The 218,034-nt window shown below is 33.7% G+C and overlaps 21 protein-coding genes and 1 long non-coding RNA gene across 33 annotated transcripts; 2 read left to right on the top strand and 20 right to left on the bottom strand.

The window, feature by feature from the left end:
- Window positions 1–18,661: 18,661 nt before the first annotated feature.
- LOC148172607 (uncharacterized) lies at window positions 18,662–19,062 on the bottom strand. Its single transcript, XR_015770229.1, has 3 exons — window positions 18,971–19,062; window positions 18,819–18,920; window positions 18,662–18,768 (listed from the first exon to the last, which is right to left on the bottom strand). It is a non-coding gene; the product is annotated as an uncharacterized LOC148172607 (long non-coding RNA).
- Window positions 19,063–31,745: 12,683 nt separating this feature from the next.
- Window positions 31,746–89,182, bottom strand: Oct-TyrR (Octopamine-Tyramine receptor). 7 transcript variants are annotated; one of them, XM_088039484.1, is made up of 6 exons: window positions 89,142–89,182; window positions 75,142–75,264; window positions 70,016–70,054; window positions 48,695–48,734; window positions 36,654–36,723; window positions 31,746–33,869 (listed from the first exon to the last, which is right to left on the bottom strand). In XM_088039484.1, the coding sequence occupies exon 6, from the start codon at window positions 33,839–33,841 to the stop codon at window positions 32,465–32,467; it is 1,377 nt and encodes a 458-aa protein (XP_087895610.1). In that variant the 5' UTR covers window positions 33,842–33,869; window positions 36,654–36,723; window positions 48,695–48,734; window positions 70,016–70,054; window positions 75,142–75,264; window positions 89,142–89,182; the 3' UTR covers window positions 31,746–32,464. The 7 variants fall into 7 exon arrangements, with proteins under 7 accessions (XP_087895610.1, XP_087895607.1, XP_087895608.1 ...); XM_088039481.1 differs by lacking the exon at window positions 89,142–89,182 and adding an exon at window positions 82,858–83,034; XM_088039482.1 differs by lacking the exons at window positions 70,016–70,054; window positions 89,142–89,182 and adding an exon at window positions 82,858–83,034.
- Window positions 89,183–90,370: 1,188 nt separating this feature from the next.
- On the top strand, window positions 90,371–101,887 carry P5CS (Delta[1]-pyrroline-5-carboxylate synthase). Its single transcript, XM_088039456.1, has 7 exons — window positions 90,371–90,658; window positions 92,524–92,691; window positions 94,973–95,116; window positions 96,241–96,898; window positions 98,063–98,562; window positions 100,991–101,495; window positions 101,543–101,887. Exons 1-7 carry the CDS (start codon window positions 90,497–90,499, stop codon window positions 101,803–101,805), a joined length of 2,400 nt encoding a protein of 799 aa, XP_087895582.1. The 5' UTR covers window positions 90,371–90,496; the 3' UTR covers window positions 101,806–101,887.
- A 27-nt stretch (window positions 101,888–101,914) lies between these two features.
- On the bottom strand, window positions 101,915–103,564 carry Fnta (farnesyl transferase alpha). Its single transcript, XM_088039458.1, has 5 exons — window positions 103,301–103,564; window positions 103,121–103,244; window positions 102,843–103,076; window positions 102,590–102,790; window positions 101,915–102,542 (listed from the first exon to the last, which is right to left on the bottom strand). Exons 1-5 carry the CDS (start codon window positions 103,434–103,436, stop codon window positions 102,242–102,244), a joined length of 996 nt encoding a protein of 331 aa, XP_087895584.1. The 5' UTR covers window positions 103,437–103,564; the 3' UTR covers window positions 101,915–102,241.
- A 76-nt stretch (window positions 103,565–103,640) lies between these two features.
- LOC148172611 (A-type potassium channel modulatory protein KCNIP1-like) lies at window positions 103,641–217,768 on the bottom strand. 5 transcript variants are annotated; one of them, XM_088039466.1, is made up of 7 exons: window positions 217,661–217,768; window positions 199,397–199,508; window positions 199,279–199,350; window positions 122,110–122,301; window positions 112,923–112,996; window positions 107,899–108,111; window positions 103,641–105,390 (listed from the first exon to the last, which is right to left on the bottom strand). In XM_088039466.1, the coding sequence occupies exons 2-7, from the start codon at window positions 199,470–199,472 to the stop codon at window positions 105,280–105,282; spliced, it is 738 nt and encodes a 245-aa protein (XP_087895592.1). In that variant the 5' UTR covers window positions 199,473–199,508; window positions 217,661–217,768; the 3' UTR covers window positions 103,641–105,279. The 5 variants fall into 5 exon arrangements, with proteins under 5 accessions (XP_087895592.1, XP_087895587.1, XP_087895589.1 ...); XM_088039461.1 differs by lacking the exon at window positions 217,661–217,768 and adding an exon at window positions 205,397–205,638; XM_088039463.1 differs by lacking the exon at window positions 217,661–217,768 and adding an exon at window positions 199,563–199,753.
- Window positions 152,094–152,983, bottom strand: LOC148172612 (uncharacterized). The gene is made up of 2 exons (XM_088039345.1): window positions 152,892–152,983; window positions 152,094–152,847 (listed from the first exon to the last, which is right to left on the bottom strand). The coding sequence occupies exons 1-2, from the start codon at window positions 152,934–152,936 to the stop codon at window positions 152,188–152,190; spliced, it is 705 nt and encodes a 234-aa protein (XP_087895471.1). The 5' UTR covers window positions 152,937–152,983; the 3' UTR covers window positions 152,094–152,187.
- LOC148172613 (uncharacterized) lies at window positions 153,062–153,916 on the bottom strand. Its single transcript, XM_088039266.1, has 2 exons — window positions 153,799–153,916; window positions 153,062–153,752 (listed from the first exon to the last, which is right to left on the bottom strand). The coding sequence occupies exons 1-2, from the start codon at window positions 153,844–153,846 to the stop codon at window positions 153,096–153,098; spliced, it is 705 nt and encodes a 234-aa protein (XP_087895392.1). The 5' UTR covers window positions 153,847–153,916; the 3' UTR covers window positions 153,062–153,095.
- On the bottom strand, window positions 156,538–157,304 carry LOC148172614 (uncharacterized). The gene is made up of 2 exons (XM_088038713.1): window positions 157,266–157,304; window positions 156,538–157,214 (listed from the first exon to the last, which is right to left on the bottom strand). The coding sequence occupies exons 1-2, from the start codon at window positions 157,302–157,304 to the stop codon at window positions 156,552–156,554; spliced, it is 702 nt and encodes a 233-aa protein (XP_087894839.1). The 3' UTR covers window positions 156,538–156,551.
- LOC148172615 (uncharacterized) lies at window positions 157,998–158,850 on the bottom strand. The gene is made up of 2 exons (XM_088039308.1): window positions 158,762–158,850; window positions 157,998–158,711 (listed from the first exon to the last, which is right to left on the bottom strand). The coding sequence occupies exons 1-2, from the start codon at window positions 158,798–158,800 to the stop codon at window positions 158,049–158,051; spliced, it is 702 nt and encodes a 233-aa protein (XP_087895434.1). The 5' UTR covers window positions 158,801–158,850; the 3' UTR covers window positions 157,998–158,048.
- LOC148172616 (uncharacterized) lies at window positions 164,598–165,768 on the bottom strand. The gene is made up of 2 exons (XM_088038801.1): window positions 165,510–165,768; window positions 164,598–165,462 (listed from the first exon to the last, which is right to left on the bottom strand). The coding sequence occupies exons 1-2, from the start codon at window positions 165,540–165,542 to the stop codon at window positions 164,800–164,802; spliced, it is 696 nt and encodes a 231-aa protein (XP_087894927.1). The 5' UTR covers window positions 165,543–165,768; the 3' UTR covers window positions 164,598–164,799.
- On the bottom strand, window positions 165,861–166,732 carry LOC148172617 (uncharacterized). The gene is made up of 2 exons (XM_088038799.1): window positions 166,622–166,732; window positions 165,861–166,571 (listed from the first exon to the last, which is right to left on the bottom strand). The coding sequence occupies exons 1-2, from the start codon at window positions 166,682–166,684 to the stop codon at window positions 165,909–165,911; spliced, it is 726 nt and encodes a 241-aa protein (XP_087894925.1). The 5' UTR covers window positions 166,685–166,732; the 3' UTR covers window positions 165,861–165,908.
- LOC148172618 (uncharacterized) lies at window positions 167,113–167,917 on the bottom strand. The gene is made up of 2 exons (XM_088038800.1): window positions 167,870–167,917; window positions 167,113–167,817 (listed from the first exon to the last, which is right to left on the bottom strand). Exons 1-2 carry the CDS (start codon window positions 167,909–167,911, stop codon window positions 167,155–167,157), a joined length of 705 nt encoding a protein of 234 aa, XP_087894926.1. The 5' UTR covers window positions 167,912–167,917; the 3' UTR covers window positions 167,113–167,154.
- On the bottom strand, window positions 168,450–169,302 carry LOC148172619 (uncharacterized). Its single transcript, XM_088039193.1, has 2 exons — window positions 169,201–169,302; window positions 168,450–169,151 (listed from the first exon to the last, which is right to left on the bottom strand). Exons 1-2 carry the CDS (start codon window positions 169,240–169,242, stop codon window positions 168,489–168,491), a joined length of 705 nt encoding a protein of 234 aa, XP_087895319.1. The 5' UTR covers window positions 169,243–169,302; the 3' UTR covers window positions 168,450–168,488.
- LOC148172620 (uncharacterized) lies at window positions 169,759–170,666 on the bottom strand. The gene is made up of 2 exons (XM_088039218.1): window positions 170,513–170,666; window positions 169,759–170,460 (listed from the first exon to the last, which is right to left on the bottom strand). The coding sequence occupies exons 1-2, from the start codon at window positions 170,549–170,551 to the stop codon at window positions 169,798–169,800; spliced, it is 702 nt and encodes a 233-aa protein (XP_087895344.1). The 5' UTR covers window positions 170,552–170,666; the 3' UTR covers window positions 169,759–169,797.
- LOC148172621 (uncharacterized) lies at window positions 176,154–176,951 on the bottom strand. The gene is made up of 2 exons (XM_088038714.1): window positions 176,867–176,951; window positions 176,154–176,816 (listed from the first exon to the last, which is right to left on the bottom strand). Exons 1-2 carry the CDS (start codon window positions 176,939–176,941, stop codon window positions 176,154–176,156), a joined length of 738 nt encoding a protein of 245 aa, XP_087894840.1. The 5' UTR covers window positions 176,942–176,951.
- LOC148172622 (uncharacterized) lies at window positions 177,064–177,808 on the bottom strand. Its single transcript, XM_088038715.1, has one exon. The coding sequence runs from the start codon at window positions 177,806–177,808 to the stop codon at window positions 177,125–177,127; it is 684 nt and encodes a 227-aa protein (XP_087894841.1). The 3' UTR covers window positions 177,064–177,124.
- On the bottom strand, window positions 178,990–180,394 carry LOC148172623 (uncharacterized). 2 transcript variants are annotated; one of them, XM_088039331.1, is made up of 3 exons: window positions 180,316–180,394; window positions 179,598–180,267; window positions 178,990–179,423 (listed from the first exon to the last, which is right to left on the bottom strand). In XM_088039331.1, exons 1-2 carry the CDS (start codon window positions 180,355–180,357, stop codon window positions 179,605–179,607), a joined length of 705 nt encoding a protein of 234 aa, XP_087895457.1. In that variant the 5' UTR covers window positions 180,358–180,394; the 3' UTR covers window positions 178,990–179,423; window positions 179,598–179,604. The 2 variants fall into 2 exon arrangements, with proteins under 2 accessions (XP_087895457.1, XP_087895456.1); XM_088039330.1 differs by lacking the exon at window positions 178,990–179,423 and having other exon boundaries at window positions 179,520–180,267.
- Window positions 181,466–182,210, bottom strand: LOC148172624 (uncharacterized). Its single transcript, XM_088038716.1, has 2 exons — window positions 182,169–182,210; window positions 181,466–182,122 (listed from the first exon to the last, which is right to left on the bottom strand). The coding sequence occupies exons 1-2, from the start codon at window positions 182,208–182,210 to the stop codon at window positions 181,466–181,468; spliced, it is 699 nt and encodes a 232-aa protein (XP_087894842.1).
- LOC148172625 (uncharacterized) lies at window positions 182,500–183,240 on the bottom strand. Its single transcript, XM_088039470.1, has 2 exons — window positions 183,164–183,240; window positions 182,500–183,113 (listed from the first exon to the last, which is right to left on the bottom strand). The coding sequence occupies exons 1-2, from the start codon at window positions 183,206–183,208 to the stop codon at window positions 182,556–182,558; spliced, it is 603 nt and encodes a 200-aa protein (XP_087895596.1). The 5' UTR covers window positions 183,209–183,240; the 3' UTR covers window positions 182,500–182,555.
- Window positions 183,646–184,538, bottom strand: LOC148172626 (uncharacterized). The gene is made up of 2 exons (XM_088038719.1): window positions 184,359–184,538; window positions 183,646–184,308 (listed from the first exon to the last, which is right to left on the bottom strand). The coding sequence occupies exons 1-2, from the start codon at window positions 184,431–184,433 to the stop codon at window positions 183,646–183,648; spliced, it is 738 nt and encodes a 245-aa protein (XP_087894845.1). The 5' UTR covers window positions 184,434–184,538.
- Window positions 187,699–188,777, top strand: LOC148172627 (uncharacterized). Its single transcript, XM_088039469.1, has 2 exons — window positions 187,699–187,992; window positions 188,045–188,777. The coding sequence occupies exons 1-2, from the start codon at window positions 187,942–187,944 to the stop codon at window positions 188,693–188,695; spliced, it is 702 nt and encodes a 233-aa protein (XP_087895595.1). The 5' UTR covers window positions 187,699–187,941; the 3' UTR covers window positions 188,696–188,777.
- On the bottom strand, window positions 188,725–189,700 carry LOC148172628 (uncharacterized). The gene is made up of 2 exons (XM_088039468.1): window positions 189,589–189,700; window positions 188,725–189,540 (listed from the first exon to the last, which is right to left on the bottom strand). Exons 1-2 carry the CDS (start codon window positions 189,637–189,639, stop codon window positions 188,797–188,799), a joined length of 795 nt encoding a protein of 264 aa, XP_087895594.1. The 5' UTR covers window positions 189,640–189,700; the 3' UTR covers window positions 188,725–188,796.
- Window positions 217,769–218,034: the final 266 nt, after the last annotated feature.

The following is a 218,034-nucleotide window of genomic DNA, read 5'->3' on the forward strand; positions in this document are numbered from 1 at the left end:
TTAATCTTTCCGCAAATTATATTTTAATTAACGGTTTTTGTTAGAAAGTCTGTTAAGAAATACTCCTAAATATTAAAAAAGTTACGAATTTCCTAATTAATTATTACATTGAGTAACCGATTTTTTCTAGCTTCACACCAACGTGCCCTCATTCATTTTCTAAAATTTTTTATTAAACAGACTACACATATTTGCCTTTGTGGGCATTTGACTGGATTGTTGGTTGCTCAAAATAGTGAATAATTATTATGCACTGATATTACAGCGATTTTCATAGCGCCAATTTTGTTTTACTGGTTTTGTTCTTTGAAAAACTGCAAACAGGGAATATTTTATTACGCTCGTTTGAGTCTCATGATGAATTCGCTCTTTGCTGTAATTACGATGGCTTACTTCCTCCTGTGCGGAAATGATTCTCACCAGACAGAATTAACTATTGATTCAATGCATTTGATTGAAATTGTGAAAAAATAAAAATGAACGAGAACGCCCAGTTGATTGCGGATACTGCGCTATCAAAGACATATTTACTCTTCTTGCTACCGGCGTTGGCTTGATGACCGTTAATTTGAATTAAAATATCAGTTTTATGCCTTCAATTAAATTGTGAATATGTACATTATATCGGGTGATTAGCTTTAATGTTTATGTTTCATAAACCGTCAAGGATCAATTAATATGTTGCAATATGTCAATTCAAAAATGTTGAAGTAAAATAGATAATTAGCAGCGAATTCGTACCCTTGGTGTTACTGAAACGGTTCTGAGAATGTATTTACCAATTTAATTTGTCTTATTTCTTTGTGGCAATTAATTGGGGAAGATCTAAGAAGAGATAACAAAATTTTCTCGTACTTCGTACTGATTACCAAAACCAGGTGGCAATGGGCGTTTCATGACCACATGGCGTAATCGATTTATTTATGAAATGGTTTGAAAGTAAAACTGGGCATCATTTTTGACCATGAGCACTCAGTAGCTATTTATTTATAGTCGGAATGTTAAAATTACACGGCTTTTATTTTTACTTTAACATTTTCATTTTAATAGGTAAATATTTGTCACGGGACTAAATGAATTACACTTGAAATAAAAAATGGATTTGCTAATACCAGCGATCTTTACCGTCGATTATCCTCTTCAAATTACGTTAAGTTAATGTTATTCAGGTTGAAAGTAATTGGTCTTTCTCTTAAGCTGTACAATAACCCAAATAGTAATTTCCCCACACGGTCGAGTATGGCACATGGTCTATCGCGGATTTCTTATATAACAACAAAAATCATCTTTACATAACACCAATTGGGATTCCAGATGTTATCTTTCACCACGAGTAATAAAATCTATTTGAGAATAAAAATCATAGATCACCTATTTTAATTAACTTATTCGACCGCACGTATTGCGCAAGTTCGCTTAAATGTGTGTGAACGAGTTTTACGACATTCGTGGGAGGAGAAAATGAGGCTGATGAGGTACAGAATTTAGACCTAACCACAGACAATTTCGGTGATATTGTAACGACTTTCGATAAATCATTCCAATGAGACTATAGCGTGAGAAAATTCGTTGCTCGAAAATATTTCTCAAGAGATTAAATCGATCGTACAAGACAAACAAAAGAATTGAACGGCAACTAAAATGCTAATTCAAGTTTGTTTATTCGCTTTAACTTTTATACGTTTTTATGGATTTTTCGGGAATATTCACGAAATTTTGTTATTATTGCTCCATCTTGTCGCCCGGAGCTAATCGTGATTTCCCCGGGATCCTATTGTACTTTCTGCAAATAACTTTCCAACTTGAAATCGTGCCGAACGTAGTCGAAATCATTAATGACCAAAATCTTCATCAACCGCATGATACAGTGCTTTATTAATTGAGGAACGTTAGTGTGCGAACTGAAATGGACCTTTCTAGTTACACAAATTCTCATTCCAGCTGTCTAGACTAATATCTTGCAACCTGTTTCGTTATTAGAGACCCGCAGAGTTACGTCGTTATTTCGGGACAGATTGACATTTCCTGAGTCTTTTGTACCTTGATGACCTTTTCTCGTTATCTGTAACCACATCTTAAAAAAATGGGAGTAATAAAAATTACATTCTCCGTGTATTGAGGTCTGATTTAGCCGTTATTTCGCTCATAAAAAATGACATTAAAGTCGGTGTTTTGGGATTATTACCCAAAACGTCAATAAAATCAATGAAATATGTTTGAGATCTTGACCCGAGACGAAGATTAGCTTATATTTCTACCGCGTATCAATTTTTACTTATAAATCAAAGGAGAAGTCGCATGAATTTTTAACTCAGGTTTTACTATGTAAAAGTGGAGTTTCATAAGAGCAGATTGAACTCAAAAGTTTGATAAATGTTACCTTTCCACTTTGGATACGTTTTATCCATGGGTTAGCAAACTGTGTAATATGAGTTAATAAATATACACTTTGAAGTTTGGTTGTGACAGGTTTATACATTTTTAGTGTACACAACATCAATAGAGCAATTTAGTGATCATAAAATTTTTACTAATATGCAATGGCTTATGGCAGAATTGGTAATTCATACAGGATTTTGTACAACCCAACGGTGTATAAATTAGTATGATTTATTAATGGGGCAATATTTTTACCAAACAAACAGTACGCGGTCTGAAATGAGTTGTTGAATTCAAGGCATTGTTTCACATGTTTTGCAAATTATGCAAAAATGTGCAGTCGATTCCAAAGATAATTTAGATTTTTTTTGAGTTGTCTATTGAAATCTGCGGATCCAGCGATGTTTCACATTCTCTTGGAAATTGATTTTTTCAATTTTCCTGTTTAATAATTTTTACACTTTTTTATTTCATTCTTTTTGTTTTAACAAACCTCTTATTTTTTTTTGATTTGTTAGTTATTAATTAATTCCGGAGTAATTACTTTGAATCGCTCAACTACAAACTCATAAATTCCGTCATAAAATTTATGACTATTAGAAATTCAAAACTGGAAAATACAAAATACCTGTATAAAAATCTGTTATTATAAAAGTAATCTATAAATCAATTGGAATTTATTTAAATTGAAACTAAAAAAAATTATTGGTAAAACGAACATTGAACTAATAAACTGACTAAATAAATTAAGTGCTTAATTATTTTTTAGTTCGAATATTCAGGATGTAAAAATAAAACAAAAAAAGTTTCTCATTGGTTCGAACAAGGAAAGTCGGATTATTTCTACTTTTCTAGGATTTTCAAGGAACTGAATTTACCTCTGAAGTTTACTCGTACTCTAAGCTTTAATTTAAGCCATTAACTGCCGTTGCACCATTTTCTAATTAAATGGCGAAATCATTGCCCTGACAATCAAAAAAGTTTAAATAAAAGTAAGTGATATAAAAGGACAAAAAAAATTACATATTTTTAGTGGAAACTGTAAACTACATAAAATCAAGTTTTAAATTTGGTGGATGCGCCAGGTCAGCTGCAACATTAATATTTATATGCGGATTTTCATTGTAGATGAATGTATATGAAAATTCAGCTCGAAAACTATTTTAAAAATGTATAGTGCCATCTCTGTAGATCAAAGCATAAAGCGCAGACGGTAGTTTTTGGTGGAGAAAATATCGAAAAGTTATTTTTGGCTTTGTAATACTCTTGTGAGACATTTTTATTATTATTTTGTGGGTATTATTTGTTAGTTTGGAATGTAAGAAAAATTTTTACAACATCGTCAAAGCGTCCCTAATTTAAATTGCACTTTGCAAATTCGCTCATCTTTAAATAAATGATGTTTCTTTGTTATTTATTTTCCTATCGCGTTATGACTTGTTTGTCCGGAGTTTTAATAAGATCTGAAATGAGGAGTGTAATTTGCTGAGCTGAAAATAGAAATAAATGAATGCTTTCTTGAATGTGTCACTTAGAAGTTGGTTGTTATTGTTGTCGGTGATTAGTTTTAGCAAAATATTCTGTTACGAACATGTCTACCCAGGTGCGCATTGAGATCACATAGCCAATTATACAACTTGTATAATGCAAACTTGTCGACATGTAAATATGTAGATTTCAGGATTAATAAGCAAGTTACTAATATATCGTCTGAGAGGAATAACTTTTGAACTTAATTACAGTTGTTGCTACTACAAATAAATTAACCAAAAACACAAGTAATGGTAATAATAAACCTGAAGACGGATGTAAAAAAAACCCGAAAATTAAGTCTGACCATCCGGGAAGGATAAAGTAACCTAAAGAAATACTCTGCTGTACGAAATAGGATTAAAGCTGTGACAAGAAATATGTTGAACAGCTGAGAAGACCGGACGAGGGTGAAGGTATAGCTCACTCGAGATTTGAGAGGAAAGAATGTTGACCGAAATTTTTCTGACAAGATCATTCATCTAAAAACTTGGACCTACTAATGTAGCAAAAAATCGAAAACGTGTTCAAGTTTTAAAAGTCGTCACTTCATTTTATTCTATCTATGTAGAGACAAATGCGATAAAATGCGAGCGACGACGCTAAAATTGTTTTTGTCGCGAACGTGCCACTTTATTTCTGTTTTGTTCTGTTTCTTGTTGATATCTCTATATATTAGGGTTGTCCTTAGAGAGTTTACACTTTTACTCGAGATTGATGATTCGGATAGTTAAACAAGGGTCTGCGAATTTGGAAAAGTTGCTGGAGGCCCATATTAAAGGAAGTTTTCAACTTGGATCGTTATTTACAAGGAAAGTTATTTTTGGGCTTTTTTACTGAAGGATTCTTTATGTTATGAGTAAATATCTTGTCATTGATTTTGTACGGAAGTTGATTATCGACAACAAGATTGAGATGTATTTAGAGATTGTAGTTGAACTTTCATATCTAATCTACCACTGCTTCCCTTTTGTAAATTCTAGGGTACATAAAGTAAATTTCCGATAATACTTAACGCCACTTTCGCTGCTTTCAGGATTATTTGGATTTTTCGCCTAAAGCTAGAGTGGATTAATATTGTCTCCCAGCACTGCTGTCCTAACTAAATTAGACAATAAACAATTTAGGCTGCTCGTCGAAATTGCTTGTTCTAGTCTAGCTTCCTAAGTAAACCGTCGTCATTTCGTAACTTACTTTGATTGCATTTCTATTGTAATTTAAGTTAACACGTTGTGAGTTTTCTTCAGTTTCACTTAATTTAGAGTGATATAAATTTACAACGTTGCAAATATTTCTACATTAAATGTGCACCGCATCGTAGGTGCAGGCCTGTCATAAAGGATTCTATAAAATCATACTGCAAAATTTAAGAGCTTCGTCTACCGCACCGAATTCAAACATTAAAGGTATCTAGAGCTTTCGCGGAAAATTCAGTTTAAGTTGTTTTAGAAATGCACCTGCATGTTTAAGAATTCGCGGTTGCGATTTTCTGAGTCGTTTCGAACGAAAGAGGATAATATGATTAGGTTACAATATTTCACCACATGTTTGAAGTTCTTTCCTTGGGACAAACTAAGTCGGAAATTTCATTTGTGCGGCAATGGATGGCAAACTGGGGAAAATTTTGTGTTGTCTTACAAGGGATTAAAGAAAAATTCCAAATTTAGATATTGTTTTGCTGAGATAATAACTTACTAATAAGATTAGACTCTTTTTAATTCCTTTGTTGAAGAAACGAAACAAAACTAAATTTGAAATGTGTTTCTTTATAAACAAACTTTTCTTTTATTCTCTAAATTGCTCTTATTAGGTTAAGAGATTATAAAGAGAAAAAGTCAACTCGGCGAATTCTGATTTATTTCGCAATTTAATTTCGTTTGTATACAGAGTACAAATAAATTCAACTTCAAACGGTTTTGGGAAACTAATTGATTTATGTTTTTCGGCTCACTTTAACACTTGTTTCGTGGCTTCCGTTATGTTACACATATTCACCTTGAGAAGTAATAAAGTGCTTAAAGATCAAAGAATGTCAAAGTGGTAAAACCACATTGCGTTAAATCAAAAGGAATTTTCAATTGAGGAGTGACATGTAAACTTAGGCATAACTGGTAATTTTGCTTTGATATACCTAGTCGTCTAATTAAACTTTCAAAATTGAAATTTATTCATGTAGAACAGGACGCGGTGTAATTAGAACCAATAATCTTAGCATTCTGAGATTAGTTCAATCAATCCAAAGTTCAAAAGGTAATTGGAACAAATAGATATTGAAGTTTAGAACTTTCGGATGCTTTGAACTATTTATTACTAAAGTTTAGTATTGTTTAAATGATTTTACTGAAACATTGTTGAAACTAAAAGAAAGTAATCAATCCACTTTGATATCATTGAATTTAATTTCTTCTTTTTCGTTTTATTTTGGTTCAAACTTATTTAAGATTTAAAATTTTGGAAAAATTGCTTTGTACCTTCATTTCTAAAATTTTTTTTCTTGTTCAAAAAATTTATGCAACTTCGAAATATAATAGTTATTTTTGTATTAAGTGCGCAAAATGAGTGTTTTTTTAATGGCGCTTAAGAATGCTAATTTTGGTCGAGACCGATAGGTCGAGACCGTAAAGGCATTCGAAAGCGCCATAAAACCACGAATGAGCCACGAAATACAAACAATATTTTTTCTACAACCGCTAGTAATCGAATAAAACTCCACCTGTAAAAAAATTGCAGAAATTAGAGTTACCACCGTCGCGCGTATCTAAGGAAATGCACTTGTTGTTTTCATAAACAACAAACCGTTTTTTGGCGTTTTTCCAATTTTGGAGTGCAAACAATGGATTTTACTAGCGAAGACGACGATGTGGAAGCAGTTGCTGCTGCTGCGATATCCAATCTTCTCCCTGGTAAATCAAAACCCATGTAGGAGAAAGCCTACATGCAATTTCGAGAATGGTGCACGAAGAAAAACGTATAGCAAGTTACAGAAAACGTATTACTATCATATTTAGAAGAGAAGTCCAGAAAGGTCAAACCACCAACTTTATGGAGTACTTTTTCCATGCTGAAAGCCACTCTAAATGTCAGCTTTAATTTTGGAAGTAGCGCTTGTCGTCGAGAAGAACTGATGAAAATGACTGTTGATGGCATTCAAGATGTTGGGACCGTTTTGATTGTTAATGTTCCGGATAGTAAAAATCACTGCGAAAGAACTTTTAGTGTTTCAAATTCGGAGTGCATTGAAATCTACAGGAAGTACAGAGCTTATTATTGTTATAAGTAAATGAAATTATGGCCTTTGTAATTTAAAAGAAAATAAACTTTGACATTATTTTGTTAACAGTGTTTTTTAGTGTTTTTTTTTTAGTCTAATGCGCAAAACAGTTACTTCACGCACTGTAAATGGTGTGCAAATGTCATCTTTTTTTGACGGTTGTAGAAAATAGTATTTTATACAACAAGTGGCTAAAATAGTGTTTTTTTTTACTTGTGGGCTTTATAGCACTCGCCTACGGCTCGTGCATATAAATGGCCCACGCGTAAAAAAAAGCACTATTTAGCCACGTGTTGTATACAATACTTTTTGTACGACCATAATTTAACATAATACTTCTTAAGAAATCTAATTATTTTTATTTAACTCAAAGTAATTTATAAACTATGAATGGAACGTAAGCTACTTTAAATAAAAATGAAGAATCTTGTATCTAAAGCTTTTTCTAAATGCGAAGAATGGTCCTCCATGTTGGAATCTTTCTGAAAACGGACAGGAATTTTTGATCAAAATTTCCTGAATTTAATCCAGTCGTCATTGTTGATGTTACTAAGGAAAAATTGTCAATAACCTAAATTTGCAACACAAAACGTGCACAAAACACGATGAGTGATAGCGAAACAGATTTTTCTTGTACTCCTCTTGAAATTAGACAAGAAGCAAATGATGCATTCCTCGATTTATTACCAAGAAAGTCACGTATTTTATATGAAAAGGAGTATGAAGGATTTAAGCAGTGGTGCGAACAGAAGACCGCAAGCAAAATATCGGAATCCGTTCTTCTAGCGTACTTGAGTGAGAAGTCGAGAACATGTAAATCTTCAATATTGTGGTCCAAATTCTCAATGCTAAAGTCAGTATTATACGTTAAGGATCATGTTGATGTGACTAAATATACTATAAACTGAAGGCATTTTTGAAGAGACAGTCTGTCGGATATCGACCGAAGAAATCTAAAGTGTTTTTTAGGGAAGATGTGGAAAATTTTCTGTTGAATGCTCCAGATGACACGTACTTGCTGTACAAAGTGACGTTAATAATGGGACAGCAAAATGTACCGTACAATGTGTTGGGATTAACCAGTTTTCAAAAATACCAAGTTTAATAGCTCATTACCTAAAGTTACCTAATCCCGAACGGTACACTGGGCACAGTTTTAGAAGATCTTCGGCATCGTTGTTGGCAAGTTCTGGGACAGACATCCTAACATTAAAACGACTAGGAGGGTGGAAGTCGTCAAGTGTTGCCGAAGGATACGTGGAAAAAAATGTCCATACGAAAGTGGATATAGCAAAAAAATATTTGCTAGAAAAGGTGGAACTAGTTCTGTTGATGCTGAGAAAAATGAAGTTAATATTCCTGATCCAGAACCTTCAGCTCAGTGTGAGATACGTGGCCCTAATATTACATGCTCCTCGGGAGCTTTACTTCCAGGAATAAACATTAATAATGTTCAAAATAGTACAATCCACATTACTTTTCGTTAACAAGTTTTTATGTTTTTTATTAAGAATTTTAAATATTTGTTCTTGAATGTTGAATAAAATCTTATTAAAAATTCTTCTTCTAATCTATTGTTCAAGTTTTTTATCACGCCGTAAAAAAAAAAATTTAACGCTCCTCGAAAAAGCCATACTTTTGACGTTAGTAAGGAGTGTCGAAAATGTCATTTTAGGTTATGGTCGTACAAAAAATGCTTTTCGAATACAACAAAGGCAATAAGTACACCATCGTCTGACAGGATCGAATACGACGTCCAGGATAAATGATTACGGTATATTATTTCTAAGAGTTAATGCATGTAATTCAGTATAATGTAGTTAAGTATTTGTATAATTAGATTCAAGAAATAATTATCGCCTAATTATTTAGTAATGAAGAATTATAGAGAATATTCGACAAATTATGCAAATGAAGCCACTTCAGCCGTAATTCGCTTGGAAATCACCCTAAAAGTTATTTATCGTAAACGCTGTAAATTTGGAAAACAGCCTATTCATCTTTTTAAAGTTTCGCTCTAACTTTGATGTAAAAGATTCTAAGGTAGTAAAACATATGTAGCTTACAACGAACAACGTTGAACATTGCCCTTTGGTTTTGAAGTTTACAGATTTAATCCCTGAGGGCTAATTAATCAATCATATAAACTTTTTACCACATTTAGTATTTCAATCACCTTCGTAATAAAACGCATAGAGTAAGCAGTAAAATCTTGAGCATTCTGGAAACTCGAAATGAGCATCTAGCTTTTCAGTTCAGAATTAAGAGAGTGTGAAGGAATCTAAGTAATACCCACAATAAAAAGCATTCCATAGAAAATAAGGTTGCGTGACTTAAACTCCTAAAACGAGACTACAGTAATTACCACAAGCTCCGTTCTTATTAAATTGTTTGACACAGCAAATCATAAAATTTTGTTGCAATGCGTTGATTAAATTCAGGAATAAATCCTCAATTCTTGTGGTCGAACAATTACAACTTGCATCAATACATTGCATTTGAGTGTACTTGTACTTAAACTATTGTAAACTTTCCTGTTTGTTCCAGGGTTCGGTGTTTATGCATGTTTATTGCATTCCTGTGGGTACTTGGAGCTTTCGAATCAAGGTACACTTTGCACAGGCTTTCGTGCCATAAATAATTTCGAACAAACTTGCTTACCGCTTTTTTCAACTTCATAATGCATGTATAGACTAGAAGGTTGACTTTAATGTTCAATAAATCGGATAAAGTGGGTACGTGCGAGTGATTTTTAATACAGAGGGTTTTGAAACTTTACGAAAGGTCAAGTGAGAGACCATTTAATGATTGTACGGACGCCAAAAAGGCAGTTATGGGAAGATATACGGTACAACTAGAAGAATTATTGCTCACTTCGTGCGTAATAAAAGTAGGGATAAAGATTATATTAAGACGGAAGGGATTATTTTAAATAGGATGGGAGTTAAGGAGATCTTCCCGGCGAACGAGTGACCAGTTTCTGTCGTATAAGAGTTTATAGAGGAAAAATTCTATCAAATATATATTATAGGCTTACCCCAAGCTGTGGCGATTTAAAATAAAATTTTCTCCACATCTAATTCTTCTCGCTTGTGATTCTACAAAAACTTTTTCCAATAAATTGCATCGCTTTTACCCAATCGTGAATAAATAATTAATAAATCCAAGTGAGGCCGACATAAAACTTTGGTGAATTCAGAAATAATTAAAAGAAAATCAAGCAAGATCCCGTTCCACGAAAACTCCGCAATTTAGAGAATTAGAGAAAACATTAAGAAACTGAACAAAGGTTTAGATTTTATAATACGAGCTCAAGCTTCCGTTCCTCGTTAGCAGCTTCAAACATATTTTTTTAATAAAGAAAATGGGAAGTAAAATGTGCGTATAATAACCTGAGCGATTTTACTCGTGATGAGTTTAATACAAAAAAAAAAACAGTTTAGACAGTAAAAATAACACTTCTCAAATATTTAAGCTTGTTTCTTTTGTGCCAATAACGTTTCTACGCTTTCGATGAATTAAAAGTTACTGGAGAACACAGCGATCAGGGAGTAACTCGTCTTTATCAACTAAAATAACTGATAAACTTAAAAAACTAGGAACATTAATTCTTACCGAAGTAAACGTTTGAAGGGTAAGATTCACTATTTTTCGAGCAGTCACAATCAAAGGTCGTTTCGATCGCTCTATCATCAACAAAAAATACTTTTTTGCTCTGTTATCGTATTGATACCATTGAGTCATGTACACTCCGTTTATAAATTGCTCGTTCTGTAACATAAAGTTTAGAATATACCTCAAGACAAATGAGACAAAAATTCGCACTTCTTCAAACAACAGCGTTCCGTAGTAACAGTAAAATGCAATTGGCAAGGTAAGTGCGGTAAGACAGTTTACAAATAGAAGTGTATCCATTGTTTCAGTCGTCTGAAAACGTTTTATTAAAATGCGAGTGTAGATAAAGTGTACTACTTACAAACATGAGTGCAATGCTTGTGAAGCACATGCAGCCGGAGATCTGCCCAAAGATGGACCAAGAAATTCAGTGATGTAGCTACAATACGACTTCACTTAATTACCTTGAAATTTGTAAGAAACCTACGCATATACAGGGTGTTCAAAAAATGGCGGACCAACTATTCACTACGTGAATCTTCAGATAGTAACTAGTAGCTAAATTAAGTATTTTCAATTATTGAGTGCTTCGTTGGAATTCTACAGCCACTTAAAGGGGCGCTAATTATGGCACAAATTTTTCCTTATAATGAACTCAAGGTTTACAAAATTCTACTAGAGTTCATTTTTTGGGTGACATTTACATACTTACAGTCTTTAAATGCCTTAAATGTTGATGCAAAACGTTATTTTGCACTTTTAAAATTAAGCTCAAGAGCGCAAAATTAATCTGGCAACATTTCACTTCAAGAATTCAGTAATTAATTGTTGCCTAGTGCCTGACAATGACCATATTTTTAGAAAAGTCAAACATATTTTAGGTGTCACAAACTAGAGGAGTTTATTTCTCTAATGATGTATAATTTTGCTGAATATACCGACACGTGAAGGAAACAGTCGAGAAGCAGTAAGGGGCAGTAAGGCCTGTGAATTTCCTAACTGGCAAATTCCCTACAAGAATACTTTTCAACGAGTTTATCAACAGGTACGTGAGACAGGCCGATTGGAACCAAATTTATCGGGATCATGGAGGACCCAAGACTATTCGCACACCAAGAAGAGAACAAATGGTTCTTGATCTATAATGCATTCACGATCTTTTTAGACCAGAGTAGGCCATGTTTTTTTTTCTTTTTGTTGGCTACAATGACTGACAGAGGTAGTTTTTTTACTGTCACATCTGACATGTGTCTTTCATGCATGCAAGTTTGCCACTTTTCTGATACCGGAAAAATCGTGTGTTTCCTTTTAATCGTGAAAGTAACAGTTTAAAGGCATTATCTTCAAAATATTGCAATGAAATGCCTAAAGTGATTTCGTTTTCGAACAAAAAATGTGCTATTTGCAGTTTCAAAAAGATCGGCTTGATTTAAGACTGGAACAAACGATCTGAGGTGTTACAAATAAATTCTTTGTAAGGTACAAAGTCCCATAGACGTTTGTTTTCAAAATATTTTTAGGTGCGGCGTGCAACCGTTTCCAATGTTCTGGACACCAAAGATGAAAAGTTTTGGCTGATAAGCGGCAACAATTAGAATTTTATGCCGAGAAAACAACACTTTTCAAAATTATTAAGTCAATGAGTTACAAACACAGAGAAGTGAACGATCACGACACTTTATGTAAACAAAAACAATTTAAATTCTAAATTGCTGCACTTTTTAGTTAACGAAATTCGCCAAAGTTTGCTTTTAGTGTGAGATTCCATAACATAAAACCCTGGGTCAAATGCTAATTCGATCAAATAAACTTTTTTAAGGTTTTATGACTAGAATCAAGACCTGGCAGAAGAGCTTCTTGAGAATGGTAAACTTTTTGCCATTGGAATATACCAGCAGTAATGTCTTCCATTATGATTAATATTATTTGTTGAAAAATAATTTCAAAATTTTAGATAAAAATTCAATAAAATTATCAAGTTCTGAATGTTCGGTCCAAACTGGCAACAGAGGAAAGGTTTCAGACTCAATTCATAACCAAAAAAAGGTGACAACTCCAATCGACAGAACAAATGTCAATCATTTTCAGGAAACTTTAGCTCAGAAAGGTTGACTACCAACCAAGTTACTAGATTTCCATGGCTTGCCGCGGTCTAAAAAGATCGTGAATGCATTATACTTTGTGACTTTTACTGGTCAGGTGTTATCAAATTTAATTGCAAACCATAGTAACCAATTACATGATTTATTAATAATTGTAACTACCAAAGTGTTGCTCTGGTCTCAAAATTATACTCCTAATAATTACCGAAAGAATTGAACACTGTTGCCGTTTTTCGCAATATTTAAAGTTATTTTGCTCCCGTACAAAGCTTCAAATAAAAATTTTAAACAGCATTTCCAATTCACAGCGTCTTAATAGAGTTTGACGTACTTATCAGTTGGTCCGCTATTTTTGAACACCCTGTATGTGATTGTGATACACAACGAATCGTTGTAACACAGCTTGGACACGGTCAAAGCTCCCGATTTCGGCTTCAATGAACTTGTCGATGCTTTTTACGTTGCATTTTAAAATTTTCATGTGAGTCGTTGCTTGGTTAATTAACCCCCCGATCAATGGATCGAGGAAAATACCAGCAAATACCATGTACCCCAATGCTGCATGTATCATTAAAATTGTTATAAAGAGAAATTTAACATACCTGTTAGAATATAAATGTACAGAACCCCGTACGCTACTGGTCGTGATTTATATCCAAAAGGAATCCACTTATCGATAATAAGTTGATTTCCTGCGATGGGCATTACAGACCATGACACCCACGCACACATTAAGACGTAGAAAACTTTAGAGTTCTTTTCAGACTCTTTAATGAAGTCGTTTAATATATCCTGTTCTGCTTGTTGCTGCGGCTCAAAATACGAATTGGCAAAATAAAACATACATTTTTTGGTTCGAGTATTCTGTCTTATGAAAGGTAGAAGTGTTCCGAAGCAACCGATTTCTTCAATACCGTGGATCATTGTGATGTCCAATCGGAGATCCCAACCTTTTATTGATATGAGTTGAAGTACTGACATTACAACACAAACCCTTAAAAGAGAAATAAAAAACAACAAAGACTTTGCTTGGGCAAATTTTGATTGATCCATCGATCAAATACCAAGAAATTTCATTATTCGAATATTCGTTGCAAAACTTTGGTATATTACGTCTTCCATTGTTGTGGGTAAACTGGCGGTGAAGTGGAAACATTTTTTCTTTTATAAGAGTCCAGCGCCCTTGCTTGGTAGTAAATTAAAAGGTGGTAGTAAACATGCTTTATATTCCAGTTTAAAGTCCTGTTTGTATCAATCGACAGAAAATAACAGGCGACAGATCTAATTTAACCAATTGTATCATATTCATTTTTTATTTAAGGATGTAAATTGCATCCACGTACTCCACTGTTGTTGCATAAAACATCTTTACTATTTTCATGAAAGTATATGCTATTAGAAGTTAGTTGCATGACTAAAATTGAGGCCAACACGTTAAAAATTTAAAGAAAAATAAAACTAAGTTTTTCACTCTGGTATTTGACGTGTTCAAATTGAAATTTCCCTATTAAAACAAACGAAACTTTTTTTTGTCGTGTTAAATTTACCTTTCATCATCAATTTATGCATCACGAGGCAACTGATTCCTAGTGCATAAAGCGTTAAAATTAAATTGCTACATAATAAAGCTCAGTAATGTTTGTATTCTGATAAATTAAGATATTTTTTTTCAGAGAAAGTGTATAACAACGAACATTCTTTGGAAAGAGAAATTGAAGACAGGACACAAAAACCTTAAAATTAATAGGCTTTTTAACGTTTTACACTTGCTTAAGTTGGAGTCAAAACTTTCTGCAAACTTATATGTACATAGAAGTAACTTGCTTCTAACTAGAAGTTTGTTGGCAATATTAATCAATATTGTTTAATATTTCCACCTGAGCAATAATTTAAAATCAATACCTTTAATTTGAGAGTACATGTTTAGACTGTTTTTGACACGGAGATTGTGATTTGATCAACTTAAAGTACTTGTAATTTAATACTATAAATGCCTGGAGATTGTGCGATACAAAAATCACTTCAGATTTTAATAGAGAATTACTCATTCAAAAAAAGAATAAGCGTTTTGGAACACCTGTATAATGTGACTGATTAGTCAACAGTTGCGTTTTTAAACACTTTTGGAATGTGTGTGCTAAACTGCAATTTTTTGTTTTTATAAAAGGAGTATAAAAATTTCTAATTTATGATTAAAAATTTCTAGAGAAATCAGCAATTAAGGAGTAACACGTCTTCATCAGCTACAACACTCTCAATAAAAACGACAGAAAAACTCACCGAAGTGTACGCCTCAAGCGTTAAATTCACAATTTTCCCTGCGACCACAATCAAAAGGCGGTTTCGATCGTTTCATCATTAAAATAAAATATTTTCTGACTTTTTTTCGTATTGATACCATTCTGTTGTGTATATCCTGCTATTAAACTGTTCATTCTAAAAAAAATGTTTACGAAAGTTCAAAGGAAAATAAAACCTTTATTTCTTCAAACAGTAAAGTGTGCCATAGTCATATAATAAATCGCAATCTGCAAATGTAGTGACCAAGACGCAGTTTCTAAAAGAAGTGTGTCGATAATTTCAGCAGCCTGAAAACGTTTAATTGAAAAAACAAAGAAAATCTGTGTGGATTATTATGGAACCCGAAAATAAATTTTCGATTTATTCTACTTATATGTAGATCTAATTGTGGTAGGTATTTGTACAACTGATACCATTAATTTAACTTTTATTTTGGGTTTCAGGTTTTAGCATTTCGTGTGATGAGGGGTACAATTTTTCCACAAGTAGTATGGTATTTCCTAGGACACCGAAAAACCATAGGAAAGCTTATACTTTTTGAAATTTGGACTTGTTTACAAATTTTATTATGCGAATGTTTAAAGCGAAATCCTAATATGTCTTCCATGGTTACAGTTGAACAGGAGACACATGAGGTAGTATATTTTTCTTTTATATCCGGCTCTTGTTTACAGGCAATTTAGAAAATAACAGAGGAGCATGTTTTATGTATTTTACATCAAAGTCTTATTTGCATCGATAGGAAGTAAATAACAGGAGCAACTTGGTGACAGATCTAATTTAGAATAATTGTGCAATAATCTTTTTTGTTTTATATTAAAGGATGAAAATTCTATCCACGTTTTTTAACTGCTATTGCACAAACAATGTTTGCAATAGTGTAGTGAAAGTGTAAGACAGGGTAATGAAGAAAAGCCGCTCTGCTACCTACTATGTTGCAGTTAATTCTTTCCTGAGCCCAAAACTGAGAATCAAAATGAAATTTGTGTTTTCTTATAAGCTTTCTTTTATAAACGATCAAATTCTGTTTGGATAAACTTTTTATAACAATTTCATAGTTAGACATCACATTTTTCACAGTTAATGATATTCTGCATCAAAAAAAGGGCAAAAGGTGCCTTAAACCAATTTTTTCAAACTTTTAAAAGTATCATTTCTTGTCTTTGTAGTAAAGTTCATAGTATTAGTTGTTTAGTTACGGAGACTGCCGAATGTAAAATTTTATTAGAAAGGGTCGAGCAGTTTTTCTTTAAAAATAATAAAATTAGATTCTTTTCTAAAAGTAATCTTTTGGTTTTAAATAAGTTCCATGCCCAATTTACTATGTATTTATTCTTAGTTAAAGTTTTCCTTAGCCTGAGTAAACGAATGTCCCAAAAAAAAAACAATGCAATAAATTATATGTAATACATTCAATATAAACCAAAAAAGTTACGTATGTTAACTTGTTTATTTTTTGTGGTAAAAAAAGTTTGACAACATAATTATTCATTATTTAGTAGAAATAAGAAAATTCTGTTGTTACGTTAGGATAGATTTTTTTGCACTTTGCTTTACCTCTTTAGTCTATTGCCACCTTTGAGTCGGAAAACATCGTCTGATGTTTGTGACAAATTTACGCGGTTTTCCTAAGACCGAAATGGCACTTAGAATTTTTATTTATAGTGCGAGTAGTGTGCGGGTCAACTTGCTGTTTGCGTTTACTAAAATCGTCTTCCTAGCTGGTAAGTTCTTTCTTGAGGATAATCTCTTTACCCATGTAGAAAAATGGGATCTCTTACGCTTCTGACAACGTCCTGCTTGACTCTTTTTTTAGAGTCAGACATTTGTATTTACATGTTTCGATAATATATCAAAATAGACACTGTCAATGTTTGAAACTCAAAACTCCAGAACACCCTTGTATATATCGGAATTTATTCATCAATAGTTTGCAACTAATTGTATTGCATTTTATATAAATTACTTTTAATAAAAAAATGTTGACAAATTTAAACGATGTCTCAATGAGTGCTTTAAAACTGTAATTTAATTTTACTGTTATTATTTTCAAGCTTATTAAATATGATTCAACTTATATATATATATATATATGTAGTTATATATATATGTAGTTAAGATATATAAATATTTATGTCTGAAGTCAGAAGCGGTTCATTATGGCAATGTTAATTGCCACAAACGTTTGTAAGACTGCGAGTAAACGCAACAAGTAGGTACAATTTAAAAATTCTATTCCTTTTATATTGTAGATTAAGAGCAGCCACAAAGCTTGAATATTAATTATTCTACGACCACATGCAAGTTTAGCTGCTTTATGAAAGTGAATAATTAAGGTAGAATCGTGAACATTGTAATTCTTGGAAATTGATTGGTTTATTAATTAGCAAATTTCAAAGGAACACCAAGCAGGAATAAGTGTTAGTTTGGAGAAAGTTACGACCAACGAAAAGATCAGTCACATTGCCATTGGCCATTGCCGAAAACTAATAATACAATCGATTTAAGAGCAAAATTTTGAAAAAGAAAATACTTGCAGGTTCATTTTTCCGAGACGTCGCCGTCGAAATGAGGTGAATTAGTTATTGTTTTTAATTAAAATTCGGCGGTGGACCATTGTTCAACATGCTAAAGATGTGGTTTATGCAGGACAGGACTTCATTTCATTTTGCTAAGCGGGTCAGAAGTTACTTAGATTAAATTTCCATTCCTTGTCCAAATTTTTGTTGGGGCAAACTTATGAATTTGGTCCTTAGAAAACCCATTTTAATACAAAAACTTATCATATTTGGAGTTCTGACATGATGAACTTTTCATTTGTTTATCACTTTTTGTTGAGTCTGCCATACAATGTTCAATCTAAATGGCAAAAGCTGCATTCATGTTTCAGATCCAAAATTTCCAATTACCGAAACAACAAATGTGTGCAAACAATACTTACAAACATTCCTGCAATGCTTGCAAAACACATGCGACTACGAATGAATATGGACGAGGAAAATTAATTTTCAAGTTCGGCAATGTAACAATATCACAATCACCACAACTATACTTTAAGCAAACATTTGTAGTATTCGTGAATGTGATCGTGGTGGTAACAAATTGTTGGAAGAGCAAATACCGTCATTTTTATAAAAAAGCTTTCATTTGAAATCGTTCTGTGTGCAAAAAAAATTATGAAAATAAAAAAAAAGTGCTTGAACTCTCTTTATTTTAAGTAAACATAAATATAATTAAAATGTAGCTAATTTACGTATTGTGATTGATCTTTGTGATTTTTACAACAAAAATCTAAACTCAAGCAGTCTAAAATTTCAAATTAGAGATTACTGGAGAACACAGCTATGAGAGAGTAACTCGTTCTGATTAGCTGAAATATCTTGTAAAACGTAAAAGTACCAAAACAGATCTTACCGAAGTAAACGTTTGGAGTGTTAAATTTACTATTTTCCCCGCACTCAGAACAAAGGGTTGTTTTGCTCGTTCCATCATCAGAAACAAATGTTTTCTCACTTTGTTGTCGCATTGGTACCACTTTGTCATGTAAAGTCCGCTTATAAATAGCTCGTTCTGTAACAGCAATTCGGTATACAAAAATAAAAAGAGTAGAACCTTTTTACTTCTTCGTATAAAAGTGTTCCATAGTAGCAGTAAAATGCAATCTGCAAACTAAGTGCTATAAAGCAGTTTACAAATAAAAAAGTGTCCATAGTTTCTGTAGTCTTAAAATGCATTATTAAAACGATAAAAAATGCAAATGGGTTATAATTACAAACATAACAGCGATGCTTGCGAAACACATTCCAAGAGTACATCCAAATATCTGCCCGAAGATGGACCATGAAAATAATGTTTCAAGCTCGGTAACGTAACTGCGAAATAAAAATGAAATTGCTTTTTAACACACTTTTTTAAAACGTACTCGTAAATATGGTTTTGATATACAACAAATCTTTGTAGTACTTTGTGCAACCGATCAAAACTTTCAATTTCGTGCTCGATGTATGTATCAATGGTTTTAAAGTTGCATTTCAGAATTTTCAGGTGAGTTGTAGCTTGGTGGATTAATCCCCCTATTACAGGATCTAACAAAATACCGCCACATACCATGTATGCAAGTCCTGTTTGTACACACATTTAACAATTTATTTCGGTAAATAACAAATTACTTACCCAGGCTCACGTAAATGAACATCAAAATGTATAAAACTGGCTGTGAATGGTAGGCAAAAGGAATCCACCCCTCGATTATCCGTTGATTTCCGGCAACGGGCACTAAAATCCACATCCAATATGCACAAAATAATAAACTAAAAAACACTCGTGCGTTTCTTCTGTTTCCTTCAACAAACTCCCTTAATATTTTCCTTTCTTTGTCTTGTTGTGGTTGAAAGAACGAATTTGCAAAGTAAAACATACACTTTTTGGTTCGTTTATTTTGCATTAAAAAAGGCATAATTTTGCCACCGCAACCGAATATTTGAATGAAACAAACCATCGTTACATCTAGTTGCAAATACCATTCTTTTGCTGTTAGAATTTGAAAGGACGGTAAACCGAAACACCCTCCTAAAAAGCAAATACATAGAAGGAGACCTCTGGCTTTTTCAGTTTTGGATTGATCTATCGACCAGAGACCTAAGATTCTCATTATTCGGATGTTTAGCGCAAAACTGTTTTTCACAACGTCTTCCATTATGACTGATTGTGAACAAGGAAATATTTCTTTTATATGTAGTCTTTATTGTATGGGAGCTTACAAAATAATAGTGGAACGTGCTTTATGTATTTTACATCAAAGTATTGTTGCATCAATAGAGAGTGCAAATAACAGAGAGAGTTTGAGACACATCCAATTTACGTAATTGTGCAATCTTTTTCATTTTTTATTCAAGAATATAAATCGTTTCAATGTAGCTTACTAATGCGCTGTGTTTTCATGAAAATGCACAATTAAGTTTTGAATAAACGACAAAGTTTGAAACAGAATGAATGTTCAATTAATAATTGCATCAGCTAAATATTTTAATAATCGTGTCTCATTAAAAGAGAAGATCTAACAGACACATTCAACGAATTCTTGGGCTAATTCTTAACGAGGTGCCAGCAATCAAAGAAAACAACCTAATGCACTCTCAAGAATTTAGAAGACTGCTTTAGTACGCCGATAATATCTGCCTTTCTTCTAAATTTAGAATTGACAGCGCGTATGCAAGAGAAATATCGCACACAATCTGCTACGTATTAACCAGATATGAAGTCCAAAGCCCCAGCTTAACCAGACGTCGAGATTAGTGGGATGCTGTTTTACACTCCTGAATAGACAATCCTACCTGTTAGAGCACTTAAACTTTCATGTCCGTAGATTAACTAGCAGATATAACACAAATTTTATCAGTGCTAGATCTAGAACGAATATTTTCATAAAGTCTGACACGGCAAGAATGAGAATAAATTATGCAATTGCATCTTTTTGATAAAATTGAGTTGTATTCAGTGTGTGTGCATAAAATTTTATTCACAGACTACCTATTATGTTGCTCTATAGATTGAATGACTTTCTGTTGCGCAAGAAATCCTAATAATATTTGAACTTGCCAGAAAAATCAATACAGGTATAAAAGGATTTATTACTAGAGCTTTTAAATAGATAATAATTAACTTGTTAAAACTTGCAGCTATGCCAAAATACTACAATTATTAATTATAATAATGAGCTTTTGCTAGTAGCTATGTATTTCTATTAAAATATTGATGCTACCAGTTTATAAATTGCTGCTGAAAACGGCAACCAGTGAATAACTGGTTTTCACAAGCTGATAGTCACACATCTTACCGAAGTAAAAGTTTAAAGCGTTAGAACCCCAGACTTTCCGACAGTCACAATCATAGGTCGTTTTGATCGTTCCATTATCAGAAAGAAACATTTTTTAACTCTGGTATCATACTGATACGACTTAAAGTCAGATAAACGCCGGTTATAAACTGTTCATTTTAAAAAAATGTAAAAAAACCCCAATTTACCAAACTAAATTTGATACCTCTTCAAACAAAAGTGTCCCATAGCAGCAGTAAAAGGCAATTTGTAAGCTGAGAGCTACAAAGCAGCTTAGAAAGAGAAACTGGTCCATAGTTTCAGTGGACTGAAAAATTTAAATAATGAGGAGAACATGTATTTAAACTCTACTTATAACATTACAAAAATTAGAGCGATTGATAATAAAGCACATGCCTAACGTGCAGCCTGAAATTTGAGTTAAAACGGACTATGAAAACAGCTCATTAACTTCGGTTATGTAACTGTAATGCAATTTTCATGAAACTAATACATGGACATTTTGTATAACCTACTCGTATATGTGGTTGTGATAAATAATAAAGCGATTCAAAATCGCATGTATTCTATCAAAGCTTCCAATTTCATTTTCCACGAATTTGTCGATAAGTTCCATGTTACATTTTAAAATTATCATGTGAGTTGTATATTGATTGATTAATCCTCCGATTAGCGGGTCCAATAAACTGCCACCGAAAACAACATACGCTAAACCTACAAAAACTGATTTCTATTCGTTAAAATGAGTGTTTGCTCACTGAGACTTAGGTAGAAACATAGAGCACGATACAAAATCGGTTGTGTGTTAAATTCAAAAGCAATCTATCCATCGGTGATGCGTTGGTTTCCAACAGGCACAACGATCCAACAACCTAAAGCACAGAACAAGAGACCGAAGAAAACTCGAGCGTTTCTTCAACACTCTTCAACGAAGTTCCTTTTCTTCGTCTAGTTGAGTTTTTAAGGATGGACGTGAGAAGTAGAACATATACGTTTTAGTACATACGAGTGTAACAACCAAAAACTAGAATTTCTACAACCAAAAACTAGAATTAAGTACACCATGACAATGTCCTGTCGTAAGCTCTAACTGCCTTGCAAAACTACTTCGACTATCGGCATTATAAAACTAGAAGGCATAAGACCAAAGAAGAAAAGGTAACACTTTCCTTTTTGAAATTTTGACTATTCACTGGACCAAATTCTCATGAGATTTAAAATGCGAATGTCCAAGTCAAAACTGTGGAGGATGTTGCTCTTCATGGTGCTTCACTTCGAGTGGTGAATGTCAAAGGAAAAGTCTTTTTTATATTGAGTGAGCAATTCTATTAATAATAAAACTTATTTGTGCTTTTACATCTCGTCCTGTTAATTCTTGTTAAAAATAATAATAGATCAGAGTTTGGAACGGTGGTATTCTGCTTTTTTTTTATTGAAGCAAGTAAATTGTGAACACGTACTGCTGTCGTATAAATGATTTCCATAAATGTAAAATTGACTCATGACGAGGTGAACGAATTAATTTTTGTCATAAAAATGATTTTCTTCCTGTTCAACTTGATTCTGAATCATTTTATTAAAATTTCATTACAACGTCGTAACTTTCCATTAATTTGAGCTAGACACCAAATTGTTTTTTAACTTAATTACGCGTAATTTAACGATATCAGATCGCAATTACCACACTTAAATGATTCAGTTCATCTAATTTGGCATTCTAATAAGTTTGACGGGGTTAAGTGGAATTTAAAATATGGCGGATTTCCATAAATCCTTTGCAATTCATATTAGTTTTTCATGGATGAGATTATAGAACGAAACCGCCAACTCTCAAGTCTTAATCTAAACGAGATGATTTAAATAAAGGAGAAAATACGTGTGGTAAAGAACCGAGCTTTTATGCGTCTAAAAAATCGGCTCGGTGATGGATTTTCGGGCAACACAAAGAAACACGAATTGCATTATTATTGCATCAAAGAGTGGGAAAATGGAGATTGGGTTCCTTAATCTTTACGCATCGTAAACTCCAATGCTGCGAAAATGACACACTCGGGAAACATTACCAGATTTTCCGAAAGTAAAATTATAGGAAACGTTCAAAGCAACTTGAGAGATTAAAAGTGGAGGAATATTGATGAAGACTGTGGTGATAAAGGATTCTCGATTTAATTTGGACTATTTACACAAAGATTAGCATTGATTAAATTTGAGTAAATGAGGAAGGGTTCTATTAGAGGATTATTACCGACAAGGTCTTTCTTGCAGAGTTAAAATTTAATTAAGATATATTTGTCGGCTCTAACTTAATTACACTAACAAGTCAAGACTGCGTCTTCGTTTGCAATGATGACAATGTGACTGTACTTTTTACAAACTAAACTAGAAGTTCTAAATTGAGATTAGTCTCAGCGGGGTGTCCGCTTTTTCCTCATGATCATTACGCCATCGCTTCAAAAAACAACGATATTAAGTTTAGGTCGAGCTTTATTGTCTGCATTTAAGCTCAATACAATCGTAATTTAGTGGAACCGATCTAATCTGAACCTGGGACAAAACAATTATTATGATTTGTAGGAGATGAGAGCTTAGATTCAAAAGCCCTTTCAAATTCGCCTTGCGTAATTGGACGAGACACATGGAACCTATGTACACAAAACAAAATTAATCTCAATATAATGAACATCTTCGATCGTATTTGCCTACATTTTATAATTTACATAGGTCGTGAAGCATTAAAAATGTCAGGTATGACGTTCAGAACGTGGGTTTAAATCATCTTCACTAGCATATTATATGATTGGAATTTTGTTAAAAAGACTATGTCTGCTTCTCTTGAGAAATTTATGTTTTCCAGTGAAATGAATAGAAATTCTTCTACCTTCGGTGTGGGATTCTTGCCCGTCTCGATCAAATCATATAATTGAGATTTTCCTGAAACTTCAGGCGTTTTCCCTCCATTACTTTACAAAAAGCTCAATTAAACTATACGCTTTCTAAACTTCATTGTTACTTAAACCCTTTTGTCCGCAATCCTCTATTTTCTGTCGAACCTTTGTCGGGTCGTGACGCTGGAAACGCATACCGACATCACTCTTCTTATTGTTACATAATTGCGATAGAAGTTTATGCATATTCAACACAGATTTATGTTAATGACGGAAGCACACATTTCGTCGAAATTTACATTGATTTTTTACCTAGTAAATAAAGTCGCTCGTTTTATGCAAAGTCTAAGACGGCTCAGACAACATATTTGTGGATTTTAGTACAACAGCGAGCTTACCACGAATTTTAATTAAAATTTAATAATAGCAATTTAGGTGGAGTTTGGGACTGTTTATCAAGCTATCCTTACACGTGAAAACGTCACTGGACCATGCAATTCTAACAAGGACTAGCTCCTCGAACTAATTCTGAGGGAAATTAGAAATTGGCGGTGATTATCTTGGTGGAGTAATCTAGTAAGAAATTGATTGCCAACCTGAGAAACGTATTGCTACCACTGGGGAAAAATTTACCTCAAGTTCCAAGTTTATATTTTGGGAGCGTATAAAAAGTATGTTGAATAAAAGTGTTGGCGGATATTTTAAGAAACTTCATTGACGTGGCTGGTGCGAATTTTAGGCTGGGAATGCGATATAAATATTAATTAGAAACGTATTCGAGTGGTGTCGATATTCAACAGATAAATTTTACTCTTACTGAAAATACGAAATGAGAAATTTCTTTCGCTGCAATCGATTGTGAATTTTAATGATTTTCACAAAAAGCAGAGATTTCGAATTTGAATACATGATATCTAGCAGCGAATACAAAACAGATTGTCTCGGGTGTTGAGTAGTATTCGCTTCGTTAAATTTCTCTCTTAAATTCCTTCAAGATACCGAATTATTCAATTAAGAAAACAGGTGTGTTCGAGTGCAGTAAACTATTTGAGACTAGTTGGATTGTTTTGTAAACTGCACCAAACTCCGTAACTGCGTTTAACAGTTTCTTTTCCCGATGTACTTGGAGTACGATTAGATCTATTAAAGTTCAATAACGGATGCGCTTGAGATAAAATCGCAATTTCGTTTTTAGTTGCAGGAATTATAGATTTGCAGGTATCAAGATTGAAGGCTTTTGTAATGATATAAAAAATTTAATTAAACCGCTTTTATTTTTTGTGTCTCGCTAATTTCCACAACTTCATCCAACATTTTATTAAAATTTTACCAACTGAAAGTTCTTCAACCAAGCTGTGGCTGAAAATGTATTATGTAATTAACTTTTGGAGCGAGTGTTGGAGCTATCATCAATGGATTATGGATAGCGAAAGGTCCTGTTCTAATATGTACAGAGCGAACTTGGAGTCGACATAAACTTAAACAGCAACTTCGGAAGTCGAGAATTTATTATTACAAAAATTCTTGTATTTTAGTTGCGACGTTCGACAGTGTGCATAACAATCGTTTTTATTTTGGTCGATCCCAAGAAATGGAACGAAATCAACAGTTTTTGCTTTGTTTTATTGCTTCCTGGCCTATAAAAGGATAACACATACGTATTTCGATTTTTTTTAGTGGTAGTTTCTAGATCTGCTTTCGCGCAAAGCTGTGAAATAATGCAATCAAATTGGAATTCATTTCATGTTAGACAAGCATTGCAGTCAAGAATATGACTGACAGCAACTGTAAATGCACAGACAAATCAATAATTTAATACAATTGAACATCTAGAAACTTATCAGTTTCCAATTTTCAGACAGCCCGTCACTGGTATGAGAAAGTTACAAATAACGGGATTGTGTGAAAAATCGTCCAAGAATAAAAGTAGTTCTTGTTAAAGAAAAATAAATGTAACCCCATTTTTCAGTGTTCTTATCTTTATTATAGATTTTACTGGCATTTAAACCGTTGAAGTCCGGTTAATATATTTTTTATTCTTATGATAATGAAATGCGTTCTCATGATCTTTTCGCCATAAAAAATGTGTTAAAAAAGAAGAGCTTTCGAGTCTTATCTATAATCACGCCTCACTTCCCTCGGCATATTGTAAAGGCATATTTCACGATATCTCGTATTAAAATGAAGTGTATGAAAACATTAATCTCACAAAAAGCATTTGCTTGTGCTTAAAGATTTTACCTAAATCAAATTTCGAGACAGTGTAGCTCTTTCCAGTTAGCATCGCTTTTAAATGTAAAAGCTTTCCAATGTCATAATATTTTAGGTGCTATTATAGTTCCTAAGCTCAATTCAGTGACTTTGGTGAAGCTGTGACAATCGGACGCGTTTCGACTAAGTGCTTACCAATTGAATTAATTGCAGAGTTGACAATTGTGTTTTATCAAGATAAAGTTATTTGTATCAAATAGTAGTTTGGATCTGTTGAAATTCAATTCGACACATTTTCTGTCGCTTTCAACAAAACGTGCATTGTTGATCTAGTGCAGATTAATAAGCCTAATGCCCTTGTAACTTAAGCATTAGATTTGGAATGTGATGGAGAATAATGGATTATCCAACAAATAACTAATTGTAATAATAATTTTAAAAATTTTATCTTTCATTAAAATTCGTATTTGCCTTAATTTTAATGGTAAAACTATAATATTTAGGGAGGTTACTATTTTTGGGTCTTTTATTGACCCTACCAAGTTACAAAATTATTGGATCGGAAAAGCAAGTTTTAAAAATGTTTATTTTTTAGTCCAAACAAAAAGTTCAGACGTCTTTTATTTAAATTCGTAATTTTGGTAATTTTAGTGCTTTAGCTATAAAATTTAAGGAAGCTATTATTTTTGCGTCGTGCATTTACTCTACCAAATGTCAAAATTATAGAGCAAAAGCCACAAATTTTAGAAATTAAAATTTTTTAGGTGCGCCGAAATTTCAGAAATCCTTGTCCAAAATTCGTAACTTTGGTAATGCCACAGCTATGAAATTTAAGGAGGCAACTATTTTTATTAAGTTGCAAAATAAATAAATTTTAGACATTTTGATTTTTAGGACAAAGCAAAAATGTTCAGCATTTTTTCATAAATTTCATTATTTTGATCAAAGGAAATTTCACTGCTGTAGCTATAAAATTTGGGGAGGTTACTATTTTTAAGTCGTTTATTAAGTCCACAAGTTCTTTTCCCCCATCGGAAAACTTAAATGAAATTTTCCTCTTGGGCGGAAGTGCATCTAGTAACTAACTCGCACTTTTATAACTTGAAATCTCGTTTCCATTATCTTTAACAAGATACAGTGTTCTTGAATCGCTGTAATAGGGAAAATTAGAAGGGTGTTGTGGACTGTTTTCAAGCTCCATTCCGGAATTCAAGTCGTGAAATACACACTAGACTTCTTCAGGGTAATTAGAAATAATTAAAGTATACATTAAGCCTGCAATAGTTAAACGAAATCTAGATTGTTTTAAAGCATAAACTTGCAGAAACTAATGTTTTCCCGTTTCTCCACTTCACCGCATTCCTGGAAAAACGTTGAACCTCGTTATGTTTAAAAGAATTTAGATATTTCCTTGATTTAAAGTCTCCACATACACGAAAAGAAGTTAAAAAGAAATACGATTTGAAATAAGAGAAAGCCTCTTCTAATTGCTTTCATTCGTAAGCTACCCTCAAACTTTATATTAATGACCAGTATCTTCTCTGCTCAACAATATTAAGCAGTGCTTTCATATTTTGTATCCGGCTTTTGTCAAGAATACCAAATTAAATTCGTGTAATGGAGCAAAGAATTTAATCTCAAACACAGGAAATATGAACACTTTTTTTTTTCGATATTAAATTGTAACTTTTATGGTTATGAATGAAACATATCGATAAACAACAACCAATTTAACTTAATTAGTTGTGCTAGTGCAATGCATAAAATTAGATTTGTATAATAACCTATCTAATCTAATATGGAACATAGCAATCCACCACAAATGCATTAGAAAGCCGCTTATTTGGCATCATCTGATCAATGACGTGGATCAATTTGAACTAATCTGTACAAAGCGAAACTAATTGGCAAAATGTTTCTTACCTGCAGCGAGTAATTTGCAATGTGAATATTCGTTTAAAAATGTTTTCTTAACTTATTCCGATTTTCCTGATTTGTTCCTATAGGTCTTTTAAGTCATTCGGACGTGATTTGAATTGATTTTTTTTCTTTTAATCCATTTGACTTCTAATTTTTTTTTTGGTTTTGTTTTTCACTTGTGTGCTTTATGTAGATTCCATTTTGTTGATTATTTTGTTTTCATACAAGATATATATTCTTTTCATCTTCGCATGTATACTTTGGGTCACCCTATAGTGTCATTTTGGTCCTAAATATACAACGTAAAAACTTATCGATAAATTTCTGTCAAGAGGTTATGAACTTGGAGGCCAGAAGAGAGAAATATTTTATAGCAGGCTGTAAACCCAAGCTTTGGAAAATAATAACTTAGCTTTTATTGGATGAATAATTCCACTTTAGTGTCAAGAAACGTTCCTCCAATTATTGAAAAGAAATATAACTTTGATCTATCCTAGCTTTTAACAATAAAACATCGTACAGATTCTGAAAAACTAAATTGATTTTATTTCATGGTCAGAGCTTTGATCTGAACGTTCCAGTTGCAAGACTTCCTGCTTTTCAAAGCGAGAATGCTGTACTTTTATGTTGCTTGGAAATGTGCTTTCTTTCCCGTAAACACCACATAAATTGAGCAAAACTTCTTCCGCATATCAAGTGAAAAAACTTATTCATTTTTATCTCTGCTTAGATTTTCCACTAGAAATAAAATTAATAGAAATCTGAGTACCTCTTCACCGTTTCTAAAATAATAACGTGCTGTTTTATGAGCTTAAACTAATTAATAATCAAGTTTTGTTCATTTTGTTAATTTTGCAAATATTTGAGGACGAAACGCGAGTTCAGAATTTCGTGGTGAGAGCTGACTGAAACCATTCGCTCTATTAATTTGTGGAAGTTCCGAAACTCTTCATTGTTTTTGAAATACCGCCCCAACCTGGCGTCACTTTGTATTTTCATTACTAACGTTGCGTAAAAGTGGGCTGATGGTTTTAAGCCTTCACTTTAGAGATTTATGAGCTTTTATGCACGGTTCAAACTCTATATTGCACCTGTATTTAAGTGATTTTGCCTCAGAAACGAAGAAAATCCATAAATATCACCACGTAACTTCTGCTTTCGTTAAACGGAAAATATTGCCAGCTAATATCTCTTGATAAATGTATCGGCACTTTGAGGAGCTCGTCTTCACACTTTAGCATTGCTTAGTGGGCTAGATTATCCGAGAATTGGAAAATATCTCTTGGTAAAAAAGAGTTTTTATATAAATATCGATTTTGAGATGTGGAGTCATTCGTTTAGAAGACACAAAGGTAAGGTTTAATGGAAAAGTTTACAAATCATTTTAAGCCGGTTCCAGTTAGGTATTAAACAACAGCTTTGGGTAGCATTCAGTAACTTCACATAATTTTTAGGAGTTCGTTAAGTTTCAATGCAGACTAATTAATCAAATTTTGCAAAGTCGTTTTTTAACTAATTGAAAAGTCGAATTAACATTTTAATACCTAGCAACAAGATTACGTTGGTTTATTATTAATTATTGTAACTGTAATTTCTTGAATAAATAAATGTTAAAGTCTGAATAAATTAACCTTTCATATTAACATTTTTTATAATCGAGATCTGTTAGTAACGACAGAGAAAAACAGCTGAGATATATAAAAAATTATCTTGTTTGAACCAGGAGCAACGATTTGCGACCTCAATTCCAATCTAAAACTTCCAGACGGCTCTAAAAGTACTTTCATAACGTCATTCGCTATTATTCTTGACCACATATCTTCGTTTTACCCGCCAGGGACGCAGTTACGTAACTTAGTTATCAACTTTCAGCCTTTTAATAAACGAAAATAAAACATTGATGCTGTTGATAATTACTTTCATCCTCTGGGTGTAATAAGCCAACATTGCTTTCACATTTACTAACGAAGGGATGAAATGGAGATTTAAGTCGAACATATTTTGCCGGAAACCTGTAGCGTTTTGAACGAATTTATATTTGTAAATTTATTTAAGAGGGATTGTGAAAGTTTTTCAATCTCAAAGGTGATCTTTCAAATTTGCCTAAGCTGTTGTTCGATTTGCATTCGACTTTCATAAGATCCGTGGAGATTTCCAAACAAAAGCGGGATAATATAAAATTTTGGGGGTGCTGGAGATAAATTCAACTTTGGTAATGTTAAAAATGATGAGATTTTTTTCTGTATCATATTTGCAACTAATAAATTGTAATTCAAGGAAAGTCCACTGGAATATTTTCACGACGTTGGAAATGTTGGCAACTACCCAATGTAATGTCCAAGTTGGTACAAAAGATAAAAAATTTCACCTAGAAAATATATCATGGCTGAGATCGTGTTGGGTGAGCGTGCAAATTGTAATTATGATAATGCGAGCATAACTTATTGAGGTTTTATATTACGGAAACTTAGCTTTTTTTTATTAAAACACTATTTGTAAATGGTTTATCTACCTACGTCTGCATTACATCGAATGATGGAGTTTCCAAATCTAGGACAATCCAATAAGAAATTTTATTTCATGTTTCCTCTTGCATCTTTAGGTTGAGTTTGTTTTAATTTTAGTTTTTTAACTTAATTTTTATTCTGCTTTTGTATTAAAACACACAAGAAAAAAATGGTTTTGAAATTATAGATTTTTTAATGAACGGATAAAAGTGGTGGAAGCGCTGCGTTTTTCTAAATATGGAGATGCTTCTGTAGTTGTTACAAAACTGTGGCCAATGGAGCGGGGCAAATTGTGTGTAATGTTGGGGAAAACAATCAAAATAGTTTGCCTTTCTATTCTAAAATGCTTGCTCTATCGATATTATATTTGTGTTTACTTGATGAATTTTCAGCCTAATATATAATTCTCGTTTTTTTGTCGAATAAAGAGTTTGTTTTTTAGTACTTAATAAATATTTTAGTAGAAATTCAAATCTCATTTAAAATTCTCCTATTAAACGCATTAATTTTTGTAATATTCAGTTCCAGAAATTCTTTATTTTTATAATAGCTCTTTTCAGTTTTTCCTCGAACCTGAGCAACTTGAAATAATGATCTCATTTGTTTCAAAGAAATTTTTTTGTATGAACTTTTTGATCTAATTAGTCAAATTTTTTTTAGTTGCTAAATTTTTACAGCCATTTAATATTGACGTTAAAACCTTTTCTTCAATATGTATAAAATATCAACTAATTATTAACCGATAGTTCTCGTTCTACTGCAAACTTTATCCGATTTACAGACGAAAAAGTTTCCTTTTTCCTCACGTACTTGTCCTTTATTACTTTCATTTAAAAAATTCCAAGTATTTGTACTTTCCTTTTGCCGTTTTTTTCGAGATTGCTATGACCACGTATAAGAAGAGATAACATCTTGTCATTATCGTTTCACCCAATAGATGATCATCAAATTACGGTGTATGTAGACAACTTGGTCGTTAGAACTTGCCGTATTTCGTTCAGCAACATCCTGTTACACGGTCTACGACTCCTGAGCTTTCTGTTTTATTTGCTGTACGCTCACATATTGTGATTCTGTACGTATACAAATGCATTTGGAAATAAAGAGAACACTAATCCTGAGGGCCCGACGACAACAAGCGTCGTAATCTTGTCTTTTTGTTTAAATAAAGGAGTGTTGAAAAGAACGTGAACAAAAAATCTCCATTTTATTAACCTCTAAAACATGTTTATACACTCAAAACAGATACAGGGTGAGTCCCCACGGGTAACTTATAATTTAATTTATACAATAATTAGCATAGATTCTATTTACAGAGAGCTACGGATGTGAGAACACATCCTGTATCTATATAACGTAGATATAAAATTTTCATAAATTAATATTAACATTTGTGAGATACATTTTAACAGCGTACATTGGCTACTACTAATAATACAAGATATAAATAAAAATGAGGTATTATTATTGCGACAAAAAATTTGACGGCAAATTCGAAACCTTAGTCTAAGTAACATTTTGAGTTTGTTTTGTAAATATCACACATTAAGATTTACAGTGTCTGTATCACTGAAAAAAAACTACTTAAGTGTTGCGGTTTTATGTACAATTTAAGCAGAGTTGAGAATGACGTCCAACAATGTACAACATTGTAAATAAGCGTAAATTATTGCCGAGTCCGTTCAGAAGCATTGGGCTCGAATGCTTCGTCACCGAATCGGCAAGCTCATTCAAAATGACACTCATTAGCATGGAATGCTCTACATAACAAATCTGTCTTATTTAAACATGAATCTACATCAATAACTTTTAATCGTCTCTACTGAATCAGTCTTTGTTAAAACGCGGGAATCATTATTTAGTTGTCGACGGATATTCTCAATTTTTGCACACACACGCGTCGAGAACTACGGTCGCATCCCCAGAAGCTTTCTAAAAGCACGTCGAAAGTCCAAATTAAAAATGGTGTAAATAATAGGATTGAGCACTGAATTAATATAACCTAACCATGTGATAAAATTTATAAGTCTTTTTGAAGGGCAACAACTCGGGCAGAAGGGAATTGTAACGTACATAATAAAAAAGGGCAACCAACACACCACGAAGACCCCCATTATGATCCCGAGGGTTCTTGCGGCGCGTCGTTCTTTCGATAGAGAAATCCTCTGTTTTTCTTCAATGAACTGGTAAACTATGCCAGGTTTCTTAACGGTGGGTTCGGGAAGAAGAACTTTATTCAAGTTGCTACATTTTGATTGGGGAGAGTTGGAGACTGTGGTGGATTCAGAAATAATTTTTTGATTCTCGGAAGTACAAGGATTGGAGTTGCGCCTCTGCGAAAGAGAAGAAGTTTCAGGATTGTCGGTCAAAGAGTCTTCGTGCACAAGAATAGGTTTCAAATAAGTGTTATTTTCCGCGTTTTCATCTTTCCGCTTCTTCTTGTGTTTCTTTTGTTTACGTTCTTTGGTTTTACCATTAGCTGTATTCTCTGGATGTTCGTTGTGGTTTGTTTCACTGCTAACACTCTCTCGATCAGGTTGTACTTCTTTGTTGTTAATAAGAGCGGTCTGGTTCTTGGAAATAGCGTTAATTTTCGATGCTTGTGCTCTCTCCCTCAGCCTTCTTTTGGTAGCGATAAATATTTCTACATAAACTATTGTCATGATGAACAGAGGAATAAAAAATGAACCTAAAGATGAGTAAATGACGTATCCTTGTCGCTCAGTCAATTTGCAAACTTGTACTTCGTGAAACTTCTCCGGCGCCGGCCAGTCATTCCATCCAATCAAAGGAGGAGAGCTGATTAGAAGCGACAACACCCAAACTCCCCCTATCATTAACAAAACTCGTTTTAAAGTGCGCTTCTGTGCATAATTAATGGGATCGGTGATGGCCCAAAAGCGGTCCAAAGCAATCGCACATAAATTCAGGATGGAAGCAGTGCAACACATAACGTCAGACGTCAACCACATCTTGCAGATATGAATGCCAAAAACCCAACGTCCGAGTATTGATAACATCACATTTAGAGGCATGACAAGGATGGCGACTGTCAAGTCGGCAACCGCAAGAGACACTATAAAGAAGTTCTGCACTATTCGGAGCGGTTTATATGTGAAGACGCTCAAAATCACCAACACATTTCCGATGATTGTGACAAGGATGATGAATGTTAAAGTTACTATTGTAAGGATGGCTTCCCATCCGGCGACGTCTGTCTGGCCAAAAATCGTGGAGAAATTTCCGAGAGGCTCGGGCACGCAGCTGCTGTTCTGTTCAGACATGATGAGAGGTCAATGCCGAGAGAAGTTCCTGAAAATAAAATAGAAACGTGATTATAAATAGATCGTAACTTCGTTCATTCTTATTATGTTTCACTTGAACTGTCTGCAAATGTCGGATATCAACCAACTCTTTATGAAATGTCTTAAACTCAAATCTAACACAGTTCCAGAAAGTTTAATAAACAGCAAAATACTTTAGTATATTAGCATCAACAGCTTGACATTATTACACCTTCAGTTGATGGGGCTGCAGTTACATTTAATCTCTTCGCTTCAACTTCATTCGGAAGAGAAGTCAGCTATAGTTTCGCAGTTTAAAAACTTTGGAAGCGAAGTTATATTTACTAACAAGGAATGATAATGATATGCATTTTGTCGGCAAAGTTTCAAGTTAATAAAAACAAGAACTTGTAATATTGGTGGGTGTGCCAAAATTCTTATTAAGTACAGACACCTGTAAAAGCATGTTACTCAATTTTTTGCGCTCCTTTCCCGTGAAAAGCGATACCACACAGGTTAAAACTGGAAGAGAGAGATAAATAAAAGATAAATTTCCACACTCTAAAAACCGAACCGTCTGAAATGTTTTATGTACTCCTGACATGACAATGGTCGCAATCAGCCTTCGCTGAATTTGAAACTCAACCCGATTGTGTCTACCACACTGCTCACTATGTTTTCGAATCCGTCGCAAAGATTGTAAAATATTGGCCAATATTCCCTGAAAAGCCGAAAAAAAATTACAGCATGTTACCCACGCTTAGTGAGATTTACGATGGAAGGAATGTACAGATAACAAAGCCTTTAACTTTGAGCAGATTTTTTCCATGTCCCGGTTGTAAAATAGAAGGCAGGTAAATTATTAGACCATCTGTGAAGTCATCAAAATAGCCTTTACATAACTTTCAAGTCAACACACTGCCACAGAGGTACTTATCTATTTGAGCTGCCGACAGCTGACGTTTATGTGCTTTGGGTGAAAAATCGTTATTTTTGACTTTATTAAAAAGGCCTGATATATTGGGTTTCCGTAGATGCGTCTTCCTACAAAATTAGAATAACACAACAAAGCCCGGAAAACTTTGTTAACCTCGGCGCCTCCACCATTTTTAAGTTAAATAAGAAAGTTTATCTCCGTGCAGAAAAACATTACAAGATGGATTTAATAAAATCCGGGTCCTCGCTGGTGTACTCACATGCAATTGAAAGTTGAACAAAAAGTACACTGTCTTTCCTGCAACGTAAATTACAAAAGCCATCTTAAGCTTGAGGAAAAACAACGGAAGACGTGGGTCTCTATTGTCTGTGAAAGTCCAAAGTAATGGCTTAAAATTTTCAATTCCCGAAACGTACGCGCTTTTGAATAATTCAAAGTGTCATTTCAAGCGGCCTGTTGTGGTTGCCTTTGTCGTATTTGAAAATTATCACTTGATGAATTGAAATGCGACCTCATTTATCATTTTGTCATTGAGGGAGCTGGGAATCTTCCTATTGACATGAAACGTGTTTTTCAGAACGAGCTTTACGCTTTATGTATGACTATGATAGTGTTCAAGAGACTGGTAGGCGCGGAGAAACTAAAACTCTATTTGGGAACTTTGTAGATTCAAGAACGAGGTAGATAGAAAAGCGTATCTAGGAAACCCATAAAATCAAATTACCGACTATTTGAGAAATTAATTGACATGCCGTCCTCTGATGCAACAGTAGATGATTGTGACGAAATTTAATTATATCCTTTGCAGAAACCTACACACTAAGAGCTCGTTGTGGAGATAAGCAAACTATTCACAATATTAACATGTTGTGGAAGTTACTGAAAGTCTAATCTTGCCTGCATTATATTAAGTTAATGAGCTTAGTTTATAGATTAGTTTTTTTGCATAAATTTGGCTTTATTCTATTCAAGAGCTCCCTGACGGTTGGTATAAATAAATTATTATCATCGCCTGAAAATTAATTAGGACGTTCCAATTGCGGAGGTCCTATGAAACCAAGGCAATGTCTGTGTCAGTAATGAAAGGCAACACAATACATAATCAATAATGATTGCGTTTAAGCGAAAATCATAATAGACCCAAAACTTGTATCCGAAATGTTAGATTAAGTGGTGGTGGTGTTGCCACTAACACACTCTATCTCTAATTATGCTCACAAGCTTAGAAACTTTTCATTTTTAGTGGGGGATAATAACTTTACAAAGCTTATTCCCATAGTAGGTACAGAGGAGAATTACCTCAATAATGTGTCATGAAACAAACTGTTTAATTTAATTACTGACATGATGAATTTAACGCTAGGGATACTATAAAGTCGTTTTTGTTTTAATTAATACGTGTGTCTTATACAATGATATATTATCAAAGTGGTCCTCCAAAATTAATTATAAATGCGTTTGCAGTCTTTCTCCGCGTACAAAATGGAGTTGCTGGCACAATTCTTCCAGTTCATTGAATTTAAATGAAGCATTAAGAATTAACATTTGAATCAGAAACATAATCTAAACAATTTGCATTTATCAAGGCGAACAAAAATCGGAAGACGAACGGAATTTCAAATGTAATTACTTCGGTAATTAAAACGCCTTTCTCAAGTTTCCGCAACAAATTTATACCAGAATCTTCCAAACAATATCCAAAGGATATTATTCCCTTTTAATATTTTTCATAAATAGAAGCCCTAAATTTGTGATGAATTTTCCCAAGCAAGCTTAAATCGACAAAGGCGGTTATATTAAAATTTTTATTGGAACGAAAAACCTAAGAAATAACTCGTTTTACTCGAGCGCCCATAAAAAGTGAATTTCTTTTACCTTAATTACATCTCCACACTTCTTGAAGCTTTCAACAAATCATCCTATTTCGTCCGACTCCATTACGATCCTGAAACAATAAACACGTCGTAATATTTTCCTGAAAAAACTTTCAGAGTAAAAGCGGCTGGAATATTTTATGAAAGATTTGGCCACAGTTCAACAGGTTTCATTGAAAGTTTTGATGAATATTACTTTCAAAGAAACAGAGGTGTTTTAAAATTAGCTTCAACAAAATCGCTCAACTAGTTTTATAGATCTTAGACGCGCTTTTCCTGAATTAATGGCGTAGATTTACTTGATGGCAACTTAGATATTGTGTGGTGAAGTTTAATTAATTTAAGTTTAATTTTAAAGCTCTGACACCGCGATTTATTAACTTCTACGCTAATAGATGTTACGGGAAGCTTTATTATCCTAATGTCGTTTTTTAAATTTGTCTCAAACAGTGAGGTTATAATTTATGGGAATGCCGTCTCCACTAAAAGTGCTTTAGCGTCATAGTGGAACGCAATTTCCCACTAAAACGTGGCATCGTAATATAAAACAGGAATTTTAATAATGTTATAACCACTTATCGTCGTTATGGCAGACGAGTTTCTGAACAAAAGTAGTCGGAAACTGAAATCCTGTTATATACGACAAAGTCAACAAACTACTTCTGTGCAGATATCGCTCGAGCATGCATAAAACTAACTTGAATCTTTGTTGCAACTAGACATACATAACACGACTTCAGATAGTTTGAAAATGTACTTTCTTGCTTGGAATCAGACGCGAAAGAGTTCAACAGAACTTCAAAACGATTGCATCCTTTCTATACTTCGGTTCTAATAAAGCGAGCTGTAAGGAAACATTGCCGTTATTTATAGTGTGTTGCTGTGCACCACTAGTGCTAAAATTTTAAAAGCGTTCTATTTTTTGCGGTTTTCTTTACATTACCTGGACGATTTTTCACTAGATTCCCGGACACTTTAAACAAATTAATGTCATTTTCACATTTGGCAACAGCAGTGTGTTTAGGGAAATAAAAACCATAGTTTAGGTGAAATGTTCAATTCAACACTTGGGCATTAGTAAATTGTCTTTAGCTCGTAAAACAGACTTGCGAGATCTGCAATTTATCAGACGTTAACACTATATCATCAGTATAAAATTTACATTTTGACAAGGACCCTTAAATCTCCCATATAGCCGTCGGAGTGAAATTTACAATACCTCTAACCTATCCAGAATTCGGGTCTTCTCCTCGTTACATTTAAATTCAATATCACGATCCTAACCTAATTTCCCTTACCTTGATTTAATAAGGATTGGATGCAGTTTACATATTGCTTTTCCTGTATATTTGATCAGATTATGATAAAAGAGCTTCCCAAGGAGCGGTAACTAGACTAAGTAAACAAATAGTAGAGCGTATTTCACAGTCTGTTGTTTCGTTAAAAATTCATGTGCGTTCTCACGAAAAATTGCACACGGAAGGAGATGTGAGTGCTGTTTCGAACCAACTATTTATATTTGTCTTTCTATTTGTCGTACACTTCAAAGAGAAAATGCTTCAATTTAGTAAATTGAAGCAATTAGTAATTTAGGTAATGGTGACCATGTAATTTTAACTAGTCTGCGAAAAGCATTAAACGATAAGCCGATTACAGTTTACATTAGCCGTGTGCTATTGAAAGTCTCGTCGTTTGTAAATAATAACTTGTTGAAGCAATCATCTTTCGGAAAATGCGGCAGCACACGCACCTTCAGCTAAATAAATGTACGAATAATCGTATAGTAAGTTTATTATCTCTGATTACAAGAGATTTATCGCAGATTAGGGGACACAACGTGTGGGTCAATTTACTGCATAATACATTATTTTCACGGGCATGTTTCAGTAAGCTTTTAAACAGCTTTCAGGACAAACTAAGCCGATTTTAATGCTTTTGAAAGACGGCTTTGTCATTAGAACACTTTTTTGTTAGCTTTGTAAAATAATGCTCTTAAGTATTGCTAGATATGATTTTTAAAGCCAACATCCGACACCGGCCCATCAAATACTTCATTTAGCACGACGTGCGAACATAACTATAACTCTTTCAAATTCCGACCGTTTATTACACTTTTTTATGAATATTTTGAGTTTTTAATACAGTGTGGAAAGCAGACCAATACATCATAACGCATCGCACAGCCACAAATCGAATATTTGTTTTTTGAGTAATGATGTTTTGATTTAAAAAAATGCGGACTATAGTTGGGTTAATTTGGCTTTTTTGATAAATGCGGTTCTGTGTAAATTACAGTAACATGTTGCGCTAACTATTTTCAGGATAATGAAAGGGAACATAGAAATATTGGCAGGAACAATTATTAAACGATATTGGCTTCGTAATTAATAAAAAAACTGCATATTCAGCATATCTGCACTGCAGGATATAAAAGAGAGGAATTTAATCTGATCAGTACAGATGGATTTTAACAATTAGAAGGATTTGGCAAACCGATGGATATCAATCTAATAAATACAAGAGGATTTTTCGGATACAGAGATGGATCAGTTGCTTTGACATTTAAACGACACATCCGCAACAAAATGTACATTTGGAAAGAAAAGCAATAAAACTTGCCCCCAAAAGCAAATAAAAATGCCACGAATACAAAACTGTTCAAGAGTCACTTTGAAATTTGCATTTTGCTGCAACTGCCAAATAAAATGTTAAAATGCACTACGCTTTGGCTTTATAAAATTTCCGGAGAACTAAGAATATCGGTTCCCGAAGGCACGAAAAAATTCTTCCGGATCATTTTATAGCATCTTGTTGTGCCACTTCCGCTATAAAAACGCTTTTTTAGATATTTGAGCTTTCTGGACGTGCTCAAAGTCGCAACTACTAGTTTAATTACTGGATCAAATTAACGACATAAAATCACTGGACTTTGAAATTCACGCTCTAATGGCTTAGTTAGAGTACATTTTACTTTACTGTGAAGTTTTATTAAGTAGTGTTTCGTTTAGTTTTTGAAAGAAATTACGCCCCCATTTTCTAAAGTTTTATCTTATTTTCGGTTGCATTAAGTGAACAAAGTTCCACAACAAAACTGAGTATAAATTATTCTCTTTGAAATGTCATACTTTTCAGAGTTGCTTTTATTGTGTTTAGAGTCTGCGAAAAATTTAATTAAAAGTGCATTTAATACCCAAACTTCTAGCAAAACTCAAACTGCTTCAAAGAATGTGTTGCATTACTTGAATTTCTTTTCTGCAAAAACAATTTGTGACGTTGTTTGATTAGAAATTTTAAAATTGTTCTGGAGAAGTCGTCGTTTTTATTAGTTATTATTACCGCTGTGCAATTCATTAAAAGCACATTTTGGTCGTAAATCTACAAAACTTGCCGCAAGTTCCCAGAATGTACGTCAGAGCAACTAAAATTGGTTTATTTTCATTTGGTCCGTCTTAGTGTAATGCAGATTGATAAGCAAAAATTCATTTTTATTACCTCAATTTACGCTTTCTTGTTATAAATGGTTCCTTTTACTGAAACATGTCATGAAACAGCGCCAGTTAGCGTGTTATGGAGCTTAATAAACAGTTAAACACCTATATTTACCAGCCTCGATTACGTTAACCTTATACACTTTGATTACAGAAAATCGATGCTCAAAAGCTGTGTTTAACTCGTGAAAATAAGTTTGGGAGAGACTTAAATCGTTTGGGGGAATTCAATCGTTTTCCGAAGCATTCGTCCGGAAAATGACATGTAAGTGATAAACTTCCAAAATTGTTTCAACATGTTGAGGTAATTGTTGAAGCGTGCTCACCAGACAAACGATGATTACCATTTTCCCTAAAGACAGTGGGCTGAGATAAACAATTTCTCACTGTTGACGCAACCAAAACTTTTTTACCTTGAGAACCACCGATCTGGGAGCTCCTCCAATAAATCTACTTCCGCAGGAGTTTAAAACTTAGTTCGATTCTAGTGGAGAATTCTAATTGAGTTTATTTTTTAAAACTTGGAAAACTTTACCCCCAGTTTTGTCAATTAGCTAAGAGGTTATTTTGTACAGGCCAAATTTAATCACATCCAGACTTTGAATTTATAGGGGCTATAAAAGTTGCCTGGTTTATACAAGACAATAAAAGTCCACTGAAAACGGGAGTGTCACAGGTTTCACCTGTCATTATTTATACCAAAATGATTTTATTAACAGGAATGTTGTTTACGAAATTTTATAAAACTGTTTTTTGCGTGTAGATGCAATGTTGTTTATTACCTTTCCGACAAGTTAATTATTCACAGTTGTAAACTAACTAGACGAAACTCATTTTATAAATTGATGCATTAAAATATTTAGTTTCTCATTTTTGTTGCGGGCACTGAAAACAACCAAACTACGATTTGGAAAATAAAACAAAATCTTTAATCCGACTTATAATCTACGCGTAGAGTCTTAAGCATTTATTAAACGGATTTGCACCCATTTTCTTTAAAGTTGGTAACACAATGTTATTATGCATTTTAATGGCAACCCTCCATTAAGCAGCAAAGTGCACCAAAGTTATTCTTCTGCATTATTCATGAATTTTATTTAGCACTCATTTTCAAATATAAAGTTGGGGATGTTTTATATGATGCATTTCAGAAACTTGTGGCGAGCAGCGTTAATCTGTTTTCGGTGCGACTGGTTTTGCATTTTTAATTACTCAAGACTTGTGCGGGTGTCGGAAATTGCCAACATTACACAATGGATGGTTTGTTGAGGGACGAAATAAAAAGTGGGATTCTAGTGTTGTAGGAAATTGTCAGAACCATTTTTATTCAAATCTAATTATTTAAATGAATATGTGCATAATGAAATTAGATTTCTCATAATAACATTCTACAGCATGTTTCGGAATTAAAATGATTCTGCCAGTTGTTTCTTTGACTTTAACAGATACTTAAAGTACTCAGTTTCTGAAAGTGGGAGTGTATTACAACTACTCTGACTGTTATCCATTTCTTAAGGGGATGAAGAAACATAACCGTTAGTATAAAGAGGAGTACACTTTCCATTTTATAACCGAAAAACGCAGAGTAAACGAAGAAAAATCAATAGAGACAAATAAAATCCAATTAACGCCTTTTCCGGGCTCTTTTTCTCCTATTTAAGTCAACGCTTCAACTACTTCCCATCTTCTAATCAGAAACTGCATTTGCTGTTATGAGGGTGACATAAGAAATCTTTGAGTTTCTCCTGTTTGTCCTAGACGAAAAGCCCCCAAAAGTAAATCCACCAGATTTATTGTTTGCCTTTTATATTGAATGAAATAAACTTGGTTCTAATGTCCCACTGTCGTCCTAATGGCTGCTATTAAACTTTTTGATTAAAGTGTTGACATTGGTCTTGATATTTTTCTTTCAGTACACGGACTCCGTATTTAGATTCTTTTACAAATACAGCTGGAAATTCTTTGAGGAATCATGTTACAGGAGGTAAAATAGCAAAAACTTAATGATGCAGCTGAAAGACGAGGAAAATTTTAATTTACGTCTCGAATACCAAAGATTTTGATCTAGGTAGGCAACTAAATTTTCGTTAATTTGGAAGTTGAGTCAAGTTTCATCTACCCTCATCAGATTTCACGATCTAAAACTGCAGACGGACAAAAATGGTGATATAGACACGACCAATTTCTTTACGAGTAAATTAATATATCGTTTAACCAAACTGAAACTAAAATAGATTTATGGTGGATGCGCCGGGAAAATAGAAACCTCATAATTGAATTTGCTTTTTTTCTATTCCCGCGGAATTTATAAAACTCCGTTTTATACTTTATATAACATAGCGAGGCAGTTATCTTATTTACTCACTGTTTGAAGCCGGTCCTCAGCAAAATGTGGGAAACCCACTTCCCTAATTTTCTTTGTGTCGTTTTCACTTTGTGTGTGTCCAAATATTGTAAAAATCTCGTCTACGTCCCATTTTCGGTAGAAACTGATTGAATTGTCCCTTGTGTAGCATCACAATCCCGGAAATATTACTTCGTGTTTGTGAAGTACTCAGAAAAAGGTCAAAGTCTACACACGCGATTCGCAAAATGACATTGAAAAGCGTATCGAGCCAAGCATAGCGTGCTTTAAACCTCTAATCCTTCGTAAATTTGATAAAGTACAATTTGTGTTCAATATGCGTTAATTGAGCGTGTCGTGCAAACTTACACGAATCATTTGCCATTTTTTACTGTTAAAAGTTTAGTGTAATATATTATAGTCAGCCCAGTTCAGTAGCCACGATTTCCACTATTCAATTCGATAAGATCCTTATTATAATATTTTCCTTCGGCAAAAAACACGAACGTGAATAAAATTGTGTCGCACACTCAGACAATGCAAACTCACAAAAAATTTACCGGCACATAATCCGATAAAGTCCCTAAGAGAAAACCAAGACTTGCGGTGTTTTTGGAATACATCAGGAGAATTTCGGCCATGTGGAGAGGCTCGAGTTGATGGCCTGAAAATGATCGTTTTCTCTTATCCAGCCAAGAAGAACTTGAAGAAATATTTTGCCTGTGATAATACTCCAACGGTATCAGACTTGAAAGTTTTTTTGCGATAGGGAACGCAAATGGGGACGTAAATATTCATTACAAAGTTTTCAGAAGTAGAATTAAATGTAATGTTGGCCTCTCAACCATCACCGAGACATGTAATCAAATTTAATGTTACTTAAAACACGATTACATCACCTACACGTTGCGGCATTCACAAATTTTACTTTAAAATTGAAAATCTGGGAAAGGGTTAAACGTGACTGATTTAAAATCAGGCAGAATTAAGAGGACTCAGTAGAGCAGAAAGCGTGAACTTTTGTTGTAGGAAACGCGAGCACTAAAATATGTTTTTGGTTTGATATAAAGCTTAATAATTTAAGTTTTCAGTAAGTTTCCCAATTTTTGGAATTTATCCGCAGGCTATAATAAACTTCTAGTTGAGTCAATTTATTTTCATAACATTGCATTGAAATTGCTGGTAAGTAAACATGCATATTTTGCAAATTTATGACATAATTGTATATGCGTTTGAATTTTAATGAATATACAAATAAATACAAATAATTAATATCCACATCATTTACAATTATTGCGGCGTTGTTCATACTTTGCAGTAGCAATAAAATATGGAAGTATCAATCAGAAGTTCGTTTTTCCACGAAAAACGCGACCCAATGACTCTAAAATTTGCTGAATTTGACAAGTTATTGGTTATAGCCAGTTGCTTGTAAAATTTACATCATTTTAATGCCTATTATGGTCACATAGCTCTTTTTTCCAATCGATGTCATTCACCAAACGCTATTCATTTGCACTGGACAAACGGCGAGTCGATAAAATTAATGAAATAGCTCGGCTTGAAATTTCATTTTGGAAATTTTCAATAAGCACATTGTATAGGATAATAAAAAATGTTATGTTCGCAAAAAGCGCGAAAGAATTCATAAAAGAGGTTTAACTATCTGTAACAAAAACTATTAAAATGAAAATGAAGCTTCAAGTTTGAAAGAATCAGTTTGTTCCTCCCGGAAAATACGGTAAAGTTCGATATATTTTGCCGGACAACAATATCCATAAATTTGCAATGTTGTTATCGCATAACTTTTTCTGAAATTTAGTAGCTCTATTTATTTACGATATAAAAGTTTCGTGAATTTTCCATATATGAGCACTTCTTCATCATAAAGAATGAGAGCAATATCGATCAAATAAAGATGAATGTGCATGCGTTATTAACAGCCATAAATAGCGCTCCCAATTGAAACATTCCAAAGTTGAATGTTTTTTGAGGATTTATAGAAGTTGCTTTAAAACATAACAAGACGTTTGGCACAGTTATTTGGGAAGTTGCACTAATGCAATTAATAACCAAAAATTAGCATCTTGAGAGGTTTAAAACTTTCTTTGAAACTTCGAAAGCTGCGTGGTTTAACTTAAAATTGTCTTCTGGATTGTGTTGATAATCAAAAGCTTTTATTGAAATTGTGTTGTGACGGCGTTATAACAAGGTACACGAATATCAAAAGCTTATTTCCCGATTTTGGAATCGAAAAAAGCTCGTTGTTATAAGCAATATTCGAACTTTGTCCTGTTTTTAAAACATGAGATTAAATGTTAAAATCCGGAAAAAATCTCTTTGTACCGCTTTTTGTTTCTTTAATAAATTAGATGAGTGAAATTTATATTTATGCTGAATTCTTCCCGAGCCTAAATCTGTTGTTGGAGGAAGTAGACTGTCGTAGAATAATTTTTGTTTCGTTCCTTAAAGCGTGAGAAAGTTTTCCTACCTTTCAGCAATGTTTGTTAATTTAAGTGTCTATTTAATTAAAGTTGTCATAAAAGCCAGCTCACTTTGGTTGTAAACTTTCTTCAAGTTGTATTTCGTGTCATTATCGTTTGTTTAAGTCCATGAAATTACGAAATAGGCTTTTCAAAGTTATTTGCTTCTAGCTGTTTTATTGTTGTATTTTAATAGATCATCCCACATGTACGACTTTACTTTTGTTTTGGAAGCAAACCAAAAGCGAATTTGAAAAATTGTTTCGTATGACTTGACGCTGGCATAAACAAATCAACGTGATGGATTGAAACTGTTTTTTATTAAATTCCAATTTAACGAAGTGGCTTTCTGAATTTGTCATTCCAACTATAAAACTAACAAATCATTACCATTTAAAGTGAAACCATGATTTTGTTACAGAGAACAAAATAAATCACGGTTTTAGATTTCCTCTCGGTGACAGTGGTCATCCCACGATGCTTCGGGAAATCAGCTGTCGGACTACATAGAGCATTAAATCAAAATGGATTGTAGTCCTCGTATTCAAAACATCAAAAATAAAGAAACATTTTGTCTAATGATCGATCAGCGTGAAATTGAGCGATGACAAGCTGATTAATTTTGGGGTCGATTACAAATAACGATAAATCATCACCGGTTTCTCATCCATCATGGTCCTCATTAACCCGTCTGGGTTAACCTTCTTGAGAATTTGCGAATTTTGGTTTTGTTTCCACTGTTTTAGTACTGTTGGTGGCCCCTTAAGTCTGTTTAAATTTTAGAAAGAGAAGAGCCCCACATGGTTCACGCTGCTGTTCATCCATCACTATACTACAACGTCCCAAACTCAACGTTTTGATTTACGACGTTCTTATAATATTGAACTGTCAATTACCGTGAAGCTCATTTACAAGCAAGACAAAATGGCATGCGATTTATTCAAAAGCTATAAATTCCGTGACGGATATAATGACCCTTCTAGAATAACGCATAACTCAGGTCAAATTGTGATATCAATATCAGGAGTATTTTAGTATTGAATTTAGGGATATGTAATCGAATAGGTGTACAAGTAATTGGCTGATTTTATCCAGACCAAACATGCTTTGAATACAAAATTCCCTTTTGCGTAATTGAAATAACATGGATAAACGGGTCAAAAGTCGTTGAATTCAGAAATCCAAACATGCAAACAAACGTGTGTTTTTACAGGGACACTGAATATGCAAATTGAACAATATGTTTGGAGATCAAGATGCGATCTAATATTAGCAATGTAATAAGAAACTGAAGAAACCAATTTCACACGAGCAGGTAAAAAGACAAAGAATCGCTGATTACATGTACATTTCCTGTATACTGCATTATGGAAAATTACAACTGCATATGTGCTCTTTATGCAAAGTTATGGTAACCGCAAATACTTTCCAAATTGCTGTTTTTGTCGAAAGCGGTATTGTTCTACAAATCGGATTTTGGTTGAAAAGTGACGGCAGCGGTTCCCAAACTTTCGCACAGAATTTTCATTTTTTTGTCTCTCCTCTATTTGTTTGACGATCACTTCTAAATCTTCCAGTTTGAGGACCTCATGCAATTCGCATTTTATTCCTCACGAGTAAACTTTAGAAAACTATTGAAGTTCGGGATAGATAGAGAAATCAAGTCTGGCTTCAAAGAGGAAGTCTTCTTCGAATTTCATTATAAAACAAGAAATTCCCTTTGAATATATTCATTCGGATTTATTAAATCCGATGTATCATTAAAACTGTAAATTCTGCGAACAGAAATCGATAATAAAAAATTGATGACTTCTGATGCCAATAACATTGGAAATTTTATTTTACTTCTGGTCTAAAATGTATCCAAAAACGAAGAGAACAGTTTGTGGCACAATAATTGTGGAGGCGATACGTACCTATTTAAATTTTCAAAGAAAAGTATTTCAACTTTTTCAACGGAAAATTTTAAACTTCTGGCGCCGGAAGCAGCACTGCACCAGACGCCCTTCACCAGGAAATCACACAGGTAAGTTTATTAAAATTATTCCAACTTTTTATTTAAAAATGTTGACCGGTGCTTCTTCGGCTTGAAAGCGAGATTCAATCAGAAGAGTAGCCTGTCGTCATCATTCATTTGGAAGGAATAGAACAAGAGGATTTGAAAAAATCTCGCTAAAAGATCATGCATTATCTATAACTGTAACGATTTCTTGTTCTACGATTAAGTTGAGATTTAAGACAGCTCCCTCCGGCTAAAAAGCAAGAGTGTTTTGTTCAAAGTTAACAAATGAAACGTTACGGTTTTTTCTGGGGAAAAGTTGGTTTTCATTGCCTGGCTTATAAAAAGCAAGTGAATAGAATATCGCAGCTGGGAGATTAAAAGACCCTAATAGCAGTTCCACCAAAAAGAAATATTTTCACTCAAAAGACCACAGTTTGTCATTTTAGTGTTAAGGATTTATGGAGATAGTGCGTCAGTGTTTTTAACCTGAAGCAGCAAAGAACATTTGTATTCACGTCACTTGTTAGAACAGAGCTATTGCAATAGCGAAAATAGTTTTTCTTGTGCAAGTACAATATAACAAATAACTGGAATAAGCTCACGTTTACGCTACTCGCATATAAAAGGAAGTTTAATGTGTTTGTATAACAGACCGTTAAAGTAGAGACAATATTTCTTAAAAGAAAAATATTCTAAACACGTTCGATACTTGCAACTTAAACAGGAAGTTCTTAAAACTCATAAACAATGCAGAATAAGAGTTCACAACATTCGATGTAAGGAAAAGTTTTAAATTTTTTGATGTGACTTTTGTGTTTTCCTGTGCGAGGTTATTAAATTTAACACTCTCTTTCAAATTTCGAAGCTGATTATAATTCGACTTTTAAATTACATGATTTACATAAGCGTCAAATTTTAATAGATTGTATACATTACTGTTCTTTTAGTGTTTTATTTGAACGCTGCTTGCTGAATTTAAAAATTTGATGACCTTACAGAAGCACTAATTAAATGTTAACATGTTTTATTTTACATTTGTGGTTGTAAATACACACAAAATATTCCGTTTTGTAAAAATGGCAACATCAACGAAAATCGTCTGCTTATTCATAATCACACGAGCAAATCCCTCTACAAAAACAAAAATGAGCAAGAGGCGAAATGTAAACGATCCAAGCGGAAAAACATTTCCACATTAACGCTTCGTCAAAATGAAAAATAAAGCAATTTATTCTTTTATGTATCTTCTTAAATCGAATAATGTTTTGGAGCATTTTTTCCAGGGTAAATGTACGCACCGCGGTTGTGGTATAAAATTTAGATTCAAAAGGACTAAAGGGGATGTTAACCTTATGTTAAGTGGCCCCAACTGAGTGTTTTGTTTGTGCAGTAAAATGCTCGCAAATTTCCTTAATCGAATTTACCAGTCACGTTGAATTTTCCTGAAACATAATTGGTAATTTCCAAGTTACTTGCCATCGTTTAATAATAATAATTTCAATTAAATTGGGCATTTTGTACGAGAAATTTTTAAGTGATTGTTACGGTATCGACAGAAAAATTTATTAGCTTCAATTACACCAAAACTCGTGATTATTTTTCTTTACATTCATGAATTTTCTGTGATTTATCGTGCTGAAACACATGTGTGCAATATTGCAGCCATGACAATTCATTTGGATCCTGAGGGTGATAAATACTACCGAAAGTGCAGTAGCGACTTACCGTCTCTGGGCAAGTTGATGTAGAACCGTAATAAATTCATCTGAAAGAAAAAACACAGTTAGGAATTTTTTGTTAACGCTCCGTGATAATTGATAATGAGATAGGAATTTTACGACGGAATTTAACAAACCTTTGAATATCAACAGAATTAATAAGATGCAGAGGCAATAAGAGTCACTCAATCAGCTTAATTAAAAGGACACCATTCATGTTAATTTCCAGCTTTGTCCTTTTCAGTTTCACAGCAATTTTGTTGAAGAGTGATTAAAGTGAAAGTAAAAACAGCTCGTTTCCCGGAGGAATTATTTTTTATAAGGTTTCAAAGAAAACTAACATTAAGTTTATTTCAGGCAGCCTTCTAACAAATGATAATTACATTTAGTGAGGGAATTTTTTACTTTTCTTTAATGCGTAAACAGGGTGGAAAAGTGTGAAAACAAATTTTGTTAGTCTAGACTACATTTATATTTATTTCGTCAACAGAGCTTAATTAAAGTTGAAATAAATGAAATGAATATTAAACAGTAATTTTTATTCGTGCTGTCTTGAATTTATGATTAATTGCTTTAACAGTGTTTGTATAATGGCTATTTCAAAGGTAAATGACTTACAATGTTTAGATTCTAAACCATAAGTCGGGACTTGAGAATTATAAGGTTCTAAGTGATTTTAGTGAAAATTTAAAATGTTTGTTTTACGATTTTTTTAAACATTTTCTATCAAGTATAAAAATTAAGTAATTTAATATTTTAACAAGCCAAAATGATATTAACACGTCCTATCATTTTTTTTAAATAAATACTTAATAAATTAAAGAGATATCACTGATAACGTGAACACTGATCAATTTAATGCAAATGTTAGTTCGAACCTCATAGTTCTCAGGTCGCGAAGTATTATAGATTTGCTCTAAATAAAAAAATTACACAACTGACCCGTTTATTGAACCAGAGGTCGCACCTTGGGAAATGAATTTTTTAAGTTAGTTTGTTTCTGTTTTCTGAAGTTATTGAAAAGTTTTTTTTATAAATTGGGCAAGAGAAAGTTGATGGTTTTCACTTTTAAGCTCGCTTTTACCGGATCAGAGAGACTAGAAAAAAATAATACTCCTATGTTTCAGAATTCTGTGTTGGTAAGTAAAGAAAATAAAATATGCAATAGGTTTTAAAACTTATTCAATAGAATTTTTACATTGTTTAGGTAATTTGGAATTAGTTTTTTTTGGGCAGCTCTTGAAAATTTTTGGATTCGGGATTGCTAAGGTTTACTTTTTTCCACAGTTTTTTTAGATGGCTCTGATTCGTTTACTTTTTATTTTTTATTTCTGCAGATTTTTTGGTGTTCAAGCCCTCATTATATTAAAATCCCTTAAATTCCGCAAATTATTGTGGTTCTTTCGGTCCCTTACATCCTTTTGATCTCTAAAATTATATTGATCCTTGTGATCTTGTTGACTCTTCAGCACCGTTAAAATTCTTTTAATTCTAGAGTAGTTTATTTTTATTATCTGAATGCTTTAGAAAATCTTATATTGTGGGATAAACTTTGCTTTGTGGCTTCTTACTTCAATGAAAATACGTAGCAACAACACAATGAATTCTTCTAAGAAGTAAAATTATTTTCAAAGACAAACTTTCTGTTCATATCGTTTTGTCCATTGCATTTTGCTTTTAAGAAGTTTGCGTTCAAGTTGCATGTCTCGGACGTGTTCAGAATCCTTCACTTTTGTAAAACACAGCTCCACTGTCAACAGTTAATGGTTATTATTTAATTCTTACAGACTGCGGACTACAAAACTGGAATCCGCAAAATTTAAAATTTTGTTCAAGCGTTCGTTTATTATTTTATGTATTTGCAACAACGTGAAATGAGATATGTTACGTCACATATTTTTGTGTCCACACTAAGTGCACATTATTATCCAACCTTACCAATGTTGCACTGCAACATCTGCACATAAAATTTCCATGGGAATAGCGAAACTAGGTGAACATTGCAAGCAGGATTTCATAACAGCTTTATGAAAAAATAAACGCTCATTGTGTAGCGGTACATTTCATAAACAGAGCAAACTGCGTTTGTATTATGTTTCGTGGTCACAGCAGTTTTTCAATTCAACACGGAATATTACCTTTTCGATAAAAACAACCTGTGAATTTAACCAGTTTGAAATTTGCAAATAGATGTAGAATGTATCGCGTTTACGGAAACTAAGTTTATGAAGTGCGGTTTATCGGCGCGGAAGTTTATCGGTACACTAACTATATCCGAAGTGGTTCAAAACTTGGTCACTGATGATAAACAGCGTTTGCTCTTATCTAAAGTTTAATTCCGTGTCATCATCTGGTTTCCTGGTTCAAGTCCGTCACGAGACTTTCCCTGAATGACTAGAAATTGTTTATAAAATTAAAAATGTAGATTATATTTTCATAAATTTTCCTCTCTTTACAAAATGTCTGAATGGAGGAACTTTTAACAAATTTTCTTTCGACTAGTATTTCCTTTTCGCAAGATATGTTTGCCACTGAATGGTTTCTTTAGCATTGAGTTACTTGATATTTTGAGGTCGAATTCTTTCTTGTGGATAAATGGCCCTAGTAAGCCCTCACGTCCGAAATATTCGAAGTTAATGATGTTACGTCAAGCTTGCTTAAAATTCATCCTAAACAAATCCATGTATACGCCAAAGGCGAAATCGCCGTGTCAGCCATAAAGGGCGAACATGACCCTTACGACGTCCTTAATCCTTTAGGATCGGCATAACATGTTGTTAAGGCATGCCTTTGTTTCCGTCATTCCTGATATGGTCTAGCATCAGCACTTTACCCTTTTCGAACGTTGAAATAAATTCAATTCTTAAGCGCTGTCGAGGCCCAAACAACTCAATTAATTAAAAGTTGAGAAATCCGCTCACGAATTCATTTAAAATTCCACTTAACCAGCATCTGATCACACTGTGGTCCGATTATAATGAATTCCGAAGAATTAAGTTTGTTAAAGTAGTAGCGGGTTTTGTTTTCATGCATTTATCATCTCTGAGATGGAAAGTTTAAATGAAACACTACATTTTCGAATATAATTAGACGCTCTGACCTGGAAATGACATGGGAGACGATGTCGTGAAACTATTCCAACAAGAGAAAAATGGGCATTTTTGTAATTCTCTGGACTAGTTTAAAAAGAAAAAATAAACGAGTTTTTGTGGAGCCACGTACGGTGAGGCAATTCCATATGAAAGCTGCCAGTCTAGATCAAATAAAACGTTGCTATGGTTGCATTCCATTTACCATCTGAAGAATTTCATCTTCCATAATTGCTCAAATTAATATTCCAAACGTTGTGCTTCTTAAACGTATTTTTTTAAAAAAGGATAACCCATTATCCGTAATAAAAAACAAAATAAAATTTTTACTGAAATTATTAATATCATGTATCACTTAACTTATCAATTTTCAGGAAGTCCTCATTATGAAGTTGATAAATCGATTTTGTTTTTCCTTTGAGTACAATTTAGAAGCATTAATAACAGGTAAAACAAGACAAAGAAGAGTTGCCAATTTTCTACAAAGTATGAAGGATTTTCTTAATAACGGTTCATTAATACGCTATTGTTCAGAAATATAATAAACTGATTATCTCATTATTGTCAATCTACTCATTGTAAGATAAATTAGAAAACTTAATCTTTTTCTCCGATAAATACCCAGTTTTCCAGTTAACTCAGTTTTCTTTATTGTGTTTCTTAAACAAAGAATCTTTTACAAAATTAATTGTTATCATTATCAGTCAATGTATCAGGAAACACAAAATTCTGTTGGATTTTAAATAATCAACAGAATAAGGAAGAAATTAAAAACCAGTACAACAATAACTGGCAAAAAGCGTAACATTTAACTACTAAAATAATTCAAGCAATTGTGCATTTAAATTAGTCAAAATGAACCAAACATTCACCTGAAAACACACTCGTTCAAAATTACATCTAAATAAGTGGTTTGCAGATAAACCTCTAGTAGTGATATTTGCAGAGAACATAAAACCACTTTAAATTGCTCTCAAGAGAATTTTAAATAATAGTAGCCAAGAGCTTAAACTCTGATTGCGCTAGTAGGTATAGCAATACCCAGGTGCCCCTAGCAGTAATAAAACCTTTACCAGAATTATTAACTTTTGATATTACTGTTTATTTAACTATATTTCCATTTAAAAATTCCGTAAATATTTGTAATTTTACTGCCCATATAAATTTTGTTAAATATAACACCAAGCAGCTTTATCGCAATAACACTCCGAAATGGTGCATCAGATAATCCCGTAAAACCTTGCACAGTGAAATATTTTTATCCGTTTTAAAAGAGTGAATTGCTTTAACGGCTCCCAACACTAAAATGAAAAGATTAGATCGATGTTTCACGGAATTTAATAAACGCGTTTTTGCCTATTTTCTGGAACGTCTGAGATGTTTATTGATTTAAAGCCATAATTATTTCAGTAGTGAAAATTTTAGAAGGTGTTTTGTGATTTGTTGGTTTAAAAGTCTTGGAACGGAGCCGAGAGTGGAAAAACATTCTCTGAAAACTAAACACCCGAAAGCCACAAATTTATTTTTTGTGATAAAAAGCTGTTATGCTTTAGGATTTCCCTTTATCTAACATTGTCTGATTTTAATAAAAGTTGTTTTTTATTAAGAAAAGGATTAAATTATTTTGCCTAAAACTATAAAATTGGTGGATGCGCCAGGTCAAACTATCATAATACTAATTTCAGGACTATCACTTTTTTGAAGAAAAATCTTATAGACAATGTAGCTTGGTTATTTCTCGTCAAGTCTGCAGTATTATTGAAATTGCTAATAAAAGTTGTGCTGTGAAAAGTCATTAATAAAGCAGAAAGTTTACGAGAAAACTCATACGCTGACAAAGTTGACTCATACGCTGACAAAAACTATAATTAATTGGAGTCAAGGCCAGGAGTAAAAATTAATAGTCCACTGCAACAGTCGCAGTTTTATAGCCAATTAAGAGATCAAACGTTCGGTAATGCAAAAGTTTAAGAGAAGGTATAACTATGTGTAACTCACTTAGTAACTACCTTCCAACTGAAGTAACAAAGAGCAATTTTAAAATTTACATTAGCAAAAATGACGATAACGAAACACTAATTTTCGAAGGTCTAGAGTAACGCAATTACTAAATAATTCCTGATTTAATTAATACTTTGTTAATAACGCCTTTAATTAAATATCAAACCTCCATCCTTTCACTAAAATCAAACCCTTGATCACGCAAGCATTATTAAACTTTCCTTCTACCAAATCAAATATATTTATGTCAAATTCCTAACGATCCATGCGTCTTTTGTGTTATATGTAAAATTGTTTTCACAGTGACGAAAAGAATACAAAACGATGTAATATGTAAGTCATGTCAGGAAGTCTGAATTGTTGTTGTCGGTTTTTTGACGTTATTTTTTTTCCTGAACATTTACATGCCGCTCGTGTCGACCGAACGACTCATCATTGTTAGACTTGACGGTAATTATTATTTCACGGGTAAGTTGTGCTTTTTACGCGTACGTTTGTGAAGAGCGTGATCGCAATAATTTAAAAAAGTGTGACAGTAATTTGTGGCTGAATGTGTTAATTATAGAACTGGCCGAAAAGTAAAGAGTGCTCACTGGATTAAATTCAACTGGCGTATTTTAAAATGGACGTTTTTTAAAATGATGAATGAGCTGTGAATATATTTTCGGCGGAATACGGTGGCTTTGTGACGAAAATAAATGTTGCTCTCTTAAATCAAGCCGTATAGGCCTGCCGGGATGGAAAAAATGTTGTTTAAATTAAAAAGATAGGGGCATACGATATGTTATAAAAATGAATGATGCATTGTAATCTAATTAAACGGATAGCAAGGCTGTTATCTTGATTGAGCCAAAAATGTCATGTTTCCTTGTTAAACTCGAATTAGTCTCAGGGTACATGGTTGATGGATGCATGTCATGAGAGTTAATTGAGCGGTTAAAACAGTCATTTTAGCCTCTGTCTCAAATTAAAACTGGAAAATTTATCGGAAACTTGGCACTAAAAACGGTGACCACTTGACTGACACTTTATGTCCAACTTTGAACATGTACTTACATGGGAAGGGAATGTGAAATCCTTGAGAATAATTTAGTGTGCATGACACCTACCAATAAATATCATTAATTTTTTGAAGTAAAACCAACAAGGTTTGTTTATAACTTTCCAAGTTTCGAATGACCATCACTTCAATGAATGTCGTGTTAGATTTTAGGGATTAGATCTGGTCTTGATTACTCAACTAGTAATAAAGCAGTTACCACAAAAGCGGGGCTGTGGAACCTGAGACATGCTGCGGCCACATTGTTTGTTATCAACAACGACAATTACAACGCGTTGAATTGTTTAATTAGATATAACTCTGATAATGACAGGATTGTTGACTAAACCTGGCAAGTTCGCACTGTATGTATGTATTTGCTTCGTCTTAGATGACTTTGTGGTCAACACTAAATACTAGCGACAAATTTATCTAGACTGGATTGCAAAGTGACGTAAATTGAATTCTCCAGTGAAGGATATTTTAGTAAAGATGAGTAATTTGTTATTTCCGACAGACGCTTTTCCTATAAGTTTGTATCATAAATTAGCAAGGATGTAGTAACTGCTTCTACTTAAATGCGCCACGACGTAGTCTGCAAATTTCCCTGCTACTGAAAATTATTGACGCCGCACTGTGTCATTACTCAAAACCTCTGCAACTAGGTCAACTAATGTGTCTTCCGCAGTTAACGTCAAAAATAGAGAAGCTTTCATGTCATTCCGAATTCGACCAAGCTTTTGGTTACAATTAAACGGAAAACTTAATGACCATTATTTAATAGACCAAAAAACAAAGCTAAGGAATGCTCAGATAAAGCTTAAATTTCTAAAAATCTAGCATTTCCATTTCAAATTTTACAAACTACACAATTACAGAGAAGTGCGAGGATAAAAAGACCTGAAGAATTATAGACATCAAAGGGATGTAACAGATTTAATGGAAAGTTTTCGACGAAGTTTCTAGTTATAATTTTGAACATACTCTTCTATTATTTAATAATGGAGAAAAATGACGTCATTCTCCCTCAATTTTGTATGTAGACAAGACTGTGTTCCGCATTATGCTTTTAGTATTCGCCATAAAAATCTAATCTTAAGTTTTAGAACTTTAATATTATTGTTGCTCCTCCGTATATCTAAAGAGGGTAAAAACTTTAATTGAAAAACATTACTCTTAAAATAATCTAATTTCATGCATTTAGAACAAGAGCAAACTGAAATTTTATTTAAGTTTCCAATTCCACCAGGATATCGATAATGGAATAATTTTTTGCTTTTCATGATTTCTCACATTTTATGTCTTCCAGGCATGTTTCCAACCGATGAACACGGTTCGAAAATTATTGGGTTTTATGATACAAGTAGCGGGGAAAATGATCATATGTAATTAAAATTCTGTATTGATACTGAACGAAATATGGAATATGGAAATTGAAACCTGGAAGATACCGGAACCATAAATGAAACGATTGCTCCGGGAATTGTTTAATTAACGTTTGTTTCTCTTCTAAACTGTAATTAATATTCAAAGTTGATATTTTTTGGCAACTTAAGTGAACTGAATTTGTGCGTAAATAGAATAATTGTTTGTTTTGGTATATTAGATCTTGACGCGTTCACCGTTTATTTAATAACAAAAATTAATTTTTGTTCACCCTTTTTGTGTTTGTGTTTGTTTCCGCAATCGATTAGTCCCTGTCATTTTTTCCTCCCTCATAATTGACGATTTGAAAACAAACAGACCTTGTGCAACAAAAAATTCAACCCTTTTTCTCACAACATATGTTGTGTTAAAATAACGACGGAAACAGCCTGGAAATAGCATGATAATAAATAAAACACACAATTCTCTGTTTTTATATTTTCTCATTAAGTAAACATCAAGCTCAATCTGTGGTCAAAGCAGAGAAACAGCTTCTTTGAAAAACTTTTTCCATAAATACGCCCTTATTCATGATCCACGAGAAGCTTCGATCATTTCCACAGATCTCAATTGTGAGATATACAAAAGACCGCATTTCTTGTATGAAATCACCGATCAGCGCATACATGATGGTACCCGATAGGTATTCAAAGCTCGCTCTCGACAGCTCAAACAGATTCTATTCCCCATTTTGCAGTCGACTTCTGAAATCCTGTCCGCTTTGGCAACCCAAACAAATACATGAGATTCTAATTCAAAGAATCCAGTTAGAGAGACTTTTCATAGGTATTTTTTTTGTACAAAATCCGTTTTAACGTGTTCCACAAATTCATGAAGAGAATAACACTTCTTGGCTATTTGCTGATTTAATATAAGTGCTTTTCGATGTATTATAGATTATTATGGAAGATGAGAGTGCTCTCATCGCAAATGCGCTTTCATACGTTTTTTATAAAAAAATGTATTCCGGAAGTTATGTGATCAATAAGCTGATAAAATGGAAAACCAGGAACGTAGAAAAGAATGTGAATGTGAGAAATAATACAGGTTCTTTATGTGGGAATGTCGGATTGAAAAATGTAGTGGAAATAAGACCGGACGTGTGAAATTAATATTATTTGAGGTAAACTACAATTCTAGATCTGTCTTTACCGTAAAACAAAATCGCCGTCGGGTGTTTAGCTTGTTTTAATGAACTTCTTGTTTAATTTGTAAATTAAAGTTTCCACTATCCAACATTTTTCCGTTGTAAGGGTAAAAGCAAATACACACTTCAACACCTGATCTAAATTGTTAATTTAAATTCGTGGATAACTGTCATAATTTTAACGAATTTACTAAAATTTAGCGGCGCTAATGAATTATTGGAGGCGTAACGGGAGCAATAATTAAGTGATGATGCGTTTGGGAAGGGTGCGCTTGGTGTGTAAGGTCACATCGGATTGAGAAGCCGCCGCCACCATCGCTGCTCCTATATTCTTGAATACAATGGGACGGTGAGAACTTTAAATTGATTTCTCGCCCTTGTCGCTTTCACATTCTGGCGTTTGGCAGGTTCGTAATCAAAGCACTTGACCGTGGCTGTGTTGCTAACAAACTCTTTACGGCCACTGTCGTGTCTAAATTAAACCTTCTTGTGGGTAAATTTATTTACTTCCATGATCATTTATTTGCTTGTTCTGGTTTCATTGAGGTTTTTGTGATAATATAGGAAAATTAGAGAAGACAAAATCAAACGAAGCCTTATTTACACAGACCGTTGTAAATTTGTCGGGGAAATTCTACTATATGCCGGGTTTTGAAGCAGCTGGAGTTTTGTCCCGGAAGAGATTTCCACTTTTTGACATTTATATTATTGCATTGGTAGTTTGTCAGTTTTTAACTTGGAGATGGAGATGGAATTTAGTTCAGTCGTTCGAAGAAACAAATTTATAGAAGACTTCATCTTATTGAAAACCACAAAAAATTTAAGTTAAGACCATCTTAACGTTTCTAATTATTTCTTTTTAATTTACTTCAATACTGAAGCTCTTTGAAAACCAACCGACTCACTAATGAAGTGCTCCAGTTTTAACAAAATACAAGACTTTACATCAAAGCTTAAACCCATAAAAAAAATAAAATGACCTCTGATTGCCACACTTTTTCAATTTTATTTTAGTTCATGTTACATTTTTCGAATAGGTATTATGGATTTGTTGGACTTGTTAGATTTCTAGTTTTATCTGATATGTTGCCCGTTTATAACCTAAATAAAAATAAAAAATTTAAAGGCGGCATTTTCTAACATTTTCTACAAAGGAGATGATTATAACGTCTTTCCTTGTAATTCGGTAATTAATTGTCCACTTTTAGCAAAACAAGAGCAAATGTTAACCTACTACCAACAGAGACCGGTTTTCAAAACTCTTAGCATAATTATAAAATGCATCCCGAGTTTCAAAGCTTTACTCCTTATTTACTGCCAGTATGCAGAAATAGTGTTGCAGCAAGAGAGCGTCCGTAGACACAACGAAGCTGATTATCAGCAAAGTTGAATTAAATTTTAAAGCAATTTGAACTACGAGAGACAAACAAATATTTATATGAGATATATCGTAATTTAAATAAAACAAACACAATTATTGGGGATTTTTAGTTTGCTAATGGAACATGTTTTACCAAAAACTCAATCAGATTGCATCAATTTATTTAAATAAGTGGCACTTTGATTAATGCTAAGCCGACAATTTGATTGCCCGAATTTTATTTTCTCTGGCGTTATTGTTTGAACGAAATTGCATTTCTGCTGTAATGGTCGATATTGAAACATTATTTTCGTAACGGAAAGTGTTTTTAAAATAAACTCAATTCTCATTTTGTGCCCACGCATTTGTTAATCTACAATTTTTTTTTATACAATTATACAAAAGTGACGCCAGCATGTGGAATTTATTTTACTTTTAATACGAATTGGTTTCAAAAGCTGCCCACTCTCAAAAATTTGAGACCGCACAGATGTTTTGGTATCAAAATAAACTGTGATAACGCTAATGTATTAAATTTTGTCGTCTTTTGTAAGAAGTAGGTTAAAATTAATCATTTCTTCTTGTAAAGTCGGGTCGGACTTATAATTGAACTGCCCAAAGCTTATCACAAAAGCTTTTAAGTTATATCGATGGTAATAGATTGCTTTTTTATCCGTAGCAAAAAAGATAAATAGACGTCATTTTTCTTTTGTATCTCCGTGAAAAATAGTTCTCTTTCAATTCATTGCGTTGTAAAATTCCAATCCTTTTTATTCCAGGAAGCCTTTATTAGAATTTAATTTTGAAAATGCAGCATTAGTACTGCTCGAATTCAAATTCGTTTAAGCTAGAATGAAACTCCCTCAAGAGTATTCAGTCATGTACAAGTTTGTTTCCTTAAGAGAACGGGATCAAAGTGACCCTAGTCAATTTTTCACTCATCCACTACGATCTTTTATTCTTGACGGCCTCGAAAGCATACACTTCTCGAAATGAACTGTTTTTCGTGTTACTTAATTAAAGTCAACTTGAAAAGAGCGAGCTCTCATTTTTCGAACACCAAAGGTCGAGGATTAACACTATTAAAAAATAAAGCAGTGGTTAAGCTGTGTCATTTTTTATGAGGCGATAACGTGTTATATAAAGTGGTGCTTTAGCTCTTGTATCGTTGGGGAGGTCCCGGGTTACTAATTTACGAGTTTAGGGGACGACTTCATGAAAATAAGCCTGGAGAATTCTCACTTTGTGCGTGAATTAAACTAAACTCAGCTAACTACATTGAAATTTTCTGAATATGACAAAATTAGATTTCAGGAGCCTCGAATAAACAGAACACAAGCAAAGTTGATGTTTTTCTGAAGAAAACCCACGGGCGTGTAATAAACAAAAAGGAAGCTTGTACTGAAAATATTTAGATACGTCGTTAATACGCATACATAATAATAATAATTTTGTTCCCGGATATAACAACAAGTTCATGAAAGTTAAACAATACAATTCAGTTAAATCTTATTAAAATAAACTTAACAATATTTACACCGTTGCGTTGTAATTAAAACAGTATACTGTTCACACATGGAAATCTGTTCAAATCAGTTTTATTTATTTACTAATAAGTTTCCGCACTTTGAACAATTACATCATCTTCATTATTATTTAACAACAACATCAAAGGACCTGCAGCGTGGGAATACTTCCTTGGAGAGTCACTAATGTCATACGCAAACTTGTGCTGAGGTCTGCCATGTACTGCATATCACTCTACGCGCGTCCTTTTTGGGGATAAAGGGATCCTTTGAAACCCTTCCGAAAGACAATGTTGTAACGGTTGACGTATTCACACGTTATGTACACTTATCGTTCCGGAAAGTAAACTAAAAAATTGCGAAAGATGAATTTCGGTTCAGCCAAGATTCAAGAGTTGTTTACGATAAACAAATCTAGTTCAGGCAAGCTTCGCCAAGTCTATCATTATTACAGTCATACATATTTGTTTCTTTCAACTCAATTCTTCATAATCTTAAAATTAAGCAGGCTGAAAGATCACTTACAGGTAAATCTAACGTTGATGATTTTCACATCATTTCACCACCCAACAACACACAATGGCTCTCTAATAAAACTAACCAAAACGTCCAATATGTTAACAACTTCTAACTTGAATAGTCAACACTGTTTTACCAGAAGTTAACAAGACAATGCTTCCGTGAATTTGTACACACGCCGCCGTTTAGTTTACAATAAAATTGAAATTAATCGAACTGACTGATATTTATTGAACTAGTAGACAGCGTCAAAAGCGTAAAGAGAAACGGAACATGCGGAAGCACTTAAGAGTTCAATAATCTACGAGTGCAATCGCTATATTTGTTTACCTAGCAATGCACATTGAACATTTAAGTTTTTTTTTCACTTTTAGTGTAATTGGAAATCAAATATAGAAATTCCAAGTCAGTCAAGATAGTGAAAAGTGAGATGAAATTAAAAATTTGACGAAAAACACTAGACATTCTAAAAGTAGTTTTTATTTTTAGCCGTCGAGACAGTGGTATGTGAAATGTCTGTGTTCCATGGAAAAATCATCAGCGTTAGTCAAATCGAAAATGTCTAATAATTACATAAAATTGGATAAAAAATTCGGGTACAAGTTATGAAACGAAGTAAACGATCGTCAATAATGTAAGGAAAATAAATATACGTCGGTTTTATTGCTGACTTCAAAGCGTCTACGTCTAATAAAAATTCATAATTTGTCAGTGACTAAAAGAAAACAATTCGGTGACGTTGATTGTTTACGAAGGACAGGAATAAAAATATACCAAGGGCAAAGTAAGAAGACTGATTTACGTGTTATTTGGTTGGTGGAATTGCGAGAACTGCTACAGTATTAGTGCTTACAATTAACAGCAACGGTCGAAATTTGCTACAAATATTTGTCAGGTGGAATTACCTGTCGTAGATTTCCCGTTATCACAAATTTGCACACCAAACCGCACACAAAAGTCGATCATAAAACGTATTGATGTTGCTTTTGGATGAGTGTATAAACCCGTCAGTTTCGATGAAAGCAGAACAAACAATCAGAGCTGGTGCTAAATTAAGCGCTAATTCTCACTAGACGTACGTAAACTAAACATGCGTTGTCACTACCGGGAGTTTTATTAAAATAGTCTCTAGAAAATCACACCGCATAGGTGTTTTGTGTACAAAACAGAATTAAAACAACACAAACATTTGCTCGTAAAATTCTGTTGTTTTTATTTATTACAGCGCGCATGTAAATTTGGACGTGAAGATGTGTAATTAGGTTAAAAGAAAACACTGTACGTTGTACCAAAATATGAAATTCTGAAACATCTTGGGTTTTCAGCTGAAATGGCTCACTTAGTAGCTTTGAGAACAAAGAGACGTCGTCGAGCAGAAAGTAATTGATAATCTCACTTTCAGGCTGTCGTACAGTCAAAAACAAAAGGATTTACTCGTTGCACTTACACTCAATTGGGATAATTAATTTCCCACATAGGGAGGGTGGGTTCAGAAGTAAATTCCTACTGCTGGTAATATCTGCTACGTACACGTGTTCACTTATTTGCTTCAATTTATCAACACACTTAATGGATGAAAGATGGGCCATTTTCCACAGTTGTTGATAGATCAATAAATGGTAAAATTTGTAGGGTTCACCGCAATAGCCTAATTTAAGCGCGAATGAAAGGGAATCTGCTGGGGTACGGTTAAATCTGCAAAATTCTTTTTGGTATTGATTATTCTAGCCTTTGCTTTTATAATAGAAATCTACGTTTAGAAATTTTAAAACTTTTAAGGACCGCATCATTAGGAAATTAAAATGAACATTCCACAATTTACAGAATTAAGAAAATGTAAATTTACTCCTCTTTCTTTTTAATATTAGTTAAACAATAAAAAATTGAAAAAAAACTGTCTTATTTTTACAAAGGAAAACACCCACTTATATTAGTGATTTTTAATAAAGTCAGCTATTTTCTCGCTACTCCCAAGATTGTTTTTTGATTAGTTTGAAAGTGAAATCTCAATAAAATTTGCATCTTCCTTATTTAGGTATATTAAAACGTGTTAAAACAGTTACTCTATTATAAAACATTTCTGCATTATTAAATTGAATTAAACAAAATCTATTCCACAAAATCTCTTCAAACTTCACAGAGATTCCGAATAACAACTTTTTAATTGAAATATTAGAACCTTCTATAAAAGTAACAAAATCCGACTTTATTTACGTTGTGAATTAAAGTGTACAAAAGCTCAAAAATTACTACAAACAAACTTTAATTAAGCCTTTGACTACATACAATTTTTGAATGAATAATTTTTAGACGTTGAAATAGAAATCATTTTTACCTCATGTTGCAATCAGCATTAGCTATCCCTGTAATGTAAATTCTGTTTTGTTACTTTTAACTCGGTAAAAGTTTAAATTGACAAAGAAAATTTTCAGAGAAAGCTGTTATAAATGAATGGGGAAAAGATGATCAAGCTCTTTTCTCACCGTACAAAAATAAATTAAGACGAATTTGAACAATTTAAATTTAGATGCAACCCCAACTCAACGTGCAAGGTTATAAAATTCAAGTATTTCCCGAAGATTTGCCTGATCAGAAAAATTGCATCCGAGTAAAGTCACGTTCTGTAAAGAGAGCATTGCATTTTAGCTCAAACTCAAGTGCTATACATTTCCAAGTACCAACTTTTTCAAACATTTTTAGTCTTATTTAGTGTGCTTCAAGCAAAGTATAGCATGTTTTGGAATTAATTGGATTATGTCGTGTTAATTACTGCTTTAACCTATCAGGATCTTTTCAATGGTACTTGGAATAAAATTCAAATCTTTTCATTAAACGAGGCAAAGTTGCCTTTGATAAATTATAAAAATGAAGAGTGGCAACCACCAAATGAGAAATTATTTAATTAATAGTGGCGGTTGTACGAAAAATGTTCGTCCAGCTGTAAGGAAAAATGACTTTATGAAACAACGTATCATGTTCGCTATTAGATCTCAAAATGTGGATGTCGATATTCGCAATTTGTCCCAAAGCGAATCCCATCAGATTTCAGTTTCCGCTCTACTAAATGGTTTTATTCTGTGTGTAAACGTCACCTAAACGGCTTTTCCGATCCTTATCAAAGCATAATGATTTTTTGTTTGACATAAAAGTGACATCGAAAAAACAGAGGACCACAGGGCCACAGAGGGCAAATCGGCTGGCTGGCCATCATTTCTCCTAGTTTTCAAACCAAACTGCATTAATGAACTAAAACTGCTTTATTAGTCAGAACTTTGAAACTTAAAAAGCTTAGCGATTTGATTTTCCACTACAGAAGCATTGTTCTCCATCCCTTGCTTCTCATTTATTTGCTAGGTAAACAAACTAATATGAGCAACAGCGATTTTGACGCATGAGTAAACATTATTATCGAACTGTTGGAACTCGGCAGATCTTGCGTTTTGTGCATCCCTTTGTTTCGTTGTTGATTTTCTTAATTACATAGAGAACGAGTTCGCATTAAAATGCTTGAAAACAAACATGTGCTGAGACAATAAGAGGTTGTTTGCGTGGTTTGTTTATGTAACAACATTTGGGAACAATGTTTTAGAAAGACTATTTTATTCCAAATTTTACAAAGTGGTTAATACTGTCTTCAGACATGGAAAAAATGGGCTAAATGGAGAAACGTATCTTTGGTGAAACTGATTACTGCCAGTAGTTTGAGAATGAGATGATATATCATTCACTTTTTCTTTTCTGGCTTTCGCAGAGCAAAATTAGTACATTGTTCATTTCTAGGATTCATCTTGTTGTTACAATTTCCAGCGTAATAAATCAACCTTTTAGCATCTTATAATTACGTCATAAATCATCAAAATGGCCTTCACCCTGTTTATGATTTTATTTAAAGAAAACGAACCAAAAATTGGCTTTCTTTTCTACAAAAACAAATCATAAATTCTAAATAAACAATGAATTTAATTTCCTTTGTATTGAGGTAAATTAAACTCCGAAAAAAAACACGCGTGGGCTTTTTCATCACTCATATAAAGTAAATTTAGCTTTAAACCTGTCAATCCTCAAAAAATGTATAATATTATTTTATTATGTCTTTCTCCTGTGAGTCTTCAGCAAAGACTAACTGAAAACGAGCTCACGTACTTTCAACTGCACTTCTTCTCTTATCTAAATCAACGACTTCTGGTTAATTGAATACGTGAGATAAGAGTTTGATTTAAGAATCTTTTTTCCACTTCCCGGTTTTTAAATGTGGGTCAAATTCGAGCCTTGGTTTATCCCAGCATAATCCTTTCAAGCCTGTGTTTTATGGTCCTGTCTGATACGATTGACGGGATTTGCGCTCCCACATTAGCCCATAGAGTCGGCTCATTCAATTTGTAAATTGGATCAACACAGTTAACATTTGTTTTAGCACTTCTCGCCGTCCAGACCATGATAATGTATCAAAAACGAACGAATCAATTAAACCATTTGTAATCAGTTCGCTGTTTCGTGGAATGGATACATACTGTGAATCCTGGTTGGGTTTTACGATCTTATTTCTTGGAGCTTCTAAAATAATTTAAAAAACGCGTCTGCACTTGTATCCGCTGTAATTTCTGGTTATCCCGTTCCGTCCTGAATCGTTTTATTTATTATTCACTTTTAAGGTGGGGTTGTATTAAATATTTTACTTCTTCAAACTTATCTCGTAAATTTGACCGAGTTGCTCATGCTTCCAAGTCGTTTATATTATTACTTTAGGATGTGCAGAGCCGCAGTCTACAACTTCTCCTTGATTAGAATGAAAGAAACGTAAAATTGGAAATATGGTAACGGTCACTTGGTACTTGTTCAGCAACTTCAACTGGAAGTTTATTTATGTGGTGCCATAAAATGCGCTGGCGGTAAAGCTATGCCATTTATTTTTATGTAGACTATTTTTACAACTTGTGTTCTAAGAGTTCTCAGAGTAAATCATGTATCTGCAACTACCGGATTCCTTCCACATGTGCCACTTCTCTAAGTCTACAAATTAGGCATTAAAGTGAATGAAAAATTTTTGAAAACAAGATTATTTTGCAGATTTTAAGAAACTGCCACTGAAACCATCATAATTCAAAACTATCAAAGTGGCAAGACAATTACATGTCGGTCTGCTTCATGATTGTCATTGTGTCCTCAAATTCGGAGGTGACAAATTATCTAAACTTCCGCAGGGAATGCATCTTAATGTGCAGAGTTAAGCCCTAGGGCAAAATCAACATTCCAATTCAAGCATTTCATGTACTATCTAAAAGCAATTACTGGGGTGTCATTGAAACAGTGTTCTACGCAAATGTGGCTGCACTTGTAAATTTGTAGCTTTGTTTATAAAAAACCGAAAGTTGCTCACGTAAATTTAATTGGGATTTGAGATTAAATTCAATAGTGATTAATTGATTAATGTGTTTTAATAGTGATTAAGTGATTAATGAATTCTAAACTTCCTACAAGGCGCAAAAGAATTTAATTGGAAAGCTCGCGCTATGGCACAAGAGCTTCGTCGCGTTTTGTCCTTGGACAATTTTTATTAAGAAGATAGAAAATGATCAAGGACATTGAACAAAGACTAGTTCCAATGAAGGCCGGAAATTTGTTAGTGTACATAATAAAGGAGTTGACAAGGCGTGGGTAGCATTGCGGAAATGTGACGTCCATGATGAAATGGTGCATTGGCAGAATTATAATTTTAATCTGCTTAATTGGCCATTGATTGGTGATTTGGCTGTTCCAAAAAAACTTTAATATACAAAATTATTGCAGCAACAGGCCATGAAAAAATTATATAATATTGTAGAATTATAAAAACTAATGATTATCACGTTCTGATATTTTCAACTATTTGGCTGTTTTCAGACCAGTATTGCTTATTTATCAAAGGAAATAAGTTTTTTTATAAATAATAATATGTGCGTATTAACAACTCACTAAAAGAATTTAGAGCACACAATTTTACTTTAAATAGTTCAAAGAAATGAATTTCATCCACTCCAAAATGTTAGAAATGTTAATGAGGAGTCAAATTCTCTTATAAATGACTTAGATAAAATAAAACGTCGACAAGAAGTAGATGCGATGAAATCTCTGAGAAAAGTATCAATTTCAATTTTTTCCCACCTCCACGCACTTTTTAGTTGTAGCAGCTGTAGTTTTGTCGGCCTGTCAAACGGAGTTTTTATAAAATAGAAAGATTTATCTCGCAATATCTGTGCAAATAAAGATTCCTTTTACAGCCTGAAAAACACCCGTATTAGTGCCGAGAGTAGAAAGTGATTTGGTTTAAATTAAACCTGGTATAATTAAGTCAAAACCAAAGCCACTAGACTGCTGTATTGCTTAAATTTAATTGTCTCTCAAACGTTAATCCTCCAACATTTATCTGAATACGCACCGAAAACGTCACATTTAGAGAAAATAGTTTTCTCGTTAACAAAACCGGAAGTGCATGTTCGTTATAATTATAATGAAAAAAGAAGATAATATTCGTGTAGAAAATTACCCTGTTAACGATAAGTATAATGATAATAATTTTTGTAAGAGGCGTCAGCCGCCGCCGCCGCAAATTCTCAGGCGAGAATCCTAATAAGTAAAAATTAGATTTTTGTTACTTCAAGAACAAAATAACGAGTACAATTAAAAAGAGTGATGTTTTGCGTTGGGAGAAGCGGAAGTCTACGGAAAACGCTTTTCTTAACGCTCACCATTCGGTCTACTTAATTAAGTTTATTCGCAGTCTGTAAGAAACTCAATTATTCATTCAGGTTCGGAAAATTAGCTCCTTTCTATAGTGAGTACTCAGAAGCGCATAATTTCATCCAGTGATTTTTGCTAGGTCTTATTTTAATCAGAAGTCAATTTCCGCCTGCTCCGAGCATCACAGAATTGTGTAACGTGATAATCTGATAGAAAAACACCAATCCGAAGCGCCGATAACGGTTGACATGTGACTTCCGCACACAACATCACAGGTTAAAAAAACTGCTTCTCTGTGAAAATGAAAGCTCGGTCCTTATCATTTTATCCCTTGAACGTCATTGTAGCAGAAATGTAGGAAAGCCAACCTAATCCATGTAAATGTTAAATATCTCGCTCGAACAATCCGAGGAACCGAGGGCTGGAAGTTTAAAATTCTTCAACTAGCGTCGTATTTAAAACGGTCTCCTGACGGCTGTTTTTTTATTACCCCCTGCAGATGCGCTTTTTATGATTTATGGATTCAAGTGGGTGGATAGTCCCACGCATATTAAGTGTGACAGGTTTTTCAGTATCTGGACATTCTTCCAAAAAAGTACCTCTTCGGGGAATAATCAGAACAAAATTTAAAATTCGGACACGCAAGCTGCGTTCTAGCGAGCTTTTTACTACAGAAATGATCGTATTTTTCCTGTAGACCGGAAAGCTTTACGCGTTCTTTTACCAAAAATTACCTTATACATGTCGAAACTCGCTTACTTTGTACAGAAATATTTCCGATAATTATTATTTACCTTTTCCTGTTTGGAAACATCAACAGCACGAAGTCAATATAATTATGTCGTAAAAACACGGTATGTACATATCGAGACAACAGTAGCGATGTAAATATCCTCCAAGGTCTTTGTAAGCTTCCAGAGACAGATTTATTGTCTTGTACAAATCAAACAATTTTGTTTGGAATTTCCTGGAGTATCAACGTGTCGTACACAAGACAACTTGTCTGTAATTAGCTGTCGCTATGTGGTCGATTTACAAACAATACAACGGGAGAATGTCTGTTCGTATGCGTTAATTTGATCACAGAGCAAATAATACTCAACTTGGGACCTTTGCTTTGTGGAAACGCCATAATCAAGAAATATAATAATTGAAATAAAGTAGTTCAAAGATCGAACAAACTCAGCAATGAACTAAAACTTTAAAAACTTGTAGAAATGGTGGAGGCGCCGGGTTACTTATCTCCAAAAAAAAACACCAAAAATTTTTGTGTAAATAATGCTTTTGTTTGTAATTCTTCACACTATTTCACAAGCCCGAGCTCTTGGACACGATGTGTGTTGATACAATGGAATCAAAAATGGATTAAAAAGTGTAAGAGCTCTGTATTTGACGCATATTCCAATATCAATTATTGTATTCGAAGGCTTGTGACGTTTTAAGTGCATGTCAACAATCAAAGACAAATATTTACTTCTGTTGGAGAAGTTTTCTCAATAAGATCTTTTCGTATATGTATTGACAAATTTTGCACAATATGTAGTCAATCTTCAATCTCTAAAAAATCGAAACCGCTTCACTACTGGCTACGCTCATAAATGCTTTCACAAAATTTCAATTAAATACCTAGTAACGAACCAATTTTTTGTTACGTACATTTTGCGTTTTTCAACACAGTGTTTAAGAAAAATGGGAGTGGCGACCGACGTAAATTGAATTTTAGCTCTATTTTGTAAAAGATAAAAGTGTATTCGCACTTTCAAAGTATCGATTTTCCTGTTGGAATCGTGACAGTGACCCTTTTAGCCGAGTTGCACAACTAATTGTTAAGCACTAAAAGAGAATTAATGGAACATTCCACAAAATCATCGAGCGGGATGTTAGTTGCACCGGCTGAGAGATAGCGTCCGAAGTTTCCAATCACAAGAATAAAATACCCAGTTTTTGTCCATCAAGTACAAAATTTGCAACTGTGAAATGTCTATTTAAAATGAGTTTCATAACCCACATTAGTGTTGAAGGGTTTTCTGGACGTGACGAGTTCCATAATTTAGCTAGTTTTTTAGGAACTTTTTAAAGGGTGAATACAAAGTTCTTTACCACAGCACGAGCTAGCAGTGTTGATTACAATTCTGTAGAAAAAATTCAAAATTTTTGCCACTTATTTAGCAGTGCTTTTATTCCCAACGCTTCAATGATTGGCACTGGGACTGACCTATCCTATAATTCAGTGGCGCATGATAAATTCCAAAAAAATGTTAAACATTTTTAATCGCAAACGGTAATGTTTGCCGTGCCATTTGACCAGCACTTCAGACACGTTGTCCACTGTTACGCTCTTCGGCTTCGTATTTTATTCGCGTTCGCCCTGTATATGCATGAACATGGAAAAAGAATTTTTCCTGAAGTTGGTTTAATTATGAAAGTTCTACCTCACTGAAATCTTTTCTAGAGTTTGCATAGTTCGTCTGCGTTAATTAAATCTTAATGAAGCAGAAAACTCACCTGTGACTGTGATCTTTAAATCATCGCGGCTTGAGAATCCTGCAACGAAAACATTTGCTACTTTGTAAAATCGATTAACACTGTTGAAGCAGCAGAAAATGCTTGACGTTTTGAGCGACAGAGATTTTAATATGAAAAATTAGAGTCCTTCATATGAAAACTGTTTGCAGAAATCATAAACGAATCCCATATATCAAAGCTTGTTGTAAACTAGACGGACTGGACAAACATACGGCAGAAGAGTGGAATATTTATGGGATAAACCTTGCTTTACAACACGACAGTTCTCAAAGTGCTGCATAGCAAGTTTGCTCAAGATATTACGCTAGTGCTACTCTTTAAAAATTAATCTTTCTTCGTGCAGGAAACAAACATGCTCAGTTATTATAATTGAAGTAGGAGTCAAATAGGTACAAGAACTGAGTACATATCATACAAAGCAACCCACGTAAATCTACAAGTTTTAACAAGGTTCAAATATGAGATTCAATACAAGAAGCTAGTGGAGGTAAGTTTAGGTTTTGTACGACAATATCATGTTTTAGTGCCTCATAACCGCCACATTATTGTTTTTACTTGTTTGAGTTTAGTTTCTGTACTCGTGTTCCCAAATCAGTTTGTTTTGTTAACATAATTAGAACACTCCAACTTGGTAAAGTTTGTAAACAACGTATCAATTAGAATAGAAAAAAACGACCCAGTTTGACCTAACCATCGAATATTTAAATTAACTGGAGCATTTCATTGAAAAAGTTTGGCGCTATCACACAATTGAACTATTTCGAGTTTGTAACACACAGATAATTGGCACGACAGTATAAAAGAACACTAGGAGCTCAAACCACATTAACGTAACAACGTTTGCCGCAAAATTTGAGTTCTCAATTCAAACCGAAATATTTATTTCAGCGTGGAACTGGAACATTTCCTATGGTTTTGCGTCGATTGAATATAAACAAGCTTTACCTAAAATTACATTTTGTTTATAGCATAAACATGTGTGTTTATGATAATGAAAATGAGACAGAAAGTTGAAAGATATAAAAGCTGATATAATTTCCTTAAAAAATACATTGGGGTTATAATGGTTATGGTTATGATAAAATACTTAAAGTGATTTGCAAGTCCTGTAGCCAATAAATTTAATGCAGCTGAACAAAAAAATGACGGCAAAAATCATCATTTGCTACTACAAAAATAGTTTGTTTAAAATAAATGGAGGCCTCCAAAAGATTAATGTTCATTTTTTCCATTTTATTTGTAAAGCATTTTTATTTTCAACTTTTTGATGATTTTCGTTAAATTTTGCTTTATGTTTGTAAAAGATTTTTTTTCTGGTGAAAATGGCACTAGAACAAAAGCACAGTCTTCGTTTTACTAGAAATTGTTCTAAGTGAAGTTAGTTACGGTCACAGATCATATGTAGGTTTTAAGGAATCCGCCTTCCACCTTTATTGCAAAGTGTTCTAGTCTAGCTAAAGTAATTTGCATAGAATGTAATACAATACAAAAGCAATTGTTAGCTGTAGTTTCTAATTGGCTTCGTACACATATGCAAATTATAGTCCAGAATTGACTGAATGCATCTACAACTTAATTAAATAGACAGTGAGGAAGGAATTGTGATTTTTTAACGAGCTTAATATTTCATGTTCATTCTTGCATATTAACTAACAAAATTAATTGAAAATATTGGTTGATCCACGTGTCACAAACACAAGCCTCTCGAAATTGCGTTGACAAAAGTGAGCAAATTTAATTAACAACAGTACAAAAAACTCTTTTATTGCCATACCTTTATCACCAAAGACCGATTGAAATTACAAAGCCGGTTCAAATATGATGTCAATTGAAAAAATCCTGTTTTTCGTGAAGATCTCTGATTGATAAATTCCATCTCTGTCTCTATAAATTGCAGACTTTCGCAATCGCTTTAAAGTATTTAGAATTACCATTTATTTTCCACCGTTTCACCCAAAAACATATCGAAGTTTACCGAGTTAATGTTTCCAACGAAAGCGCTGAAAATTTTCTTTTCCACTTTTAATCTTGTCTACTGAAGCGCAATATTGAATTTATTTCACTTGTATGGGTTAATATTGGACACGCGTCGTCGAACAGGGATTTTGCGTAAACATTTTACGTTGAAGAGACATTGTTGAAGTGATTTGTGGTGAGTCGAAGCTGGCCCATAAAACATTTTTAATGGAGCGTGTACAGTTTTCAAGGATAATAAAATTACGTGGAATTTATTACTGTTGTTTAATGTACCCTCGACATCTAATCCTTTTTTAATTCCTGAGTTTTAAATGCAACATGACGTGAATAATAAAGCGATAGAGTTGGTGCCTACACCTGAGATCTAACTCGAACTTTATTCTTGTTGGTTGCAGGAGGCAGACTAAATTTGAATGGATCTCAAGAGAACGCTTAAAATTTCTTCGATTTTCTTCTCTGTATAAAGTTGAAATGAAAACCATAAATTTTAGAAGTGATCCATCATTTCTGTTATTTCCTTCCAGCACTAATGTGATTATTTCGACACCTGCAAACGAGTGGAAAATATCAAACATTTTTATTAACATATAATTAATTCAGCTTATCTGCATCAATGCTTGTTGACTTGAACTTCACAAAATAATTGAAACAGAATTTGATATAGTTCCAAAGATAGTTAAGTTACGTAATCTGTATCCTTGAAGCTGCCAGCAAGAACTAGCTTGAAATAACCCCAAAAGAAGTTTAAAGCACGTCATTACTTTGTAATTTAATCAAGTCTACACCCATAATAGTAAATCGATTGAATCTGCAGGACGTCGTCTGCTTTGAAACGCAAAACGAGGAACTTTATCAATATTAATTTCAAATTTTCATCTCCAAAGTGGAAAAAATGACATTAATATGCTTACTTTGACAAGTCTAATAGGATATCCAATTAATACGTACAACACGATTTCTGTTTACATGCTTTAATTTTGTGTTGGCACAAAAGGCGTTCTAAACGCCCATTTAACACAGCTCCTGACATTTTCCCATATTGCCAATCACTGTGAGTACGTCCTGTTCCACATTTGCATCTGAGACTGACAAACCACATTCGAATTACAAATTAGGCACGATGTTTCCCAGACTTACAAATTTCACCAAAGCAATTATTTTCGCAAGACTAGGTAAAGATCGATTGATATTGTGGTCATTGACGCCACCTTTTGAACACACACAATGGAGAAATTACGAAAACTCAAAAAGCGGAAAAGTCTGAGATTATCGTTTCACGGTGGAAATATATGTGGTGCCTGAGATAGGAACAAAACCGTTTTGTTTTAAAAATGGTGAATGCACTGGGAAGATATCCTCCAATCCGGACGTGTTCTACGATAAATTCATAAATCTACAAATAAAAAAAGTGTACATAGAGACCAGCAATAATTAACGTCAAACTTTCTCAAACTTTTCATTTGAATTTATTTACCACCGCACGAGTTAAGATTGTTAAAAGCAACAAGTCCAAAGTTTCGACAAGACCTAATTCCACATCAATTTAAAAGTACAGTATTGCCGCACCACAGAAATATTTATTTCTTGTTACAAGACTGAAATTGTACGCCAAAAAGGAAAAAGCTCTTTTAGATCAAATGAAAGCCGTTACCAAGCGTGTTCATTCATGAGTGATTCTACGATCTTGTAAAGACGCCATGATTGCCAATGAGATTACCAGAGCTTTGTAATAATGCTGGACGAGTTAAAAACTAGTCTCGTTCGTCAGTGAGTTTTTGATGTTTTTGAGCAGATACTAACTAGTGAATTCTATTTGAAAATTCTCTCTTTGAGAATTGGAAAGCTTTACGTCGCAGTTTGTTTATGCGAGTCGGGTCGGGTTAATAAAAACGGAAACAAGTTTAATAAAAATCATTTTTATTACTGTGTATCTCTGAATTTTAATTTCACCGTGTTTGCATATTAAGTAGGATTTTTACTCGTTTTATGGTTAGTTAAACAAGCGTGTTAGCGCCATTAGTAATTTTAATTGAACCACGCTTGCAATTCTAATTTTTTTACTATTTCCCGAGAGATTACACAAAGATAACTCAGAAGAAAACGTAAGCTTATTCTTATGCAATGTAAACCCAATAAATTATTTACCTATCCACTCTTTCCTCGATTACGAGAAAAACACTTTCGTTCTCTTAATTCCTTCAATAAATTTTTAATTTTTTCAACAACTACGACCTAACAGCTTCTTTTCCATAAATTATTTATATTACCCAACGTCTTAAAATTTATTATTATTTCCACCCTCCGTTTTATTTATTAAATTGTCTTCAGGAACACGAATTGACACCCCATTACTGTTAAATATTTCCACGACCTCTCTGCATTTCTTTCTTTAAAATTTTATCCTCCACGACTTTGAATTTTTAACGTAAAGCTTCATTGATATGTTCGAAGTGTACGATATATGTATGAATGCAACCAGTGTTCTTGATAAGCCTCATCTTTTTTTCTTGTCGCATTCTGCTACTTCTTTGTGTGATTTCGACAATGATAAATATTCTCGCTTTAGCAATTTGTATTTTTCTCATGTCGTCTCGCGTTCTGTCGGATCAAATCAGATAATTCGGTGACGTCCGGTTCTCAATTTCAATTCCGAGGAAATGGAGTGCAATGGGATTATTGTCTACTTATATTACTGTTGGATGTTATATTAAAAACAACAAAGCTTTCCATTAATTTTTTAGTACTTGAATGCGGACACCAACAATAAAGATAATAAATCGCTGACATGACATTACAAATGTTTCGAGTTCATTTAACGCTTTTTATTAAACACACATGTCAACGTGTGACGGGTCCATTTCGCATTTTTGAATGAAATTGTTCTTTTTGAGCAATAAAAAATTTAGGCCTTTTTAAGCGCACCAATTCGATTAAAACGCGTTTTACGCTCTTCTAGGGAACTAGATTTTACATATTTGAACACGAAATTGCCAATTGCGCTAAAAGTTTTCCAGTATTACCTTAAATATACTAAGTTTAAAAGAAATTTCGAGTTTAGGGTCAAACAACACTAGATCTCGCAACTAAAAATTAATTAACTTTGAGGTTTGAAAAGTGTAACTACTTACATTTTCTGGTTAAAAGGTGACGTTAATTTTATTGGTCTCGGAGGAAATTCTGTTGCACTTTAGCGGAGTTCGCTGAAAAAGTAATTCCATTCATCTTCCGATGACTTTTCTGAAAGCTTGGACCTAGAAAAGAAAGCTTCGAATTTAATTTGATCACTATTATTAATACAACTAGTTAAGTGCACTTCCAGGACGTGTGATGAGACTTCCAGTGAACAATGGTTCTTCAATTTTATTTATTTTATTGTTATTTTTCCGGCTTTGTCCAAAGCAATTCACTATTCGTCGATGTCCTCGTAAAAATTAATTGCTATCATAAACAAGAGCTTTCAATCCATTTTGTGGATTGCTTCGAATTTATTTTCGAAGTTCAACAAGATAATAATAATAAGAACTTGATCTTATCGTACATAAAACAGTGAGTAAATTAATAAGACGTCCTCTCATTCTTAATAAGTTGATACAAACCAGAAGCGCCCTGGGGCTGAGTTACGTACATCACCCGGCGCATCCACCATTTTCGTTCCTAAGAATATTTTCTGCTTAGAAATTCTGCGCTACATTTACACTTAATGTACGTGTACATACCAGCTGTAATTTATTTTATTTGGCACTAAAGAAATTGCACATCAGACATAAACTGCTATTTTATAATCATAGAAAATTGTTTGATTTATGGTAGTATATTACAATTACTTCAGTGAATTCGAAAACAATTTCCAACAATAAATCTAGTTGGTAAACGCAATATCTACAATTTTGGTGTCGTATTTTAAATCGCTGACTGTTATTTAGTAAATCCTCCGCATGAATAAAATTAAATTACCTGTAACGACTTTCAAATAGAGAATCACAATTGAGAAACATTTAGTTTGCAGATGCAGGTACTGCATGTTGAATTGAAATGATAAAGTAAGTTTCAGAGTTTATACGAGACTACATATTACCATAATACCGTAGAAAATAATAAAATAATGACTACACTAAGAAATTACTGTCTTTAGAATTTTCAATTTCCCATTTGCAGACGTTCAAGGTGAACTTCAACAGTTTCAATTTATAAAGTTTAATTCTTTTGATTCTTCGGGTGCTTTTAATGTAAAATTTTATATTTATGTAAAATATATAAATCCAAAAATTTCAGAAAAAGCGACAAACATGTAGAAACATAAAAAACTACGACTTGAAAATCCCACCTCATATAGAAAAAGCAAGTCTCATACGCGTGTTCGGTTTTAAAGAGTCTCTCTACAGATTTTTCTCACTAGCACTTACAGAATATCCAACTAGTTGAACAAGAATTTACAAGAGGATCCGTCGGATTAGCGTGTAGGAAATCTCGCTTAGTGGAAATGCAAGTAGTATTACCTACAAAGAGAAAACTTTAAAACCAACGGAGAAAAGCTGTTATAATTCCATATTCCACTCGAGATTGCTCTCCTAATCGCAGTAAAGTTACAATTTCTCACATTGTTACAGAATTAAAATTGGTAGAATACACAGAAACAAATAAGAGCTAGTCACGTTCGTTCGTTTCAGCAAAAAGTGGAATCACTTTATTGGGAGCATTTCTATGCTATAGTTTTTATTTCCGTGCAAACTCAGCAGTTTCCAACTAATTCCACGTAAACTTCAAGTAGCACAACCAAATGGAAAACTCTGATTTCCCGTGATAATTGAAGTTTGCTTCGATTTTTGTCAACTTCAATTAAATCCTTTGTATAAATATTTTGTCAACCATTAGGGGCTATTGATGACGGCAGTAATTACTTCTGATAATAGAATTGCTCGGACATTACTTTTATGGACGACTGAGCTATATCTTGTCAATAACTTTTATATTTTCGCTTGCATTCAAGGTTGCGTAATTACGACTCTATTATTCAGTAAAATGGGTGTTTCGAGGGTTGTTTGCTGCTTAACTTTATTATTGTCCGCTCTATTCGAGTTTTTGATTGATGGACGTAAAATTCGTTCTTTTATTAGTTCTGATTATTTGAAATATGGTGCGTCGATAAGATACGGTTTCGTTCGCTTCACATATTTTTTTACGGCAACTGAATGATGATTCGCCTCATTTATCTTGTCAATAAAAAGCATATTATCATTATGAGGTACTAAAGATTTCGGGAATTTGCTACATGGTACCAAGTTACAGACGATTTCCTTCTAAGTGGGGTCGTAAAGCAATAAACGACTTTTTTTATACATCTTACAAGACTCCCTCACTGTGGCTGTAAAGCTGTTTACCAAAAAATTGAAACAGAAAGTTAGTAATGAGTCGTAAAAAACTATCTCTCTGTGACAGACTAAACAGAATTTTTACACCGACGCTTATCTACAGTTTTTATTTCCGCAAAAATGTGTCTCGCTGTCATTGTCACGTGAAAAAGTAATTATCTGCATCCATCCTGACACAACAAATAGTAAAAATGCATCATCATTATTTTCGCTCCTGTACTTAGAAACCGCTAAATTAAAAATGCTCCAATTTTCCTGAGTGCAGACAATAATATTATTTGTATTCATCCCACTTGCATACTTAGCTATTTCGTGCCATCCTTCCCTCAAGACAAGCAAACGTTTTAACTTGATGAAAGCCACTTCATAATACATTCCGGCTATTTTCAACAATTTAGTAGATCTCTTTCCATAAATACGCTCTTTGTTTACATTGCTTCCACTGTAAATTTAAAGGTGCAATCTCCAAGTTAACTTTAAATTAGGCGAAGATAAAATTAGGAGAAATAAATAGAACAAATCTAGGGAAAACCAACCGGTCCGTGTGATTCATATGATTACTTTCAGAGTTGCAGAAAATTTTTACAGCTGTACATCCGGAAATTTGAAATTACCTAGAAGGTACATAAAAGTTTGACGAGCGCATTCGTTGCTCTATATAAAATTCGTAGAACATTAAATCTCAACATTGTTATGATGGTCGCAACAGAAATCTGACTTAAATTTTTATTAGCTTATTCACACAGAGCAGTGATCTCATAAAGCCGAGATTTGCAGCGAAAGCTTACGTAAAATCATGTTAAAAATCTCGTCCTTACGTTTGTTATAAATTGCGAGCTTGATCAGCTTAGACTGTTATTAATAGCTGTTAATTAGGCAATAGCTTTGACTAATGGCCCATAATTACAGTTCCACATCGGTAGTGTCAAATGTTATAGAAGGGCACAAATAAATGTTACTGTCACGAAAACTAATTGAGCTTCATAATCGTTCAGGTTTGGATTTTGGATTCGTGACGAATTTAGTAAGAGCAAACCTAAATTAAGAACTACCTTGCAATCAGATTATAAATTAGCATTTTTTCAAATTGTGGTTGTATCAGATTTTGGAATAACTTTTATAATAGCGTCACGAATAACGGAATATTTTAAACGATTATATCTTGGTTGGTTTTTGGTCATGAACACCAAAACGGACAGTCAGGTTTAATACAATTTACTTACCACTTTAAAGTCGAAGATTTTAATACTTCATCTGTCGACAAATATAATTAAAATCATTTTCGCCACGGGTTTGCCTACGTCAAAATGTAGAATAAGTGCTTCATAATTTCGTACTAAACTTTACTATAACGCGACTAGCTAGTTTAGAATTCTGGGGTACATGCTACCAACAAGTCGGAACACTTTTAATCGGGAAATTGTCTGATACGAAATTGACCATATAAACTGTGACGAAAATTGGATTGTTTTCAGCAACTGTTGTAGCATCAGAGTTTAACAAGGGTGGTAATGTTTCAGTTAGAACATCACCAAATATTTGATCAGATTAAGTAATATCGAACACGGTATAAAAATAAATCCTGTTTTTAAAGTTGTTTCGGTATCAAAAGAAAACAATTCGATCGTACTTTTGATTTTTCAATTGACCTGAGCTTAAAATTAAAATGAAAACATCTGGGAACTGCGAAAAAATAAATTTTCGGCACTCAGTTCAACATTGTAACCATTATGTTATAAAATATTGTATAACAAAGATGTGGTGTTTTGACATCAATTTATCGGTTCTACGGAAATCGTCTCATGACTGTCTCAATAAATTATAAATTTTAGAATGCACGTAAAATTTACAACAGCCGCAATGTGGCGCTCAGTTCTGCATTTTCTATTTTCAGACACTTGTTGCGCAAGCTAAAAACCAACACCTGAAGCTGAAAAACTGAAATAAAAGTTCTATCAACAAACCTGAAACTTATAAATACCGTCTTTAAAACAAATATGTCTTCAATTTAATTAATGCAATGGAAACTAGAATGGGAGATTTGGATTCAACCATTCAGTTCGGCTCCCAGAAAATCAATAAGAAATAACATCTGTTTATTTTCACAAAAAGAGAATGAAGATTTTAGATTTGATCAATACTGATCAGAGTCTGGAAACTAAATCAAGTATTCTGTTCGAAAATCATACTAAGCAAATTATAGAACTGAGAATTCCTTGAAACGAATTTCGTTACCATCACAGCATTAAATCAAAGAATTACCTCCTGCAACCTTACGCTTGCTTTTATTACACGGATCAGCTTGCCCGAATAGAAATTCCTCAGCGTCTACGAAAATGAAAAACTGCATTATATGAAGTGAAAATTTTTAGAATATTTGAAAAATGTAAATTACCTTTCTTCAAAACTTCTCACTCCACTCATGTCCGTACAAAAGTCTAAACAGGCTCGAACAGAGACGTCTTTTGAATGACTTTTAACACCGTTAGCTCCCACAATAAAGTCGAAACTTAATAATAATAGAACTAAGATTAGTCTCTAATTTACATAAATTTAAAATTCATTTAGACCTATAAAATACAAACCTGATTCTCAAATCATTGTTCCTTTGATGGCAGTCATCCTGTTATTACGTCTAGATTTAGTCTTGACATAAAATTTAATTTTAATTTATATTCTACTGTTTTACTACGTTTTAATACGACACCGTAAAGTAAATCCATTATTATTTAATTACTTTCATTACATTATATTATAACCGACTATTAGACTTTTTCATTTTAGTCTCATTGAAACGGTTCTGGATTTTCAAATCCTCGCTAAAATTCTGAAGGCGAGTAATGAAAAAATCCATTTTGTGCATCACTAAAGAGTTGTGGGCTCGAACTGAAAACAGACGTGACAAAAATCTTGAAAGCGCGGTTTCCGTTTTTTATTGATTTGTTGTAGAATGAAAATTTTCTCTCCTCCCTTTCATTTTCGGTAAATATTAACATTACCAGGAACAACTTAATTTATATGGATAAATTGCTTGATCAAAAAGATTATCTCTAGACATATTCAATTTCTTCGAATCTGCAACGACCTGTTATCAATTCTGGATAAACTGGTGCTCCATTATTAGACGTGATCAAATGGAAACTCATGTAATTTGGAAAGGTCTCAAACACAATAAACAAAACCGATAAAAACAATAGAAGTAAACTGTTGTATACAAAAGTGCGAATTTAGATTGCGGGATATTTTCAATTCACGATCAATTTAATTTTTCTCTCCAAACATCATTCTGTTGCGAACCACCTTGTTAAGAAACTTGAACGTTTATCTGATTGTTCCCTTGTTTGTTATTTAGTTGTGTTGTTGGCACTTCCGTCCTGAAGGACTTTTTTTGACGTCTAAACACGAGGTCTTTATTTGCAACAATAATAAACTTCTCAACTTTTAATAGAAAATTCTGTGATTGATGTAATTTCACGCTAACTGATGCGGAAGATAAAAGACGACCTTTACGCTGAAAATTTATTTTTAGCAGACATTTATTGATGCTAAAACGAGGAATAAGTAGTTTTTATTTTTAAAACTTCTATGAAAAGCACATGTCAAACGGCAATTTAGACGTTGGGGGAAATACAATATTAAAAACTCACGTACGGACTTTATTGGAACTCGCTGGGCAAAAAGATCGAAAGAAATTCGGTAATCAGTTTAAAAGAATGCGATCCGTGACACCGATTGATCGTATGAAGAACATGGCGTCTGTTTGTTTTTTTTTTAATATGCCCACCCATTTCTAATTCCTTTTCAAGACGAGATTAAGGTCCTGTCAGCGAGTCAGTTGCATAAAATGACAAATGTTAGAAAACATTCAATTCGAGCTGGAAGTCACAACGTCTATTTATTAAAAATCTCTCCATTATAATTTTGAATCAAATTAATTACTAATCTAAATTAAAAACTGGCTTAGTCATTAGTTCAGTTAGTTATTATTGTTGTCCGTTATAATAATGCGGAGATAATTTAAGGTGGTGACACATAAATTACACTAAAATGTCCCATGATTCTGTGGTTTCCTAAGCTAATTTGGTTTAAACAGTTCCGATCAATATGTGTTTCAATTAACGTTGAAATGCCTCAAACTAATTTAAAATTAATGGAATCATTTAAATTATAAATGTCTAGTTTCAGGAAGCTTGTACGTCAAAACTGGGCTGTATCAGAATACATAACGTGCGTTTTTAATTTGATGTTTTTTATTATTTTTCACGTAAAAGTTACACTTAACAAACATAACCCAGGGAAATTTCGTGCAACCAAAATATCTACCTTGTTTTTAACATCTCGTGTTACGTGGCTGTTTTATAAAAGTTTATGGCTTAGGCCAAAATGCTGCAGTCACTCATACTATAAAATATGTAAATCAGGAATCGGAGTAGCCATCCCTACCCGCAATTCAAATTTTGAACAAAATGCCTCATTTGAAGTGGGCAATTATTTTTCGTAATTATTTATGTTCATTCATTAAAATAGATTTTACATTGTTTACACAATTAAGTTCACTTAGGATTATTGATTTTGTAATTTGAGTGCAAACATTTGAGAACCACGCGCTTATTTTTACTTTTGCAAAGAGATTACGGTCTGGATTACTCGCCGAAGAGTCGAATAACCATAAAGAAATAACACATAACACCGTAACCGAATTTTTGTTTAATTTAAATTTAAATGGAAACTCGATTTGTTACGGGATCAACTAGCAATATTTTTTTGTTAAATTATCCATTGATAATTATGAATATTACAAAAAAAAGGAAAAAATAATACCGAGAACTGTTTTATTTTCCAAACTATAAATATTATGCTCCCAAAAAAATTAAGTTTCAATTTAAAATTAGAAGTGGAAAACACGAATGTTTTGCGAATCAAAAAAAATCACAATTTTACCTTCCGAGACATCTGGCCTTTGTAAAACCTAATTACAAAGAACTGAATAAATTTCAGACGATAGATTACAACAGCCAAGCTAAACAAACAAAATCTCGTAGTTAAAATCGGATGCATTCCATTCATTTAAGTAAATGCGATGGAATTCACGCACTCTGCTAGACAAAAAATTGAAAATCTGAAACGGAGCGGACGGGATTCGTTCAAGAAACACGACTTCAAATTAATAAATCCAAAGGAGAACAGCCAAATGATTATAAAAAATAAAATCCAATTTACTAAATGAAGGAAACGAAGTTAAATCAAAAACTATGAAATTAAAAAATGGCGTGGGACGCAAAAATTTAATTAAATTTCCGTAAGCCAGACATTTCACGACTTTATAAGGAAACAAGACATCTGTTATACCATTTACATATTAGAGTGATTCTTATAAATAACGAAATTTTATTTTAACGCCGAACAGATGGTGCATAACATATGCGCTTTATAAAAATATATTATTAAATTATTTCGCGCTTCGTGTAACCTTACCAGTGTTAATTTCCCATTTTGTAAAACAAAAAAAAAACGTCCACACAGCAACTGGTTAACACATAAAAAACAAAGATGAGCTCTCAAAGTTTGAAAAGTTGGAACAAAGTTCGTGAGTAAACGCGCGCGTTCTTCGCTTTGAAAATTTGTGGCGTCAATTCAAGTAGCCGATGTGGACTGAACCCGACGTCGAGCGTCGCATTACCTAAAGTCCACAGCTTCAGTTGCGCTTGCGTCCTCTACATCTTAAGAATTTTAGACTTGCTGTTTGAATAAGTTAACATGGGGACTTTACAACTTGTACATTATCGATACATAAATAATTCATCACATGAGAAATCTTAGTGCAAATATTTAGTTTTGGTAATGAGAATTCTTTGGATAATAACAGAATGTTTACAATGAAAATGCTTTATTGTTCAATAAAAAAGAGAGTTTCACTGAAGTGTCAATTGAAATTAGAAGAACGGAAGTTGGAAATGACTTATTTCCGACGAAAATTGACTTTGTCTTGTAGAAATATCAGTTATTATTGGTTACAAAGTTTCTGGCGTTTTCTGAAAGTTCCTTTCAGTGTTTAGAGCAATGTCGTATTAATTAAGTATAAGTAAACAAATTATGACTCCGATTCTCAATTTCTGGATTTACGAGCGCGTTGACTGCTGAATAAACATAATATTTTACTATATTAGTCAGTATTCCTTTATTTCACTCTAAAATGGAAATGATGCTTAATTTACCAAAGTGCTCATCATCTAAACAAATATTTTAAACAAACAAAGCGTCGCTTTACGCAAAACGGTAAAGATTTATTATTTTGGAAAATGCTAATGAATAATTTCAGGCGTGTAGGTATAAGCTAATTATTGAGATAAGTCTGAGCTGTGAGCTTATGAGATTAACCCTTAATTTAAAAAGATTAACAAAAAGCTGCGTTTATTAATCACTAGCGTGATGACGCTTGTTCAAAAATATATTTTACAGTAAAATTCTGCAAAATGTCTTGTTTATTCGCCCACATCGGCGCCGGCTGCTTTGTTGCATTTGTGCACTTAAAACACTATCATTCTCATTACAAGGTTGCACAGTTGCACTATCCCGTTTCCAAATGCATACATAATTAAGAGCTTATTGTTATCATTTTGAACTTTACGAAAGTTTGCTTATATAGTAGGTACGCCCTAATAACAGTAAGGTATAATCCCATTTTAGAAAATCCAGCCAGTGCTAGCGGTGTGACTTAATAATTGAAACTTAAAACAATAAAAAACAAATTTTTGGTAGTCCGAAACTTTTGTCTTCTGTTGAAGACACACTTACATCTTAACGTCATAGTCAACCTTGAACTGAAAAGATTTTACATCCATCGTGTAAACTTTAATAGAAAATCAGATTTTAGATAATCAAAACCAACAAAAAATTGTAAAAATTGGCGGTGTGATCAAAAAGATTTATATTGATATGCAGAATGATTCACCACTAATCTCTTTAATTCATTTGCAACTGCAGCATCATTACTTTTTATTCATGAGTTCGCATATACAGTTAAACTAATAATTCCAAAATTGGAGAGTACTAAAAATGGTAACTCGCTTGGAATGTGTATTCAGTGAGTATTCATTGGCATATAAATTTGACGGAAAAGTGATATCAACTGCCACAAGCATGTTTTTTGCATAATTAAGTCATCAATCATTGATTATTTTGGTTTTCAAAAATTTTGTTAAAAACAACAATACCATTTAAGATAAAAGTAAATTTAGTATTGCAACAAAGTCATTTATAATTCGTTGTAAATTGAAATATTTTTTTGTGCATTGAATGCGCTATTTTGGTAACTTCACCCATCAAGTACCATCTGACTATTACAAAAAATTGTTGAAAATATAATTTCGTATCTCTCTGAAAACCTACGCCCAAACTTTTTTTCATCAGAATGAATTTCACTTTTAACGAGAATTTTGTATCTGGCTTGGACGGAACAAATTACCCAACAAAAAGATTTTTCACGTATTTTCAATTGCTAATTTTAAATTAATCTTAAGCTTGTACATATTCCAGACCAAAATCATTAATTTTTATTGGTTTCAGAGTCAATGCACGTATTTATTTTCAATCAAAACTCGATGAAATGTGGAAAATTCTCTAATTTTAATTCTCCTTTTATTTCAAATCATACTTTGTCTTGGTGTAAAAATATCAAACGATTTACATATGAAATTTAATTTAACCGCGTCAGAGGATAAAATTAAATGTTATCCACGAAAATTGAACAAATCGATTCCCCACTAACTTTTGACCATTACTAGAATCAAAGATAACCCGACAACGATCACATCAACGTATTAAAAACACGCAATAATGATAGATATTTGGATTATCAAGATATTGCATAAATTTAACCCAATATCGATGAAAAAACAGGTTAATAGGTCATGCCTACTAAAACATTTTCCTCGTTCCACATTTTGTCCTTGCTATTATATTAAAAATTTATCAAGCTGTCCCTCTTGGAAAAACTGAAACGAAGCGATAACAGACGGTCTCAGTTTAACCCGACTTCTGCATGTTCGTGGGTGGATCGGAAATCCCTTGGGATCGTGTTTTTCGGTATACTTGGGATAATACAATTCAATCTCTGTGTACACTTGACGAAAAACGAAAACCTTGTGAAATATACGGCCCTGCTAAATTATCAAAACAATAATAAAATCTAAAGCTTCAAAGCGGAGAATGAAATTTAATATCTGCAATTAATGACAATTGCCTTAAATTCAAAGAGGGAAGCTGATTCGTTTTGTATATTTAAACGTGTTTTTAATTGTTTATGAAATTCATTTCACATTTCGCGCTTTTCACAGATTTTTGTTTTATCGTTCTACATCGGTGTTGTCAGGGTTTTTAAGCTTTATTAAAATTATTCTTCTTGGATAAAGCTCACCCTTGTTCTTACTAGTATTTATCTTGCCTTTGATGTTAAATTTTAATTTGCTTTAATTAGTTTCTTCTTCGGACAATTTCAAGTCAGCTTATTCTTGTTCAGTATTATTTTATTTTTTATTACGATTGTACAAAAGAAAAATAGTAATTTATTTATTGCGTGGTTCAGAGTATCTCTGTTTTTTTTTAATATATTTATTAATAAATTTATTGTTAATGAATATTTTATTATTTTGTATTTTTTCATAAATTAAATAAAAATAAACTAGAAACATAAAACACATATGGAAATTAACTTTTGTAATTAAAATTTAAATTAATTTAAAAATAAACAAATACTGAATCCGAAGAAATTACGCTGCATTGTCACTTTTTAGATTTGCCAGTTTGTTTAGTGGTAATTTTTAATTAATACGAAAGTTTTTTTCACAATGCAAATTTTTTTTAAGCTGCAGACAATTGCTAATAAGTACCTACACAGAACTAATTAAATTTCTAAGCCATTACAATGTTTCCAGTTATTGCTAGACATCCCGTAAATTAATTAATTAGACTGCTCCACCAATTTGCACCATTTGCAAAAACTAAAATATTATCTGCAATGTCTTTCTCGAATTCTGTTCTACTGCGACATTATATCAGCACAAAATAAAGTCAAAGTAATTTTAAATATAAAAGACAGAATTTGGACCTTTGTCGCATTGAAGTTGTAATTAAATCGATCGGTACCAGTCCACCACCTCTTTTAAAAGTTTGTCGATATTATATAATAGCATTGTTCGAATTTTTTGCAGCGCCTTGTCAATACCGCTAAAAAATGGAATTAAACCGAATTTTATGTTGGTTTCAAATGTAAAATCCTATTAACGGAGGTAACAAACCACATTGTCGCCCATAATTTATTACAAATGAAAATTTACTTTGAATTATAGCTTCCAGACTAGGATAACATCCTTTATTTGCTCGCCAGCAGCAATAAAAATTTACTGAAGTCTATTAAAATTTATCGCGATGGATGCGAAGCGTAACATTTGATTTATAGTAATATAAGCTTGTGAATATGCAAAAGTGCATGTATTTGTGAGTGATGCTCGTTAAAGGACTTATATTGTAGCACACTTCGAGTTAATAATAATAAATTGGCAATATTCTGTTGGAGACGATTCATATTGCTGTTTTTTAGTCATGTACACGATAAATTGCTAGCGTATCGGACACTCACATTCAGCGAAGATAATAAAAAAAAATAGGTATATGATGCACACTTGTGCGAGCTATATTGAATTTTGTCCCGAAATTCAATAGGAAGCTCGAATTCGACAGCAGCGTGAACAACTGTCACAGTCGCACCGTTTCTAAAATAACTAAAATGCATTTCAAGTTCTTAAAAGTGAAATTAAAAATTTACCGGGATTCTTAAATTAATAAGGTGAATATCAAACTTGATACTTATTAAGAAACGTCTTAAAAGTTTCCCGTTTATTTTCAAGAAATGAATTCGCACTTTCAAGATGACAAATAAACTTTGAATAAAACTCGAGAATTAGCCTGGCAAAGTAATTATTTTCTCGCCTACCTAAAAACTTTATGCAAAAGTAATGATGAAAAATGAGTTAAAACGCCGAGTTTGGAAATAAAAAAGTTGCACTATTTAACTCGTAGATTGAATTGTTGATAAGCAGTACTTTCAGGATGAACCTTTCAAAACATCATGAAAGTGTTAAGTTAAGTGGACTTAAAATTGCGCGGAATTTTTTAACGAAGTTTGGAGAAAAGCTATTGGAAACTCTTTAAAGCCGTGCTATCTTAATTAAAATATCTGCATTGTCTTCTTTAGTGCTGAAGGATCACTTAAATTGGAGGTTGTTTATCGTTTATTCCTGCATCCATGAATTTTCAAAACGTGACTAATTAAAACAAGGCAATATTGCAATGTTATTGTTATATTTTCCAGCAATTAGCACCTTGGATATTCATTAGAACCGTGGCGTGGGTGGTGTTAATGTAAAGTCTTAACAAAAACAGTCTAAACCTGATCAATATTGAATCCATTATGTATATTGGCCATTACAGAAGCGTCAGTAAAAATTACTGTCTCAAATTTCTAGAGAAACATAACGACTCTCAAATCTCCCGAGACTGTTCAACTAATCAGATTATCGTGTTTTTGCGTGTAAGCCTTCTTACAGTTAAGTACTCGCACTGATTGACGCAATGAAAATAAACTATAAGTCGATTAAACGCCTGAAGGGCCGCCGTCCGGCAGAACCTAGCGTAAACTTTAAGAGAAAAGTTTTTAAATTGACAACAAGGCTTAAGGCAAATTGCGGTATAAATTCAATTTTCCAATTAGACCCTATAATAATTCTTGGCGAAACTTCTCCAGTTTAAGAAGATAAACTGGAACGAAAAAGCCCACAGAAAAACAATCAGAAAAAGACGGAATAGACTCATCAATCAATCAACGAAAATAAAGGGAAAGCCTAAGCGAATTAGCAATACCGATCAGGTCTTGAAAGTAAACAACGACAAAGTTTTACGGGTGAATCGGGTGTGAAATTATACTTAAAGTTCGCGTCGACGATCTATTAGCATTCTACACAATGAGTCGTCAGTGGCCATTGAAGTAAACTTAAATCTAGATAAAAGTCAAGATGCGCACGGATTATCATGAGCCTCTAGTGTGTCTTTATTTTCCACTTATTTAGCGCAAAATGTGTCGTTTCGTTCTTGAGATGTTATCCTACATTTAACACTAATTACACCCATGTTTCTGTTTCTTTGATTTCCAATTAAAATCAATTAGGAAAATTTACATTAATTATTACGTCGGTGTACATGGTAATTGGCATTTGGAAACTGGCGCACGTCGAAACCATGATTGAATCTTAACACCGAATTCATTCCAATGGCTCACAGGAGGTAATTTAATTTTGTAGACAAAGTGAGAAGGTTGTTTGTGCGAAAAGTAGAATTTGATAGTTTGTTTCCAGACTACCTGCAGTGGACCACAAAATTAACGTTCAAAGGGAAAGTTCGTATGTATTAATGACTGCGACTTCCTTGTCTCTTGAGGCTCAAGTACACAAGAAATTACTCTAGAAGGATAATAAATGTTATAGACGTAAATAATGAATGTTTTCCTAAACTATATATTTTTATTTTGACTATAAAGAACTCATCAACTCTGATTTTATGATATTAAGTACATACCGTAAAAACTCTTGATATTGAATAAATTCAGTAGATAAGTACATGAACAAACAATTCCCTCAATAGCACATAAACTTTCCATCAAGAAGCTTTAATTTTGTGGACAAATTCTGCGATTGATTTACACTTACCTACAAAAAAAACACTTTTTGAAAGTGACATCTCACTTTTAGGTTCTGGTTCGGTGATATTTTAAAATGTAAACATATGATAACGGTAGCAAAATTATATCTAACAGAACAACATTTATTGCACAAATATGATCTATAATTTCCCGAGAAGTAAACATTTTGCTGTACTAATAAATATTTACATTGATCGTACGTCATAATTCGTTCAGGTACTAAATTAGTTCAATGCAGTTAAATCAAGTTAAAACCATAACTAACAAGAACGTTAAAAAAATGCTTTGATATTTCCCTTTTGACTCACTGGTTTTACAGTAAATGAGTAGTATATCTGTATTTTTAATAACTCTTCATTTTTCGAACAATAAACCGATAATTTATACTTTACGATAACAGTAAACTTTTTTACTTATTGTTATAGGCAACTATAAGGTAATTCAAGTACTGAAAAGACTATCTAAATGGTAAAACAACAATGTTTATTGTGAGTTAGATTTTAATAGTTTATTCACGCTATCAGGCGGAAAGCTACGAAAGGTGATTAATGGCTATGATCTCAGAGTATTTTACTTTGACATGATTAAATAAATTTGTATAAGAAAATAAATTAAACGTAGATTATATTCCATATCCTTAAATTTTGTAAGTTTTGAATTATCGAATATGAATTGAGAATGATCAAAGAAACAAACAATAAAAAATATTGGCGCAAAATTCCGGAAGATTATTGTTCGCCTAGGTACTTTCTGTGGCGCCAAGAGCGCAAAAAATGGGACCTTGTAAAGTTCCAAGCCATCGATTCTTCCTTTGACACAAAACTTTCGCTTCTCTCGTTGATACAACCTTGCTTAAACTTCCTGAAGCGATTTGGGGATGTTAAACGAAGCAAATTGCCAAATTTAATGCGAGAAATCGGCTTTTAAATGTGCGAAGTAATTCCGCTGACGAAAGCGTTCCCAATACAGATTTGCAATTTGCCCTTTCACATTGAACATCATAAGTACAAGGACCGCGCGATTTAGCGAGCAAATCCTTGAGCTTAGTTTCAATGTTGGGGTTGAATTTAATCATCCAGGTGGAGTTTACACTCTCACCATGAAATCAGTTAATCTATTATTAATCCAAAACGAGGCACTTCATATAGTTAAACATGATATAAATCCTGATAAACTTATTTGTGTACACAAACATCCAAGCCGTCATCACGTGTATCATTATCGACGAGCATAGTCCGAAATGTATCTCCAATCATCAGGGTTATCCTAATCAGCGGATTCCCTTCGACTTGGTGGAGCAAGAAAAGTTAAAATCAGTTGTCGGGTTGAATTCGCGCAAACCAAATCGAAAACCACACCAAAATGTTCAGTGCCCAGTTGGTTCGAAACGGACGCATTTTAGCGTTCAATGGCACAGGTTTCTTCAAAGTTCCCGGACAGATTGTGGCGATTCGTCCCGACGCTTTAACACCTGCCAGAACCGCATCCACGACACCTGGATTGTGGCTACCTAAACTCACACAGGTATTACAATTTCTTTAAAAAACATTAGTTGCTCCGGGCTATTTTCAAAGGGTGTTTTGGTCTCAAAACCGCGTCAATTAATATCAACTGTACTTTGACAGACATTTTTCTTCAATTCTGAAAATAGAATCAGTCGTTTTGTAAATATTTTGATGAATTTGTTGCTCGGATTTATCACAATTATGACAATGACAAAAAATATTTGAACTTTAACCTCCATTTTTTACCATGCAAATGAGATTATGTCCGCGTGTAAATATTACTTAACGGGGATAAGGTTCAGCTTTGGTGTTGTTGTACCTATTATTATCTCCTAAAACTTTATCGATTTAGCAATTACTCTTATCAATAGTGTAATTAATGATGATTATTATCTTGCACAACGGAATATTTCCCATCAATATCTATCAAAAATAAACGATCATGCGTGAGATATTTGATTTTTGAGTGTGTTCACTAGTCTGGCACTGATCAGAGTTCGCAAACTTATGATGCTTGTAATTAGAAATATCGGAAATAATTTATAACCGTCATAAAAATCGATATTATAGATACTTAATACCATGTCAGTCGATGAACAAATTTAGGTGTTCAGGTTTCTAGGTGCTAACAAAAATTAACCTACTATTCTAAAATGAAACTTTCGCAAATTTTGTTTAACATATTTCCAAACCAAAAAAAAATGGAATTTAGAAAGAAGATGTTTATTAAAAGATGACTGTTCAGCGTTTTACAATAAAGTTTCTCATTTATTTAAGTGCTTTCTTAAAAATTTTATTCTGTTATTGAAAGACATTCAATTCAACTACTCTTTATTATTTTTATTAGGTACTAAAAAAAACTGAGAGATTTTTTACAATATAATATTAGTTACTTGTAAAAAAATTCTCTTTGAGAAACAACAAAACAACAAGTTTGTTACGATATGACTGAACCATAACGAACAGGACAAAAATAACTCTTTTTTATAGACTTTCGCTCCATTTTGTCTCTGCTACTATAAATTAATGTAAAATTATAGTCGATATTGGGAATTTAAGATAGCAATTTGTGGCTCATAAACTGAACTTGTTTTTACCGGTTTTTTATTTATTGTCTAAGCAGTTACAAACTAGTTTAAAACCTAGACTTCAATTTTTTTCTTTAGAAGTTAATTTGACCTGTTAAGGACAGCTCCAGCTCTAAGGCCACTAAGAACAAATATTATTTTAGTTGTGGAGAATTTGTATTGGTTTGTTCTTTAGGAAATACGATAACTATAGTCAATGTACCCATTTGAAATGAGTTCATGGTTAATCTTACAAACCGTCAATGACGGCTACAATCAGTCATAACTAGCTTTCGAAATTTCAAAGTTCAAAACTACCCTCAAGGTATAAGAATGATAAGATGATAAGAATCAATAGTAAAGTGCTCGTTTGATAACATTTAGTAATTTTGTGTTTGAAAGCCAAAATATGAGGTATAATCAAGATTTATTTAATTTTCATTATTAATAAAAATGACGACCAATTCAACTGAATGGACCTATAAATAATGTCAAGGAAATAAATTTTGATAAGAGGGTCAAGCGGCGGCGTTATCGCAAAACAAAGCAACGTGTCTACTATTTTTGGCGATACATGGGTGTACAAACACGTGGATTCGTCTGACATTTCACAAAACTAAAATCAATACCCCAAACTCTAATGACGATATGAGTGTATCACAATGCAATGCATGGACACGTGAAACATTTTCCATTTCCTGTGCTCCATTTCATATGAATTTATCATGATGTAAAGTGAGAATCGCACCAAGATGCAATTTTTGTTAATGCAGTTTTCATGTGCTTGCATTTCACTGTGATTATTTTCCATTCGCAGGCAAATTACGAAAAAAGAGTTTTACAAGAAAGAAAGCAGACGACATTCACAGACAGAAGCCAACTGAAATACGCCCGAAGGTTGGTAGTGAAATTGGGAAGTGCAGTCATCACTCGAGAGGATGAACATGGATTAGCTTTGGGACGTCTCGCTTCAATTGTAGAACAGGTAAGAGAATATTTATTACGAATGAGTGCGTTTTAAAGTTCTGTTCTGTAATGTAATGGCTACGTCTCCGAAACACGAAAATAGGTTCCAGCTTGTGGTGGAATGGCTGATTCAACAGTTTTTAGGCTCACGCTCGCAGACGTGATCCATTTTTTAATATAAAATTGGAAATACAACACTGTTATCTAAAATTAAATTCAATCATTTTTATAAATCGCTCAAATTAAAAAGGGCGGAAATCTGTCGGTCTATGAATATTCAGTGGGATGGGAAAGCTTAAAAATTAATTTCATGTCAAATTTGCCACCACCAAATGAAATTGTTTTGATATAACATGTAAATCCTTTAAAGGAACGTTTTTATTGTAATCCGGTTTACTGAATGTTCCCGGCCGATAATTTTAATTCTAATCTATGAAAATCCATTTAATTAATAATGTTCAACAGTCAATCAAATATTTGAGCACAATTAAATTACTAACAGAATTTTTGCGTCATTGTTCAAAGAATTGGAAATTTGGATGCATTTCCGCTCCAAACTCGTGTACCCAATAATTTAAAAATTTACTTTTAGTCGTTGCAGATACCAAGACAAAAATAACAATGAAATCAAAGCTATTTACCGTTTACGTGACAAGAAAGAAGCTTAACAATCGCAACTTTATTAACTTGTCAAAAATTCGAGCGATTCTCCGTAAATCCAGTTTTACAGCTTTAGCGCTTTCATCGATGTTTACCAAATCTGAATTAAGACGTTATCTTGTATTGAAAACTGAAATATTAGTGGGCGGCTTCCTCAGAAAGATTAATGACTTAAGAAAGTGCAAAACGTCATCTTTGCGAAAACTTTCTATAATTTATTACTTCAACAAAAAATTCCACTGAGCGCTTATTAACAGTCACTTCAAAAATCAACACTAAAATGAAATTAAACAAAAGCTTAAAATTATAATGGCTGTCGAAAATGTATCATTTATGTTTTCATAACTATTTCATTTTGCTTTCATTAACATATTTGCTTTGTTAGTTATAAACAATGAATAATAAGCATTGTTTGTTGTGAAAACTATTTTTTACTTATAGATTTTAAGGAATAGTAAAGACCCACGCAGAGTGGTTTTATTTTCATTCTTTGAAAAAAAATGTGCGCTTTCATCCTTCACACGTAAATACAAAAAATGTCTAGTATTAACAAAATGAGGCACATTTTTTACGAGCGCCTCGCCTTATCTAAGCGAACGAATGAGCAAAATATTTTCGACACCACACTGCAATGTTTTTGAGCATTAACCGTTTCCGATAAAGCCACGACACGTGTGATTTTTGTGTCGATGAACACGTGTTCCTTTTTTTACTCTGATAAGATATGAATATTTACAAATAAACGCGACGTTTCAAAGTCTAGACTGTTCCAAGTACAAACTTTTTAAATCGAACAAAACGGAATTACAATAATTAATCATTCAAGCGAGAATCTGTCATGTGTGGGAAAGTTTTCCATGTCACAGTTTTTATGAGGATCCCCCAATGTAAATTTTTTGAAGCTGAGCCAAGATCGTTGGCGTTAAAGTCAAAGAGTTTAATGAAAATTCTGGATGAGTGAATACTAAAAAATTCGTGTCGCTTAATTCTAATTACGAATACCTTATTGATTGTTTCCGCTTTGCTTACGTTGAATTGGAAATTTTAAAAATTAGACTCGAATTCTTTTAAATGTGAAGAAATGCGTGAGGGAGTATTTCATTTCGGCTCGTTCTTTGGTAAATGTTACATTAATTAAATATCTTGTTTGGTTCAAATTGAGACTTTTTCTCTTTAATGTGGGATTTTCACGAAAACACTGGCTTTGACAAAAGAACTTACTACTGAGATCTACATTTAAAATGAAACCGTGTAGTTTTATAAAGTTACAAAGGGACTGCGAACGCGATGACCTGAAATAAAGCTCTGTTGAAATCTCCCAACCCGAGCTTTAAATTGCAATTGTTGTAAAAGTTATAAAATTATGTGGTAGACTTGACGCCACTGGAAGTCTTTAATTATATTAAAAAAGAGAGTTGTAATTAACAAAAAAAAAGACACTAGCTTCGTATTTCATTGAGAAACTTTGCTGTCACCGAAAATGCGGTAGATAAGAGGAAAAATCAACTTGTTATAACACTCCGTTAATGACACGGATATCATATAATATAGCGGCTTTTCACTTCGCCTGAAAAAGCTTGAGAGAGCCTATTCGTTTTATAATTGAGACGTCACATTCAGTCCGAGCTCTTTTATTGCAGGTTGCAGAATGTCAGAATGAAGGCAGAGAGTGCGTTATGGTGACAAGTGGAGCTGTGGCCTTCGGAAAGCAAAAATTGACCCAGGAATTGCTCATGTCTTTGTCCATGAGAGAAACCTTATCACCCACGGATCATACGAGAGAGGTGAGAGTAATCAAATTCATTTCCAACCCGACGGATGTCCTTTAACTACCCTCGAGGATACGACTATCGATTGGAAAGCACGTGTTTCTTTCTCCCTTTTTGTGGGGGATTTTTATTGTTCCCTGGAATTGTTTTACAATAGCTCCGCGAGGATTTCCCTGGGAAAAAAATTGGATTGTTCTACTATAGCCGACAATTCACGGCCTCTGTCCTTTGTGAGGGTCGTTTCGTGTCGGTATTCCGGATATTATCAAGATCCAACCTGTAGAATACTAAAAAAGCATGTCAGAATTTAAAATTATTGATGCCATTAAGCGATTTTGGGTGTTAGCATCCCTCTATTGTCTGAAAAAATTAATCAAATTCAGGCCTTTTGTCCTTTGCTCGCTATTCAGCTCCACGATTATTTTGATCTTTGGATGGGAGACCAATTCGAAGTATCCTTAAATTGAGTAGTAAAATTCAACCAATGACCCATTTAATCTATTGCCGACGTGCCAAACTTCTCGACAATTTACATTTGTTTCACTGCAGTTGCTAAAATAGACAAACTTTATGGCCGCTGAACAGAATTTTGTTAACTAATAAAATTAAACTGTTTTAGTTACAAGCACACTCCCGAAATTGAAGTGCTTAAGCATTGCGACTAAAACAGCTAGTTTTTTTTCGTTCTGTACACTACTTTAATATTTATTACCAGAAGAGAGAATTTTATTTAACATCCTCAGTCGGTTTCTTTCCATTACCTAAGTGGATATTTCCTAATCTAAACAAAAAATGTATTTCTCTTACATTTCTTGTGAAGCTCTAATTAAACAGACCTTGTTCTAATTAATTGTCTCTGTTTACACAGTTTTTATTTATCAGTCGTATTTACATATTCTGGTAATATGTTTATTTTATTCGATTGGTTCAGTCTCTTGTCTCCCAATTCAACAAAATTTGTATTATTTTCGTTCAGGAAATGGGGCTTTCGGGACTCCAGCTCCCTGTATCAAGCTGCTCTAAAAAAAAGTAAAAGCCCATTCACATGTAATTTCCCTACTCACACGTTTTTGCCACATTAAACCCACGTGTTCGGTGCTTAGTTTAGCTAAATTTACTCAATTAACTCTCACTTTCAGGACGCTGGAGCATTACTGGAACCTCGTGCCGCCGCCGCCGTTGGCCAATCTGGCCTGATGTCTCTTTATGACGCTATGTTTGCTCAATACGGTGTAAAAATCGCCCAAGTATTAGTAACGAAAGCGGACTTCTACAACGAGGAGACGCGTAAGAATCTCTTCAGCACCTTGTCAGAATTGATCAGCCTCAACATCGTCCCGATTATAAATACCAACGATGCGGTTTCACCGCCCCCGCAGGTCGATGAACCCATTGGAGGTAAACCAGGCAAAAAGGGGATCAGTCTGAAGGATAATGACAGTTTGGCGGCTATGCTCGCCGCGGAAGTACAGTCCGACTTGCTGATTCTCATGTCGGATGTTGATGGAATTTACAACAAACCACCATGGGAAGAAGGTGCGAGGTTCCTTCATACTTTCACGTCGGATTTAAGACATACCATCGAATTCGGACAGAAGTCTAAAGTGGGAACAGGTGGAATGGACTCGAAAGTGAATGCGGCTACGTGGGCGTTAGATAGGGGAGTCTCCGTGGTTATTTGCAACGGAATGCAGGAAAAGGCCATCAAGACTATTTTGTCGGGAAGGAAAGTGGGCACTTTCTTTACGGATTCGAGTGTTGGAGGCTCCGTGCCGACAGAAGTCATCGCGGAGAATGGTGAGATATTATAAGTCTTTTTAAGACTATCAATATTACTCTTGAAACATCGAACGAGTCTTCTCCAACGCGGCAAAAAATACACACTTTTTCTAGTCGACGGATTTCGCTCTGAAATTCTCTTCCTTATCACGGAGCTAACTCTAGGAGTAAAAATTGCGTTAAATTATATCTCGAGCCAAGAAACACTAAAACGGTTCATTGAATTTGTTCTGTGTGGTTTGGTGGGCTGTTATAAGTTTAACATGGAAGCTAGAAAATAAAGTGAGCAATCTTTTGAAACAAGAGGTTTAGTGGGATTAGTATTAAAGCTTGATTAAATTACGAAATTTTTTGGGGTTTATACACTGACATCATTTGGAGCGTTTGAGCTTTATAATTAATGAGCAAGTGGAGAAATTAAACCCGCCTCATGCTAGTATAAATGTTCGTTGTTTTGTAGGTTATTTTTCTACTTGCTAATTAATGAGTTCGCACTTTTTTAATAAAAGTGCGCCCACTTTTGAAAAGAAAACTGGCTTTTAGTTTCAGTTACGAACCTCATTAAATTAAAGAAAGGTGACAGAGTCAAGTTTTAATTAACTAAGATAAAAATAAACGTGGACAAGGTAATAAATAAAGTACACGACATTGTTATGAAATTACGATTTCTATTTATTCGCAATTTGATCAATATTCTTGCATTGCTAAGGTAGTTTTTCAATCTTCTAAAACCATTACTTCGAAAGAGGGGAATGCAAGAAATAAAATTTTCAAATGAAGTGAATGTAGATCCATTTATGAAAATTGAAAAGCCATTAGCTGATCAACTGATCGTAAAAGGTGAACGTGCATCTGAACCAATTTTTAGTCGAGAAAATTTCCAGTTTCTTTTTTTAAATTTCCAGGATATTAGATTTTGTTGTCAATATAGGTACTTATTTTCTATTTATACATGTAGCTAATTTCACAAAATTAAAATTTACAAATTTAATAAAACATATTACGAATTTTTCTGCTTGAAGATTTTGATTTTCCTTCCATGTGTTTCGGCTCAACTGATCAAAACATTTTGTTGATTGTTAAAATCTAGCATCGAAATTCAATTCTTTTTCCAGCTGACAAATAAGCAACACAAACATTTTTTCCTAAATCCCCAATATTTATTTTGCTTGCTCATTTCAGCCCGAGTTGGGGGTAGACTGCTCCAGACTTTAACTGCCGAACAGAGGGCGTCGTGTGTACACACTCTGGCAGATCTCCTAGTATCGAAGCAATCGGAAATCCTTGACGCCAACGCGAAAGATTTATCAGAAGCGACGAAATCCGGCTTAGCGAAACCACTCCTCTCCCGTCTTTCACTTACCCCTGCAAAGCTTCGCAATCTAGCGGTGGGGTTGAAACAAATCGCCGATTCCAGCCACAACAACGTCGGTAGAGTTCTGCGAAGGACCAAATTAGCAGATGGATTAGATTTGACTCAGATCACTGTTCCAATTGGAGTTCTATTGGTCATCTTTGAATCCAGACCGGATTCATTACCGCAGGTGGCGGCGTTAGCCATTGCTTCCGGCAACGGATTATTGTTGAAAGGAGGCAAGGAGGCTGCACATAGCAACAGAGCTCTTATGGATCTTGTCAAGGAAGCGCTCGGTACGATAGGAGCCACCAATGCAATTTCTCTGGTGAGTTTATTACGAGGTGTTTTAAAAATTAGCCAATTTTCTGTTACCTGAGGGTATTACGTGACTGTATTTATCGCCCCGGTGGTTCTGAAGCTCATTTTTACTAAATTACTGCGGTGGAGTGCAGCATGTCCGATGCAGGGAGAGGCAATTAATAATCCCAACACGGAGGGCTGGCGCAATTCGATTTTCGGTGTGACGGGAACTAAAGCGAAAAACTATCAATAAAATACATGAATGGCACTAAAGTCTCCAATTTTAACACCATGCTCGGGTCGTTTCAGATTTAGCTCCAATTTAAATCGTCGAAATGATTTAATAATGTTTTATTACTTACATAAAAACACGTTTAATGTCCGAAACGGTTCGGAATTTTATACAAAAAATACAACACTTTTAATCAAAATGCAAAAAGACGTTAACAAAAAAATATGTTATTCCATCTGAAAATCTTTCTCCACAACAAAATTTAGTTTAAGAGTCCAGTTGTATTTTTAGCTCCAGTACAAAGTCTCACAACACTGCCAAAGGCTATTTATTAATTTTCTTGTTCCTTTGAAATTCTCTATATCAAAGTTCTCGAAAAATGACGATAAAAACTGAGAAAAATAACAGCCCTTCTTTAATATTCTAGCTACGAGCCGTAGTAAAGATGAGTTGAAATGCAATAAAACGTGATATTAAGGTCTAAATATAGAATTTTGACCGGGCGCATCCACCATTTTAAATAATTTTGAAATAAAAAAGACCACGTTAACTAAAGAAAAATATTCATGTAATTTTGTTTCAATTTAGCCAGTATACTGTGTTATTGAAATGACTAAACATTTGCACAATAGAACTCAACATTTACAAGTGTTTTCAGTACAAAAATTACACCAAATTTTTCATTTTTAAGTGAGTTTTAACACTGATGGCATAAGCACGAATTGTAAATAAAACACTAATAGCTCACTGATAACATAACTTTTTTGTTTTTCCGTTGAAAGCGCAAATGCAGCCACTGAGCAATTACATTTTTTGTACTAATGTCAATAATACCCAGTATTTTACACTGATTGTATTTTTGATAACAGTAACTTTTAAGTGCACGAATTCTCATATTTCATGCTCCAAAACTTTGCCTATTTATCGTGTGGTCAGCTTTCTAAATCCGCCGTTAAAATCATAGTTATATTTTGAGGTAAACAATGTATAATTCTCATTCGTTTCAAACGATTCAGACTATTGCATACCCATTTGAATTTTCCTGGCAACTCGTTTTGAATCGACAATTGCAAATACGTTATTGGCGAAAACAGAAATTCGAGATTTCAAACTTTGAAACGAAGTTATCGCAGATGCATTTATGAAATCGAAAAGCCATTAGCCGATCTCCAGATAGTAAAAGCCGCAAGTGCATATAAAACCGGTGAGATTAAATCTGAGTAGATTTCCCTATTTTTCCATTAGCACGGAAGCCAGAGTATGAATTTTAAGAGGTAGATTTTTTGCTGTAAATGAAATTCAAATATGTAGAAAAACCAAAAAGTTTTGGTTAGATTTAATCCAACATTCCGCTTGGAAAAGTTGCTGTCACTCCCTTTTTTGCTCCCTGTAGAGGTATTGAATCCTTCGCTATTTTTCATTTCATCTACAAAAAATATTGCCTGCACAAGCAGTGAATTTATCGGCAGACTTTATAAAAATAATTTATAACGTGTCATAACAGTAGCTATGCTTTTTAATAGAAATTTGTTTACCAATGCGGTTGTTTCAGGGTGAGATATTGATTGCTGATGTATAATTTATGTTTCTCTACTTTTGCTTCACTGAAACGTTGTTGCTAGCAACAGACACTGTAACACAATTTAGCGGCGACATTAATTTACTTAAACTTGGGAAAAAAAGTTAATTCGTAGTTTATATTGAACCATTATAAACTTTATCGGCCATCACTCCGCGGATGGTTAGGTCATATCTATGATATAATGATGAAATGCAAGTTTTTAGTTACTAGGCACTATACTGTTGGCCAAAATGTAACAAATTCGTGCTGCATCAGCTTTACAATTCTGGAGATGCCGATAGTCATTTTGAGGCCTTTAAATATATTTACTTCCTTGCCCTTTTTCCTATAACAGCCCGCTGACGTAGATCTCTTGCCAATTTTTATGACCCCTTCTCAATTTTACATCAAGGTCCAATCTATAAAACCGTACCCTCACAAAAATAAGAATCTTCGTCACTTTGACACTTCGAGAGGCAGAGAAAAAGCGGAATTAAAGCGAACGGAACACGTTCGGCCCATGAGAATAAGTGGAATTGTCTGATTTAAAAGTATTCCTTTGAGCACCAACTTTGACCCTTCTCTCAGTGTTACACAACACGTAACTCTTTTCAACTAAACTCCTACACCTGAAAAGAAATTTTCATAATTTACTTTCAGGTATCCACACGCGAAGAAATCAGCGATTTGTTATCCATGGAACAACATATCGACTTGATTATTCCTCGCGGTTCAAGCGAATTAGTTCGCAGCATACAAGCCCAAAGTCAGCATATTCCTGTGATGGGTCATGCAGAAGGAATATGTCACGTATATGTTGATAAAGATGCTGATTTAAATAAAGCTTTGAAGATCATTAGAGATTCAAAATGTGATTATCCTGCTGCTTGCAACGCCATGGAGACCCTTCTGATTCATGAAGACCTCATGCAAGGAGAGTTCTTTTCCGACATCTGCAACATGCTGAAGAATGAAAATGTTAAGATCAACTCTGGACCTGTCTTAAACAAGATCCTGACTTTCGGACCACCACCTGCCAAGACGATGAAACACGAATATGGTGCTTTGGAGTGCTGCATTGAAGTTGTGAAGAGTCTGGACGAGGCCATCAATCATATCCACACTTACGGAAGTGGACACACTGAAGTTATTGTCACCGAAAATTGTAAGTTTTTATTTGGTTTTTCTGATAAATTTCATTTTTGTTTGTAGCTGATAGCGCTAGAAACTTCCAGAAGAAAGTGGACAGCGCCTGTGTCTTCCACAACGCTAGCTCAAGATTCGCCGATGGTTTCCGCTTTGGTCTTGGTGCTGAAGTTGGTATCAGTACTGCCCGAATCCACGCCCGTGGTCCTGTAGGCGTTGAAGGTCTTCTTACCACCAAATGGGTACTCTCTGGATCCGGTCACGCCGCTGCTGATTTCGCTGAAGGAGGCAGTTGCCAATGGCTCCATGAGACCCAACCAATCAATTAATTTGTTAGATTGTTACAAGCTTTACTTTTAATTTAATTCGTGTTTTCGTGTACATTTTGTAAATACAAACCTGTTATTGTTAGCGTGTAAGTTTTTATTTAAATAAATGTTGACAAAAAATACAAACTCCTTTATTGGCTACATGTTATAAATGTTGGAAAATGTATATAAAGGAAAATATCGCAGTGCTTCTAGACTGACGTACACCTAGGTATTACATGCATAAAAGTAAGTAAAAAATCCATGAATGGAGACCGTTTTTCATGTCAACATTAAATTCCCACCTAAATTCTCTGACATTTTTACGACATAAATGAGACACGTTGGCAGTTGTAGCCTGAATTGAATTATGAATGTGATACCATCCAAGAAACTACTCTTAATCTAAACAAATATAAGTAAATCACAGAAACAAGATGGCTTTTGGTAGTGACATTTACTGTTCAGCCTCAACCTGGGAATCTCCTATTTTAACATTCTTTTCAACTGATTCTGCCATGTACTGCCAGTATTTTGCTCTAATTGTATCGTACTTCTCAGCCAGCTCTTTACATAAAGCTTTAGCTCTGTCAACACTGTACAGTGAATCTGGATTTCCCTGTGAAACTTGCTCTGAACACATGTCTACAATCAGTGCTAGGAGAAATGGGGATCTATTTCCTGAGTTGTACAGTTCTTCACAAAAAGTTGTCACTTTTTTATTGTGGCTAAGTCCACTTTTATCATGAAGGAGGACCCTACAAAAACAAAATTAATTTTTCATTGACGAAAATTGGAATTTTACCCTCTCAAATAGTTCCAAGCACTTTCATTTTCAGTCACTACTTTAATACTGGATAAAGTAAAATCAATCTCCCTCTCCAGAACATCTTCAGTGAACCCTGTGGTACCCATGACGACAAAATATCGCTGATTCCACGCAGAATTGTTACGTATATCGTCAGAAATCAAACTATCAATATATTCCAGTTCCCCCTCATATAATCTAGGAATTACAATTACAATTACAAAAAAAAATGAAACCAGTGACAACTCACTTAAAAGTTTTGATTATCCACTGGCGGTACTGCCAAGCGTGATAGTTTTTAGCATCTTTGCTCAAAACAGCCTCTGTCAAATACTTTTCTTTTGCAGGATCCTGCAACCACTCAACTATAACCCTGCGATGGTGCCATACCTGATAATTCTTGGGCTGACTATACACGATAATTTTCTCAATAAAGTCCATTTCTTCACTCAAATCCTTATTCAGTGCCTTCAGTATTTCCCGTCTACAATAAAAAATTCGCAAAAATACAACCAACGTTGAACATACCTGTATTGCCAGACTGTGTAATTCGCCGGATTAAGAGCGGCGGCATCTTTAGTTAATTCCAATGCACGTTCCGACTTCTCACCACTACGTAAAACTGCTCGAAAATAATCAAACACATCTTTAACTACAAATTCAGAGGTTAAGAACACAATAATGTGAGGTTACGTACGCTCAACGTACACTGTTCCGTGTAGTCGATGGCTACAATGGGCTGCTCTCCGTCGTCTTGGGGCACCGGGGTAACGTCTTTCCATTCCTTTCGGTCTTTATATAATTGGAATGTAGTTTCACTTTCATCACTGCTACTTTCTGCCATTCTTTTAATAAAATCGGTCCTAACCCTTCTTCTCTAGCCAAAATTTGACGTGATTTGACGGATGTGACGTTTCTAATGTCAATAAGTTGACGCAAGGCAACTAAAGGTGTGGCTACAGGAGCGGTACCGGGAGATTATACAAATACCGGCAATAACTAAAATCACGTGATCATTTGGATGAACACTGAATTTATTAAAGCAATCTCTATTTGTAAAATTTATTACCACCCATGGGATGTAATGTAAACTTAACAAGATAATGTCAAGAATTAGTGGGCAAGAATACATGTAACATTAAAAATCAACACATAACAGAGCTTTGGGGTTTTATATACAATAAATATATGTAACAATGATGCATTGACGTAACACTAATACGACTTTAAATCTATCCTATACAAATATAAATAGTGATTCTAGGTTTAATGCGTGGATCTATTTCGACCATATTTTGGTAACGATATAAGCTGAAAACTAGTGTAATTCTGTACCGTTTAGTGTAACTTTCGTATTTGGCACAGTACTAAGTTCGATACAGTAAAGAATAAAATATACATCTATAATTATATAAGAGAACAATATCGTTATGCTCATCAGTTTGGTACATAGCACCAGAGACGCTCCATTATAAAATAATTATCGTAATAAAAAAGCTAATGTTATATAACTTTCTAACCAAAATATTGTCAATTTTTTGACTAACATGGATCACACATTTAGAATCTAATACATCGAACAGTCTTACATTTATCAACAATAATATCTAAAATTAATATTACATAATGACATATAGATATGTCTAACGAATATGGCTCACTAGTTCTCTAGTAAATTATGATATCTTCGCTTCCTTATCTCTAGTTTCCCAATTACAAAATACCCATTTTGGGAACGATTTAAAAGCTTTATACCCAATTCCACACATCTGTTGGTATCAAAGGGTTAATATAAAAATATCTATGTAAGACTAACAATATAAATTATGACAGAGTCTAACAAAAAGCAATTTGGTGTTACCTGTTATACTAACTGAAGCTTTTGTACATTTTGCTACACATTTCTTATTTATTAACGTACTCGACACTAATCTCTAGTTCTGCAAATAAATAAGAACGACGACTCTCAAACTGACTAACTATTCGTACAGTTTAAGCGATCGATTACAGAAAATTTATTAATATAAGATCAAAATTTAGCATAACGATAAGATTAAACGCGAAAACTGGTGGTACCAAAGTTAATTTACGAACAATGGTTTTGATAGATAGTCTTGCAACATGCTCGTAACATTTAGTAAAAAGAGTTTAATTAGTAACCTAGCTCAGACAAACTAAATTCCCATCATGAAAAAGTTGAGAGTAGAGTTTGTCTGAGATTGGGAGTAAACCGCAGCAGTACCTACTAGTCAATCTTACATCTTTTAGATAATATTTTAACACATGTTTTAAACTATGCTATTCATTTGAAGTTTAATATATTTCATATATTTAAAATATACTTTTATCTACACTTTCTTTATAAAAACTGTAAGAAATTTGGTATAAATATGCAAACTGGCGGTGTACAACGAATCCTGAGTTTATTTCAACAGTGCGAAGCCATTAGACTCAGACTCGGTCTATTATTTTTTTTGCACAAAATCTGCAGATTATATGCTAGCTCTCAGTTCTTGCACATTCGTTCCACACCGTCGCTTGTGCCGTTCATAGATCGTTATGTTAATTTTATCACTGTTTCATTTAAATTATTTTAATTATACGTTGGTCAGTGTTTTGCATGCATTCCTAAAGTCGACATTCGTTCATGTCCAAGATGGAGGTGGACGAACGCCGACGGGTGAACGTCATATCGATGAATCGAAAACAGCCATGGAAGAAGAAATATCTTCATCTTTCCTGCAGCACTCGAGAAATTCATCCAGAGTCACGACGCCGTCCTTGTTCTTGTCCATTTTCTGCAATCGTAAAATTTCATGAGATGGAGGGTTATCGCCAACAGTCGCCTCAAGCACATATCTTAACTATCAGCAGGAGGGTGGACCGTTCATGCTGAATAATTCTACAACGTTCGATTGTTAGAAACTGAATTTTATATAATATATCAAACGATATTATCTTTGTCGGGTGCGAAATGCATTTCAGTTTCTCAAGAGAGGAAGTTTTTTTGAAGCGGTAGCACCGATGGGTTATAAAATGAAGTTTTGTACTTTCTTTTATCAAAAATTGTAAAAATACATCCGACACGACGGCGAGTCCTTAGGGATTGCTTTGTGCGGATCTGTCGGGGGCGGAAAAAACTTTTGTCCTTATGAAATAAATCTTTCACAATACAATAAAATAATACTATGAAAATATGTATATCCACGCTGTCTTTTATTACAAGAGGGTTAGAGATGGCGCGATTGTAATAATTTGTAGCTAAAATCTTAAAGTCCAAGACAGGAAACTTCACTTTCAAGTTAATTTTCCCGTTTTAAACTTGTTGGAAGTCCTTGAGGATTAAAAACAGAGTAGCGAATTTGTGGACACATTTAACGTCTTTTAAGAGCTTCTTTGTCCACTTGAATGATTAAATAGGTAAAGTTGAGCTTATTAGACAACATTAATTTTACTAAAAATTAGTTCTTAATTAAAATTAGTGCAATTTCTTGAAAATTTTAAAAACGACTAAATCTAAATAAAATACAAAGCCGAAAGAAGGTTCACAAGTTTGACGCCAAAACAGTTTCCCAGATTTTTTTTTTAATATTTAGCAAAAGTCGTCGCGCAATATAAGTTAAGTTGTAGGATATTTATTTTATACAGAATTGAAATCCGGACTTAAAATCGTACGACAATAAATAACCGAGTTTTGACCAATTAAAATTTCGAATAATGGATTGAAATTTTTAATGTTCAATTCCTCCGAAACTACATCAGATAGTAAGATACGGTATGAGCTATCGTTTTTCTAGCGCTTTTTTTGCTTATATTTCGTTCTCAAATACCCACAATTGAAAATTTTGGAAAAAAAACCCTCGACGAAAAATTTTAAATTTAGCCAGCTGATAAATCTCGGTCAAAAATTAGTTTCTACAGATTTGGTTTGTTATCAATTCTCTAAATTTCGATAATATTGATTTTTAATCTAAAGAATCGAAATTTGTAACTTTTCAAGACGGTTATCAAAAATATAATTTATTCCCAAACACCAAATTTTGTCAAAAAATGTTGACGCGCATATAACAATGCTATATACCATCATCAGAGCGATAATTAAAAGTTTAAAGTTTAAAAGTTTTTTATGCATTGCGCATTGCGCGTCAGCATTTTTTTGACAAAATTTGATGTTTGGGAATAAATTGTAATTTTGATCATTTTTGTGAACAAGATTTGATCCAACAATTTTTTTTGAAGACTAAAAATGTTTATTTTATTCCCTGCATGCTGATGAACAGCTGTCATAGACTAAGTTGAACATTTACAAAAACAGATATTTTAGATGACTTCTAGCAAATAAAGCAAACTCTATTGCAGAATAAGACAAAAACGTAGAATCACTTACATAACTTACATTTTGCAGACCACTAAATTCCCTAATCTCTGATTTACCAGCAAAGAAAAAACTTATTTTATCCACATTTTCGTACATTACGTAGAAGACACAAAGTGTTTGGAATTTTCGGTGCTAAATTTAAAAGATTAATAAATTTTGAGAACCTGGAGAAAAACATTGTCTGTTTTGAGCAGTCATAAAGTTTCGAGGTAATGATAATTTTAATAATTGTTAGAAATAAAGAAGCTCGTTTCACTATTACACACATAATTTACAATTCTTGTTTAGTATGTCAACTTTTGCAACCAATACCCCAGACACCCTGCATCTCGCAATAAGACAACAAAATGCACTTCCATTTACATCAAAGGGCGAAATTAGTCTGCAATCATTTACATATTAAGTATACATAGGTAAAGCTTTGTCGAAATGTGTTGAACTCTGTTTCTAGTATTCTACAGCTTTAACACGTGGTATTCAAGTTACAAAGACTAATTACAATAAAACTACAAAACAGTCAGGAGTAAGAGAAATGCGTCTTGTGCCAGAATAAAAGGAAACAGAGATCACAAAGAGAGAAAAAGTAATTCGATTCGTGTTGTAAAGGACTTTTCGCTTTGAACTTGTGACATACGTTGTTATAGTGTTATCAGGCTAAACAAAGTTGAACGGACATCCTCGTTTTTAGAGTTTAATCTTGAGATAGATTTTCTTTTTGTTTTGAAATTGCAAGTTGTAAATAGGACGCTTTGAAAAGCAGGCAACCACTAGCTCGTGGTTCATACTTTTGACTCCAGAAGCACAATATATGAAAATTTATACCGAAGCACACATATGCATCGTTAGAATGGAATTTGATGAAAAGTTATGCATTAGGAATTTGAGAACATCTTCGGGATGTTTCTTGCATAAATTTAATTTTCTTTACCTGAAATATCCTATCGACTTTTTCTTTCACCGTGTCTTCATCCACACAAGGCTCTGAAACTTTCCCCATCAAATCATAGACAGCACTAACAATGTCAGTCATCTCTTCACGTGTTATGCATCCATCCCCATTGATGTCGTAGAGTGTGAAGGCCCAACGCAACTTCTCGTCTAAAGAGCCTCTCGACAAAATGGACAAATTCTGAACGAAATCCTGAAACAAGAACCCGGTCAATGTCCTAACGTCTGCAAAGTTCGTAACGAAGTCCTGTCGATTTAGTGCCAAGTTAAATTTTTAAGTGCGCTGTCAATTTCCGCCTCATTTGTCTTGGAAAAAAATTATTTAGCTTGTGGAGATTGCATTATAAATAACTCCTTCAAAATTTGAATTTAAATGAAGAGACGGCGAATTGGAATTGGAATTGGACACGGAGACGCTGGTTTATATCAAGTTTTCTTATTGATTTTTAAAAAGGTCCGGCTTTGTATCAATCGAGAGAATACCCATTTGCATGCAAAGACGCTGGCTTTAATATGCTATAAAAAGTTCTATGAAGTTTTGCTTCAGAGAATATGAATGTACGAATTTGTTTGAAGCTTCAAAGAAAAAGTTGATTACTTTATTAGTCGATACAAAAAGAGTGCCCCAGTTTTGTATCAAGACGGGACTGAAATATGCCAATGGAAAACCACCCAAGCCAAACAATTTTCGGCCTTTCAGTTGACACTATAAAAATATTAGGATAAGCGTGACAAGGACTAGTTTGCTTTTAAAATGAAGTTTGCTGAAAACATTTGCCACGTTGTTCAGGTGTTCGATCGATTCAATCGAGTCAAAGATAAACAAAGTTAGATAAGTCAAACCGACAAGTTTTCTAAATCTGACTTGGATAAATTAGATTTCAGTGAAATATTCTAGTTACTGTGATTGCATCATTTATATGCGAGACCATTGGCGACGTCTTCACCATTTTATTGGCCTATAAAATCCTTCTCTGATAATGTCAACGTAATCAGGCGGTAAACGTGCAGTCTAGTTGTAATAAAAGGCCGTATACTTATCAAATAGAAAGAATTTGGTCGATCTCCTAACATGTTTAGAAGGTTTTTGGGTAGAGCTTCCACTGAAAACTCACCAATTTTGTTTGTGTGGAGCTGACCTTTCGGTAATCTAAATTAGATTTTCCAATTCAGTTAAGTTTTCCTGCACGAGGGCTTTAAAAGAGGTCGTTCTATTTTCATTGTGGTTTTAATTACATTACTATTAATTACTTTTGTTGTTAAACGCCAAGTTGTTCTTTGTGCTATTGTCCACACACTCATCAAAAGTAAATATTGGAAATTCGTTTTTCTTTAGAATTAAATGATTCCAATATTGGATATAAAACACTTAAATTTGACCCAAAAAAATCAGATAATAAAGAATGGGAATCCAAAGCTTGTGAACAATTCGAGCTATTGAACCTCCACTTCCACACGAAATCCTGACAGTGAAAACCAACTCATTTTCACCATTGAACTGCTGGTTCATAAGGGCCAAAATTGTTTTCATTGCTAGTAGCTAAAAAGCCGCTTTTCTATAATAAATATTTGGCTTTGATTTGAAGAGTTTAAATAAATGGGAGATAAATACATTTTCAGGTAAAAATTGTGTTTATTGTTTGGCTCGCTTTGAAGCCGCCGGGAATTTTATCAGTTATTTATTTTGGTACATCCATTATAGTTAATTGTAAAGATTATTCTGCTAAAAAGTGCTATGTTTATCTAGTTCCTTCATTTCCCGTTAAAACGAATTTAGAGTCTCTCTTGAAGAATAAAGAATTTATAAATCTCACTCTGATGGATCCATGCCGTGATGGATGTGCTTATTACCACCATCGTGAATTTCATGTCCACATAAATTTCCACTTTTAGCACCTAAAAATGCAAACACGTTAATAGTCTTTTCTAAATTTAACCGCGTTGTAAGAAGGCATCGAATGGATCAGTGGCCTTATTGTTTACTCGAAACCTCAACATCGGTCGATCACTATGTCTTATCCCATGGACATTGGTGAGCTCACAGGATATTATCCTACAGATAACTACAACGCATATCCATCCATCACGCTGACGCTGGTGGTGCCTCATAGTCCTGACACTCCCTTCTCTATTATCCCACAGGTCGTCACATTCAATGAACCCATTTGCATTGCCCATTAGAAAATGAGAGTGTGATTTAAAATTGTGTGTGATAAGTTGATAACAGCTGGTGGCACCTATCCATGAGCTTTTAATTGAGTTCTTTATACGGCAAACATTCGCGAATTTTATACAGATCGAACATGTTGATAAATTGAGGTTGACGTTAACCGGTGCCGGGAACGTTATATTTTTTAAAAGCTGATTTTTGTTCGTGAAAGGAAAAAGCTGTGGAAATGTTGGGAATGGGCGAACTAAATTGAGAGCTGGGTTGTTATTTTTCGATGTAGCGAGGTTCGTGAGTAAAACAGAAATTTAAATTCGAACAATTCTTTTAACGTAGCCAAACCGAAATGTGTGGAATGCCGTTTTTGGATCACAACGGAGATTTTATTATGATTTCGGTTTCTTAATTTGAGGCCAAATTGTTCCCTTAAGAACGAACGACTGTCGATTTTACAACGGTAACCGAGCAGAATTTCACGTTAGATCGTTTAGAAAAATTGCTCACAATATAAAATAAAGTTCGTTGTGATAAAAAAGCAACAGACGAACCCATTTCCACACGTCTTGTACAAAATAACATGTGTAAAAAATCGTTTATCTCTTGTTTTTCCCAATACAAAAACGATTACGAAGAGCTCGTTTGCTACGTCTTGTAATGGTTCGCGAAACTGAAGTTCTTCAGAATAGATTAAAACAAAAATCCCACTAAGGAGAAGATGTGGGAATAAATTTTCAGTGCACTCAAGTGATTTGAGCATGCAAAAATCCTTTCAGTGTGCAAAAACAAATCGTTCTCTTCCACAGGTAAGATTCCCTTTTGTTTTATGAAACATTGCAACCGATTTTTCCAGCTGCCAGTTCGCAGCACTGAAGGCTTAAGATCGCAGGAACTTAGCAGACAAACATCAACTTCGATAAATCAACAGGAATTACAGTAGTTACAAATTGAGGCGTGCACAAGAAACTCCCGCCATATTGCTGTTTTTTCCGTCGCGAGATGATAAATTAAGAAAAACCTGCAGCGTTCCTTATATTTGCGATAAAATACGTCATCGAAACTCGAGATTTCTGTTTTGTGGTGCTTCGATTTATCGGAAATTCGAACAAAAAAGGTGGAATATGAGTGTGCAAAGCGTGACGCTTCAGCGTCAATTGCGTTTATTTCACAAGAATGGGCTCTACGCCCCATTTTCACTTATTGCGGCAATATGTCACACGGGACATGTGGTCATTATTCAAAAATGTTTTATCATCAACGCGCATGCAGCATGTAAGCGTAAAATTATCTAATCGGAGGGATAATTTTTGTGCAGTGCTGTCCTCTGATAAAATTCTTGTTAGTTTAATGAGAATGATAGGCCACGAATTTATAAAGGACAGATACATCACGCTTAATTTATTTGTTGGACAATCCGTCTTTATGAAACGTTGTTGTCTATGTTGCGCGCTTCCAATTTAATTAAAACTGTTTAATTAATACTGTATAAGCATTGTCATATTGACATTAATTATACAAATGCCTGTAGTCTCTCAATTAGTGTTGGCTCAGCTACTTAAGCTCTTTGACTTTACATATTTTACAAACATGACATGTTGGGATAACTTGGTAATTGCGAAACAAGCCTTGTTTGTCGCAAGTTTTATGAAGAAGGAGGAAGACGACTAATAGGATGTACCTACTTAATAACTAACGTATATAAACTAAAATGTTAGTACCGTACAAATAAAATGAGATTTCTTTCATCTCTCGTATTATTGTTAGACTGTTTTATGTTAACCTTTTTAATATCCGTTGCTTGCTTTACTTTGTAGTGGTCATTTTTTGTATTCGGCACATTTTAAATGCAAATTACTCTTTGAAAACATCCCAGAGCAGTGTTACTTCAGTATGTAAATTATGTGAAAAATCTAATTACAAAGAATAATATAACCACATTTAACTGTATGGCAGCGAATTTCAAATCCTCTTGCAAAAAGGTTCCGACTGAAAGTCAAATTCGTTGCGCAAACTGAGAGATACACTTCGGCGCACCCACCATTTATCCGCATATTTTATTTATTATCTTCTGGAAACCTTATCTATAAATCGTTAATCTGGGTATGTATCTAAAATTAGAACAAAGATACGTTCCTAAATTTACAACGATTGCGTCAGACAAACGCGTTATAAAAATCTCTCCAACATTGCACCCTCATTCGGTTTAATTCCAGAACGTGTATGCAAGTTTGCGTCTAAACACGTCTGGGACTAACCAGAGCACTTGGTTTGAATGCTGCACCTTTTATAGTGCCTTACACTAGATCCAATATCGCTTAAAAGCTCAGGAAATGTAACATGCACAATGGAAATTTAAGTAAACAAAGCTCCTTGCTTGTAAACTCAGCTCCTGTAATGAATTAAAACTGAAATACGGATATGCGTCTCGTTTTCTTAATCGAAGGTAGCCAACATCAAAGATCCACACGCTTAAAAGTTAAACATAATAGAAGCTGATCTTTGGTCCCAAATTGTATATTCTATGTAAACAGATTTGAGAAGTTTGGAACTACACCTTGAATTATACATTGGCATTATTGTGTTTTCTTGCACTCGCGTCTTCTCAGAATGTAAGCTTATTAGGAGGATGAAATTCAAAGGAAGGTGCACCTTCAATTTCGTGTGACTGTTTTAAAGAATAAAAATTTTATCTCCGATACCAATGTGAATATGAAACTTTACGAGGTAGTTAACACCGTACAGCACGTAAAATGTGCACTCTATTCAGGCAGAAACCGAACTTATAACAATCTGACTTAAAATTAAAAATCGAGCACTTACACTAAATTCGCTTACATTACCTCGAAACTAATTAATCCGCTATGATCCTGATCCAGGGTATTGAACACGTAATGAGCATATTGGCTGGTGTTGGCTGGAAAAAATAAAAGCAATTATTGATTGATTAACAAAGCAAATATTTTTATAGTCGTAAGAAAAATAACAGGGATCAATTAAATTGATTAGCCTCGTGCACAAACAGCATAATGGAATCCAGATTAATTAATGAAAGCTTTTGCAAACAATAATTGGTGGGAAAGCTCTCCTTCATTTATTTGGTTAGATGGGTAATGTATACTACGCAGGAATAGAAACGCTTAAATTTTCATTATTTGTGGAAAAGGGTTTTGACATGGATCGTGATAATACTTTATGATTCTGCGATAACTGTCTTTAAATGGGGTATAAATCACTAATGTCACTGATCCGTAGTAAAACTGCTTAAATGTTTCATTTTCAGAACATAATTAAGAATGTTACTGTAATAACTTTGATAATGGTTATTAATCTGGTACCAGATGCCACAAATTTCAAAATTAATTGCAGCCATTTGTGCTGATTACTGCAATCTGGCGACAGAAGCGTGTTTACAACTTCCGCAAATCATCAATTCGGTTGTTTTACATTAGTAGAATTTATTCTCAGTCATTGTTCAATAGGCATGTGCGTGACCCTTTTGTTTTTAAAATTAAAAACTCCATTAAATATTCCAACCTTTTAACATCTGAACAAAAATTTAAATTCTGGTGAATATCGGGTCAGTTTAAAATTACAATCTAATTAAAAACCTTGACTTCGGGATTCCTATTTATATTCATAACGGTCTGTGAGATTGTAAATTATGTACTTTTTTTTAGTACGTTTTACTCGCGTAAAAATAATCTGGGCTAAAAATAGAAAAAAATAGTGTGAAAAACATCATATTTCCACGGAAAAATTGGAGATTACATCGCAGAAATTATGAGCGGTTGAAAATAAACTCCATCTATGTATGAATTTCATTAAAATTTTTATTACTGGAGCTTACGATTTCCTTTTCTGACATGGTAATGAACCTTGGATTTACAAATCTGTTGTGTTTACGTTGAGGGTTTAAAGATACAAATCAAATCTCAGCAAATAATTCTAGAGTTTTTGTAGTATTTAAACTAGATGGATTTGGAAAATCACAGCGTGCATATAAAGTGCATATTTGCGGACTGCGCTAGAATAGGCATAATCCATAATGAAAATGCATAAATACTGCGGCAAATTCCAGGCTGAAATGACGTATAAAAGAAGCTTGAACAAATTCAGCTAACAGACGCATTTATTCTTCGGTGGCTTTGAGAGATATTTCTGCGTCTTCTATCCTCTTTATTACCTTTTCAACCCACACGTCAAAGTCTCCTTAACAAGAACTTATTTCTTATCATTGTAGATCTCCAAGTTAGATAGGACAAACGACAAGGACTACATGTTGCCGACATGTATAATTAAGCACGCAACTGCGTGCTGAACTTGTTGAATTATGTTGGGTGTCTTATCTCGTTTGTACATAATAGCAATAATGAAGTTATTTAATTAAGTGAATTTGTTCAAATATTTGTTCTTTGTTCAATGTAAACCTAAAACCGGTAAACTAACTGAAGCAGAAAATTTTCTCATCCTAAAGCTTCTTACAAGGTTTACACTTTCACGTAGCCACTGGCTATGCAATTTCCACAAGCCAACATTACTAACCTAGTTAAGTAAGGCAAGACGAGGAAATGTTGACAGTAATCATAAACTATGTTGAAAATCAGCAAACTGAGCGAAATCTAAACAAATCTGACTTGATAGAGAAAAATATCAATATTGGGTTACTGATAAAGCCAAAATAACATTAAAATGGAAACAATTTATTTGTCTTGCGATTGCTGGAAATTTTCCAGTTACAGCCTTGGTAATTTCATATTTCAAGCTTATTTTGCTATAAATGGTCTTTATGTGGCGTTGTAATTTCCTCAATTCTAAAAACAAACTATAAAAATCTCGATGGATTTCCATGTTATTGCTTCAATCGATTTGGCACGTTATAAAGTGCCATGTTAGAACTTAAAGTGGGCAACAAAACTAATTTCCTGTCAAACCAAAAACTGATTTCATAGAACAAAGTGTCCATTAAATTAGTTTGAGTGCATTATTCCTCGCTGCTGAACATAAAATAGCCCACCTCCTTTCCATGTCATACGCCTGGAAGCTTTAGATATACGAAGTGTAAACAAACATTGCAAGGTGGGTAATATATTTTCGACCAGAGACAAGTTTCACAGAAAATGTGGAACTTTTAATCAATTTTTAACACGCACAACAATAAACTTCCCCAGCGAATTACTTTTAGAAACTTATAAAATTTTTTGAAGAAAACTAAGCGATCCATCACTTTGTAATGTTTCTTGAAATGTGCTGTAAAAACATGAATTGAGCTAAAAATAGAATATCTTTGACCACAAATCATTTCGCTGCTGCAATTTAAGTCAATTTTCTTCGTTCCCAGAATTCAGTTGTTATAATTCACCAAAGTGGCAATAAGCAATTTTCCATGGGTTCAATATTTACACAACGCTAAAGCTTAAGTGTCTCGTTATTTTCACACTTTGAGTTGTTTCTGAAGTTCGTGTAGCTGCAATTTAAGCTAATGGATTTATTAACTTTGGCTTCAGGTCTTCAGCGACTCGCGAGGCGTGTTATTAAATTGTTTACGTTGTTTTGAAAATAAATGTGCATTCAGAGCATTTTTAAATTTGCGAGACACCCACGCGAGGTTACTGTTGGCGAAAATGGTTTCAGAGCTATTTCAGGAATTCGTCAATAAATAACTTTTTAGACTGGGCTTTCTTCAAAAATAGAAAAAATTTTATTATCCGTTGTAGATTTTTGGTGGATGCGCCGGGTCAAATTAATGTTATTTTTTTATTACAGGAGAATTAAGTTTCTTAGTGTAATAATTTTAAAACGCCTCATAAAGAGATGCTTGAATACTTTTGTCCGCCAGTTACAAAAAATTATAAAAAACATTAGTGAAGTGTAATCCAGCACGCTGCTTTTTGATGAAAGCAATATTTACGTAGGACGAAGCACGTCTTTGTATGTGTTTCATTTCCATTTTCATTTAGCATATTCGTTCGTACCAAAAAAATCGATTGAAAGTTGGTTGAATCCAATTTTCTGCCATCTGGAAAGCGGAATACTCCGTTAAATTCAACTTTCCCGATAGTACATTTAAAATCGGCGGTTTTATTTTAACTTCGGTTCTTCAAACTTTGCGAAAGAAAGCTAAGGCACTTTTATAACGTAAACAATGCGAAACAGACGTAACGAGAAGGTCTTATCTTGATATAAAAGGTCGTTATCTGCAACTGTGTAGCAGAGAAGCGAGACAACAAAGAAGTAAAACAGTTGTAACGATTATCTTACTTTACGATGATGGCTCGGGAATCCTTCAACTGCAGTCTGTGAACATTTATAATGCAGTTTTTATTATCGGTGCATAGTAAAAGATTTTATACTTTGAAATGTAACGAAGCTTGTCAACGATGAATGAAAGTATGGTTTTATAGGCTCACTTTTAGGCAATATTTCCTGGTTGGTAGGTGAAAAAAGATACATCATTTGGGTTTTAAATGACCACTGTGGCTGAAAATACCAAAATAAACGCTTAATAAAAATTTTATTTGTCGATGAATACAGGAGCGGAGTTTATATTCAGTTCGATTATAGACGAAGATTCGCAACAGTGATTTGACTAGTCGATTTGCAAATTCACTGCAGATATGAGTATGGTAATTTTTGCTTCATAATTGAAAATATTCCATCATTGCCTGGAGCTTCAGCGCAATTTCAGAGTTGACAAATCTCATGTTTAATTAATTGAACCTCACTGATGTAAAAAATGTGAATTGTCTTATACCAAGTCCACAAATATATTCATAATTGTGCTTTTTGTGTTCACAAGAGAAATCTTTTTGTCAGCGTTTTTTCACCAAACACACAAATCTCGTTAATAAAGCGAAAATCTACTGATACAGCATTTCAAATAAAACTCTTGAGGGCTAAAATAAATTTTTAATTAATGAAAACATCCAACTATCATTGAAACGTAATCAACGTGTCTGAACACGAACGTTTTATGGTTTTTATTTCTGCAAAAGCAGGATTTACGCGGAATATATATTTTGCAGTGTTGAAACGATTTTACAACTATAACGTAAATCTTTCCGAGTGCTATTTGGAGATGTTTATTAACGTTTTATTACCTTTCTTTACTGCCAACTTAACTCTTCATAAAGGCTTGCACAAGGAGCCATCTCCGTGATTTAAAATTTAATTATATTCGTTGTTTGTGCGTCACAATTAGAACGATTTTCAGATACGTTATTGCCTCGTTCAACTAAGATGCTTCAGAAAAAGTTAAAGAGGTTGTCCTGAGTAGCATCATAAAACATGTAGATAGAGCTTTATGCTGACCAGCACCCTGTGCTGACAAATTGACCTCCGGATCATTTGTCACTGTCTCTGATACAATTCTTTAAAAGACCTCCGTTTTACGAACAAATTGATGCGAAAAGATATCATCACCCAGATGCGTCACGTTTCGTACAAACGAATGATATACCGTTAGCGGACAAAATAATGATCCATCAATCCGAAAGCGGTCTATTATTTCGCACCTAAGAGTTGATTAAAAATAGTAGTTTACGATGGCAATTGATTGATTCCGATTTCAATCTCCTGTTTGGAGTGCGGTTGTGATATATGGAGGGAACATTAATCAACTGGACCGTTGTTTTATCTAGTTTGTATTAGGCCACGTTTAATTCGGTACACTGTACAGGTAGAAGGAAATGAATGACTGAGGTGGAGATTATTTTAAATTAAATGTTCAGATTTACATCAAACCCAAGTCGATTCAATTTAATTTGCTCTATTAAACTAAATAATAAAATGTGTTAAAAAATGTACTTGAAATTCGAAGTTAATTAATACATTTTCAGAAAAAACTTGTACAATATTGCACAATAACAATTTTTTTGGGATTATATTATAGAAAAACTGCACTACCTGCGACATGCGAGCAGTTGTGATTGTGCCTTTTCATCGAACGGTCGTGTTTGCAATTTGTGTAACATTAATTAACAGTTACAACCTGATCTGCCACTCTTTTTATTTATTTTGAGCATACTAAAATTTCTATTTACAGGAGCAGCAGCCGCATCCATCATATGTTTGGAAATTCTTGCTTACAGTACTGAAATGTATCTCCCATTCTTCAAGTTACGCGGAGTTTGCCATTGGCATTCCTGACCATTGCCAAGTCTTTGTGGAATGTCTTGGCGGTTCGTTCTGTTATTCTGCAGAGTTCACGAGTGTTAATTCAGCAGTTCGTCTCGCCGAACCTTTTTACTTTTATTATCGTCCTGTTCAAGTTCTCTTAATGTGCTGTTTTTGTGTTTTAGGGACTGGAGTTCTAATTTTTTAGATTGAAAAACCGATCCGATTTATCCAAAACCTCGTTACCATCGGGCTATTTTATTTTCAACAGCATGAAGAAGGACTTTAATAAAAATTTTAATAAGCCTCGTGGCGACAGAAATATTAATAAAATCCTAAAAATAATACGTTTATTTTATTTTCTTTAATCTTACACGTCACTAGGCTGTTTGATAATATCCAATTTTACTTTTTCAGCAAGCGCATTTGCCAGTTGAATTTCAGTTTGATAAAAAAATTGTGTTTATTGTGCAAACAAACGGGCAATCACCACAAAACATGAGGTGTAAAAATAAATCACAATAATTATTCGAAGTTGTTTTTGTGACATCCAAACCACAATTGTTATCGGAAAAAATAAATGTTTGCCTTGGGCGCCGCACCAAAAACGCCCACTAATTGTTCCCAATTAGCGATCATACTAAACGTTCAAAATTCAGGCACATTTAATTCCCACCGCAATTACGTTTGATAATTAACTTAAACTTTCCTTGATATAATTAATTTTGAACCAGCCCAGTGTGGACACTACACAAAAGCGATGAAGTCGGATTTAGTCCACACAGTATGCTAATGAACTGTTTGCTATAGATTTAGTTATCTAATTTATCCAGTTCTGTCTGAAGCAATACCCGGGAAACACTTCTGTTTTTCTTAGTTTACAAATCTTTCGACAAAGGAAAGACAATAACAAAGATAAATTAAACTGCATTTGATTGCCCTCAAAAATAGTCCGATCGGAACTCTTAACAGTTCAATCAGCATGTGCTGTTCTGTGATCTTAACCAAACAACATCATTAATTTATATGAGCTAAACATCTGTTTTTCCAAGAAATACAAAAAAACATGCCGTTGAAAGAGTCAACAACTTAAAAAATTATTTTGATAGTTCGATGCCGCGTCCACAGTTTGCAATTAATTTTAAACTCGGAGACTGTATGTACACACAACCAGAGGAAATAAACATCGATGCCCGGCGAGCATAATTTGTTTATTCACCATTAACCGGCGAGCTTGCTGTCGGAATTATATTTGTAATTGTAGAATTTATTCATATGGAAGACGTCACAAAGCGGCAGTTAACTGGAAGGTTAGCAACAGTAAAGTTTTATCGGCAAATCAAAGTTAGGGAAGCGAAAACAATGACGGAAAACATGAGCTATTGTCATTGTATTGTTGGCACGATTGATCAATAAAACTTCCTATAAATACAGTCTTTGGCATACATGACTGGATCATAAAAGTGACATCTAAATCAAACAACACTTTGGATTTAGGTCGAAATTTCAATGTTAATTTATGCGAGAGCGGAGATTAGATTGATTTAGGGATTTTAGTGCGGATGATTTATGAATTTTGAAATATATTTGCGAGAGTAATTAGCAGATTTTGTTGAAAAATGTAAAAATCTAGTCGACTAAAGCGTCGTTTTGTTTATGTAGCTTGTCAGCGAGACAAAACAAAACCATTAGATTTTTTGGCCTTACAGGAGCTTCTCAGAAATTAATGTTCCTTGCTTGTCATGATATGAATTATTAACACTTTGATGAGTAGGAGGGTAATACAAATTTGTTTTAGCAAAGTATGATCAAAAATGCACATGAAAAGAAAATAATTTTTTATATTTTTTTCTAAACTTCTGAATAAATTTTGATAAATTTTAAGTGAGACGCGGAAAAAGAACATAATCTGGTCATTCTCATCTCTATAAATTTGTTGGACCAGACTTGTTAATGTAAACTTGATTCCGCAATAATAAATTAAAAACTTTGTTTATGTTTGTCTGATACCTATCTATCCATCACTCTTCCTTCCTGTGTTTTTCAATGACAAGAAAATTAGTTAGAGTTAACATCATTATATTTTTCTGGAGCGGAATTTTCTCACAAATTAACGTCCATTACCTGTCAAATTACAAATAATTGTCACTGACAAAGGAAGCTTTAACGCGACGGGAAACTAAGTTTCCGTCGCCTCAAAGTGGCTTCTATCTATCACAACTAATAAAAAATGTAATTCAAAATTAATTAAATGTTCAATGCAGAATTGCTGTTTACAGTTTAAACGAAAAATTTTCAATCAGAGTTTTGTCAAAGTTTTAATTATTAGAGTATTATTTTAATTACGGGTTTTAACAAGCCAACGTAATTTCCCATCAGAACATATTAAATCTTTCAGTTTAAAATAAATAGATAAAAAGGATAATAATGTACAAACCAATCACAATTATGGACGTTCAAATTTAATCTAATCCAGAATTAGATCCAGTTGGAAATCAAATCAGAATTTGATAAAATTATTCAGGTATTAATAGTTCGTACCCGAGATTTAAAGTTTTTACACTATGATCATGAAACTCGATGCCCAATTGCGCAAAATTGTATCCAGAATGTTTTCATTGGTGCACTTCCAGTACAGAAACAATTAGAACGTCCACTTTTATTTCAAAATTAATTTTTTCGTAAACCAGCTTTTATAGCTTTCTGCACAAAGAAAATGAGCTTTGAAATTATTTTCCGCTTGTCAAGTGCAATAATAACAGAATTTTTAATCTTCCCCAAGCTTTAATATCCACACGTATAAACTAGTGCACTTTTGAGAAATTCCCTGATGATCGTCAAAGCTTTTTATCTGGAATATCTCGTTAAAGTGGCTCATAAAAAGAAAAATTTAAAAACTACAGCGAGACAACGAATGAATTTATTTTCTCTGCAAATGTGACTAGTTTAGCTAACATATTGCTTTAATTTAATTTGTTACAAAGCGGTCTGAAGCTAGAAATTTGTTGTAGTTTTATTTGTTTAGCGTGTTGTTAGGAGGAAAAATGCGCTTTGGTATGTTTTATTTATGTCACATGCAGCATTAAAAATCTGATCGGAGTAAGTCCTTTTATGTCCCTATTTAACTGGTACTAATTGCAGTTCCTAAGAGGCAATTTCATCTTCCTAATGTCATAAACTCGATGATTGTCAGTCTTCCCCTTACAATAAATTCTTAATTACCATTTGTGTTTCCAAATGTGTTGTTAAAATCCCTGTAAAACTTTAATATCTCAAACGAAGTAAGGGTGCCAGATTTAACAAAGTATAATAAGGGGCGGAATTCTTGATGCTAAAATTGGCAAGTTGGGAACAATTCCAGAGCTATTGTTCTAACTAAACAACTATAAAAATGCGACAAAGTTCATTCAGGAATCGTGCTTTCAATTAAGTACCACAAGTTTTGAAACAACTTAAAAAGTTTTATAGTTAAATTCGTAGTCAACAAATACCCTGGAAACACGGAACTTGGAAATTTCTGGATGATGGATCTAATGTAGTTGCTGAAGTAGTTGTTTTGCGTTTCAGAAATTTTATCGCTAATAAATTTGTTTGACTTTAACAATTAGGTTAACTGTTATATCAAGTTTGTAATGCAGGTTGTTGCAGTCAAGTTGTGAAATTTGGAAGTGGACTGAATTACTGTCACGTCAATGTTAAATCTAAAGTTAGTTCAGTATCTGAAATCTTTCGGGGACAAAATGCTGCAAAACCCGCCCCCTTTACAAAATGAAATATGAGCTTTTCCACCATAAATTGTTTCGAAGCATGAAAGCTTCGACAATATGAAAGCCTTTGAGGTGCAACGTCCGTGTCAGGCCCGAAAAATTTATGAAGGTGTCTCTTGAACTCGCAAAACTGTGCACTGCAACTCACCACCTTGTGGAAAGAACTGTGAATAAATCATCTTGAATGTTTCTTCTTTGACGACACCGGTCGGACACTCTGCTTTAAAACCTCTATATATCCTTTTGATTTCCGCTTGCGTGAAACGTGTCGCCTTGCAGAGTGCCTCCAAGCTGTCGGGGCGGTACCGTGGAGGTGTTTCTAGATCCTCAAGCTCCGAGTCTGAAAAGTCCCAAAGTGTTAATTTATTATGAAATACGGTGGTTATTAACAAAAAATACCCTTGAAGATTTGAAGAAGTTTCATGGCGGTAAAGAGCGTCGCACGAAATGAATTAAGTATGAGAGTGGCGGAGATTCGACCTCTGCGAGTCTGAATTATGAACGAGGCGGTGGGAGAGCCGTAATTGTCCGGCAAACGGTTTAGCGGTGCACTCGAGGAAAGTTTGACACGGGATTTTTGAAGACTGGAGGCGAATTGCGAGTGAAGAAAGGTAGACAAGATGCCTGCAGAGGAGTTTGTTACGCAAAAACAAGTTATTTTTAGATTGTGGATATGCTTCATTCATGAATGTGGAATCCGTTTGGATTATTCCTGTTATAGACTCTATACAAAACAAGAAATTCTCCATGTAAAAATCAATAAATTTAAAGTGCTCTATGCAAACTATCAAGAACTTAAACAAGCTTCTCTTGAACGTTTTTTGCAGCAATTTCTTCAGTTTTTGTTAAATAAAACTTATTCCGTTGGTTAATATTTATTGCAAACAATGGTTTAAAAACAAAGCTGTAAAATTTAAATGTTCGTATATCATATTAAATGTAATCTAAACATCGTTAACTATAAAGTTTTGACATACGTACATATATGAAAGTGCTTGCAGAGATGAATGATATTTGAACTGTCTCCAATAAACAGATGTATTGTTAGAACTTCCAAACAATAACATATTACATTAGTTTCGAAATTAATATCCAGAGTTTATAGCCCGCTCTATTATTAAGTCATATTTAACCACAACGTTTATCTTCTTGGAGTTTTTCTAGGATGCTGAACTGACTAAATCCAGGTGAAGTGTAACGACTTAACGACACTTTTGCCCACAATCTCCTTCATAGAAAAGAAAGTAAATCCGTTTAGCATTACTTTGACCCCTAAACTAAAAAAATTAAAATTGTCATACTTTAAAAGCGGTTTGACACGATAACATTTTTTTCTCAAATTTTTGCGAATAAAAATTTGAGAATTTTTCTGTCAAATTGACGTTCAAGATTTGTCACAAAATTAATGCAGAAAATGTTTTCTGTTTGCTAAAACCTCCAAAATCAACGGTTTAGGGGTTTATTCTCTTAACTTGGCACATTGTTACTTCGCAGAATTGTAAAATTATTTTTGAATTTTTATTTTTAGTTTTAATTTTTTTTTTGCAAATATTTTCTTAAATTTTGTTGTTTGCGATGAGAATATTTGTTTAAAAATAAAATGTCAAATGCTTATTCGTAAAAAATTGAGAAAAAATGTGATCGTGTCAAACCGCCTTAAAAAATGTTTTATTTGATGGCCATTATTTTAAAGTACGTAGTGTCAAATGTCAATAAAATAATTTTCCCTTGAAAATATCGTATGAATATATTTTCTATAATAGTCTCGTAAAAATATACAGAATTTCTTTTTTTAGTCTATGCTTGCAAAAAACGCTAAACACTCAGTATATTACAGACTAAAAAGTTTTAGCTAAAATTATTTACAGAGAATTTATAAGGCATTTCGTTCTTGAAAGTACTAAAGTTTCATTAAAATTGGACTTTATTCGAAATCACCTACTCATATGAAAAATAAAATGGTCAAATAAACGAAGAGAACTTAAAAACCAAAACAATAAAATACTCAGAAAAGTCTAGAAAACTAGCTCTCTGACACCAATCAATAAAGATTTTGTTATAAAATTTTGTAAAATTAAACATTTTCTGTTCCATTAAGTAAAAACGATTTTTAAATCAGCTTGTTATTCGCAAATATAGACTACAACCAGTTTAAATAAGTGAAATGTAGTGGATCTATTTTTGGTGAAAAATCTGGATGTATCAATTTTTCTGTATTACAGAGAGTGGAAAAGCTTTGAGGCATAAATAAATGGCCATGTCCTGTTTTAGCAGTTTATTTCAGTGAGCTTAATAGAAAGAGCTTTCAGTTAAATGAGAATTACTTTTAGAAGTATTTTTCATGCTAAACTTTACACTCATCAGTTTTCTAAAATAAATATGAATCTAATTTAAACAAGACAATATTACCTCAATAAATTAGACCTTGATTATTGGAAAAATATAACGTAGCACAATTCTGCTTTTCGTTACAAACATATCCCAACTTTTATCGCTTTTGATGAACTTGCTTTCAGCGTAGCTAGCCATTTCAAAAAACTTTCGTTATAATCATCACAAACATTCTCCATCACGCGTTTGAACGTTTATTTACCAAGCTATAATAGTTTAATTAGTGCCAACACAGTTATGAAAATAGTCGTCAAAACAATTTTTCGATTAAAAGTTCTTTGATTCCGCCTGATTTTTTCATGTGTGTAAAGTTGTTAATGAATTGAATACAAAAACTATCTTAAGACTTTAGTTTCATGAAAATTTTCCTCTTTGAAGTAGGTTAAGTGCACTCTGTTTTTTTATTATTGAAAGTAGGTCAGCACTACACTCATTTATTTACAGGAACTAAATTAAATTCTAAAGCACACTTTATATCCACAGATCCGCAACTCCATTAAAAGATAATAAGCATGTTCAGAGCTACCTTTTTTAAACTTCGATTGTTTCATTTTCATGGCACTGAAATAACACTAGTTCGTTAATATCAAACAACTTTGTAACTGAAGTGAAGTCTGTAAAATTTGGTAATTGAGAAATATTTGGACTGCTGCATAAATATTATTATGATCTGTTTTTTGTATGGAGAAAAAACCACGTGTTATGAACTTCGCAATATTTAAGATTTAAAACGTCTGGCACTAATTAATCTTCAAGCGCAAATAAATATTTAAATACCTTTGAAGTACCTAAAAATACCGTGCAAGTTCAAAGTTTGTAATAAGATAAATTTATCTACTTCAAAATTTGCTCTAAATATTTAATAAATTAGAATTGACTTGTTGTCATAGTATGGCAGGAAAGTTCCTAAAAGTCAATTTTGTGGGGAAACTTGTGTTGTGACCAAGGAATTGACAAAGTCTATTGGCTTGGATGTTTGTTCAAAACTTCTCAGACGAATAAATAAAAGTGAAAAAGTTAGTTGTTTGTTTCGAAACAAAAAAGTTACAATTTTAATTATTTACGAGAATTTAATGAACATCAGTTTAAAACAAAGTTTACTTCAAACATCACGAATAATTTAGTGAAATTTAATAAATAAATAAGAAAATATAAATGTTCAAAGATAGGTACATAGCTAACAGCATGCCAAACAAAATAAATTACATTTGAAATGCTGCTTCCGTTTAAGAGTTTCTCGTTTCTCTGATTTCGTTTTATTATATTTGGCTTGTGCTTCTAATTCTTAATAAAAGTACAGTCAAATAATTACGCAGAGAGAAGGAATTGTATGTTTTATTATCCGGATTTGCAGTTTAGTGCGCAGTATTGTTTAATCGCGATTTTTAAATTCATTAAATTTTAGTAGGTACCGTTTAGGTTTTAATTAGAGTTAATATTAGTTTCTAGTTTTAGGGCATTTGAGTTTATTGCAAGCATTTGTTCCGTTTTGTTTTATTACAACAATTAAAAGTTCTGGTTTTGTTGTCAAAACTAATAAACGTGAAAATATCGTGCACTTACACAGAGCACTTGACCATTAAATTAAATTCGGCAAAAATTATAGGTCGTTTTAGAAATTCAGGTAATTGCTAGTTGTTCACAATGAGAATACCGCGAGCAATTTCATATGCGTTTTCTAATTTTGCTCTGGCTGCACTAATTTCGCTTTTATCAAATTAAGTACAAATAAAATCAATTTCGTGTTGAGCATTGACAGAAAATAAGATTAACACGAAAACCATTCGCTATACTTAATCATTCGAATTAGTGTGACGTTAAATTAAATTGAATTGTCATGCGTTTGCGAGCTACATGTTAAGAGAATTAACTTTTGTTGGGCCAGAATTTCAAACTTTTTGCTTCTGAGTTCTCGTTTTTCGCGATTGCTGAATTTACGTTCTGTAAAGGGTAACCGCTTCACGTTCCTGAAATCTGATCACAGCACATCGCAGTTAAGTGGAATTTCAACGTCGGACCTCTTCAATTAAGGGACACTTAACTTGTTCTTATGCTGTGGAAACTAAATTGGTAAACTAAAATTTTATGGAAATTAGTTGTTATATGAGCATTAGGCTGTTAATTTAAACTCGATAGGCTAATCGGATTCGCATTTTACCAACCGCTGAGAATACTCTAATGGAAAACGAGTAATAATTACACATTCTGAGCTTCAACTATGTTAAAATTTTACAATTTAACAAACTTTCAGAGCCTCGTTAAATAGCATTCCGTGCCAAAGAGCATCTATTTTACCAAGTTTTAGTTTTAACTACTCTAACTATTCAGTGGAAACTTTTTAAGACTGTAGAGCTTAACTGAAAACATTTTCCATGTAGTTATAAAATGTTAAGTGTTTAGTAGGTATAATAGCTCGAAGAGAGTTCCATATTTTCCCCTTGCGATTGCTCCTTCCCGTTTAACCCCTTAACCTGTTTGCTGAGGTCGTCCGTTTGCAGAAAGTGCTTTACAATGTTTACCCATCACGTGTTGTTTACCTAAAGCGAACTTAACTCCGGTCCAAGCTTCCCTCACGTAGTTGAAAAGCCGTCGATATAAAGGCCTTCGAGATCTATGATGTCTTATTCCACTGGTGTCTTCCGGTTCGTCGTTGTCGGTCGTTTCCCTCTCCTGAGGTGACTGTTGGGGTTGCTGCTGTTGCTGCTGCTGCTGTTGTTGCACCATGGGGTACATTATGCGCCCGGCATCCTAGGGCCGCCTCGCGCCGCGACAGCGCCACTTCTTCGCTACATCGCCACGTTAACAATGGAAGAAAGACGAAGTAGACATCGTTAGTAATGTGATCTGTTAGTGTGGTTAGTTTGCGTTTCTAGACATCTGCAAAGAAAATCCAAGAATTACTAAACCGGAAGACTTGTTGAATAAACATTCATTTCAATCCGATACAAACTCGATTCGCTACAATTTCAATTTCAAATGAAACTTAGGATCGGAAAGGATATACGACGGACGAGATGTCTTCTTGGAGTCTGCAGGGGATTTGTCCTGAACAAATCATATTGAAAATTGAAATTATGTAAAAGGGAGAGCTACAAGATTATACAAGTTGAAGTAGTTCCGACAAAACCAATTTTATTATAAAAACGGGAAATGATGGATATTGAAAGTAATGTGATAGTCTGTTTCCTGCACACTATATCATGTCAAACTTTACTTGAACGCGAAAATATCGCGTTACGTTTTACTGCTTTTATCTCCGATGCACTGTTGCACCTTGCCAACAGTTGGTTGCAAACACGAGTAAACATGCTAGGGACATCCAACATTTATTTGCATTTCGAGTCTGTTGGTATCATTGACGATTATGTCGAAGTTCGTGGTTAAACATTAACTGATGTAAATGTCAAGCAGGGTCACCTCTAATTCTTCATTTTAACATGAGTTGCTTAATTTAATATTATTTTTAGCCCTTTCTAATGTTCTCATTACCACGAAATTACAAACAAACTAGCTTGCCATAAGTATAAAGTTAAATCATTGCACGGTAACTTAATTTTAGTGGTACAATTAGCCGCTCTCTGGTCATAAAATTATGTCATAAACTGTACGTACTTTAAATGTAATGGTGCATGAACACAAATAAACATGAGATTGTATATTTTCCTATAATGAACGAGTTGTCAAACTAATATTTTTCAGTGCCGCGCAATTCATCACAGATTGTTTTCAATTCCTTTGAAATTTCCACCATTAGACTAGACGAGTTATATTTATGGATAGAAACATAAAGGGAAAATGTTTGAGATTGACGCCATAAAAACGTAAATTGGGTGTGACGGGTCATAAAGTATTGCTTGTTTCAATAAAATTTTCCTGGAGTTCTCCGGCGAGTGTGACTGGAGCGGAACGAAAATAAAATCTTGGAAAATAAACTAGCTGATGAATCTAAATTACAGTTCAATAAAATTCCATAATTTTCACTTTACAGTAATCAGTATTGATTGCGTGATAATGGTAAAAGCATGACTTGACCACCAATTTCCAAGAATTTACATTTTAATGCGTTTTTTTAGCGTTTCTCCGCAGCTGCCTTCTACATAGAAAATTCACAACGTGAATTTTTTCCAATTGCATTGCAATTATGAAAATCTGGGACGTAATTGCAATTAAGATTATAGCTTCAAAAAGCGCGGTGGAAAAGCTGATTATGCGATCTCCGCTAATACCAGAAAAAATTAAATTAATTTCAAATCTCTGAAAGGAGAAAATACATATTCCGTCTACCCATAAGCCGGTGTCAGCATTAATAAAAAATGAGCAGATTTAACTTTGATTTAATTACAGAACAACAACATGATTGAATTAAATATTGATCGTCTGAGGAAAAATTCTAAATGTAATGAGGTTTTTAGAGCGCTGTGTTTCACACAAGTACGGCGGCAAACATAAAATTCTTTAAACACTCGCGGTGGAGTTAAGAATTTTCAAGTAAGCCAACTTCTGTGAAAACAAAGCGAGTAGAGTGTAACTTCCATTCCCAACTCAAGCGAATTGTTTGTGAAATATCTACAAAGCGCTCTCTACAACAACGAAATCACATATTTCCACAGAACGTCCTCGCCAAAATACTCATTCTCGCACCCCGGAATAATCTCTTTGATGGATTCAGACGTGTTATTTAAATTCGCCCCAAACAAATTGTTTATAAAACGTACATAAAACGCGTTTTGTAGGCGCATAACGCTCTTTTGTATGTAGAGAGTAACGCCAGCATTCGGTCAGGATCAAGGATACTTGGCATAGTTCTCGTCGACGAGACTAAATTACGATGGCGGGTGTTCAAATAAGGAATTTCGCTCAAGCCAAGCGCAAAATAAATTTTAATATTGTCAGAAGAATGCGTTTTATAGTTTTTATTTTGTAATTTGAACAAGTTATGATATAAGACGGTGGACGTCGCTGGAAAATTTATTTTCTTCACGATAAAGTTCGGAAGGTTACTGCAATCTCTACCTATCCATTTATGAGTCAGTAAATTATATTGACATTTTATAAGAAATGTCATAAAATGGACGAACAGTAAAGAACAAGTTTTTCAGTTATAAAAGAATATGAGTACTTTTTAAGTATGCTTTAGCTGCAGGTTGCTGCAAAAATAATATTGGCGGAAAATAAAAAAAAACAAACTGAACAGGAAAATAATCAAACGTGAATTGTTCATAAAAATTTGACGGAAAATACGACCATATTTAGAAAATTTATGTGCAACATTAAACCATTTTCAATCGCTGCCATAAAATGTTGAAATTATTACCGACTATAATAAATTTGTTTGTTTTTTACTCTTGCGGTATTCAAAAGACCAAGCGTTTTACTGCAAAGTAGAAACGACTGTGTGATGATAAGCAAACAATAATTTCAAGATTCGCAAATATTTATAACATCTATTTGATACAGTGATAAGTATTATATAAAAGAAAGCTCGTTTAAATCCGCAAGCACCCTTTGCATATAAACCAAATGATAAATCTTACTAAACTGCCGGAGTTCTATGTGTTGGCTTTTAAATGAAATTCCAAACACACTGCTTACGTTATTCACATAGATTCTTTAACATCCTCTGAATGTTTAGTTGTAAATCTAGAAAAGCAATGATACTTTGTGTTATTTTTACTAAGTATGACAAAAAAATGGTAAAAAAATGCATAGAAATAATTTACAAAAACAAACAAAAATAACACAAAAATATCAAATATATACAAATGGTGGATGCGCCGGGATATAAATTTATCAATTCAATTCGGTAAATTGTATGGTATGAATCTAAATGAATGTTTAAATAGTGTTTGCTTCTATGTATTTATGTTTATTAAATCGTAATTGAAAAGTAAACATATTATAACTAGAATTTTTAATGCCTTGATTGAACACTCCAAAAAGCACCAAATAACAATTTATGAAGAAGTGGATCAGAGGATTATCTCAGGTTTCATTAAACAATATTCTTTAATTCTTCAGCAACTGTAAAGCTCAACATCCAAAATATTTCATGCATCCCTCTGAAGAATAGCTCGTGACTGCTAGAGTAGCTCGTAAATCGTAATACTTGACGCCTGCGGAAGAAACACAAAGAACAATCACTGTTAGACCCAAGACGGATGAGAAAAAAGATTTTTCACCGACAGTGTTTAATCGTCGGAAGTCTCCTTCGAAAAACAGCCAATTGAAACTTGCGTGTTTAATTAAGTGTCTCAGGACGAAATTGACTCATCTATAAAGCCTCGTTGCTTCCCTTATTATACTCTAAGACCCAAAAACGTACAGAGATTTTAAAGCGAAACAACGCAAACAACTAATTATCCTAATTGTAGCATAAATTTAACCAGGACACAATGATACAGTAATTATTACAGTCTCGAGTCGATAAAATCAGGAACTAAGGTCGAAGTGAGATTGATGGATAATTCGTGTTGTATACGCCCTAAGGGTATTGTGTTTGGTTTTGTTACGTCACAAAGCTGGGTTTTGTCAGTCGTCATGGTTACTACGGATGCAGAAGAGGAAACACGTTACACTCTTAAAATTGCGATTTTATTTGAACGTGATCCAACATCGAGACAACAGACAACTGAATCAAACTGATTGGGAAATTTCGGGAACGTGCGCTGCTTTGGGAAGGGATTGTAGTCGTAGAAAAGTTAAAGCAATAAAACGAACACTAAACTTCTCAAATTATAACTTCAGGTGCCGCTGGTTTTACTAAGTTAAAAGGCTCTCCGAAATTTTTGTATTTACCGTCACCTTCATAATATAATTGAAATTTATGCTGGAATCGCTATACTTTTACCACACGTCATAAAATATGTATAGTGCGTGGTTATTGGTGTTGTAAATTCAGCCTCTAATTATTTTTGTAATGTGCAATATCTCTAATGGTTCAAATTTAATTCGACCAGTCTACCTCAATTTAAGTTTTGTTTACAATAAATTCCAGTTTTCATGCCTCCAGACTGTTTGCTTTTGAATAAGCATATTTCTTCTTTCTTCTATTTAAAACAAAATTTATTACCTGCTTCAGCTAAAATACAGCACCGCTGGGAATTTATAATTTTATTTCAATTTTCTGGAGAGAAAGTTCCTGCTGGCTGTTTATTATTTATAACTCCTGTGTTACTGCATTTTGTAAAAATTCCAATTAAGATATAAATGTTTAATTTTCCACACGGAAAAAGATTTGCTGTAAATTTGTTTACGCGTTGCATCAGAAATTCCTAACAATCTTTGCCTAAGTATTAGAAAATTTGCATCTCTGTTGCGTTGATCTGCAAATTTGTCCTGCTAAAACATTTTAATTGGACCCTTCAGAGTATTACTATCAAATGAATACACTTTACATTTTACCAGTTTACTCTTCTAATTCAACCAGGTTCATGCAAATTCTATTCAAATTAAAACGAACCGAATCAGGTAGGTATCTTGCCGTTTGGAATTTCACTTCATTTACTTGAATGCCGACTTCCAACTAAATTCTAAGCGAATAAACACGTTTTGGATGAAGCAAGACTTCGAGTATGAAATAGCAAGAACAAACAGTTCCGGATATTAAAGGGGAATTATTAGCTTTTGTATAGTAATTACAGCAATAAAAAGAAGATATAACTGTGGTAATTAGACGAGTTTATCTCAAAGTTTGTCTTTGTCTTAGATCTGCGTAGTTACTGACGACAGGTTTTTACAAATTAAATTAGAGAGGTGCTTCGTTCTGAGCAAGTATTTGGATTTATTATTTGAAATTTGTTCGAAAAGGAAAGCACGGAAAAAAATCTATTTATTCTAGATATGAACTCCGGCCTACAACGAAACGTTTTTTCATTATTACGAAATTCGGGCAAATATATGTCTAGCTGCAGAGAAATAAAGTACATTTAGCTACACAGAGATGAAGATTTATATTTTTTTACATCGGATAACGCTCACTATTATTATCGTTTTCTAGAGAAAAAAATCATGTACAAAAAATGTACAATCAAAATTAGTTAAAATTTTCAAATTATAAAATTAGCAGGTTGAGTAATATTCCCATTGAACTGACAACTCTGGTGTACAACGATGACATAAAAAATAAAAGAACTAAAAAAATCAAAAAAGTTATTTAAAAAATCGAACAAATTTACAAAATGTCAAACATTCATGGAATCTAGAGAATTGAGTTGGTATTCATGGAATCCAATATCCAACGACGCAACGAGGACACAAAATTGAAAAGCATTTGGACTATTCACGTATCAAATTCCTATTTCCAAACAGTATAATTTGAGACAACAATCAAATTATTTAAATGATAGAGAATGTGTTACATGATATTTAAAAAAAAACAATATAGACGAATTTGATACACTAAACTTCTTTGCAGAAATTTTTAAGTTACAGAATGTCTAAAACATTAATGGCTCTCTTATTCAGCAGACAAATCTATGTCATCTCATTCTGTCTTCACTCTTTGTTTAACCCTGCCGACAATTCGATGATTGTCCTCAGTATTAAGAGATTAAATATGCTGAGTTGACAACAAAGCACGTTACCAGACAGCTCGTTATCTCACGTCGCGTGTCAGGAAACATTGATCACGATAGAAACATCAGAGTGTTCCATCTATTTTACCCTATTGTTTCAAAATCAGAAAGCGGAAAGAGGTAAAAAACGCAAATTTGACTTGAATCCAGTTCTGCTGCGACGCAAAATTAATTCTTTCCTGGAGATTAGTCTTTGTACAGGCGCTAGTCCGAAATAAGTCTTGGAAAAAGCGTTTCCCGAGTGCACTGAGAAATTTATGATATTTGCCTTGGCCGAGGGCACCTGTTGCGTAACGGAGATTATTCGTAAGCTTGCGGTTTCGATAAGCTTGCCATGACTGGTACTAACGAGGTAAACAACAGGTGTGGGACCAACATGCATGATCATTATTTAATTTTACGCCAATCTTTCCGAGAGAGAAGAAAAAGCTTTCTTGTGAAGCGGAGGTTTTATATGGCGTTGGAGCAGTAAAGGTTTCTTTAGTGTTCTTACAAACGTTGTTTTTATTTGTTTCGGTGAAGTCTTCTGTGTTATGACGGCTTTGTCTATTTTTCGCTTTAATGCAGCGGCCAACTGACACAACGGGCACTTTCTTGGCAGGATAGCACAAAGTGATCGATTGTGAAAGGAGCATGAGATGATTTCTTAATGCGTCTAGAAAAGCATCCTTCCGAATTTAGTGCTCTGCAATAATTTTAACGACACTTTAAAAGTTTATTTTCAATTTCTAAAAATTATAATCAGCAGATTATTAATAAATTATTCTCTACTTGCAAGCGAGGCAGGTTCTTTGAGATCCTGAAAAAGAATAATTAAAAACATCCGTACGCATACATAATGAAATGACAAAGCAATTTGCATTTCGACTAAAACGAAAATAATTTAGTCTGTTTCTATCAAAAACATTTTGACTTTGTTCCTGCCTGAAAGATAAAAAACAGCTTCAAAGAACTTTGCAGCGTGAAACTCGCCAACGCAAAACGTATTCTGTAAGTGAAATTAACGATACATGCAAAAGTGATATTGCCTGAAATAAACTCGTGGGATTCACATTTAGGAAAAATAAAACGATATAAATCATATCCGCAGCTTTGCATGTTTTAATTCAGCTAATGTTACGCAGGAATACTCTTACTTTTATTAAACACGCGATCTGGTCTTAACAATTTCATTTTCGGTCAAGTAAACATCATCTTCGAAGTTCCTGAAGCGGATGAATTTGAAGTCGAACAAAATTAAACTAAAAAAGGATCTCGGTTTGTTACTATTTTAATCTTCTTTGCTTAAAGAGCAAATTACGTCGGCCACAGAAACGAAAGACTTCGATTTGACCCAAAGAAGAATTTTACACTTGATAAAACTTCTAAGCAATTTAGCATTAGTCTCTGGTTTTGCGTCCCTTCCTACTAAATCTTGAGAAATCCGTGGTGTAAAGTGCTCTTTAAAATCTCCCTCGGACATAAGAGTTCCATTATTCCTAGATCGGTCACGCTAACAACTGTTCCACTCACGCAGATTTTATATTCATTGAACATTTGGAGATTTGGTGCCACCATGTGTTCAATTATTGTACATTTGAATTGCTTTTTACGTTATGATTGGATTTCAAAGTGATATCTTTGTGCCTTTTAGAGCGATTTTTATACTATCGAAATTGAGCTTACATTTCAACGAATATTCTATTAAAGTCGGGAAAAGAGCATCGCTTGTAGTGATATTGCATCGTAATGCAACATAACTCGGTTTGGATTTATGAGAAAAATTTAATTAACAGCGAAACGGACAGTAAATTTGGGTCTAACTGATTTCAGCAAAATATGTGCATGAATATTAATGTGATTTTTATAGCACTGGTAGTAGTAATTTCATTTGTGTTTTGCATTTATATTGAACTAAAAAAGCGACGCTTAGAGAGAAAACAAATCGGGTTAATTATTGAGTCGAATAATAAAACTACAAGAGTATAGACGCGAACTAATTTTTTGATGAGAAAAAACTTGTTACATAATTAACAAACTGAAGGAAAGTTTTTAATTACGAAACTTTTCACGTACATACAACTTGAAGCTGACAAAAGTAATTTTCTAAAAATTCTATTTTTTCTTCATTAAGTGAACGGCAGTTTATGAAAATTTAATAAAAAGTAGAGTTTAATAAAAAATCCCCTTTCAATGCCAACCAAAAGTAACTTTATTAATTCTGTTGCACGTTATCCGAAATTTTTCGCAAAACGCAATAACTGTCAAGACTGAAACACCAAGTCCCGGTTCTATTCAGAATTAGTAATTTAATAAGAATGACGCTCTGAAGCCGCTTAGTTAAATTAATTAGTTAGCAACAAAGCTGAAGAATTATTCTGCTAATGAGGTTAACTGCGAGTTAATTGGTTATCGATTAAATATAGAACGAGAACGCTGAGAGCACATGTAGAGAAACACAGCAGAATAAACTTTGTTTCATTCGCTTCTTCGTTTTACTTGCACGAAACTTTTAATATGCATTGTACCATGACAAATCTTGATAGGACAAAAGGCATCATCTCGGAACAAAATATAAATTTCTGCACAGATTAAGAAACACTCATTTTAAGAGAAAAGTTATTCCATTTGAAATGATAAGTTGCTTGGGCGGCACTAATTATAAGTTTCGCGAAGAAGTTGAGTGAATTTATTACGAAGTAGCAAGCTCGTTGTTTTGACGACTGCCTACAGCTCCGTTTCGAGACAAAATCCGCGTCCTTTTCCGGCAAATCTGCATCAAACTGCATTTGAAACTCCAACAAACTTCTCTAGATTTTTTGTCGAAAAAGAAACCTGTTTACTCATCATCAATCTCGTGCGGTATTTCGATTTCAATACACTTTTTTCCTCGGTTTTATCTTTAGCATACATTCATCATATTAAGATTGCGTTATTGGATTTATGGGATCACTTTTCTCATCGCTTGGGCTCATGAATCAATATTACGAATTTTGATGATGCCGATAATGACACCCCCAGGAATTGACGCGATGCAAATTAAAAATAATGACTGCAGAAACTTCCACTAAGCCAGGAAATATTAACTTGACACCGTACAGCCACAGCAATATCCTGTGGACGGGAAAAATGAGGACGTGTCGCAGGTTTTAATAAATCGGAGGGAATGGAAACGAAGCAATTAAATGTTCTAGCAGGAAATAGAATAATCCGCCGCAATTTTTAATAAGAGTGCGATTTTGGTGTGAACAATATTGAAAGTTGTAAATTAGAAATATTGCCATAAATGAGAGACCAGTCAAGTTTTGCGAGTTATTATTAGCATTATCATGATTAAAATTCGCTGAGAGTTTGGATAATAGAACAGTTGGTGAAACGTAACAATCACACGGAGGATTTAAATTTACTAAGGTTTGATTCTGACCTTTTTGAACAAAATTACATTTGCGCAAAAAATTATATAAGTTTGTATTAAATTGTAGGTAACTCTTTTAATTTTTCTTCTTGCAAATCTAATATTATAATAACCCGGCGCATCCACCAAAACTAAAAACCTGTCTATTATTTTTTCCACTAGAAATTTATATTTTATTTAATTTTAAAAGTTTTATTGTGTAAACAAATATTTACACACTACAAAATTTTATTCCCAGTATTTTATTTAATGAAGAGAAAATATTTGCAATATTAAAAAAAACGTAAAGTTAGATTGAATAATTGGACGCAGCCTCTGGCATCAGTTTGCATTTCGATATTACAACTATAAAAATAAAATGCGTACAATTTCAGACGCACTTGAGACCTTTTTTAAATTAAATGCGTGGACCATTGTAATTCCATTTTATGTCTAACAAAAACGGTCTTTCGATCACTTCAATTACATTAAAAGAGCCCAAACTAAACACTACGAGTAACATAATTGCCAATGTGCCCTTATCATCCCCGCTCTGTACTTACTCAACTTTTTACTTCTGTTAAAAGCCTTTTGAGTGACTGCTCCTAAGATTAGGAGAAAATAATTAGAGTGGAAGCTTCTGAGACGTCAATAATGACACTATCATTAACGAAAGGAAACAGTGACGTGCTTTCATATTTGATTATACATCCAATTTTACAGCTAAAAACTTTCTTAGAAAGATGAAGACAAGATTGTGTCAGAAGGAATGCAAAATCAACATAATCTAAAAGGCAGCTACATAAATCTGAAGTAAAACTTTATTTAATTCTTCTGTCGTGGAACACCTGGAGCGGCTTTCTATTCACCAGTGCGGAATACACGACCAGGATGCGACGTGTGCCATCATGAGAAACAGACGTAGATTAAATAAAAATCGGTTTTTAGACTGTAAAGATTCACTAGACCAACAAAAACTTTTTTGTATAAAAAAGTCAGTCAGAACATCTCGAAATGTTTCGCCGTTAAAATTTTGTAGAAAAGTAATGTCTGTTGACACGCACAGAAATGTCGCTCTAAAACAAGTACAAGTAGTTTTGAGAAAAACGTGTTCTTAATTAACGAATTTTATGAAAGCAGCACCACTTTCATGTGAGATTATATGTCCGTAAACTTGGAGCGCAACATCTCGTCTCAAGTGTCACTAAAGTCTTTGAATTCCGCTTGAAGTTCATGTTTGTTTATTCAGAAATAAGTTTAAAACGTTTGAAAACATCGGAAGCTCAAAGGTGATTTTTCCGTTGTATACGATCATCTGCTAACTGATTTTCCTCCCTCTTGTGTAAGATAAAGTTTGTCTCAAATATTCCGCGGCAATTTAGCATCGAATCGACCATGAAAGAGAATATTTCTTGCACACGGTTGCTCTGGTTACTACGGCAACCACCACTAACCTAGAAAGATAGACTGGATGACAAATTGGAATCAAAGTTAGATGAAGGCCGAAATAAAGCCAAGAGATGGATATCACGTTTCGTTCTGTCTACTGACATGGATTATTAAAAAAGTATGTTCGAAGATAATTCGATCTGTTTCCTAACTTGGATGAGGGATTTAGGTCTGTTAAATGTTTTGAACTATCTGCCGAAACCACAAGAGGATCGATATGGCTGCTCTGACTAAAGTTGCTCCATCAGACAGTTATTTGATATTGAAAACTTTGTTTGGACTCATTTTGGGCAAAAACAAATAGCGAGGGTACCGAACTTTGATAGTTTGATACCACATCTTTCTGTCGGAATTAAGTTTGGGATTTGAACGGATTGTATCTTCGACGTAGGTCGTTCTCTTGAGATTAACACTCAATTCCACTCTCTTTTAAACATTGGAAGTTTCAAGTTTGTTTAAAGCGGCTTTGCTTAGTCATGTTTACTGACAAATTTGGACCACTTGGGTCTATAAATAAATTTGTTTTGAAAGCAGTTGTCGCAGGGCTACAGATCGGCGGTCTAAGTTTGAGAATGCAAATGGGTAGTAAACAGCGAAAATGGTCGTTCTCTAATTTTACTAATTATAAACTTTTTTAATTTTTGCAAAAAATTTATAATTAAAATTCATTTCAGTTTAGAATGGTCTAAATATAGAGCTAGATTATTGAGCTTTATAAAAATGGTGAAGGCGCGGTTCAATTTACCGTATTTCAAGCGTTATTTAAAACTAGTTTATTATGATTTAATTAATCTCTCCTGAACCTTTAATTTTTTAATTTTTTGTGCAATTATAAAAGTAAACAAGTACTTACGACGTACACAGATTTCCACTTCCACAAGTAAAAGTTTAGGAAAAATTAAAACTCTATTTGAAGCAAGCAAGTTTATTAGTTTCAACGAAGTTTTAGTAGAAAGTTTTATGTTAAATTCCACGAATAATATTATAGTTGCTTTAAAAATAAAGTTAGTACCTATGGAAAACCTTTTAGTTGTCATCAGTTTTCAACTTTTGAGAAAAATATATAAAATTATTATTCATCCTATGATTTTTGTTAATTACACGGTGTCATTAACATTGTTTATTTAAATTTTTAAATATTCAGACTAAAATTGAAATTATATGTTGAAATATTTTATTAATTCATTTTTAGTTTATTTTTAGATTATCAATAATACTGCAAAATTAACATTTGCAGGCTTATTAGCGTTCGGAGTAACATTACATAGAAAATAAAATTCAGTAGGTTTATTAAAAATTTTAATAATATTTAAACAATGAAACATTTGAACAAAATATAAATCATCTTTTGTTTTAAACTGAATTCTTTAAGATTTTCTGCTTTCAAATTTCTAGAAATTGAACACTTATACCAATTGTAAGATCTGATAAATAGTTAAATAAAAATTACACATAAGACAAATCTGAAGGATTTGACTTGTGTATTAACTCTCCCAATTTTTTAGTGCGACAACTTTTACTATATCAACTCTACCAAATTGCAATTGTATAGATAAAGATACAAATTTTAGAAATTTTAATTTTAAAGACAAAGCAAAATTTTTCGAGTTTATCCATTAAAAATTGTAACTTTAGTGATTACTGCTATAAAATTTGGAAAAGTTACTACATTTGTTTCATGTATTAACTTCACCAAAATGCAAAGTTCTAGAACTAACCATACAAATTGTAAACATTTTTACTTTAAAGACAAACCAAAAATTTTCGAAATCTTTCACAAATATTCGTAATGTTGGTATTCTTATTGTTACCAGTATAAAATTTAGCAACGTTACTAAACTCGTGTATTAATTCTATTAAATTGCAAAATTGTGAACTTAAAAATACCAATTTTAGAATTTTTTTTTTGAAGATAAGCAAACATTTTTAAAATTCATCACTAAAATTTGTAATTTTGATAGCGTCAGCTGCTTTTTTTTAAATCCAACATATTGCGCAGTTTCAGAAGCATTCGAGGACTTTAATGCTTAAAAATATTTGAAAATTTAAACAATTAATTTAGAATTTAAGAATTAAAGCAAAACATTATTGAAAAAACACAAAAAAAAATCAGATTTATTTATCTGTACAATTTCACACACAAAATATTAATTAAATTTATGTAAACGATTATGTTTCAATTTTTTTGTAATCTGAAATATCAATAGTGCTGTTTTCAGACTTAAATTTAAAATGTATTGGTAGCTCTGCATCCGACAGTTTGAGATTAAACATTAATTGACACGTCAAACTGCTACGATTTTTTATTCACACCTAACTATTTCCAGGAATTTTGAGCTCGAAAGCACCCATACACGTCTGTCAATATTTGGTTTAAAATTTGCTGAGCTGTGAAATCAAACCCAATTAATTTTAACATCCACTAATAAATGTGTTCAAAAGCTAGACCAAAATAAACTCGTACACAATTGTTAAAACAAGCCTTGTTAGAGGCCGAACTTTTTTACTGTATTTTGCACAATTTCGTGATTCGTTTTGCAAAATTCTCGCCATAAATCAGACTTGAACATGGTTTGGTTGTGGCTTGCAGAAAAGACAATTTAAATTCAATCAATGAATAAGTGCGCAATAAATTCACTTAAAACTTTTCATTACCGAAATACAATCCTAGAAGCAATCAATTTATTGTTGGTATCCATCACCATAATTGAAGTGATTAATATTGTGAGAGTTAAGTGTTGTAAAATTGGCAGTATCCGCTATCAATCATAATCAACAACCTCACTCATTTCTTGTATAGAAAGTGTATTAATTTAAATTGCATTAAAGCTTCTTATAAAGTAAAGCTCAACTTCTGAGAACTTTGAACTTAACGGAAAACAGAGATTATGAATCGTTAATCATGTCTGACAGCAAGGCGGAATTTTTGGCGTTTTTCACTCTACTACAAAAGATGCGAGATGTGAAACGATTTTAGACTTTGAATAAATGACAGAGCTGTGATTTGGTTATTTGCGACCGAGGCTTGGAGAAACTAATTTAAAAGATAAATTTACAAAACGACTGCATATATTTTCTATGAAAATTAATTTCGCAGCTATTCTATATTTGCTATAGCTCAACTACAAATTAATTCCCTTTTAATGTAGATATGTCAGTTTGTAAATGACGCTTCAGTAATTAAAAAACTCCAAAGACGAGCGCCGTTTTCCGCATCGTTTCATTTATTATTGAAGCATGCAAAAATATGCTAACCAAACCACATCAAAATTTCATTTAATATTATTCCTGGTATGAAAAGCATCAAATCTTTAGACTCCAAACAAAAACGGTTCTAATCATCTCCTCATCACATTGGCAACATCAGCTCTGAGCACTTTGAAACATCTCAAAGGAATTTTCTTTGCAAGTTATAATTGGATGGTGTCGTGCAACAATAGGAACCCATCACACAAATCAAATTAGTGAAAAACAAAGCTTTAATTTTATGAGACGTAAGAGAGAGATATTAAAAAAGTTGCTTCAAATTTCTGAAAGTATGAACTCCAAATTTCTAGTGTAACAATAATCGTGGAACAAATCTCTTTACCGCAACCACCCTTGAGGGTTTGAATGTCTGTTATTAGTAGAGCTTCCGCTGTTCACGAACTTGTAGTATTGAAAATTGGACTGACCCACAGCAGTTTAGCTGAGCTTTCGGGAGCAAATACACACAGATGTGGTCCCAAAAATTTAACAAGAACGTTATTATTGTTCAACAGTTTGATTATTGATACTGATGTCCTCATCAACATGATTTCGGAATTCTAACATTCTGGAATGAGCTTTGATGAAACTACATCGAGATGTTTCAATTAGCTTTACCGGTTTCAATTCCCCACATCGTCATTAATAAATAACCAGACAAAATTCGAATATTTGCTTTGCGTGTAAAACCGAATTTTTCTTGCTTTGATATTCAGTGTCTATTAAATGATAATACAAATTGAATGCAAACATAATAATAAATTTATCGAAAATTCACGATTACGCGTGTAATAAAGGTGCAGAACTCCATTGGTTTATTGATTTCGGTAAATTGTTCGGTAAGATTAATCACGTTTTAATGTGGTCTAAACTTTCCTGTTTTGGTTTGGATAATGTGCAAAATTATGTGACATGGTCTCTGACATGCTCATTATAACTAATGACCTACCCAGTAGATTATACTACCTCTAATAAATATGGATTAGATATCTCTGCAACACTTGTAATGCCCAAGTAGTGCCAATATAATTTACAGTTTATACAGTTTAGGCGCATCCATAACAAATTTCATGCCATTTAATAACCTTCATGAAAAAAATTCACCGCAAGTTGAACAAAATCGATGTAGAGAAGAAAACAGAGTAATTAATTTATAAATAGAACATTCAGAAAAAAGAGATAAAATTGTCATTTGAGTTGCTCCTCAACTTGATCCTATATTTATACAAAAGTACCAATTACCTACAGTTTTCCTTCAGCAACTTTTTCTCCTGAGTAATATCTGTCTTATAAAGAAAACATTTCTAGAGTCCAGCTAAATGTGAATCTATTTTTAGTAATACTGGCTGTTGTTATAAATTTAATATAACCTCGACTAGAGTATCACCCTCCGCTATTTAATCTTGTGAGCCGTCACGAAGAATTACGAAACCACTAAGCACTCCGCAAATGGCTCATCCCACCAATGCGAATATTTCAACATTAAATTTGTTACAGAAATTCTAGTCACTACTCGGTTTTCAAAATTATAATAATGAAAATCTGACTAAAAAAGCTAGAAAATCTTATTGCTCTTTTGAACACGCCTTAAAACACGGTAATGCATGGTAATAAAAACCGAATGGGTGTTGGTACATTAACGAAATGAATACCATATGCAACATTAACAAGATTAAAACTGGGTGTATTTTTATTTCGTAATGCTCGTAAAATTATGACCACCTGTTAACCAAAAATAGCAATAATTCACAACAGGAAACTTACAAGTTCCTAACACGTAAGCCCACAAAACGTTTTTCCACTAATGTCAATCCTCTCGATTATACAAACAGCGTAATTCCGTAGAGCTTTCGATGAAGCTTTCAGCGAGCGAGCTTTAGTGACACTGGCGCGTCAGTTTACAGTGGCCCTTCAGCATTCGCTGCTTAGCAACAGAACCACGCCCACTGTGAGATCCAGCTGGAATGAAAGCATACTTCGGCAGGTACCAGAAAGCTCCCGGTGCTGCTGGGTCCTAGAAAGGTTGAACTTTGACTTATCCCGAACCTGCCGCAATCCACCCACGAATTTCGAAGGTACAAGCTAATTTAAATAAGATCCCGACAGGATGATCGTGACAAATACATGTTTTGGTGCCCCAGGAGACGTGAAAAATGTCGTTTTTTCCGAGGGAATTTCCACGTAGGTTTTTTAATTAAAAATCGTGTGACTGGTTTTAAAGAAAGCGAATTTGTTAGGAGATTTTACTTTCACGGAATGTCTTCTTGAATTTAAATTTTGTAACATGAAATGGGAGGTTGATGTAATTCTTTTGAATGGATGCATTCACGGCGTCGCAAATATGACGTAGTGGCAAACAATGTTTCGTATGATTAATCATACCTGTCAGAGAGACAAGAATGACAAGAGCTGGCTTCATTAATGTTTCAGGCAGTCATACCATCTATATTACGCGACGATTGTTTGTCAAATGTCGAGGTTCAGAGACATTAATAAAATAACCGTATTGTGCAAATCTAGTCACATTTAAAGCAGTTGCTAAAAAAAAATCAAATTGCCACAACCATCCATTTTTTGTATTATTTTTAAAAAATTTGAACCGGCGCATTCACCATTTTTAAACACCATCTGTTTTTCTTGTTTTCTTTTTACAGTGACTTGATTCAAATATACAACACATTTTATTAAAATTACAAAGTGTTCTTCTTTATTTACATTTTATTTTCCTCGAAGCTTACGAGCTCATTTTTTGTCACCTAACTCGTAAAATTCATACGAATATTACATCCTCTCTAAAGCTGGTACGTGCGTATTTTAATTAAAACCCTCAACAAATCAATACTTGAAGAAAATGTATCAGGATAATCCTAATGAGCCCATTTATTCCTAGTCACAGTTTTAGGCGTGCTATAACGTTCTTGCACGAAAGTTAAATTGATCAAAAATATGTTGAGTGACTGCTTAGGTTTAACCTTGTTATTAACTCAATTAACAAGCCTGTTATGAGTTGTACTGCTACAGTTATAGAGGCAAGCTAACGACACAATCTCCGTTAAACTTCGCTATCAACGTTCACAGAACCTGCTGTTTTAACTCTCTCCATTGTGCTTCATAAGTGTTAATATTATCACGGCGCCAACGTCTGAAAACGCTTGAAATTAAATATGAAAATAAAACAAAAAAAGCATTTTTTTTTAATTTAAGTAAAACGATTCAACTTTTAGTTTGGTGATAATGTGCGAAATGGATCCTTCAGGAACGATAAATTTCCTTAAATACTTTTCATTTCTAGAGCGAATTGAATGATACTCTGAAGAATTAGTCTTTGCATAATTTTGCACGGAAGTTGCTCCAGAATGCAAATATTTCCTTTATTTTCCTTACTGGCTGCAAATTGACGGGTTGTTTACAATTTTTAAATGTTGACTGAACTTTATCGTTTAACGAACAGTAATTTTAGTTACGAACTGGGCGTAACTTACACTAAACTTTGAAAGGCTCTTTTTTTAATGTGTACCTACTTAAATATTTTTTATTTTTGTAAAAGCACTAAATTTGGTCTACAGATTTTATCGCGATTATTGCAAAATGAAGTGTTAACTCTGATAGTAATAGTGATTTATAGTTAAAAAAAGGCGTCTATAATTTTTGCTTTGGTTGTGCCAAACGTTTTACAATAAGAACTTCAAATTTTTGACAGACCCTCTGACAATCAAACATAATGTGCTCTTAGCAAACGTTAAATTTAAACTAACTGAATAACACATTTTTCTGGTACTAACAGATAAACTTCATTTAAAGTTCATAAAATATACAAATTCAATTTCCTGCGAATTAAACAGAATTGATTGAAAACGTGATTGTTTTTTGTATTTACATAACTAAAATAATGAACTGAAAATTGAGCTACTATAAATCCACTTAATTTTGGTCCGCGTCAATTTAATTCATTTTTAGTCAAAAAATTTTTTCATTTTTTTATTTCCCTGATAAAATTCCTCTTGCTTTTGACCTAAATTCCCCTATAGAAATCCACGTCCAATACTACAAAGAGCAAAAACCCCGGAATTTCCAATAATTTTCTCAAACTTATAATATATTGGACGATTATCGTAATATAGTAAATTAGACAAAACCCTGTAAAAATCATTTCGATAAATTAACGCCAGGTAGCTGTCATTGGCAGCAATCGAAGAGCCATTATCTCAGCAATTCGGCTCATCTGAGCTACGTCCAACCCTCTCTCAACTACCGGCTGATATTGATTGAATTTATGTAAAGTGGTGAAGAGGAAAGAGTGCTTGTGATTGCACATAATGGCTCGTCAGCTCCTTTATTCTGTACCATCCGAGCATAGTCTTGGGAACACCTTACTCAGCTTTTTTAATACAGCGCCCTTTTTAATATGATTGGCTTGATTAAAGTCTTTTCCTGTTGAATTTGAACAGATCGTGTGCCACTACTCGCATAACTCGGTTGAAAGTTTTCAAACTAGCTCACTAATTGACATACAAGCACATACAGAAATAATTTTCTTATGATTGCTCCCCGAGTAACTAAACTAAAGTACGCTCCTGCTCTCCCGAAAGGGTTCGCTAAATTTTAACGAAATCAATTTGAAAGTTTTAAGGCGCAGGCTGTGGGATTTAACAAGGGGAATTAAGCTTAACCCCAATGCATAGTTTTAGGCTTGTTTTAATAACCCGTGGGGGTGATGTGCTAATAGTGCGCACAATGAAATTTATTTCTACCGCGAATTAATTTAATTATTTGATGAACTAAAACCAATACAATATTTAATCCAAACTCCTCATTTGTGATTTCCTAATGGGTTCAAAAATAAATCCCACAAAGCTAAGAGATTACAATAATTCACGAGAAGATCGCGTTATTCACCGCGGCAAGAGAAAAAGATTTTCTAAATCCTGTGGCACAATTTGTATGTATAACAAGCTTTGCGTTTCTGACGCGTGCTTACCCTTTTTATGAAGCAAAAAAATATTATTTATCACCTAATTATCTCGTAAAGCCTGACGCACATAAATTCGACTACTTAAAAGTTTTATGATAAAACGATTTTATTCAGTAGACAAAACTAAGTTTTGAGGCAAATTTACCTTTTAAACTGTGTTTCCAGGTATATAATTTACTGGTCCAAGTTGTCGGCTACAATTTACACGTGTCGCAGTTTTAGGTGCACGAAGGTAAGACAATTAGGCCGAACAGATGTCACTTGCAGAAGTTCAAGTCACTTCACAACCCTCCCTAATTTTAACTTGAGCACGAACGCTTTGTCCTTTTGGTCGAAAATTAATTTACAGCAACACGATTTTTTAGACAAAACATTTGTCCACTTCAAGTTGCAAAAAACTAATTCTCATCTTCCACTTAAGGTGTTATTGATTCCACGAGTATAAAAATAGGATAAAAGTAACGAAATGAGTAAGGCTGAAAATCGATCACCCCTTTCCGTCGTTTCCTGAAACGCTCGTCAACCGCGAAAGTTTTTATGGAAAATTGCAGACAACGAAGAGTAACTTCAGACAAATATTACTGATTGATTTGTTTTATTTTTAGTTTACAATTTCCAAGGGAATTGGCTCAACTTGCAATCGACGAAAATTTATTTTTCAGAAGGCAAACTGTCGAAAGCACGAGATCTGCCCGAGGGTGCACTTTCTCTACCCTCCATCCTCCATTAACATCTAAATAAGTAATGCCGCGCGGAATAAAAATTATAATATTTCGAAGAAGCTGTGCTAATACTGGAACATCTTATCATTCAAGTGCAGTCAGGTTTTAATTAGCATTAGAGAAAAACTCTGTTTAAAAATCACAAATTGTAGACTTTTTCATTTTCTTATGCTCTATTTTCTCAGATTGGGGTGCAAAGTAAATCACCCGAAATTCAAATTAGTCGTAAAATTCTAAATCAGATGCGACGGCTGCTACTTTGCATTAGAGCCCACAAGCACTCAAGATCCATGATAATGTGCGTAAGAAGAATATTAATTACTATTAAATGCTAAGAAGCATCTTCCTGTCCAAATAAATTATCTTTTATCAGTGTAACCGAAACGTATTGGAATGAAGTGTCCATACTCAAGATTTTTTTTCACCTTATCTAATCACGCCTGCCATACCGGAAAGATTCTTTAACATACTTTCCGGGAGATAAGATGAGACGCAGCAAATTTTAATAATTTAGTGCCGGGATCATGGAATTTATATCCTGTGTTGTGTCTTGTCTCTTGTACGTTTATGACTTATTTGTCGTTGTTTATGTCTATGCGCCTAATAATTTATGTGTGTTTATGAGGGAACCCTTGACAATGCAAAATTTATATCTGTTCGTACGTACCAACAGTGAGGTGAAAACCAACGAATTTAATGTCAGCAAATTATCTAAACCAAACTGTCTCTCCTTAATTTGTTTTAATTATAAAAAGACCACGTTTTTGTCCATTACTGCATCAGCAATGTATGTAAATTTGGCGGAATGGCCATTAGCTAAACGACTATTGTCATAGCCCGAACGGCAACAAGAATAATAAATTCAGGCAACGATGGCAATAAAACAGATCGCCCTTGCAGAAATCCCGCCGCTATTTAAAACACTTCGTCAAATTAATTGAAGCCCATCGACAACACCGCTGATAACTGGAAAACAAATTGCGGTTTAAAGAGAAATAAAAATGGAAATACAATTTGAGGATTAAATTAAAGCCATTGTGTGAAAACGTTTGACGTCAATGCCGTTTACATGAATATTAATACGACTTAACAATTCGTTACAAATTCAAATTGAGGTATACAAAGATGGGGACTGGTTTGTGCTTAATTTATTCGATTTTATTGCTTCCGAGTGGGGCCATTTCAGTTGCAAGCGGTAAAAGTTTCAGGCGGAATTTTTACTTTTTGGTTATTCAACGACTAATTTTTTTTCGGTGAAATAAACGCACAAATGAGATTTGTACAATGAATTCATAACAAGCGCAATTTACTTCTTTTATTAACTCCAGGAGGATTTTCGCTCACCTCGTTCGTTCAACCTTACAAATCTATTTTCATATTTCGTTTTGTTTTGATCCCCTCCTGAGGGAGTTGATAAAGAAACAGATTTATAGGAAAAGCTCGGACAAGTTTTCTTATTTTGCCACTAAAGGTAGTTTTGCTTCCGCACATTGTTTGACCGAAATCTGACTTAGATGTTAACGAAACAACATGCTGTTAAATAACATTTTAGTCTTATTACGTAACAGTTGTTATGGATGAGGTCATCACAAAACATTGTGTGAAATGTTCTGCACCATGTGCTACTGCAAGTTATAAATTTGAAACTTACTGTTGCGGAAACTACAAATTTGTTAACAATAAATGAAACTAAATGCCAACCCGTCATAGCATAAACGTAACCCAATAAAATGAGTGTAATTAAGTTAAAATTGCTGTGGCTTTTAATAAAATTTCTGGGGGGCAGATAATTCCGAGCGGCTCCGTCAGGCAATCTCCACAAGTGATATATGGCCGTTTGAGTGTTACCTGATTTCTACCTGATAAGTAAATTCTATTCCGTCCGTTTCCGTTGCTTTCCCCCAATTCTATAACCCGCAAATCTGCCCAAATTGCGCCGATAAAAAATAAAGCGAAAACCAGAGGATCATCTCTGATCCGAGCAGCTTATGAGCAAAGCTTAGCTTTTCCTCCTACCACATCTGGCACATTTTCGCTCGGTTAAAATTCCAGCTAAATCGAACAAGAAAACAATTAACACCCTGCTTTTCCCAAATCCGGTCAAGTCAGTGCACGGATATCCGGAATTGCACCCGATGCAAATGCAGAACGCGTAAGCCTTATAGCAATCAATTATAAGCCTAGTACAGGAAAGTTCCCAATTGATATGTAGAACAGGACACGAATCGTGGGCAGACGTAGCCCGGATCTTCCGCATGTGTGTCTGGAAACGCAATCTGAATAGATCTGAAGTCAGCCGGAGTCGAACCGCACTCAACGTGGCGCGAAAATCAGACAGTGTCAGGTAGCAAGAGGATTTACATATTCAAATTGAGACATTTGTGCAGCCTTTCGCTGAATAATGCGCTGCACAAACTTTCGGATCACCACTATTGATCCTGATATAGGCAAATTGGTGGGGGCGGTGACTTCAAAAGATTACGCTGAGATCAAGTGAAATGAAACGGAAAAATTTTTTTGATCAAATACCAGCAAAGCGACGTTGGAGAAAATCTACATTTTATTAGAATTTTAAGCAAACGTCTCCAAGGTATTGACGGCGACTAATTTATTTGGGCTGAAAGCTAAGAAAGAAGTGCAGTTTTGAGAAAACGAATAGTAATATTATTCATTCGGGGTGGAGAAATAAAAAATATTGGTGAAGGAACAAGATTTTTTTATTTCCAAGTCTAGAAGGGTGTGGATGTTAACTTATTATAAATTGTAATAAGGGACGGGAAAATGTGTGAGAATATATCGTGTGTCGCGCACAATGTTATTTCGAGTTTTTATTGGATACATTTTATAATATTTTGTAAAGGGCTCCCCAAAGTCACACTGTTCAGTTTTTTCAACAAGATAAATTTTCTATGGAAATGTTTGCTAAATCGATATTTCCTTGTTGAAATCACTCAATAGTTGCCGAAGCAAACGAAATAATAAAACCGCTTTTATGCCTATTGTGGAGAACCAAATTTGCTGTGTTTGTGTGCTCCTTTTGTGGATCAAAATTAGTTGTAAATTTCGACGCACAATAATAATAAATTCCTCGAAATTAATCCCATTTTATATCCTTCTACAACCTATCAATCTTGCATTAATTGCACAAAATTCCTTTATCTAAATATTACGACCGTAGGAGATTAATTTTTATTATTTTTGGATTTTGATGTTCTAATTTTAAGACCGTATCTGCACAGCTTCTAAAAACTAAAATATTTTACAAACATATTGATAGATCAGCTTTAGCTCATATTTCTGCATAAGTTAGAGCCTCTTTAAATTAAACCGAGCACCCCAAAACGAACAGAAACTGTCTTAAATATTGTAATAACTGTTGTCTGTTTCAAACATCCTTGTCTACGGACAGGCTAGTTTAATTACCAAGTTTTTAGTACATATAGCACAAATTAAATTATTCGCTTCCTTGCCACAGCTTAAGGCAAGCGTAGTTATATTCAAATTGATTAAACCAAGCGCACATTTACTTACTTTGCGTATATGTAGACAAGGGATGCTAGTTTGCAAAATTACATTACCTTGGAGTAACAGGATTGATGTAGAACGCCACCTGGAGAACTACCTAGGCAAATTTTCCACAAAGAAACACTCCAGGAATTGCTGCAGCAAACCAAAGAATTTATTTTACAATGTGTAGCATAATGACATCGCGCAAAATCGCCCATTCAAAGCATATTACAACAGTTTCCCGCTCGTAAACTGAAACATTCTGAAAATTAACTTTGCTGGAAGTTTTCGGCACATTATTAAAAGATTATCAAATCCGAGTGTCTAATTATGCGGAATGTAATAAAAGGGGGCTCCGCTAAGAGTGCTTAAAAGATGCAAACAGGCGAAGTGTTGACCGGAATGGCTTGGTAAAAAGGTGATGAGCTGAATCGTGATAATTCCCAATCCATTAGTTCAAATCCCTCCGGTTTAAAATTTATTGAATCGAGGGCATTTTTTATTGGACGGTTCTTTTTGTAGTTTGCCCTTTTATGTTAAAAGTTACGGATTGTGTTTAAATGTTGCATCGGAAGAGCGAATCGATCGACTTCAGAAAATTGTATCAAACTCAAAAAGACATAAATTCTTAGCACAGAGGTGGGACGTAAAACTGCAGGGATGCCGGCAGCAATTAACGTATAACTGGATTAGTATCTCTCGGTTTTCTTATTTATAGCTTAATTAACAGAGCTGTAATTTAATAAAGCAGTGGAACTCCTATCTAACCGCAGTTCGATAAAAATAGAATTGGAACTTCTAAGCGCGCGAGATTTGTCATCAACTGTCAGGATTTAACGCGTAAATCTTGTAACTCAAAACCAATTTGTACACAACAAGAGTTTATTACAAACATAAACATAACAAATATCGAATTTGCAATATAATGGTTGGGATTTACGGTAATTCCGAAGATTACAGGGCCACATATTTCGTTCGCAAAATTTCAGCTGAATCACAGTCACCGAAACTCAGTATTTCACTCGAAGGGCCCTTGGGAACATTTATTTTCCACAAAAACTGTCTAAGTTTGCCGAATAAATAAATTCTTAATGCAGGTAAGCACTTCATGTAGATGCAAAAAATACCGATACAGCCTGTGCCATCGAAACGCAAACTGTCTGCTTAGTAATTCCGCGTTCCCTCCAAACTTTTTAGGGTTAGCGTAGATATCATAACTTTTTATTATGGTATTTCCAAGCTGAAACAGTACTTTGTATTCAAATACATTTCCCGCGCTTCGTGTACAGGTTAAAACCATCTTATTTTTTCTTTTAATAGATTAGAAAATTCCGGAGCATAAATAAACTACAAAGATTCGTGCCGAAACCATGGCGACATCAAAATCAGATTCCATCTTGGAAGCTAATTTATCGATAGCCAGGCGTCTTGAAGTCTAATTGGGTGCATGCTTGCAAATGCAACGACGTTTTAATAAATGACAGCTGTCGCACTAATGAGCTTAGCAAGGAAATTAAATAGCGAGTTCTTAAAGACTGGGTCGTATTTTGCATACCAATTGTTGGCGCAGATTTTTTTTTCTATTAATTATGATTGCTGGGATCGATCCATGAAAATTTAATTACAAGCGGAGTAATTAAATGGAGAAGTTCATAAAGTTTATCGATTTTCTGTTGTAATTTTATTTCGTCGGTGGAATAAAAATTTTCATTTTAGGTGCTTTGATGGTGTAACGTAGTTACTTAAATGTGAGAGTTCATAGAAAGCGCTTTGGAGCGACTTTTAATGTGTTCTTTCCGTTTTATTTGTTTATGTTTGTACTATAATTAAAGTTTTTCTGTACATATTATGACACTTTGATAAACCAGATGACAACAAGATAAAAATAACAACACTGGCTAAACATCATGATTTATTGTACTTGAAGTTTTTACTTCTAAGAAGCCGCCACTTGAGCTCAAATTGTCGACAATACAAAATCGTGCAAGATAACCTATCCTAGAAGATTATTCACACAGTTTGTAAGATCCCTCAAAATTGTATTAGCACTACTAACATATTGAGAAACCTTCAAATCTGCACAGTTTGAAACCAACACTTTCAAACTCTCAAAGAGTTCCTCAGCTTCTTGAACCAGGACTTCTATATCTTGTGGTAGCCGCTCGGATTCCACACGAATCTCTTCAACAATAGCAGAAATACAACTTTCGCTGTCTGGATCACATAGCTTTAGACGAAAATCTATGGCTTCGACATTATTGATCGAGATATCAATTAGATATTTAAATTGGGAGGTAACTTTCGATCCTTCTTCTACTTCTCCATTAATGCAGTGAACCAATTCGTCACTTATCGCGTCCGGGAGTTTGTTTAAATAATCTTCACGTCCTTGCAAACAATATGAGATGTTAACTTTAGCTGAATTTGCCAATTCTTTCAAAAGACGGACCTGCTCTGCTACTGAAGTTTGTTCGGTGGCAATGTTGGCATGTGCCGTGTTTGCAGTGTTCTGGCCTTTAATTTGCAAGTCCAAATTGTAGGAGTCTAGTTTATCGTCCGCAACTAAAATTAGACCTATAATGGTCTGTCTTAGAGTGTCTAGTTCGGCTTCGGCGTCTTCAATTAAACTGAACGGAACCTTAGCAAAGACTGCCTAAAATATTATTTTAGCTCTTGCAAAAAAATCTGGAGGATTACCTGAGTGACGATGAACGTCAAAATTAGAACTTGCTTGAGCACCATTGCTGCTAGACTGCTGATTTTAGAGAAAGTAACTACTTATATTATTAGTTTCTATTGTTTGTAAACCACTGATAACCATTGATTCATTCGAGGATTGTGATAAAGAACAAAATAGCAACAAAGGATAACTAAGACAAAATTTATTAAAACTATAGACATTTAACCAATTATTTTATCAACACAACTCGTGATGTCATTCAGAATTGTTGACGCGTCGGCAGTATATCCAGAAATATTTGTGTCTGAACATGACTCTACTGACAACTTCAAAGTGGCCAAAAGAGTTTCAACACTCTGAACTTCGGTGTTAATATTCTGTGGAAGTCTGATTTTATCCAACTCAACTTCTTGGAGCAAAGGTGAAATACAATGAACATTATGTCTGCATTGATTAAACTGGAACTCAAGCCTGTGAACCTTGTTGATGGCGACATCGACAATGTAATTTGCTTGAGAAATCAAACTGGCTTCTTCACGATTTTTTGCAAAAATGCACTCTTTCAGCAAATTAGTGTATTCAGCAGGAAGTCTGTTCAGTAGTTCTTCGCGAACGTCAGTACAAGACGTAATGTCAGCATTTGCAGAATGAGCCAAATCTTTAATTGTCGTCAATTGTTGTTGAATTGATTGTTCTTCTTCTTCAATGGATACAACAGCCGTTGTCAGAATATTGTTGGTGTAGGTAAGAAACGCGATCTCCAACGTTGAGAGTCTGTTGCGGGCAACCATAATGTTTCCTTGAACGATGCTGCTCAACTCTTCAAGTTGTTTTTTAGCTTCGTCTACTAGATCTCTAGGAGAAATAGCAGCTCTGGTCTGAAAACAAACATTATTTTTCAAGACTACAATAAATAAAATTTACCTGTGAGAACAAGACCACGAACAAAATCAAGAAAATTACTTTAGCCATGACAGTATTGTAAACCTTCTTAAAACAAAGTAGCTGAGTCTTATATAGCAATTCATCAAGTGTACGAATTGATAGGATTAAGAAAAATTGCCGATGGCGACAAGTACTGCGATAAATTATGACAACGCCACTTGTGACTAACCTAGACTTAAATATTTCGGTACTTTTGTTTAGTCATCTTGAGGTTGCTAAGCTGAGAATTGCGTCGAAATCCAACGTTACAACATCTATTTATAGATAGTTCTCTAGTGCACAAGGTCTTTTTTAAGATTGAATTCGAATCGAAATAAATTGCTCGTATCGGCAGAACAAAGAATAAGATAATAATAAAGACAAGGTAAGCGTAATAATCGTGTGTACAAATAAATACACCTGAGGCATCTAAACTGCTTTAATAATACCTACATCGTTATCAAATTCTCAACCTATGATTTCATCCGCACAAGCTTCGATTTCCGCAAGAATGGTGGAGCCTTCTCTACTAAACTCCGAGAAGTTAGTATTCTCGCAACTCATCACTGATAATTTCATTGTATTTAATAAAGACTGAGTTGCAAGAACTTCCGTGCCGATGTTCTGAGGCAAACGAATCTTGTCCATCTTAATTTCAGTGACAATAGAAGAAATTGCAATTGCAACATTTAGCACGCCGCAAAAATTGCGCCAGCTCGACCTATGGTGGCATGGACCACATTGGCGCAATTCCTCCTGACATTTGCTTAGTTGGTTCCCCAAATCGTGCACCTTGTTAATATAAATATTTACAAGATATCTGTAATCTTGTCTACTTTAACCGCATTGTCATCAACATCAGCAATACATTCGTTCATAGTACTTAGCTATTGCGCCTGAAACTTCCTGAGAGTAACTTCACGGATATCAGTGCACGAAGAAATGTCTTTTCCAGCAGTAGGAGCCAGATTCTTGATCATAGTTAATTGATACAGAAGAGAAACTTCGTGCTAATCAATATCAATTGATGTCTTTGTAAGATCATATTTTCGTCTGATCTGAAGTCGGTGAGAAGATCAGCAAGTTTGTTGTGCGCTGCTGAGTTTCACCTTGAACTAGAGCTTGGAGTTCACCAAACTGCACTTCGGCTTGGTCCAACAAAGACGCACTGGAAATCTAACAGCAGAAGTGTTAAAACTTGCAAAAAAAACAACGAAATACTCACAGCCGTAACGGCAAAGAATAAGACAAATGTTTTAAAAATCATATAAATCATAAAAAAACTCCAGTCGTTTTACCTTACAAGATTATTAATAGACGACTGGTATGTTATCATATCGGAAATTAGACAAACTATATAATTTAAAATATGAAGTATAAATAAATTATTATCAAAAAATTAAGGTAGCAGTTTATTTGTGAATACGATAAATTTTTAACCTATAATTTCATTAGCACAGGCTTCGATTTCTTTAAAAATTATGTTACCTTGTATAACAAACGCCGAAAAGTTATCATTTCCGCAACTCATCATGGACAATTTCATTACATTTAACAAAGATTCAGTTGCTTGCACTTCCGTGCCTATGTTTTGAGACAAGCGAATCTTATTCAGCTCAATTTCAGTGAGAATAGAAGAAATACACAGTAATTCGCCCTGACACTTTTTTAATTGATTCCCTAAATCATGAATCTTGTTAATATAAACATCCACAAGATATCTAGAATCCCGCTCCACTTTAACCGCATCGTCATCAACATCAGCAATACATTGCTTCATTGTGCTTAGAAATCTTGCCGAAAGAGTCTTGATAGTGTCTTCACGAATCTCAGTGCACGAAGAAACGTCCTTTCCAGCAGCTTCAGCCAAATTTTTGATCGCCCTTATATCATCTAATAAACCCACTTTGTGTTGGTCAATATCAACTAGTCCGTTTTGTAAAACACTGTTTTCTTCAGATCTGAACTCGGTGAGAAGATCAGACAGTTTATTGTGAGCCGCTGAGATTTCACCTTGAACTATAGCTTGAAGTTCAGCAAACTGCTCGTCGGCTTGATCCACCAAGTCTCGTGGTGCAGCCAAAGCGGTGCTGGAAATCTAAGAACGTAGATAAAAAAAGTTGCAAACAATTTAAAATACTTACAGCCACAATGGCAGATAATAGAACAGACGTTTTGAACATGGTTTAGATCATGAGAAAAATGCAGCCTTTTTATCTTACACAGATACTAAAATTGTGGTATGTTATCATATCAGAAATTAGACAAGCTACCATGAAGTGTTTGTAAACAAATTGTCAAGAGATTTAGGTAATTGTGTTTGTTTTGGATGTATTGGAATTAATTGTACCGAATCCTAATCTACTATTTTTGTAGTTTTTGGCAGTTTTTTGCCAGCTTCTGTAAACGTTGCATTATTTTCACCTTTAAGAACAAAAATATTAACAAAACAATTAAGAAGTATACATTTAAAAAATATTCTGATTGAGATCAGTAAATTCATCAATTACAAAACAACGTGATCTAGATTTAACATCGACACGTACTGAGATAAAATACATATTTAAAAAAAATTTAGTTTATTTATTTCGTCGAATTATCTTTCATAGTTAAATTTTGTTTTTGAAATTGCTCGAAAGTAAAACTCAAACTGCAAATATTGATATTTATTTTGAAAAAAAACTTTCCTTTTTACTTTTTTTGTTAACCTAATAACTACAACTACAATATCAACCCACCAAAGAAAGTAATGATCAACCAATAATGTCGTTTACACAGGTTGTGATCTCTCCAAGAATGGAAAAGGCTTCAGTGGAATATTGCGCTACCTTATCATTAGCGCAGCTTGTCACAGACAATTTCATCACCTCCAACAAAGATTGAGTTGCTTCTACTTCTGTGCCAATGTTTTGAGGCAGCCGAATCTTGTTCAGTTCAATTTCAGTCAAAATAGGAGAAATACACAATAATTCATCATGACATCTATCCATCTGATGCCTCAAATCATGAACTTTATTGATATAAACATCCACAAGATATCTTGCATCTCGTTCTGCTTGAACTGCATTTTCGTCAACATCAGCAATGCAATTAACTATTTGACTCGAGTAATGCTCTGGCAGTCTGATAAGAACTGCTTCAGGAATATCGGTGCATGAAGAAACGTCTTTTCCCGCAGAATGAGCCAATTCTTTGATGGACTGCAATTCTGCAACGACGGTTTGTTCTTCTTGTTGAAGATCAATTATTCCTTTTTCACTAACTGTGACTTCGTTGGTTTTAAAGTCAGTGATTAAAGCAGCGAGTTTATTGTGAGCCACCATAATTTCGCCTTGAACTATAGCTTGGAGTTGTTCGAGCTGCTCTTTGGCTTGGTCCACCAAGTCTCGTGGTGCCCCCACAGAGGCAGTGGTAATCTAAGTAGAGAAAATGTGAAATTGTCAAAGAAGTTGTAAAGTTGTACTCACCGCTGTAATAGCACAGATTATTCCAATTATTTTAGACATGTTGTTTATTTGCTTGCATAAAATTTAAGCGGCTTTTATAGGCTTTGCAGATAACTTATTAATATCCGAAAGACAGAGGCGCTATCATATCTAAAATTCTTCAAGTGGTTTAGGCTCCAAAAAATCTTTAATAGTACTACATACATAAAATTTAATATGTTTGTTATTATCACACAAAAAGCTTAGATCAAATCTTTTACATATCTTACAGCTATGACGTTAATCAAAAACGTTTTTGGATGGAAAATAATAGTTATTTACATAAGACTCAGGAAAATGACACATTACTGATGAGAAGCCTTATTGAAATACGAGGCACTTTGTACCGAATATTTTAAGGTTCGAGTGAAGTAAGCCATTTTACTGATGTGTTTTGTATTAGATTTTCCAAAAATCGTAAAAATTTAAATCAATGTTTTAATTTGAACAAAAATGTCAAAAATAATGTTTGTTAATTTGTTGTTTGCTTACTTTTAAACAAGTTGTTGCCATGCAAATAAAATAAAACCGTCTTGTAAAGTCTTTACCGAACTAGTCAGAAAAATTCAATTTTCCTGTGCGTAAATCAGCAGAGAAATGTTTGTTTCATGACTAGTTTCGATTTTTTTTTATTTTAGTCAAAATGCTTACTGTTGTATCAGTTGTGTACCAATTTTTGCCTTTGTTTTTTGGTTATTGAGTCAAAAAAATATAAACTATTGCTAATCTTTATTATAAGTATAAACATAGGATTAGTGGAGAAGCTCAACCGATGATTCTGTCAGCACAGGCTTCAATGTCTGAAAGAATGCCATAGGCTTCCGTATTGTATTGTGCAACCTTGTCACTAGCACAGCTCGTCACAGACAATTTCAGCACACTCAACAAAGACTCAGTCGCTTGCACTTCCGTGCCGATGTTTTGAGGCAGACGAATCTTATTCAGTTCAATTTCAGTCAAAAGAGGAGAAAGGCACAGTAATTCTCCATGGCATCTGTCTACTTGACGCCTCAAATCGTGAACATTGTTGATGTAAATATCGACCAAATATCTGGCATCTCGTTCTGCTCTCTCTGCAGTGTCATCTACATCAATGATACATTCATGCATTTGATTAATATAACGCTCTGGAAGTCTGTGGAGAGTTTGTTCACGAATATCCGTGCATGACGAAATGTCTTTTCCAGCGGAATGAGCCAAATCCTTAACTGCTTGTAATTGCGCGAGGACGGTTTGTTCCATTTGCCTAAGATCAATTTCGCCTCCTTCGGAAACTGTGACTTCGTCTGTCTTGAAGTCGGTGAGTAAAGCAGCGAGTTTGTTGTGAGCTACTGTGATTTCGCCTTGGACTATTGCTTGAAGTTGATCTAGCTGCTCTATAACTTGGTCCACTAAGTCTCTTGGTGCCAACGAACCGGCAGTGGCAATCTAAGATTCAAAAATATTAAAATTGTTCATACAGAAAGAATAGTACTTACAGCCACGATTGCACAAAATACTGCAATTGTTTTACTCATGTTGAATGCTTACTCATGTACAACTTTGGACAGCTTTTATATGCCTCAGGGATATTAATATTTTGGAACGTTATCATATCAGAGATTTAATTGTTCAAGAGTCTGAAGTGTTTACGTAGGAGTTATCAAGATCTAGAGATTTCCGCTCTTTAATACAGTCGAAGGGTAACATTTTGCAAACGAAATTAAATTTCATCATTTATTTTGTTACTTGTTATCTAACAGAACCTGTAATCTTATTAAGACATATGGAAATATTTGTTAAAATTCTAACCGCTTGAACCACATACTGCGACACGGAGTTACTAGAGCAGTCCTCAGTTGACAACTTTAAAGTAGTAAGAAGATCATTAAACGTTTGTACTTCTGTCTTTATATTTTGAGGGAGTCTAATCTTGTTTAATTCAATTTCATTTAAGATAGGTGAAATACAAAGCAGTTCTCCCTTGCACTGTCTTATTTGAAATTCTAGACGATTACCAACATTAAACGTGACATCAACAATGTATTTAGAGCTTTCTGACAACATCTTGACTTCACGGTCGAGTCCAGCGATGCAACTACTCATTTCTTCAGCGTACTGTTGGGGGAGCTTGTTCAGAGTTTCTTCACCACTTGCAGTACACAACGCGGGATTTTTTCCAGCTAATTGAGCAAAGTTTTGCATTGCAGTTAATTGCCGCATGTTTTGCTGGTGTTGTTGTCCTATGTTGACAGCTCCTTCTTCGGCAACATTAGCAGAGTTTGTTTCAAAAGCAGTTGTTAAATCATTGAGGTTGTGAGAGCCACAAGAATCTCGCCATGAACAATAGTCAAGAGTTGCTCGACTTGAGCAAGAGCCTCGTCTGCTAAATCAAAAGGTTGACCATTTACGATCTTCAGGAAGACTATTAGTTTGTACTAATTGTGTAAAAAATGTACTTACAGTGAAAACGGCACTGATGAAGAATACAGTTTCTGAATAAAACATATTGATGTGGTCAAGAATTGACGTTGATAAGCAAATAATTATGTTGACAACTATGAGTTTAGGAGGAAATTGATAACATTACTAAGCGTCTGATATCTCAAATGTAATTACTACAACTTATGGAATAATTTTGTCAAGTTAGCACGTGGTAGAAGAGTTCATGCTATCGTTCACACATTTTTTGATGTTTTGAAGTATGTATTATGATATGAATAACTTCAAGTAGCTAAATATTTTGAACATTTTGATAGTTATCTGATTATATCCAGTTTGGTGCAAATTTAAGTAATGATAAACATTTTTCTTTCATTTGACCATGACTGCATCATATTTAATTTTAATATAATATAATTTTTTTATTCTTAAGACTACCATGAGAACTGTTATTACTTTTATCTGATAATAATTGTAACAATGGATTTAGATTATAAAACACGAACTTTATAGACTTGATAATATCTTAGGATCTATAAATAAACAATCAAAAAGAGATAATTATCCGAAGAAGATTCTAGAATTTTTTGTGACACGTTTTCTGATTGCTTTATTTATCTAAAATGTATTGTGTCTACATACAAGTCGACTAAAAAGCAGGCAAACTGTTTATGCAACTCTCAATGTCCATGAAGAGCAAGATGCCCTCAGTAACATACTGTGAAATCTTGTTTTTTGAACAACTCTGTGTGTACACCTGCAGAATGATAAGAAGACTCTCACACCCCTCTATCTCGGTTTTTATATTTTGCGGCAATTTAATTTTGTTCAATTCAACCTCGTTTAAAATCGGGGCAATACAAAGCAGATTCCCTCCGCACTGTCTGATTTGAAACTCGAAATGGCTGGCAACGTTGTATGAAACATCAACAGTATATTTAGAGCTTTCTGTCAATCGTTTAGCTTCATCCCCAACGTGAGCAATACAATCAGTCATTTCTCTTATCAACCGCTGCGATAAGTCGTCTAGATTCTCGTCACTTCTTTCAAAACATTGTGAAGAATTTTTTCCTTCTAAATCTGCCAAATGTTTTAGTGAAGCTAGTTGTGTGACTATTTTATCTTGTTCTTGTTCTATTGATAAGACTCCAGTATTGGCAACACTGACAGAATTAGTGTGAAAAGCGAGTATTATGTCGTTGAGGGTGTTGTGAGCAGCAAGGATTTCTCCTTGTACGAGAGACTTTAGTTGCTCAACTTGTGCCAGAGCTTCGTCGACTAAATCCAGTGGTTGGATATGGGCGCCGTTTGTGATCTTAGAACGAATGTTAATATGTACTAATTTACTACTGATTTATTTTTATACTTACCGCAAACACTACACAAAAGTATAAAAGGGTTTGTTTAGAACGCATTTTTGCAGATAATTGTGATAAATTTTATAACTTAGTGATAAGTGTCTACTAAGTTAATATTATTATTATTGGACTGCTATAAATAAAACTAAGACTTATTTAATCTTGATGGTCTATTTAGTATATATGTATTTTTTCTACAAAGATTACAGGTCATCCACGCATCTCTGCACGTCCAGAAGAATTTTGATAGCCTCACCAACAAACTCCGAAATCTTAGCATCCGAGCAGCTCTGAGTCGACAACTTCAGAGTAGTAACCAGATTTTCACAACTTTGTACCTCCGTCTTTATACTCTGGGGCAATTTAATTTTGTTTATTTCCACCTTACTTAGAATTGGCGAAATACAAAGGAGTTCCCCTCTGCATTGTTTAATTTGATACTCAAAATGGTTTGCAATGTTGTACGAAATATCGACGATATACTTAGATTTTTCCGTCAATTGCCTGGCTTCGTCAAAAAACGCAGCTAGGCAAGTAATCATTTCTTCATTTAACCGTGTTGAAAGTTTGTTAACAAGTTCTTCACGTCCGGAAAAACACTGAGAAGGGTTTTTACCATTTACATATGCGATTTGTATAATATGTATAAGTTGAGCGATAATTTTCGCCTCTTCTTGCTTTACTGCTTCGGTTGCGGAATTGGCAACATTGGCGGAATTCGTTTCAAAAGCAAGAAGTAAACTGTTGAGGTTATCAAGAGCAGTAAAGATCTCTCCCTGGACGATGGATTTGAGCTGATCGACTTGTTCAAGAGCTTCGTCGACCAAATCACAATTAGTGACCTTAATTTAAACTAGCATAAATTAATGTCTTTGATTTATTGGACTTACATACAGCAAAAACTGCACAAAAATAGAGGAAGGTTAATTTGCCCAACATGTTTTGCACTGAAAAGTTCAGAACTGCGGAAATTGTACATCTAGTACAAGTAGTTAATTGGTATCATTACAGTTATTGTTATTGGGGTGTTGTAAATTAAAAATTCTTTCATTAAAACGTTTTATTTATCACGAAATAGTTGAAAGTTCTAAATACATTTCAAAAAATGCCAATTCAGCACACGCAAACTTTACAGAAAAATGAGAAAAACAAAACTTTTTTGACTTAGTTTGACAAATAAAAATTCCATGTATGGTTTGAACAACGTAACGGACGTTATATTTTAACGTTTATCTCTTCTTTCGAAGAACTTCGTTTTGAAATCATTTATTTGATTAAATTGTTCCACTGTAAGTACATCAATATCTTGTAAGGAATATGTTTTAGTTAGATATATCTGGTTTAATCCAAACTTCCACTTATTAACATATTTTGAAGATGATATGCATTTTTACTAAATGCATCAACCACCATTATAAAGGTCACTTTTTGATGTAAATTAGAACAACAAACCACTCAAAACAACATTTGTATTTCAAAAGCTTAGCTTATAATCTCATTCCCCACACAAATTTCTATATCCCCCAAAATTAAATACGCCTGCGTGGAATATTGTGCAACACTACTATTAACACAAGTCGATAGCGACAACTTCAGGGTAGACAAAATATTATTTTCACACGTTTGTACTTCTATCATAATATTCTGGGGAAGTCGAATCTTGTCCTTTTCAATCTCAGTCAAAATAGGCAAAATACAAGATAAATCCTCTCTGCATTGCTTGACTTGAAATTCAAGATGATTAACAGTGTTGAAAGAAACATCTACGATATACTTAGAACTCTCACCCAAGTTCTTAGCTTGGTCTTTAAGATCTTCAAGACATATAGATAAATGTTGCATATATTCCTGTGGAAGACTGCGTAAAATTTCTTCATTCTCATTGGTACATCCTGAAACATCTTTACCAGCTAAGTGTGCTAAATTTTTGATTGAATCGAGTTGGGAAAATATTGTAGCGTTGGCTTGTCTTAAAGAAACAGAACCTCCATTAGCAGCATTAACAGAATGAAGTGCAAATGCAAATACAACATTGTTAATGTAATTGTGGGCTGAAGTAATTTTGCCTTGGACTATTGCTTTTAACTGTTGAACTTGTTCTTTAACTTCGTCGATCAAGTCAGTGGGTTGGATATTGGAGGCGGCGGTAACCTTTGTAGTAATAAGTAGAAATAGAAAACAAAATAAAATTAGAAGACTTACCGTAAGTGCGGCCACAATAAAGAAAAGAACTTGTTTAGACACCATGTTAACGGTGAGGATTTAATTGGTTTATACAGTAGATATATTTCAAAGTAGACAAATAAAGACAGCCAATAATGATAACTAATAAGCGATTTATGATTGTTTATTCCTTTCGCTCAATTTGGATGTGTGACGCATTGTTTTAATTGTTCGAAATCGTTTCTCGAAGTTTAAATTCTCTCATCAGAAATGAAGACCAAGGAATCAAGTTTTTATTGATATCTTCGACAAAATTGCTTACATATTAAATACAAAAATATTTTAGCCTAGAATTTTATTAACGCACACCTGAATCTCATTCAAAATCGCATACGCTTCTGTAGTAAACGGAGCGACATTATTATCTGCGCAGCTATTGACAGACAATACCAAAAGATCCACATTTCTTTCATACGCTTGTACTTCCAGTTTAATATTTTGCGGCATTTTAATTTTGTTCAATTCAATTTCCTTCAAAATTGATGAAATGCACAGCAAGTCTCCTCTGCATTGCGCGATTTGAAATTCTAAATGACTAACAGTGGTAAAAGTAACATCCACCACATATTTTGAATGTTTCAACAGCTCCAAAACTTGATCATGAATTTCACGTAAACAAACCGTCATTTCATTAGTGCGATATTGTTTTAGCTCGTTTATAGTTTGTTCAGGATTGTCAGTGCAAGTTGTAACATCTTTACCAGCCGCCATTGCCAAGTCTTTGATTGAACGAATTTCTGCAGAAATTGTATCACGAACTTGGTTTATTGACATGGCTCCCCCATTGGCAGACATGGCAACATGTCTTCCGAATGTGGATTCTTTAGAGTGGAGTTTGTTGTGACCAGATTGGATCTCGCCTTGAACGATTGACTTTAATTCCTCAAGTTGTGCTTTGGCTTCGTCGACCAAGTCGGTTGGTTGGACATTATCAGCATTTGTTATCTTTGGTAGACAAAGAATTAAGTTTAATTGAAGTAGTATTATAAATACTTACAGCAAATGCTACAACAACGAAAAAGAAAATTCTCTCAGGGCGCATCTTTAGGATTAGAAATGAAGAAAATTGATAAATTATGATACTTATATATGTAATAATTCTTTATAAACTTAATACTTATATTACTCAAAAATTTATAAACAATTGTCATTCCTTGTTTATCAAAAATTTATGATTGCAGTAAACTCACAGACCAAATAAAACTAGTTTAGTGGCTTAAAGGCAGGTATTATTTTTTGATGTTAAGAAATTTTATTCTACGGATTTTTATTGATAATAAAAAAATTCATAAAAATTTATAGCTGTCTATAAAGTTGCTAGAAATATTCCTGTTGGATAATATTAAAAACTTGTTCATCTTAATAAACCTAATCAAATTAAGTTTTCCGCCATCGCAGCGTTGAGTGCTCAAAAATGTCAACGCGGTTTAACTTCGAAGTTTTTTTTTTAAATTGGGGTTTAATAATAGGTACACAGTTTTATTGTACAATACGAAAAACTATAAAACATAGCCTCAGTTCAGAAGACTGTTAACACAAGTTTGAATGTTTGCAAGAATTATATACGCTTCTGTCGAATATTGCGCAACTTTATCATTTGAGCAACTCCCAGTAGACAACTTCAACGTCTCCGTAGCAGCTTCACAAGCTTGTACCTCAGTCTTAATATTCTGCGGCAATCTAATTTTATCCAACTCAATTTCATTGAGAATTGGCGAAATGCAAAGTAAGTCTTCTCTGCATCGGTTGATTTCAAACTCAAGATGATTTACAGTATTTGTCGAAATATCCACGATGTACTTGGCACCCTCTGCTATTCTTCTGGTTTCATTGTAAACGCCGCGGACGCACGTAATAATTTCTTCAGTATATCGATCGGGGAGTCTATTCAAAACCTCTTCGCGTATATCAGTACACGTTGTTGGATCCACTCCGGCTGAGTATGCCAAATCTTTGATAGACTGAACCTCTGCGAGAACTGTGTCGTGCTCTTGTTGGAGATCGATGGTTCCAGCGTTAACAACTTGGGAAGAGTGCGTTCCAAAGTCTATTATTATTTGGTCAAGTTCACTGTGAGCAGCCAGAATTTCACCTCGTACAAGTGCCCTCAGTTGAGCAAGTTGTTCTAATGCTTGGTCGACCAAATCGGTTGGTTGAATATGGGCAGCATTTGTTACCTTCAAATCTGTTTATTTTTCATAAGTCTAAGATTTAAATTACTCACCGCCAATACTGCAACTAGAAATTTGAAGATCATGTTTGTGGATATTTCTGTGAGCGTAGAACATGTGAACTGGTTTATATAGTTGGCAAACGAGTGTTCAATGTCATATCACCAGATGAAGTTGATAACAAACAAATAAATTTAGACACTCAAAGTACATTTTTTAAGATCAGTACGATTTTGAAGTGATTTGAAGCAAAGTTGATGGTATCTTCGCATTTTTCCAAGTAAATGAGCACTTAAATAAAAAAATTTAAACGAACAATAATTTATTTCAGTTGATGTTTGTTGATTGGAGGAAAAACAGAAAAAAATTGATAGCAATTAGATCATATCATGTTCACCATGAAGTAGAAACTATACCAAATTTTATTTAAACAATACCACATATAGAACATGTTAGCCTATTATCTGGTTGATGCAAGATTCAATAAGACGTAGAATTGAGTTTGCCTCCGTCGCATATGCTGCAATTTTGTCAGTTGCACAACTGTCAGTAGACAACCTCAAAGTTGTCGTTGTAGAATCAGCAGCTTGCACTTCAGTCTTGATATTCTGAGGCAGCCGAATTTTATTCAATTCAATTTCATTCAAAAGTGGTGCAATGCAAAGAAGATCTTCCCTGCATCGTCTAACTTGGTACTCCAGATGATCAACAGTGTTTACGGAAACATCGACGATGTATTTAGCACCGTCTGTTATTCTCCTGGTTTCCCGGAATATAGAATTGGAACAATCAACCATCTTTTCGTAATACCATTCTGGTAAATTGTGGATAAAATCTTCACGTTGATTGGTACAAGGTGAAGGATCTACACCAGCTGAGTGTGCCAAATCTTTCACAGATTGCAATTCAGCCGCAACGGTATCGTGTTCTTGTTGCAAATCAACGAGTCCCTTGTTAATGACTTGAGAAGAATGAGTTCCAAATTCAAGAAGTATGTTGTTGAGGTTATCGTGAGCAGTTATAATGTCACCTTTAACAATCTGCTTCAGTTGGTCAAGTTGTTCCAGAGCTTCGTCTACCAAATCAGCGGGTTTGATTTGGGCTCCACTTGCGATCTTAAAAGAGCAGTTAATTCCAGGAACTATATTAAATTATAATTACTTACAGCAAGCACTGCAAGAAGAAAGACAGTTTGTTTGGACATCATCTTTGTGGCCGTTTCTATCATTTTTGCAAAAGCAAACTCGTTTATATAGTTGATATATCAGTAATTCCATTGTTAAGCCTCAGGTGATCTCAAGATGACGTTGATAACGTAAAAACTACAACACAACACTTGAACTAATTTTAATATCTAATATTTCCTAGAAGTATTATTTGATCTTAGGGTTAAGATATTTTTTTCAAACTGTATTTTCAAATTAAAAGTCTGATTTTCAAATTTAGTTGTGACTTAGCAAATCAATGTCTTACCACAACTGACTTAAAATCAGCTCGAAAAAATGCTTTGCAAAGATTACTAAGTCAGCGGCGCTCTTATCTAGATTGGTACTTAAAGTTGGTATTCAGGTACAGCAGAAACGCAGAAATAAAGTGTTTTCGAACATTTTGTTATTTTTTGATTGAAAGTAAAACCTTCAAATTATCAATAAAAGAATTTAATACGTACACCTTTATTAAAACGGATATAATTGTAATTTATCCCAAAAGTCTATCAATGCAATCTTGAATATCCTTCAAAATTGAGTAAGCCTCTATTCCATACTGCGCAACCTTATCATCTGCACACATTTGAAGCGCCATTTTCAAAGTGGTTGTTGTCGCCTGGCATGCTTGGACTTCAGTTTTGATATTTTGAGGCAACCTACTTTTGTCCAGTTCAATCTCACTCACAACAGAGGAAATGCAAGGAATATCTTTTTTACACCGCTGAATCTGGTACTCAAGGTTTTTCACAGTGTTGAACGAAACATCAACGATATATTTCGCATTTTCTGCAATTGTACTGACATGATCATCCAAATCAGTAATACAAATAGCAATTTGTTCAGCATATCGTTGTGGAAGTCTGTTTAGAGTCTGCTCCCGAATATCAGAGCAGGATGAAGGATCTACACCGCCAGCGTGTGCTAAATCTTTCATGGACTGAAGTTCTGCAAGGACTGTACCGTGCATTTGTTGGATGGAGATAGTTCCATCGTTAGTAACATTTTTAGAATAAGTGAAGAAAGCAATAACTATCTGATTAAGCTCATCAAAAGCCGTCTGAATCTCATCTTGAACGATCGTTTCGAGTTCTTTGCATTGCGCCATAGCTTCGTCGGCCGAGGTAGTTGGTTGGATTTTTGTGCCACTTGCGACCTTAAAATTATGACTCAGTTTAGGTAATCAAAATTTTTGATTTATTACTTACAGCAAGTAGCGCGGTTAGGAAGACAGTTTGCTTGGTGAACATGTTTTCGTTTTTTTATGAATTTGGAAAGAATAAGTTGGTTTATATAGCAGATAAAAATCCGAATCAATTGATGTTTGTTCGATATTCTCAAGAGGATATTGATATTATCAAAAAAAAGCACATCATAATAATATTTTCTTAATAAATTTTTATTAGATCATAATTACAAAGTCCAGTTTGAATTCAAGTTTCGATTTCGCGATTTTTAGCTCTATCAGGTAACATATCTACAATTTTTAGTTTCAAGTGCCGTTTTTATAACACTTTCTCGGCCTGTCAATCTCACAAGCCCTTCACCGGTCTTGTTTCATAAAATCCAATAAATCAAGTGTATTCCCCAAAAAAATTAGAAAATGTGGTTTTAAATCAAATCGAAAAATTAATTGTTAAGACCGATAAATCTATCAATCAGTGATATTTTTATCTGGACATTCAAACTTACAAAGATTTCAAGCATTGATCTCAAACTTTAAAAGAACGTCAAATAAAATGCTTAGATACAGTGTTACAGAAACAACCTTTAAATTATAGACACAAATAACTTATTACACCTTTATTAAAACGATATCTTTACAATTTATGGCAAAAGTCTATCAATGCAGGCTTCAATGTCTCCCAAAATTGAGTAAGCCTCAGTTCCGTACTGCGCAACTTTATTATCTGCACAACTTTGAACCGACAACTTGAGAGTGGTTATCGTGGCCTGGACTGCTTGCACTTCAGTTTTGATATTTTGGGGCAATCTAATTTTGTTCAATTCAATCTCAGTCAAAATCGGTGAAATGCAGAGAATATCTTCTTTACACCGAATAATCTGATTCTCAAGACTCTTTACAGTGTTGAATGCAACATCAACAATGTATTTCCCATTTTGTGCAATTCCTCTTACGTCATCATCAATACTATGAACACAAGTGGTGAGTTGTTCAGCGTATCGCTGTGGTAGCCTGTTCAAAGTTTGCTCACGAATATCAGTACAGGATGAAGGATCTACACCGCCTGAGTGTGCCAAATCTTTAACGGATTGAACTTGTGCAAGAACTGTATCGTGCTCTTGTTGCAAGGCGATAGTTCCATCGTTAATAACATTTTCAGAATTTGTAACAAATGTAATTACTATCTGATTAAGCTCATCATGAGCCGCAAGAATCTCGCCTTGAACGATCGTTTGGAGTTCTTTGCATTGCGCCAGAGCTTCGTCGGCCAAACTAGTTGGTTGAATTTCTGTGGCACTTGCGACCTTAAAATTATGACTCAGTTTAGATAATAAAAAAAAATGATTTACTTACAGCAAGCACTGCGGTTAGGAATAGAGTTTGTTTGGTGAACATGTTTTCGGTTTCTTTGTGAATTTGGAAAGAATGAGTTGGTTTATATAGCAGATAAAAATCTGATTCAATTGATGCTTATTCGATATCCTCAAGAGGATATTGATAAGATCAAAGAGCAAATTAAAATATCTTTAATATTATAACTATTATAACTAATTATTTCAAAGTCCAGTTTGAAATCAAGTTTGATTTCGCGTATTTTTAACGCTACCAAAAGATATTTCTACAACTTTTCAGCTCTCGTTCTTCTAACATTTTCTCGACTTGTTACAAGCCCCTGATCGGTCTTATTCCATAATCTCCGATAGACGCAAGTTTATTCTGTCAATGCAAAAAAAAATAAAATGTGGATTTATATCAAATCGGAAAAGCGATTATTTGCTAAGATCGATAAATCTATCAATCAGTGGTTTTTATCTGGACCCTCAAACTTACAAAAATTTTAAGAATGGATCTCCAAATTTAAAAGGAATGTCAAATAAAGTGTTTAAGGAATGTTCAAATCATAATCACGAATAACTTAATACACGTTTATTGTAAAAATATATTTACAATTTATGGCAATAGTCTATCAATGCAAGCTTCAATGTCTGCCACAATTGAGTAGGCCTCAGTTGCATACTGCGCAACCTTATCATCCGCACAACTTTGAACAGCCAATTTGAGAGTGGTTGTTGTCGCCTGGCATGCTTGCACTTCAGTTTTGATGTTTTGGGGCAGCCTAATTTTGTCCAATTCAATCTCATTCAACAGCGGGGAAATGCAGAGCAGATTTTCCCCACACCGGTTAATCTGATTCTCAAGATTTTTCACAGTGTTGAACGAAACATCAACGATATATTTTGAATTTTCTGCAATTGTACTAGCTGCATCATCAACAGTAGTAATACAAGTAGCCATTTGTTCAGTGTATCGTTGTGGTAGTCTGTTCAGAGTTTGCTCACGAATATCAGTACAGGATGAAGGATCTACACCGCCTGAGTGTGCCAAATCTTTAACAGACTGAACTTGTGCAAGAATTGTATCGTGTTCTTGTTGTAAGGCGACAGCTGCATTGTTAGCAACGTTAGCAGAGTTGGTACCGAATGCAATTAGAATCTGATTAAGTTCATCATGGGCCGCGAGAATCTCGCCTTGAACGATTGTCTGGAGCTGGTGAACTTGTTCCAAAGCTTCGTCGACCAAGCTAATCGGTTGGATTTGCGTAGCACTTGCGACCTTAAAAATGTGACTAATAAGTTTGCGTTGTATAAAATTTTGATTTACTTACAGCAAGCAGCGCGACTAGAAAGAGTTGTTGGGAGAACATGTTGTTTTCTTTGTGAATTTTGGAATGACGGGTTGATTTATATAGACGATAAGACTATGATTCATCCTCAAGAGGATATCGATAAGACAGGAAACAGCAAAGTACAATACAACCTTACCAAACTGATTATAGATCGTCACTTTAAAGTAAAGTAAAAACAAAACTGAGTTTTATAATTAAATACGGTGAGACATCACACACTCTGTAAATTGGCCGTTTTTGCGGTATCATTCAATCAATATTGTTAATCTGATAACTAGCTTTATCATGTTAAAAGTGCGAATCGGCTATTGCAGTTCGCAAATGCAAGCCGACAGCATTACCAAATGTGAATTTAATTATAATTATAATTGATTAGTTACAGCAATAGGAGTATTAAATTTTACCAGTGATTTAAAAAAGCAAAAAAAATGTTGGAGGAGTATGATTTATTGACTTAAAATTCGTAGCAAAGTTTCACAACAAAATTCAGAAGACTTTTTTAGCTTATGATTGCGTTGACGCAGACTTCAATTTTGTCCAAGATCATGTGCGCCTCAGCACCATACGGGGACACATTATTATTTGAACAATTGTTAGCAGACAACTTCAACAGACTCACAGTTCTATCACACGCCTGTATTTCAGTTTTAATATCCTTAGGTAATTTTATTTTACCAAGTTCAATCTCGTTCAAAATTGGTGAAACACAGAACAAGTCTCCTTTGCACTGCTTAATCTGAAACTCTAGATGCATAACAGTGTTAAAAACAACATCGACAACATATTTGGAAGCCTCCGATAGAACTTTAGCTTGGTTATTGACTCCAGAAAGACAAAAAAACATTTGATCGGCGTAAAATTGTTGCAGAGCATTCAGAGTTTGTTCAGGTTCATCTGTACATATCGAAGGATCTTTACCAGCAGAATATGCCAAGGTTTTAATTGTGTTAAGTTTAGAAAAGACTATATCACGTATTTGTTTTAAAGCGAAAGTTCCTGCGCTGGAAACTTGATTGGAATTTCTTCTAAATTCAGAGACGATAGAGTTAAGAGAACTGTGACCTGTAGTGATCTCGCCTTGGACGATTGACTTTAATTACTCGACTTGCTTCAACGCTTCGTCGACGAGGTCTTATGGTTGGATTTGTACAGCATTTGTGAGCTTAATACATTTTTTTAAATTACTGTAATTTCAACTTATATGTACTTACAGCGAACACAGTGAAAGTAAGGAAAAAAGTCATTTGAAGAGAAAACATTTTCATTTTCTCACTCGCAGTTAGGAACTGATAAGCAACTGACAAAATGACGACCGGAGAACACAGATAATAATACACAAATAAATTAATAATTGGTTATAAACTTAAAACTTTATAGCGTGCATAAGGCTCGGCGCTTCTACACATTGGATATTATACAGGGTGCTGAAAAACAGACGCCCATGCTACCTATTATGACGCAACTAATTCTTTCCTAAGCCCAAAATTGAAAACCAAAACAAACTTTGTAATTGTATAACAAAGATACAAGCTTTCTGTATTAAACTATCAAATTCCATTTGGTTAAAATTTTTATAACAACTTCAAATTATATTTTTACAGTTAATGATACATATTGGGATAAAAAGGGAGAAAAAAAGTGCTTTAAACCAAGTTTCTTGAACTATCATTTTTTGTCTTTAAAGAAAATTTTTCAATGATGCAACATTGCAATGCATTTAGTATTAGTTGCTTAGATAAGGAGACTGCTAAATGTAAAATTGTATTAGAAAGTGTTGAGCAGCATTGCCAAGTTTTTTTTTAACAAAAATTCAAATTGTAAAAATGAATAGATTTAGATTATTTTTTCTTTGATTTCTTAGATGTTTTAACAGAAGAGGACATGTTACTTTCACTCATGGACGCCTCCTTTCATCGTCCTGTATAAATTTCGAATCTTGGTAAAATCTTTCACTCTACAATTTTGCAGTTTGGTAGAGATAATAAACCCTTTAAAAGCAGTAATGTTTAATTTTGTAGATATAGCACAAACATTATCAAAATTACGATTTAAAAAGAAACAGGTTAGCACTTTTTGTTTGGTCTTAAAAAATTCGAAAATTTGAGTTTTCAGCACTACAATTTCAAATATTGTCTTCTTCTTTATAATTTTGTAATTTGGTTGAGTTAATAAACCATTAAAAGACAATAAGTTTCCAAAATTTCGTAACTGTAGCATAGAAGTTATCAAAAGTACGGATTTTTGCAAAAGATGTCGCCAAATTTTGCTTGATCTTAAAAATAAAAATTTCTAAAATTTGTGTCCTCTAGTTTGATGTTCAACACTGCAAAGGGGATTTGCTTTGCATTTCGCCGATTTTAAATGAGATTGAATTGAGCAAAGTTAGGTTGCCTCAGAATATTAAAACTGAAATAGAAGCGTTTGAAAGAGTCATAAGTCTTCTTGGATCTTCCACTAGCTGCTCAAATGTTAATATTTTTCCGTTTATGACAGAAGCGTATGAAATTTTCGGCGAGATACAAGACTGTGTTAATAAAATCTTGGGTTAAAATGTTTTATATTAGTTTATGGAAAAAAATGGGGGTAATAAAACCATAACTAGGTACTTATAATATTTTTACATGAATGGGTATTCAATGCATAGAATAAGCGAGTTTTATGCAGGCTGTAAAGTTTTAAATTTACAGCAAATTATTAAATTATACGTTTATGTTTTGTGTTCTCCGAGCGTCATTTTGTCAATTCTTTTTCGGTCTTAACTACGACTGGAAAAATAAAATTTTTAAATAAAGGTTTATTTTTCCTTATTTTTGAGGTGTTTGCTGTAGATTTTAAATTGTCGACATTTTTTTGCAAAAATTTATAGTTACTAAATGTGAGGAAATTATTCTTTTTGAATGATTTATTAACTTCTCCAAATTGCACTATTGGTAATCACTTAGAAGTGATTACCAATGTTGATAAGAATATCCACATTATAAATAATTAGAAATGCGTGATAAATCAATGGCTTGATCCTCAACTCCATCAATGCACGTAGTCAATTCAGCCGTTCGATTCTCTAGTAACTTCTTTAGAGTCTCTTCGGATTCACTGGTACATGTTAAGACGTCTTTACCGGCTGATTGTGCCAAGTCTTTCCAAGTGACGATATCTGCAGACACTGCATCGTGGCCTTTGGCTTTGGCTATGTTGGCCGAATTTCTTCCAAACGAAGCTAGCACTGTTTATGGTATTAGTACCTTGTAAAATCTCGCCTGCAACGATTCCTTTCAGTTCTTCAACTTGTTTTATAGCTTCGTCAACCAAATCAGTTGGTTCGACGTATTCCGAATTTGTAACCTAAATAGATTCATGCTTAGTATAACTAGATTTAGGTGTACTTACTGAAAAAAGTGCACATAAGAGAAAAATAATCCTTGTCGTCTGCATTTTTGAATTTATTGGTCAAACAAAAAAGTGGCTACAATAAAATAACCTTAAGACGACATTGATAAACTGATAAATATATAAAACGTCTGGGTTTAATGCTTATAATACCTAAAATTTACAAACAATGAGATAGCGAAATATTTCTAGAATTCCGTGCTCGATGCATCCTGAACCAGTACAAACAATCTTATCCCAAAAGACTATTAATGCAAGTTTCAATGTTGGCAAGAATTGAATAGGCTTCAGTTACATACTGTGCAACTTTATTATCCGAACAACTTTGAACAGACAACTTCAAGGAGTTTGCAGTAGACTGAAACGCTTGCACTTCAGTCTTAATATTCTGAGGCAATCTAATCTTATTCAATTCAATTTCATTCAATAACGGAGAAATACAAGACAGATCTTCCCCGCACCTTCGAACGTCAAACTCAAGATGATTAACAACGTTAAAAGAAATATCTACAAGATATTTAGAACCGTCTGCTATTCTTTTAGTTTCTTCGTCAACGTCAGTGATACATACAACCAGTTCTTCAGTGTACCGTTCTGGTAATTTATTCAAAACTTCTTCGCGTACTTCGGTACACGATGAAGGATCTACACCAGCTGAATATGCCAAATCTTTGAGCGACTGAATATTTACAAGAATCGTAGTTTTGATTGCTCCTAAAGTATGTGCGGCACTGTTGGCAACATAGGCGGAATTAACACCAAACTCCATTATCATATCGTTAAAGTTATCGTGAGCGACGAGAATATCACCTTGTACTGTTGTCTTCAGTTGTTCAAGTTGTTCAAAAACGGTGTCAATCAAGCCAGTTGGTTTGAATCGGGCCGCATTTGCTACCTTGAGAAAATTTCAAGATTGTAAGTTGTGTTATAAAGTTTTGGGTACTTACTGCAAGTACTGCAATTAAGAAAAGAGATGATTTAGAGAACATGTTTGTGGGTCTTTCTGTCATTGAAAAGAAGACGAATTGGTTTATATAGTTTATAAATAAAAGCAATTCATCTGTCGAGACTCAGGTAATCTCCATGTGACATTGATTACCAGGAAAAATAAATTAATTAACTGATGAAAGTTCGACTGGATTAACTTTAGATAGTTAATAGGTAAATCAAAACAAAACAAAATTTGACAACATTAATATTATACAATAAGATTAACAATAAACTATACATCAGAAAAGACCAATAATCTTGTTAACACAGATTTCGATATCTCCAAGAATCGCGTTGGCTCCTGCAACATATTGCGCAACCTTACCATCGGCACAACTTTTCACCAGAAGTCTCATATTGTCCATCAACTTCTCAGTAGCCGACACTTCGGTATTGATATTCTGAGGCAACCGGATCTTATCTAACTCAATCTCAGTCAATATTGGAGAAATACAAAGTAAATCTCCATTACACCTGTTTACTTGATATTCCAAATCATGAACTTTGCTAAAATAAATGTCCACAAGATATTTTCCACTAGCTGCTGCTTGTCCTGCTTGTGTATCAACACCATAAATGCACTGATTCATTTCTTTTGTGTATTCTTCCGGAAGTTGGTTAAGAAGTACTTCGCGTATCATGGTGCATGGAGTAATATCTTTGTCAGCGGCGTGAGCTAAATCTTTGATAGTGGTCAATTGTGAGGCGATGGTTTGTTGTTGTTGTTTGAAATCTGTGGAGGCAGTTTCAGCAACATTGACAGAATTTGTTTTAAAAGCAGTGACTAAAGAATCGATTTTTGTGTGAGCGACGTTGATTTGGCCCTGAACAATGGCCCGTAATTGGTTGAGTTGCTCTTGGACCTCTTCGACCAAATCTCGCGGTTGCCAGACTGCGGCAGACGAAATCTAGGATGTTTGTTTCTTTTACAACATATTTAAATAGACGTAATGGAATTACTTACGGCTAGAGTTGCAAGTATTACACAGATTGTCTTAATCATCTTGCAGATTACTAATGAAAATGATAAACAGCTTTTATATACGCGATTGTATCTCGCGTATTTTTATTAAGTTCAACAATTGATCGTCAAGCTAAACACTGGATAATAAGCTTAACTACATCTGAAGTGTTTACGTGGTGATAATCCGTTCTTGTTATCCTACTCAAAGGATCAAAAGTGACACACATTTTATCTATCTCAAGTTTAAGCTTTTTAATAAAAGTATTAGTACAAATTATTTTAACCTATAAGTCTATTCACGCAATCCGCAACGTCTTCTATAAGCACATTCACCAAACTTGTATAACGTGAAAGATTATCGTCCCGACAACTTTGGGTGGACAATTTCAGCGTGGTAAATGATGAATCAGCCGCTTGTACTTCAAGTTTAATATTCTGAGGTATCTTACTTTTATTTAACTCAATCTGAGTTAAAATCGGTGAAATACAAAGCAAGTTTCCGTTACACTGAGCAACTTGTTGCTCAAGATGCGTGACAGTACTGAACGAAATATCAATAATATACGTAGAACTGTCTAAAATGTTTCTAGCTTGATCATTCACTTCAGAAATGCATTCTGTAATACGTTGAGTGTACTGTGTTGGTAGAGTAGAAATAGTTGCTTCAGGTGCAGAAGTACACGGCGAAGGATTTTTCCCTGCTGAGTATGCCAAATCTTTGATAGCTTGAAGTTGTGCAAGAATTGTTGAATGTTCTTGTTGTAGGTTTACAATTGCGTTGTTAGCAATCACAGCGCTATTTCGTCCGAATAGAGATAGTAGAGCTTGAAGAGAATTGTGAGCTGCGATAATTTCGCCCGTAACTATTGCTTTTAGTTCCTCGAGTTGTTTCGTAACTTGGTCCAATAGGTCAAACGGTTGGTTTTGTGCAACATTTGTGACCTTAAGAAAGGAGTAAGTAGAGGAATTTAAGCAAATTTTGAGGTACTTACAGAGAGCACAATGAGGATTAAAAGAATTTGCTTGGAAAGCATAGTTGGTCTTCTAATGACGTTTATTAGTTGCATGAAAGTCGCACAATTTATATACTTGATAAGGAGTTACCCGATAACAGACAAAATATATGAAATGTGTAAATATTTATAATTTAATCTTTTCCAATCTAGATTACGCTGTCTGAATGGTGTTAATCGCAGATTACCTTATACATATAAAATGAGGTACAATTTTTCTTTTGATTCAAAATAATTTTAGCCTATTAGCCTATTTACGCATTCCTCAATGTTTTCTATAAACACGTTTATCATAGTAGTATAATGCGCAAGATTATCGCCTGGACAACTTTGGACAGACAACCGCAGCGTAGTTATCGTGGTATCAGCCGCTTGCACTTCGGTCTTAATACTCTGAGGCAACTTAATTTTATTCAATTCAATCTCAGTCAAAATCGGCAAAATACAAAGCAAACTTCCTTCACACTGAGAAACTTGATGCTCAAAATGCGTTACAGTACTATACGAAATATCAACAATATACGAAGAGCTCTCTGTTAGTTTTTTAGCTCGAACGTTCAGTTCAGCAACGCATTCTATTATACGTTGAGAGTATCGGGGTACTAAATCGGAAAAAAGTTGTTCGGGTCCAGCGGTACATGATGAAGGATCTTTACCGTATGCATATACAAAATCTTTGATAGATTGTAGTTGTGCAAGAAACTCTGAATGTTGTTGTTGTAAGCTGGTAATTGCGTTACTAGCAGTCACGGCAGAAAGTCGTCCGAATTGAGAGAAGAGAGATTGAAGAGAATTCTGAGCTGAAGTGATTTCACTCTTGACTATTGCTTTCAGTTCCTCAAGTTGTTCTGTTACTTGTTCCACCAAGTCGAATGGTTGAATTTGTGCACCGTTTGCAACCTTAAGAGAGGGAGAAGTCATTGTTGGTGAATTATTGTAAAATTTTGGGCTACTTACTGCAAAACCTGCAATTATAAATAGTGTTTGTTTAGAGAACATTGTTAATGTTGATTACGTAGTTGATAAAAAGACAATTCACATCGATAACAAATTTGTTAATGCATACATAGTCTTATAACTTATTATTTTTATAGTTAAAACCGTTTAAATCCACTTAATCCATTTTGTTCTTATCTGGATTAAACTGACTTAATACAACTCTATGATCTAAACTAAAAAAAACAGGTATAAAATTTGGTTTACAATTAAAGAAAAATTCTCCTCGAATTTCATTAAAATTAGAGCGGAATGAAAGATTCTAATTCAGAAGATCGTCAATGCACTTTGAGACGTCTGCAAGTAACGCGTACGCCGCACTCATATAACTTGAAAGATAAACATTTGGACAACTATTAGTAGCCAACTTCATCTCATGAACAGTCCACTCAAATTCTTGCAGCTGCGCTCGAATATTCTGAGGCAGTTTAATTTTACTCAACTCAACCTCCGTCAAAATCGGTGAAATGCAAAGAAACTCTTCCCGACACTGCGCAATTTCGTACTCTAGATGATTAACAGTACTGTAAGAAATATCAATAACATACTTCGAACTTTCGGCCCTTCGGTTGGCTTCTTTGCTGACTCCTCTAACGCAACTCATGATGAGTTCGGTGTATCGTGAAGTTAAATCAGCAAAAGTTTCTTCAGATTCACTGACACATGCTGAAGGATCTTTACCTGCTGACTCTGCCAGAAATTTGAGTTCTTGAATTTGTCCAAAAACTGAATAATGTCCTTGCTCCAAACCGATAATTCCGTTATTGGTAGAACCAGTACAAGTCCGTTCAAATTCAGTCAAGATAGAGTTAATCGAATTGTGACTAGACAGAATTTCACCAGAAACTATTTGCTTTAGGTCGTCGATTTGTTTCGTGACTTCGTCGATCAAGTCAGTTGGTTGGATAAGTGCTGAAGTTGTGACCTTATGATAATTGAAATTAAATTCAATTGTTATGTTCAAATAAGTAGGAGCTACTTACAGCAAGAAACGCAATTATTGTAAGAGTTTGCTTGGGACGCATTTTTGATCTTAAGTGGATTTTATTAATTGTAAAGTTTATATAGTTGATAAGGAAAGAGGTTTAGCTTTATATGATAAGAGAGAAACTTCCATTAATCTATTTAATATTGTCATATTTAGGTATAATATAGGTATATAAAGATACTCGTACAAATATAAATCAAAAAAATGTAGGGGAGAGTATATTTGTTGATATTAACAATTTATGATTTTATAGTTAGAACCATTTAATCTCTTTCTTTCACCTTTTGATATAAGCTAGTAGAAACAGGTAACACACATGACTTCTGTTTATATCCAATCAAAATATTTTTCTTGTTGAGTTTTATTTTAACAATACTCGGGTAAGACCATTAATACACCTTGTGACATTTACTACTACCGTATTTACCGTTCTCGTATACCTAGTCCGTAAGATGACCAGTTTGCAAGCTGCACCTTCATCCCATGAAAAATCCTCGCAAATTATTCCAGCTGATCTTATGAATTTTGAAATAAATTATTATCAGATTTTGCCTGAAACTCATCTTTGATTTTTAATCAATTTAATCAGATGTGAAATTTACTTATAAATTTGATAAGGAATCAGATTTAGATTAAACGATAACTGAGAAAATTCTAGATGCTTTATTTATTGCAAAATTTATTAATTTAAAATAAACAGTTTCTCCTACATTTTTGTATACTTACTTAAATGTTAAATCAAAAGATTGTTAATGCAGCTTTGCAAAGTTGTTAGTATCGCCTCCGCTCCCCTAGCATAGCCCGTAAGTTGACCATTTGGACAACTATTAGCCTCCGTCTTCATTCCATTAAAATTCCCCTGCAGTTGCTGCAGCTGACCTTTAATTTCGGCAGGCAGTTTGCCTTGGTTTGACTTAATCTCACCCAAAAGAGATGAAAGACATGCATTGTCTTCCTGGCACTGCCCAATTTGGCTTTCAAGATGATTAACAGTGTTAATTGTAATATCAATAATATACTTCGAATCTTCCGCAGTTGTATTGGCCTTTTTCCTGACATCATCAACACAATTTTTGATGTTTTCCGTGTATTCTGATGTCAAATTAACGAAGCTCTCTTCACAATAATTCGTACATTGTGAAGGATCTTTACCTTCTGCCTCCGCCTTTGATACGGCATCTTGAACTCGTTCATGGATTCTATCACTTTCTTGTTGCATTGAGGTAGTTCCATAATTTATAGCTGTAGTGCAAGTCTCTTCAAATTCAGTGACTAAGGACTCAATAGAATTATGAGCAGAGAGGATTTCGTCAGAAACTAATTTCTTCAATTCCTCGAGTTGTTCTGTGACAACATCGATTAAGTCAGTTGGTTGTATAATTGCTGCATTTGTAGCCTATTAAAATTGAAATTAAACGGTTATTTTAATTGTGGGATTACTTACAGCAAAAAACGCAATTATGATCACAGTTTTCTTGAGACACATGTTTGATTTTTAACCCTTTTCATTATTTGCAAACTTTATTTATATGGTTGATAAGGAAACAAATTCAGATTAAATGATAAGAAAAAATTCTGAATGCTTTATTTCTTACCGAATTAATTAATTACGTTTTTTATCTTAGATTTAATCTAAAATAAGGACTTGAATTCGTTCTCTTATTGGATCCTTCTATTAATATAAAATCTAAAGTATTTTCTTCAAACTAAATTTTGTTAAAACAAAGGAAACACTTAGTTGATAAAGCTTTTCAAATTTAAACGTTGTTAATACATATCCTGATATCTGATAACAACCCGTACGTGGTATAAGCTACAAGAGAAAAATGTAAACAATCACCAGTAAACACCTTTAACTTAAGCAAGATCCTCAAATAAGTACGTCTAATTCTGCTTGAATTTTCTGTGGCAGCTTAATTTTAATCAATTCCATCTGAATCAAAATTGGTGAGATACAAAGCAGATTTTCAATGCATTGCGCAATTTGGTACTCTAAATACGAAATCAATTATTGCATTCTTAGTAATCATAGCAGAGTTACGTCCAAATTCAGCCAGTAAAGAACTAAGCGTGCTGTAACCAAAAAGGATTTCACCAGTAACAATTTCAATTTCTCAAGTTGTTTTGTTACTTATTCAATTAAGTTTTTGGGTTAGATTTGGGTAGAATTTGATACCTTAAGAAAGTTGATAACTGATATGAAATATAAAATGTATAAAAATTAGAGCTGCTTACTGCAAACACCGCAAATATGAAAAGAGATTGTTTGGAAAGCATCTTCGATTTTTTAATGATTTTTTATTAGATAAGCAGATATTAATTTGAGATGATAAGAAAACTAAGTCAGTCCATTGATAACCAAAAAATTCCAGATATTTTATTTATTACCGAATTAATTATTTTAAAATTGACACATGTTTTGCCAACACCTAAATTAGTTAGTTTAACACAAAAGCAGCAACCGCAAAAAATATTTGATGCATAAAACAAACTTTTAATTTTAAATGAAATTAGCTTTAACCATAAACAATGGATTCTTTTTTTTAAATAAATTTATTAAACTCATCCGACAAATAATATAAAATATTTCAAATTCACATATTGTTAAGACATACTCTTATATCTGATAGTAACCCCCACGCCTCACTAGAATAAGCCACAAGATAACGGTCTGGACAATCCTGGGTGGACACTTTAAGTTTAAGCGCAATCTCTTGAAATACTTGTACTTCTGTTTTAATATTCTGTGGCAATTTAATTTTATTTAATTCAATCTCAGTCAAAATCGGTGCGATGCAAAGCAAATCTTCATTGCAGCGCGCAATTTGGTACTCAAGATGACTAACTGTGCTAAATGCTACATCAATGATATACTTAGAACTCTCTCCCATTTTATTGGCCTCTGCATCTACATCCTTAACACAATCCCCGATTATTTGAGTGTATTTTGGTACCAATGTGGGAAAAAGTTCTTCAGGTCCACTAATACACGAAGAAGGATCAATACCTGCTTGTTCTGCCAACTCTTTGTAGTTGAACAGTTGTCCGAGAACTGTCTCATGCGAGTTTTTTAATCCGACTACCGCACTGTTGGTAGTCATAGCAGAGTTCCGTCCAAATTCAGCTAGTAAAGAACCGAGGGCGTTATGACCAGAGAGAATTTCACCAGTAACTATTTCTTTCAATTCTTCGAGTTGTTTTATGACTTCGTCGATCAAATCTCGGGGTTCGATTTGTGCAGCATTTGCTACCTTAAAGAAGTAATTAATTGATTGCGCAAAATTGTGGAGTACTTACAGCAAACACCGTAAATATAAGAAGAGTTTGTTTGAAGAGCATGTTTGATCTAGTAATTATTTTTATTAGTTGTAAATATCTTGACTTTATACAGTTGATAAGGTAACAAATTCAGAATCACGTGATAAGAAAACAACTTTCAAAACTTCAAAGTCAAAACTAGTATTGCAGTTGTGAACAATTTATTATCCTGTAAAACTCACAGCACTTTGAACGATACAATTGGAAAAAACATTCTATTTTGTAGGAGCAACTTTGTTATTTAGCTATTACAATTTTTTTAACACAAATTATTATTAACACAAAACTTAACCTCCTCTAAGATCTTATACGCTTCCGTAGCATACGGAGAAACATTATCATTAGAGCAACTATTACTAGACAACATTAGACAAGATTAACAACTCGATCACACGCCTGTACCTCAGTTTTAATATTCTGCGGCAACTTAATTTTATTCAACTCAATTTGATTTAAAAGCGGTGAAATACAAAGCAAATCTCCTTGACACTGGTTGATATCAATCTCCAAATGTTCAACAGTATTATACACAACATCAACAATATATTTAGAACTGTCTGAAAGGCCTTTAGCTTGTTTATCAACTCCACGAAGACACTCTGTCATTTCGTCGACACGGTACTGCCTTTGACTACTTAGAATCTGTTGAGGTGCTTCGACGCACGTTGAAACATCTTTACCAGCGGATTGTTCCAAATCTTTCAATGTGACGATTTCTGAAGAAACTTTATCGTAAAGTTGTTGGAGAGCGAAGACTCCTCCTTTGGCGGCGTTGGCAGAATTTCGCCCAAATGTTGCTAATATGGCGTTGAGAGAACTGTGACCAGCGAGAATCTCGCCCTGAACTATTGCTTTCAATTCTTCGATTTGTTTTACAATTTCGTCTAGTATATCAGTTGGTTGAATATCTGAAGTGTTTGTGGCCTTAACAGAAACGTTATTTAGGTTTAGTAGAGTAGATTTCGAGTACTTACAGCAAAAAACGCAAAAAGAAGAAAAATAATTCTCGGAAAATGCATATTTCTAATTTTTCTTCGCAAGAGTAAGGTGTGTGAGAGACTACTACTGGATTGATTGACAGACATCAATTAACCTTAACATGGCTTTGATAACGTGAAATAAGATAAATATTCATCCTTTATTAATAGGTTAAACTAAAGTAAATCATTCCACAACAAGTTTCTTTAAATTCCTCTTAAATTAAAGGTCATCAGGTCATCACTGGAAAACACAGTCGAGACAACATTGCAAGATTTCATAATGAGATAACTCTTTACGTAAAGCACACTTTGCGTTAACAGAAATTATCAAATACCAACACAATAGCCATTGTCTCCGCAATCAATAGATTGTAAGATTACCTGTAGTTTTTGTAGTACAAAATGAGCTCAAGTAACTATAAAAGTATGAAAGAGATTTATTACAACAATAACAATTATTCTACAAACAAAATATTTTAACTCAAGAGCCTTTCGATGCATTCTTCCACATCCTCCAGAATCATGTACACCAAACTCAAATAATGCACCAAATTTTTATCTGGGCAATAATCGGTGGACAACTTCAACGTTTTCAAAGTAGAATCAAATATCTCGACCTCAGTTTGAATATTCTGCGGTAGTTTAACTTTGTTTAATTCAATCTCAGTCAAAAGCGGCGAAATGCAAAGCAGATCTCCATTGCACCGTGAAACTTGGTCATCAAGATGATGGACAGTACTGAATGAAACATCAATAATGTATCTAGCATCGTCAGATATTCCTTTGGCTTCAGTGTCCACACCAGTTACACAGTCAGTGATTTGTTGGCCGTATCTTGGTGGCAAAATTGCTAATGTTTGTTCCTGTCCTGTGGTGCACGATGAAGGATCTTTACCAGCTGAGTATGCTAAATCTTTGAGTGTTTGAAGTTGTGCAAGCACTACGTCGTGTTCTTGGTCTAAATCAACAACTGCTTTATCAACAGTCGTAGCAGAGTTCTGTTGAAAAGAAGAAAGGAGAGAGTCGAGGGTGTTGTGACCTGACATGATTTCGCCACTAACTATTTCCTTCAATTCTTTGAGTTGTTTTTCGGCTTCGTCCACCAAGTCAGTTGGTTGGATATGTGCTGCATTTGTGATCTTTAGAAAGGAGTGAGTTAGAGGATTTTCGAAAATTTAGGGCTACTTACAGAGAGCACAAAAATTAGAAAAAGAGTTTGTTTTGAGAACATGTTTGATGTTTTAAGGATTCTTATTAATTGCATGAGACTTATTGAATTTATATAGAAGATAAGGGAGGAATTCAAGTGCTTTAAGTCAGATTTATGCGATAACGGAGAAAACTTCACATAACACAGAAAATAATTAGTAGATAAATTTTAAACATTTTTATGTTTAAGTTAAAGTTTGAATGCGATTTGAAAAAAAATACATTCTATAAACATTTTTAACTCAGGAGACCTTCAATGCATTTTTCTATATTTCCTAGAATTGTGTGTACCAAATCCAAGTATTCAGCCAAATTTTTATCTGGACAATACTTCGTAGACAATTTTAGCGTTTTCAAAGTAGAATCAAATACATTCACCGTAGATTGAATATTCTGAGGCAGTTTAATTTTGTTTAGTTCAATCCCTGTCAAAATCGGCGAAATACAAAGCAGATCTTCTTTGCACTGAGCAACTTGGTACTCCAGATGACGAACAGTACTGTACGTAACATCAATTATATACTTAGCGCTGTTTAACACGCCTGCGGCCTCGCTATTAACGTCACTGATGCATCTAACGATTTGTTGCGAGTATCGTGATGGCAAAATTTCCAACGTTTCTTCATATTCGGTGGTACAAGATGAAGGATCTTTGCCTGCTGAGTACGCCAAATCTTTTAGAGTTTGGAGTTGTGCAAGGACCACATCATGTTCTTGTTCAAAGTCGATGATAGCACTTGTAATAGTATTAGCAGAATTTTGTTTAAATTCAGAGTGTAGAAAATAAATAGAATTTTTCCCCGATATAATTTCACCGTCAACTATCGCTTTCAGTTGCTCGAGTTGTTCTGTGACTTCGTCTACCAGGTCGGTGGGTTGGATTTGTGCAGTTTTTCTAACCTTAAAAAAGGAGGGAATGGCAGGAATTAAAAAAAAGTGATATGCACTTACAAAAGACACAAAAATTATAAAAAAAACTTGTTTGGTGAGCATGATTGATCTTTTAATGATTTTTATTAATTTAGAGAAGCTGGCGAGATTATATAGGAGATAAGAGAGGAATTCGATTGATTTACATGATAACGAAAAATATATTATTCACATAACAAAGTTATTATACTTTACATAGACCTATTCTATCCTGAATTAAAACGATAAATAATATAAAATCATAAATTCATAAAATTCCTACTGTCAGCTACTCATTTAGCCATTTTATTGGACATGGCTACTGTTCTGTTTATTTCTCATAAATCTAATATTATCTCTTTTTGCAGACATCGATAACCGAAAATTATTTTATAACTAGTTGTAAAAGTTTGACAACATTTATCTAGATCAAAATATTATTATATTGAGTTTATAAAGTTTTTCTAGCTCATCTTTTTCTTTTTTTCTTTCTTTCTAGCAATTTCATAAATTATTGAGATTCATTTAATCGCATATTTAATTTGATGATTGCTTACAGTTGATTAGCAAAAAAACAATCAAGTCGTTTTAACACCAAAATTAATAATTATTAAATTTTAAAGATTTAGGAGCCAGTTTCATAATTATTCATTTTAAAAATTAAAGTGAAATTTTGCTATAGAAACAAATTGTTGTAACAATACTTTAATAAAGGACCTTTAGTTAAAGCCGCCTGTAAACGACGATTATAAAGCTGGCCCTAAGTTATGTACCTTCGGTAAACCAAGCCCCAAAATTAGAAATATTTGCCCATTAATTATAAATGATTTTTCTTTATTTTGTAAATTATGTCTTTACATTTCTTATTATTTATTATCTTATTAACTTCAGGTATCCGGAAAGTCGCACACCATCGTGATAGTGTATCATCGGACAATGCCATAAATCACCAAAAAATGTTTAATAAAATCCATGTTTTCAATTTTTTTGGATATGCTGGATTGAAGAGTAAATGTTTAATTCCAAAATTAACAATTTCTGTGCAATAATTTTACGTTCAAATGAATTTGTTACGTAAAAAACATTTTGTGCAAAAAGATGCAAAAAAATCGAAAAAATTTCGTAAAATAATGGCTGAAAAGTGTTAAACAAGATTTTTGAATCAACAATCTCGATCAGTGTGGCATCGTACACATGAAACCATAGTTACATTACTTGTTCATGAGCTGACCTGACTAACGCCAACAATAATGCTACTATGACTTGAAGACTAGAAATTTAAATTATTGAGGTAAATTGAGTTCAGCAATGTTGTCATTTTTCTAATTTTATTTTGATCCTACTGCGAAAACATAGTGTAAATTTTTTTTTACTCTTTTTGGTACTCTCGGGAACCACCCAATTACCCTTTTTCAAGGTGGTGCGTCACTTTCCGGACACCTGGATATCTAAGCACTAACTTAAAAAACATGGCAACGGAAATAACTCGATATTCAAAGGATATTATTTGTTGCACTCCTATTAGCGTCATTTGAGACGATTAAAAGTTCATAGAAAAATTTGCTGAATTTCAGAACTGATTTGCACGTAGGTACGTTTGTTTTTAAATGCTCTTAAAATGAATAAGAGAAACAAATATAATAGGAAGGAATGTCTTTTATGGCAGTTTGCAACGAAATTGATCGTAGGGTATATATATCTTTAATTTGAATGAGTGGCCGCCCGCGTGCCTTGCACGCATTGCACATATAGACGGCTAGGGCCCCTGCTTATGACCTCCTGGACAAAGTAACAACAAATTACACAACTCAGATCCATAGTTCGTGGAGAAATCACTAAAGGCTCAAACAGCGTCCAAATTGTAACTCGCGAAATCACTTACGTTCGCAATGACTGTCTCAAAGAGGCAGTACTGGGAATTGAACAAGAGTACGAGACGTTAAACCAACAATTGACGCATATTAAAGACTTATCAGCTGGGAAAGATATCGGTGCTTGTCTTGAGGTCAATGAGCAACTTTTCCATGAACTTCCATTGACTGCCAATGCTAGTTTGGTTGACTATCGCGCTTTTGCTAATATTGAGCTAACACTTATTATGAAAAATGCAAATTATTACATTGGTACTAAAATTAACGATGTTCATGTTTTTGAGTTCCATGTGGCTTCTTGTAATGATGACTTGTTGTGTATAGCGTCTTTGCTGGAAGAAATAGAATTGGCGAAAGTACATATTACACAGAAAATCGGAGAAAAAATACTCAGAGAGGCTGATCTTTTTAATGATTTGGAGGAGTTGATTAAACAACGCACTAATGACAAAGTGGCGCATTATAGCTCAGAAGAAGAGTTAATCTTGAGGGATATTACTAACTGTGTTGATAATACGCTGTAACTGTTTATCGAGCATATGAAAATTTAAAAAAGTTAACAAAAGTTTTTGAGTTTTTTTACAAGTTGTATATTCTTAAATACAAATATGTGAAACTTTAGATTGTAACTATCACGCTAAATTATCGATTTATTGCTTCTTAATGACAATCATAACTTTAATCGGAATGATCTACTAGATAATTTCAGACTAGAAGAAAAACACTTGCTTAATACATCGATTCTACTTAACGAACACAGTTAGTGAGTATACTGTGGTCAAGATGATACTATTCACAACATTACTCCTAATTGGGCCTATTTTAGCACTACCAGTAAACCCCTTTGATTTCATTAATATTATTATATACATATTTTTTATTTTAGTCCGATAAAGATGTCCAACCCTACGACTTGGAAGATGAGATTATGAAACAGATCGAGCAACTCAGAGGCATAGTTCGTGGTGAAATCACTGCAGCGTCCAACAAAATTGATAATTTAATTAGAGATATCTACACTATTCGTGAAGAGTGCCTCCTTGAAGCCGTGGTCGGAATTGCACAATCTTACCAGACTCTCAACCAAGAACTCATCACAATTAAAGACTTGGCAATTGGACATGATATTAGTACTTGTCTTCGGGTAAACGAGCCACTTTTCCATGAACTCCCTAACGCTATTAACAGTAGTTTGGTGGAGTGTCGTGCTTTTGCCAACACTGAATTGACGGTTATTATGAATAATGCGCTTTATTACATTGGAACACAAATCAATGATGTTCACGTTTTTGAATTCCAAGTTCAGTTGTGTAAAGGGGACTTATTGTGTATGGAGCCTTTAGTAAAACAGATAGAGTTGGCAAAAATTTCCATACCCCAGAAAATCGGAGTTGAAGTACTAAAAGCAGCGGAACTTTATGACGATCTGAAGCTACTAATTAAAAAATGTACTGATGATAAAATAGCACAGTTTAACACAGAGGGCGGCATAATTATAGCCGAGATTACCAAATGTGTGAACGATATACTTTCATAATTTTGTCACCATGTGAACAGTTTCATAAATTGTAATCACATCTTAAGTTTTATTTTTAGTTTTATCAGATACATTAAACAATAAAAGTGATAAGAAATCAGCTACTGTTCTTTGTTGTGATTTTCCAGGAATAAGATACGAGCCACTTTTAATTGAAAATCTTTCGAAATGATGTCTTGCACACAAGATGTTATTTCTGAAAGAATTTTAGAACCTTCATACACCAAATCGGCAACTCCGTTGTCCCGACAGTCTACAATCTCAGCTTTAACTAATTCCAAGCCAGTCTGTGCAGATCTGACAAACACATCAATTTTCTCAGGCACACTTATTGCAGCGTCCTTAATTTCATCAGATATGATATTAAGACAGTCTTCATCTGTTTTATTACATTTTCCCAACGCAAAACTGATTCTTTGAACTTCATTAATCAGAACATCAACATTGTAACGAGCATCATTCGTAACAGTATCACTGTCATCTGTTTTTGTTGTAATGCATTTCTTTATCGCAGTTAGATGAGTATCTGGAAGATCATTAAGTTTTTCCTCATTACCATCAAGACATGAAGAAATATTCTGTTGTGCGGACATCCCCAACTCCTTTAGAGTAGTCAACCGAACTTCGAATGCTTGACGTTGTGATTCTGCAGTTACTTCAGCACTTAGACGGATATTTAGACCATGCGAGGTAACTTCAAAACGGGCTGTATCAAGCTCGTCGTGTGCCACCAAAATTTTTCCCAAGACGAGTTGGCCAAAGTCATATAGTTGTGCTTCGACGTCATCGGAAAGATCTCTAGGAGCAATCGCGTATTTTACAAACTTTGGGTGCACACTATCAATCTACAAAAAAGTGTTAAGAGTTTTGAGAAGTCAATTAGACCTTGGTACCTGTGCGACTGAAAGGAGAAGAAGAGGCACAACAAATTTTGCACATAACATGGTGAACGTGTGTTGTTAATACGTAAACTAAGCAGATAAAAGTTTTAAAGTGATGTGGAGCAACAAAACATAAGTGAACACGTGATAAAGTTCAACAATTTATTTTTGCGCGAGTGTCAAGTAAGCAGAAAAAAAAGGAATCAAATCTGGAAGTGATTTTTAAAATTTGGGATTAAAATATTTTATTTTGATTTTATTCACTCTAAGAAAATACTACATAGGTATCTAATCAGGAAAAATAATTAATAACAATTTCCTCAATACAATGTTCAAGGAAGAATCTTATTGACACACTTTTCGGTTAAATCCTCAATAGCACCAGCATCAGAGACGTACATTACAACACAAGAACTTGAACAAGAATCAACCTGGAGAGTGAACGGTTCAACCAAACGAGAAGCTTCATGTATTTCCCACTCAATCAGTTCCGGGAGTTCGATCTTGAACACATCGATCCTTGTCACGATCGGCAATATACATAACATGCCTCCGGTGGTACACGTCTTCAGTTGAAGCTTCAAATTACTGACATTCTCTCTTGTTTCATTCATTTTTTGTAATACCTTCTGCATAGTGATTTCCACTTCTTTATCAGCCTCCTCGATACAATTTTTAACAGTTCTCATCGTCAAATTTAGAAGACCGTCCAGTTGCACTCTGCTTGGTCTTAAACATTGAGAGATATTCACAGACGCACTGTTAGCTATGTCTGCCATTGTATTCAACATGTTGTCAATTTTATTCGTTTCATCTTGCAGCTCGGATTTTGATTCAGACTGAATCTGATCCGCGTAGTTCAAGTGTTTAGTTTTAACTAGTTGCAATCGCGCAGAGGCTTCTAGAAGACTGCCATTAACAATCTCTTCTAGCTCTTCGAGTTTTTTTAGAGCTTGATTATAGAGGGGAGATGAGTTCAAGGCAGGTTTTAATGATGTAGCCGACTCTGACTTCACAAAATTCATCTAGAAAATATAGTGACAATCGTGGAAACGTAAATAAAGGAACTTACGTTTGGAAACATCGCAATGATGCAGAAGATAACAACGATTTTCGAAATCATGGTGGTAGACTCCTGAGAAACACTGCGTTTGCTCTTTTATAGCAGATTTTCTAAAAAGTTTGTCTTGTAAACTTCATTGTGTTTGAAGTAAGGCAACAAGGTGAAGAAATTTTATTTACAGAATAAATACGCCGTGTATGTACCTACTCTTTAAAGAGTGTTGTAAGTAATTATTTTTATTTTTTTATAAAAATCTGATTTTCCCACAGTGCGACACAACAAATTGCGGTTTCGGAGTCCATGTAGCGGCTCCGAATTAATTAATATTTTTGTATAAATCCAATTACAAAGTATTCATAAATCAAAAATTTATTTTTGGGAGAAATACGATAATTATTTTTGTAATTAATATTATATAAAATCATTGGCCTAGAAATAACAAATAAAAATGAATGGAAAAGTTGGCGCATATACATTTTTCATAAAATCCGCTCTTTAGTGAGCAATCACCCCGATTTGCATTATAACTTAACAGCATAACTAATCGATACATTGGCTGTATTTGCCGCCTATACCTTTATATAAGCTTTTGTGTCGGCTTTATAAATAATTCATTTGAAATGTAGTGTGTGCTTCAACAACAGTGATTTATACGAAGCTTTTTGAATTATTATACAAAAAGCGACTAAGTTAAAGCACTACTACCTTCATAAATTCTTAGCTAAACGAAATCTAGAACATATCGTCGAATTCGATAAAAGTTAAGATTAAAAAATTCTTCTGTAAGTACATTTACTTCAAACGTGAAATTTAAAAAAGTTTGCTTACAATTCCGAGTTTGTTTTTCCAATAAAAGTGTCTTTAATAGGAATCGAAAATTGAGGTTTTCACTTTTCCATCATCTCCACCTCATTTCACTTTCAAAACGGCGCGTTTGTCAAATCTGGATGATAAATAAGGGCGGACTACGTGACGGATTTACGTTCACGTTTCCGTTGCCGTTAATGTAATTCGAGTAGATCATCTTAATAAATCGTTGCCATAACTACCATCTTAGTATCTCATAAAACTTGTCGGTGTAACCTGGCGGCAAGCTTTTAGCTTATAAGCAACACCTTGCGCTTTAATTAAAAGCTACGGCAACATTTTCACATTTATTTACGGCGAAAGAAAACACCCAAACCACTCCTCCGTAAATATCTCGTAATTATACATTCCAGGTCGCACTTGTGAATATTTCATACCGGTAAACATTCTTTTAAAAAAATTCCCAGCGAAATGGAAATGTAATCACGGAAGATGAGATCAGAAGTGGATATTTCAGAGAATGATCTAATTTTGAAGGGTTTATAATTTCAATTAAGCTCAGAACCCAACTCATTCTAATTTATCACCGCCAGTTTGCAAAATCTGGAAAAACTTGAGATGAATCTGTCGATGCTCCCATGAGAGGATTGCGAAATTTTAATTCAACGAAAATGCAACGTGACGGCGGAAACAACCCTTTTGAGACAGGAAGTGAAAAAATTGGTAGTGACATCTGTGTTTCTGTCACCCTTCGTCTAATAAACAACGCGTCTATACTTTTTCTTTGTGAAAGGCAGCCGTAGACCTAATAACGCAACTGCATCAACACGCTCTTTCGGCGAGCAATTCCTGCCCAGGATTCCACTAATTGAATTTTTTCGTCGTCTGAAAAACCCCGACAGAGTCATTATGTGGTGCTAATTAGGTTGCAATTTATCTTTCCGTGTTATTTTGCTCAAGGGATAGTCGGCAGGATATTAGCAGTTCGCATATCTCCTTTAAATGATCCTGTGCCTACATCAAGCGCCAGATCATTAACTCTTGAATTATTGCTTTTTATTACCAGAATGTTAATAAACAAACAGAATTTATGCTCAACTTTTTGTGCGGAATGGAATCAGACCTAATAAAACACTGTTATGATTATCCTAGATGAACTCACGCAGGCTTCTGCGATAATCCTTCTTTTCACTACAATGTTCATATTTCGTGAATCGCTGAACATTTACAGAATTGTTTTGACAAGGGACAATGAATCGCATCCTGCTACGTTTCTAAAGGGTACTTTCAGTAGTTTCAGGCTCTAATTTATATTGAAAGGGAAGGGTTTTTAGTGAGACAATGCTCGTTAGAATTAATGATGAAGAGCGACGTTTTCGTAATTAAAAGATGGGGAAAATTGAACGTTGCCGCCATTTATTCGGTCAAACTTCACTGGCACAATTAGGTCACATTGTGAAATGTGGGATTATAATGACAACAGAAACAGATTAAACTTTATCAGTTATTGTAACCTCCTGGCAGATCTCATAGACGTTATTGACAAACATTGTCGCGGTTTTTACATTTTTTATCTGTAATACATTTCTAATAATAAGCGACAATAAGATCGTTGGAGATTTATTATGATTATCAAGAGCATTGATTACAAAAGAATAAGCAAATCAAATGTTATCTAGTTTTCTCGTGACAAAAAGCACGTCAACGATTAGTAAGTGATAAGATCTGTTTGAGTTTTTAGATAATTGGTAGTCTAAAAATTCTAGGATTCAAGCATTGGAATTTAAAGTGGCTTTGGATGCCAAAACGTAAATGGATGACTAAGTGAAAAACCTTTTTTGTCAAGACAGACTGCAGCCAAAACTTTAAACAGCCTGTATGTAAAAATATTGATTAAAATAGTTCAATAGTTTGAGACCCTGAAAATCTAAAATTCTAAAATCTAAAATGTTTTGATGACATAAAAATTGAAGATCTGAAAGCCTGGAAAAACTAAATCCAAGGACTTAAATTCCTGTAAAAGTAAATATCAGAAAATGTAAAAACTTGTCACTAATTTTAGGATAAATGGCCCTCATATATCGACAAAGTCCTCCACTATCGCCTTCAAACCAGAATACATATTTCACAAAAGTTCCAGTCAAAATGAAGTGCAATAGAAATCGAAGGACTACAATCTCAGCTCAAGACTTTGATGCATAAATCACATAAAAGCTCCTCTAAAATAACAAAACTAATCGAATAAATCTAAGGGTTTAAAGAATTTCCTTTGACAGAAATCCAATAACTGTTCCAACTACATAGTAAAGCCCACCACTTTGTATTATTTGAGGTAAATTAACCGAAATTTCCTACGTGTGAAGACAAGGACGGTAACGACTTAGCAATCTGACCAGAATAATTGGAGCGAGATTAAACAGAGAGAGTGTAAATGGCTTTGTAAATGATTGCAAGGAGAAAAAGTTTTAGTGAAAGAAATAAAAACTAATGGGCATTGCACCATGGCAAAAGTTTAAATCGATGGAACTTTAACCATTAATTGAAGCAGACAAATTTTTTAAATTCCAAGTTTGAATTGAGTAAAAGCTATCAAGTAAACGAAGTGTGATATTTTCCGAGTAAAGTGACAAAGCTTGTTCTAAAATTTGTGTCTTAATATCCTGTCACGACTGACTTATTTTTCCTTAGAGTGATACTTTCGCACTAACGCAAAGATATCACTCTTTTTCTGATTTATAATAAAACACAATCTTTAAAAGCTTTCGCAAGTTCAGTGAGAAACCAATCAGTTTTCCTTAGTTTGTCATAAAGCGCATGATATTAAAATGGGTTGAATTCACAGGAGACATTTAGCGTCATGAAACGATGAGCTTTGTTCATATGTACCCATCCAGAAACTCCCTTGTTACAATCCATTGATTGCTTACACGAGCCGTTCTTTATGCACAATTTCACGAGAAAATACCTCTTGCTTGTGGACCTGTACAGAATTCTAATCTTAATTGAAAAATTCATCGTTCTTGGTCATAAAAACTTTACTAATCAAACTTTCGTGCATTTTTCACTTTATACGGTGTTTATTCATTATGCAAATCTTAATTTAACCTGAAAATTAACTATGAATAATGGTAGGTAAGCGCCGCTCAGCTGGGATAAGATTTCTGTTTTTTAGCTGCAAGCTTTGATAAGAAATTTGTCACTTTGTGTCGTTACGATGATGGATAGTCTACAACAACAGACCCAATTGCACTCGCTTCACGCGTCCGACATGTGGGAACTTCTCACATAAATCTCAAAGTTGTTTTCCATAAATTTAGTTTATCTCTGATTAGGTTGTTTACATGTAAATCCATTCGGTGTAGTCATATATTTTAAACGTAAATAACCGTTTCATTAGTGCCTTGCATTAGAAACACGATAATGTTCTGAAATATGCATGCCACATTAATGAATATGCGTTTTTAGGTGTAATAAGAATTTTCTTAATAAAATTAAGTAATTGCGCGAAGCTTTTAGAGTTAAAAGCTTGAATCACAGCTTCGCAGTTCCGCTTGCTGCAAACTTCCTAAGTGCAAGTGCCTAAACGGATAAAAAATCAGCGCAAATTCGAAAAGTTTCTTAGTGGATTAATTATCCATAGGTAAACACTTAAAACCTTAATTTAAGTTCGCGCGAAAACGAGTTCTATTCGTTCTGACAAAATTCCAGTCACGAACACTGGAAATGAACCGGAATTGTTATTTACAAAGCTTCAAAGAAAACATAAAAAACAACCGAATTAAAGGAGCCATAAACTGTACGCTCTAATAATTCAAAAAGTGTATTTTTTCCTACAGCCAAACGGAAGCTTTATCGAATTTTTTGCCTTATTTGTTGTTCTCTCCCTTCGTTAGTCTTTCTGGTTTGCAGATGCTATCTTCAGGGTAAAACAATTTTAGCAAGACGAATATGGGTCAGTAGAATAGTTTCGACACTTGCCACGTCTTTGTTAACGTTTCCGACGATATGACTAAAATGCTTAGTGGAGCTTTAAAGTTAAAGCTCTGTTGGCTAAAACTGAGAGTGTCAACTTGAACAACTAAGCCCTAAATTCGTAAAATCGTGTTCGAGGAAGATAACGATAAGTAAAGATGATTATTAAAGAGACTTCCTAGTGAACCGTAAATTAGTGGTATCTTAGAACCGATATTGTAATGGTGCCGCCTATTATGCTTATCAGATTAATACACGATTCCATCCCACTCCCCTTATCAGCATTATTTAGCTGTTGCAGGTGGAGAATCTCACACTCGCATTAGCGATGGTAAACTCCAATATTGCATCAAATCAACACGTGAAAATTTTACGAGAACTTTTCAGTCGATTAAAGCATAAAATTGTAATGAAAATAAAACAACTTGTGTAAAACGGAATTCTAAAATTGAACCTTGAAATTTTCGTTACATAGTTGAATTTTAAGCAGTTTTAATTTTACAGTTGTAACTTTAGTAGTGAAAGCAAAATCTACTATTTTTACCGCAATTCAAATAAATTTTGTCTTAATACAAAAATATATTTACAATATTATTTAATTAATCTTTATTTATATCTTTCGGCTTTCATACATATAAGAATGTTCTTTGAATGAAATTCAATTTTGATATCAATTTTGTAAAAACGTACAATTGCGCTATTTAAGAGTAGAACATTAGCTTTATAGTTCAATTCCCAGCTTAAAATAAAAGCGCCTAAAAATAGCAAATTAACCCGGCGCCTCCACCATTTGTGCATGCAAAAATTTCTTTTTATTTTATCCGATCAAAACAATTCCAGCTGTTATTTTGCAACTCTAAAATAAATAAAAAAACTAACAAAATAAAATTAACTTTGCCAAATTCCAGTACAACCTCGTTTATCCGTGCTTCACAAGACCGAAGGCTGCACGGATGGATAATCGAGTTGCTAAATAAACATACGTTTAAGGCAAAATAATTATTTAGAACAATTTTTTAATTCAAAATATATAAAAATTTTAACAAAATTTATCAACATCTTAACAATAACAATTTTAAATATTGAAAGAAATTAAAACAATCAACTCTTATAAGAAATATTACATAAAAGTAATATCTTGTAGTAAAAAAAACAGATCTTTCATTTCTTTTTTGATTCCAAAATTATCTTAGTTTTCTTAATTATAGAGAGATTTATTACAAAAGAATTTATTTCTGGCATTTTTATTAATGTTTGCAAACACTACTATTTAAAAACCATCTTATAATTTTGTTTTTGCTCTCTTCACTGACTTAAATATCATTAAACTACATAACCGTTAAGTGTAAAACTCCAAGTATGTAAATTTTCTAACATTAGAAGCAAAAGTACCAAATACGTAGTTAGTGTTCGATTTGTGTTTTTTGTAATGTACAGATAATCGAGGCACGGATCAAGGTTCTACTGTAATTCCAAAAACTTTAATATTAATATAATATTAATATAATATTAACGTGAATATTTTTCCTTTAATTTTTTTAAAAGCTTTTTGATGAAAAACTTTCAAAAGCTGGAAGCGAATTACATCAGTGCAAAAAAATAACTTAATAAATTTAGCTTTTTTATTCCGGTACAAAAGTATGCTACTTTTAGATGTAACATGGAAATATTTATTTATAGCAAAGCATGAAACTTAAAAGTTTAATGTGAAGACAACGAAATTCATTAACATTAAGCAAACTATTTTCAGAACTAAAAAAAAAGTTGTTATACTTGTAAAACAACAAAGACAAAGAAAGAAAATTCTAAATGAGAGTCCCGTAATAATGTTTTTAATTGTAATATTAAAATTTTAATATGTACTTTTTAAAATCAACTAATAAATATAATTTATAGTGATAAGCTCTTCAATATTTGCCCGTTTATTATGATGTTAATTAACAAAGCCGTCATTCGACTTTCTATTGAATTATTGTTGCTGATATTATGATAACATTGAATTATTATTTCAATTAATACGTTTACTATAAATTATAAGCAATAATACTGCTTTTTACATTGAAATGTAGATTTGGTGTCACCTCACATTAAACATACATAAATACTGCATAAAACGAGCCGCTACTGTATTATTATGTTTGTCTAGACATGGCTAATAAACCGCAACCCAAACAAAATCATAAATAATGTTTAGTTTAGAAATTAGATAAATATTACATGTATAACCAAGGTTTAATTATTAATACGTCTACGCAAAATCCCACTCTATTTGCAATGTTCGCTCAATTAAACAATAACTCCTTTGTTGACACCAATTCTTGCCACTGTTGATTTTTTAATTCAAACTTACATTGATCAATAGCCCCGTTCTGAAGCATCCGTTAATTTCAGAATTCCCTTGAAACGAAATTTGACAGAACTTCTTGGACCAAAACATAACGTATTCAGTTCACAGTTTCAATTTCGCCGCTGAAAATTGAGTGCATCCCCTAGACCACCTGTTGCCATAGTTACAATTTAAAGTAAGTCGCCTGCAGGTCTCATCCCAGGATATAAACACTTGATATAACTCCGAAACATGGCTCCGAGCTGCGGTTTCTATTAAACTAACATGACTTCTGAATTCCCGGATCCCACTCATCATCACCGGAATTATCGAAAACCAATATGAATAACATAATGCAGACAGGAAAATGACCGAATAAATTTCAAAAGATAGAAAAGCTCCTGGGCGCTTTACGTCTGCACGTGAACATAAAACGAAGACCCTCCAAATAACCGTGTCGTAAATATTTTATGTTTCGTCGAGAAGACTATGTTTGGTTAATTAACTTAATTTTTGATGATCGCGGCTCAAAAAAACTTGAAATGAATTTTAATCCTTGCGAGATCGCCGAATAATTACTTCCCTTGAAGCTTTTGTTTTAAAGTTTCAACGAGCTGATTAATCCGTCAAGTTCGATGGCTGATCGTACAAAGCGAAAATGATTCAAGTTAATGCCTGTAGCAAAGTTTTGATTGGGTGTATGAATTAAATCCCACCTCAACGTGAGATATTTTCGGCATTATTCATCGTGCAGGAAACTTTCCAGTATAAACTCGGCAAAAACCAATTAAAGCAGTAAGAACTAGGGGAGTTTATTTTGATTAACGAGAATTTAAGAGGCCATTATTTTCTGCCGTCGAGATACAAAAAACATAGGTATTTCGGATTTTCGCAGCATTAATCGACGAGAAAAAAATTAACGACGCGACGTCGCGTTGTGTAGATGAAAAATGATTTGTTTGTGACAGCAAAATGGTGGTTTTGGAAATAACGAGTTGCCGTACAAAAAGTAGTAGAGTTAAAAAGATACTTTGTTTGACGGCACAACTAAGCGCAGAAATAACGAGCTTAACTAGAATTTGCGGAGAATTTCGAGTGATGGTAATGTGAATAATGGCACTGCAAATTAGCGAACGTTGTTTGATTTGTCGTTCTTTTTTAACGTCTGTTTGTGTAGCTAAAAATAAAAGTATCAACCACTCCATTTTATTTGTAAAATTATAGAAGAGAATTAACCTATTTTTTGAGAATAGCTGCCTTTGAAATTCAATGCACTAAAATCAAATTCAGACTTGTTAAATTTATTTTTAATATAGAGTATCAGGAGCGCCAAAAAGAAGGGGAAAGTCATATTTTGCATCCCAATAGTGTGCGCCATCTACAAGCTCCGGTTAAACTATTACAGATTTCTCCTCACTGAAACCGGTTCATAATTCAGAGATCTGTAGCGCACAACTCATAACTTTCCAGTGCATTACACAGAGGAACAAATCCGAGAAATAAAGCGCCAAATACAAAACTTAGAAGTACTCACTCAGATAATACCGTTCCAAACTGTCTAAATCGTCCAAAAAATTGGACTTTGTCTCGGTGAATTTTCTCCACGCTAAAACAACTTCGATATTACACAAAAAAAATGACTAAAGTCTCACTTTTCTTGATAAATCCGATACAACCACTCTGATCCTGCTTCAGTGGTTCCATGCTTCCCTCGTCTAAAGCTCTCATTTCGATATTCTCACCCTCTTCATCGTCTTCAGAAATCTGAAACAATAGAGCTCTTCAAGTTGTACTTTAACTTTGTAAAATTAGACCCACTTGTTGAACTTTAGCGACCGGTTCGGCCCGGTTCATTGTTTGTCGATTTACGGAAACAATTTTACCAAGCTCGCACTTGCACTGCAATGACAGTTGAAAATTGTAGTGCCATGTGGTTCTGGCACAATTCCAAGTTATTTTAGGTCATTGAAATAAATTGAGAGGATGAGAACACAGGACAGCGGCTTTTATTATTGTTGCAAAAAATAAATAGAGAAATCTGCCATACACAATCAGAAATAAATCGGTTTGGTAATAAAAGTGCACAATCTAATAGGTTAAGAGTCAGCTAAACGTGCGTCATAGACCTGTTATAAAAACAATAATTTAATCAAAATGATTGATATTAATTGTATGTTCGAGTTTTTTCCGTCGGTTAGAAAAAAAAAACAGATAACATAATTAACTTAATTTATAAGACATTAAAGCAGTGATTGTGTTTTATTGTCATTTTACAGTTTATACAAAATTATTTTGACAAAAAAAGGTTTAGTCACTGCTTGTGTAATTTTACGACTCTCATTCCTTCAAACGGATGGAATTGGAATGAAGAAGACCACACAAATGACTAAGTTTAGGAAACTGTGGTCAAAGTCAATACAATATGATGCTCTCAGTAAAATCCTTTGTTTGAACAACTAGATGTTTCACAGTCCACGAATCTAGCAACTAAATAAATTAGAGTGCAGTAAAAAACATGATTAATGAAATCAAGGTGACAGACAAAATTTAAATATTTATGACATGCGATCTTGAGATTGCGATCAGTGATTTCAAATTTCGTCCAAAAAATGAAAGAAAAAGTTATGCGGATGCAAATATTATTCAGAAACTAATAGAAGTTTCTGTCTAGTTTGATTACAATTAAGCAGGTCGTGGTGTTTAAATTGCACTTTTAATTCTAAATAAAATTATCATGGTAGATAATACAGTAGACTCTCGATAACTTGAAACGCAAAAGACCTGGCAAAAAGTTCAAATTATCGAAAGAAAAAAAATTAAATAAATGAAAGTTTTATGGCAGACAGACAATAGTCAGAATAAACAAACCAATCAAAGAAGAGAGCGTAAAATTCTCTACTCCACTTTAAAGAAATATGTGTAAAATCTGATTTTGAAGCTACAATGGAATTTTTAAGAATGGCTTGTTCAGAAATTTTTTGTTTTTCTTGTACGCTCACGCGAGAGACTTCAAATAACCGAGAGTTTGGGAGGGAAAAATTCAAACTATATTGTTGGCAGAAAAAAGTTCTCCATTTTACTTCAAATTAACGAGGGAAATAAAATACATTAAAATTTTTCAATTTATCGAAAGAAATCGAGGAAACCGTCAAAAAATTATCGAGAAATTCAAATTATCGAGGTTCAAATTATCGAGTGTCTACTGTATGATGATATAAATACAAAGCCGTACAAAGGGAAACTCTTTTTGCTTTTGTATGCATACCTACAAATACATGTCTTCATTTTCTTTTTAATTAGACTTAAAATCCTAGAATTTCAGCAAGAAATTCAATCTTGTATCTGAGAGCACAATAATATTTTAGTTCGTAAAATGTCTAAGCTTCTTAATATCTATCTTAAGAATTTTATTACAAAAAGTAATTCGTTTTATTATCTTGTATTAGTTTGGATTTTGGTCTCAAATAATGTGCATTTATTTTCAAATATAAAGTACAAGTATGGAGTTCAAAAACCTCAATCCATAGTAAAAATAATACAAAATACGAAATTCTGTCTACCTATTTTAGTAAAGTAAATTACTTTTTCTAAAGTTCTACCAAATTATTTAATTATCTGTATTTGATAAAATGCTTTTTTTCTAGAATTACTCGAAAAAGTTCTAATGAAACACAAAAACGCGATATCCCAATGAAATTAATCTTATTCTTTTATGCATTATTAATTTGGCAGATGGTCCCTTACATTCAAGATTCAATAACCTCCATTACATATTAAAAACTTTATACAGCAAATATTGTAGGTACAAATCTCTATATTTATATTTAGGATTTGCAGATCCTCGATTTGTATTTTTTTCGTAAATTTAAAATTTCACACAAGCAGCATTTCACTGATTTCGGCACAAATTTCAGGTTTTACTAAAACAACTCAACTTTTGCACTCCACTGCTTGATTGTAGATGAATGTTTTGTATAAGAATAATAACAAGAACGAATCGGCATCTACACAAAATGGCCGCTAATGTTCCAACTAGATTTGCAACATGGCGGCGTTAATATCATCAATGAATCGTTTGTGGCTAGAAATTGTTCAGCCACAACAGAAATAGAATTTATCTTTGTCAATAACAAAATTTTCCACCTTCTTAAAAATATCCTCTTCTAAACTCTGATTTGTAACCTGAAATAAAAATCTTTTATGGATACTATTGTGGTGAACACATGTACCTATTCTGTTTATAATAAAATTGGCGTTTCTGCTCTTCCTTGTTATACACCACAACTTTGTCTTTTGAAGCGATTAGTTTCGCAAACTTTATTATGCATGCGGTGAAGGCAGCTTTAGTCGGGTCCGTTTTTAAATTAGAGCTGATATTTGCACACGTTAAAAATGCATAGAAGAGGTCCGGCCTTCGGGCGAAATTTGATATATATTGTGTATAATTACATACGTGTTAATAGTTAAAAAGGGTATACGCGGTTCGGCCAAGAGGGATCAAAGAACCCGTGCAGACATTCCAGGACGGGTGCGGTGGTCCGGACAGCCTGTGGCGTATGTGAACGTGATTATATGGAGCAAATAGCTCCTCACAAAAACAGAGTTTCTTGTCACCGTGCAATTTACTAAAGTCTTATTTACCGGATCGACTTTTCTGATCCTTAATGACAGAGCCGAGGTCGCACACAAAACGGGCACGCAACAAGACGGCTTCTTCTTTCCCGCTGATTATCGGTTTATTCAAGAATTTGTATAATTGGATAGCGTCAGAGCATTATCTCCACTTTTTCTACACCGTCATTGAATATGTAGCAATTTACGACTGCCTTAAAGGTGGACACCTATCACACGATTTGTCTGGAACATCTTACCACCAGCACAGAAAACGGACCGCATTCTGCCCACACAAAAAGGGGGACTATTAATCGAACAGGAAATTATCTAGTGTTGTTAAGACTATTGCAAAAACCGAACGGATAGATGCTGCAATGGTAAAGAATTAGATGTCATTACATTGCCAGGAAGTCGGTAGTTAGCCTCGAGGAAAGGGCTTCCTTTCGGAATTCCAGAATACTATACTTTTTAAATAAATAATCATGTTTTTATAATGTTACAATTACGTAATGAGCCAAAAGATCCAGAACTTTATTTTCTAAAAACAATAAAACCACTTATTAAAACAAGAAAGTGTTTAACAAAACATGATTTATTACAGCGTATTATTCTCGCGCAATAAATTTGCCGTTACCATTTAATACACATCGTAAATAAAATATTAATGTCTCTTTTGGTTATTTTCATAGATCATTTGGTCGTGTAAGTAGCACAATACACACTTCCCAAAACTAAACAAGTTTTGACAACCGACATCTGTTGTCATCATTCGCCAAAGAATAAACTGAAATTTATATTTGTAAAAAGTTTTTTCCACTGAAGTGATGAAAGTAATATTTCTGATCTGATTTATTGAAAAATGAGCGATTTTACAAAATATTTTCTGAATAACAAAAATTAATTATTTTTTTAACATGAATTCAAATCCTGCTTCGCTACAATTTATTTTTTTTATTTTGACGTTGACTTTAAAAACCTGTTTTTTAAAATTGCTTGTTTCACATGTGAATGTAAATTAAACTATGAAAATATTTTGCTATTGTTCGTTAAAGGTCAAATTTGGCAAAATATATATTTTTACTTAATTTTATCTAATAAAACATTTGCAAAAATTTAGGTAGGTATTCAATATTGTCAGTATATTGAACTTTTTTTTTTCAGAATCTCATAATTTATTGTGCTAAAATTCCAGTTTAACTTTAAATAGAAAGATATAAATTGGAGAAGATAAAAAATTCCGAAAGGAACTTTCTAAGTTCAGCATCTAAAATCCAAAGAAATTTGGATTATCTTAAAAAAATGTACCGGAATTTGTATTCTCAGATTGTCAGTTCTCAGCACCGGCTACTTTTGAGATTGTAAAATTTTTCTATTTATAAATTTCGCATGGTATATAACTTTCAATTTAAAAGATTTATTATTGTTCACCAATTCAAAAAAATATTTCATTTTAGTTTTAGAGTCGTTAAATTTAATAAACTACAGGGTATCCGGAAAGTCGCGCACCTCCGTGATACTGTATTATCGGACAATGCCATAGATCACCGGAAAAATGTTTAAAAAAAATCCATATCTTTAATTTTTCGAGATATGATAGATTTAAGAGTAAAAGTTTAATGCCAAAATTAACAATTTCTGTGCAATAATTTTACGTTCAAATGAATTTGTTGAATAAAAGACATTTTACGCAAAAGCATGGTGCAAAAAAGATCGAAAAAATCATGTAAGAAATGCCATAGTTACATTACTCGTTCATGAACCGACCTGACTAACGCCAACAATACAACAGCAACGTTACTATGGCTTTGCATACTGGAAATTTAAATTATTGAGAGAACAGTTCAGCAATGTTGCCATTTTCCTAATTTTTTTTTTGTCCTCCTGCGAAAACAGAGAGTCAGGTCAGTCAATTTTTTTTATCCTCCTGCGAAAACAGAGAGTTAGGATTTTTGTTACCATTTTTTTGGTACTCTGGAGCAAGTCCGGACTAGGGGGGGGGGGCTAAGGGTGCTGTAGCACCGAGCCCCACTTTCCCAGGAGCCCCTTGCCACGTAAAAATTTGCTATAGAAATTGAAAAAATACAAATCAAGTACGTAAGGCCCCCTTTTACGATTTAGCCCCGGGCCTTCAATTTTTTTAATCCGGGCTTGCTCTGTAGGACCACCCAATTACCCCCTTTCAAGGTGGTGCGCCACTTTCCGGACACCTGTATGTATATATTTCAAACGGATCTTTGTAAGTAATTCAAGAAACAAGTATTTTTAATAAAAAAATATATCAAACTTTTAATAGGTCGAGCTAATTGATCAAATTAAAAAAATATAAAGCAATCAAAGAATTGAGAGATCTGAAAAAATTCAAAGGATTCCAAAGAAACCATAGAGAGAACATAACTAAAGGATCTCAAGCATTTGAAGAATCTGAGACCAAAGGACCATAAGATCTAAAGAATCTGACACATCTAAAGGACCTGTATGTACAACTCGAAGTATCCCTAACTAAGCAAAGACCTGAAAGATCAAAGAAAAAAGCGAAAAAAAAGTAGATTATAAAACAACAAAAATTCGAACAATTTTTCTGCCTAAAAACCTAGTTGAATTTTGTCAAGATACATGTAGCTTTTCAAATATAGACTGTTTTGAAATGTAATCCCCAGAAAAATATGTATCTCATCCTATTTATAATTCTCGATTTCAGTGAGCTTGGCGCGATGTATTTTTACTAACATTAATAAACATTTTATTAAACGTAACATTAAAACTAGACAAGTGTTATTTTATGAACTGGCATCAGCACAAATATGTCATGTTTCATAAGTAGACATTAACTTCCATCCTTCAAAGTCGCGTCAAAAATAGCGTTTTTTTCTAAACACACACTTTTTGTTTAGCACGTGATCCCGCGTTGTACCTACTTTCGCTTTTTCAACTGAAAACTTTGTCGCTACCCTCGATTTTCAGCATTGTAAACCGCGCATTACGACCTGGCAGGTCAATTTTATGGTGGTTAATACAATGTTGTCTCGTTAGACACATACCTCCAGAGGCAGTTCGGAACCCAGCGTCAAATTATAGACCACTTCATCGGCGTTGACAGAGGGTTGAGCGTGATTCATATCGCGATCTTTTCGATTAAACGGGCGCCGGAACTGACGAAGGGTAAACTAAGAACGGCGATGTTTAATTTATGACAAAATTGCTGTGAGCACAAACACACAATTATCCTCTAAAATGAAATAAACCGGGCGGGACGAGGAAAATTTTGATACTCGTCTAAGCGGAATCGTGTTGCACTACTGGACACACGTTTACACACTCGATCTAAAATTATTTTTTGTCTTTCTCACTTGCCGAGATTTATTGTGAAGTTTGTGGTGTGTGTAAGTACGCGGGGTTTAATTCTGGTTTCATCGAGATGATTGACTGATTCGAGTTATTTTTAAAATAACATCAATAAAACTCTTGAGGGATATTTTAAGCGGCACGACGGTAATCACAATTTCAGAATTATTTTTTTTATTCTTCCTTGGATTTATAAATGTGAGAGTATATTTATTTTTATCGGTGTTGTTGCCGACTTTTAGTAGCCATTCGAAAAGTTACAGACCATGCAACTTCTGGTAAAACAAATTTCGTCGGTATGTACTATTTTTAATTCGCACGGCTTGAATGACAGTTTTAAACAAGCTTCAAGCAGTGTGTGATTACGATCTGGTGCGATTCATGCCCACTTAAAATAATCCTTTTTTCATGTAAGTAAAATTGAATGTAACGAAGAGGACGTGTGCGGAAAGCTCCTCAAAGAGAGAAAAGGGTAAGCGCGCCGCCGCCAAACGTTCCAACATAATACGATCTGTCGAGAATAAATTAAAAGGCAGTTAATAGGTACCGTCGAAGAGATTTTTATGATTGAGGCCTAGTACATAATGTGTGTGGCCGCCACGTTTATGATTAAAAATCGGTTGAAAAGTGTAGACGTTTCGGAAACAGTAAAACCGCCGATATCTCTTAACAACTTATTCGACAGAGTCGGCCTCCTCATCAGCGGGATCCCAATAGGCAATAAAATTAATCGTTTCTTATTTAACTGCTGCGGCGATAAAAAAAGAGGGTTAAGTGGTGGAAAGCTCACAGAAAAATCGTGCTGGAAGAATGCTGGCAGTAAATTGAATCTAGTAGAATCTTTCACACATTGTAAAGACACGTCTTTTCTTGGAACTGTTCTCAACACCGCGTCAAAATTAATCGGATCATCTATCGATTTTATTATGAAGGCAAAGTAATATGATTATAATAGGATTCCTCTAATAAAAATCATTTCGGGTTTTTTACACTTTTGGTTTTGCTGATAAGTTTTTTGATATATTCAATTACGGTTTTGTGTGAAACAAATTGAAACGCGTGGAATTTCTTATTACTCCACAAATGAGAATGTGTAATCATGAGAGCAAAAGGAGCTTTGTACTGACATGGTCGTATTTATTTAAACCCACAGATCGTTGACACTAATTTTATTGCAGACATGACAGAGTACCAAAGTGGCTTTTATTTTTATCCTAACTAATAATAGAATATTGATTTTTATACGCCGATCAGCTGTGAATTTCGTCCATTTCGAGGGTGTAACATCAATTTTTCATGCAATTGATTTAGGTTTGTGTGGTTCCATAAATCAATAGGTCGTCGTAAAATTTTCAGGTGTGCTATGTTATTTTATGGCAGCAGAGCAAAAATTCTTTTGGTTTCGTTGTAAAGGCAATAATTTGTGATAATTTGCCGGCTATTTCGAAACCGTTAACTTAAACTATGACATTGTTGGATGTCACATAAAACCTGCAATAACACTCGGTCAGAAACCAGTCCTCGACTTGATGAATTAGACGGCATAGTGACTGAGTAGTTCTCTAATTGTCTCGGCAATATACCTAATGTTTCCGTCGATTAGCCGATGATAAATCCGCCATCAAATCTGAGGCGACGCAATCAATCGACTTTTTGCCAACTCGGGCATATTGCTACCACGGAGGCCAAGTATGTCGCCGAAGACGTGAAGCTCTTTGCGTCGTGTGCGGTGCCACTGAAACCGCCTAGGACATTGCTCAAATTCTCCGGATATTACACAACGGACGAGACGCTTTTTCTTATGCCGGACACGTTGTCTCATCTTTAGCTTTCCCATAACCTCAAATATGATCCACAATGCTTAATGAGCTCCTCTCCACCGAATACTCCCATAACCAATCACAGAACGTATCCAAATTATAGCCCTACAGCTTTCATTGGTCCGACGGTAAGTAATATGCTGCAGCCTCGCAAAAAACCTCTTGTGGTTCAACGACTAATAAGACACAGTCCGCACCGGCCGTCCATCCGCAACCTCAACGTGTTTAGAGCTTTTTCACCTCGTTAATGCCGGACTGAAAAAATTTACGTTGACGTCAATGGATAAAACAGTAAATTTCTCAAGACCACATCCACAATTTTGATGAACAGTTATGGCAGCAGATTCAGGATTTTTTTTCCATTACGCTTATTTTCATAATCTTGAATGTTTAGAGGTGCTTTTTTTCTTCAATAAATGAATTATAAGTTTGACTTATTTATTTCGCTACACAAACTGTGGCCTGGAAATACCATCAAAAGAACTGCATCTGATTCACATCTGTATCTTATAACAGAGCGCAAGTAGAATTTCCCATTTTTTTCTGACAATAAGTTTATGTTCCACTTCGTGCATGTGGCCGAGAAAACCCACATAAACATTTTAAAAAGTGCAAATAAGCTTCTTCCATGTTTTGGAAACCACAGCTTTCGAAAACAACATGCCCGTGAATGCACCCTGAGCCTCGAAAGTGATTGAAGACCCGATAAAAGCACAGTTAAATCAAGTTTTATGCCCTCGTCCGGTCAAATTTCTGTAAGTCAGTATTCCTCGAAGCCCTCCCCAAAAGCAAGAATGAAACCGAAAGCCAGTTCTCTCCTCCACGGAATTTTACTCTAAGTTCTAAGACCTATGTCGAAGTTTCTCGGTATAAAATCAGCGATTCTCCGAAAAAGCTTTGAAAGTTTCTGAGAAAATGCAAATTTATTTCGAAGTATCGTCTCGAATCGAGTCGGGTTTGGTCGAGCGGGTAGCGTCTCTCTCAAGACTGAAGACAAGTCGAGATCGTATTATCAAACCGTTACATGAAATAAAGCATTTCAATCAATGCCAGACCTGGTTCCTAGAAATTTGTCTGAAAATGTTTAGTACTCATTAGATTTAATAATATAAAACGATACGGATGAAATGCTCATTTTGAGAGATCACCGACATCAAAGCGTGATGAGATTGCTAGAGTATAGACCTGTACCTATCAACATTTCATATTAGAACAATATCGAAATTATATACATGCGAGTACGAAATTCGGAGAAAAAATTAATTGTGCTGCTCTTACACAATGGAAACGGCTTTCGGTATTACGCCTCAAAATTTAAAGAGACGGTACTATTTTTGGACTGAAAGCTCAAGGAATTCATAATGAAACTAATAATAAAAATAGTGTTGTTCATCCACCAAAGATGGCACCAGATCAACCAAGCAAAAAGTATTAATTAGAAGATATTATTATGAAGCAGCTGTTGCAGTTCGCAGCAATGATATTTAATTAAAAAAAACAAGTCTACCGAACCAAAAGTTGATTTCTCGAAGATTAATTAATGAGTGGTTCAGCTAATTAATATTAATTAACTTATCCATCTACTTATAAAGAAAGGATTTTACTAAAAAAATTCAGTCGTACCTTGGAACCTTTGATTGAATTTGTTATAATTTGCATATTCTGCTTTGTTAGAGTTTGATACCAAGCGCAAAAGCTCGTCCTGGCTTGAAGGTAGGAAGCCAAAGTAATCAAGCGCACAATAATTTCGATCCCATCTGTGGCTTGAAGTCTGTCAAAACGCTTTCAAAACTAAACCAAGTTAAATTCAATTTTCAATTTCCTTCATTGTTGCAGATTACATTTTGACATTCATTGTTAGCGAATGGTCGAATCCGTTCTTGAGTTTTTCATTGTATCGTCGAATACCACAGAAAGCGAATAAAAAGTAAGACTCCAATGGAAACGAAATGAAGCAAAATTGCTCAAGCAGAGATTTTCAATTGGCATGTGGACGGGTAATATTAGTGGCGCATTGATGGACGTATATTAATCCAATAATGTAAGGTCTAATTGTATCTGGCGGGACTAAATGCAACATCATCGTGAAATCAAGACCACGGCCACATAGTGCCCTGCGATTCCTGGAAATCTGACCAGCAACTCCACTGACACGATAACTACCACACTACCGACAACAGTATTCAAATTAAAAGTTTGTTCGGTTGTGTACTACAAGGCAATATTGGTCCGGAGTGGCTTGATCAAAAAGAACAGGTATGTCTCCCCGAAAAAATTATCCTTCGGTTTAATGTTATTGTTCGTGGCGCGGCGGCATTGTTTATGAATTGATTCCATCTCGGAGACGTCTGTCACCAAGATTGCTGTTAATTTGAGAAATAAATAACGAAGGAATTTATTTAATGCGGTTTAGATTCTCGTAAACACTGACGACCGTTGTAAATATACGGTAACTTACATTTGTGGACATATCTATCATAACATTGGAAATTCTTTCAGTGCTTTTTTAAGAAGAAAAAACGAAAATGTTGATAATGTCTAATTAATTACAAGCCATAAAAGCATTATGTGTAATTTGCCAGATGCGCAGTAGCCTCGACATAACAGTAACAAAGATTTTATTATTCCTGCTGAAAATTACTATTCTACTCGACCATAATGTTTTTGATTACCGATAATAGCTCATAGGATCTATCAACAGAGGCCAAACTATTCTCGGAAAATTACCATAATTTCCTAAATTTTTACTGTAGTTGTAAAAATTTTGTTTTGATTACACCTTTTGCTTAGGTTTTTCACAAGAAACATAGGCTATTCTATTAGTGATGGTCCAAACTTAATTCCGTTTTCAATTTTGGAATAAAACGAAAATTCATCTGGACAGAAAACAATACTTTGGTGAATGTAAAAGCAATTTTTGACCACACTGGTGACTGTTGATGTCAACGTCATGTAAGAATGCTGTTTATAAAAAAATAAACAGCGAACTGGTTTAACTCCATGTTATTATTATAGCCGCCATCATTAGTTCTGTTCCTCCTAAACAAAGAAGTTTGAACAAAAAGAATTTTTTTCCCAAAATCCTGATAAAAAACTTATTTTGCTCAGCAATTCAGTAATTCACACAGAGTATTATTTCAAAAGGTAGAATGAGAGTACAACATTAAAGGACCTACGTTTCTAAAAATTTTCCTCGACTTTTGTGGCTAAATAAAATAAAATCAGTATGACAAATACCTACATGTTACAAAATTAGATTTTTGACTTGATATTAGAAAACTCTTTTAATTTGACCACGCGACAATAATTTAAAAAATATGGAATATTTATAACTTTATAGTTTAGACCTCTTATTAACATTTACCTAAATTAAACTGTACTCAAAGATTTGAGACAAATTGAAAATGGAGTTGATTACAGACTTAAAAGAAGGAAATTGGTTCATTTATTGTCTCCTCAAGGAGCGACTTGTTGCCAAGCTGTGACAAATTTTTCTTTCCTCTTTATTTGCCGGGCTGTCAATCATTTGCACGTAATTCCGTGGCGGTATAATGGCCCCTTTATTTGGCAAATTAAATAAATGATTTTAAATTAAATGGCATCATTTGATACGCAATGACTTGCAATTTCTTTCGAGTCCATCCCCGCATGGTTAAACAACCTGCCTATCCTGTTTGTACTGATCAAGACGCTCTTCGTGATGGTTGTTTTTGCACCACAATCCAATGATGAGAGTTTAGTGGTTTCTTCACGGGATACAACACACTGTACACGATTTGCAACAAGTCGAAGGCCTAGTGGGAGGAACGGCCGCCACTTACACATTCGGTTTTGGTATTCAGAGATTCCATTGAATCTAATCTGGACCTCTTATTGGTTCTTTATGTACGCCATATTCGATACGGTTACGTTACTTTAATTGCCATCTTTTCATATTGATGTCGAAATCTGACCAGCAGGAATTCACAGCACCTTCATCTTCATGTGCGCATTTCTTCACCGTTCACAAAATGAAGGAAGGCGGTTAGACCATTGGAAAATTTTAGCGGTGCTCTATAAATAGGCGTTGGTATTTTCAGATAATACGTACTAATTTGAAATAATCTGAAATCGATAGTTTGCGTGCTTGGAAGGGCTAAATCAATAAGCTACGTCAAAAGTAAGCGTTAAAGCGTTTTTCTTTAGACATCAATATTTACTTAAGAGTTAGACTTGCATTTTACAAGGTTCTTAACTTCACTAAACATCACAAGTTTTAACAATAAAGTACACTATTTTAAGGTAAATTCAAACAACCGAACACATTAGTTTATAAACGAAGTATCACACGCAAAGATATCGATTTGAAACATTGAAAAAAGTGTAAAAACACCTTCTTCTGCCTTATTTAAAAAGTAATTAAATTTGTAAAATGTATTCCTATAACATCAAAAATTGGAAATAAATTTTATACAATATCTATAAACTTAACTAGGTTATTTTATGTTTAAATAATGCGTCACAAATGAACTACTTTTACTCACCAGTACCTAAGAGTCGGAAAAGATAACAAGAACAAAATTAATTAATCATCTACCCACACTCCTAACTACCTGTCTGTAAGTTTCTGTAAAAAGTTAAAATTTATTTGCTTTTAGTTTGTATAACCTTTGTATCTGCACCAACGGTTTACTGTTATTTCAATATAGCAAATTTATTGAAAGTATTTAAAAAATTGTAAATTAATTAAAAAAAAGCATATTTTTGAACACGCGATTATATGAACTAACTACAAATTTAATACGCAATGTATTTCCATAAACATATATCTGTGTAATAATTTTTTAGAACAAAATAATTTTCTCGATAAAACAATATTACACAGAAATCCCATTTATTTAAAATTAAATCAGTTTTGTTTCAAAGAAGGATATAAATTTAAAATCATTAACATTGTAAATATGTCATAATAATAACCATTACATGCAATAAATAAATTAACAGTCATTCAATTACTAGAACAAAAAGCTTTTATTAAAGTGAATGCAGTTATTATTACCTGATAAAATTGTTTTGAAATCTTTTTAGAAAAACTGTCGGCTAATTAATAAGGGAGAGTTGATTTCCAATATGTACAATCATAATACGACAGCCTGGTTTACGAGTGATAATCAGTCCCAGTAACATTATTTTTTCTGCAGTTTTTGTTTGTAGGTGACAAATTTTAATAGCGACTTAGTGATTGATCGTTCAGCAAAAATAATATAGTACACAATGTTGATTTTTTACATTTCTGCAATTCCTGCAGAAAGTCAAATAAAATGTGACGGTCACATTTGTCTTATGTTCAGTGCAGATGTTTATTTTAACTTTGTTTTTCGCTCAGTTTTTCGTCATAATATTTTGCGCTTACTAAAACTTGTCAGTTATTAATCAAAATTGACAGATATCTATTACAAACAATTTTACAAAAGATATGTCATTTAGTTCGCTTTAAATTGTAACAAAAGTCTAACTTGGTGAAACTGTCGCATTTTCGAAGTTAATTCATGATTTCTCGGGGCCAAAAAGTGAAACACGCCCGCGTTAGTCAAAATTGAATTTAAAACAAATGAATCAAATCAAAATTTTTTGTAAACCGGTGTAAACGTAGTTTGAAACTATTCCGTCATGATTTTGCAAACTAACTTAATACAGCGTTTTTTCTCAAATTTTGAACACAATTTGCATTGAATTTAAAATAAAAACCAAGATATTTTTATCATAAGTATCTACTTTAGTTGAAAAAAAAATTGAATTAACGAGTGTTTCCACAAAAATTCAAAATTCGTTAAAAATTACAATTCCTGAACCATGCGACGCTTAATTAACAATGATAAAATATGTAGTATATTATTATACGAGCATGTTATGAGACCTCTCATTTACGAGGTTGAGTTTGCAACACAAGCGAGCCTGCGAGCGAGTGGAGTAAATTAGCCGAGAGAATAAGGGCCATGACATTCGAGTGTAATACTATGCTTTATCTACGATCACAAAAAAGTAGACACAAACCTTGGATTTTTTCGGCAAGAGATTTAAGGTTATGGCTTTGCAATGTCTAGCGGAGAACTCATTGATTGTTACAACTACTATCACTACTATCATTCATGTTTAAACATGAAACGTCTTCAAAATACACAAACTTTAACGACTTTTGTGAATTTTTAGTTGTCAAAATAAAATCTGACAGTTGTTTTCATTGAGTACTAGGATAAATTGAAGAAACATTGGGTTATAGTGGTCATAAGTAAACGACTTCCAGCCAATCAGAGCCCGCGATGAGTTTATTACTACACAGGTTCCAGCGAACCTAGCGAACTACATTATAAACAAATAACTAATGGTCGTTGATAAAACAATTTTTTTGTCAGATTCTGGAGCTTGATCCACTAACTACTCCTCATTTATTTTGAATACCGCATTTCAAGGTCATAATTTGTGAAAATTGTGGAGCTCTACGGCAAATTTGAGAAGATTTATCCATTGAATTGAACATAAACGAGTACTGGAACACCCAAAGACCTGTTCGTGATTGTTTTCAATACATAAATCCTCTTAAATTTGTCGTAAAGCTCCACAACTGTCACAAATTATGACCTTGAAATCCGGTATTCAAAATAAATGAGGAGTATAAGCATATCTATTCAAATTTGCAAATTTTTATATTTGAAGTTACAGCGTTTTCGTTTTCACCGTTAATTTTTAGTTTATAACAAAAATACTAAACATAATAATCTAACCAGCTGTCAGAATTTCGACAGATCCTACCAATGCAAATTCGTTTTTTAGAAAATGTAAAATTATTTTTATATTTTGACTACCTACACAGAAAAGTTTTACAAATATATTCATTTATTAACTTACTTTAGAACATGACTTGAATTGTTTCTCTCCTACAAATCTTATAATTTTACTTTTAAAATTAAACGCTGCTCGAAAAATACATCAAGAAAAATCTTCAAAACTACCGCAAAAAACATGCAAACATTCTGCCAGAATCCAAAGGATGTAATTTTATTAAACGAGTTCTTCGGTAGCATATAACAATTTTAACCAGAAATTAATGATACTTAAGAAGTTGGGAACACAAGGAAACCATGATCACCGAATTAGGATAACTAATTTGAAACAAATGGTTATAATATCTTAATTAATATAGATAAGATCTAAACATCTTTTAATAATAATAATTTGATAAACATAGATTTATTATGTAAACAGTAAATACATATTTGTAATATTTGTAATATTTAATGTTACCAGAAAGTACAACAAACTTATACATATATATATAACTTAAATTTTTACGTTATAATTGTTTGTTGACTAATTAGTATTAAGTAAATGAATGTGATAAAAATATTATAATGATAAATAAAATGTAGGTTATCAAAGTGCGGCACTTAGTAGAGGCCTTGACACTGACTTTATTATAGTTTTTAAATTTTTTAGCATAATATTATGTATTAACAAAAATTATAATTAATTTTAATTAATTATTTAGTGATTACAAATAATAATGAGTAAATGTTTCTATCGCACAATCCTTCAAAATTATTAATTATTATTTCCATTTTTAGGTTTTACCGTTTTTAATGAAAGTGAGAAAATGAAAAAGCATTTTGAATTTTTATATTTAAAAAAAAAAGTGGAAAAGTTTTTGCCATTTGAGTGAGCCTGTAGGTATATTGAGGAGCAACTAGCAAAATCAGAGATAAAACCAAATCAACGACTGGTCGGAAAGGAAGAGACGATAATTGTACCACTCTAACTCCAATTCCAACTCACTTCTGATGATTTATTTCTAACTTGAATAAAAATCGTTTGCTTATTCCGATTTTGAATATTTTTGCTAAAATTTGTACAACCAACTGTACGAAATTAGCAAACTGCAGGTCAAATACAATGTCCAAGTATTGATACTGAAAAAAATCTAATTAGCAACAATTATGATTTAAATAGAATTCCGTACAAAATTCCGATGTTAAGAATAAATATTTCTTCAACTCGTATATCTGAAAGCAAATATTGAATATTTATTTTTCTTCTTACGGTCACAGATAAATGGGTCAGTAATGAAAAACATTGTCTTCATAATTGGTCGTCGCGAGCATTAAAACGCAAGTTGAACTGAAAATGTGAAGTGCCTACGCAAATACTTTTAAAAATTAAAAATCCCAACGTAAGTCAATAAAAGTGGAAATAACGTGAGTCACCATAAGATAATTATAATTATTCTAATTAGAATCAGTTTATGGGCGCATTCGTTTTCCATATGAATAAAGTTTTGTATTGATCAGAAACGTAAACATCGTCAGCCTTCAACCGAGTCTTTATCGTAACGTTGCGGCAAGGTCTTGTTCACGCCGACGCTTGCACTACAAAATTACATAATACGGCATCGAAACCACCAGTTCTTAACCCGAATATACGGAGAACGTCACTATAACAGACGGCGTAAGAAAAAACGTCATTACGACATTTATACAGCCAACAGCTGACTCGGGAGTGTCTTTGACGATCAGTCGGAATTTTTATTTTTATCAAAGTGTTCTAACAATAATTTAACCTCGATAGTTCGCGGCATATTTTCGTGCCTACAACTTCCATGTCACTTGAGTGTTTATACCTTTAAAATAAACCATCGCGTGTGAAATATCTTGATTGGAAAACAGAGCCAACCTGGAAGCACTTCGTTCCATCAGTTGTACACTAGCAGTTCAATACAAGACCCGGACTTAAGGTAGGGATTCTTCTTTTACTTCCACGTTTTATCTCAAATCCCAAGTACTTTTCGTCTGGAATTTTATTAAATTGCCCAACGTCTGCTTCTAGTCGTTGTTATTACAAAAGCAACTTAATTGCCGCTATATACTCTTAACTTAAGTAGGTAATGTCAATTATAAAATACGTCAGAACATAAATTTTGACCGGATTTAGATGGAGCGGATAGCGCAACGTTCCAACTTGTTTCAGGTCACAAATCGGCGCCATTTCTTCAAATCATTCGATTCAAAATACACCGGGAAAAGTCTTACACACGAAAAAAATTATATTGATTTGTGCGCAGTTACTCAGATCAATTTTCATGTTTTTAATCCAGTAATGTTTGATGTTACCTTCAATTCCAGTTTAATTAAAATGCATTTTAGTACTACTCTCTTATTTTGTTACCTATTGTTTTACACTAATTATCTCCAGTTTTTATGAGTCGTAAAAACGCTTATCGTTGGCCTTGAAGCATTTATATAGTGAAAACACAACGTTTCCTCGTGGTCCAAAATTTCCCGTTTGTGACCATGACTTTTTTCCACAGCAGTGATTTGAGCGAGGTGGTACGACCATTATGCTGTTTATTAATCATTTTACAGTCATCTATTCATAATTTACTTTTGCATTCCAACGTGAATTGTGTGGAATTGCAATGGAAGCAATTGGACTATTTTTATGCCGATTTCGGTTCTTAATCTGGAAAGTAAGGCGACCGCACGTGGTCGAAAAAAATTGGATTGAAGCCAAAGCGGAACTTTGGAAGTTCATGAGAGCAAAATCCCCAAGTACTGGAAGGCTAATTTGTTTGTTCATGTCGGGTTGTGATGACAATTTGTTTGTTTAATTCTTTTGAGTAGTCTAAATCTCATTAGCATCATTCCACAGATTATGTAATGTGGATCCATTCGCTGGCATACAATTGTACGTTAAACAACCACCTTTTAAAAATTACTGGTAGAATATAGAAAAATATTTATCAGGATTTTTCACTTTTACTGTCGTCCTTTTTGGCTTATTTAAGTTTTAAAGAATTTGAGCATTTAGAAGAACTCTTTTCAAGCGTCTAGGAGATCTAAAATCTACACAAATTTGATGAACATGAATATTTTTTGTGCATCCCAACGTATGATTGTTGCCTACAATTATTATTAACGACAGCCTGAAACGTTAGATCATTCTGCATCTTAATTACCTTGAGAACAGGATGTAGAATAAAATTTTTGACTTTTCTTTTGCACTTCAGCAGTCTTAAAAAGTTTCAGTTGCGTTTTGAAATACCGCAACCTTGGTGATAATTACTGACATAAAGTAACTAATTATTTTCGTAACTCATTTCTACAAACTCACCAGTTTATTTTCCAGTCGTTCTCAAATAAACTCAATCCTATTTATGTCACGGAATATTACCCATTAAAATTTCAGCTACTTTTTCCACGTGTGGCGGTCTAATTTATATCGAACGACAATGCTAATCACTTTTTTCTCACTGAATACGGTTCTAATAATTATCGTCTACCCACGGGCATCGTCTATGTTCCAAGTTCTCTGATTTCTTCTTTTAAAATGACGTCATCTTCTAAGAATATTTCCTACATTACTAAGAATTGGCAGTAATTAACTCAAGTATTTATAAATATTAATAAACTTTCTTTTCTCGGTACGTACTCAAGGATGGGGTCATTACGAGGGTAATAACAATTATTAGTGCGTTAATAGGTCAT

The sequence above is a fragment of the Gnatocerus cornutus genome, chromosome 6 (assembly GCF_029298725.1).
Source record: "Gnatocerus cornutus isolate USDA-ARS CGAHR chromosome 6, icGnaCorn1.1, whole genome shotgun sequence".
Taxonomy (NCBI): domain Eukaryota; kingdom Metazoa; phylum Arthropoda; class Insecta; order Coleoptera; family Tenebrionidae; genus Gnatocerus; species Gnatocerus cornutus.

Coding starts and splice junctions, on each gene's coding strand:
- LOC148172627 (XM_088039469.1), top strand. CDS start 187,942: ATGATACTATTCACAACATTACTCCTAATTGGGCCTATTTTAGCACTA. Junction 187,993..188,044: donor GGCCTATTTTAGCACTACCA/GTAAACCCCTTT, acceptor TTTTTATTTTAG/TCCGATAAAGATGTCCAACC.
- LOC148172625 (XM_088039470.1), bottom strand. CDS start 183,208: ATGCATTTTCCGAGAATTATTTTTCTTCTTTTTGCGTTTTTTGCT. Junction 183,114..183,163: donor TTCTTTTTGCGTTTTTTGCT/GTAAGTACTCGA, acceptor GTTTCTGTTAAG/GCCACAAACACTTCAGATAT.
- P5CS (XM_088039456.1), top strand. CDS start 90,497: ATGTTCAGTGCCCAGTTGGTTCGAAACGGACGCATTTTAGCGTTCAAT. Junction 95,117..96,240: donor CCACGGATCATACGAGAGAG/GTGAGAGTAATC, acceptor TCTCACTTTCAG/GACGCTGGAGCATTACTGGA. Junction 98,563..100,990: donor CCACCAATGCAATTTCTCTG/GTGAGTTTATTA, acceptor ATTTACTTTCAG/GTATCCACACGCGAAGAAAT.
- LOC148172612 (XM_088039345.1), bottom strand. CDS start 152,936: ATGGTGCTCAAGCAAGTTCTAATTTTGACGTTCATCGTCACTCAG. Junction 152,848..152,891: donor TGACGTTCATCGTCACTCAG/GTAATCCTCCAG, acceptor ATAATATTTTAG/GCAGTCTTTGCTAAGGTTCC.
- LOC148172619 (XM_088039193.1), bottom strand. CDS start 169,242: ATGTTCACCAAACAAACTCTATTCCTAACCGCAGTGCTTGCT. Junction 169,152..169,200: donor TCCTAACCGCAGTGCTTGCT/GTAAGTAAATCA, acceptor CATAATTTTAAG/GTCGCAAGTGCCACAGAAAT.
- LOC148172621 (XM_088038714.1), bottom strand. CDS start 176,941: ATGCAACTAATAAACGTCATTAGAAGACCAACTATGCTTTCCAAGCAA. Junction 176,817..176,866: donor TAATCCTCATTGTGCTCTCT/GTAAGTACCTCA, acceptor TCCTTTCTTAAG/GTCACAAATGTTGCACAAAA.
- LOC148172620 (XM_088039218.1), bottom strand. CDS start 170,551: ATGTTCTCCCAACAACTCTTTCTAGTCGCGCTGCTTGCT. Junction 170,461..170,512: donor TTCTAGTCGCGCTGCTTGCT/GTAAGTAAATCA, acceptor CACATTTTTAAG/GTCGCAAGTGCTACGCAAAT.
- LOC148172622 (XM_088038715.1), bottom strand. CDS start 177,808: ATGACTTCTCCCTCTCTTAAGGTTGCAAACGGTGCACAAATTCAACCA.
- Fnta (XM_088039458.1), bottom strand. CDS start 103,436: ATGGCAGAAAGTAGCAGTGATGAAAGTGAAACTACATTCCAATTATAT. Junction 103,245..103,300: donor CATCGACTACACGGAACAGT/GTACGTTGAGCG, acceptor CTGAATTTGTAG/TTAAAGATGTGTTTGATTAT. Junction 102,543..102,589: donor GCTTGGAACTATTTGAGAGG/GTAAAATTCCAA, acceptor TTGTTTTTGTAG/GGTCCTCCTTCATGATAAAA.
- LOC148172626 (XM_088038719.1), bottom strand. CDS start 184,433: ATGCAATTAATAAGAATCCTTAAAACATCAAACATGTTCTCAAAACAA. Junction 184,309..184,358: donor TTCTAATTTTTGTGCTCTCT/GTAAGTAGCCCT, acceptor TCCTTTCTAAAG/ATCACAAATGCAGCACATAT.
- LOC148172611 (XM_088039461.1), bottom strand. CDS start 205,474: ATGAATCACGCTCAACCCTCTGTCAACGCCGATGAAGTGGTCTATAAT. Junction 199,351..199,396: donor TATCGGATTTATCAAGAAAA/GTGAGACTTTAG, acceptor AAGTTGTTTTAG/CGTGGAGAAAATTCACCGAG. Junction 105,391..107,898: donor AAGTCGATAGGATATTTCAG/GTAAAGAAAATT, acceptor TTACGATTGCAG/AAAATGGACAAGAACAAGGA.
- LOC148172618 (XM_088038800.1), bottom strand. CDS start 167,911: ATGTTCACCAAGCAAACTGTCTTCCTAACCGCGCTACTTGCT. Junction 167,818..167,869: donor TCCTAACCGCGCTACTTGCT/GTAAGTAATAAA, acceptor CATAATTTTAAG/GTCGCAAGTGGCACAAAAAT.
- LOC148172613 (XM_088039266.1), bottom strand. CDS start 153,846: ATGGCTAAAGTAATTTTCTTGATTTTGTTCGTGGTCTTGTTCTCACAG. Junction 153,753..153,798: donor TCGTGGTCTTGTTCTCACAG/GTAAATTTTATT, acceptor GTTTGTTTTCAG/ACCAGAGCTGCTATTTCTCC.
- LOC148172628 (XM_088039468.1), bottom strand. CDS start 189,639: ATGTTATGTGCAAAATTTGTTGTGCCTCTTCTTCTCCTTTCAGTCGCA. Junction 189,541..189,588: donor TTCTCCTTTCAGTCGCACAG/GTACCAAGGTCT, acceptor ACTTTTTTGTAG/ATTGATAGTGTGCACCCAAA.
- LOC148172616 (XM_088038801.1), bottom strand. CDS start 165,542: ATGATCTTCAAATTTCTAGTTGCAGTATTGGCG. Junction 165,463..165,509: donor TTCTAGTTGCAGTATTGGCG/GTGAGTAATTTA, acceptor ACAGATTTGAAG/GTAACAAATGCTGCCCATAT.
- LOC148172614 (XM_088038713.1), bottom strand. CDS start 157,304: ATGTCTAAAATAATTGGAATAATCTGTGCTATTACAGCG. Junction 157,215..157,265: donor TAATCTGTGCTATTACAGCG/GTGAGTACAACT, acceptor TTCTCTACTTAG/ATTACCACTGCCTCTGTGGG.
- LOC148172623 (XM_088039331.1), bottom strand. CDS start 180,357: ATGTGTCTCAAGAAAACTGTGATCATAATTGCGTTTTTTGCT. Junction 180,268..180,315: donor TCATAATTGCGTTTTTTGCT/GTAAGTAATCCC, acceptor CAATTTTAATAG/GCTACAAATGCAGCAATTAT.
- Oct-TyrR (XM_088039484.1), bottom strand. CDS start 33,841: ATGTCTGAACAGAACAGCAGCTGCGTGCCCGAGCCTCTCGGAAATTTC.
- LOC148172624 (XM_088038716.1), bottom strand. CDS start 182,210: ATGCTCTTCAAACAAACTCTTCTTATATTTACGGTGTTTGCT. Junction 182,123..182,168: donor TTATATTTACGGTGTTTGCT/GTAAGTACTCCA, acceptor TACTTCTTTAAG/GTAGCAAATGCTGCACAAAT.
- LOC148172617 (XM_088038799.1), bottom strand. CDS start 166,684: ATGATAGAAACGGCCACAAAGATGATGTCCAAACAAACTGTCTTTCTT. Junction 166,572..166,621: donor TTCTTCTTGCAGTGCTTGCT/GTAAGTAATTAT, acceptor TGCTCTTTTAAG/ATCGCAAGTGGAGCCCAAAT.
- LOC148172615 (XM_088039308.1), bottom strand. CDS start 158,800: ATGAGTAAAACAATTGCAGTATTTTGTGCAATCGTGGCT. Junction 158,712..158,761: donor TATTTTGTGCAATCGTGGCT/GTAAGTACTATT, acceptor TTTGAATCTTAG/ATTGCCACTGCCGGTTCGTT.